The 281,414-nt window shown below is 44.1% G+C and overlaps 1 protein-coding gene across 6 annotated transcripts; it reads left to right on the forward strand.

The window, feature by feature from the left end:
- Positions 1–14,723: 14,723 nt before the first annotated feature.
- FAM126A (family with sequence similarity 126 member A) lies at positions 14,724–177,063 on the forward strand. Of its 6 annotated transcripts, none has more exons than XM_040433676.1 (13): positions 14,724–14,967; positions 80,897–81,085; positions 83,576–83,658; positions 86,617–86,718; positions 109,906–110,085; positions 132,319–132,399; positions 138,455–138,570; positions 141,675–141,770; positions 145,185–145,301; positions 154,643–154,730; positions 154,921–155,080; positions 174,029–174,237; positions 175,332–175,485. In XM_040433676.1, exons 3-13 carry the CDS (start codon positions 83,608–83,610, stop codon positions 175,344–175,346), a joined length of 1,215 nt encoding a protein of 404 aa, XP_040289610.1. In that variant the 5' UTR covers positions 14,724–14,967; positions 80,897–81,085; positions 83,576–83,607; the 3' UTR covers positions 175,347–175,485. The 6 variants fall into 6 exon arrangements, with proteins under 6 accessions (XP_040289610.1, XP_040289609.1, XP_040289604.1 ...); XM_040433675.1 differs by having other exon boundaries at positions 174,029–174,315; positions 175,332–175,467; XM_040433670.1 differs by lacking the exon at positions 174,029–174,237 and having other exon boundaries at positions 175,332–177,063.
- The last annotated feature ends 104,351 nt before the right edge of the window (positions 177,064–281,414 follow it).

Raw genomic sequence — 281,414 nt, forward strand, 5'->3', positions numbered from 1 at the left:
GGCAACTTCCTTTCCTTTGGCAAAATGGGTCAAAAGAAGGACTTGACAGGCTCAGAAAAGTCAAAAATAGTGAGATATCTTGCAGAGGGATGCAGCACTCTTAAAATTGCAAAGCTTCTGAAGCGTGATCATCGAACAATCAAGCGTTTCATTCAAAATAGTCAACAGGGTCGCAAGAAGCGCGTGGAAAAACCAAGGCGCAAAATAACTGCCCATGAACTGAGAAAAGTCAAGCGTGCAGCTGCCAAGATGCCACTTGCCACCAGTTTGGCCATATTTCAGAGCTGCAACATCACTGGAGTGCCCAAAAGCACAAGGTGTGCAATACTCAGAGACATGGCCAAGGTAAGAAAGGCTGAAAGATGACCACCACTGAACAAGACACACAAGCTGAAACGTCAAGACTGGGCCAAGAAATATCTCAAGACTGATTTTTCTAAGGTTTTATGGACTGATGAAAAGAGAGTGAGTCTTGATGGGCCCATGGCTGGATTGGTAAAGGGCAGAGAGCTCCAGTCCGACTCAGACGCCAGCAAGGTGGAGGTGGAGTACTGGTTTGGGCTGGTATCATCAAAAATGAGCTTGTGGGGCCTTTTCGGGTTGAGGATGGAGTCAAGCTCCACTCCCAGTCCTACTGCCAGTTTCTGGAAGACACCTTCTTCAAGCAGTGGTACAGGAAGAAGTCTGCATCCTTCAAGAAAAACATGATTTTCATGCAGGACAATGCTCCATCACACGCGTCCAAGTACTCCACAGCGTGGCTGGCAAGAAAGGGTATAAAAGAAGAAAATCTAATGACATGGCCTCCTTGTTCACCTGATCTGAACCCCATTGAGAACCTGTGGTCCATCATCAAATGTGAGATTTACAAGGAGGGAAAACAGTACACCTCTCTGAACAGTGTCTGGGAGGCTGTGGTTGCTGCTGCACGCAATGTTGATGGTGAACAGATCAAAACACTGACAGAATCCATGGATGGCAGGCTTTTGAGTGTCCTTGCAAAGAAAGGTGGCTATATTGGTCACTGATTTGTTTTTGAATGTCAGAAATGTATATTTGTGAATGTTGAGATGTTATATTGGTTTCACTGGTAAAAATAAATAATTGAAATGGGTATATATTTGTTTTTTGTTAAGTTGCGTAATAATTATGCACAGTAATAGTTACCTGCACACACAGATATCCCCCTAAAATAGCTAAAACTAAAAACAAACTAAAAACTACTTCCAAAAATATTCAGCTTTGATATTAATGAGTTTTTTGGGTTCATTGAGAACATGGTTGTTGTTCAATAATAAAATTAATCCTCAAAAATACAACTTGCCTAATAATTCTGCACTCCCTGTAAAATATCCCAGTATTTGTATATGATTCTTTTGAAGTTATTAACCCCTACACTGTATGTTGTGATGATGGGGATTTTGATATCATCAGGGTCCTCAGGGTCATTTCTGTTTCCTTTTGTCCTAGATTTTTTGTCCTCTAATAGGGTATTTCGGTCCAAGTCTTCAACAGTTCTGATAATAGGAATCAGTGTTTCTAGTTTGTAACCTTTTTCTGTGAATTTAGCATTTAGCATTTCGGCCTCTTCTTGATAGTTAATGTTAGTGGTGCAATTTCTACGTGCTCGTATGTATTGCTTATATGGGATGTTGTTTAGCCATATAGGTAAGTGACAGCTGTCCAGGGGAATGAATCCATTGGTATCTGTGGGTTTATGATATGTTTTGGTGTGTAATTTTCCATTCTCAATAAATATACTCAGGTCAAGAAAGTTAATCTGAACTTTATCATAAGATGGGGTGAATTGCAGATAAAAATTATTTTTATTTAAATTAGTTAAAAAGCTGTCAAGGGATATGGTGTCCCCTTGCCAGATAAAAACTATATCATCAATGAATCGCTTCCAGAGGACCAGACCCGCACCGAGCTCGCCATGGTCTCTTTCCTATTCTTGTAGTACGCCTGATGAAGGGACTGGTGATGTCTCGAAAGCTCGCTATGTAACATCATCACTTCTATTTTTGTTAGCCATTAAAAGGTATCAAACCTGCAATACTCTTATTTTGTTTCTCTTAATGAGAGCACTAAACTAGTTTTCTATTGGCTAACACGGTACCAGACTTTTTCCTTTTTTTTTGACAAATGCTATGCATTGCTGCACACGCAGGCAGTAGAGAAAAACAGACTGCAAAAGCAACCCATACACTTTACAAGCTTGAGAATGCACACAGTGATATCAGTGCACAAGAATTAATCTAACAGTTATGTGACAGCTCTACATTACACACGCTGATATAGACACAATGATGTGACAGTAAGGTATAATAAATACAAAGACAGTGATGTCACAGCAGATAGGTAAAAAAGTCAAGTGACAACACAGGCATAATTAACAAAGTGATGTCACAGTACAGGGAAAATACTGTGATGTCATACTACAAAGATAATAAGCATAAGCAGCGATATATCTGCATGGATATAATAAAGATGGTGATGTCACACAACATGGCAATGACCAAAGTGAAGAAATAATAGTCATATTTATGTCAATATACAGGAGAGAACAGGAATGTCAAAGATGTGAACACAGCGATGTCACAACACAGAGGTGATTAACACAGTGATATCACAATACAGAGGTGATGTCACCTCAAGGTGATGTTAACCGTTCATTTGCATACCCTCTTCCCAGAATTCTACAGGAGTGTTGCCTGAGCTATAAACATAGAATGTCTCGGCAGATAAGAACCATTTGGCCCATCTAGTCTGCCCAATATACTGAGTACTATGGATAGCCCCTGGCCCTATCTTATATGAAGGATGGCCTTATGCCTATCCCATGCATGCTTAAACTCCTTCACTGTATTTGCAGCTACCACTTCTGCAGGAAGGCTATTCCATGCATCCACTACTCTCAGTAAAGTAATACTTCCTGATATTACTTTTAAACCTTTCCCCTCTAATTTAAAACTATGTCCTCTTGTAGCAGTTTTTCTTCTTTTAAATATTCTCTCCTCTTTTACCTTGTTGATTCCCTTTATGAATTTAAAAGTTTCTATCATATCCCCTCTGTCTCGTCTTTCTTCCAAGCTATACATGTTAAGGTCCTTTAATCTTTCCTGGTAAGTTTTATCCTGCAATCATTGTACTAGTTTAGTAGCTCTTCTCTGAACTCTCTCCAAAGTATCAATATCCTTCTGGAGATATGGTCTCCAGTACTGAGCACAATACTCCAAATGAGGTCTCACTAGTGCTCTGTAGAGCGGCATGAGCACCTCCCTCTTCTACTGGTAATGCCTCTCCCTATACACCCAAGCATTCTGCTAGCATTTCCTGCTGCTCTATGACATTGTCTGCCTACCTTTAAGTCTTCTGAAATAATGACCCCTAAATCCCTTTCCTCAGATACTGAGGTTAGGACTGTATCACTGATTTTATATTCTGCTCTTGGGTTTTTACGCCCCAGGTGCATTATCTTGCACTTATCAACATTAAATTGCCAGATTTTTGACCATTCCTCTAGTTTTCCTAAATCCTTTTCCATTTGGTGTATCCCTCCAGGAACATCACCCTGTAACAAACATTTGTGTCATCAGCAAAAAGACACACCTTACCATCGAGGCCTTCTGCAATTTCGCTGATAAAGATATTAAACAATATGGGTCCCAGAACAGATCCTTGAGGTACTCCACTGGTAACAAGACCATGGTCTGAATATACTCCATTGACTACAACCCTCTGTTGTCTGTCCCTCAGCCACTGCCTAATCCATTCAACAATATGGGAGTCCACGCACAAAGACTGCAATTTATTGATAAGCCTTCTATGTGGGACAGTATGAAAAGCCTTACTTAAAGGGGTTATCAGAGTTATTTTTTTGTTCTTTCTATGTTCCTAACTGGGCAAATGTAACAGCTTTCCAATTCACTCACTTTATGTCCAGTGGCTGGTTTCTCAGATTTCACTGAGGGTCACATGACCTGTGATGTCAGCTTCTCTCCCTGCTCTGATAAAGGTCGTTTACAAGCCTGTAAACGAAACGTCACTGTGCTGGCCACGCCCCCTTCACTGCCGGCTGTCTGCTCTATCCTAGGAATCTTAACCCCTTCAACTGCACAGACTCAGGGCTGAAGTGTTTACTGTGTAGCTGCAGGCAGTGAGGAGACAAATGCTGGGCACAGGAGCTGAAAGAGAGCATTACAGGTAGGGGGAAGATCCTGTGTGTATTAGCAGTGTTATTATATAAGTGGAACTTGTAGTTCTACACTTACAAGTTGCTGTTTTCTCCCAGCACTCAGGGCAGCTCTTGTATCCACTCCCTTAGCAGTGTCATTATACAGCTGTGACTTGTAGTCCTACACATACACCAAGCAGAGTCTCCCAGCAGGCAGACATGTCACTCAGGGCAGCACTTGTATTCACTCCCTTTGCAGAGCAGGGGGAGGGGCAGAGATTGTTTTTATTGCATGTAAACAAAGGGCCAGAAAAGAACCAGGGAAATGAGGAAATAGATATATTTTTTTTGCATAAAACTTGCTTAGCTCAGTTATATATCAGATATTCAGTGCTATATTATTTTTTTTCATAACTCGGTTAACCCCTTTAAGTCTAGACAAGCTTTGTCTACTGCACCTCCGCCATCTATTATTTTAGTCACCCAATCAAAAAAATCAATAAGATTAGTTTGACATGATCTCCCTGATGTAAACCCATGCTGTTTTTCATCTTTCAATCCATGGAATTTTAGATGTTCCACAATCCTCTTCTTAAAGAGGACCTTTCATTACAATAAAAAATCTAAACTAAGCATACAGACATGGAGAGCGGCGCCTAGGGTTCTCCCTGCACTTACTATTATCCCTGGGCGCCGCTCCGTTCTCCCGGTATCTTCAGATTTTCGGCTCAACTGGGAGGAGCCTGCCGGCGTCTCCTTCTCCCAGGCTGTAGCGCTGGCCAATCGCAGCGCTCAGCTCATAGCCTGAGAGTTTTTTCTCCCAGGCTATGAGCTGAGCGCTGTGATTGGCCAGCACTCCATCCTGGGAGAAGGAGATGCCGGCAGGCTCCTCCCAGTTGAGCCAAAAATCTGAAGATACCGGAGCCTATACCGGAAGAACGGAGCTGCGCCCAGGGATAATTGTAAGTGCAGGGAGATCCCTGGGCGCCGCTCTCCATGTCTGTATGTTTAGTTTAGATTTTTTATTGTAATGAAAGGTCCTCTTTAAGTATGGTTTCCATTAATTTCCCCACTATTGATGTCAGGCTTACTGACCTATAGTTGCCCGATTCCTCCCTACTACCTTTCTTGTGAATGGGCACAACATTTGCCAATTTCCAATCTTCTCCTAATGTCGTTTCGGCGCTCTCCATAAGGAGAGATAGTATTTCCTGAATCAATGTGTTCACCAAATGGTGTTTCAACATCATATTTGTGAATTAAAGGGGTTGTCTGGTTTCGGTAATAAAGTGGACAATACTGAACAATACAATTGTATAAAAACTGGGCACTCACTGATAATTGGGCCAATAATAAAAGCAAATTTATAAAAATTTATAAATATTAAAAAACTACTGTATGGCACTGCAGACTATACAAATAGCTCAACAAACTAACAGCATAAATCTTAAACCATATAAAATGCAAAAAAATAAATGACAGTTGCGATCATATGGTACAAATGTAATCTTCCAATTGTGGATAGCGCACAGTCTCTCACTTCATATGCGGCCGTACATAAAAGAATAGCCCATGCCAAACTCACTCTAAGATTCCCATGCAGTCACTCAGTGCGATGATTGGGTATTGTAATTTTCGCTTGATATATTGTATGCAATAAGTTAGTGTCCCGTAGCAAGTGAGCGGCGTCCCGCTACACAAGCTATGTGAGCGGCATCTCACTTCACAAAGTTCCGCTGCACGGAGATATATGTTGCTGGTCTCACAGGTATAAGGCTGGGTTCACACCTGAGCGTATTGGGTATGCGCATTTTACAGGCGTTTTTGAGGCATATTTTGGGGCGTTTTTGTATTTAGGAAACGCTCGTAATACGCGCGTTTGTGTGGTGTATTTTGTTGTGTTATGGGGGACCTGTGGATGACGCTGTTATGGGGTGGATCTGTGGATGGCACTGTAGGGGATGTGTGCTATGACACATAGGGCCATGAGGGGGGCCAGCATAAGACACACATATAGCATCTTATGCTGGTCCCCCTCATGGCCCTATGTGTCCCCTCATGTGTCCTAAACTGCGCACATAACTGGCTTTGTGTGTAAAGTATTTTACTACTGTCTGAAACAAGCTCTCTCCTATTGATAAAGCCTCTGTACTCACTCTCACTATGAATGCACTGCAGCGAGCGGCAGCGAGCTGGTCGGCTGGCGCGTGACTGGTGTCACTTAGTAACGCTCCTCCCACTTAATTCAGGAAGCAGGAGCGTTACTAAGTGACGCGCCGGCCGGCCAGCTCGCTGCAGTACATTCATCATGAAAGTGAGTACAGAGGCTGGCCATTTTATCAATAGGAGAGAGCTTGTTTCAGACAGTAGTAAAATACTTTACACACAAAGCCAGTTATGTGCGCGGGGCCCCTTCATATATAATCGCAGCATTTTCGGTGTACGTACACGCGTTTTTAAATGAGCAAACGCCCATTGTCGCGCGTTCCCGCTGAAGTCTATGGGCAGGAACGCGCGACAATACGCCCCAAAGAAGCTCCTGTACTTTAGGGCGTAAGGCGTTTTACAGCGCGTTCGTATGCGCTGTAAAACGCTCAGGTGAGAACCATGCCCATAGGGAATCATTGGTTCTTGCCTGTTGAGCGTTTTACAGCGCGTAGGAACGCGCTGTAAAACGCTCAGGTGTGAACCCAGCCTAAGTTGTTCAATAAACTCAGAACTGTACAGCATAAGGCCTCTTTCACACGACCGTATGGATTTTTCAGTGTTTTGCGGGCCGTTTTTTCCAGATGCGTTTTTGTTTCAGTTTCTCCGTTCCGTTTTTCCGTATGGCATATACAGTATACATGAGAAATGTATTTAGAGAAGGCTCACCTATCAAACAAAAATGGAATGGGTGCGCCTACAAAAAAGATTTCACCCAATCTTCAAGAAAAAGGTATAACAGATAGAAAGTAGTAGGGCACACCTTCATTCAGTGGCACATGGGGAGTTTGTGTAAACAATATACGGTATTTTATTAAATCCAAATTGTATGTTATATCACATAAAATCCTTATTAAACATATATAATCGCATGCTATATGGTACTTATAAAATCAATAAATGGATATAAATGAATATAAATTAAAATGAGAATAAGATCATAGAGGAATTGGTCCTGGTGAATTCCTCAGTTTAAAGGGTTTCTGTCACCCTGCAAAACTCTTTTTTTTTTTTTTGGGATAGTTAGATTGCTCATAGTGCGATATAGCAGAATATAATGCTCTTACTTACTTTCATGCGGCCGATTCTTTATAAAACGAACTTTTATAATATGTAAATGAGGGCTCTACCAGCAAGTAGGGCGTCTACTTGCTGGTAGCTGCTGCAGAAATCCGCCCCCTCGCCGTGTTGATTGACAGGGCCAGCCGTGATCTCCTCCTCCGGCCGGCCCTGTCAGTAATTCAAAAATCGCGCGCCTCGCGTCATTCGGCACAGGCGCTTTGAGATGAGGAGGCTCGTATCCTCAGCACTCCCTCAGTGCGCCTGCACCGATGACGTCTTCTCTTTCGGTGATGTCATCGGCGCAGGCGCACTGAGGGAGTGCTGAGGATACGAGCCTCCTCATCTCAAAGCGCCTGCGCCGAATGACGCGAGGCGCGCGATTTTTGAATTACTGACAGGGCCGGCCGGAGGAGGAGATCACGGCTGGCCCTGTCAATCAACACGGCGAGGGGGCGGATTTCTGCAGCAGCTACCAGCAAGTAGACGCCCTACTTGCTGGTAGAGCCCTCATTTACATATTATAAAAGTTCGTTTTATAAAGAATCGGCCGCATGAAAGTAAGTAAGAGCATTATATTCTGCTATATCGCACTATGAGCAATCTAACTATCCCAACAAAAAAAAAAAGAGTTTTGCAGGGTGACAGAAACCCTTTAATTATTGTTTCCTACAGCTCTGTATAAACGTGTTGCATTGTTCATCCACAGAATTTAATCGCCCAACTAAACATCACAGTCGGCAGTGTTAGAGTTAAGGAAAATAATTATAAGCAAACTTCAGTATAGTCGGATAGAATCTTTTATAAAGTCACTTGTATTTCTTTGGTTAGATCATTAGTGTCTCAGATGCCTCTGTCTGCATGTGCACTAACTCGGAATTTAGTTTTACTCACGGTTTTGCTGAGTTCTGCGACTATCGTGGCGTCCCACGTGTAGTACGATTACTGCAGGCAGTGTTATGGCTTCCGGGAGGTTTCTCTGTAGGTTTGGGGATCTTCGGTAATCACTTGTAGGAGTGCCGTATTGGTGATTTTCCTGATGTAGTTCCTGCACAGATGCTTAATCAAGCGGCAGGTCAGGTTTTCACTGCGGCTTTCAATTTTAAATTTTTCCTTTAAAAGTTTTGATACCGATCCCTCTCCTTGTATTCAGCTTGAAGCGCTTCAATGTCCCAATCCTATGCTTGATTTCATGGGGTTATCATTCACCATACGCGTTTCGGAGTTAATTAAGACTCCTTTCTCAGTGGCTCAATATACAGTTATTACATAGAAAAAATTGGGCTGGGCATAACATTTTCAATAGATGGTTCAGCAAAAACGGAACTGATACGGAAGACATACGGATGCATTTCTGTTGTGTTCCGTTTTTATTGCGGACCCATTGACTTGAATGGAGCCACGGAACATGATTTGCGGACAATAATAGGACAAGACTCAAAATGTAGCGGAACGGAAATGCGGACATACAGAAACGGAATGCTCACGGAGTACATTCCGTTTTTTTTTGCGGACCCATTGAAATGAATGGTTCTGTATACGGACCGTATACGGAACACAATAAACGGCCCGTATATGGAACGCAAAAAACGTTCGTGTGAACGAGCCCTAAAGTAGAGGTCTTACCGGGGTTTTGTATGTATATGCCGTCTTTTCTAGGATGCTGCGTTCTCAGTGTAGCTTTTGACACTCACGACTTAGCGTTCCCACCGCCTGTCAGTACCACGCCAGCTCGCACCGTACGCTGACCTTTGCCTGTATTCTGGTGCCGGTTCACTTTGTAACCAATGCCGTCTTTCGCGCGGGCAGGTGGTTCTATGTTCAGCGGCTTGTAATGACCCCGGTATCTTTATTACAGATATTAATGCTGTACTGAAATCCAATGATGTCATCCTGGTATTAACACTTAGAAGTTTTTCTTTCATGGGAGAGCGGTACCATACGTGTTTCGGGACTGCTGACGGTCCCTTCCTGACTGAACACTGAACAGTAGCCTGCAATAAAAATAGAGTAGTCCTTACCTTGCCGATTCAGTGCAGCCACTTTGGTTCTATTGGCCATGCTGTTTACCAGTGATGGCCAGTTCGCTGGCGAACACATGCGGGCTGCCATCTTAAATTACAAGTCCGGCGAGGCACAGGTAAGTCCTTACCTGTACCTGCGCCGCGAGCCGGTCTGAAACAAATGCGGTCACCGGGAGCAGGCAGTTCCGAGAACAGGCAGATGAAGGCCCCAGGTGGCTGTTCTCGAAACTGCCTGCTCCCGGTGACCGCATTTGTTTCAGACCAGCTCTCGGGGCAGGCACAGGTAAGGACTTACCTGTGCCTCGCCGGACTTGTGATTTAAGATGGCAGCCCGCATGTGTTCGCGGGCGAACTGGCCATCACTGCTGTTTACCCTGCTGCAGCAGTGACATCAAGTCACCTGCAGAATCATGTCGACCATATGTCACTGCTGCAGCCAATTACTGGTCTGAGCAGTGCACCAAAGTGGCCAGTGTTTGGCTGCTGCAGTCAAAGGAGTTATCCAACCCTATAAAAAGCCCCCCAATATGCTGGGCCCCCCACACTGAATATACTTGCCGCTCCTAGACCCTGCACCGCCGCTGCTAATATAAGAACTGTGAAAGAGTCCCACCACACAAAAACAAAAGTTTTAGATTTTAGAAAAACAGACTTTTCAAAAATGAAATTAGTCATAAATGAGTCCTTATCAGACTGGAACGGATTACATGGAGTCCAGGAGAAATGGGACTACTTAAAAGGTGCATTATTGAAGGCAACAGAAAATTGCATTAGACTCGTCAGTAAAAGCAAAAAAAGGAGGAGACCAATGTGGTACTCAGCAGAAGTGGCCCAAATCATTAAAAATAAAAAGCTAGCATTTTGTAATTATAAAAAAACCCAGAGCAATGAAGATAAGGAAATCTACAAGATTAGGCAGAGAGAGGCCAAGCAAGTTATAAGAACTTCTAAAGCGCAGGCAGAAGAAAAACTAGCTCAGTCTATGAAAAAAGGGGATAAGACATTCTTCAGATATATAAATGAAAAAAGGAAATTAAAACAAGGAATAACTAAATTAAAAACAAAGGACGAAAGGTATGTAGAAGAGAATAAAGGGCTAGCCGACTGCCTTAATGAATACTTCTGTTCAGTTTTTACAAAAGAAAAAGGAGAAGGACCTCCACTAGAAAGAATGACTATTAAATCGTTTGATGCATGTATCTTTACAGAGGAAGATGTTCTAAGTTTGCTGTCTAAGGTGAAGACAGATAAGTCACAGGGGCCTGATGAGATACACCCAAAATTATTAAAAGAGCTTAGTGGTGAGCTGGCAAAACCGTTAACAGATTTATTTAACCAATCATTAGTAACAGGAGTCGTCCCGGAAGATTGGAAATTGGCAAATGTCGTGCCCATTCACAAGAAAGGTAGTAGGGAGGAATCGAGCAACTATAGACCAGTGAGTCTGACATCAATAGTAGGCAAATTAATGGAAACCCTATTAAAGGATAGGATTGTGGAACATCTAAAATCCCATGGATTGCAAGATGAAAAACAACATGGGTTTACTTCAGGGAGATCATGTCAAACAAATCTTATAGATTTTTTTGACTGGGTGAATAAAATAATAGACGGTGGAGGTGCAGTAGACATCGCATATCTAGATTTTAGTAAGGCTTTTGACACTGTCCCACATAGAAGACTTATCAATAAACTGCAGTCATTGAGCATGGACTCCCATATTGTTGAGTGGATTAGGCAGTGGCTGAGTGACAGACAACAGAGGGTGGTAGTCAATGGAGAACATTCAAAACAAGGTAATGTTACCAGTGGGGTTCCACAGGGATCTGTACTGGGACCGATTTTGTTTAATATCTTCATAAGTGATATTGCAAAAGGCCTCGCTGGTAAGGTTTGTCTTTTTGCTGATGACACAAAGATATGTAACAGGGTTGATGTTCCTGGAGGGAAACGCCAAATGGAAAAGGATTTAGGAAAACTAGAAGAATGGTCAGAACTCTGGAAACTGAAATTTAATGTGGATAAGTGCAAGATAATGCACCTGGGGCGTAAAAACCCAAGGGCAGAATATAGAATATTTGACACAGTCCTGACCTCAGTATCTGAGGAAAGGGATTTAGGAGTAATTATTTCAGAAGACTTAAAGGTGGGAAGACAATGTAATAGAGCAGCACGAAATGCCAGCAGAATGCTTGGATGTATAGGGAGAGGTATAAGCAGTAGAAAGAGTGAAGTGCTTATGCCGCTGTACAGAACACTGGTGAGACCTCACTTGGAGTATTGTGCGCAGTACTGGAGGCCATATCTCCAGAAGGATATAGATACTCTAGAGAGAGTTCAGAGAAGAGCTACTAAACTAGTACATGGATTGCAGGATAAAACTTACCAGGAAAGGTTAAAGGACCTTAATATGTATAGCTTGGAAGAAAGAAGAGACAGAGGGGATATGATAGAAACTTTTAAATACATAAAGGGAATCAACTCGGTAAAGGAAGAGAGCATATTTAAAAGAAGAAAAACTACCACAAGAGGACACAGTTTTAAATTAGAGAGGCAAAGGTTTAAAAGTAATATAAGGAAGTATTACTTTACTGAGAGAGTAGTGGATGCATGGAATAGCCTTCCTGCAGAAGTGGTAGCTGCAAATACAGTGAAGGAGTTTAAGCATGCATGTGATAGGCATAAGGCCATCCTTCATATAAGATAGGGCCGGGGGCTATCCATAGTATTCAGTATATTGGGCAGACTAGATGGGCCAAATGGTTCTTATCTGCCGACACATTCTATGTTTCTATGTTTCTATCCCCGTGGGCGGATGAAAACATCCAATGTAGGGGGGGAGCAGCCAATGGCAGGCGGGAACGGGGATGAGCCTCCCTAGTGTCACACAACCCTGGCCCCATAGAAGAGAATGAGGCTTCAGTGAAAAACGCACTGCATCCAGATGTAACCTGGATACAGTCCGGATGCAATGCGTTGTGTTTGCGTGAAAGAGGCCTAAAGGGACCAAATCCTGGAGAACCCCTTTAAGCCATGTTACGCCTTCTTTGGTTGTAGTGAATAATTTGGGACCTCTTTAGGCTACTTTCACACTAGCGTTAATGTTTTTTAAGTATTGAGATCCGTCATAGGGTCTCAATACCAGAAAAAAGGCTTCCATTTTGTCCCCATTCATTGTCAATGGGGACAAAACATAACTGAAGAGAACGAAATCCTCCAAAATGCATACCGTTACGTTCTCATATCGGAGAGAAAAAAGCAGCATGCTGCGGTTTGCTTTCCGTCCTGGCATACAGAGCAAGACGGATCCGTCATGAACCACAATGCAAGTCAATGGGGACGGATCCGTTTTCTCTGACACAATCTGGCACAATAGAAAACGTCCCCCATTGACTTTCAATGGAGTTCATGACGGATCCGTCTTGGATATGTTAAAGATAATACAACCGGATCCGTTCATAACGGATGCAGATGGTTGTATCATCAGTAACGGAAGCGTTTTTTGCTGAACCCTGCCGGACCCAGCAAAAACGCTAGTGTGAAAGTAGCCTTAGGGTCCATTCACATGTCCGCATCCGTTCCGCAATTCTGCGGAACAAGTGCGGACCTATTCATTTTCAATAGGTCCGCAAAAGATGCGGACAGCACACTGTGTGCTGTCCACATTCGCACTTTCGTTCCGCGGCCAGCAAAAAAATAGAACGTCCTATTATAGTGCCTGGCAATGTGCAGTCCGCAATATGCGGAACGCACATGGCCGGTGTCCATGTTTTGCGAACCACAAAACAGTTGCGGACATGTGAATGGACCCTAAGGGCTCATGCACACGACCGTATGGCTTTTTTTGTGTTTTGCGGGCTGTTTTTAACAGATCAGTTTTTTTTTCCAGTAGTGTTCCGTTTTTCTATATGGCATATACAGTAATTACATGGAAAAAATTGGGCTGGGCATAAAATTTCCAATAGATGGTTCTGCAAAAACGTAACGGATACAGAAGACATACGGAGTACATTCCGTATATATTCAGTTTTTTTTGCGGACCCATTGACTTGAATGGAGCCACGGAACGTGATTTTCGGGCAATAGGACATGTTCTATCGTTGAACGGAACGGAAAAACGGATACGGAATGCACACGGAGACACCATTTTTTTTTGCCGACCCATTGAAATTAATGGTTCAGTATAAGTAACGCAATGGCCAGGATACTGAACGCAAAAAACGTTTGTGTGCATGAACCCTTAGGGTGCATTCACATGACCGTATAAATGGAAAATTTGCGGAACGGGTGCGGACCCATTCATTTCAATGGGGCCGCAAAACATGCGGACACCACACCGTGTACTGTCCGCATCCGTTGTTCTGTTCCGTGGCCCCGCAAAAAAGATAGAGCATGTCCTATTCTTGTCCGTAACCGCAGACAAGCTTAGGCATTCTCTATATAGCGCTGGCCATGTGCGGTCCGCAAATTGCGGAAAGCACACGGCCGGTATCCGTGTTTTGCTGATTCTCAATTTGCAGACCGCATAACACTTACGGTCGTGTGAATGCACGCTAAGGGCTCATGCACACTACCGTGCAATTTGCAGAACAGAACAGGAGGCCCATTATAGAAATGCCTATCCTTGTCCGCAAAACGGACAAGAATAGGACGTGCCTCATAATTTTTGCGGGGCCACGGAACGGAGCAACGGATGTGGACAGCACACAGAGTGCTGTCGGCATCTTTTGCGGCCCCATTGAAATGAATGGTTCCGTATACAGAACACAAAAAAACGTTTGTGTGCATGAGCCCCAAATCAGATTTCCGGTCACTGTGCAGCCCCTGCCCAAACCTGCGGCATCCTGAGGACAAACCATTTCATTACAGGAGGACACAGGAACAACAGGTTAGACTCGTCGTGGTACTTGCTTCAACAGGAGGGTGCGCCATATTACAGTCTGAGGACAAGGTATAGCGCCACCCAAAGCTTTACCACAACCCCGTTCACACGTAGCGGAGATGTAATAAAGCGCTGCGGCATGCGCCACACATAAAGCGCCGGAGCGCAGACCGCAGGGAGCGCTTACTCCGCCCGCGGACAATGAAGTGACAGGGATGCGGTTCACTACGCGACAGCTCGCTCCTCCACAGCTTGGGGGCGTGTCCGCGTGACGTCACCGCCTTGCTCAACGTGCCCATCGGAACTCGTGGTTTGGTAAGCGCTCCGAGTCACGTGGCGCGCTTTGAGTGACAGCTCCGAGACAGGAGGGGAGAGACAGCGGCGGAGGCTAGGGTGCGGGAGGCAGATCCTCAGCCAGCAGCAGTGTGTAACGCTGTGAGCTTCATCCTCCCCGGCTGCGGACTCCCCTCCTCTCCAGCCGCTTATGGTTTCTTCTCCTCGGACTTCTTTAGGGTGAGAGCACTTAGTGGGGAGGGGACACTTCCCTTCAGATGTCTGCAAAGTTACTTGTGCGGACCCGGACCGGCCTGTCCAGAGCGGGAGCTGCGCGGCTGTAGTGAGTGAGTACTTTGTTCTGGGGGACAGTGTATTAATGAAGGGCAGCAGCAGCGCCCATAGGCTCCATCCTCCGTGCCACATTCCGGTGCTTTGTGTGCGTGCCCGGGGATGCCCGGGTGCTGAGGGTCTGTGCGGGCATCATGTGAGAAGTGTGCGGGTTATTGGGGAAGTTGACAGCTATTGTCACCTACCGATGTGGTCACCTACCGCCATTAGGTTTGGTGACTGGGTGACCACTGAGGGCTCATCCACACGACCGTATGTATTTTGCACTACGCAAAAAATACTGATGACATCCGTGTGCAATCCGTATTTTGCGGAACGGAACAGCTGCCTCCTAATAGAACGGTCCCATCCTTATCCATAATGCGGACAATAATAGGACATGTTCTATTTTTTGGCAGAATGGACATGTGGACATACGGAAATGGAATGCACACGAAGTAACTTCCGTTAGTTTTTTTCCGGACCCGTTAAAGTGAATGGTTCCGCATACCGTCCGCAAAAAAGAAAACGGAACAGACACGGGGAAAAAAAATATGTTGGTGTGCATGAGCCCTAATTGTAGTAATTTACTGGCGGCGTCTGGGTGTTCACAGGACGGAGACATGGTCAAAGTGATGAGATTACAATGGCGTCTTCATTTACAGGAGGTGCATTTTGTGACCCCTTATTTTTGAAGAATAAGGTTCTGCTTTACCGGCAAGGGTTTTATTTAAAGGGGTGTCGGACTGCACTCCAAAGCGATTCTTCTATGGAATAGTGTGTTTATTCACCCATATGGTGGCATGAACCGAAACGTCGCTTTGGGTAAACACCTGTTACCATACTTGGATATTGCACCCTTTACCCCTATACCTTTTTAGGGTGGTGCTGCCAGTGATTATATATATATATATATATATATATATATATATATATATATATATAGCGAGATCCCTGCCGTGCGTGAATATACACGTAGTACCAGACTGTGACCCCGCGTCCAGTGACGAGGCAGAAACCCGTTATTTATATGGATGGTCACGGGATGTTCCTTTCAGTCATGGATGTGATAAATATTAGATGGCGGCGGCTAGTGTGAGCAGAGTCTGAAAAGGGTTTTACATATCGGTCAGCCTTGATTAGAAAGGTCTCCTGGCCATAAGCTGGTGGGACCTGTTGTAAGCGCCTGGTCTGCTAGGAGTGACGCTCTTTTACCGCCGGCTCGCTAATTATACGGTGATCCCTATTTTATATTCATTCGTCTCCACCAGGGAGACCAATGTATTTTCATTTATGGGAAGTGTGATTCATTAAGGGTCCATTCACACGTCCGCAACTGTTTTGCGGTCCGCAAGTTGCGAATCCGAAAAACATCGGCCACCTGCATTCCGTATTTTGCGGACTGCACATGGCCGGCGCTATAATAGAGATGCCTTTTCTTGCCGGTGGCTGCGGACAAGAATAGGATATGTTCTATTTGTTTGTGGGACCGCGGAACGGAAGTGCGGATGCGAACAGCACACAGTGTACTGTCCGCATCTTTTGCGGCACCATTGAAAATGAATGGGTCCGCACCCGTTCCGCAAAATTGCAGAACGGATGCGGACCAGTTATGCGGACGTGTGAATGGACCCTAAAGGGAAGGAAATGGGTGGATCAGTAGAGACATTGGTGGCATATCGCTAGGATACGTCACCGATGTGGTTCACACCTCTGGACCCCCCACCTTTTTCCAGAAATAGATCCCACAAAGTGGGTTGGGAGTGGACTGCACCTTCCATTCATAGGTGAGTGTGCTGTTCTTTCCATTCTCCCCCTCTCATACACTTGCGGGGACCCATTTCAGCTATAGGTGTAGGCCCCACCTATGAGACCTGCACCTATCCTAGCGATGTGCCAGATGAACCAACCCCTTTAAAATGCCCGCAGATAAAGCCAGCGCATGTGGAAAGGTTCACATGGCAAAAAATCCATAGCTGAAAACGGGTATTTTTTTGGGTGGCCGATATCTAATTTGGTGGCGGTTTTGGAGGAATTTTTAGAAGCCTTTTTGCCAGTTTTTCTAATCCAGTCCTTAGGATAATTCAGCAGCGTTTTTGGCGGCGCAAACCCGCCTCTAAGGCTATATTCACACGACCGCATGTGTTTTGCGGGCTGCAAATTGAGGATCCGCAAAAAAAAACGGATGCGTCCGTATGGCATCCATTATTTATTTACGGATCCATTTATTTACGGAGCCCGCAAAATGGACAAGAATAGGGTATGTTCTATTTTTTTTTGCAGAGCTATGGATTGGACATACGGATGCGCATAGCACACGGTGTGCTGTCCGCATTTTTGCCGGACCCGTTGAAATGAATGGGTCGGCATCCTATCCGCAAAAAAAAAAATGAACGGAAACAAAATAGGTTCGTGTGAATGAAGCGGATCTTTTCTGTTTCCCTATTGACTTCAATGCAGAATGCACTCTCATGCTACTACAAAAGCGGATCTCAATTTAGTGGCGGAGAAAAATTATACTGTATGCGCCTGCTGGCATTTTTCAATTGAAGTCAGTGGGAGGCCGTTGGTGTTTTAGATGGTGAATTCTCCTGCGGAAAACAGCCTTTTTTTTAGCGATGGAATCCAGAGCGGATTTTACTTGTGTGAACGTAGCCTGTAAGTTAGACATATGGACGTTACAGGGAATGGCGCGTCCGGGACGCCTCTTCTTTTAGCTGGATTAAGATCTAATGTAAAAACTCCCTGTTGGGATGGGCACTGGGTATCGCTGCATTGTGTGGCCAGATCCCTTCACGTGGTAGCTGGTGTATTTGCATTTATAAATGGGACAGACCCCTGGCCCCCTTAAAAAAAAAAAAAAAATACCTCTTAAGCCTCATTCACATGTCCGTGCTCAAATCCATGAGCAGGTGGTCAGTGATGCATCTGTGAAGGATCCGTGTTGGGTCTGTGTGTCCGTTTTTTGCTGTCCGTGTTGTATCTGTGTTTCACTGACCCTGAACAGCTGAAAAATAATTTTCAAAGCATCTCTTCTTAATGATCCGTGCAACACGGATGGCATCCGTGGTTTTCACGGACCCATAGACTATAATGGGTGTGATGGATCCGTCAACACGGACAAAATAGAGCATGCATCCGTGCTAAACACACGGACTCGTAGACCGAGCTAAAACACTGATGTGTGAATACCTTAAAGGGATTCTGTCATGAGATTTGATCCCTATAAGCTAAACATATGGCCAGGTCCGTACTAATAACATGAATCCTCCCGTCCCACTGCTAGATCGGGCGCATGCGCACTCGGCTCAACGAAGCCGCTGCCAGGAGTCCGCGGCGCATCAGGCTGAGCCTAGTGCGCAGGCGCCGGATCTAGCAGTGGGACGGGAGGATTGCAGAGGCGGGGCTGAGGAAGGCAGCGCCGGGCACCAGACGGCGAGGGGTGCGGGCGGGCACCCTGGGTTAACGTAAAACCCCTTGGGCACCTTAGGTAGGTGAGTGACAGCTTATAAAAACCAGTTTTTGGGGCTAATAGAGCCACAAGCAGGTTTAATAAGGGCAGTTTAGGATTCATGTTATTAGTACGGACCTGGCCATATGTTTAGCTTATAGGGCTGAAATCTCATGACAGAATCCCTTTAAAATCAACTGTGCTGAGGATAGGTCATCAGTATAAAAGGGGTTATTCAATGTATAACACACCCACCCCCCCCCCCCCCAATGGCTTGAGAACGGTTCGCTTGCTGGGACCAAAACGTCGCACGGGTGAATAAAGGATAATGCTGCGTGTTTTTTTAATTCTATATGTGTGGTCGAGTTTGCACCTCTGGCACTCCTTTCTAGTATCAAGGTGTGCTGCCCTGGACTTGTTTTCCTTGGGATATATATACGCTTGACACTTTCCTCTACAACATGCGGGGATCAGGAGCAACATGGGTGTCGGGGAGCAGGTAAGTATAATCTATATGAGGGGCCTGGGCATTGAGGGGGAATGTTAGACATTGGACAACCCCTTTTAAAAATATATTAATATAATAATACAGAAGTAGATATAATAGTACTATTTATTATTATTATTATTATTATTATTAATGATAATAATAATAATAATATAAAATATATATAATTTTTTTTTTAAACATGTACATAATAAAATAGAGCTTTTGCTAGCAATGGTTTGGGGTCATGGACATAAAGAATGAGAAGTTCAGTATTTTTCGGTACAGGAGGAGTTAATAAAATGGCTTTGCAGTCAATAGCCGTGTATCCGATCTAGCTGTACCTAGCAGCAATTACAAAGTACAGTTCTGCACTCTAAATAGAGGCCAAGACTTGGCGGAAAAAGAGGCGGGGGCGCGTTCTGGCGTCCAGCTTTATAACCGAAATTAATTTCTTAACACGGGCCGCGCCGCACGCCTCCTACGCCCCGTTATTGATTCTTCTTTTGCATTCAGAGGTTTTTTTGGTTGTGAAGGAGCCTCCTGGGGACGTTCATTTCGCAGTCCCTCGTGGTCCAGAGGATTTGCTGACCAGACCTTTGCATTAGCATGTGGCACTTGTTGCCCATCGGCTTGTCCGGGAGCCGGATCCTGTTCAGAGATGATTATTCACAAATGAGCAATAGGACGGGAACTGGTTTAGCAGAGTCGTCCTGTTCCACCCACACAGATGTGCCGAGGATGCGAGCGGCTCCATTGTGCACCACCTGAATCTCTGGATTGGGAAAGAGCTCAGGTTACACATGGTAAACAGCGCCCGAAATACTTCCAGTGCTGTTCTGGCCGTGTGTGCAGTCATTTGACAGTATAGACAGCATTGGGGCAGCTTTTCTAATCCTGCCTAATACGTAGACAGTGTGACCCTAGATCAGGCGGTCTCAAGATGCCCTAGATTTATCACATTGTAAGGTAAAGTCGCTGCATCTTGCTAGAGTTTAGACACTTTTGTGTTAAAGGGAATGTGTCATCACAAAATGACCTATTGTTTTGATCATTTTTGAGTTTTAATTTTTTATTTTTCATGTCAATATCTATATTTAAATAAAATCCTGCAGTTTTCGCACTGGCCACTAAGTCTAATAATTGGCACCACTACTTGGTCTGTACAGATCTCTTTACTGCAGTTACCTGCTTATCTGTAATTCTAATCCTGCCTGTAATGATACCACCTCTGTGTACAGATAAGACAGGGTCCTCCATTTACAGTAGGTGATTGTCAGAATGTATCTGTTCTTTCCTTGTACAATGACTAGTGTTGAGTTCGGTTTCAAGTTTTAAAGTGGTTTTTAAAAATCAACTACAGAAGTTATTCAATGAAGTCACGCTCAACTTCGTGAATAACTTACTTCGGCTCATCGGAGCCCATACATTCTAATACTGTACGGAGACGGATCTCCGTACAGTTTTATTCCAAAGTTTTGAATGAAGCGACTTTGGATGAAGCATCCAAAGCTCACTTCGCTCAACACTGAGGGTCCAATCAAACGTCCAAGTGTTTTGCGGTCCGCAAAACACGGACACCGGCTATGTGCGTTCTGCATTTTGCGGATCGCACATGGCCGGCACGTGTCTGGGGACAAGAATAGGACATGTTCTATTTTTTGCACAACGGAAATGCGGACAGCACACTGTGTGCTGTCCGAATCTTTTGCGGCCGCGTTGAAAATGAATGGGTCCGAATCCGTTGCGAAACGGATCCGGCCCCATTTTGCGGACGTGTGACTGGACCCTAACAATGACCTCCGCACAGGTCACAGAGCAGCCTAGAAAACTCCTGACCAATGTGTCTATGGCCCAAGGGGCTGCTGTAAAGCAATTTTCTAAATGCTGTCAAGAACCGCTCAGGCAAGATGGCTGCCCCCATGATCATGTTTAGGAAAATAGAATACAAAAAACTGCAATCGGAAAAGAAAAACTGATTAGAAAAAAAGGATGTGTGGTTTTAAATGACAGACTTTTTTGGTCACCCATTTTCTTTAAATAGCATCAGTAGGCAGGATCAAGCCTATGAATCCAGGCATACTGTCTGGTAGGGTTGAGCCTGCTGATTTAAAGTGATGCCTGTCCTGTGAAAATCTGTTGCAGCGTTCCTGAGAGACTTATAACAGGGCTCCAGACAAAAAAAAATATGAAGGAGCCATTGGCTCCTAACCTGAAAAATTTAGGAGCCAAATGAAATTTTTAGTCGCCAAATTTAAAATATATATAATATAGCTGGGATGCTTAGGAGCATATAAGCCATCTAAGGCCTCATGCACACGAACGTGTATATTCTTTCCATGTCCATTCCGCTTGTTTTTTTTTTTTTTTTGCGGGCCGTATACGGAACCATTCATTTCAATGGGTCCGCAAAATAAACGTAAGTTACTCCGTGTGCATTCTGTTTCCGTATGTCCGTACTTCTGTTCCGCAAAAAAAAATAGAACATGTCCTATTATCGTCCGCATTACGGACAAGGATAGGACTGTTCTATTAGGGGCCAGCTGTTCCGTTCCGCAAAATACAGAATGCACACGGACGTCATCAGTATTTTATGCAGAACCATTTTTTGCAGACCGCAAAATGCATACGGTCGTGTGCAAGAGGCCTAAGTCTGAGAGGACACAATAACCCCTTTAAGCAGTGCATGTTGATGAAGTCAGCTGGTACATGCCCAATGAGGCAGGTCTGTGAACAGGACTGTACCATGAGCTGTTAATTTACTTTTTTACTAGGCCATCAGCACCTGCAATGACTGAAAATAATCTAACACAGCAATCTAACTCCTGTTATAGGTGCCAGGAAAAAAAAAAAAAAAGGTGTCACGGCTGTCAATCATTAGTGCATGGACAGCTTAAACCAGGAACACACTAGAAATCAGACAGCAACTGTACATATGTCATTTAGTGCTGATTTGGAAAAATATTAAAAGGAGTTGACAGGGGAGGCAAAATTTTTAGTACAGTGCTCAGGGTGGTTTAAAAAGAATCAATACTCACCACCACTGATCCCCTGCCACTCCAATTTCAATGCTTAATGGATCTCCACTGGTCTCGGCAGCTCAGTCAATCACTGGCCGAGAAAAGTATAGCGCCAAAGCTAGTGATTGGCTGAGCAGGCGTCTCCTGGCATTTCCTGCTTGTGGAGACTGGACCATTATGTAGAGACCAGTGACCTGTGGGAACCCAAGGTCTGCTGGGAGCTTGACGGGATTTGCGATGCAGGAGTGCTGAATTCACAAGTCTGTGAGATCCCGGCCCGGAGTCCTGCTGAGTGCAGGAGCGCACGGCGTCATTGGTTGCTATTACGCCATGCGCTTCCTGCTGCCGCCGCAGTACAGTAATACACTGGTATGATCTATACCAGTGTATCACTGTACTGCGGTGGCAGCAGGAAGCGCACGGCGTCAACGCAACCAATGACGCCGTGCGCTCCTGCACTCAGCAGGACTCCGGGCCGGGATCTCACAGACTTGTGAATTCAGAAGCAGACTGCTGGAAGCGGAAGCACAAGATGCGGGAACCCAAGCCACGCCCACCCTCTATGCCGAGTAGTGTGAGGGGCGGATCTTCAGACGGCTGCAGCGTGTCTCTGCTGGATGAAAGTCTTTTTTTCTTAGAGGCAGAGCAGCGGAGGGTTTAGGCGCAAATGGCGACAAGACTACAAAGTCTTGTCGCTATTTTGCAATTCCAAGTCGCATTGGTGACCATTTTGGTCGCCATCTGGAGCCCTGTTATAACCAATCAGATTCCACCTTTAATTTTGGACAGCTCCTTTGGAAAATGAGAAGTGGACTCTGGTTGCTATGGGCAACTAAGCCAGTTCTAAATTACACCAGTTTGATAAATAACCCGGCTTCAGTGCACGGAGAGACTGTCCGACACTGGAACACTGAGGAGCACTGAAGCTCTCGCTTGTTTGAAGAATAAACTTTTTCTTTTTCAGCCATGCTGTAACCAATTTTCACAAGACAGATACAATTTTAATTAACAGGATCAACTCTACCAGGCAGTTCGGCTTGTTTAATAAGGTTGATCCTGCTGACAGATTTCCTTTAACCCCTTAGAGATCGGGGTCATTTTCACGTTAAGGACCAGGCCATTTTTTGCAAATCTGACCAGTGTCACTTTATGTGGTGATAACTTTAAAACGCTTTGACTTAGGCTACTTTCACACTAGCGTTCGGGGCTCCGCTTGTGAGTTCCGTTTGAAGGCTCTCACAAGCGGCCCCGAACGGATCCGTACTGCCCCAATGCATTCTGAGTGGATGCGGATCCGCTCAGAATGCATCAGTTTGGCACCGTTTGGCCTCCGCTCCGCTCAGCAGGCGGACACCCGAACGCAGCTTGCAGCGTTTTCGTGTCCGCCTGGCCGTGCGGAGCCAAACGGATCCGTCCAGACTTACAATGCAAGTCAATGGGGACGGATCCGTTTGACATTGACACAATATGGTGCAATTTCAAACGGATCCGTCCCCCATTGACTTTCAATGTAAAGTCAGGATTATACCATCAGATCGGAGTTTTCTCCAATCCGATGGTATATTTTAACTTGAAGCGTCCCCATCACCATGGGAACGCCTCTATGTTAGAATATACCATCGGATTTGAGTTACATCGTGAAACTCAAATCCGACAGTATATTCTAACACAGAGGCGTTCCCATGGTGATGGGGACGCTTCAAGTTAGAATATACTGAGAACTGTGTACATGACTGCCCCCTGCTGCCTGGCAGGTTCTGCCAGGCAGCAGGGGGCAGACCCCCCCCCCCCTCCTGTATTTAACTTATTGGTGGCCAGTGCGGGCCCCCCCTCCCTCCCCAGTATTAATTGTAACCAGTGCGGCCCCCCTCCCTCTATATTCATCGGTGGCCAGTGCGGATATTAAATATGAGCAGTGCGGTCTCCCCCTCCCTCCCTCCCCAGTATTAAATATGAGCAGTGCGGTCTCCCCCTCCCTCCCTCCCCAGTATTAAATATGAGCAGTGCGGTCTCCCCCTCCCTCCCTCCCCAGTATTAAATATGAGCAGTGCGGCCTCCCCCTCCCTCTATTCATTGGTGGCCAGTGCGGATTCAAAGTATTGTGATCAGTGCGGCCTCTCCCCCCCCCCCATCATTGGTGGCAGCGGAGAGTACCGATCGGAGTCCCAGTTTAAATCGCTGGGGCTCCGATCGGTTACCATGGCAGCCAAGACGCTATTGCAGTCTTGGCTGCCATGGTTACTTAGCAACAAATAGCAGCATTATACTTACCTGAAGAGCTGCGATCTATGTGACCGGCCGGGAGCTCCTCCTACTGGTAAGTGACAGGTCTATAGGCAATGCGCTGCACAGACCTTTCACTTACCAGTAGGAGGAGCTCTCGGCCGGTCACAGACATCGCAGCTCTTCAGGTAAGTATAATGATTCTATTTGTTGCTAAGTAACCATGGCAGCCAAGACTGCAATAGCGTCTTGGCTGCCATGGTAACCGATCGGAGCCCCAGCGATTTAAACTGGGACTCCGATCGGTACTCTCCGCTGCCACCAATGATTGGGGGGGGGGGGGGGGGAGAGGCCGCACTGATCACAATACTTTGAATCCGCACTGGCCACCAATGAATAGAGGGAGGGGGAGGCCGCACTGCTCATATTTAATACTGGGGAGGGAGGGAGGGGGAGACCGCACTGCTCATATTTAATACTGGGGAGGGAGGGAGGGGGAGACCGCACTGCTCATATTTAATACTGGGGAGGGAGGGAGGGGGAGACCGCACTGCTCATATTTAATACTGGGGAGGGAGGGAGGGGGAGACCGCACTGCTCATATTTAATACTGGGGAGGGAGGGAGTGGAGACCACACTGCTCATATTTAATACTGGGGAGGGAGGGAGGGGGAGACCGCACTGGTCATATTTAATACTGGGGAGGGAGGGAGGGGGAGACCGCACTGGTCATATTTAATACTGGGGAGGGAGGGAGGGGGAGACCGCACTGCTCATATTTAATACTGGGGAGGGAGGGAGGGAGGGAGGGGGAGACCGCACTGCTCATATTTAATACTGGGGAGGGAGGGAGGGGGAGACCGCACTGCTCGTATTTAATACTGGGGAGGGAGGGGGAGACCGCACTGCTCATATTTAATACTGGGGAGGGAGGGAGTGGAGACCACACTGCTCATATTTAATACTGGGGAGGGAGGGGGAGACCGCACTGGTCATATTTAATACTGGGGAGGGAGGGAGGGGGAGACCGCACTGGTCATATTTAATACTGGGGAGGGAGGGAGGGGGAGACCGCACTGGTCATATTTAATACTGGGGAGGGAGGGAGGGGGAGACCGCACTGCTCGTATTTAATACTGGGGAGGGAGGGGGAGACCGCACTGCTCATATTTAATACTGGGGAGGGAGGGAGGGGGAGACCGCACTGGTCATATTTAATATCCGCACTGGCCACCGATGAATATAGAGGGAGGGGGGCCGCACTGGTTACAATTAATACTGGGGAGGGAGGGGGGGCCGCACTGGCCACCAATAAGTTAAATACAGGATGGGGGGTCTGCCCCCTGCTGCCAGGCAGCAGGGGGCAGTCAGAATATACTGAAAACTGTGTACATGACTGCCCCCCCCCCCCCCCCCCCCATCATTGGTGGCAGCGGAGAGTACCGATCGGAGTCCCAGTTTAAATCGCTGGGGCTCCGATCGGTTACCATGGCAGCCAAGATGCTATTGCAGTCTTGGCTGCCATGGTTACTTAGCAACAAATAGCAGCATTATACTTACCTGAAGAGCTGCGATCTATGTGACCGGCCGGGAGCTCCTCCTACTGGTAAGTGACAGGTCTATAGGCAATGCGCTGCACAGACCTTTCACTTACCAGTAGGAGGAGCTCTCGGCCGGTCACAGACATCGCAGCTCTTCAGGTAAGTATAATGATTCTATTTGTTGCTAAGTAACCATGGCAGCCAAGACTGCAATAGCGTCTTGGCTGCCATGGTAACCGATCGGAGCCCCAGCGATTTAAACTGGGACTCCGATCGGTACTCTCCGCTGCCACCAATGATTGGGGGGGGGTGGGGGGAGAGGCCGCACTGATCACAATACTTTGAATCCGCACTGGCCACCAATGAATAGAGGGAGGGGGAGGCCGCACTGCTCATATTTAATACTGGGGAGGGAGGGAGGGGGAGACCGCACTGGTCATATTTAATACTGGGGAGGGAGGGGGAGACCGCACTGCTCATATTTAATACTGGGGAGGGAGGGGGAGACCGCACTGCTCATATTTAATACTGGGGAGGGAGGGGGAGACCGCACTGGTCATATTTAATACTGGGGAGGGAGGGAGGGAGGGGGAGACCGCACTGGTCATATTTAATACTGGGGAGGGAGGGAGAGGGAGACCGCACTGCTCATATTTAATACTGGGGAGGGAGGGAGGGGGAGACCGCACTGCTCATATTTAATACTGGGGAGGGAGGGAGGGGGAGACCGCACTGCTCATATTTAATACTGGGGAGGGAGGGAGGGGGAGACCGCACTGCTCATATTTAATACTGGGGAGGGAGGGAGGGGGAGACCGCACTGGTCATATTTAATACTGGGGAGGGAGGGAGGGGGAGACCGCACTGCTCATATTTAATACTGGGGAGGGAGGGAGTGGAGACCACACTGCTCATATTTAATACTGGGGAGGGAGGGGGAGACCGCACTGGTCATATTTAATACTGGGGAGGGAGGGGGAGACCGCACTGCTCGTATTTAATACTGGGGAGGGAGGGGGAGACCGCACTGCTCGTATTTAATACTGGGGAGGGAGGGGGGGCCGCACTGGCCACCAATAAGTTAAATACAGGAGGGGGGGTCTGCCCCCTGCTGCCTGGCAGCATCTGCCAGGCAGCAGGGGGCAGTCATGTACACAGTTCTCAGTATATTCTAACTTGAAGCGTCCCCATCACCATGGGAACGCTTCTGTGTTTAGAATATACTGTCGGATCTGAGTTTTCCGAAGTGAAAAATCAGATCTGAAATAAACTGTTATGCAAACGGATCCGTTCTGAACGGATGCAAGCGTTTGCATTATAGGAGCGGATCCGTCTGATGAAACATCAGACGGACCCGCTCCGAGCGCTAGTGTGAAAGTAGCCTTATCCAGGCCATTCTGAGCTTATTTTTTTTTTTCATCACATATTGTACTTCATGACACAAATAAAATGGAGTAAAAAATTATTTTTTTCTATTTATAAAAAAATACCACATTTGCCAAAAATTTCCAAGTTTCAATTTCTCTACTTCTATAATACATTGTAAAGTAATAACTATTTTTGTAGGTATTACTTTCCCCATATGTCTACTTCATGTTAGGATCATTTTGGAAATGCCATATTATTTTTGGGGGACGTTACAAGGCTTAGAAGTTTAGAAGTAAATCTTGAAATTTTCAAAAACCAACTTTTTAAGGACCAGTTCAGGTCTGAAGTCACTTTGTGAGGCTAAGGCCTCTTTCACACTTGCGTTGTCCGGATCCGGCGTGTACTCCACTTGCCGGAATTACACGCCGGATCCGGAAAAACGCAAGTGTACTGAAAGCATTTGAAGACGGAACCGTCTTCCAAATGCGTTCAGTGTTACTATGGCACCCAGGACGCTATTAAAGTCCTGGTTGCCATAGTAGGAGCGGGGAGCGGGGGAGCGGTATACTTACAGTCCGTGCGGCTCCCGGGGCGCTCCAGAGTGACGTCAGAGCGCCCCATGCGCATGGATGACGTGATCCATGTGATCACATGATCTATGCGCTTGGGGCGCCCTGACGTCACTCTGAAGCGCCCCGGGAGCCGCACGGACGGTAAGTATACTGCTCCCCCGCTCCCCACTACACTTTACCATGGCTGCCAGGACTTTAGCGTCCCGGCAGCCATGGTAACCACTCTGAAAAAGCTAAATGTCGGCTCCGGCAATGCGCCGAAACGACGTTTAGCTTAAGGCCGGATCCGGATCAATGCCTTTCAATGGGCATTAATTCCGGATCCGGCCTTGCGGCAAGTGTTCCGGATTTTTGGCCGGAGCAAAAAGCGCAGCATGCTGCGGTATTTTCTCCGGCCAAAAAACGTTCCGTTCCGGAACTGAAGACATCCTGATGCATCCTGATGCATCCTGAACGGATTTCTCTCCATTCAGAATGCATTAGGATAATCCTGATCAGGATTCTTCCGGCATAGAGCCCCGACGACGGAACTCTATGCCGGAAGACAAGAACGCAAGTGTGAAAGAGCCCTTACATAATAGAAACCACCCAAAAATGACCCCATTCTAGAAACTACACCCCTCAAGGTATTCAAAACTGATATTTCAAACATTGTTAACCCTTTAGGTGTTCCACAAGAATTAATGGAAAATAGAGATACAATTTCAAAATTTCACATTTTTGGCAGATTTTCCATTTTAATTTTTTTCCAGTTACAAAGCAAGGGTTAACAGCCAAACAAAACTCAATATTTATGGCTCTGATTCTGTAGTTTACAGAAACACCCCATATGTGGTCGTAAACTACTGTACGGGCACACGGCAGGGCGCAGAAGGAAAGGAATGCCATACGGTTTTTGGAAGGCAGATTTTGCTGGACTGGTTTTTTGACACCATGTCCCATTTGAAGCCCCCCCTGATGCACCCCCAGAGTAGTAACTCCAAAAAAGTGACCCCATTTTAGAAACTAACGGATAGGGTGGCAGTTTTGTTGCTACTAGTTTAGGGTACATATGATTTTTGGTTGCTCTATATTACACTTTTTGTGAGGAAAGGTAACAAGAAATAGCTGTTTTGGCACTGTTTTTATTTTTTGTTTACAACATTCATCTGACAGGTTGGATCATGTGGTATTTTCATAGACCAGGGTGTCACGGACGCGGCGATACCTAATATGTATACTTTTTTTTATTTATGTAAGTTTTACACAATGATTTAATTTTTTAAACAAAAAAAAATCATGCTTTAGTGTCTCCATAGTCTGAGAGCCATAGTTTTTTTCAGTTTTTGGGCGATTATCTTAGGTAGTGTCTCATTTTTTGCGGGATGAGATGACGGTCTGACAATATTTTGGGGTGCATATGACTTTTTGATTGCTTGCTATTACACTTTTTGTGATGTAAGGTGACAAAAAATGGCTTTTTTTACACCTTTTTTTTTTTTTTTTACGGTGTTCATCTGAGTGGTTAGGTCATGTGATATTTTTATAGAGCAGGTTATTACGGACGTGGCGATGCCTAATATGTATACTTTTTTTTTATTTATGTAAGTTTTACACTAACAGCTTTTTTAAAACAAAATTATGTTTTAGTGTCTCCATATTCTGAGCCATATTTTTTTTTTTTTGGGCGATTCTTAGGTAGGGGCTCATTTTTTGCGGGATGAGGTGATTGGTGATTAGATTGGTACTATTTTGGTGGGCATACGCCTTTTTGATCGCTTGCTGTTGTACTTTGTGTGATGTAAGGTGACAAAAAAATTGTTTATTTAGCACAGTTTACGGTGTTCATCTGAGGGGTTAGGTCATGTGATATGTTTATAGAGCCAGTCGATACGCACGCGGCGATACCTAATATGTCAACTTTTTTTTTTTTTTTTAGATTTTTCTAATTTTTACAATTATTATTTTTATTTTTTTTTACTTTATTTGGGGAAAATGACGTTTTTGTTTATTTTTACTTGAAACTTTACATTTTTTTTGGGGGGGAAAACTTTATTTTTTCAACTTTTTTTTTTCACTTTATTTTTTGTCCCACTTTGGGACTTCAACTTTTGGGTATCTAATCCTTTACAATGCTGTGTGTATTACTCATACAGCTTCGGCCTGTGAGATCCAGGGGGCTGGATCTCACAGGCTCGTCAGGCATCGCGCTGCCTTCCATGCCATCTGGTCCCCCCTACAGCCCCACGGGGACCCGATGGCGCCGCCGCATGTAAAAGCCGCAAACCGCAGGTCTGAATTGACCTGCGGTTTTGCGGCGATCGCCGACACGGGGGCGCATTTAGCCAAGGTGCCTGCTCAATGCTGCACCTGAGGGGTTAATAGCGGAGGATCGCAGAGTGCAGTCATAGAGGCTGGTGCCGGGTATGGGATATGGCCGGCACCCCGCAGCACAGCCTGCGTTTGTATTAAGCATAAACTATATTCATTGGTGGTGCAGTGACCGCAGCCCCTCCCCTCCCCTCCTCCTCCCTGCTATCAGCCCATTGGTGGCAGCGGCACAGGGGGCAGGGACTGTCTCCTTCTCCCCTGTGCTGTTGAGAAGAACATGGCACGCGGAAGACGCCACTCAATACACGCCTAATGCCGGATGGGATCTCTGCTCTGACGCATGGTAAGTTTTATTTTAATTGAAATGCACAGTTGATATTGTTATATCGATGTATTAATTGAATATAATCACTGAAGTTCACGATTGGGTGAGTGTACAGGGGTTTGACCTTTTAGCAGTACAACCCCCCCCCCCCCCCAACCAATTTGGATTGAATTATATCCCTATATATGTTTTTTGGAGTTCACTTGTAAACCACATGTAGCTTGAGAAAGACCTGTGTGTCGAAACGTTGCTGTATCTTTCGGTGTGATTAAACACAAAATTTGGATTGAAGTTCGAGAGTGCCGTGACTTTTCTAAAACCTGCCTTCCCCAATTTAGCCACTGACAATTGGATAAAAAAACTATGGTTCTCCGACTTGAGACACTAAAACTAAAAAATATTTTTTTCAAAAATATTATTTAGTAAAACTAAAATAAATTTAAAAAGGTAGATATATTGGGTATCGCCGCGTCCGTAAGAATCTGCTCTATAAAAATACCCCATGACCTAACCCCTCAGATGAACATGGTCAAAAAAATAAAATAAAAACTGTGCCAAAACAGCAATTTTTTTTTTATTTTTATCATTTTTTTTTTTCCCAGTAACAAAGCAAGGGTTAACAGCCAAACAAAACTTAATATTTATTACCCTGATTCTGCAGTTTACAGAAACACCCCATATGTGGTCGTAAACTGCTGTATGTCCAAACGGCAGGGTGCAGAAGGAAAGGAACGCCGTATGGTTTCTGGAAGGCAGATTTTGATGGGCCTTTTTTTGGGCACCATGTCCCATTTGAAGCCCCCCTTATGCACCATAGAGAAGAAACTCCATAAAAGCGACCCCATCTAAGAAACTACACCCCTCAAGGTATTCAAAACTGATTTTACAAACTTTATTAACCCTTTAGGTGTTTCTCAACAGTTTATGGTTAAATTTCAGAATTTCTATTTTTGGTAACCTTGCCTCACAAAAATGTAATATAGATAAACAAAAAATCATATGTACCCTAAAAATAGTCCCAACAAAACTGCCACCTTATCCCATAGTTTCCAAAATGGGGTCACTTTTATGGAGTTTCTACTCTAGGGGTGCATCAGGGGGGCTTAAAATGGGACATGGTGTAAAGAAACCAGTCCAGCAAAATCTGCCTTCCAAAAACCACACGGCGCACCTTTCCCTCTACGCCAGGGATGCCCAACCAACGGCCCTCCAGCTGTTGTTAAACTACAACTCCCACAATGCCCTGCTGTAGACTGATAGCTGTAGGCTGTCCAGGCATGCTGGGAGTTGTATTTTTACAACATCTGGAGGGCCGCAGGTTGGGCATCCCTGCTCTACGCCCTACCGTGTGCCCTTACAGTAGTTTACGGCCACATATGGGGTGTTTCTGCACACTACAGAATCGGGGCAATAAATATAGCATTTTCTTTGGCTGTTAACCCTTGCTTTGTTACTGGAAAAAATGGATTAAAATGGAAAATTTGCCAAAAAATCAAAATTCTTAAATTTTATTTCCATTTGCCATTAACTCTTGTGGAACACCTAAAGGGTTAACGATGTTTGTAAAATCAGTTTTGAATACCTTGAGGGGTGTAGTTTCCTAGAATGGGGTCATTTTTGGGTGGTTTCTATTATGTAAGCCTCACAAAGTGACTTCAGACCTGAACTGGTCCCTAAAAATTGGGTTTTTGAAAATTTCTGAAAAATGTCAAGATTTGCTTCTAAACTTCTAAGCCTTGTAACATCCCCAAAAACTAAAATGGCATTCCCAAAATGATTCACACATGAAGTAGACATATGGGGAATGTAAAGTAATAACTATTTATTTCTGTAGGTATTTCTATGTATTATAGAAGTAGAGAAATTGAAACTTGAAAATTTGCTAATTTTTTAAAAGTTTTGGTAAATTTGGTATTTTTTTTTTTTATAAATAAAAATGATTTTTTTTTTAACTTAATTTTACTAGTGTCATGAAGTACAATATGTGACGAAAAAACATTCTCAGAATGGCCTGGATAAGTCAAAGCGTTTTTAAAGTTATCACCACATAAAGTGACACAGGTCAGATTTGCAAAAAATGGCCTGGTCCTTAAGGTGAGAGTTAGAGACTCTCCAGTCCCAACAGAAGCTGCTCATACGTTGCTAATGCATAGTCAGCATACCACCATAAATGGTTAGTTTGGAGGACCCTTAGGAATTCTACTTAACTATGGCAGGGATGGCCCACCTGCAGCTCTCCAGCTGTAGAATGACCGCTTTAGTCAGTCTGGTCACGCTGGGAGTTGTAGTTTTGCAACAGCTGGGGAACCCCAGGTTGGCCATCCCTGTACTATGGCGACTGAGGCACTGTATTGCCAATTCCACATGAACTTCTGAGAAAAGGAATACTGTTGGAGCTACAGTAAGGCCCCTTTCACACGGGCGAGATTTCCGCGCGGGTGCAATGTGTGAGGTGAACGCATTGCACCCGCACTGAATCCGGACCCGTTAATTTCTATGGGGCTGTGCAGATGAGCGGTGAATTTCACGCATCACTTGTGCGTTGCGTGAAAATCGCAGCATGCTCCTCTTTGTGCATTTTCCACGCAACGCAGTCCCCAATGGGGCTGTGTGAAAATTGCAAGCAAGTGCGGATGCGGTGCGAATTTCACGCACGGTTGCTAGGAGACGATCGGGATGGAGACCCAATCATTATTATTTTCCCTTATAACATGGTTATAAGGGAAAATAATAGCATTCTTAATACAGAATGCATTGTACAATAGGGCTGGAGGGGTTAAAAAAACTAAAAAAATTATTTAACTCCCCTTAATCCACTTGTTCGCGCAGCCGGCATCTCTTCTTTCTTCTTCTTTTGCTGTGCACAGGAAAAGGATCTGTGGTGACGTCACTACGCTCATCACATGGTCCGTCACATGATCCATCACCATGGTAAAAGATCATGTGATGAGTGCAGTGACGTAATCAAAGGTCCTATTCCTCAAAGAACAAGACAGAAGAGAAGCCGGGCTGCTCGAAAAAGTGGATTAAGGTGAGTTAAAAAAAAAAATATTATATTATTTATTTTTTTTAACCCCTCCAGCCCTATTATACTATGCATTCTGTATTAAGAATGCTATTATTTTCCCTTATAACCATGTTATAAGGGAAAATAATACAATCTACACAACACCTAACCCGAACTTCTGTGAAGAAGTTCGGGTTTGGGTACCAAACATGCCGATTTTTCTCACGCGAGTGCAAAACGCATTGCAATGTTTTGCACTCGCGTGGAAAAATTGCGCATTTTCCCGCGATGCACCCGCATCTTATCCGGGTCAAAAACATGACGCCCGTGTGAAAGAGGCCTTAAAACAGAGGTGCACAACCTGCGGCCCGGGGGCCACATGCGGCCCTTGATACCATTCTGTGTGGCCCCCAACCATCTGGTAACAGACATGTATGTCTTTTGGCTGCTCACATGTATTTTTCATGTATTTCTCCCATTAGATGGGAGTCCTGGAGGTGTAACTAGACATTAATGGTATGTAATGTGTGTTCAATATGCCATAAGTACAATATTTCAGTTGTTAATACACATTTAAATTTTAATTTCGGCCATCGTCATTGGTTCAGTCTGGCAATATGGCCCCCAACCAAGAAACGTTGTGCACCCCTGCCTTAAAATAAGCCTTGAGACATGACTTGCATATTAACCACCTCAGCCCCCAGTGCTTAAACACCCTGAAAGACCAGGCCACTTTTTACACTTCTGACCTACACTACTTTCACCGTTTATTGCTCGGTCATGCAACTTACCACCCAAATGAATTTTACCTCCTTTTCTTCTCACTAATAGAGCTTTCATTTGGTGGTATTTCATTGCTGCTGACATTTTTACTTTTTTTGTTATTAATCGAAATTTAACGATTTTTTTGCAAAAAAATGACATTTTTCACTTTCAGTTGTAAAATTTTGCAAAAAAAACGACATCCATATATAAATTTTGCTCTAAATTTATTGTTCTACATGTCTTTGATAAAAAAAAAAAAAATGTTTGGGTAAAAAAAAAATGGTTTGGGTAAAAGTTATAGCGTTTACAAACTATGGTACAAAAATGTGAATTTCCGCTTTTTGAAGCAGCTCTGACTTTCTGAGCACCTGTCATGTTTCCTGAGGTTCTACAATGGCCAGACAGTACAAACACCCCACAAATGACCCCATTTCGGAAAGTACACACCCTAAGGTATTCGCTGATGGGCATAGTGAGTTCATAGAACTTTTTATTTTTTGTCACAAGTTAGCGGAAAATGATGATTTTTTTTTTTTTTTTTTTTTTTTTTTCTTACAAAGTCTCATATTCCACTAACTTGTGACAAAAAATAAAAACTTCCATGAACTCACTATGCCCATCAGCGAATACCTTGGGGTCTCTTCTTTCCAAAATGGGGTCACTTGTGGGGTAGTTATACTGCCCTGGCATTCTAGGGGCCCAAATGTGTGGTAAGGAGTTTGAAATCAAATTCTGTAAAAAATGACGAGTGAAATCCGAAAGGTGCTCTTTGGAATGTGGGCCCCTTTGCCCACCTAGGCTGCAAAAAAGTGTCACACATCTGGTATCTCCGTATTCAGTAGAAGTTGGGGAATGTGTTTTGGGGTGTCTTTTTACATATACCCATGCTAGGTGAGATAAATATCTTGGTCAAATGCCAACTTTGTATAAAAAAATGGGAAAAGTTGTCTTTTGCCAAGATATTTCTCTCACCCAGCATGGGTATATGTAAAATGACACCCCAAAACACATTCCCCACCTTCTCCTGAGTACGGAGATACCAGATGTGTGACACTTTTTTGCAGCCTAGGTGGGCAAAGGGGCCCATATTCCAAAGAGCACCTTTCGGATTTCACTCGTCATTTTTTACAGAATTTGATTTCAAACTCCTTACCACACATTTGGGCCCCTAGAATGCCAGGGCAGTATAACTACCCCACAAGTGACCCCATTTTGGAAAGAAGAGACCCCAAGGTATTCGCTGATGGGCATAGTGAGTTCATGGAAGTTTTTATTTTTTGTCACAAGTTAGTGAAATATGAGACTTTGTATGAAAAAAAAAAATTAAAAAAAAAATCATCATTTTCCACTAACTTGTGACAAAAAATAAAAAATTCTAGGAACTCGCCATGCCCCTCACGGAATACCTTGGGGTGTCTTCTTTCCAAAATGGGGTCACTTGTGGGGTAGTTATACTGCCCTGGCATTTTCCAGGGGCCCTAATGTGTGGTAAGTAGGTAAATGACCAGTGAAATCCGAAAGGTGCTCTTTGGAATGTGGGCCCCTTTGCCCACCTAGGCTGCAAAAAAGTGTCACACATCTGGTATCGCCGTACTAAGGAGAAGTTGGGCAATGTGTTTTGGGGTGTCATTTTACATATACCCATGCTGGGTGAGAAATATCTTGGCAAAAGACAACTTTTTCCATTTTTTTATACAAAGTTGGCATTTGACCAAGATATTTATCTCACCCAGCATGGGTATATGTAAAATGACACCCCAAAACACATTGCCCAACTTCTCCTGAGTACGGCGATACCAGATGTGTGACACTTTTTTGCAGCCTAGATGCGCAAAGGGGCCCAAATTCCTTTTAGGAGGGCATTTTTAGACATTTGGATACCAGACTTCTTCTTACGCTTTGGGGCCCCTAGAATGCCAGGGCAGTATAAATACCCCACATGTGACCCCATTTTGGAAAGAAGACACCCCAAGGTATTCAATGAGGGGCATGGCGAGTTCATAGAAATTTTTTTTTTTTTGGCACAAGTTAGCGGAAATTGATATTTTTTATTTTTTTTCTCACAAAGTCTCCCGTTCCGCTAACTTGGGACAAAAATTTCAATCTTTCATGGACTCAATATGCCCCTCACGGAATACCTGGGGGTGTCTTCTTTCCGAAATGGGGTCACATGTGGGGTAGTTATACTGCCCTGGCATTCTAGGGGCCCTAAAGCGTGAGAAGAAGTCTGGAATATAAATGTCTAAAAACGCATTTGGAGTCCGTGAGGGGTATGGTGAGTTCATGTGAGATTTAATTTTTTGTCACAAGTTAGTGGAATATGAGACTTTGTAAGAAAAAAAAAAAAAATTCCGCTAACTTGGGCCAAAAAAATGACTGAATGCAGCCTTACAGGGGGGGGGGGGGGGGGATCAATGACAGGGGGGTGATCAATGACAGGGGGGTGATCAGGGAGTCTATATGGGGTGATCACCACAGTCATTGATCACTCCCCTGTAAGGCTGCATTCAGACGTCCGTATGATTTTTACGGATCCGATCAGTCTATCAGTGGATCCGTAAAAATCATGCGGACATCTGAATGGAGCTTTACAGGGGGGTGATCAATGACAGGGGGGTGATCAGGGAGTCTATATGGGGTGATCACCACAGTCATTGATCACTCCCCTGTAAGGCTGCATTCAGACGTCCGTATGATTTTTACGGATCCGATCAGTCTATCAGTGGATCCGTAAAAATCATGCGGACATCTGAATGGAGCTTTACAGGGGGGTGATCAATGACAGGGGGGTGATCAGGGAGTCTATATGGGGTGATCACCACAGTCATTGATCACTCCCCTGTAAGGCTGCATTCAGACGTCCGTATGATTTTTACGGATCCGATCAGTCTATCAGTGGATCCGTAAAAATCATGCGGACATCTGAATGGAGCTTTACAGGGGGGTGATCAATGACAGGGGGGTAATCAATGACAGGGGGGTGATCAGGGAGTCTATATGGGGTGATCAGGGGTGATCAAGGGTGAATAAGGGGTTAATAAGTGACAGGGGGGGGGGGTGTAGTGTAGTGGTGCTTGGTGCAACATATTACTGAGCTACCTGTGTCCTCTGGTGGTCGATCCAAACAAAGGGGACCACCAGAGGACCAGGTAGCAGGTATATTAGACGCTGTTATCAAAACAGCGTCTAATATACCTGTTAGGGGTTAAAAAAATCACATCTCCAGCCTGCCAGCGAACGATCGCCGCTGGCAGGCTGGAGATCCACTCGCTTACCTTCCGATCCTGTGAACGCGCGCGCCTGTGTGCGCGCGTTCACAGGAAATCTCGCGTCTCGCGAGAGGACGCACCGGCACGTCCACCCAGAACAACAGGACCGCCGCAAAGACGCAATCCTGCGTACGGCGGTCCTGAGGAGGTTAAATAAGCCAGCACCCCTCAGACAGCTGTTTTTGGGTGATTGCCCCTCATCAGTGCAGAGCAAAGAGTACTGGCTTAACTGGGTGAGAGGCCTATGTCCGGGTCAGGGGGTAACTAACTCTCTTTAGGCCTCATGCACACGGCCGTGTTCCGCGGCCGAGAGCGGTCCGTGCTAACACGGCCTGGATTCCTGTTGAGAGCAGGAGCGCATGGCGTCATTGGTTGCTATGACGCCGTGCGCTTCATGACGCCGCTGCACTACAGTAATACACTCGTATAGTGTATTACTGTAGTGCAGCGGCGGCATGAAGCGAACGGCGTCATAGCAACCAATGACGCCGTACGCTCCTGCTCTCAACAGGAATAACAGGCCATGTTACCACGGACCACTCTCGGCGGCAGAACACGGCCGTGTGCATGAGGCCTAAGGGAGAGAGCACCTTAATCAGTGTGAGGAGACTTATAGGCCATACATGCTCCTCTGGAATTCTAGGAGGGAAGGGAAGCAAATAAGCTGGAGTGGATGCGAATGTATGAAATTCACTTTCAATGACATTCGGCAGCCAAGTTGTTCATATCCTGTAAGCATGTTTTCTACTAATTCAGCATAGTTTGCAGCTCATCTGTTCCCAAGGAAGTTCTGCGCTACTAGCACAAATGCATCCCAAGGTGCAAGACGCACTCGCTTTGTCAGATTCTTGCGCTGATCATAAGTAGTGTATTTGCCACATATGTAGCAGAAATTGTCTGGATCGTTAACACCTTTGTGTTTATCCATCTTAAAGGGAACCTGTCACCGGGATTTTGGGTATAGACCGGAGGACATGGATTGCTAGATCTCTGCTAGCACATCCGCAATATCCAGTCCGCATAGCTCTGTGTGCTTTTATTGTGTAAAAAAAATATATATAAATTTTTATACATATGCAAATTAACCTGAGATGAGTCAGGAACAGGACTCATCTCGGGTTAATTTGCATATGTATAAAATGTTTTTTTTTTTTTTTTTACACAATAAAAGCACACAGAGCTATGGGGGCTCGGTATTGCGGACGTGCTAGCGGCCATCTAGCAACCCATGTCCTCAGCTCTATACACACAATCCCGGTGACAGGTTCCCTTTAAGTTTTAAAACTGATAGCACTATAACAGATCACTTTTATCAAAATCTGTCCAGCTTGACTTATATACTTACTGCTGACATCAGCCTGAGTGCGTCCGAACAGGTCTGGACATATCCATTGGAATATCTCCAATATAATGCATTAATATTATAACTGAATAGGCTTTGCATGTATAACTTAACCCTAGGGGTGGGCGATATGCGATATAAATTTGTGCCACGATATGGACTTTGTGCAGATCGCCTATATCGCCGGACCGCGATATGATCGCGCTCTCAGCGCGTACCATGGTTTCCTGAGCCGGCACAGTGGAGTAGGAGGGAGTCCCTCTCTCCCCACTGTGCGCGGCTGCCGCTGGCCACTAAGAGCAGAGTAGGAGGAGGGGAGGGACTGGGCACTGCGCCACTAATGAATGCCTGAATACCAATTTGCCGGCCATATCCCGGCCCCTATGACTGCACGCTGTGATCCGCACGATTAACCCCTCAGTTGAGGGGTTAATCGTGCGCATCACAGCGTCCTGTCAGAGGTCGGGTGCTGGGAATGTTCTTCAGTTTCTGAATTGGGCAGTTCCGATCGGAGTCCCAGCAGTGTAATGCTGGGGCTCCGATCGGTTACTATGGCAGCCAGGACGCTACTGAAGTCCTGGCTGCGATGGTATGTTAGTGAGCAGCATTATACTCACGTGCGCCGTGGCCGACGGTTGCTCCTTCTTCTGTCTGGCGCATTGCTAATGCTTATAGCATTAGCAATGTGCCGCACAGACCTATGAGAAGAAGCGCACGTGAGTATAATGCTGCTCACTAACATACCATCGCAGCCAGGACTTCAGTAGCGTCCTGGCTGCCATAGTAACCGATCGGAGCCCCAGCATTACACTGCTGGGACTACGATCGGAACTGCCCACTGCCACCAATGATGGGGGGGAGGAGGGGGACCCTGTGGCCACTGCTACCAATGATTAATACTGGGGAGGGAGGGGGGTGGGTTCGAGTGATAAGAGGGAGGGGCTGGGGGGGCACATGAGGGGCTGGCTGCCATGGTCAGCTCCCTGCTGTTGTGTGCACAGGGCAGCAGGGAGAGTGTAAAGTCCTATTCACCCTAATAGAGCTCTATCAGGGTGAATAGGACAAGGGTTCTAGCCCTTAAGGAGGCTAATAGTTATTAAATAAAAAGTAAAAAAAAAAAAAGTTTAAACACCCCCCCCCCCTCCAAATATAGAAAACTATATATCGCACATGCTTTAAAATTATATCGCAATATAGATTTTTAGGCCATATCGCCCACCCCTACTTAACCCTTTAAATTCCTCTGCCGTACATGTCCGGCAGAAGTCCGGTCCCCAAAAATGGTGCCCGCTCGCACGTGCGGGCACCATATCCGCGGCACATGTACATTTTCCCTTTCAGATGCCATGGTCAAATGTGACCACGGCATCTGTGCAGTTCTGAAGCGGAAGTCGCGCACTTCCGCTATGGTAACAGCGTTCCCCAGCTGAGATCGGGGAACCTGTTACATTGATCTAATAGGCTGAAGCCTCAAGCAGGCTTCCGTGCCTATTAGATGACTATACCAATACAGGCCACTAGGGGGCAGCATTGTATTGGTATAGTGCAAATGAAGTGTACAGTGGTGTCTATATAGACATCAATGAACACAATAGGCAATCTAATGATTGCCAGTTATTGTCACCCAAGGTGACTTAAAGTTCAAATCAACCCACTTTCCTTAAAATAAAAATACTTAAACAATAAAAAAAAAACATGGGCATCGCCGTGTGCGAAAATGCCCATACTATTAAAATATAACAATATTAATGGCATACAGGGGGAAAAATAAAAACAGCCAATTTTGCAATTTTTTTGGTCACTTCAGCTACCTAATAATTCTTTTTATAAAAAGTGATCAAAAAGTCGCACACGCTTCAAATTGGTATCACTGAAAAGAACAGATCGTCCTGTAAAAAATTTGCCCTCACAGCCTCATACACATAGCTACAAAAAAAGTTATAGGGGGCATAATATGGTTATAAAATGTATTCTATTATTTATTTATTTATTTTTTCAGTATTAAAACACAAGAGTAATATCGTAACCGTACTGACCTGGAGAATGAAGAGAACAGATCAATTTTACCGCAGGGTGTACAGTGTAAAAACAAATAAATAAAAACCTTTTATCAGAATTGCGGTTTTTTTCCCAATTCTACCCCATTTGGAATTTGTTTCCTGCATCATACTACATGGTATGCAACCGTAAATGGTTCCATTAGAAAGTACAACTTGTCCCACAAAACATAAGCCCTCATAGGGCTATGTGAATGGGAAAATTAAAAAGTTAGGGCTATGGGGAGGCATGGAGTGAAAAATGAAAACCCAGAAATGGAAAATCCCAGGGTCCTTAAGGGGTTAAAATCTAGACGTGTCAGGCAAATTCCGAGTGTATAAATAGTGATTACTGTTCTGAGGGAGAACATCTTTTGCTGTGAAGTCAGCTGACTATCGGGGGCGACACAAACCAGTGACCTCATTGCACCATGATGCTGGCAGCCTGTAGGCCACAGGTCTAAACCTGCCCATAGATCTATATATTTTAACTTGATGTGCATCCTGAGGACATGGATACAATTAAAAGTGATGCTCTTCTAGGGATCCACGACACAAGGGCAAATGTCTGTGTTTTCTATGGAGTCCAACATTTCTATTCATAGTCCTGATGAAACCTTGGCTGTTCCTCAGAATGAAGGAGTTACAGCTTATTCAAAAGTTTTCTGTACAGAGCAGCCCCTGACTACCCACTGTCCATGGAATTGCAGCACTTCTCTGGTCACTTGCAGAGAGTTGTTAGAAGACCACCACCATGCAGTGTAAATATCCAAGGCACAGTTTCTTCATTCTCTGGATTGGTGGGGTTCCCAAGATCAGCCCCAGTCAGGATTTTATGGCACAAACTCTTATCTCTGGAACATTAGAACATCGAAATGCCCTCCTAAAGGCATTTTCCAATGACTAGGGAGAAGTTGTCGCAGTTTCAGGTGATGCTCCATTATAAGCTGTAGAACATATCAAAACAGTCAGTTTGGCCATTGTCGGGTTCTCAGGATTGATGGGGGTCCCAGCAGTTGCCCCCCCCCAAGTTATCAGAATAGTTTAGAAAAGTCTACAAAACACAGAAAGAGAAGCAAGAAGAAATCTAATGTTCTGTCAATGAGTTTCTCTTTCTATGGAAATATTGTGTATGTGATGTGACCATTGATCTTGTGAACATGTAATCTGACCTTAGTTTCTCCACAACTGATTGATGTAATATATTTTTGATAAAGATTGGTTACTGGCTTTTTTCCGGGGAAAAAATAAAAAATTCTGCGCGTTGTGTGTAAGTAGGTCAAGTACATACATTAAAATGGGGATTGTGGTATTAGTGCATTTTGTGGATTTATGGTGTATGGATTATATCTCTGTATGTTACTGCTCATCCATGTAATATGTAATCTTTTACCTCTGACAGAGGTTTATATACACACACACACGTCCATAAATATTGGAACATCGACACAATTCTAACATGTTTGGCTCTATACACCACTACAATGGATTTGCAATGAAACAAACAAGATGTGCTTTAACTGCAGACTGTCAGCTTTAATTTGAGGATATTTATATCCAAATCAGGTGAATGGTGTAGGAATTACAACAGTTTGCATATGTGCCTCCCACTTGTTAAGGAACCAAAAGTAATGGGACATTTGGCTTCTCAGCTGTTCCATGGCCAGTTGTGTGTGATTCCCTCATTATCCCAATTACAATGAGCAGATAAAAGGTCCAGAGTACATTTCAAGTGTGCTATTTGCATTTGGAATCTGTTGCTGTCAACTCTCAAGATGAGATCCAAAGAGCTGTCACTATCAGTGAAGCAAGCCATCATTAGGCTGAAAAAACAAAACAAACCCATCAGAGAGATGGCAAAAACATTAGGCGTGGCCAAAACAACTGTTTGGAGCATTCTTAAAAAGAAAAAAACGCACCGGTGAGCTCAGCAACACAAAAAGACCCGGGAGACCACGGAAAATAACTGTGGTGGATGACCGAAGAATTCTTTCCCTAGTGAAGAAAACACCCTTCACAAAAGTTGGCCAGATCAAGAACACTCTCCAGGAGGTAGGTGTATGTTTGTCAAAGTCAACAATCAAGAGAAGACTTCACCAGAGTGAACACAGAGGGTTCACCACAAGATGTAAACCATTGGTGAGCCTCAAAAACAGGAAGGCCAGATTAGAGTTTGCCAAACGACATCTAAAAAAAAGTCTTCACAGTTCTGGAACAACATCCTATGGACAGATGAGACCAAGATCAACTTGTACCAGAGTGATGGGAAGAGAAGATTTATGGAGAAGGAAAGGAACTGCTCATGATCCTAAGCATACCACCTCATCAGTGAAGCATGGAGGTGGTAGTGTCATGGCGTGGGCATGTACGGCTGCCAATGGAACTGGTTCTCTTGTATTTATTGATAATGTGACTGCTGACAAAAGCAGCAGGATGAATTCTGAAGTGTTTCGGGCAATATTATCTGCTCATATTCAGCCAAATGCTTCAGAACTCATTGGACGGCGCTTCACAGTGTAGATGGGCAATGACCCAAAGCATACTGCAAAAGCAACCAAAGGGTTTTTTAAGGGAAAGAAGTGGAATGTTATGCAATGGCCAAGTCAATCACCTGACCTGAATCCGATTGAGCATGCATTTCACTTGCTGAAGACAAAACTGAAGGGAAAATGCCCCAAGAACAAGCAGGAACTGAAGACAGTTGCTGTAGAGGCCTGGCAGAGCATCACCAGGGATGAAACCCAGCGTCTGGTGATGTCTGTGCGTTCCAGACTTCAGGCTGTAATTGACTGCAAAGGATTTGCAACCAAGTATTAAAAATTGAAAGTTTGATTTATGATTATTATTCTGTCCCATTTACTTTTTGTTTCTTAAAGGGGTATTCCCATCTTCACTTTTCATACTTGCCTTCGTTGAGCACGACGTTCATTGCCTGGATTCGACTGGGCTTGATTGACGTCTTCTCCAGGCCGGGCCGCGCTTGCACAGAAGACTGAAGATTTTCTCCCGGCTGGGCTGCGCAATGTCCTGACCGCTCACGCCGCCGCACATGCGCCATGGTGACTTATTCCTGGCCTGTATAGTACAGAGCTGGCATGTGCGTTCGCGGCTCTGTACTATACTGGCCAGGAAGAAGTCATCATGGCGCATGCGCGGCGGCGTGTGTGCGTTCAGGACATTGCCCCGGCCGGGAGGAAATCTTCAGTCTTCTGCGCAAGCGCGGCCCGGCGGGATTCGACAGGAGAGGTGGCTGTAACCATTGGAGATGAAAGACAACGATCAGGTAAGAGGGGACTTATTTTCTCAAAAAGGGTGGAATTGGGTAATTAAATGTATTTACAAAAAATTATCACTGTCAAATCATTAACAGATTTAAAGGGTTTCTGTCACCCCATTAAACCGTTTTTTTTTTTTTTCCCTTTACTAATAATCCCTATAGTGCGATCTCATGATACATAAGCAAATTAATCATTTTGGTTCAGTAGAATTTGCTAAAAATCGATTTTTAAAATATGCTAATTACCTTGCTACCAGCAAGTAGGGCGGCTACTTGCTGGTAGCAGCCGCATCCTCCGATGGTAATGACGCCCCCTCGGCATGCTGATTGACAGGGCCAGGGAAGGGAATCGTTCTCTGCTGGCGCTGTTAGAATTTGAAATCTCGCGCCTGCGCCGTACCTGTCTTCAATCGGCGCAGGCGCACTGAGAGGCGGCCGCTCTCTCGACCGCTCCATCCTCAATGCGCCTGCGTCGATGACGTCATCAAGTACACCCGGAAGAGATTTATTATTAATAATCGTTGGTGGTATAGTGTTAATAACTCATTTTTATAAAATTATTTATTCCCATTTCGTTGGTGGTTTTTGTGGCAGCATGCTTATTATGTACATACTTACCTGATTCGAGCATCCAGCGACGTCACCAGACTCTCCGCCTCCTTCCAGCGATGCCGGCGTCTTCTCTTCCGGGTGTACGTGATGACATCATCGACGCAGGCGCATTGAGGATGGAGCGGTCGAGCGAGCGGCCGCCTCTCAGTGCGCCTGCGCCGATTGAAGACAGGTACGGCGCAGGCGCGAGATTTCAAATTCTAACAGCGCCAGCAGAGAACGATTCCCTTCCCTGGCCCTGTCAATCAGCATGCCGAGGGGGCGTCATTACCATCGGAGGATGCGGCGGCTACTTGCTGGTAGCAAGGTAATTAGCATATTTTAAAAATCGATTTTTAGCAAATTCTACTGAACCAAAATGATTAATTTGCTTATGTATCATGAGATCGCACTATAGGGATTATTAGTAAAGAAAAAAAAAAAAAAAAAACTGTTTAATGGGGTGACAGAAACCCTTTAACAGTGATCATTGTTATGGGAATACCCCTTTAACAAGTGGGAGGCACATATGCAAACTGTTGTAATTCCTACACCGTTCACCTGATTTGGATGTAAATACCCTCAAATTAAAGCTGACAGTCTGCAGTTAAAGCACATCTTGTTTGTTTCATTTCAAATCCATTGTGTTGGTGTATAGAGCCAAAAATGTTAGAATTATGTCGATGTCCCAATATTTATGGACCTGACTGTATATACAGGTGAAACTCGAAAAATTCTAATATCGTGCAAAAGTCAATTTATTTCAGTAATTCAAATTAAAAGGAATTGCATTAATGTTACACAATACACATTAAAAATTTCTTGAAAAGTTTAGTAATTTGTATTTTTTTTGGATACATACAGAAGAAAACAATATATCGCACATGCTTCAAATTATGTTGCAATATAGATTTTAGGCCATATCGCTCACCCCTATTATATATATAATATAATATTTTCACCTTTTTTAAGTTGCATTATTGAAATAAATTAACTTTGTACAATATTCAAATTTTTCGAGTTTCCCCTGTATATACACGCACAATTATCTGCAGGCAATCTCTCTGGGAACTACATGTCTCGTGTACCATGCATCTCACAGGGTTGTGCGGCTAAGTCACGTCTATCAGAAGCTATAGGATATACACTATATGGGGCACATACACATTATAACCACGGGAGATTTAGTGGCGTGCCATTTTAAATTTATAGACATTATTATGGAATTGCCCCCTCCACTTTTGCAGCTAAAGCGGATCATTTTTCTGGTAAGGTTTTATACAAGATTTCTGATGGTCTCTGTGGGAATTATCACCCATTCATCCAGAAGACATTTGTAAGGTCACACAGTGATGTTGGACGAGAGGGCCTGGCTTGCAATCTCCATTCTAGTTTATCCCAAAGGTGTTCGTTGAGGTTGAGATCAGAGCTGTCTGTGGATCGGTCAAGTTCTTCCACACCAACCTCACCCAACCATGCCTTTATGGACCTTGCTTTGTTTTCTGGGGCATAGTCATGCTAGAAAAGAAAAGGGCCTTCCCCAAATTGTTCCCACAAAATTGGAAACATAAAAATGTCTTGGTATGCCGAAGGATTAAGATTTGCCTTCAGTGGAACCATAGGGTCTAGGACATCCCCTGGTTTACATGTAGCTGCTTGACCATGGAAACCCATGCCAGGGAAGCACCCATCACAGTTTTAGTGTTGATGTTAATGACAGAGGAGGAATGGACTCTGCAGTTATGGAGTCAGCAGAGCGTTGGTGCCTCTTATTCACTATGTGCCTCAGCACTCGACGACCCCACCCTGTAACCTTATATAACTGTATGGAGTTGCTGTGGTTCCTTAAAGGGGTTTTACCATCACATACAATGGGGGCATATTGCTAGGATATGCCCCCATTGTCTGATAGGTGCGGGTCCTACCTCTGGGACCCGCACCTACAACGAGAACGGAGTGGGGAAAATGAGTGGAGGGCGCACTGCGCATGCGCAGCCACCCTCCAATCATTTCAATGGGGCCTCCAAAAATAGCCGAGCATTGGCTCGGCTATTTACATTTGCCCAATAGAAATGAATGGGAGCAGGGGCTTTTATACACCTGTGGTTATGGGACTGAATGAAACACCTAAATTCTGCAATTGAGGCCTCATTTACACTTCAGTGACTTGTGGGCGTGTGTTGTGTTCTCCATAGACATGGTTCCATGGTTCAGTGGAAAAATAATCGAGATATACACCAATTTAGTATATGATGTGGACCAGACGCGCCCATTGAAGTCTATGGGTTTTTATAAACCACTGACAGAACACGCATGCATCTGTGTTCTGTCAAGGGTTTTTAACTGACCATAAATAGGAGACCAATTGTCAGCCTAGCAGTGGACATGGAATACAGATGACACACGAACCCTTCACAGACATTAAATAAAAGACTGATTATGTCACAGCCAGTTCTGTGAGAAGGTTTGGCAGACGTTCTTCTCTACCTCTTGCATGACGTTCTTCGTCTCCTTTCCTTCTCTCAGGTGTTTTTTAGACTAATTGTCTCTCAGGTGCCCTTTTTAGACTAATTGTCTCCCTTTATATTCCGTCCCATACTACCTCACTTTGCGGTTTATACTACTTCCTGGATGAGGTGTTCACTGCTGGAGGCTGCTGCTGCTGTTTCCTCAGATAAGTCTTTTTCCTTTATTTGTGTTTACTTGCTGGCTTGATTCTAGGTGACCCTGACTCCGTCCGTATTAAGTGCAGGGAGCCGGTGGTCGTGTCCCCTCACTATTATAGGGTTTTCAGGTGTCACAGTATTAGGTACGTGGGCATGCAATCGTCTACCATAGAGACCCTTGCATGGGCATAGCAGTCAGGGAGAGCTATAGGGGTTTTATAGGGCTCACCCATATGCTCCTTAGTTTGGGATCAAGCCAGTCGGATGTTTATTGATAAGTTCCAGCTTTCTGCAACATCGTCCGTGACAGATTGTCTTGTCATGAATGTAGTCACAGAAATGTAAATGAGGCCTTAGGCTAGGTTCCTACGCGCTGTAAAACGCTCAACAGGCAAAAACCAATGTTTCCCTATGGGCATGGTTCTCACCTGAGCGTTTTACAGCGCGTACGAACGTGCTGTAAAACGCCCTACGCCCCAAGAAGTACAGGAGCTTCTTTGGGGCATATTGTCGCGCGTATTGTGGCAGTTTTTCATTGGATGCCTCTGTGGTTAATCACACAAACGCGTGTATGACGCGCGTTTCCAAAATACAAAAATGCCCCAAAAAACGCCCGTAAAAAGCGCTTATTGAATACGCTCAGGTGTGAACCCAGCCTAAGAGTCGTGTTCCAGTACCTTTTGTTCATATAGTGTCTTTGATGCTGGTCCATGGCCCAGGAGAGGCTGCAGACTGTACCATATGCAGCAGCAGCATTCATGTCACAGGCAGTTTACATAACTGCAGGAAAGGGTTGAGATGACTGGTCGGCAAGAGTCTTACAGTAAGCCTAGAGGTGATTCAGTGACAACAGGAGGATACACAAATTTTGGGATCGTATCATATGTGACTTGTTTAAATCAGAAACTGGAGCTTTACTTTAAATGGCATCTGTCAGCAGTTTTGTACCCATGAAACTGGCTGAACTGTTCGATGTGCGTTTGGCAGCTGGGGGCATCTGTGTTGGTCCCATGTTCATATGTGCCCACATTGCTGAGAAAAATGATGTTTTAATATATGCAAATGAGCCTTTCAGAGCAATGTACCCGTACCCTCTCCACTTTGAATGACAGGGCCAGGCAGTGTAAACCTCAGAACGCCTGGCAATCACAGACAGTGCAGAAGTTGCAGAGAGAGCAGAGCCTCTAGGTGTAAAGTGAGGCTCATTTACATATATTAACTCCTTAAGGACCCTGCCATATTTCACCTTAAGGACTGGCCATTTTCTGCATGTGCCACTTTATGTGGTGATAACTTTAAAACACGTTTACTTATCCAGGGCATTCTGAGATGTTTTCTCCTCACATATTGTACTCCATGATAGTGGTAAAATTGAGTCAAAAATTGTCATTTTTATTTATAAAAAAAAATAACAAATTTGCCAAAAAATCCAAATTTCAATTTCTCTACTTTTATAATAGTAATACCTCCAAAAATAGTTATTACTTTACATTCCCCATATGTCTACTTCATGTTTGGATCATTTTGTAAATTACCTTTTCTTTTTTGGGGACGTTAGAAGGCTTAGAAGTTTAGAAGCAAATCTTAAAACTTTTCCAAAAATTTCCAAAACCCACTTTTTTAGGACCACTTCAGGTCTGAAGTCACTTTGTGAGGCTTACATAATAGAAACTACCCAAAAAATGACCCCATTTAGAAACTACACCCCTCAAGGTACACAAAAAACAGATTTTACAAACTCCCCTTTTTTGTCGCGCGTTTTTATGCGCGTTTTTTGCAATAGTAAACGCGCGTTTGACGCGCGTTTGTGTGATTGACTGCAGTGTCCTATGGCCACAAACGCGCGTCAAAACGCCCCAAAGAAGCTCAAGAACTTGTTTGAGCGTAGGGCGTTTTTCAGCGCGTTCAAACGCGCTGTAAAACGCTCAAGTGAGAACCAGGGCCATAGGGAAGCATTGGTTTTCATGTGTTGAGTGTTTTACAGCGCGTTTGAACGCGCTGTAAAACGCTCAAGTGTGAACCCAGCCTTAGGTGTTCCACAAGAATTTAGGGAAAATGTAGATGAAATTTCAGAATTTCACATTTTTGCCAGGTTTTCCATTTTAATCATTATTTTCCCGCTAAAGCCTCATGCACACGTCCGTGAAACATGGACCGTGTGAGACCGGCCTGGATTTCTTCTGAGTGCAGGAGCGCACGGAGTCATTGGTTGCTATGACGCCGTGCGCTTCCTGCTGCCGCCGCCGCAGTACAATAATACACTGATATGATCTATATCAGTGTGTTACTGTACTGCGGCAGCAGGAAGCGCACAGCGTTATACCAACCAATGACGCCGTGCGCTCCTGCACTCAGAAGAAATCCAGGCCAGTATCACACGGTCCGTGTTTCACAGACGTGTGCATGAAGCTTAACAAAGGAAGGGTTAACAGCCATACAAAACTCAATATTTTTTTTTTTTACCCTGATTCTGTAGTTTACAGAAACGCCCCATATGTGGTTGTGAACTGCTGTATGGCCACACGGCAGGGCGCAGAAGGAAAGGAATGCCATATGGTTTTTGGAAGGCAGATTTTGCTGGACTGGCTTTTTGACATGTCCCATTTGAAGCCCCGCTGATACACCCCTAGAGTAGAAGTGCCAAAAAAGTTACCCCATTTAAGAAACTACAGGATAAGGTGGCAGTTTTGTTGGTACTTTTTTAGGGTACATATGATTTTTGGTTGCTCTGTATTACACTTTTTGTGAGGCAAGTTAACAAAAAATAGAAATTCAGAAATTTTATCTCCATTTGCCATTAACTCTTGTGGAACACCTAAAAGGTTAACAAAGTTTGTAAAATCAGTTTTGAATACCTTGAGGGATGTAGTTTCTTAAATGAGGTCACCTTTTTGGAGTTTCTACTCTAGGGGTGCATCAGGGGGGCTTCAAATGGGACATGGTGTCAAAAAAACAATCCAGCAAAATCTCCCTTCCAAAAACCATATGGCGTTCCTTTCCTTCTGCGCCCTGCCGTGTGGCCATACAGCAGTTTACAACCACATATGGGGTGTTTCTGTAAACTACAGAATCGGGGCAATAAATATTGAGTTTTGTTTGACTGTTAACCCTTCCTTTTTATTACTAAAAAAAAAATGTTTTAAAATGGAAAATTTACCACAAATAGAAGTGTGGCTGTAAGTGTAATACAGTGTGTATTACACATACAGCTTCCTGCCTGTGAGATCCAGGGGGCTGAATCTCACAGGCTCTCCCAAGGAAGGCAGCCCCGATGCCTAAGGAAGGCATTGTGCTGCCTTCCCTGCTATCTGGTCCCTGTCAAAGCAGCACGGGGACCGGATGGCAGCTCCGATCCCCGCCCGACATCACAGGTGCCGCAGTCAGCGCTGACCGTGGCACATCAAGGGTTAATGCGCATGCAGCAGGGGTACGGCTAGCAGTGATTGCCTGACCCCTGCCACTGATCGGGCTCCTGAGCCGCCCGATCACCATGAAGTACATGTACGTCATGGGTCCTTAAAGGGGTTAAAACTTTGTTTTTCTCAGTGCTGGTGTGAGTCACTGTGGCTGACAATACATAAGAAAAAACTCAGTGCAACAGACATTGAATATTTGGCTTATAAACTGAGAGGCAGAAGTTTAACCACAAGGTATATTTATCACGCTGTCTTGACTCCCTGCGAAATATCACACATTGCTTTTCTCCTCTCCCGAGCACATTAATGAAGTAGAATAGCTCTGCTGTCCTCGGTGCAGCGTCCAGAGATTCAGGGACTTGAAGTATTTTTTAAAACTAATACAATTAACCGAGTTACCTAGGCTTTTAAAAATTGTCGGCCTTTCCTTACGATAAACCACCCTTATTGGATCGGTGGGGTCTGACTCTTGGCACCCCGCATTTCACCTGTTTGATGGGGCTACGCAGTATGGAGCAGTGTAAATCATTTAGAGACGGCCAGCTCAACCTGCGGCACTCCAGCTGTTTCAAAACTACAACTCCCAGCATGCCCCAACTGCCTACAGCAGGGCTAATATTTTTGGCCTTTCCTAAGGATAGGCCATCTTTGTTAAAAACCTCGATAACCTCCTTTTAATGCCTTTTGCTTGTATATTGGGGAATTTCGTACACAGCAGTCCGTGTCTGTGTCTTCTAACTTCCCTGATAGGGTCATGTAGCATGCCTGGATTGGGTATTAGTGGGAAGGAAGCACTTATAGTGTTACAGCGGCCGTGCTGTGTTATTATAGCTCTTCATCCCTTCCACTTGAATGGAAGAGGAAGGTTTAACTCTTCACCGCAGCTACAAGCTAGACCGTGTGCAAGTAAACATGGAAGAGGATGCAACACTTGTGCAAGCGCCACAGCCTCTTCAAACAGCTGATCGATAGTCTGGCGGTCATTTATTAAGACCGGCGTTTTAGACGCTTGAACTGTTGAAGTTATGTAGAGGCAGTGGTCTCTACATAACTTCGGCGCATCCACCGCCGCTTCTAAATGTAAGACTGCGTCCTAAAACACTCATAGAAAATGATAAATGCCCCCTTCCCCGCCCACACCACACCCACTTTTATAGACCTGGCATCAGCGGTAAAAGGTCACAGATTGCGGCGCAAATAACCTTTGCAACATGATCTGTGACAGATATACACCAGAAAATTGGTGTATATCAGTTAGCAAATGACCTATGTTTCCAGAGTGCAACAGCACTCTAGAAACATAGGAAGTCATTTATTATACTGAAATACACCTATATTAGGCATACTTCAGGCACAGATGACTGCGCAACGGTTGGTTGCGCAGCCATCTGTGACTTTCCCCTGTTCACGCCAGGTTTAAAATTGGGGTGGGGAAGGGGATGGGCCAACAGTGCTGGATGCACCGGAGTTGGTCTAAAATGCTGGTCTTAAAGGGGTTGTCCGGCTTCAGAGCTGAACCCGGACATACCCAGAATTTCACCCAGGCAGCCCACCTGATGAGCATTGGAGCATTTCATGCTCAGATGCTCTCCTTTGCCCTGCGCGATTTAGCATTTTCAGGAGTTCCAGTGACGAACTGGGCTCTCCTTAGGGCTGCCAGGTGGAGACTTCCGCCCAGCAGTGAGCCCGGTGGCGTCACGGCACTGATGGGTGGGCTTTAGTGCTGCCCTAGCCTGTAAAACGGCTAGGGCAGCTTTAAAGCCGGCCCATCAGAGCCGGTGACGTCACTGAATACACTGCTGGGCGGAAGCTTCCGCCCAGCAGTGTATTATTGTAAATTTAAAAAGCCCTTACCCTGCGCGATCCAGCGCAGCGCATCAGAGCATGACATGCTCCGATGCTAACATCAGGGGGGCTGCCTGGGTTAAAATATGGGTATGTCCGGGTTCAGATCTGACCCTGGACAACCCCTTTAATAAATGTGGTCCATAGAATATATGAACTTTATTTATTTTATGCACTTATATAGCGCTAATATATTCCGCAGCGCTTTACAGACATTAGCATCCAACTGTCCCCAATGGGGCTCACAATCTAAGTTCCCTATCAGTCTGTCTTTGGAGTGTGGGAGGAAATCGGAGTACCCGGAGGAAACCCACACAAACACAGATGTTGTGCTTGGCCGGATTTGAACCTAGGACCCTAGCGCTGCAAGGCAACAGTGCTAACCACTGAGCCACCACGCTGCCCAACTAATGCTATATTGACTATATAAAATAAATAAGGTACTTAGCAAATATATTTTGAGCAAAATAATTTGTGCCCATCCACCATGGCAAGGTGACCTCATTATGGATGGAAACCTGCATTATATGATACCTCTCTGTGCCAGTCGACCTCTTAATTCAGGGAGTGCAGGCTCCGCATGTATACTGTGTCTGTTCTGTTTATCTCTGTGCCAGCAGGCCTCAAGTGAAATCGTGTACATTTTACATAATTTGCGGAACGGTCACGTGGGTCAGAAAAAAAAAAGGACATGAGCGTGGCCCCAGGAAATTCGATGTTTCAGCGTGTTATCCGCAAAAACTGTGGATAGCACACGGATGAAAAATACGGTCGTGTGCATGAGTTTATATGCAGTTTCCTCATGGACACTTATAATTAGGTCTGCATACAGATGACTTGGCTCCTACAATTCTACGTGAAAACCTGCTTCTGCCAATAATTCGTTTTCGCGTGCCACTATTGAGCCACCTCATTTTCTACCAAATCGTTAATCCAGACAGTATGTGTAAGTAACAATTAGTGCAGCCTCAGAGATGTTCTCATCTTAAATTAATAAATGCCCCGCATGCTTCCCTGCCTCCTTATTATCGTCAAAATTACGGTAGTAAGAGAATAATTAAGGCAACACTGCTTGCATTTTCTGCTTTTCTGGGCCAGCAAAGCTTGCAGTGCGATCTGCTGCCAGACGTCCTGATCGCTGTGACAGCTGTCTTCCCTGGAAATGTTTTCTACGTTTGTCTTTATAGCAGCTTTTTGTACCATTCGTTTACGCAAGGCTTTGTGCTGTAAAAACCGCTGGCGTTGTAGGATAGTAAAATACTGACAGGATCCATCACAACAGATGCATAGAATATATTTTTCTTATTTATTTGCTTGCATTGATTGGGTGTAAATGGTATATAACACTACGGCCATGATAGCTGCTTTCTGTGCAGGCTTTGATATATCCTTCTACGCAGCCAGAGGAGGCATTTCATTTGAGCGAGCGCACACCTTGTCATAAATTGAATGCATTCTCTGGCAGTCGGTGCGCCTGATTGAAATCTGTGCCAGCTTGCAGCTGACGTAGGTCTCGGTCATCCTTTATGGCAGAAAACTGGCATAAATGATGATAAATGTATTGGGGACGATGCGCCCCCCCCCACCATGCCGCATTCTCCCTTTTAGTGGTAAAACGCCATAAAAACGCCAATTGCAATGAAAATTTGCCGCAATGGCGTTTAAAAAGTTGCAAACTCAGGTTTATGACTGAAAACTGGAGTAGGGGGAAAGAGTAAGGCCCCTTGCAGACAAGCGTGTCCGGATGCGTTGCGAATGCGTTCAGTAAAAAAATGCACGATTTTGCAGGCAAAGTCATTCAGTTTTGCCTGCGTTCGCGTTCAGTTTTTTATCACACGTGTGCAAAATGCATTGCACCCGTGCGATAAAAACTGATCACAAACAACATCTTAGCCACCATCCGTGAAAATCGCATCGCATCCTCGCTTGCGGATGCGATGCGATTTTCACGCAGCCCCGTTCACTTCTATGGGGCCAGTGTTGCGTGAAAATCGCTGACTATAGAACAGGCTGCGATTTTTTTCACGCAACGCACAAGTGATGCGTGAAAACCAACGCATATGTACACAGCCCCATTGAAATGAATGGGTCCGGATTCTGTGCTGGCGCAATGCGTTCACATCACGCATTGCACCCGCGTGGAATACTCTCTCGTGTAAAAGGGGCCCAAATCTTCAGTGTCTTTGCTGAACGTGGACATTTAATGGTGTCAGTGCTGCATTATCGGATAGGCGTCGATTCAGTGCAGATCATTATCCAGCTTTGACACACATAAAGTGCTTAGTATTAGGATGGATCCCCATAAGTCAGCGGTGTAGGAATCACAGCGGCTTCTCCTCGAGCTTCTTCCTTTTGTAGGACCGACGGGAGCAGATACTTGACTCCATTTTTTGTAGAGTGGTGGGGGATGTTTAGTGCATCGCTGTGTTCTGTAAATCTATGAACCCTCCTTTGGAGAATAGTGTTTGTGGCTTTTTTTAGTTTTTTCTTCTTTGTAATATTTAATGCAGTAATTAAGCGGGAAAGTCTCCCGGGAAGCTGAGTCTGCGTTCTCCAGCGCACACAGTAATGTAATGTTCTCCAGAGGTGTCTGGAAAGATTTCAGTTCTCGGGCAGTGAAGGAAGTTCTGTTATTCTTCACTTTTCTATGTAGTGCTTGAAATGAATCTAGTACAGACGTCCTACAGCTTCTCTTTCCTTTCATGGTTCCAGGGTTGGGAGAAAAAAAAAGGGTCTGCTTTGTCTGCAAATAGCCCAGTTATATCTGGTGTTATCATCCCCTTTCACTTTATAGAGGGTGGGCTGCAATACCAGACACAGCCCACAGACAAGAGGGGCAGTGTTTCTGGAAACAAGTAGAACCATTTTTCAGATCTCGGGCATCTTTTTTTATTTTTTTATTTTTTTTCATGCTACGTGCACATTTGCAACTTATGGCTCAATTGTATTTAAAATTTTAAAAAAATGTTTTGGTGAAAGTCTTGCATTAAAATATCCTACACCCTTCTGTATACAGCTCTAATGCAGACCTATGTGTCTCCATGGTTACAGACTACAGTCAAATCCTGCGTGTAGTCTGATGGTGCAGTCCTGTGTAACTGTTCTTTTTGTTGCTAACCTGGACGCAGTAGATTAGCAAGAAAAGAGGGCAAATAGCAGATGGCAATAGGCGAATGCAGCATCAGACTACACACAGGCTTTGTGTGTAGTCTGTAACCATGGAGACCGCTATTCAAACATGTATCAGAAAAGTGTTCGGGGCTTCAGAGTCATAACAACGTGACTGATTTACTAAACCTTTCTGACCCTAGACTACGATGCACTAGGTCCAGCCTGCTGGTAAATTTCCAGCTTGCACTTTAATAATGAATCTGGCGCATGCTGTACTGAAGGAGAGGCTTGCAAATGGTTCTTATAGTGCGCCAGTAATAAAAAATCTCCCTCTGTGTGTTGGCTGGTATTTTTTGGCTTTTCATGGGTCCTGCTACACATTTTTTTGTGGACACAAGATGTAAATGCAGACATTTGATATATTTTTGTGAACGCTTCCTGTGTTCTCTTCAGTCAAGCCTATTAGTGTAGTGTTCTGTATAGGTGTGAATTTTTTTATTTTTTTATATGTAAGCTAATGCTGAAGTTTTAGGGTATGTTAACTTGTGGTCAATACACCATGGATTTTGATTCCGCAAATCTGAATTTTTATACAGTACCAGCTGAGTGGAAAAAAATCTGCAGCGTACATAGGCCTGTGGTGCGGAAATCTGCAGTGGGTCAATTTATGCTGCGGATCTTTACTGTGGATTTCAACCTTTGCAATGAAGGGTGAAATCCACAACCATTTCCATGCAGTTTTTGCAGCAGTCTGTGGCGGTATTTGCCGTGGATTCGTGGCAATCCCGCAGTTGACTGTTTCTCTGTGCATACAGTCATGTGTGGATATACTCTTAAACTTTTTTTAAAGTGACTGATCCAAGAAAACAAATTCACATTAAGGCCTCTTTCACACGACCGTATGGCTTTTTCAGTATTTTGCGGTCCGTTTTTCACGGATCCGTTGTTCCGTATGGCATGTACAGTATACAGTAACTACATAGAAAAAAATTGGGCTGGGCATAAAATTTTCAATAGATAGTTCAGCAAAAACAGAACGGATACGGAAGACATACGGATGCATTTCTGTATGTGTTCCTTTTTTTTTTTGCGGACCCATTGACTTTAATGGAGCCACGGAACGTGATTTGCGGGCAATAATAGGACACGTTCTATCTTTTAACGGAACAGAAAAACGGAAATACAGAAACGGAATGCATACGGAGTACATTCCTTTTTTTTTTTTTTTTTTGCAGAATCGGTGAAATGAATGAACGCAAACAAACCGCCCGTATGCGGAACGCAAAAAGGCCTAATTAGGCAGTAAACAGAACACTTTACCCTGCTTGTCATCTCTTCAGCTGCAGATCTGCCGATTTCCCGGGATCCATCCAAGATGGCGGCACCATTTCTCAGACTACCTGATGCACTCTGTGCATTTGATAGTCACATGAATAGTGCAGGCCAATCCAAGAGCAGGGCTGGACAAGCATCAAGTAGTCTGAGAAGTGGGCAGCACGGTGGCTCAGTGGTTAGCATTGCTGGGGTCCCAGGTTCGAATCTGCCTGGGTTTGTATGTTCTCCCTGTAGGGATGCCAATGTCTGTGAAATGCTGGGGGAATATGTCAGCGCTATATAAGTGCGTAAGTTGAGTGAGCCTGGGAATTGTTGGATCTGCAGCTGAAAAGGAGGGCACTAGGTAAGGTCTCATGCGCATGACTGTATGTATTTTGGGGTCTGCAAATTGCAGAGCCAAAAATACGGATACTGTACGTGATGCATCTGCATTTTTTGTGGACACCTTAACTTCAGTGTAGTACAAGTATAGTACATGTTCTACTTTTTTTATTTTTTTATTTTTTTTATGGGCATATGAATACGGAAAGCTAGATAGAGTATGTCCGCAAAATGTGGACCACGGACCTATTGAAGTCAGTGGGTCTGCAAAACAATGCAGACAGCAGTTGGACTGCATCTGTATTTTGCAGACCGCAAGATGTTTTTGGTCGTGTGCACTAGGTCTCGAAAGGGGTTCTTCAATTTTGCTATATTGATGACCTATCCTCAGGATAGGTCATCAGTATCAGACCGTCGGGGGGCCGACTCCTGGCACTGCCGCTGATCATCTGGTTGAAGAGAACACTGCGTTCTTGTTCTTACCACTGTTTACACTGCAGCGTTGCCGATCTGATATTGATGACCTCGAGGATAGGCGATTTGTTTTTTCTTGAACTGGAGGGTCCCTTCCATTCAATGGCCTATTGTACTTGGGCTAGCTTTATGTGCTCTGAACGTTTGGCCCAATGCAGCAATGGTAACTGAATATTGTGTTTTTTATTTTTTTTTAATTTTTTTTCCTACACCATGTAACACTATAAGGCAGGATTCCGAACTTCTGTAAAACTACAGCTCCCATTAGGCACACTTGCTAATTCCTGGTGCCCATGTGGGGTGTAATACATATTTCGCAGCAATATGGTGCAGCATTACAAATGGAAACTATTGAGTGCTGCATGTAAATGTTTTTGGTATACTTTTCATGGGTTTTTGAGGATCTCTTGAAGCCAGGCCAAATAGTTAGTGGTGCAGAATGTGCTTTTGGAAAGCTTTGGCTTTGCTGACAAGACTGGAAAGGGGTTATTTAAGGTGGATCTGTTCTGCGTTTAGTTGTGAGATCTATTCTTATTTATTGCAGTGTAGCCCTGAACCTCCACTATCCACGCCTGCTCTCTGGACTTGTGGTCGGTCTACGGGGTGTTCAGTCCAGAAGAAAGCGATGCCCCCGATGGGTTTGTGTTAATGTTCATGCCGGGATTTTACTAAAGGTGAAGTTTGTTTACTCAGCACATTTCATCAGCTCCCGGATGGTCTTCCAGACAGTTTTTTGCTATGAGGAAATTGATGCAGCTGTTGCATGATAAGAATGCTCTATTTCCTAATCACCGGATTCATGTGATTTCAGTGGAATCTGCTGATGGTAGATGCCTCTCAGTCTGTCTAAAATTAGTTATAGGGCTATACAAGTGTATAGGAACGAGCCGTCCCATTGAAATGAATAGGACGGCTTGGGTGTAATTACACCTGCTGCAGATGCGACAGCGAGCAGGTAAACAACGAAGAGGAGGCAGTGCTGGCACGGTGCGCGCGTTTTCTTCAAACAGCTGATCAGCAGGGGTGCCGGCTGTCAGACCCCCGCCTGTCTGATATTGATGACATATCCTGAGGATAGGTCATCAATAAATTTAACTTGTACAACCCCTTTAAAGGTGTTCAGCTCTGAACCCGGACATAACCCCTTCTTTCCCCATTCAGCCCCTCTGAGATGATCATCGGAGCATTTCATGCTCTGATGTTCCCCCTTGCCCTGTGTTGCATCGTGCAGGGCAAGGGCTGTTTGTTTACCTTTTTTATACTGTTAGGTGGAGTGATCCTGGTGATGTCACCGGCACTAATGGCTAGGGCAGCGCTAAAGACCTCCCATTAGTGTCGGTGATGTCACTGGGCTCACTGCTAGGTGGAAGCCTCTGCCTAGCCTAGCCCAGTACGTCACGGGATCTTAAGAAAAAGCCCTTGCCCTGCAATATACAGCATAGGGCAAGGGAGAGCATCAGAGCATGAAATGCTTCAATGCTCAACTCAGAGGTGCTAAATGGGGGAAGAAGGGGTTATGTCCAGGTTCAACTCTGGTCTCCACAACCTCTTTAATCAGATGAAGTGGGGGACCATTAAAGGGATTCTGTCACCAAGTTTTGGGCTATAGACCTGCGGACATGCACGGCTAGATCGCCGCTAGCATGTCCGCAATATACTTGTCCTATAGGGCTGTGTCCTTTTATTTTCTTTAAAAAAGGATTTTAGAGATATGTAAATTAGTCTTGTATGTGTACGAGGGGCTGTACGAACCTTCCTGGAGCCCAGCCACGCCCGCCTGTGAAGGAGCCCAGCACCGCCTATGTCCTCCGAATCTCCTCCTTTCATCAATGATAGATTGCCGTAATCTCGCGATGTGCAGTTCTTTCCCTGAGGCTGATGCCAGCACAGGGAAGGAACACTATACCGGCACTGCGCGAGCTCGCTCATCGCGAGATTACGGCAATCTATCGTTGATGAAAGGAGGAGATTCGGAGGACATAGGCGGTGCTGGGCTCCAGGAAGGTTCGTACAGCCCCTTGGACACATACAAGACTAATTTACATATCTCTAAAATCCTTTTTAAAGAAAATAAAAGCACACAGCCCTTTTAGGACAGGTATATTGCGGACAGGCTAGCGGCGATCTAGCCGTGCCTGTCCGCAGCTCTATAGCCCAAAACTTGGTGACAGGATCCCTTTAAGAGAAAAAATAACTAAAAACCTACAGATAAACCCTTTCAGTGTTTGACTTGTCCATCTAGGTTATAAACGCCTATGAACAGAATGTATCTTTTACTTCATTTTCTTAAATTGTGAAGTTAAATATATTGGCTTCTAAATTGTCTGTTTCATTTCTTCTGTGTTGTCTATGTTGCCATTGTAAGTGCTGTTATGCTGCTCAATTCTCAGAATAGGCTGTAAACCTATAATGAACAGTCAGTGCTTATCTTCCTGATGGCCCATTTTGATATGAGTAGCCATTTAAGGGATGTTCTGGTTTCAGAAAATTATCCCCTATCCACAATAAATCTTAGATTGGTGGGTCTCTTACAGCTGGGACCGTCACCGATCCCGATAATAAGGGAGTAACCTGTGGAGCCCTCCTGAAATGCACTCCGCCTCTCCATTAATTTCTACAGGAGTTCCGGAGATAGCCGAATACAGGGTAGGGGATAACTTTCTGTAGCCGGAATCCCCCTTAAACAAGATGGGCAAAATAATGGATTCTTCTCCGTCCATCTGGCCATAGGGAGTAATAGAAGCCGACCTATTGTTGACCTTTACCCACCTCTAACTCGGTAAGCGTCTTGACTTTAAGATACGTAGGACAAGGTCCATGTCTCTATGTTAATTAGTGAACATTGTGTGCTAGAGGTTATAACTGGAAGGATACAGAGTGAGCTAAAATTAAAATGGACCTGTTACATCTCAAAAAGTTCAGCTAGCACCACATCCTTAGTTCCTCCAGGCCCCATGTTTGCAGAGCGTTACGGTAATTGTTTTACGTGTTAATTGTTTTTTTGTTTCTGTTCCGTTGCAATCAGCGCCTTATGCTTGCATGGTAAATGAATTAATACATTGACAACTAGGCAGCATTATGCCAATGTTATCCAATACATTCCTGAACAGACCCTCATGCACACGACCGTTGTTTTGGTCCGCATCAGAGCCGCAGTTTTTGCGGCTCGGATGCTGACCCGTTCACTTCAATGAGGCTGCAAAAGATATGGACAGCACTCCGTGTGCTGTCCGCATCCGTTGCTCCGTTCCGTGGTCCCCCCCAAAAATATAACCTGTCCCATTCTTGTCCATTTTGCGGACAAGAATAGGCAGTTATATCAATGGCTGTCCGTGCCATTCTGCAAATTGAAATATCCGAAGTCGATTTGCATAAAACTTTGTTCCAGTACTGTGCAGGGTAGGAGCTCCGTACAGTATTAGAATGTATTGGCTCCGATGAGTCGAACCCGAGTTTGGGAAATGTTTTTTTCACGTTACAAATTAATTTATGAAGTTATTACGCAAAGTCTCGTGAGACTTTGCGAAGCAATAACTTTGGCTCATCGGAGCTAATACATTCTAAGGCCTCATGCACTCGACGTATGTATTTTGCGGTCCGCGAAAACTGATCCGCAAAAAATACGGATGACATCTGTGTGCATTCCGTATTTTGCGGAACGGAACAGCTGGCCCCTAACAGAACAGTACTATTATTGTCCGTAATGTGGACAATAATAGGACCTGTTCTATTCTTTTGCGGTTTTACGGACACGGAATGCACATGGAGTAACTTCAGGTTTTTTTGCGGATCTGTATATGGTCTGCAAAAAAACCGGAATGGACACTGAAAGAAAATACATTTGTGTGCATAAGGCCTAAGGTATCTTTCACACGAGCGTGTCCGGATGCGTTGCAGCAAACCCGCGCGAGTAGGTACCCAATTGCAGTCAGTTTTGACTGCGATTGAGATCCGTTTTTTCAGTTTTTATCGCGCTGGTGCAATGCGTCTTGCACGCGCGTGATAAAAAACTGAATGTGGTACCCAGACCCGAACTTCTTCACAGAAGTTCAGGTTTTGGTTCAAGGTTGTGTAGATTGTATTATTTCCCCTTATAACATGGTTATAAGGGAAAGTAATAGCATTCTGAATACAGAATGTATAGTACAATAGGGCTGGAGGGGTTAAAAAAAAATTATAATTTAATTCTCCTTAATCCACTTGTTCGCGCAGCCGGCATCTCTTCTGTCTTCTTTGAGGAATAGGACCTTTGATGAAGTCACTGCGCGCATCACATGGTCCATCACATGATCTTTTACCATGGTGACGGACCATGTGATGAGCGCAGTGACATCATCAAAGGTCCTATTCCTCAAAGAAGACAGAAGAGATGCCGGCTGCACGAACAAGTGGATTAAGGTGAGTTTAATTTTGTTTTTAATTTTTTTATTTTTATTAACCGCTCCATCCCTATTTTACTAAGCATTCTGTATTAAGAATGCTATTATTTTCCCTTATAACATGGTTATAAGGGAAAATTAATAGCAAAGATCGGGTCCCCATCCCGATCGTCTCCTAGCAACCATGCGTGAAAATCGCACCGCATCCGCACTGGCTTGCGGATGCTTGCGATTTTCACGCAGCCCCATTCACTTCTATGGGGCCTGCGTTGCGTGAAAAACGCACAATATAGAACATGCTGCGATTTTCACGGATAGCAAAAGTGATGCGTGAAAATCGCCGCTCATGTGCACAGCCCCATAGAAATGAATGGGTCCGGATTCAGTGCGGGTGCAATGCGTTCACCTCACGCATTGCACCCGAGCGGAAATCTCGCCTTCGTGAATAAGTCCTAATACTGTACGGAACTCCTGCTCCGTACAGTATTGGAACGAAGTTTTATGCGAATCGACTTTGAATGTTTCATCCAAAGTCGATTTCGTTCAATCCGACTAAAGTAAATGGTTCAGATATTAATTAATTTTATGCAATTTTTAGTACATGGCTTGTCCTCCTTTTTGATGTGATTGGTTGCTTCACTTTCTTATGCCTCACTTACATTTCAGTGTTTTGGTCAGTGATTTCCATCAGTAATTGAGCCGAAACCAGGTGCGGTGTAACGTGAGCTTTCCCTACCCTCGTCACTTCCGGTCTCACCGGACATGACGTGAGGAGGTGTGCCGCGCAGGCGCACAACGACTGGTTAGGGAAATATTCACAGCAAAGTGCGCATGCGCCGGGAGCTTCACCAGCGGTTAGGGAGGGGAAAAATTACGTACGGGCCAGTGCTTTTTTCCCTTCCCTAACAGCTGGCGAGGCCCCCGATGCATGCGCACTCTGCTGTGAAACTTCCCTAACCCGTCATTGTGCGCCTGTGCGGCGCGACACACCCTAATCTCACGAGGTAGGGAAATATAACGTTACAGCGGCTATAAACACAGAACAGGTGCAGATCTTTCCCTTATGTCTGTGGAGGCTCCACTCTTGGTTTCGGCTCACAATGACTGATGAAAATCACTGACCAAAACACTGACGTGTAAATGAGGCATTGGGCCTCATTCACACATACGTGTATTTTCTCGGTCCATGAAAACCTGTCCTGCCGTCCTGAGTGCACGGCGTCATTGGTTGCTATGATGCCGTGCGCTTCGTGCCGCCGCCGCTGTACAGTTGTACACTCGTATAGAATAGATCATATTAGTGTATTGCTGTACAGCGGCACAAAGCGCACAGCATCATAGCAACCAATGATGCCGTGCACTCAGCAGGACTGGTTTTCACAGACAGTGGTCCGTGAAAATCCACGTATGTGTGAATGAGACCAGTTTTCTGCACATCATCTTTCAGGAACCACACGTTAATCACACTTGTAAATATATTTTTTTGTGGCACAATCCATGTTACCTTTTTGGGACTTCATAATAGTCCCACAGGTTTTCTATCAGGTTCAGATCTGATTAGTTTTCAGGTTACTCCAATAATGCGAATTTGTATTGTGCCTGAAATACCTTGGTCCATGACTGTTCCTTGCCGGTACGTGCCATCGCCACTAGGAAACCACTTCTGCAGTGTTGGTAGCAGTTTCGTCTTCAGGACGGCCAATTATTCTCTGTTCATCATGCTTTCAATAAGGTAGAGAGTCTCTGGTCCAACAGCTAGAAAGCATCCCTAAAACCTCACCTTCAGTGGGTGTCTTGGGTGTGTTGTTGGATGTGGTCAGGTCGTAGAGGTTCTCCAGGTGAGCACTTATAACTTTTTTCCAGTTGTCCACAGTCAAGTCTAAATGATTCTTTCGCACGTGGCAATCACTTGTTCATTGTAGCAGTTAAAGGTTGCTTCTTGACAGGTCATCTAGCCGTAAGGCCACATTCCAGAAGTTGGTGGTGAATTGTTGAGACATGGATGTCAACCCCACGTGATACCATTTCTCTCTCGATATCCCCACTTGTCTTATGAGGGTTGATTATGCTTTTTCTCTGAATTAAAGTATCATCTCACGGAGTCGGTTTTCCTCCACAGCTTCTTTTTCCGGAAAGTTTCTATTGTACCTGATGTAATCTGATATCCTCCACAGAGGACAGCCCATACCATTATGGATATGTAATACTGATGCTGATACAATAATATGTCCGTATTGCAGATTAATATCGCACACACATGCTTAAGATTTCCTCCTGCAAAACTGGTCTTGTGTTAAAGGCTATGGACTTCTTTGGGGGCATTTTTTTTTTATTTTTTGCAATCTACTTATTTTAGGCTAAAAAATATATTTTTAAATTGGTCTTTGTTAAAAATAATTTCAGCAGTTTTCCCTGTACAACAGAAAAATAGAATTTCTTTACTCCTGTAACATTCCCTCTCTGCCAGTCACAGAGACACTGGGTCTTGCCACAAGACGGCATAAAAGTGCTTCCCCCGAGTGCCTATAGACAGACTTTAAGAGGCTACTTTTGAGTAGTGCACCTCTTGGTAAGAGATCATTGACTGCTAGACAGGCCTCTACAACTCACTTTAAGACATTTTGCTCTGTTGACAGACTTTGAGAAGGGGCACATCATTGCACTGAGCGAAGAAGGATGGTCATTTTTATGAATTACCCACCATCTGAGCCACTCTGACTTAGCTGTTAGTGTAGCTGGAGGTGTTTAGAGCAGTGGTTAGGTGAGGGCATGCACACATGGCAAACGCGGATGGCCCAGAATGACCACCAATGGAGAGGATCATTTGATCTGCTGACCAGCTCCCACAGTTTCTTTGTCCACCATCCAGACACAGATGGCACCTACATTACACACCTCTGTCTCTGCCCGGACATTTCCAGGCGCTTAGCAGAAGGAAGTTTGGGGTTATGGAACCCATTATGTGCCTGCCATTGACAGCCAGCCACTGTTGCCTTCATTTGCAGTGGTGCGTCGAATGAGAAACCTGAACTGCTGCAGACTGGAACCGCATCGTCTTTAGCGACAAATCCAGGTTCTATTTGGGATCCCACGATGGTCAGGTTCGAGTTTGGACTCTTTGTAGTGAGCGCTTTAATTCTGCCTTTGCTGTCGAGCATCACACTGACCAATCTGCTGGTGTGATGATCTGTGGAGCCAGTAGTGATGCGATATGTGTAGCACATTTTGCCGCCACATGTGTTTCCTCTCATGGCCGGGCTTCCAACTGACATTTTTCTGCAGGAGAACACAGCAAAGGTTTCCCAAAAAGGTCTCCTCCAGATTGCAGCACTTCCTTGGTCTGCCCGGTTTTAGATTTATTGCCAATCGAGCATTTATGAGATCAGCTGGAATGCAAGCTTCTGCAGCCTACAAGTGTGCAGGATCTACAGGCCAGTCTGTGGGCAACTCTGCCACCAGATGCCATACCGAACCTGTATGCCTCCATGCCCAACCATTTCACATCTTGGATTCAGGCTACAGGCGGATACAGAAGCAACCTAGCTTGTTATGCTATGCTCCTCGTGTAGCATTTATTCACTACAATTGGAGTTATTTAAGGAAACAGCAGGGCACCTGTCCGCTCAGCTGTTTGCGTAAGCCCGGCCACTTGGGGCCGGCGTTTAGTCTCATCTTGCCGTGGAAACGGTGAGATAGGACAACCCCTTTTAACATGCAGCGTCTCCTGGGGCATGTGGTGGGAAATACTGCAGATCTCCCGAGGTTCAGGATCTTCTGCTAATGGTTATAAACAGGAAACATCTGGAACATAGACATATGCTATGACTTCACATCCCATTGAAACTTCTCTATTGCTTTTTGGCTTTGTTCCTTGAACAGAGATTTTTTTTTATTGTATGCTGCAGTAGGTTTGACTTACATTAAGAAGTAGGATATCTGTAATTATGCCACCCCTAGGATACTGGTGAGATACTAGACAGTGTCCGAAATCCGTGACCTAACCAGAGGCATTACTTCTGGGTCCTCATGCATCAGGGCTGAGGTGCACTTGCTACTCTACCTCTGCACCCACTATACATCCCTGGGCATATCTCATTATTATTGTTTATTTAGCAGCGAAATTAACTCTATGGTGTTGTACATCTAAAAGGGGGTATACATGCATAATATAAAACAAGTACAATGAGCATCACAGGATCCACCATTCACAATAGGTGATATCACAGCTCATCTCCTCCCTCCTGACCTCTACAAAAACTCTGCCATACAAGTCAATGAGATCCTTTTCAGTTAATTTTGTCTATGGCCCATGGTGGCTGCTGTAAAGCAACTTTCTGAATGCTGAAAAGAACAGTCCAGGCAAGATGGCATCTCCATAATCATGTTCAGGAAATAAAATGTCATCAGAAAATAAAAATCTATTAGAAAAAAAGGATATGCGTCGCCATCTGGTTATAACTGTCAAAACATTTTCTGTGACACATTCTCTAAGTTCATCTAAAAAGGACAGGCGCTAACGCAGGGGTGCACAACGTTTCCTGGTTGGGGGCCACATTGCCAGAATGAACCAATGACGAGGGCCGAAATTAAAATTTAAAGGTGTATTAACAACTGAAATATTGTACTTATGGCATATTGAACACACATTATATACCATTAAAGGGATTCGGTCATCAGAAATTAGTCCTATAAGCTAAACATATGGCCATGTCCCTTGTAAATCACTGAATCCTAAAGTGAGTTTATCAAATGCCCCTGTGGCTCTATATTCATAAAAAAGAGGTTTATATCACCTGTCAATCACTTCAAAATGTGTCCAAGGGGACGTCTCATTGTGAAAGGTGCCCGGCTGCAGCCATGTCGTTTAGGTGCCCAGCGCCGCCTTCTGAGCTGAAATCGCCGCCCTCCCTTTCATTCGATCCGCCTACCTCAGGTGACTAACCTTCCTTGTGCCCAGCCACGCCCGCCTGTGAAGGAGCCCAGCACCGCCTATGTCTCCTCCTTTCATCAACGATAGATAGCCGTAATCTCGCGATGCGCAGTGCCGGTATAGTGTTCCTTCCCTGTGCTGGCATCAGCCTCAGGGAAAGAACTGCGCGAGCTCGCGCATCGCGAGATTACAGCTATCTATCCTTGATGAAAGGAGGAGACATAGGCGGTGCTGGGCTCCTTCACAGAATCCCTTTAATGTCTAGTTACACTTCCATGACTCCCATCTAATGGCAGAAATACATGTAAGCAGCCACAAGACATAGGCATACATGTCTGTTACCAGATGGTTGGGGGCCGCACAGAATGGTATCAAGGGCCGCATGTGGCCCCCGGGCCGCAGGTTGTGCACCCCTGCACTAACGGATGTAATCGGGAAGGTGGTTCTATATTACTATTGTGATAACGGGACAGGTTCTGAATGTAAAGCTATGTGACCGAATCTCCCAGCATCCTGAGATACCGCTACCGGTGCGGTACATCTAAATCCTTGCCAGCGTCATTTATATTCGGCGATTTCTCAGATGGAACAGAATAAGTTATATGTGTGGTTTGTGTAAATCTTTCCAGATTACAGACCCATGCTTTCAACCTCCGTCGGGTTGCCTCATATCCCACAGGGCGTGCATTTAAATAAATTCTGTAAAATGTGCCAAGATCATGGATGCCTTTGCATTTTCAAAGATAACACAGCATCAGAGTTTTGCATTTTATTTGAATAAAGGCTTTTTCTTTGTTTTACTTGTAAATTTGTGCTTTTAGTAAGTACAAGGACAGATGATTATTTTATCTTTTACTTTTTGGCCACTTTTTTCCTTTCAACACCCATTTATTATTTCTGGGCTCCTTTGTACTTAACCCCTCCCCCCTCCAAGCTGTCCATTTCTAATGGCATCTTTTTTGTAAGGTTTTCTTTGTCTATTATGTAGGAAAAAAACAAGCCTAGTGTCACGTGCCGGATGTCCCCAGCGGACCTCCGGGACACCATGCAGGCAAGATACAAGGAAAACAGGCCAAGGACCACACAACTTATTACAAAGGAACCAAGACACATGACAGTGACTAGAACAGAAGACCTTTAATGTACTGAAAGGATCAGTGGGTGTGGACCCACTGCGCCACTGACTAGCAATACTCTGGAGGGGCGTAACTAAGCAGCTACCTGGTCTTCACTAGAGCCTCAGATGGTGAAGATAGGCATGGGCCGTAGGTAGTTGCCAGGGGCTACTCCAGAGCATAAACAGAGTTGGTGGCAGTAGGATCAGGCGACACGGATATACCAGACAAGGTACCGACAGTACATGGAGTCCACAGGCAGAACGGAACAGAGGCAGAAGCAGTTACCTGTGCCCTAAGCACAATAGAAGCAAGGTGACCCCAGGAAGAGTTGCATAAAACAGGCAGAGCAAAGACAGAAGTAGTTACTTGCGCCGCAGGCAATAGAAGCAGAGCTGCACAGAAAAGAGAAAGGGCATATGGGCATTCCCCCTCCGGGGAACACAGGAACCCTCTTCCGAAGGCGGACATTGACAGACATGAATGGAACACCAGAAGCAGTAAAAACAGGAACATAGATCAGACGCAGATAAGCTCTGCTAGGCTATATAGAGAAAGGACAGATGCAAGGCGAGGTACAGGCCTGAAGACAAACAATACAGAACCAGGCGGAACATACTGCGGTGTAGATGGTAGGACCCATTTGGTCAGCAGCAAAGGGCAAGACAAACGTAGACAGACTACACAGAGCAGAAGGGTGAAACACCCACAAGATAAGACAGAACAGACTGCCCTCCACGCTCAAAGGCAAAAATGGCAGCCTAATGAGCGCACCTGAAAGGACACACCCAGGAACCCACCAGGGTAGGTTAACCCCATAAGAACCAAACAGGGAGGTACCAAATTAAGTCAGGGGTAACCAGAAACCACAGCATACCAAGCTGCGATACAGGACATTGCCCCTAGCAACCAGCATGCACGGAACACCGCAGCCAGTATGCAAGAGCGCAAGCGACCTGACATACCCACAGGGAGACAATACAGCCAGAGGGGGTACACAAACACACGGGCAGGTTCACACTAGATACCACAGCCAGCACGCAGCCAAAAGCAACCAGCCTACACGGAATCACCCGCAGCCAGTGCGCAAAAGGCGTGCAGCCAGCCTGCACGGCAAACCACATCACAGTGAACCACACCGTGACACCTAGCTGTTCATAAAAAGGTATTTTCATACAAAACAGACACTTTTTTTGGAAGAGCTACTAAGCATAATTTTGCAGGGTTCTGTTGCAAATGTCACCATAAATTGGGTATATGGCATATGACTATTTTATTGTGTTTTAATATGCTTTGGAGGATCTTTATAACATGCTGGTCTTACTGTATCTCCCGCTGTTGTCATATGTGCCACAATTATTAAAGGCAGACTGTCACGTAATTTTTCACCAATATAGCTAGTGGCACTGCCCCACAGAAGATTGCAAACGCCACAATTTTTACAAGGTGGGGGTATAACTAAATAGCATCTCCCCACAGAATATTTCAAACATGCCTGTGTCTTTATTCCATGTCCAGGAAAAGCATTTTTATTCTGTTGAAAAATGTCTCCCAAGTGACTGGCTGGGTGGCGTTTGCTGTTCCATGTGCCCAAAACAAACCCTGCCCAGCCGGGCACTTAGCCGTTTTCAATAGAATAAGGCTCCATTCACACGTCCGCAAATGGGTCCGCATCCGTTCCGCAATTTTGCGGAACGGGTGCGGACCCATTCATTTTCTCTGGGGACGGAATGGATGTGGACCGCACACAGTGTGCTGTCGGCATCTGCATTTGCGGAGCGCGGCCCCGATCTTCAGGTCCACAGCTCCGCAAAAGATAGAACATGTCCTATTCTTGTCCGCAGCTTGCGGACAAGAATAGGCATTTCTATAGGGGTGCCGGGCGGGTGTGTTGCGGGTCCGCAACACACCACGGACGTGTGAATGGCGCCTAAAAGTGTTTTTCCTGGAATAAAGACGCATGTATGTTTGAAATGCATTTGCAACCTTCGGTGGGGCAATGCTGTTTAGTTATACTGGTGAAAATTACATGACTGATGCCCTTTAAGAGACCCCCGCCTTGTAAAAATTGTGGCCCATATGTGCGGGTCCGTGCACCAGAACTGAAATCTAGGCCAGCAACATAGCTGCTGTAGATTTCAGGTATGATGTATGGCGGTTTCTTGGCATCATAATAAATGTGCTGGGTTGGCTATGCCCAACCCTGCACTGACCACTCCGCACCCCTGCTCTGACCCTTTTCTGAAAAAATAAATAAATAAAAGTGTTGAGCAGTGCGCAAGACCCCCAAAAAGTCCCCCCAAATTTTTTGTACGTGGTATGTGCCAAATTATGCAATATATGAGATCTGTACTCTGCCTCCTCAGACAGTGAGCAGAGCCGATGAAAGTAGAAGGTGGACCCTAATTTTTTATTTTTTTTTAACAAAGGTTTAGTCATCCTTTTTTTTTTTAATTTCAGCAGTGAGACTGAGTAAGGAACTCCAGTGACAAATGTAGTGGAAATGCTGCATCAAAGCACAAGATGGGGCTCGGCTTGCTTGTCCAAATACTGTCCTTGACATGAACTCCGAGCCTTAAAAAATACACTCTAAAAGTAGCCATGAAATCCACACTAAAATTTAGATTTATTCCGAAAGATTACCCAGAGTACCTTTCGACAACATGTCTGCACTTGGCCTGTTGTGATGCCTTAATAAATCTCATGTACAAGCTGGTTGTTCTCCTTAGCTTTTCCTTGAGTCTTTTCTTCGTCGGTGTTGATCTTTCAAACTTGAGCAAATACCTACACGTTGAAGTGCCAGATCTTTCTCCTACACAGGTGACAACTTGGGGCACTTTTAATGCCGTTCAATAGACCAGCAATGATCGATCTGTGCATCATCATTAATGGTGTAATGTTTACAGTTAATAGACATTGCATTGTTGTTTGGTAGGTATTGGTGGTTTGAAACCATAATAATAATATAATAATAAAATGAAAAAAGCAACAGAGATACTCACCAGCATATATCGCAGCAAAGTCTTCAGTAGAATTCAGTCTAGATTGCCTTTTTTCATGGTATGTAATCATACTGGCATGGCAACTTTTATGATCAGCCAAACTCAGAAAATTAAGTCTAAGGCTGATTTCACATGACCATTTAGCTTTCTATTCTTCTGATCCATCAGAAGCAGATTCATTATTTTGAGCAACAATTACTGTACCTATGGAGATTGACTGGAAGTGCTCCATAGTATGAAGACTTATTGGCAATGCTCCATGGGAAACAAATATGCAAAGAGGTATCTCCTAAGAAAGAGAACCATCTTGCCAGTGCCACCTATTGGAAGTGGCTCCCTATGAGTCAAGATCCACTTTCCAACAAGCCTTGGGTCATTTCTAGTTAGTGACACTGGTACATAGTTCCTCATGAAGCATTGCCATCAAGTCGCCATGAAGTGCTTCCAGTAAGGCTAGTTTCACAGTAGTTTTTAAGAGAGCTCTCTTGATCCGGCTTTGTGCTGGATGCTACTTAAAACAGCTGTATATGAATGGATAGCTGGCTTGGCTGTATTCCCTTGTCAAATCCCAAGGCTTGTTGGGAAGTCGGATATTGACTCGTAAGGGGCCACTTCCAATAGGTGGCGCAGGCGAGATGGTTCTTTCTTGGGAGATACCTCTTTGTATACCTGAGCATCAGTTATGAACAGTTTGTCACTTCTGACTTCTGTCAGAGATCAGTTATTTTTGATGGGAGAAAAAGTACTTTTTGCAGGAGTTTTTCTCCCGTCAAAAATAACTGATGCTGTGACCACAACTGATGCTCAAAATAAGAGATCAGTTTTGAGACGAACGGAAAGCTAAACCGTGATGTGAACTCATTTCTCCGGGCCCCGCTCCTGCAATGTCCAGGAAGTGGTCCCTCATGGAGAAGTGATCTCTACATCGATCTGCTTCCAGCCCCTCCTCTCTGCTGAGTGACCGCTATAGTGATCTTTGATTGGCGGTTACAGCTGTCACTCAGCAGAGGAAAGGGGAAATAAATAATAAAAAAATAAAAATATATATATATTTTTGAAGTAGAAATTCAAAAATGATTTTCTGTTGTGTTGGTAATAAAAGCTGCCGTAAAGGTGTGGGTGCTCACTTTCACAGGGTGAAAACTGCTGACAGACCGCCTTTAACATTTTATCATGTACAGAACCTGCTAGAGTATTTAGGAGTGATGTTGATTGCCAGAGCACTGATCCATGAGCTAACCTAAAAATGTCTTACTCCCCTTCTCTAAAGTAAGTGAGTAAAATTTGAAACAAGGGTCTGCTTTATTATTATTATTATTTATTATTAAAGCGCCAATTATTCCATAGCACTGTACATATGATGAGAAGAGGTATACATACATAATGCAGACAATTGCACTAATCATAAACAAGACGAGTTACAAACTGGTACAGAAAGAGAGAGGGCCCTGCCCGTGAGGGTTTATAATCTACATGGTATGGGAGAAGGACACAGTAGGTGCGGGTGAAGTTGATCATGGCGGTATAGAGGCAGCAGGGCCACTGGTTGTAGGCTTGTCTGAAGAGGCGGGTTTTCAGGTTTCTTTTGAAGGATTCCACTGTAGGTGAGAGAAATCTTGGAGGCGATTGTTGGAAGAGGTGATAAGAGGAGAGAAGGAGGTATTGTGAGGATCGGAGAGTGCGTGTGGGGATGTATTGGGAAAGTAGCGCGGAGATGTAGGGAGGGGACAGGTTGTGGACGGCCTTGTATGTATTTGTTAGTACTTTGAAGTGAATTCGCTGGGCAATGGGGAGCCAGTGAAGGGATTGGCAGAGGGGAGAGGCAGAGAAGTAATAGGGTGAGAGGTGAATTAGTCGGGCAGCAGAGTTGAGGATAGATTGGAGGGGTGCGAGAGTGCGAGATGGAAGGCCACAGAGGAGAGTGTTGCAGTAGTCTAGGTGGAAGATGATGAGGGCATGTACAAGCATTTTCGCAGATTCAAAGTTAAGGAAAGCGCGGCTGCGGGAGATGTTTTTGAGTTAAGGTACTTTCACACACACTATCGTTTTTCTTTTCCGGCATAGAGTTCCGTCACAGGGGCTCAATACCGGAAAATAACTGATCAGTTTCATCCCCATGCATTCTGAATGGAGAGAAATCCGTTCAGGGTGCATCAGGATGTCTTCAGTTCAGTCACTGAACGGCGTTTTTTGGACGGAGGAAATGCTGCAGTATTATCTCCGTCCAAAATTCCGGATCAGTTGCCGGAATGCCGGATCCGGCATTAATTTACATTGAAATGCATTAAAAATACCGCAATGCCGGATCCGTCCTTCACAATGTGAAAAAAAATATATAACGGATCCGTTTCTCCGGATGACATACGGAGAGACGGATCCATTCTTGCAATGCAAGATCCATTTGCATCCGGATCCGCCTACAAATGCTGTCCAGTTGCATGCAGATTTTCATTTTTATTTTTGTGGTATTGCAACTTGGCCCTATTCAAGTGGGGCATATTTGTTAGTATCAGAGTCAACAAGTGACCTCCGCGGCCTTGTTACAAACTATGCTTTTTATCTAGTGAGCAGGCATATAGTTGGTGTTGGCGAGCTGGATGTGTTCTTCATGAAGTTACCTTCATATATCAAAAGAAACGATCATTCGGTTGAAATGACAGCACATAGAGGAGGATGAGTGGGCGTGCGGTGGGCTACAGTCGTTAGTCATGACACTTCAGGCTTGGTGCACAATAAGTTCTACAGCTGCGACTGTCACTCCTCACAAGGTGCATGCGTGTCAATATCCTGAAGTGAACCTCGTGCGATGTCTCTTCCTCCAGATGTACAGTCGCCTGTTGATTCTTCTCAGAAATTGTTAAACAGATGTCACACTGCTGTAAACTCACAGCTTCCCTTTACCATGATGGCAAATGACTTAATAGCGTGGGCTTATTTGCTTGGATTGATGTCTGAGGTAAATTATGCAGGAGAGGAACAGTGTATAATTAGCGGCGCGTGTTATCATATCAGACGCTCCTTCTTCTTGTGTGAAGGGAGCTGCGGATGAACACATGGCTGTCTTCTGATTGATTCTTCTGATCTTTCTATGGTCTCGAAGGGTTAAAGGGGTTGGCTAGTTTCCTATACTGAGGACCTATCCTCGGTTACACTCCGTCTGCTCCTTCCCTCTGAAGTGAATAGGACGGCGGAGATGTCATTGCATTGCTCGCTGCCGCGTTGTCAACGGCAAGCAGGTAAACGGTGAAGAGAAGGCAGCCGGTTGGCAGGGGTCTTGGGAGTTGGACCATGGGCGATCTGATATTCATGACCTATCCTGGGGCATAGGTTATTAATATAGGAAAGTGGCCAACCCCTGTGAACGGTAACCTCCAGTTTCCCCCTTCACTTATATTCCAAAATGTTTTCTCTGAAAGGCATTTGATACCATTCCCGATGTCTCTGTGCTTACAGTATGTACACAGTGGGTAAATTGTACTTAAATGAAAATGACCTATTGTCTGTTTAAATCTCATTTTTTGGGGGGAATTATTATTTTTTTTTTATTCCATATCTTTTGTCTCTTTAAAAAAAAAAAAAAAATATATATATATATATATATATATATATATATATATATATATATATATATATAATCTCTATATACTGTATTTTTCGCCCTATAAGGCGCACCAGCCCATAAGACACATCTAGGTTTTAGAGGAGGATAATAAGAACAAAAACAATTTTCATTACACCTCAGGTCAGACTCCCAATGTTAATCGGACCTCAGCTGACAGCCCCAATCAGACCCCCAATGTTAATGAGATCTCAGATCAGACCCCCAATCAGATGTCAGCTCAGACCCCAATGTAAATGACCCCCAATCAGACCTCCGATAAGAGCCCTATGCCTTTTATCAGCCTCCATGCCTCTCATCAGGCCCATATCTGCCCCTATGCCTCTCATTAGCCCCCATATCAGTCTTTATGCCTCTTATCAGCCCTTATGCCTCTCACCACCCCCATTGCAGCCCTCCCCCATCAGATCAGCCCCAAGCAGCCTCATGTTTTATAAAATTAAAAAAAAACACTTACCTCTCCTGCTCCTGGACGCCGCTGCTCCTCACCGTCCGCAATCTTCTTCCTCCTGCTGTCGGCTGTGCTGTGAACTGTCTCGCACAGCGGGAGGTCACAGAGCGCCCTCACTGCACAGCCGACAGGTGAGTACAGAGCCTTTACCACTTCCTGGTCCTCCGATACTAATGAGCGCTTCCATCTCTGGTGGTTGTCTACATTTTGTCAGTCCGCAGTCCAGGCTGTTTCACTTATGTAAGGCTACTTTCACACTAGCGTTCGGGGCTCCGCTTGTGAGTTCCGTTTGAAGGGGCTCACAAGCAGCCCCGAACGGATCCGTCCAGCCCTAATGCATTCTGAGTGGACGCGGATCCGCTCAGAATGCATCAGTCTGGCTCCGTTTGTCCTCCGCTCCGCTCAGCAGGCGGACACCTGAACGCAGCTTGCAGCGTTCAGGTGTCCGCCTGGCCGTGCGGAGGCAAACGGATCCGTCCAGACTTACAATGTAAGTCAATGGGGACGGATCCGTTTGAAGTTGACACAGTATGGCTCAATTTTCAAACGGATCCGTCTCCCATTGACTTTCAATGTAAAGTCAAAAACTGATCCGTTTGCATTATCATGAACAAAAAAAAAAAAAATATTATTTTTTTTTTTTTTGGTTCATGGTAATGTAAACGGATCCGTTCTGAACGGATCTAAACGTTTGCATTATAGGTGCGGATCCGTCTGGGCAGATACCAGACGGATCCGACCTAAACGCAGGTGTGAAAGTAGCCTAAGATTGTCTAAACTGGATACAATTGTATCCATTTTTCATCAATATTTAGAAAATTGTGAGGCGTTAAAGGGGTATTCCGGTTATATCAAGTTAGGCTACTTTCACACTAGCGTTTTTACTGGATCCGGCAGGTTTCAGCAAAAACGCTTCCGTTACTGATAATACAGCCATCTGCTTCCGTTAAGATTGTATTCTCTTTAACATTGCCAAGACTGATCCGTCATGAACTCCATTGAAAGTCAATGGAGGACGGACAAGTTTTCTATTGTCTTGCTCTGCATCCCAGGACAGAAAGCAAACTACAACATGCTGCGGTTTGCTCTCCGGTATGGCAACGCAACTAAACGGAACAGAATGCATTTTGGAGCATTCCGTTCTGTTCAGTTCAGTTTTGTCCCCATTGACAATGAATGGGGACAAAACTGAAGCGTTTTTTCCGGTATTGAACCCCTCTGACGAATCTCAATACCGGAAAACTAAAACGCTAGTGTGAAAGTAGCCTTAAATAACTATTAGATCGCTGAAGGTCCTACCACTGGGACGCCCACCAATCAGAAGAATGGGGACCCCAAACATGTGGAACCGATCTATAATGAATGGAGTCGGAAATGTGCTCTGCTACTCCATTCATTTCTATAGGGGTTCCAGAAATGGCAGATTACAGCGCTCGCCTTTTGCCAGAACTCCTCTAGAAATTAAAGGGGTTGACCGGGTTCAGAGCTGAACCCGGACGTACCTCCATTTTCACCCAGGCAGCCCCCCTGACTTCAGCAACGGAGCAGTTCATGCTCCGATGCTCTCCTTTGCCCTGCAATAAATCGCGCAGGGCAAAGGCATTTTCAGGAGTTCCGGAGACTAATCGGGCTCTCCATGTGGCTGCCAGAAAGCCCGGTGACGTCACTGGCGCTGATGGGCGAGCTTTAGCTTCCCTAACCAGTAAAACGCTAGGGCAGCGCTCCTCCGCCCGGCAGTCTGTTATTGTAAACAAAAGAGCCCTTGCCCTGCACGATTTAACGCAGGGCAAGGGAGTGCATCGGGGCATAAGATGCTCCAATGCTAATATCAGGGGGGCTGCCTGGGTGAAAATATGGGTATGTCCGGGTTCAGCTCTGAACCCGGACAACCCCTTTAATGGCGTGGCCGCTCCCATTTCTGACCACCTGTTTGAGTGCCGAGTCCCCCACCAGCTAAGGCGTGGAGAAAGAAGCGCTCACACAGAACATTCTCACCTCACTGCTGAAGATAGACTGGAGACGGTCTCATAGACTTTCTATTGAGCCCATCTACAGCAGCGAGGCGGGACTTTTGTGAGTGCTCCTTTCTCCTCGTCATGTCTGTTGGGACTCAGATTCCAACCAATCACAACCTTAGTTTTGTCATTATGACAAAGCAAAAGTTTTCTTTAAGAGTACAGAACGCTTTAACCATGCTGATTTAAGAATGCTGATCTTTTCCTTAAGAAAATAAGTAACCTGAATTTACTTATAATTTATTTTTTGCCTTCGTTCCCATGTAGTACCTTTTTTTTATGTTTTTTTTGACTAATTATGGTCTGTTTTTCCGTTATATTGTTCCCTAAATCCAAAAATGCATGCCAAGGTCTTCAGCTGCCAGACACCAGGCTGCAGATGTTAGCTATTCATTTGAAGACATTCCTTCATTGTTTCTGAGGAGCCTGAAGTTTTTTTTTTCATTTGGGCTCTTGGAATTTTTGACTTGCATCGATACGAATAGACCAAAATAAAATCAATTTAATGTCAAAATTGTGATGAAGGCGGCATGCTATGGTTTCAGACAATCTGCAGCAAGACTCATTTACACTAATGTCACATCTAGCCTTACAGTTTTTCTACACCTCTAAAGAAAATGCAGAAATCTGCCAGATGTGGAAATGTCCCCTGGCATTGCTGGTCTTGCACTTTTTTCTTGGAGTTTTGGTCAGAAAAATTGTAGTGAAATAGCTTTACACTGAAATGTTTCCTCCCCCCCCCCCCCCCCCCCCAAAAAAAAAAATGACACATCAGTCTGCTCAGCTCCTTTTGCTCTATATCCTACTGCCTGCAGATTGCACTGCATTTTCACAGTTACAGGTTCTGCATTTTGTGTTTGTTTTTTTTTGTTTTTTTTAAAGTAGCACTCGCACAAAAATCTTTATTCTCTGGCCTATTAGAAAGGTACACAATATAAACTGTAGTGGAGGTAATCTTACCAGCGACTGTACTTGTGAGTTATAACCTCACTTCTGATTCTCAGCTTTGTCATGTGATCAACTCTCTGATCTCCAACGGACGGGACAGGAAGTCAGTTACTTCTCTATTCATTCCTATGAGACTGACATTGAGTCTCCCATAAGAAAACACAGAAAAACTGGCTGCCTGTCTACACATAAAGTGCTGTGTTAGGGCTCATGCCCACAAACGTTATGGCTTAGTGCCCATATTGCAGACTGTAAACGGTGCGGACCCATTGACTTGAGTAGGTCCGCAATCCGAAACATATGACCAACGATAGGACTTTACCTATCTTTTGTGGAATTGAGGCACGGATCGGAAGTTAATGGAAGCACTACGAAGCGTCTCCATGGGCTTCCCGTCCGTGCCTCCACGATACAAAAAGATAGAACGTGTTCTATCTTTGGTATGTTGCGGATCATGGACCCATGCAAGTCAGTGGGTCCACATCCAGAAACAGAGTTCACACGGCCAATGCCCGTGCATTCAGTACGGGGCCCTTATGCTCGTGGGCATGGATCCTTATTTGGAGAGGCAGAGTGTTAGTCGCATGGCACAGCTGAGGGTCAGAAGGGAGGTTCTAACTCAAAAATACAGTCACTGGTAAGATTATTTTCACTGCAGTTTACATCATGTACCTTACTAACGGGCCAGAGAATAAAAATTTTTGCGGGAGTGCTCACTATTTAAAAGAAAAAAACTGCAACTTGATTAGTTGGGCTCCTGGGCCTTTAAAGTCTACATCTTCAGGCCTCTTTCACACGGGAGTTCCGGAGCTTGCTCCAGATGCGTCGCGTGTGCATTCTGGGAAACCCGCGCGAGTAGGCACGCAATTGCAGTCAGTTTTGACTGCAATTGCGTTGCGATGTTAAGTTTTTTTCCATGCGAGTGCAATGCGTTTTGCACTCGCGTGAGAAAAAACTGAATGTGGTACCCGAACTCGTACTTCTTCACTGAAGTTCTGGTTTAGGTTAGGTGTTCTGTTAATTTTATTATTTTCCATTATAACATGGTTATAAATGAAAATAATAGCATTCTTAATATAGTATGCTTAGTAAAATGTGCCTTGAGGGGTTAAAAAATAAAAAAAATTGCTCGCCTCATCCACTTGATCGCTCAGCCGGCATAGTCTTTTTTTTCTCCTTTCAGGACCTGCAAAAGGACCTTTGACGTAATCGCGCTCACCATGTGGTGAGTGCGGTGACGTCAGCGCAGGTCCTTCTGAATGAAGATATCTGAAGATCCTTCTATCTTCATTCAGCATGACCTGCTCTGACGTCACCACGCTCACCACGTTGTGATCGCGATTACGTCATTAAAGGTCCTTTTGCAGGTCCTGAAAGAAGACTATGCCAGCTGAGCGATCAAGTTGATGAGGCGAGTTAATTTTTTGTTTTTGTTTTTAACCCCTCCATCCCTAATTTACTTAGCATTCTGTATTAAGAATGCTATTATTTTCCTTTATAACCATGTTATAAGGGACAATAATACAGTGATTAGACTTTAATGGGGTTGCTCATCCCTATCGTCTCCTAGCAACCATGTGTGAAAATCACACCGCATCCGCACTTCCTTGTGGATGCTTGCGATTTTCACGCAGCCCCATAAATTTCTATGGGGCCTGCGTTGCGTGATAAATGCAGAATATAGAACATGCTGCGATTTTTCACGCAACGCACAAGTGATGCGTGAAAAACATTGCTCATCTGCATAGCCCCATTGAAGTGAATGGGTCCGGATTCAGTGCGGGTGCAATGCGTTCACCTCATGCATTGCACCCGCGCGGAATTATCTCCCGTGTGAAAGGGGCCTAGCTGCATTGTAATGAATGTGGGAATACGTCACATTTCATCAAGGAAGTCTTAGAATGTGGGCATGGACAAACAGGTTTCAAGCTGAATACCTACTTCAAACCCTCCAGAATTTTCAAGTGTAACTCCAAAAAGTGAAATTGTTAGAGTGCCATATGTTAAAGGGTTCTGTCCCAGTGATTGGTTGCTGTTCTGAAACGTGTACAATGTCTAGTATGATGTTTAACCCCTTGATTACCAGCTAATTAACTTTTTAGTTTATCATGCTTTGTTTTATGCTGTAGTAATTAATTTGTATACTTTTTTTGTGTTGCAAGTAGATTTTTGAAATGTCGTGTTTTTTTTTTTTGTTTTTTTTTACTTTATTGTTTATACTGTACCTATTTCACATTAAATAACCTGTTAAGTGATACTAGGGCTAGGCGAGCGGTGGGAGGAGGCGGCTGCAGTTGGAGCGGTGGGAGGAGGCGGCCGCCGTTGGATCGGTGGGGGGGGAATCGGCCGCCGTTGGATCGGTGGGGGGGGAATCGGCCGCCGTTGGATCGGTGGGGGGGGAATCGGCCGCCGTTGGATCGGTGGGGGGAAGCGGCCGCCGTTGGATCGGTGGGGGGAAGTGGCCGCCGTTGGATCGGTGGGGGAGGGGCGGCTTCATTTGGAGCAGTGGAAGAGGTGGCTGCAGTTTGAGTGGTGCTTGAGGCGGCTGCAGTGGACATTAGTGGAGGAGCCTGACACAAACCTCTAAAGAGCAGGGAAGGGGAGTTGCACTGGCTGTAACCAGAATAATTAAAATAATTGACATGGGCAAGGTTATGTTGCTTGATCAGGCTGCATTTTGGTTATAATGTATTAGTATACTCCTGTTTTCTAATAGCTTATGTATGTTTCTCTAGGGCTCAGGCTGTGGTGTGCCCCAATGACAGGATTACTGAATTTACAGTCCTGGGGTCCTTTCTAGGTCCCCAGGGCCGACTGCAGAGGACTTACCCAGCTTCTGATCAGATCACTGGGACCTAATCAGAGGGAGAAATACCCTTTGATCGTGTTCTGGTTACAGACTGCAGCAAACAAGGGGTTAACAGGTGGGATTTGCACTGCCTCCAATCCTGGCTGTAAGGGTACTTTTCTTTTCCTAGGACGGAACTCAATACCGGAAAAAAACGAATCCGTTTTATCCTAATGCATTCTGAATGGAGAGAAATCCGTTAAGTATGCATCAGGATGTCTTCAGTTCATTCACTGTACAGTTACAGTTTATTCATAGAGCAGGAGTGCTCACAGAAGCGCTCGTCTCCCTCTAAGGCCTCATGCACACGACTGTGGTGTGTTTTGGGGTCCGCAAAACACGGATGGCGTCCGTGCGCGTTCCGCAATTTGCAGAACAGCACGGACAGCCTTCAATATAAATGCCTATTCTTGTCCGCAAAGCGCGGACAAGAATAGGACATGTTATATATATTTTTTTTGTGGGGCCACGGAACGGAGCAACGTATGCGGACCCAAACAACGGCCGTGTGCATGAGGCCTAAGGCTACTTTCACACTAGTGACGACAATAGACAGTAGGTGATCCTTAAGGGATTATACATTATGCTTGATATTGAAGTATGTAATCGGTCCTCAAGAGGAAACTCCTGTCTTATAGCTAGACTAGTCCAAGGAGCTACAGTCAGGTCCATAAATATTGGGACATCGACACTTGTTAAGGGACCAAAAGTAATTTTGCATTTGGAATCTGTTGCTGTCAACTCTCAAGATGAGATCCAAAGAGCTGTCACTATCAGTGAAGCAAGCCACCATTAGGCTAAAAAAACACAACAAACCCATCAGAGAGATAGCAAAAACATTTGGCGTGGCCAAAACAACTGTTTGGAACATTCTTAAAAAAAAGGAACGCATCGGTGAGCTCAGCAACACCGGAAGACCACAGAAAACAACTGTGGTGGATGACCGAAGAATTCTTTCTCTGGTGAAAAAAACGCCCTTCACAACAGTTGGCCAGATCAAGAACACTCTCCAGGAGGTAGGTGTATGTGTGTCAAAGTCAACAATCAAGAGAAGACTTCACCAGAGTGGATACAGAGGGTTCACCACAAGATGTAAACCATTGGTGAGCCTCAAAACCAGGAAGGCCAGATTAGAGTTTGCCAAACGACATCTAAAAAAGTCTTCGCAGTTATGGAACAACATCCTATGGACAGATGAGACCAAGATCAACTTGTACCAGAGTGATGGGAAGAGAAGAGTATGGAGAAGGAAAGGAACTGCTCATGATCCTAAGCATACCACCTCATCAGTGAAGCATGGTGGTGGTAGTGTCATGGCATGGGCATGTATGACTGCCAATGGAACTGGTTCTCTTGTATTTATTGAGGATGTGACTGCTGGCAAAAGCAGCAGGATGAATTCTGAAGTGTTTCGGGCAATATTATCTGCTCATATTCAGCCAAATGCTTCAGAACTCATTGGACGGCGCTTCACAGTGCAGATGGACAATGACTCAAAGATTACTGCAAAAGCAACCAAAGAGTTTTTTTTTTAAGGGAAAGAAGTGGAATGTTATGCAATGGTCAAGTCAATCACCTGACCTGAATCCGATTGAGCATTCAATTCACTTGCTGAAGACAAAACTGAAGGGAAAATGCCCCCAGAGCAAGCATAAACTGAAGACAGTTGCAGTAGAGGCCTGGCAGAGCATCACCAAGGATGAAACCCAGCGTCTGGTGAGGTCTACGCGTTCCAGACTTCAGGCTGTAATTGACTGCAAAGGATTTGCAAAAAAGTATTAAAAAGTGAAAGTTTGATTTTATGATTATTATTCTGTCCCATTACTTTTAGTCCCTTAACAAGTGGGATGCACATATGCAAACTGTTGTAATTCCTACACCGTTCACCTGATTTGGATGTAAATACCCTCAAATTAAAGCTGACCGTCTGCAGTTAAAGCACATCTTGTTTGTTTCATTTCAAATCCATTGTGGTGTGTATAGAGCCAAAAATGTTAGACTTGTGTCGATGTCCCAAAATTTATGGACCTGACTATATATTGTCAATGTGTCTAGAAACCTGCTATTGGTATGTCTAACTTTTTCAGGGTGTTGTGTTGTTTTTTAGTGGATGCCTCTGGAAGTTCTTGTTGCAAAACTAAAAGTCAAACTGTCTCCAGTATTTTGCGAATCCTTTAGGCCTTGTTCACACTTCAGTGATTTCCATCAGTGATTTGTGAGCCAAAACCAGAAGTGGAGCCTCCACAGACATGAGGTAGCAGGGAAAGATTTGCTCCTGTTCTGTGTTTAGAGCAGCACCTGGTTTTGGCTCACAAATCATTGATGGAAATCACTGACCAAACACTGAAGTGTGAACGAGGCCTTAGGCTTCAGTTAAGGGAGACTAATGACCCATTTGCCTGAACATGATGTGGATTTGGTTGAAGAAATCAATGTATTGTATTATTTCAAAGCTGATCCATAGTACTAAGTCAGCTTGATGGACTTTCTGATTTTACTTCTTTTTGTAACATCATGTGGTCATTGCTCACGTACAGATTTTAATTATTTTCTGTTCTTTCATTAGGTAACCAGCTATAAGCTGCTCGATGCAGGAAGATGCTGACTACAGAGAGAGGAGTTGTGGATGAATGGTTGTCAGAGTATAAGGTATTTATTCTGAACAATCTTGACCTGTCAATATAGGTGGAGGATGATTTACAATGCTATCTGACGTGTGTCATTTGTATTTATGGACTTTGTCTGTCTATAGGTACTGTACTTCCCACTGTCTTTACCTAGTCAATAGTGTAAGTGATTATAAGAAACGTTATAATATACCTTATTAGAGAATGCCTTCTCCACTTAAGAGCCACTTGCCCCCCCCCCCCCCCCCCCCCCAAAACTCCTGAATTGATAGTCGCTCTCAATGAGCCAATAGTTATTCTCATCTCTGAAGATCAATTGAGGCATCAGATTACATGTTACCTAGAGACGTCTGTGAAGGAGTAGTAGTAGTAGTGAGCTTTAGAAAGAAAACCGAGGCACAGATATCCTCCTGCATCTCACCCTAGTGCTGGATTGACCGCTACACTGCTCAGTACTGTTGTCCTCCTTGGTGTGTCTGTTTGCTGCAAAGAGTTAAGCTGCGTTCACACGGGCGAGATTTCCGCGCGGGTGCAATGCGGTAGGTGAACGCATTGCACCCGCACTGAATCTGGACCCATTCATTTCAATGGGGCTGTTCAGATGAGCGATGATTTTCACGCATCACTTATGCGTTGCGTGAAAATCGCAGCATGCTTTATATTCAGCGTTTTTCACGCAACGCAGGCCACATAGAAGTGAATGGGGTTGCGTGAAAATCGCAAGCAAGTGCGGATGCGGTGCGATTTTCACGCATGGTTGCTAGGTGACAGTCTATAAACTGTATTATTTTCCCTTATAACATGGTTATAAGGGAAAATAATAGCATTCTGAATACAGAATGCTTAGTAGGTGGTCAATTAAGGGTTAAAAAAAATAAAAAAATAAACTCACCTTCTCCTCTTGTTCGCGTAGCTCCCTGTCTCTTCTTTACTTCTCAAAAGATGAACTATGGGCTAAAGGACCTTTGGTGATGTCAGATCACATGCTCCAATCACATGGTACATCACTGATCTGACGTCACCAAAGGTCCTTTAGCCCATAGTTCATCTTTTAAAGAACTAAAGACCGGGAGAACTACGCGAACAAGAGGAGAAGGTAAGTTAATTTTTTTTATTTTTTTTAACCCTCAATTGATCACCTACTATGCATTCTGTTTTCAGAATGCTATTATTTTCCCTTATAACCATGTTATAAGGGAAAATAATAACATCTACACAACACCGAACCCAAACCTGAACTTCTGTGAAGAAGTTCGGGTCTGGGTACCACAGTCGGTTTTTTATCACGCGCGTGCAAAACACATTGCACCCGCGCGATAAAAACTGAACATCGGAACGCAATCGCAGTCAAAACTGACTGCAATTGCATTCCTACTCGCGCGGGTTTGCCGCAACACACTGGGACGCATCCGGAACTAATCCGGACACGCTCGTGTGAACCCAGCCTTAGGGGAGCAGGTTCTCTTCTTCTGTGTGTATGTTGTGTATAGGAGACATCAAAGTAGCTAGTCTTCACTCACCCAGCTCTGGGAAAACCGGTGATAAACACAGAATAGATGTAATATAATGGCCAGATATAATAATTTTCCTGACACAGGAACGCTTATTCAGTCAGACACCTAAAAAGACACTTGACCTCAGTGAGAGCAGCACTGCAGTGATGTCCACTACCGACTGAGCAGTCTGCTTCCAGTGCTTGAGCTATTGCTAAACAGCGGATCGGGCTGTGAGGTGTCAGGCCATCACTAACTAATCAGCAGGGGTCTATCCTGAGGATAGTCCACCTATAGCAGACACAAATCAAAATAGAATGCAGTGGTATTTTATCTTAAAACTCTGACAATACAGTTAGTTTCCAACAGTCCACACAGACTATTAAAGTGCAATGTTCATAGAATAAAAAGAATTGATACTCCTCGATCACGATGACTAGATACAGTTCATGCGGAGATGGAGAGTCAGCGTGCCCACACGCTCAGTTACGTTTTAGAGAATGTTTCCTGAGGATAGCCCATCACTTAATGAAAGATGGCGAACCCTGTCCTCAGGATAGGTCATCAATATCAGATCGACGGGGGTCCGACTCCCGGCACCCCTGCAGATCAGCTGTTTGAAGAGAAAGCAGCGCTCGTATGAGCATTGTGTACTCTTCACTGTTTGCCTGCTTGTCATTGCAACTGCAGCGGCGAGCAGATGTAATTACAGCTACACCATCCCCATTTACTTCTATAGGACAGCTGTGTCCTGGTCACATGAAGTCCCATTGAAGTGAATGGGACAGCTGAGATGTAATTACACTGCTCGGTGCTGCAGTTGCGTTGCGAGCAGGTAAACCGTGAAGAGACGGCAGCGCTCGTACGATCGCTGTGGTCTCTTCAAACAGCTGATCAGCAGGGGTAATGGGAGTCGCACCCCCTCCCGCCAATCTGATATTGATGTCCTATCCTGTTCTCAGATCAGATTGTATATTCAACGTCCCTAGTTCCGTGTAAGCAGTAGTCTCGTGAAGACAAACCCTTTTGTGAAAGGAGAAGCTGGTATTTCTTGTTTATCCTCCTGTGGTCACGTGTGTCCACACATTGTCAGTGGTCATTAATTGATGCAGTTCATAAACACGCCAGGTCCACCAGAACAGAAGCTGTTTGGCACCTACAAGGGTATCCTGAGTGAGGGTGTGTTTGTGGAGAGACAACCCCTTTAATATTCATTTGAGATGGTGCAGCTGTGTCACGCAAATATAAAAATCTGCTAGTGAAGTTTTAACGTTTGTATCTCTGCTTGGTATCATGAAATGATTATCCTAAGTCTTTCCGATGGTTGTAGGTACATGCTAGCCACATTCAAATTGTCTTGCAATTTGCTTAAAGAGAATAGAAAGCACTTTCGTTGTCGCCTGTGGTGATCTCAGGGATCTAAAAGCCTTTTTTGCATGAGCTGGTAGGAAAATAATTTGGACTTACAAAGAACGTTTTGTCTTTAGACTCAGCCTGAGGCATCTATTACAAGTTATGCTGCAAGTCTGAAGGAGAAGACAACTTTGGTTTCGGCACTTTATGAAGTCATTAAAGAACCTCAGAGTGAGGTAAGTAGCAAACGGGAACTTCGCAGACATACCCAAGTGGTCAGAATGTAAAATGGATACAAGTTAAATGGGACCTGTTACCAGTTTTATACTGCCCTATCCGATTGATATGCTGGGTCGCCCCCTTTTGTTTTCCTAAAATCATTATTCATCATCCCCAACAGTGCATGAGCCAGGCGTCCCGATGTTCATGGGCTCCTCCACTCCCGAATCCCCCACTGCTGATCTTGACAGTCGATAAAGGATAAGTGTTAGTGGGAAAACCCTTTCACTAGAGATGGCCTTGCAGTTCGCCCGGCGGTCGTTTTGCGGAGAACTTTGCTCGTTTGCGATTCGCCGAACATGCAAACATATGGCAATGTTCGCATGCGCCATATTCTTTTGCATTGCGCCGAACTTTGACCCATGGCACATCCATCACGTGGGACAGGACAGCCAATTGAGACGTTTCAGCACATGGACACACCCCCACCCTATAATAGAACCCGATCTGGCAGCCATTTTACATTGTGTGTTTTGCCAGTGTAGGGAGAGGTTGCTTTGTGGAGCAGGGACAGACTGTTGGGGACACCAAACTCGAGCTAATAGGGCCACAAAAGTCTTTTTAAGGACTGGTATAGGTGTGCTATCGATAGGTATGTCATACTGAGGGGTGTAATCTACATTCTATGTTAGAAAGTATATTATAAGTATATTATAGTGCATTTGTATTGTGCAGCAGTTGTGTGCGGTTCTGCTGCGATACTGTAGCTATATAGAGGGACATTGAAGAAATAAACAACAGCACTCAATAAAGAACTATGTTCTGGTTATTTATTGGCAACTTCACCAAATTGTGACGTTTCGGTCGTAGGACCTTTATCAAACACTGTGTGACAAATAAGAAAATATTCCATAAGTACAAAAATAAAATAAAGTAAAAGTGGCAACATCAATGATTTATATATGCATTACCCATAACACCATCAGATAATACTAAAGCCTTACATACATAGTTTTAATCAAATATAGTTACAGAAAATTTCAGAAAAAAAATTGTGGTACAAAAAGTTCATGTACAAAGCTCCTGCTCTATATATACTTAGTTGACTTGTTATCAAAAAGAAAGAAAAAATGAAGAAAAAATTACAGCAGTCAGGTAAAACTCCATATCTGTTAGATAGACATTCAGGATAACTATTTTGAATTCATGGAATAGATATTAGATGCTAACGTATATAGGAGTATATGAGAGTATATAATCTACAATCTGCGATCCCTTGATACACGCAACAGTTATTACAGCCTGGGGCGACATCAATCCCAGAGCATCATAGAAAAGTAGGACATTCAGATGCATGTATGGCTATAGGGTAGAACCGGGTGCCCCCATAAGGACAAAAAACACTTACCAAGTTGCCGTTGAGAAAATGTGTGAAGAGTAGATTGAGCTGATGGTGTATCCACACCCATATAGACGCTGAGGATAAGAGGTGCATGTGGCTAGATATATCAGGCCCGGAAGGAAATGACCGAAACCGGAAGTGCCTATGCGTCCCACTCTGGAACGCATCCACCTCTCATTTACCCACAAGTAACTACTAATATTCCGTACATTCAGGGGGTTGTATGTATGTCTCTATGTGTGCCGGGGTGACAAGGGTATAGGGGACATATCTATGTATAATTACAACTAAATCGCCATGAGGAACGCAACCGGAAATGCGTTCCAGCCGCGACCGGAAGTAGCCGATGCGTTCCAACTTGGAACGCATCGGATCCTATCCTCCTATTCTGATTGAGCACTGTGGATTATATGTAATGTATTAGCTGGCAATATCAATCTAGGGACAATATTGATTAGATTACTATAAAGGAGGTATAGATCTAAAAGTAAAAATCAGCCAATAATCAACAATAAAGAAAAATAAAGAGAAAGGAAAAAGAAAAAGTAAAGGAAAAAATATATATATATATCCTCTATAGTGAAACCCATTAGGTCTGTAGACAATAAGAATGAAAAGAAGAAAAGAGACCAACACCCAAAAGGATACAGAAAAAGGACGGCAAGCATGGTGGGGGTCCGGTTCTTAGTGCATCTGAAAGAAACAAATAAATATTAGTAGTTAGTGATGATTTATATTATTTGACATATATACCAATCACATCACGGTAATTCAAATGAAAGAGGACAATTCGTAGTCCCTATTGAGCCCCTTAGGTTCTAGGCTTTGTAGTCTATGTATCCAGTAAGCCTCTCGCTTTTTGAGTATTTGTTGTCTATTGCCACCTCTTCTTGGTAATTCTATTTTTTCTATTATTTGAAATTTCAGTTGGGATACACTATGCTTCATTTTATGAAAATGGTGAGGAACCGGAAGTAACAGGTTCTCACATCGGATGGTAGACTTATGTTGACAGATGCGATCCCTAACATTTTGGGTGGTCTCCCCCACATATATTAGGCCACATGGACATTTCAAGAGATATACTACATAATTAGATTGGCATGTATGGAACCCTTTGATTTGTATGGACTCCCCGGTCTGTGGGTGATAGATTTTGTCCCCTTTCATTACATTTGAGCACTGCGCACAATGTAGACAAGGAAACGTACCCTGTCTCGCTTTTCCTAATAAGCGCTGATGTAAAGTGGTACTACTCGGACCAATATCCGCTCTGACAAGCCAATCCCTCAAACTATTCTCTTAATGCGTTCAAATTGTGATCTAGGTAGTGATTTTTTAGTAGAGGGTCATGCACCCTCTACTAAAAAATCACTACCTAGATCACAATTTGAACGCATTAAGAGAATAGTGACATCAGAGGAGGACAAACAGAAAAGAGTTATAGAAATGACCCATAAATTCCAACAGAGAGGATATCCCATGGCAATAATTTCACCTAAGTCAGAATCTAGGTCGCGGCAAAAAAATGGGACCCATAAGAGAATCCCCTTTGTACACACTTATCACCCATATTCCTATAAAATTGTAAATATCCTCAATAAGCACTGGAACATACTTACACGTTCCTTTCCCAACATAGAGGAATTTCAGACACGGTGTCTACCATGTAGTAGGAGACCAAAAAATTTGAGGGATTGGCTTGTCAGAGCGGATATTGGTCCGAGTAGTACCACTTTACATCAGCGCTTATTAGGAAAAGCGAGACAGGGTACGTTTCCTTGTCTACATTGTGCGCAGTGCTCAAATGTAATGAAAGGGGACAAAATCTATCACCCACAGACCGGGGAGTCCATACAAATCAAAGGGTTCCATACATGCCAATCTAATTATGTAGTATATCTCTTGAAATGTCCATGTGGCCTAATATATGTGGGGGAGACCACCCAAAATGTTAGGGATCGCATCTGTCAACATAAGTCTACCATCCGATGTGAGAACCTGTTACTTCCGGTTCCTCACCATTTTCATAAAATGAAGCATAGTGTATCCCAACTGAAATTTCAAATAATAGAAAAAATAGAATTACCAAGAAGAGGTGGCAATAGACAACAAATACTCAAAAAGCGAGAGGCTTACTGGATACATAGACTACAAAGCCTAGAACCTAAGGGGCTCAATAGGGACTACGAATTGTCCTCTTTCATTTGAATTACCGTGATGTGATTGGTATATATGTCAAATAATATAAATCATCACTAACTACTAATATTTATTTGTTTCTTTCAGATGCACTAAGAACCGGACCCCCACCATGCTTGCCGTCCTTTTTCTGTATCCTTTTGGGTGTTGGTCTCTTTTCTTCTTTTCATTCTTATTGTCTACAGACCTAATGGGTTTCACTATAGAGGATATATATATATATTTTTTCCTTTACTTTTTCTTTTTCCTTTCTCTTTATTTTTCTTTATTGTTGATTATTGGCTGATTTTTACTTTTAGATCTATACCTCCTTTATAGTAATCTAATCAATATTGTCCCTAGATTGATATTGCCAGCTAATACATTACATATAATCCACAGTGCTCAATCAGAATAGGAGGATAGGATCCGATGCGTTCCAAGTTGGAACGCATCGGCTACTTCCGGTCGCGGCTGGAACGCATTTCCGGTTGCGTTCCTCATGGCGATTTAGTTGTAATTATACATAGATATGTCCCCTATACCCTTGTCACCCCGGCACACATAGAGACATACATACAACCCCCTGAATGTACGGAATATTAGTAGTTACTTGTGGGTAAATGAGAGGTGGATGCGTTCCAGAGTAGGACGCATAGGCACTTCCGGTTTCGGTCATTTCCTTCCGGGCCTGATATATCTAGCCACATGCACCTCTTAGGCCTCTTTCACACTTGCGTTGTTGGGATCCGGCATGCACTTCCGTTGCCGGAGGTGCCTGCCGGATCCGTAACAACGCAAGTGTACTGAAAGCATTTGAAGACGGAACCGTCTTCCAAATGCTTTCAGTGTTACTATGGCACCCAGGACGCTATTAAAGTCCTGGTTGCCATAGTAGGAGCGGGGGAGCGGTATACTTACAGTCCGTGCGGCTCCCCGGGCGCTCCAGAATGACGTCAGAGCGCCCCATGCGCATGGATGACGTGATCCATGTGATCACGTGATCCATGCGCTTGGGGCGCCCTGACGTCACTCTGGAGCGCCCGGGGAGCCGCACGGACGGTAAGTATGCTGCTCCCCTGCTCCCCGCTACACTTACCATGGCTGTCAGGACTTTAGCGTCCCGGCAGCCATGGTAACTATTCAGAAAAAGCTAAACGTCGGGTCCGGCAATGCGCCGAAACGACGTTTAGCTTAAGGCCGGATCCGGATCAATGCCTTTCAATGGGCATTGATCCCGGATCCGGCCTTGCGGCAAGTCTTCAGGATTTTTGGCCGGAGCAAAAAGCGCAGCATGCTGCGGTATTTTCTCCGGCCAAAAAACGTTCCGTACCGGAACTGAAGACATCCTGATGCATCCTGAACGGATTACTCTCCATTCAGAATGCATTAGGATAATCCTGATCAGTATTCTTCCGGCATAGAGTCCCGACGACGGAACTCTATGCCGGAAGACAATAACGCAAGTGTGAAAGAGCCCTTATCCTCAGCGTCTATATGGGTGTGGATACACCATCAGCTCAATCTACTCTTCACACATTTTCTCAACGGCAACTTGGTAAGTGTTTTTTGTCCTTATGGGGGCACCCGGTTCTACCCTATAGCCATACATGCATCTGAATGTCCTACTTTTCTATGTTGCTCTGGGATTGATGTCGCCCCAGGCTGTAATAACTGTTGCGTGTATCAAGGGATCGCAGATTGTAGATTATATACTCTCATATACTCCTATATACGTTAGCATCTAATATCTATTCCATGAATTCAAAATAGTTATCCTGAATGTCTCTCTAACAGATATGGAGTTTTACCTGACTGCTGTAATTTTTTCTTCATTTTTTCTTTCTTTTTGATAACAAGTCAACTAAGTATATATAGAGCAGGAGCTTTGTACATGAACTTTTTGTACCACAATTTTTTTTCTGAAATTTTCTGTAACTATATTTGATTAAAACTATGTATGTAAGGCTTTAGTATTATCTGATGGTGTTATGGGTAATGCATATATAAATCATTGATGTTGCCACTTTTACTTTATTTTATTTTTGTACTTATGGAATATTTTCTTATTTGTCACACAGTGTTTGATAAAGGTCCTACGACCGAAACGTCACAATTTGGTGAAGTTGCCAATAAATAACCAGAACATAGTTCTTTATTGAGTGCTGTTGTTTATTTCTTCAATGTATGATTCTGGCTGGGAAGCCAGCACAACAAGCACCACAGTCCACAATAGATAAGAGTGCCACGTCTTGTCTTTTTATATATAGAGGGACAAACGCTATTGTAATAACTAATTGCAATTGGTGTGATATACCTGTTGCCCCCCAAAAAACTGATTGAGGCAGGGGTGTGATATACCTATAATATACTTTCTATATAGTGCATTTGAACTATGCTGCAGTTCTGCTGCGATACCGCAGCTATATAGAGGGACAAACGCTATTGTAACAACTAATTGGAACAGGTGTGATATATAGGTTGCCCCAAAGAAAACTGATTGAGGGGTGCAATATACCTGCTTCCACAAAATACAGATTGAGGGGTGCGATATACCTGCTTCCACCAAATATTAAGGGGTTCTATATACCTGCTTCCACAAAATACTGATTAAGGGGATTGATATAACTACTTCCACAAAATACTGAATAAGGGGATTGATATACCTGCTTCCACCAAATACTGATTGAGGCCTGCGATATACCTGCTTCCACAAATGCTGCTCTTCTCTAGGGACTTTGGCACAGGGTCATTTTGAAAATGACAGGCAGAGCAAGAGGCAGGCCATTCCGCAGGGTGGTAGGGGTCGGGCAGGTGCACCAGGCCGGAGCCTTAGTGGGAAGATGGAGATGGGAGGTGCTGACTAACCCCCTTTTTTTTGAAGATGGAGAAGGTACGTGCGATTATGTCAAAGGACGCACCAGATTTGGTTGAGTGGCTCAGCCTTCTGCTTCTGCACCCTCCTCATCCTCTGTATCTGCACCCTTCTCACTCTCTGCTGTGTGCTCCCCAAAGACACCACCATCACCACCATAGCCCCTCCACTCGAGTCAGAGGAATTATTTTACCATCTATTCTCAGACCTTAACGATGCACAGCCATTCTTGGCATCGGATCAGGAAGAGGAGGTAGCAACGTCAGTCACCCAGCGGTCTGACGACAGTACCCAGATCAGCCCAAGGAGGGTGGTCCCCGCTGTTGCTGCCTACTCAGAGATCTCTAATGTCAGTGGTGGTGAAGGTGACGATGATGACATGTCGATGGATGTCACGTGGGTGGCCACAAGAGAGAAAGAGGAGGGGAGTTCAGAGGGAGAGACGGGGCAGCAGATAGGGAGGAGAAGGAGGAGCAGACAGAACTCGCAGTGCATCGGAGGCAAAAAGCAGACTGCAAAAGTATCTGAGCGAGCCATCCACCATGCACGGTTGCATCTTGCGCTCCCAGGACGCCGGAACACTGCAGTGCAGTGTGGGCTTTTTTTTAACGTGTCAGCTGCTGACAATAGTGTTGCCATCTGCAGCCTGTACTATCAACGCATAAGTGGCGGTAAGCCCAACACTCACCTAGGGACGACCGCCTTAAGAAGGCACCTGGCCTCCTATCACCAAGCCCAGTGGGAGCAACGCTGTCAGAACCCACAAAGCCACACTCTGGCGCTCCATGTTCTGCCTCTTCTCCTCTCTCCTCCCATTTGTCCTCCACTCCACCTTCCACCCTGCTGTCGTCGCGTTCATCTGGCAGAAGGCAGGCTTCCGTAGCCCAAATGTTCGAGCGTAAAAAATTGATGATGCCGGATAACCATCTTGCCCAATGTCTGACCGCTGGCTTGTCGGAACTGCTAGCCCGCCAACTACTGTCATATAAACTGGTGGGCTCGGAGGCCTTTAGAAAATTTGTGGCCATTGACACACCGCAGTGGAAAGTCCCTGGAAGGAAATAATTCTCCCAGAAGGGCATCCCAGAGCTATATGGCCACGTTCAGCAGCAAGTGAATAGATCTCTTGCTCACAGTGTCGGTGCCAAGATATATCTGACCACAGACACGTGGTCTAGCAAACACGGGCAGGGAAGGTACATACCTTTTACTGCCCACTGGGTGAAGCTTCTGACGGCAGTCAAGCATGTAACCTGTGGCGGCCGTGTGGATTTGGTGTTACCGCCACGGATTGCATGCAGGCCTGCCTCTTCTCCTCCTTCTACTCCATCCTCCGTCTCCTCCTCGGCTGACTTTTTTCACTTCTACCGCCTCTTTTGCTTCACCCCCCTAAGCTCCCCAGAACCTATTCGACGTGGCAGGTGAGACATTGCCATGCTGTGCTGCGGCTGTTGTGCCTGGAAGCCAAGAGCCACACACTGGTCCTGCACTGCTTTCAACTCTGCGGTCACAGGCCGATCAGTGGCTAACCCTGCTCAATTTGACTGTTGGTAAAGTGGTGTGCGACAACGGTGCCAATCTTCTGAGCGTGCTAAAACACGGCAAAATGACACAGGTGCCATGCATGGCACACGTCCTGAACTTAGTTGTGCACCGATTCGTTGCCAAATACCCCGGGGTTTAGGACGTCTTGCGGCATGCCAGAAAAATCTCTGGCCACTTTAGGAGATCTTACGCAGCCATGGCTCGCCTGGCTGACGTTCAGCGGCGACACCACCTGCCCGTCAGACGTCTGATTTGTGACAGCCCGATGAGCTGGCACTCCACCTTGTATATGCTTGATAGGCTGCTCCAGCAGCAACGTGCCATTAACAACTACCTGTACGAACTCTCCAGCAGGACAGGTCCTGGGGAGCTTGGTTTGTTTTTCACCTTGCCAGTGGCTGCTCATGCGCGACGCATGCAGACTTCTGCAGCCATTTGATGAGATCACCAAACTGGTCAGTCGCAGCCAGGGTGCCATCAGTGACATCGTACCTTACGCCTTCTTTCTGGAGCTTGCAGAGGAATCGGAGGAGGATGGTGGCTGGGGGGAGGAGGAGCAAGAAGAGCAGGTTTTGAGGGGGACTTTAAACTTTTCGGGGATCCTTGGTGTTGTCCATGGCTGGGGGGAGGAGACCGAGGACGACATTCTCCTGGGTGATGAGCAGGAGCCAGGGCGCTCACCGCTTCTAATTTAGTGCAAATGGGGGCCTTCATGCTCCAGAGTTTGAAGAGGGACCCCCGTATAAAAAGCATAAAGGGCAAGGACCAGTACTGGGTGGCAATGTACTTTGTCCCCCAATACAAACCTAAAATGGCGGACATGTTACCAGCATCACAGAGGGCTGTCAGAATGCACCATTTCCAGGCCTTGCTAAGAGAAATGCTACATTCTGCTGTTGCGGGCGCTGGAAGAGGAATTTCCACCCACAGCGAAACAGGTGCGGGTACCAATCCTACCGCACCTGCAAGAAGAGGGTGTTTAGAAGATGTGTTGGTCACTTCGGATATGAGATCATTCTTGCAACCAACCCATCGACAGCCGCCCTCCGGATCCAGCCTCGGGGAACACCTAGACCGACAGGTGTCCGACTATATCGGGTTAACGGCCAATGTGGACGCTCTGAGAAGCGAGGAACCCCTGGCCTACTGAGTGTGCAGACTTGACCTGTGGCCAGAGCTGACACAATTGAACTCTTGGCTTGCCCCTCGTCAAGTGTCCTGTCCGAAAGGACGTTCAGCGCAGCAGGGGAGATAGTGACCGATAAGCGCACTTGCCTAGCTCACGACCGTGTGGACTACCTCCCATTTCTAAAAATGAATGGGGCATGGATCTCGGAGGAATTAAACACCTGTGACGACCACCTGTAATTGAATTTCCTCATGCCAGCCCACACATATCCAGCCCACACATATCCGCCACCACCCATATCCGCCACAAAGAATGGTCCTTATGTTCTGTATATACAGCGGCATAAAAGGCCTTTTTATGTCAGGTGAATGCCTATATTGTAATGGAGAGGAAGCAGCGTTCACATGGAGTGCACCCTCCTTTTCAAACAACTGATCGCCATGGGTGCTGGGTGTCAGACCCCCGACGATTTGATATTGATGACCTATTCTGAGGATGGGTCATCAATATAAAACCACTTAACGATCCCTTTAAAGATAAATTTGGTACAATACACTCCAAAAAACGTGTTTAAAGGCCCTTGCTTCATAATTCTTTTGTTGCATCTTGGGTTGTCAGAAAAGGGAATGAAAGAGAATTTTACGGGTTGTTTTTTTTTTTTTTTTTTAATTCTGTTTTCTGAACAGGATTATGGAGGCTGCCATCTTGCCTGAGCTGCTGTAAAGCAATTCTCTAAATGCTGTTAACATCGGTCACATGGGCTATAGACACAATGGTGGACCTCATTTACTTCTATGGGAACATTTTCTAGGCATGCTGTGTGACCTGTGCAGAGGTCAGGATGTAGTAGATAAGATGTGATCTCTCCTATATTGAATGTTGAATTCTCTGTTATATGTATAGAGAGACGGTATCTATCATTCTAATCCTGCCTGTAATAATAAGCAGATAACTGCAGTAAAGTGATCTGTAGAGACAATGAAATGGCACTTGTTTTTAGGCTTAGAAATTGCAGGATTTTGTTTTTGTGTTTAATACAGATATTGGCATGGAAAGTAAAAAATAACATCAAACATCCTTTAAAAATATTTTTAACATAAATACATGATTTCAACAATTGATCATTTTCTGATGACACATTCCGTTTAAAATATGATACATAGCACTCCTCATCTGTTCTTATGCAGAAATATTTATTGGTTAAAAAAAAAATATATTTTTAAAGGGAATATATTGAAAAGAGGGTAACAGCGTATGCAGTTGCTTATTTAAGATTTCCACAGAAGCATAGAATGATGTGAACTTGATCGCATAAATATAATTGTGTACAAAAAAGTGCATGAGCGGTATAGAGATATCAATAATTTTATAAAAATAGAGAAAAAATATATAAATAAAAAATTGAATAAAAATAACAATTGTGGATAAGACTTCAGTCTTTTGGCGTCCCACGTGCGTAATCACGATCTTGTGCTGGCCGATCCACAGACAGGTTTTCTTATGATGTTTGGAAGCACTTCCAGAGGCAAGTGAAGTTATGCCAAGATATTCATATACAGTGCGGGCAAGGATCCTTCTTTACACCATATGCGTTTCAGAGTCTAAGGCTGACTCAGTGGTCAAACCACTGAGGAAGGAGTCGGCCTGAGACTCGCGGGCTCAACCTGCAGCTCAGGCGGCCTACCAGATCCAGGGTCACCTACTCCTGCCCTCTATCCAGATCACTGCCTCTCCTTGTGCCAGCTGACTGAAGAGGTGAACCCCACTGGTGTGGAGCAGAGGGGGAAGACTGCAGGACGCATCTGCTTTGCTTACCATCTGAGCAACGGTAGGAGACCCTGACCTTTCTGGGATTGTCGCCATCATGCCAAAACCCGGGGCCCCCCAAAAGTCCTCCAAGCCGGCTTCTCAGGCCCCACTGGGGCCCTGCAAGTTCTGCTGCTTGCCACTATCGGTCACAGGTTCCTGTAGTTCTTGCCTTGCCTCGGGACAGGATCATCCTCCTCCTCCGCCTCCTCTCCATCCACCCAGTCCTTCTTCCGCCCCTTTGGAGACATCTGAACCCTCCTGGGCCTCTGCCATATCTAGGGCGGCCGCATACTTAGCCCAAGTCTCGCGTGCCGCCATGGCCTTTATGGAATGCATGGCAGCCACGGATCCTGTGGCTAGCACCGCTCCACCTCACAGTGCTTCCCACAGAGGACGCTCGACTTAAGAGGCAGCGTGCGCAGCAGCATCCCTCCTCAGATGACTCTGCTTCCCCCCCCTCGCCTCGAGGCTCACTCAGACTCTCCCCCTCCTCGCAGGGACCATAGGTCTGAAGGGGATCGATCCAGCTCGGACGAAGACACTGAGCTAGAACCGTCGCCTAAGCTGTCCACCATGGTGGCGGACCTGGTCACAGCGGTCCGTGACACCTTTGATATCCAGGGGGACCCTCCTTCCACTAGTAGCTAGGAATTCCCCCTTTTCCATTCCAGGAAACCAGAGGCGGTCGCATTTCCCATCCATGGCAAATTTGCAAAGGTCCTTTCTAAGGCCTGGGACCACCCGAATCAGTTTTTCTGCCACAAGACGCATGGATACTCTTCATCCATTTCCGGCAGAAACCGTGCAGCAGTGGTCTTCCACCCCCCCCCCAAGGTCTACCCGCCGGTGGCCAGATTGGCTAAGAATACGGCCATACCGGTCTTGGACGGTTCCTCCCTACAGGTTTCCGTTGACAGGCGTTTGGATTCTCTTTCCAAAGCCATCATCACTTCGGCGGGCACAGGTCTGCGTCCCGCGTTCGCCTCGGCCTGGGTAGCCAGAGCGCTTTCGGTATGTTTGCAGCGCCACCATCAGGACCTCACGGAGCAGGATGCCTCTGCGGACACCTTGAACTTTGTCCTCCAGATGTCTCAGGCGACAAAATTCCTTTGTGAAGCTTCCTTGGATGTCAGCACTCTCTTTGCGCGGGTTTCGGCCCCCTCGGTCACGCAGCGCAGGAAGGTCTGGCTGAAGGTTTGGGACGCTGACGCTTCCTCCAAGCGTTCCCTCACTAACCTCCCCTTCGCGGGTTCCAGGCTTTTTTGTGCCAAGCTGGACGAGATTATCTCGGATGCTACGGGTGGCAATCTAGATCCAAGCGCACCTTCATGGTTCGGTCCTCTGGTCCTAGGAACCAGTCCTTTCGTCGCTTCTCCTCCTCCAGGTCTACGACGGCCCCCTCTTCCGGTGGCTCTTAGGACTCCCGCAGGAAGCCTTCCTTTAAGCCCCAACCTGCCTGGCGCCCGCGGTCACAATTCCAGGGGAGTTCTGCCCGCCCCACTGCTCCGAAGCAGTCCTCCGCCTGAAGGGGTGCCCCCACCTCTTGCGGTGGGGGGCCGACTGCTCTCCTTTCAGCAGGTTTGGAGAGCTCACATCCAGGATGCCTGGGCCCTGGAAATCGTAACCTCTGGTTACAAAATAGAATTTGTTTCCAGGCCTCCGGAACGTTTCTTCCCGTCTCTGGTTCCGGGGGACCCGGCCCGGGCCTCGGACCTCTTACAAGCGGTCTCTTCCCTTCTGGACCGGGGAGTGATTGCCCCAGTTCCCCTAGAGGAACAAGGCGCAGGGTTCTACTCCAACCTATTCGTAGTGCCAAAGAAGGAGGGATCGGTGCGTCCGGTCCTAGACCTGAAGCTGTTAAACAAGTCCCTGAGGGTGCGGAGGTTCCGGGGGGAGTTCCTCGCGTCGGTGGACATCCAAGACGCCTATCTGCATGTCCCTATCGCAGAATCTCACTTCAGATTCCTGCTCTTCGCCTTTGGTGGCCATCATTATCAGTTCGTCGCGCTTCCCTTTGGGCTGGTGACAGCCCCTCGGGTATTAACCAAGATCTTGGCGCCGCTCATGGCGCTTCTCCGTACCAGAGGCATATCTCTGTTGCCCTACCTGGGCGACATACTGATAAAGGCTCCCTCTCTTCCCCAGGCCGAGGACAGCGTCCGAATCACTATTCAGACTCTGGAACAGTTCGGCTGGCTGATCAACTTCCCAAAGTCCTCTCTTCAACCTTCCAAGAGGGTGACCTACCTAGGGATGATACCACGGCAGCCCGGGTATTCCTTCCGGATGCCAAGTCCTCTCGGATTCTGGAGTCTGCGCTCCCGGTGTCTCGCCTTCTGCGCTCCCGGTGTCTCGCCTTCTGCGCTCCCGGTGTCTCGCCTTCTGCGCTCCCGGTGTCTCGCCTTCTGCGCTCCCGGTGTCTCGCCTTCTGCGCTCCCGGTGTCTCGCCTTCTGCGCTCCCGGTGTCTCGCCTTCTGCGCTCCCGGTGTCTCGCCTTCTGCGCTCCCGGTGTCTCTCCTTCTGCGCTCCCGGTGTCTCTCCATCCGGGAGTGCATGCAGGTTCTGGGGCTGATGGTGGCCTCCTTCGAGGCCATCCCCTTTGCCAAGTTTCACACTCTGCCTCTGCAGCAGGCGATCCTGTCCTCCTGGGACAGGACATCGCGGGGTCTGGACTCTCGGATCCGCCTGCCTCCTCGAGTTCGCGCAGAACTCCCGTGGTGGCTGGCCTCTCAGAACCTGACTTCAGGGAGGTCCTTCCTTCCAATCTCCTGGACGATCGTCACCACCGACGCCAGTCTCCTGGGTTGGGGTGACGTTCTCCGGGCGCGGACGGTTCAGGGGGTTTGGTCAGCGGTGGATGCCCGCCTTCCGATCAACATTCTGGAGCTCAGAGCAATTTTTCTCTCCCTTTCTCATTGGACTCCTCTCCTGGCGGGTCACCCGGTAAGGGTCCAGTCGGACAATGCCACAGCCGTGGCTTACATCAATCATCAGGGCAGGACCCGAAGCCGGATGGTGATGCAGGAGGTAAAAAGGATCCTCCAGTGGGCGGAGGCTCACGTTCCAGTACTGTCGGCAGTGTACATCCCAGGGGTCGACAACTGGACGGCAGACTCTGTCACAACAAGGTGGATCCGGGAGAGTGGTCTCTGCATCCGGATGTATTCAAGGACGTCTGTCGCCGTTGGGGCCTCCCGGACGTGGACTTGATGGCGTCCAGGCTCAACAACAAGGTTCCCATGTTCCTAGCCCGAGCTCGGGATCCAGAGGCGTGCGGGGTGGACGCTCTAGTGGCTCCGTGGCAAAATTTCGCCCTCCTCTGTCTTTCCACCACTGCCTCTACTCCCAAAGGTTCTTCGCAGGATCGCGGCAGAAGGGATTCCGACCATCCTCATCGACCCCGATTGGCCTCGCCGCGCCTGGTTCTCGGAGGTCACTCGGATGCTGGCAGACGTCCCGTGGCCTCTTCCTCTCAGGGAGGACCTGCTGTCTCAAGGACTGCTCTTCCACCAGAATTTACGGTCGCTTCGTTTAACGGCGTGGCTGTTGAGACCGCCATCCTGAAGAAGAGGGGCTTCTCGGACTCCGTAGTAAAGACCATGATCAAAGCCAGGAAACCAGCTTCCTCCAGGATATACTATCGTACCTGGAAGGCCTTTCTTGCCTTTTGCGAGAAGCTAGGTGTTTTTCCCCTTCGTTTCTCCGTTCCGGTGGTCCTCTCCTTTCTCCAGGCGGGCCTTGAGATGGGAATGTCCCTGAGCCCCCTAAAAAAAGGTCAGGTTTCGGCTCTAGCCATTTTCTTTCAGTGGTCCCTGGCTATGCTCAGTCCTGTGAGGACCTTCTTGCAGGGGGTGGCGCATTCCGTTCCTTCTTTTTTGCCCAAGGTGGTTTCCGCCTTCCACCTTAATGAGGACATAGTCCTGCCCTCTTTTTGCCCCTCCCCGGCGAACCCCAAGGAGCGCGCTCTTCATTCCCTTGATGTTGTCCGTGCTTTGCGGGTGTACCTTTCGGTTACTGCCCCCTTCCGCCGTTCGGATTCTCTTTTCGTGGTTCCCGAGGGGCCTCGCAAGGGTCTGGCGGCCTCCAAGGTAACTGTGGCTCGGTGGATTCGGTCGGCTATTGCCATGGCCTATCGTTCCCGTGGCAGTGTTCCCCCAGTGGGGGTTACCGCACACTCCACCAGGGCGGTGGGGGCCTCCTGGGCTAGGCGTAATCGAGCCTCTGCATCACAACTTTGTAAGGCGGCAACCTGGTCGTCCTTGTATACCTTTGCAAAGTTTTACCAACCGCACTCTTTGGCAACGGCTGATGCTGCCCTTGGGCGCAAGGTATTGCAGGCTGTGGTTCCTGTTTGACCGTTGGACGTTTCCCTCTGGAGGTGCTGATCTTTTCCCACCCCATGGACTGCTCTGGGACGTCCCATGGTCTGTGCCCCCCAATGGAATGGGCGAGAAAAGGAGATTTTTTTTTTTTTTTTTGTGAAACTAATCTGTAAAATCTTTTTCTCGTCTTTTCCATTGGGGGACACAGCTCCCACCCATTCTTGTCTGTTGCAGGAGGGGTTGGTTCAATTTGGTTGGGACCTTTATGGTTACGGTCGGTGGTATTCCTTTTTTGTTCTGGTTTTTTCTTTAGAAAATGTTGTTTGGTCTCCTTCTCCTTGCCTGATCAGTCAAAAAGACTGAACTGAAGACATCCTGATGCATCCTCAACGGATTGCTCTCCATTCAGAATGCATGGGGATATGCCTGATCAGTTCTTTTCCGGTATAGAGCCCCTGTGACGGAACTCTATGCCGGAAAAGAAAAACGCTAGTGTTAAAGTACCCTAAAATATTAAGTTTAAATCCCCCCCCCCTTTCCCAATTCTACATATAAAATATATAAACAATAAATAAACATATTACATAGCGCTGGGTCCAAAAAGTCTAAACTATAAAATTATTTAAAAATATCGCCTCTGCGGTGAGCGCCGTAACAGAAATAAATAAATAAAAACCATGCGATTCGCCATTTTTTAGTTGCCTTGTCAACCCAAAAAATAGGATAGGACTGTTCTATTATGGGCCGAACATTTCATAAAATGCGAAATGCACGCAGCTTTTTTCGCGTGGTATTGAGTATCGCAATACTTTTTTATGGTGATGAAAGCAAATAAAAATTTTGGTATCGAAACAACCCTACGCTGATCTGATCAAAATTTTGATTCGGTTTCGATTTGGCGACTAAAATTTTTATTTGGCTCCTACATTTTCCAGTTCAGGAGCCAATGGCTACTAGGTATTTTTTCCCCTCCCCCACGACAGCACCATAGAGAGAGGGATCCACCCCCAGGGACAGGAAACCTACAGAAATAAAAGGGTGGAGCCTCTCTTCCCATTCAGTGGTTTCCTGTCCCTGGAGTGGGAGACCTACAGTGTTTTCCTTTTCAGGTCTTACCGTCGGTCTGGTTGCCTAGGAAGTTCCTAGAGGGCTGGCGGTTGCTGCCGGGGTCCATCGCGCTGCTGGGCAGGCTGAAAGGACCCTAGGATGCAGAGGTGCTCCAGGGGCCCTCCGTATCTTGCGGCAGGCATGTGGGTTACCTCTCAGGGAGAGCTCTGCCCCATGAAGCGCCAACGGGCAGAAGTAAGTGGTCATCCTTGGAGTCAGGGCTCTGCCACTTGGATTTCTGACGGAGAAGCCGGACAGCGTCACTTCCGGTGCACGCGGAGTGGGATGACGCACTTCCGGTTTTCGGCAGCTGCTCCATCAGAGGCGTGGAACGCAGATCGTAGCGGACTTCCGGTTTCCGGGTACCGGATGTGACGCGTTCCTAGCGTGGACGCTGGGTTTCCTTTTTTCATTATTATAAAAAGGTGCAGGCCAGACCGGTCCTCTGAGTCTGTACAGGACGGTCTGTGCTGAATTACATGTATGAGGCCTACCTTGTAAGCATTTCTTACATGTGCTCCAAGATAGTGGCGGAAAGTTAATTATTTCTCTTTTCTTGCATAAGCGTATAGACTCCCTAACTTCTCTATTCTATCTAATGGAGGAAGAAAGAAGACAGGAATCTGCGGAGGGTGATGTGAATCCCATCCCGGTAGTTTATTGATCTTCAGGGGGTAAGTGGCTCCTTTTCCGTTTTGCCCTTTATTTATTACGCTTTGTGCTCTCCTTTTTCCAGCCTAAGATGAAGAAAGTGCTGGTTAAAAGAAAAAACAAAGAGTGTGCGCTATGCGGAACAGCCCTATCTTCTTCTTACGGGAAGAAATTGTGTCAAAGATGCATTGACAAGACCATTTCGGATGAGTCGCCATCCTTATTAGATAACATTAGGTCACTCATCAAGACGGAAGTCAAAAATACCCTAAAGTCAGACAGAAAGGCAAGAACATCCGTTAAAGATAAAGGTGCAAAAGCGGGCTTATCCCAGGAACTTTCGTCAGAAAACAGTGACATCACCAGGTCGTCCTCGTCTGGTTCTTCATCGGAGGACGAGTCCATGTCTAACATCTTTTTCCCCTCTGAAGACACGGATAAGCTATTAAAAGTCATTAGGTCCACCATGAACATTGAGGACGTTAAAGAAGATAAATCTGTAGCAGACTCTTTATTTCAGGGGTTACAGGAAAGGAAGGGCCGTTGTTTTCCTGTACATTCCAGCATTATGTCTTTAATTCAAAGAGAATGGAGAAAACCAGGCAAAAAAGTATTTGCCTCTAGGGCGTTTAAACGAAAATATCCGTTCGAAGAAGTAGCCTCCTCCTCTTGGGGGAAAGCCCCAAAAATTGATGTTGCCATTTCCAAAGTATCAAAAAAGTCTTCTCTTCCTTTTGAAGATACTGGTATGCTTAAGGAGCCCTTAGACAAAAAAGCTGAAACCTTCCTTAGGGGTGCATGGGAGGCCTCTACCCTAGCCTTCTGTCCAGCCGTAGCGGCTACAGTCACGGCCAGGACCTTAGCTCTCTGGTTACAGCAGCTGGAGGTACAATTAAAAGATAGAGCCCCTAGGGATCAGATTCTATCCTCTTTGCCAACATTACAAAAAGCAGCAGATTTCTTGACGGATGCATCAGTTGATTCTATTAAACTCAGTGCACAGTCAGCCTCCCTCACTAATTCGGCACGCAGGGCCCTTTGGTTAAAGAGTTGGAGTGGGGGTGATATAGCATCCAAACAAAGATTATGTAATATCCCCTGCCAGGGAGAATTTTTGTTTGGTCCAGAGTTGGACAACCTTCTAGAAAAGGCGGCGGATAGGAAGAAAAGGTTTCCGGTCCCTAATCCTGCTGCGGTCTTTGGTTCTAGAAATAGGCAGTCCTTTCGTTCCTTTAGAGGTAATACGGGCAGAAGATCAGGCAGGGAAAAGGATCAGAGATTTAGATCCAGAAATTTTGGGGGGAAAGGTTTCCTATTCGGAAACTCTTCCTCTTCTAATAAAAAACAACCCCAGCAATGACGCCAGGTCAGAGGTGGGAGGAAGACTAAAGTTCTTCCAGACATCCTGGGAAAAGATTGCAGGACCTTGGGTCATGGATATCATTCATTCAGGTCTAAAACCGGAGTTCCATTCTTTGCCTCCGCAAAGATTTGTTATTACAAAAAGTATTTGTGTAAGAGGGTCTTTTCCTATAATAAAAGAAGTTTTGGGCCTTATCAAGAAAAATGTTCTGATTCCCGTTCCTCAACAAGAACAATCCAAAGGTTTTTTCTCCCACCTGTTTCTAGTTCCAAAACCAGATGGTACACTTAGAACTATCATCAATCTCAGGGATTTGAACAAATTTCTGGTTGTCAAAAAATTCAAGATGGAGACAATGAGGAATACGATTCAGCTTCTTTTTCCTCATTGTTTCATGGCAGTGTTGGATTTAAAGGACGCCTACTTCCATATTCCAATGCACCAGAGATTCCAGAAATTCCTGAGAGTGGCGATTCCGATAGAGGGTCAGATTCGGCAATATCAATTTCAGGCACTACCCTTTGGTCTGTCCATGTCCCCAAGGATATTTACAAAGGTAGTGGCAGAGATGGTGTCATTTATAAGAACCAAAAATATTTTGATAGTCCCATATCTAGACGATTTTCTAATTATTGCGAATTCTCGGCTGGACTGCAAGAAGAGTGTTCAGACTGTGGTTCAGACCTTTCAGGATTTAGGCTGGATAGTGAATTACAAAAAATCCAGACTGAAACCGGTAAAGGTACAGAGTTTCCTTGGCCTAGTTTTGAACTCAGAGACTCAAAGAACATATCTCCCAGAAGAAAAGATTACAAAAATTTGGAAACAAATCAAATCCCTCTCTTCCACCTCCCTGACTCTCCGAAAGGCCATGTCGGTCCTAGGTTCTCTGAATTCCTGTATCCCGGCGGTAGAATGGGCCCAACTTCACTCCCGTCAGTTACAATCAGAGATTTTGACAACCTTCAAAAAACAAAAGGGAACATTAGATGTCAGGATAAAGATCTCAGACACGACCAAGAGAAGTTTATCTTGGTGGCTGGTCAGGGACAATCTGGTCCGGGGAATTCCATGGTCCTACCCGGATCCTATTGTCCTGACCACGGACGCAAGTCCCTGGGGGTGGGGGGCTCACGTGCAGGGATACAATTTTCAGGGTCTATGGTCCCCAGCTCAAAAATCATTCTCTTCCAACCGGAAAGAGTTGGTGGCAGTCAAATTAGCAGTGAAAGCTTCTCTGGCCCTCCTAGGCACAGGCCACGTGAGGATTCTCTCAGACAATCAGGCGACAGTGGCTTATGTAAACCACCAAGGGGGGACAAGGTCGGTATCCCTACGGTGGGAAGCTGGAAGATTATTAACGATGTTGGAGAAACAGGTCAGCCATGTATCAGCTCTTCATATAAAGGGGAAGGAGAATGTTCACGCGGATTTTCTCAGCAGACACCCCTTAAAACAGGGAGAATGGTCCCTCAACTCCTCAATATTTTCCAGGATCATCAAGTCATGGGGCCTGCCGACCATAGATCTCTTCAGTACAAGCCTGAACAAGAAAGTGGAAATCTTTTGCTCTCTAAATCCAAGAGAATCCCCCTATGGGGTGGATGCATTTCTCCTGAAGTGGGACTTTCCCCTAGCATATGCCTTTCCCCCCTTCCAACTGATCCCAGCAGTCCTGAAAAAGATCAGGAAGGACAGGGCAAGGGTCATTCTCATCGCCCCCTTTTGGCCCAAAAGGGCATGGTTCACTCTGCTCCGGACCATGTCGGTTTCAGACCCCTGGATTCTGCCAGACCTGCCGAATCTGCTGTCCCAGGGTCCAGTCGTTTATCCAGCAGTCAGTGGTCTCCATCTGACTGCATGGAATTTGAGCGGAGATTATTAATTAAAAAAGGTTTCTCGCAGGAGCTCATCACGACCTTACTTAAGAGCAGAAAACCTGTAACTGTTTCCATTTACGCCAGGACTTGGAAAAAATTTATTGAATTCGGTAACCTTAACCCAAGGCATTTACCAGCGTGTGTTCCGATTTCCCAGGTTCTGGAGTTTCTACAGAAAGGCCTTTCCCTAGGTCTTGCTAAAAGTACTCTTAAAGTACAGGTCTCTGCCCTGTCAGTTCTGTTCGAACAGAGCTTTGCCTTAGATCCTTGGATTTCTAGATTCTTTAAGGCAGTTGATAGGATGACACCAGTCTTATCCCCTAGGGTGCCCCCGTGGGATCTTAACATAGTACTTAATTCTTTAACCAAAGCACCCTTTGAACCCATTGATTCGGTATGCATTAAATTTCTCACTTTCGAGCTGGTTTTGTTAGTGGCCCTCACTACTGCTAGAAGGATAAGTGAGTTACAGGCCATTTCCATCAATCCCCCTTTCACTACGATTCTCGATGATAGAGTTATTATCCTACCTGATCCGGCCTTTTTACCCAAAGTGTCATCTAAATTCCATAGGTCCCAAGAGATCATTCTTCCATCCTTTTGTGATCATCCAAAAAATGCTGGGGAAGTGGCTTTTCATGCACTAGATGTACGGAGATGCTTGTTACAGTATCTAAAAATTACGGAAGAATGGAGAAAGTCTTCTGCTTTATTCGTTCTCTTCTCAGGATCGAATAAAGGGAAGAAGGCTACCAAAAGTACCCTGTCTAGGTGGCTTAGACTGGGCATTTTACAGTCCTACTTGGAGGAGGGCCTGTCTCCTCCAGTCTCAGTGAAGGCTCACTCTACCCGTTCAGTTTCCACTTCTTGGGCAGAAAGGTCGGGGGCCTCTATTGAGCAGATTTGTAAGGCAGCCACGTGGTCTTCACCTTCTACTTTTTTCCGTCACTATCGTTTGGATTTACACTCCTCCTCTGATCTTTCCTTCGGGAGAAAGGTTTTGCAAGCGGTGGTCCCTCCCTAGGAAGGGTTCTTTTTCCTCTGTAATTCTCTCTATGGTGCTGTCGTGGGGGAGGGGAAAAATGATGATTACACTTACCGGTAATCGGATTTTCCAGACCCCACGACAGCACCCTTCCTAATTCCCTCCCTTGGTGATGGTTTCTGTATTCACATGGAGTAGCAAAAAAAAAAAAAAATGTATGCGATTGTATATGCTGTTTAGCTCGGAATAATTAATGGTGTAGGAGTCCCTCTCTTGCTCTGTAATCCACTGAATGGGAAGAGAGGCTCCACCCTTTTATTTCTGTAGGTTTCCTGTCCCTGGGGGGTGGATCCCTCTCTCTATGGTGCTGTCGTGGGGTCTGGAAAATCCGATTACCGGTAAGTGTAATCATCATTTTTTTTTTTAGTCTGGAGCACTGCCCCCTTTCCCAATTTTACATATAAAATATATAAACAATAAATAAATAAACATCGCCACGTCCGAAAAGTCCAAACTATTAAAATAAAAAAAATCTGCGCGATTCGCCATTTTTTTAAAATGCGGAATGCATGTGGGTTTTTTGTTTTATTTTTTTCGCATGGTATCGAGTATCGCAATACTTTTTTATGGTATCTAAACCAAATCAAAATTTTGGTATAACTCTACTGCGCACGTGTAAATAATCCAGGACTGGTGGGGACTACTTCCCTTTCTTACCCCTTTTCCATGGGTCCTTCTAAATACTGCCCATACATCAGAATTCTGCTCAGAAGGGTGGTTTACCTAATTGTACAATTTGTCATAGCCGTGATTGAGGAGGGAAATGGAGGCTAGCTCTGATGATTCATAAAATGTTTATTTTCTTGAAAGAAAGTGTAGGTGGATGAGGCTTTAAATCTCTGCGGCAGCTTAGCAACCCACCCGGCCAGCTCTTATTGAGACTTGTTGATGGTGAAATGTCCGCTTTTCCAGTGATATAGTTGATTTTAGCACATTTGCAAGCAGAATGGAAACAATACTGCTGTATGACATGCTAATGGTGCTCTGTGAAGAACACGTTGGATGAGGCTAATTCTGAGCGAAAGGAGCTTGATATAGTAGGATATTGCTCATAATGCAATTCCATAATATATTTGCTAACATGACTCCAAAACGAGTGGTTCCCTTTTGTCATTCAGATGAGGCAGAGTGTTTTCTGGAGTGAGGAGCCGGAGCAAAATACCAGGATACAAAAAATTGCTATATAAAGCCAGTTTCAAACATCCTTGTTACAGACTAGAGATGAGTAAAGCGACTTCGGATGCTACATCCGAAGTCCCTTTGCTAAAAAAAAAATCGTTAACACTGTACAGAGATCCGTCTCCGTACAGTATTAGAATGTATGGGCTCAGTTGAGCCGAAGTAAGTTGTTCACGAAGTCGCGCGTACATTATAATGCTCCACGGAGATGATCTCTGTACAGTATTATAACTAATTTTTTAGTGAAGCGGCTTTGGATATAGCACCCGAAGCTCGCTTCGCTCATCTCTATTACAGAAGCCTGTAACATTAGATTATTATGAAGTATTTGATATCCAAGTTCAGTTTGGTAGACTCTCCGGGTCTTAATGAAGCTGCCGAATAACTGTCCTATTGGTCATCCATTGTGTGCTTGATCTCAACCAGTATGCTAACGACCACACAGCCCTTGGATAGCAGTATTACGTTACGTGATCCTTCCCACACGCTGGAGACTGTGCAGAAGTCATCCCCTCCTATGCTTTATTAGAGTCCCTTTGATATTCTGTCTGGAATATGAATGAAGCATTACCTCTTATCTACCCAGTCACACCTGTAATATTCCTCTCGTCTGTATTTTTTTTATTAGTTATACGATTATATTTATGTTGTGATTTTGTACGTTTACATATTGTATGTGCCTCCGTCCTTATCAGATCGCTTTTTTCTATTTGCAGCTACTAGAACCTGTCTGCCACCAGCTCTTTGAGTTCTATCGAAGTAAGGAGAAAAACCTGAGGACATTTACGCTTCAGTTCCTTCCAGAACTAATATGGTGTTACCTGTCCTTGTCTACCAGCCGGGACCTGCAAAGCAGTGGGTGCATCGAGGCTCTGCTCCTGAGCGTCTACAATTTGGTTAGTGCAAAAGAAAGTTAGACCAGCACCCAAAAACTATGTATAAAGGACATTCAGGTGCACGCTACCATGGCTGCAGTGTAAAAGCAAACAAGGACTACAGATAGCAGCAAACTGCTTTATGCACAGACACATGCAAACATTGCAAAACATGATTAAGTGTAGACTGCTTTATTGCTATGCTTACTATATGAAAATTAGAAGCTGTTTGCGCATATTTTTGGTCAAGAACATGTCGGGCATTATATATTTGGGGGTGAGGGGGCTTCCCCTTTTTTGACTGTGCACTCCCACCCATCTGACTAGTGCTTTGCTTTTAATCAGAGTAGCCCATAGGTGGCTTCTACATTGCCCTAAATTTTGTAGGCCAAAAGCCGAAGAGAGGCAAGAATGTTAGTGTAGTTCCTGTGTGATAGAGGCCACCTTGTCGCTGGTAGATGGGCCCGACATATTCTTGATCAAAAATGTGCGCAAAGAGCTTTTAATTTTCATATAGTAGGTATAGCAGTAAAGCAGTCTACATTTATTCATGCAGTGTTTGCATGTGTCTGTTCATAAAGCAGTGTGCTGCTACCTGTAGTCCTTGTTTGTTTTTTAGGATCTGTCAATGTATGGCTTTCTAGTCTTAAAAGGGGTCTTGAGCATAAAACTCCACTACTGCACTCGCCAGCTGTCGCATCCAAAGTTTTAAAAATAATTTAAATAAAAAATCATCCGCTCTGAGAACCTGTCACTCGCAGAGCGCAGGAACTAAAGTCATCAACCCTATAAATCTACACACGCTGGCTTAGAGCCTTTGAAGTCACCTTTGCTAGGTGGCCGCTAAAACCTCAGGGCAGGGCAGCATAACGAGGTCTATAACTAACATTTTAAAAGGCTCCTTATGTTTAAATACAGTGGAAAGCTGAAGATGTGAGGGGCCCTTTTAATTAAAATGTTGAGAGTGTCATTAAAGGGAATCTGTCACCACCCTTAGAGAAGGCAGCATAAGATAGCTATCCCTCGCTCCATACAGTATTGAAACAAAGTTTTATGCGAATCGACTTTGGAAGTTTCATCCGAAGTCTATTCACTTATTCCTAATTGTCATCATTGGACACTTTTTTTTTTTTTTTTTTTTTTTTTTGTTAGGGTGCCCCCAAAAAGTATTTAGCTGCAGGTTTTCCTGCTCATGGAAGCAAATTATGCATCCCTTTCAGTCTCACTACAAGAAAACTTACTTTCGTTTGGTTACTTTGGTCTCCACTTGATTAACTCCAGAATGCTTTAAAAGGGTTTTGAGGACCTGTCACCTCTTCTGACATAAAGTCCAATATAGAGAATGGAGGCAGCCTTGATTCTCCCTATTGGACTATGTGTACGGGGTGAATTGGAACAATTCCCTGAGAGGCGTGCACCTTACTATATCTGGGAGTGCTGTTAATTCTGTATTTTACCTCTCCTGACACATCTGTTTAGTACTTGTACTGTTCTTGTGATGTTTAACTACTTGCATCCTCCAGTTACTGAGCATCTATTCTTATGACTTTGTTGTGCCATCCTATACTAATTGTACTAGAAGTTAAAGGGTAACTGTCATGTTTTCATCAAAAGAACAATTTTAGCATATGTTACTGCTGCAGCGGCATTATCCATAAAGCAATCTTTAGTTTCTTCCAGCGTGGATTTGATTTAAATCAAACTGATTTAAATCATGATTTAAATCACGATTTAAATCACTAGTCAGCAAGGCTTGATTTAAATCATAGTTTTCTACATAAAGACTAATTCTTGCTGGTATAACATATAATATGCAAGTAGATGAAGATTTTTTGAATAACAACTTTTCATATTAGTTTGATTAGGTTGATTCTGTATTCATAGGTTTGTAGAAGTTAGGATTAAGCTCTTTTTCTCAACTCTGTTCATGTTATAACATTTTTGCTGTGAAGAAGAGGCATGTGATCTCTGCGGAGTCAAATTTAGTTTTGAGAACTGCAAAAGTAAACCAAGCATCTGTGATAATATCTTGTAGGCAGAGAAACTGCCCAATAATCTTACAAAAACCTCTGGAAGAGCATGACATTGTGAATGCATTAATGGAATTTATTTACCAAAAAAATTAAACCTATACAGCCTTATTCTACCTAATAAAAAAAAAAATCTTTATTTCATGATGGAATAACCTTTGGATGGTAGTATATTTTCCTCAAAAAGCATTGTGTATATATAAAAAAAAATCTGATATATATATATATATATATATATATATTTTTTTTATCATTGATTTTTATCCACCCTGGTTTCTTCACATACCACTGTTTTCCTTTGAGTTTTTCCCTTAGTTACGGCTTTTTAAACATTTACAATATAAGGACCTTCTCAAGATGGCTCCTCTGCCAGTTCTCTGAGACCAAAACTGCCTTCCCTCACTTCACATACACACTTGCTGTAGCCAGCAGCTCCCTGCCAGCCAATCAGATTGGATTACTGAGAGACACGCCTCCTCACTATAAAGCCTAATGCAGGCATGCAGTGTGGAGGACCGCCCCTCTGTCTTCTGTTTATACTAAAAGGAAGACCGACAAGCCCTAGCAACAGTCTTTTAAGGGAGCAGTGGAAAGGGACAGAGGACATTAATGAAAGATGTTATTATAAGGTAATTACAGATCTTTTGACAATCATTGACAGACTAACTCAGGTATACATGCCTAGCTCTAATAAACTAGCAAATAAAAAATAATATATGAGTGTTACCCTTTAAAGCTGGTGCCTTGCAGCGTTAGGATTCTAGGTTCAAGTCTGACCAAAGACAACATGTGCATGGTCTGTATGTTCTCCCTGTGTTTGTTTGGGTTTTCTTCCTGGTTCTCCGCTTTCCTCCCACAGTTCAAAGACATACTGATAGGGAATTTAGATTGTTAGCTCCACTGGGGATAGCAAGTGATTTTAATGTCTGTGCAGCAAGGTCTCTCAGTGGTTGTTAGCACTGGTGCCTTGCAGCTCTGGAGTCCTAGGTTTGAATCTGAGAACGGACAACATCTGCACAGAATTTGTATGTTCTCACCGTATTTGTGAGGGTACTCCGGTTTCCTCCATCATTCCAAAGACATACTGATAGGGAACTTAGATTATGAACCTCATTGGGAGGGGACACAGTCACTGATGATGATGTCTGTAAGATCACTACAGAATATGTCGGCTATTAAGCTATAAAACTAAGTAAGATAAATAAATAAATAAAAAATAAATAAAAAAATAAATATAAGTAAAAAGTCCAACTGGGTGTTACCAACTGGGAGTGTGTCTCTGCAAAGATATTATGCAATCAGTACTGTCAGTGTCAGACTGTGTAGGGACACACACCCAACTGGTAACACTGAGTTGAACCTTTATGGCAGACTGCTAGCAATTCATTCATAAGCTTCTAATAGGAATAATACAGTAATGGTTTGACATAGTCATAAGCAAGGATTCTCCAGAATTATTGTTACACAAGAAATGGAAGTAATTCCCAAAACTGACATGTCAGGGGAGGTGACCGGTCCTCTTTAAATACAGAAAGTGGAGCTGAAGCATGTAGTTGCTGCTTTTGTAGTACATGCAGGCACAATAAATGAGTGTGAACGCTCCTTTGGTTATTCAGAGGAGTTCTGCTAACATTTTTAATGGGGAGTAGATTACAACCATCAGTGCAAGGAACACGGAGATCAGCCATGAATATATTTTATTATTTTTGAATTTTAAAGTATGGTACGATAAGGAAGAACTCCTCCTAGTCAGAGGTTCTCGTCACAGAACTAGAATGATGACGTATTTCAGTCAGTGAAGAGTTAAAAAATGAGAGCAGCAGAAGGGCTGGCAGTAAACTGCTTTACTTGATATGTCTTTTCTGTAAGTAAATGTGACAATACTCATGTCCTTTCCTTGGAGGACATTTATTCCATTTCTGCTGCCTAGGGGTGATGTTCCCATGTTTCACTGGAGATGTGATGTCTTCCACGGAGAGTAGTTTAGAGATGCAGAGCATGCTGGACATACAATGGGGACTCATTCAGAGAAGGTGCCTACGGACTTAATTTACTCTGCTCAGGCAGCTCTTGTGCAGGAGTCATTTAAAGCAGAGCTGTGTGTGGAAAAACCCTGCAAGACCGCGATTAACGTTCACGCCTGCAAACTGGAATTTATTCCATTAATTTTATTTTCCTGTTGGCCTCAAACAGATCTGTCAGGGACCACTTACCGTAAAAAACCTTATCTGTGAGGCACACAGTAACACATGGCTAGCGATGATGAGCTGATTTAACCCTATAAACTACCACCTTCACCGTGTAAGCCCAAAAAATATATATATAGAGTGCACACAAGGATTTTGTGGTTGGTCCTATGCTGCCCAGAGGGATTCTGCAGCCAGAATCCTACTCCATACTGATGAGAGGCAAACCTCCCGAACGAGCTATCTATGGATGGATATTTGGCTTGGCTGTTTTCCCTTGTCATGTTCCAAGGCTTGTTAAAAAGTCAGATTTTGACTCCGTTAACCACTTCTAGAAGGGGGTGCTGGCGAGATGGTCCTCTTTTCTTGGGGGATACCTCTTTGCATATATTTTTCCCCATGGAGCATGGTCAACAATACACAGTGGACCTCTTTTAGATCTCTTAGTTGCATTTATAAATTGAAAGTTAATAGAGGGGGGTCCTCTCTTCATGATCTTCATCTATAATCCTAAATGGAAAGTGGTCTTTTTCTCTGGAGGTCCTGTCCTGTATTACACAGATGACCTACTGATTTGAACCAACACTGCAGGAGACTCTGTAGGGAAAATGATGCCTTACTTCCATGTTTTGTCCTAGTTTACAGCTGATCGCTGGGGGTCACTTTGTCCTTGAAGGGACAACAAGGAGTTGTCCAGCTTTGAAACATGTTAGTTCAGATCCCCTACCAGATCTGTTGATGGAAGCATACTTATCTGTTCCTTGCCGCCCGCTTCCGGCTCTTTAGGTGCACCACATTTGGTCCTCCCTTCCAGATGGATGAGCGTCACGTGTGCCCTTTATTGCACTTGCTGAGGTTATGTGGTTTTACATTAACAAGCATCTAGTGCAGAGATGGAAAATGGATTGTAGGTTCAGAAAAGCACAAGCAATGTCTGAAGTGTATTGGTGTGCGAAATTATTAGTGTCATGTGAAGTAATAATGGTCATAGGTTCTGGGAGCCAAACCTTTTACAGATGCTCAACCATGGTGAATGATGGAGAGAGCAAGTGCCTGCTGATGGTGCCTGCTTCTAAGGCATTGTAATTTCTAGACAAATCTAGTCTATAATCTGTGGTTGTGGGGGTTATCTACACTGCTTCCTCCGGAACATGACCTGGAGGATAGCACTAGGATGGTCCCATCAGATGGTAAAACAGGAATATTTCTTTATTCAGATGATGGAAAGGATCAGTGAAAGGTTCTTTCTTTAAGGCTTCGGGCACATGACCATATTTTTTTCCACGTCCGATCCGCATTTGTTGCAGATTGAATGTGGACCCATTCATTTCCCCATTTGCTGACTACATCGTACGTCTGCATGTCCATCCCACAAAAAAAAAAAGAACGTGTCCTATTTTTGTCTGTTTTGTGGACCACAATAGGCAATTTTTCAATGTGGAAGATGCAGGGTCCTCGGTTTGCGGACCACAAAATACATACGGTTGTATGCATGAGGCCTAAGCAGAAGTACACCCTAGGTGCAGAAGATTTGAGAAAATATGAAATTAACCGTACTTTGGCTACCTGTTAAAGGGGTTTCTGGGTTCAGAGCAGAACTCTGACATATCCCCTTCATCACCCAGGCAGCCCCTCTGAGATGAGCATCAGAGCATTTCAAGTTTTTTTTTCAGCAGCACGTAAATTTATATATATATTTTTTTAAACTGTGACATACCGGGTCTTTGCTAGGCGGAGGCTAGGGCAGCGCTAAAGCCCGCCCCCATTAGTGCCAGTGATGTCGCTGGGAACACTGCTAGGCGGAAGCCTCCGCCTAGCAGTGTAAGGCTCCATTCACACGTCCGCAAATGGGTCCGCATTCGTTCTGCAATTTTGCGGAACGGGTGCGGACCCATTCATTTTCTATGGGGACGGAATGGATGCGGACATCACACAGTGTGCGGTCAGCATCCGAATTTGCGGAGCGCGGCCCCGATCTTCAGGTCCGCAGCTCCGCAAAAGATAGAACATGTCCTATTCTTGTCCGCAGCTTGCGGACAAGAATAGGCATTTCTATAGGCGGGCGGGTGTGTTGCGGATCTGCAATTTTGCGGGTCCGCAACACACCACGGATGTGTGAATGGAGCCTAAGTTTGTAAACAAAAAGCCCTTCGTGACTCAGAGGGAGCTGCTTTGGTAAAGAAGGGGATATGTCCAGGTTCAGCTTTGAACCCGGACAACCCCTTTAAAAGCCACAGGTTGGAGAGAACTACTGAAGACAATGAGAGTGCCTATACTGTTGCTTTTCCAGATTGACGTGAGGGCAGAAAAATGATGGCAAGTCTGTGGCAGCCAAAACTGTAAATATGAAGAGCAGTCACCACAAATAAGGCTACTTTCACACTAGCGTTCTTTGCGGATCCGTCTTGGATCTGCAAAAACGCTTCCGTTATAATAATACAACAGCATGCATCAGTCATGAACGGATCCGGTTGTATTATGTCTTCTATAGCCTTGATGGATCCGTCTTGAACACAATTAAAAGTCCATGGAGGATGGATCCGTTTTCTATTGTGTCAGAGAAAACTGATCCGTCCCCATTGACTTGCATTGTGTGACAGGGCGGATCCGTTTGGCTCCGCTTGGTCAGGCGGACAGCAAAACCCTGCAGACAGCGTTTTGGTGTCCGCCTCTAGAGCGGAATAGTGACTGAACAGAGGCAATCGGGGCAAAACTGATCAGTTTTGGACCACTTTTGAGAGCCCTGAACAGATCTCACAAACTGAAAGCCAAAACGCTAGTGTGAAAGTAGCCTAATAATCACAATGTGTACAAATCTATATATACCCATGGTAATGTATATGAATTGTAGGCCAGCTTTTGTATAGAAGATTTCTATGTCTCCTACTCCAGAAATACGTGAAAACACCAATAATGTATCCACAACCACACATTGAAGTACCAACATTACATCTTTATTGTTAGAATACATTAATAAACATAAATACATACAATTGTGCAAGAGATGTAAAATACGGAACAAGAAGGTCCCCACACTCAGGAAGGACCCAGGGTTCAGATAAAAATACCGTATATATGCCAACCTGCTAAGTAGGTACCATAGAGGCCTGTGGATACTTTTATACGCTACAGGATCCCACCACAAAGCATCCTAATAGTGCAATAGCATGCCATAGAAGATAGCAGCAATAACACATTAATTGTAATCAAACAGGAGGGTGCACTTAAGCACAAGTGCACCCACTGATCTATAGGTAAAAAAAACGGTGCAAAGCTGCTACCTAATATAAAGGATACAAATCGCCATATTAGATGCTGTTGAATCCTATTGACCAGGTGGGAGATCACCACCAATATGACCCACATACCCAGAAAAAAGGGTTATGGCAGTGGTAAATGACAAACAGTCTATAAAACCCTAGGCAACCCATAATACAAAGATGTCAGTATTAGTAAGTATAACAAGCCCTGATGATAACCAAAGTAATGATAGTAATATAGTAGAAATGGGTAACAAATCTCAAGAGGGGAGGACCAAAAACCTGACGTACGTTTCGCGCAGATGCGCTTCTTCCAAGGGGCTTGTCTTGTAGCCCACTGATACTACCCTTTTATACCCCCATATCACTCTAAAGTGGGTGTCCCCACCACTGGTGCACCAATGCCTCCGTATCATGCACCTGGAGCAACATGCACCGTAACTGGAGCCCACAGCCTCTGATATGGATGTTCACTTGAGGCTGTAACAAGGAGGCCATTACAGCGCTGATTTGTTTGCACACCAGCATGCTGCCCCTCAATCTAGAGGTGGACGGCTTAGGCAGGACCGTAAGTTCCAGTGATTAAGCCGAGCCTCACACTAGAGGAATTCGGTTATAGGCAGGTCACCCTACCTCTGCCTCCTTGTTACAGCCTCAAGTGAACATCCATATCAGAGGCTGTGGGCTCCAGTTACGGTGCATGTTGCTCCTGATGAAGTGCACTTTTGTGCATGGAAACGCGTTGAGCATAGATTACATAGGACTGTCCGGGGAATCGGTGCTCTTGACACACTAGTCAGAGTCAGCAGCTCTCACTCTGTCTCAGTCCTGCACCTGTATTGTTTCAGTGCAGTGGATGTCTGCGCGCTGACATCCACTGTTAGTTGTGGTGATATCTGGTGCTACACATGGTACCAGGTATCCAGTTGTACAGTACTTCACCCAGGTCTCACACCCAGGACCCTGTGGTGATATGCCCCCTAGCGTTCGGGTGTCCGCTTGTGAGCTCTGTTTGAAGGGGCTCACAAGCGGCCCCGAACGCATCCGTACTGCCCTAATGCATTCTGAGTGGACGCGGATCCGCTCAGAATGCATCAGTCTGGCAGCGTTCAGCCTCCGCTCCGCTCAGCAAGCGGACACCTGAACGCTGCTTGCAGCGTTCGGGTGTCCACCTGGCCGTGCGGAGGCAAACGGATCCGTCCAGACTTACAATGTAAGTCAATGGGGACGGACCCGTTTGAAGATGACACAATATGGCTCAATTTTCAAACTGATCCGTCCCCCATTGACTTTCAATGTAAAGTCTGGACGGATCCGTCTAAAGCTACTTTCACACTTAGAATTTTTTCTACAATATAATGCAGACGGATCCGTTCTGAACGGATCCCAAGTCTGGATTATATGAGCGGATCCGTCTGGGCAGACATCAGACGGACCCGCTCTGAACGGTAGTGTGAAAGTAGCCTAATGTGGTAAGATTTTGTATTGCTTACAGTTTGCAGAGTCCCAAAAGACATCAGTTTTGTCCATATTGGCACACGCCACACACTTGCCACACTCCTTATTGCCCCATTTTGGGCCTTTTGTACCAAAAATCCCAGGTTGCTTAATCTGATAATGACTCCTCACTAAATGATCCCACAAATTTTTAGCTCTCCTGTAAGTAATTTGGGGACAACTTGTGATATGTGTTTTTAACTGGGTATCCATTCTCAAAATTTCCCAATATTTCTCCAAGGCCGCGCAAACCTCCTTCCATCTAGAGTTAAAAGTAGTAATAAAACGTATCTCATCCTTCATGTGCCTTTCTGTTTTTTTATGCAGTAGTTCCGAGCGGTTAGATAGTCGGGCCCTCCGATACCCCCCTTCACTTGAACGTGCCGAAAAACCTCTCTCCCGAAAACTTTGACGTAAAGTTTCCGCTTGTCGTTCAAAGATCTGCTCTGTGGAACCCTAAGGAACTGGCCAATAGGGATACTATTGACCAGCTTCCTCGGGTGTGCTGATTCGGCCAACAAAAAAAGAGTTAACTGATGTCTCTTTGCGGTATAAATCTGTAGTGATTCTTCACCCCTGCATTCACGCACAGCTCCACATCTAAGAAATCAAGCTTTGTACGGCTCACCTTAAAGGTGAGTTTAATATTCTTGTCGTTCTTATTGAACAATAAGGACCTGTGGAGATAATCAGGTGATCGATCATGTGACCCTATGACTGATCTCAATACCGGAAAATATTAACGCTAGTGTGAAAGTAGCCTCATTCTTTCAGTATCAGAAATTGAGCAGCTTAAGGGTCCTTTCACATATGCGTATGTGTTTTGCGGATCCACAAAACATGGACAACCGCAATGTGCGTTCCGCATTTTGCCGACTGCACATCGCCGGCACTATAAGAGAAAATGCCTAATCTTGTCCGCAATTGCGGACAAGAATAGGACAGGTACTATTTTTTTTTCGGGAACGGAAGTGCGGATCCTTCATTTCCGGATCCGGGCAGCACATAGTGTGGCCCCATAGAAATTAATAGGTCCGCAATTACATTCCGCAAAATGCGGAATAGAATTGTGGACGTGTGAATGGAGCCTAAATATTCATCAGTCTTGTGCCTCTGTACTTCCAGAAATCTGTCGGCACGTCTGACTACTGTGTCCCCCGAGAGCGCTCGCCTGACACCAGAACTGCTAGTAATCATGCTTGCAAGTTGGGGGTCGTGATATTTGCCTTAACATACAAGACATTCAGTGTTAGCAGCTGTGGACATATAGCCCCCTGGCTAAGCATGTGCGTCGAGTTTAATCTTCCTCCGCATTGAATTCACTGGTTTACAGCTAGCAGGTGCAGCACTGCTGCCATAAAGGCGAACCGTTATCTGGTATGATGAGTATAATGCGAGCAGTTTATCCATCATCTGTAATGACTCTGAGCTGCTTAAATTGCCTCTGGAAGAAAATGTAAAGTGTGTTTATTTGTTATGCGCACATAGAAATGAAATGACCCACACCTATAAGACTATGGGGGCATATCCTAGCGATATGCCCCCATTGTCCATGAGACAACCCCTTTAATCTCACATTTCATGTCATGCTCCACCGCCGCTTCCTACAAACTGCTTCTCTGAGCTTCTACAATACATACACCTCCTACTGTGAGAGGACAGGTGACATGGACCCCCATACCAGTGAAGGGTTGGGGTTTCAACAATCAAAAATGTATGATCTGTCCTGTGGTAAAATCACTTTGATGGGCTCCATCTAAGGTTGAGCGATATCAAAATGATTCCCACATAACTGTATTAAGAAATTTATTGCGATAACAATGTTATAATAATAATAGTATAATGGTACCATGTATAATGCTCTCCCCCCTATTATAATGCATCCATATATAATCCTGTCCTCCCCTGTAGTATAATGCCCCATTATAATGCTCTCCCCCTCTAGTATAATGGTACCATGTATAATGCTCCCCCCCCCTACTATAATGCCCCATATATAATGCTCTCCCCCTCTAGTATAATGGTACCATGTATAATGCTGTCCCCCTATTATAATGCACCCCAATATAATCCTGTCCTCCCCTGTAGTATAATGCCCCCATATATAATACTCTCCTCCCCTGTAGTATAATGCCCCCATATATAATACTCTCCCCCTCTAGTATAATGCACCCATATATAATGCTCTCCCCCTCTAGTATAATGCACCCATATATAATGCTCTCCCCCTCTAGTATAATGCACCCATATATAATGCTCTCCCCCTCTAGTATAATGCACCCATATATAATGCTCTCCCCCTCCAGTATAATACCCCCTTATTTAGTGCTCCACTCCCCAGTATTTCCCCCCAGCAGTGTCCTAGATATATTTAAACGAACAAACATTATACTCACCTGTGCAATGACATCACCACAACTCCTGCACTGGGTCTCGGGCGGCCCAATGATGCGGTCACATGTCTACATTAGCGCATCACCTGTGACCCGGCGCAAGAGGTTGTGAGGATGTAATTTCTACTGAATCGTAGTCTTCGGGCCTCCTGAGGCCTATGGGGCTGAACGGCTGGGACGGAAAACAAGGGCTCCTGTGACAAACTGCTGCCCCCTTGACTTATTGCAGAAGCGGGTGTGATACAACATAAATATTGTGGTAATTAAGGAAAGGCAATATCTCTGTTTCTTAATACTGCGGAATATTGCCCAACACTAGCTCAATCGCAGTTTCGAGGGGCCCTGTTCTAGAGATAGAGATGGGACCTGCACATACCGGTATATGACATATTCTAACGATATGCCATAAATGTTCCAGATGGAAATCCTCCTATAACCGGAAATATCACAGGATACCTTGGTTGTTTTGTGTGTATACAGGTCATTTTCAAAAAATTAGCATATTGTGATAAAGTTCATTATTTTCTGTAATGTACTGATAAACATTAGACTTTCATATATTTTAGATTCATTACACACAACTGAAGTAGTTCAAGCCTTTTCTTGTTTTAATATTGATGATTTTGGCATACAGCTCATGAAAACCCAAAATTCCTATCTCAAAAAATTAGCATATTTCATCCGACCAATAAAAGAAAAGTGTTTTTAATACAAAAAAAGTCAACCTTCAAATAATTAAGTTCAGTTATGCACTCAATACTTGGTCGGGAATCCTTTTGCAGAAATGACTGCTTCAATGCGGCGTGGCATGGAGGCAATCAGCCTGTGGCACTGCTGAGGTGTTATGGAGGCCCAGGATGATTCGATAGCGGCCTTAAGCTCATCCAGAGTGTTGGGTCTCTCAACTTTCTCTTCCCAATATCTTACAGATTCTCTATGGGGTTCAAGTCAGGAGAGTTGGCAGGCCAATTGAGCACAGTAATACCATGGTCAGTAAACCATTTACCAGTGGTTTTGGCACTGTGAGCAGGTGCCAGGTCGTGCTGAAAAATGAAATCTTCATCTCCATAAAGCTTTTCAGCAGATGGAAGCATGAAGTGCTCCAAAATCTCCTGATAGCTAGCTGCATTGACCCTGCCCATAATAAAAAACAGTGGACCAACACCAGCAGCTGACATGGCACCCCAGACCATCACTGACTGTGGGTACTTGACACTGGACTTCAGGCATTTTGGCATTTCCCTCTCCCCAATCTTCCTCCAGACTCTGGCACCTTGATTTCCGAATGACGAGCAACAGTCCAGTGCTGCTTCTCTGTAGCCCAGGTCAGGCGCTTCTGCCGCTGTTTCTGGTTCAAAAGTGGCTTAACCTGGGGAATGCGGCACCTGTAGCCCATTTCCTGCACACGCCTGTACACGGTGGCTCTGGATGTTTCTACTCCAGACTCAGTCCACTGCTTCTGCAGGTCCCCCAAGGTCTGGAATCGGTCCTTCTCCACAATCTTCCTTAGGGAGCGGTCACCTCTTCTCGTTGTGCAGCGTTTTCTGCCACACTTTTTCCTTCCCACAGACTTCCCACTGAGGTGCCTTGATACAGCACTCTGGGAACAGCCTATTCGTTCAGAAATTTCTTTGTGTCTTACCCTCTTTCTTGAGGGTGTCAATGATGGCCTTCTGGACAGCAGTCAGGTCGGCAGTCTTACCCATGATTGCGGTTTTGAGTAATGAACCAGGCTGGGAGTTTTTAAAAGCCTCCGGAATCTTTTGCAGGTGTTTAGAGTTAATTAGTTGATTCAGATGATTAGGTTAATAGCTCGTTTAGAGAACCTTTTCATGATATGCTAATTTTTTGAGATAGGAATTTTGGGTTTTCATGAGCTGTATGCCAAAATCATTAATATTAAAACAAGAAAAGGCTTGAACTACTTCAGTTGTGTGTAATGAATCTAAAATATATGAAAGTCTAATGTTTATCAGTACATTACAGAAAATAATGAACTTTATCACAATATGCTAATTTTTTTAAATGGACCTGTATATGTGTGTGTGTATATATGTATGTATGTATGTATGTATGTATGTGTATATATATATATATATATATATCAGTACAGACCAAAATTTTGGACACACCGTCTCATTCAAAGAGTTTTCTTTATTTTCACGACTATGAAGGCATCAAAACTATGAATTAACACATGTGGAATTATACACATAACAAACAAGTGTGAAACAACTGAAAATGTCATATTCTAGGTTCTTCAAAGTAGCCACCTTTTGCTTTGATTACTGCTTTGCACACTCTTGGCATTCTCTTGATGAGCTTCAAGAGGTAGTCCCCTGAAATGGTCTTCCAACAGTCTTGAAGGAGTTCCCAGAGATGCTTAGCACTTGTTGGCCCTTTTGCCTTCACTCAGCGGTCCAGCTCACCCCAAACCATCTCGATTGGGTTCAGATCCGGTGACTGTGGAGGCCAGGTCATCTGGCGCAGCACCCCATCACTCTCCTTCATGGTCAAATAGCCCTTACTTTCAAAGTTTTCCCAATTTTTCGGCTGACTGACTGACCTTCATTTCTTAAAGTGATGATGGCCACTCGTTTTTCTTTACTTGGCTGCTTTTTTCTTGCCATAATACAAATTCTAACAGTCTATTCAGTAGGACTATCAGCTGTGTATCCACCTGACTTCTCCTCAGGGCAACTGCTGGTCCCAACCCCATTTATAAGGCAAGATATCCCACTTATTAAACCTGACAGGGCACACCTGTGAAGTGAAAACCATTTCAGGGGACTACCTCTTGAAGCTCATCAAGAGAATGCCAAGAGTGTGCAAAGCAGTAATCAAAGCAAAAGGTGGCTACTTTGAAGAACCTAGAATATGACATATTTTCAGTCGTTTCACACTTGTTTGTTATGTATATAATGCCACATGTGTTAATTCATAGTTTTGATGCCTTCAGTGTGAATCTACAATTTTCATAGTCATGAAAATAAAGAAAACTCTTTGAATGAGAAGGTGTGTCCAAACTTTTGGTATGTATGTGTATGTGTGTGTGTATGTGTGTGTATATATATATATATATATATATATATATATATATATATATATAAATTATGCACACACTGAGAAAAAATATAAACACAACACTTTCGGTTTTGCTACCATTTTGCATGAGCTGAACTCAAAGATCTGAAACATTTTCTACATACACAAAAGACCCATTACTCTCAAATATTGTTCACAAATCTGTGTTAGTGAGCACTTCTCCTTTGCCGAGATAATCCATCCCACCTCACAGGTGTGGCATATCAAGGTGCTGATTAGACAGCATGAATATTGCACAGTATCTGGTGTGGCCACCATTTGCCTCACGCAGTGCAACACATCTCCGTCACATAGAGTTCATCAGGTTGTTGATTGTGGCCTGTGAAATGTTGGTCCACTCCTCTTCAATAGCTGTGCGAAGTTGCAGAATATTGGCAAGAACTGGAACACGCTGGAACTGGAACACCCTGTCGTATACGCCTGTCTAGAGCATCCCAAACATGCTCAATAAGTGACATGTCCGGTGAGTATGCTGGCCATGCAAGAACTGGGATGTCTGTGAAGGTTCTCATTTATCCAGGTCATGGTATATCTGTAAAGAATAAATCAAGGCAACTGGACTTACTGTAGATTTCTTGAAAACTTTTTACTCGTTCTTCCAACGAGCCAAAACCTCTGGTCAAGATTCAGCCGTGTACTTACATCTAAAAGAAACAGGTCACACCTTTTGAAGACAGTCAAGTACATGTTTTGGATAAGGAGGCCGATTGGTACAAACGAGGTGTGAAGGAGGCCATCTACGGAAAAAATTGGAGAAGCCAAGCTTGAATAGAGGCGGGGGGGGGGGGTTAGACATCTATTGTCTGCCACATACAATGCTGTCTTGACACCTTTTTCTGGGAGGTCATTATCACCTACTGACTCCAATTAGGATAATGGAATCAACACCTTTGACCCCATGCTGGGTATAATTGACTTCTGACCCCATGCTGGGTATAATTACCAGATGTTGATTCAGTTACATATTTATTCCCAGAGAATTCTTGTACAGTCACTCAGAATTGAGAAAGCTCGTTGGAAGAACGAGTGAAACGTTTTTCAAGAAATCTTCAGTTGCATTGATTTGTTCTTTACAGATATAAGAACTGGGATGTTTTCAGCGTCCAAGAATTGTGTACAGATCCTTGCAATATGGGCCGTGCATTATCATGCTGCAACATGAGGTGATGGTCGTGGATGAATGGCACAACAATGGGCCTCAGGATCTCATCATGGTATCTCTGCATTAAAAATGCCATCCATAACCTGTTTGTTGTCCATAACATACGCCTGCCCATACCATAACCCCACCGTCACCATTGGCCACTCGATCCACAACGTTGACTTTGTCAAACCGCTCACCCACATGACGCCACACACTGTCTGCAATCTGCCCTGATCAGTGAAAACCGGGACTCATCCGTGAACAGAACGCCTCTTCAACGTGCCAGACGCCATCGAATGTGAGCATTTGCCCACTGAAGTCGGTTACGACGACGAACGGCAATCAGGTCCAGACCCCGATGAGAACGACGAGCATGAGCTTCCCTGAGACTGTTTCTGACAGTTTATGCAGAAATTCTTTGGTTATGCAAACCGATGGTTGCTGCAGCTGTCCAGGTGGCTGGTCTCAGACGATCATGGAGGTGAACATGCTGGATGTGGAGGTCCTGGGCTGGTGTGGTTACACGTGGTCTGCGGTTGGATGTACTGCCAAATTCTCTGAAACTCCTTTGGAGACTGCTTATGGTAGAGAAATGAACATTCATTGCACGGGCAACAGCTCTGGTAGAAAGCAGAGCGCTTTCTTCACTCACTGCGCCGAATACTAAACGGGATGGCGCCTGCGCAGAGTGAAGCAGGCGCAGTGAGTGAGGCAGGCAGCAGGAGCGCGTCCTTCACTCACGCCGAATACTAAACGGGACAACGCAGGCGCGAGATTTACTGGACGAAGAGGAGAACTCGCCAGTCAATCAACTGGACCTGGGCGTGCCAAAGGGTGAGTAGACCGAGCCTCTAGGTGCTGAAGCAACGCCCTCATAGCACCTAGAGGCTCATTAGCATATTATAAAAGGCTTTATTTTGAGGGAACAGCGGCAGGCAGGGAGTTAGAAATCATACTGTTATGTACTGCTGACATTAGCCCATCGCTAATATCAGTCAGCTACATAACGTAATTTCTGATGACAGAAACCCTTTAAGTCGATTAATGGAATGAAAAACTCTCAGATTTAATTGACCTGATAAATGAAACCTTCTTGTTCAGATGCATCCGAAGCCGCAATGATGGTAATTAATGGATCTCATTGTTGGATCACGTACTGGGAGTTTCTTGTGTGGGAGGTGTAGAATTAGTGGGTTAATAAGTATATTTTGCAGGGAATCATTGGGGGTTTCCTGCAGAGTTGCATTTGATGTCTTGCGTATTTTTCAGTTATTGTCAGTGTTTTCTGAATCTGTAGCCTGTACTGGAGGGGAAGGCTTTATGAAGGCTCGGTTCACATGAGAGTCACGTCTTCAGTTTATAATAGAGACATTAACACTGTGCCAGGAAATTCTGATGGACCTCACTGGCTTTATAGGTTCCATTATTTTGGACAGCAAAAAAAACTGGAAAGTATAACACAAGTCCATACTCTGGATGTTTTTTTTTTTTTCTGTATACTATTGCCACAACACATGTAATGAATGCACACTTTTCAGTGGATCTCTGCCTTGAAAATCTGCAAATAACAAGCAATGTGTGAAGGCATTCTTATGTGTCATTAGCCAACATTTAGTGAAAACAATGTTCAAGGGTAAAATTGAAATAATGAATACATCCTTAAATAGCCTTGAAATGCACGTGTACAAGAGATGACCTGTTATGTTGTTGTTGTTGTTGTTGTTTGTTTTGTTTTTTTGTTTTGTTTTTTATGTAGCAGACATTCTTTAGATGTGTTTTGTGCCATATCATTTTAGAGGGTTAGGGTTAAGGGTTGTCCAGGTTTTTATATTGATCAGTGTTCGATCATCTGGGTCAGATGACAATCAGTTGTTTGGGAGGATCTCTGGCACTAGAAATACACAGTTCAATCCATTGTTGTGGACAGAGTTGGTTACAGCAGCACTGCTCCCACTCAAGGGAATGGGAGCAGTGCTGCAGTAACTAGCTCCACTACAAAGTGAACAGAGCTGTAGATTTTCAGCTACGCTCGTTCAGCTGATGTGCAGGGTATTGGAATCTGATATCGATCTATCCAAACTCGGTATACATGTGCTGTCTATGGAGAACATGAACAGCACATATCTGTGATTCACTGACGTGTGAATAAGTCGTTATTTACAGGGTATTATACCATGTATTTATACAGGGAGTTGCTGCTAACTGTAGCTATTAATTAAAGCAAACATGAGTTGCTTGACCTGTGTCCAAACTAAGGTCATCTGGGGTGCACTTGTATGTGTACACACCTGGTAAATCTCCTGACATTTAAACTGATGTGCTGATGGAACTTTTCCATGGGTTGGTAACAGATAGTCCTGGTTCACGTAAGTCCTGAACAGTATGACTTTAGCTTTAATGTCCCAACATTTAAAGTATGCCCACTAAATTAGCAAAAAGCAACATAAAAAGCATTAACAGGCCCAAGAGCAAAAAAGGCCATTTTTGTATAGGCACATTTTAGTGCCGTTACCTGTTGCAGCATACATACTCATTCTGCTTAGAACACTATCATACAGTCCTGATCAAAAGTTTAAAACCACTTGAAAAATGGCAAAAAATCATATTTTACATTGTTGGATCTTAACAAGGTTCCAAGTAGAGCTTCAACATGCAACAAGAAGAAATTAAAGTGAGACAAAACATTTTTTGAGCATTCAATTAATTGAAAATAACGATTAAACTGAAACAGGCTGTTTTTCAGCTGATCCAAATTTTAGGACCACATGCCTTTTAAAAGGCCAAATCTGTGCAAAGATGTGGATTCATTGTCATTTTCTATCAGGTAGTCACACATTGTGATGGCAAAGGCAAAAAAACTCTTTTTGAACGTGGTCGGGTTGTTGAACTGCATAAGTAGGGTCTCTCACAGCGCGCTATCGCTGCTGAGGTGGGACGCAGTAAGACAGTCATTTGGAATTTCTTAAATGATCCTGAGGGTTATGGAACAAAAAAGTCAAGTGGAAGACCCCAAAAAAATTCATCAGCACTGAGCCGGAGGATCCAATTGGCTGTCCGTCAAGACACTGGACGATCCTTGACCTAAATTAAGGCCCTTACTGGTGCTGACTGCAGCCCCATTACCATCAGACAGCATCTGAGACTTCAAAAACATAAAACGTCTTCAAAGACCTTGTCTCCTTGAACGCCACAGAACTGCTCGTTTGGACTTTGCAAGAGAGCACCAAACATGGGACATTCAAAGGTGGAAGAAAGTTTTATTCTCTGATGCGAAAAAATTTAACCTTGATGGTCCTGATGGTTTCCAACGTTACTGGCATGACAAGCAGATCCCGCCTGTTTTCTACGCGCCACAGTGGAGGGGGCGCGATAATGGTCTGGGGTGCTTTTTCCTTCAGTGTAACAATGGAGCTTCAGGAAGTGCAGGGGCGTCAAACGGCCGCTGGCTATGTCCAGATGTTGCAGAGAGCATTCCTCATCACTAAGGGGCCCTCGTCTGTGTGGTAACGACTGGGTTTTTCAAGAGGACAACGCTACAGTACACAATGCCCGCAGGACAAGGGACTTCTTCCAGGAGAATAACATCACTCTTTTGGCCCATCCTGCATGTTCCCCTGATCTAAATCCAATTGAGAACCTTTGGGGATGGATGGCAAGGGAAGTTTACAAAAATGGACAACCGTTCCAGACAGTAGATGGCCTTCGTGCGGCCGTCTTCACCACTTGGAGAAATGTTCCCACTCACCTCATGGAAACGCTTGCATCAAGCATGCCGAAACAAATTTTGGAAGTGATAAACCATAACAGCGGAGCTACTCATTACTGAGTTCATGTTTGGAAGTTGGATTTCTGTTTTGGGGGGGTTTAGGGTCTTTTCGGAGGTGTGGTCCTAAACTTTTGATCAGCTGAAAAACAGCCTGTTTCAGTTTATTCGTTGATTTCATTAAATTGAATGCTCAAAAAATGTTTTGTCTCACTCCCATTTCTTCTTGTTGCATGTTGAAGCTCTACTTGGAACCTTGTTAAGATCCAGCCATGCTAAATATGATTTTTTTGCCATTTTTCAAGTGGTCTTAAACTTTTGATCAGGACTGTACTCGGATGGTATTCTCCTACCATTACAATGGTGTTTGGCCGACATAAATGGAAACCAGACAACTCAGGGGATCAACCAGTGATGAAGAATAAGTGATTTCTTGCTTGAAGATCCCTATGCCACCTCTTTCTTTCTCCTGGCACAGATTTGCTGGTGATGATGTGTGGACACTTCGTGACCACTGCAGCCAATGACTGGGCTCAACGATGCACAGAAGAGGCCAGTAAGTGGTGCAGCAGTCATGTGTTGTTGACATGACATCACCTGTGCAGCCAAGAAAACAGATTCCAGTCAGGAAAATTGGAATGGTGGTGCAGGATCTATCAGGTTAGTAATCATCTTGTTTATTGGAGGTCATTTCCCTGAGTTGGCTGTTTTTCTTTTTGAAACTGGTCCATCCCATAAAATACACTCCACAACATTGAAATTTCAACACCAAGAAGGACAAGCTGTAAGGTTATGGAAATTGAGGAAGTAGCAGGTGTCGCTAGGATAGGCATATGATCACATTTTCAAGCACCTAGCTCCGATCTGTGGCATGTGGGAGGGGAATAAAAGCCGGATTGAGATCTTAAAAATTGGATCAAGTCATTTCAGATGATTGTGTAATGTCTCTGGTTCATTGATATACCAGTTATCGCCACTTTTTGCAAACTTGTTGTTGGATTGCTTAAAATAGGAGACCTTGGTTTATCACTCTGGCAGATTGCTATGCACCTAAACTGAGATGTCAACACTGTTCAGCATTGTGCGTCCCGGCACATCTCAAACCTGGGGTGGCAATTGGTTTCTACACCGACCATCAAAAGGCATTTGCATGACATTGGGCTACGAGCCAGTCATCCAGCTACAGGTATTCCAGTGACTTCACGCCACCGCTCTCAAAGTCTATCATGGTGCATAGCAAGACTGCAGTGGAGGCTGGAGTAGAGGTCCTCTTCGGCAATGAGTCCCACTTTAGTCATAGGTGCCATCATAGCCGGAGATTGGTCTGTAGACCATGTAGGCAACACCATGAAGAGGCCTCCACAAGGAAACGTCACACCAGGCCTACTCACGGGATTATGGTGTGAGGTGGCTATATATATATATATATATATATATATATATATATATATAATTATAATATAATATATATTTCAGGTACACTAGCAGCTCGGCTTCAAATTGATTTGGTCGTGGAACCAATAGTACATCCATTTCTCCAAAGTGTCCCAGGAGCAGTTTTTCAACAAGGCAACACCAGGCTTCATGTTACTTGTGCTACTGTGAGCAGCCTGTGCAGCCTAATCATGCTACCATGGCCTGCAGCATCTCTTGACTTGTTTCCCGGCGAGCGCATCTGGGATGTCATTGGTTGGAAATTGCAAAAGGAACTGCCAGCCACAGATCTTGATGATTTGTGTACCCAAGTGCATTCAGTGTGGCAGAACATTCCTAAGACAACTATTAATAATCTCATTAATAACATGCAAAGACATGCAAGTTGTCTATTTTGATGCATGGCGCTCATACTCTATACTGAATTAGTCGATGTTTTGAATAAACTGGGTGGTTTTATCATGAGGAAAATATTTGAAGTCAGTTTTTCTTGAATCTCTGTTGGAGTACTTTATGCCACATTTATCAAATGTCACAGGTGGTTTGATAAATTTGGCTTGTTTTTAAACCTAACACTTCTGTCTAGAAAAGCTCCTCCAGTTTTTCTACTTAATCCTCCTCCTGGAGTAAAACTGTTTAACATATCTAACCACACCCACTTTCCCACCCATATTACAAAACTGGAGTGAGTAGTGTAAAAAGGCAAAAAGTCACAAAATGTTGCACATGTGAGTCTAAAAAGTCGCACATTTTTGCGCAAGCGAGGAAAAAAAAGGTGCAAAAGCCCTATTTTGCGACTTTTTGATGCCAGATTTCTGGAGTGAAGGTATGCTAAATCAGGGCCACTGTTTCCATTTTTTTATCATTTGCATATAATTAACATGTCTAGCAATCAGGTTTATTTTCATAATACCACAACTTTTCTTTTTGGTGTTTCTATGCCAGTGTTTCAATGTTTAGGAGTTTAGTTTGATTCCAGTAATCAATGTATGCCAGTTTGCATTTTTTTCCCGCCAATCCTCGCTTAGGCTCACATATTGGAGCAGCATTAGGTTTTGGTTTGAAGGGCCCTCACTGTGAATAATATGCACAAATTCTTATCACTTTTACATGCATAATTCTGATTACCACATTTTTTAACTATAGATCACATGACCATTTCCTGAAAGATCAGGCATAGCAATTCCATGACCGTAGACCACTAGCGAAGCAAACATTAACGTCCCTTTTTACCAAGGATGGTGGTACTAATCCCTCCACAACCTTAGACCACCAGAGTAGTCAAACATTTTCCATTCTTCTTTTCCTGTTCTGTTATATAAAGTCAACCTGCGTTTTGTATTCTGTTTTTAAAGACCACCTAACTGATATTTAAGGTGAGATGTAATTGATTTCAGATGCGGGGTGTTTTAATTTAAAAAATATTCTTTTTTTTTTCTTAGGAAATTATGGATGAACAAGGGCATAGCAGGGTCTTATCTTTCACAATCCCATCTTTGTCGAAGCCCTCCGTATTCCATGAGGTAGGAAATAAGTGTTTTATCTGATTTGCGTACAGACTGCAGCTTCACATTATGCTCATGATCAATTTCAGTTTGTGTTGGAGGATCAGGGCTTACAGGAAAAAAACTACTTCTTAAGGCGGCCATACACATTAGATTGAAGTTGCCCATACATGTTCAATGAAACCAGACTATAGACGAAAGATCTTTCTGGGAACGTTCTTTCAAAGAAAGAGCTTTCGTCTGACTGTTGAATGTTAATGAACATGGCAGGATTATTTTCAGACAATAGTGGCCTATCTTTTGTCAGCTAAAACAATTTGTTAATGTTCAATTTCAGCCGATGAATGTTTTGGTTTGATTGAAATAGTCCATTTTGATCATCTTGAGACCAATGTGTACGGCCACCTTTTAAAGGGGTTGTCTCACTTCAGCAAATGGCATTTATCATGTAGACAAAGGTAATACAAGGCACTTACTAATGTAGTATGATTGTCCATATTGCCTCCTCTGCTGGCTGGATTCATTTTTTCCCATCACATTATACACTGCTCATATCCAGGGGTTACGACCATCTTGGAATCCAGCCTCAGTTGTTGTGCTTGGACACTATAGAAAAGAATGCTGGCCTATGTGCACTCCTGTGGTCCCAGCCACCAGAGAGCCCGGTGCCTTCTCCTATAGTGTGCAAGCACGATCACCGCTTCTGGATTGCAGGTTGGTCGTAATCCCTAAAAATGCTTTTTATTTTGTGAAAGTGATAAATACACATGCACACATATTATATCAGAATGCATATAATAAAGATAGCATTATTTAAAAGACCCCATGAAAACCGTAAAAAATATGGATTATAAAAATATTTTCGGAGGGCCAATAGGAATGCCTGGTGGTGGGAGGACCTAGCACTGCTGACCACGACTTTGCTGGTTTCATTTTCGGCTGCGTTTACGAGATAGGTGCAGGTCCTACCTCTGGGACCTGCACCTATCAGACAATGGGGGCATATCCTAGCGGTATGCCCTCATTGTCTGAGATGGGACACCCCTTTAAGGCTTGTTCACAATCATCGATAGGAAAGGCCAGGTGATGCAAATTTCGAATATCAAACTCCTCTAACCTTGTCCCAAAAAACAGCAGCTTTTTCTAAGCAGCTGCCCAACACTTTGAAAATGAAAATAGTTGAGGCCCACAAAGCAAGAGAAGTCTATAAGAGGATAGCAAAGTGTTTTCAGGCTGCCATTTCCTCAGTTCGAAATGTAATGAAGAAATGGCAGTTAACAGGAACAGTGAAGGTCAGGAGAAGGTCTGGAAGACCAAGAAAAATTTCTGAGACAGCCGCTTGTAGGATTGCTAGAAAGGTAAATCGGTGACACCTGCACAAATAAGGCCTTAACCCCTTCAGGACCCTGCCATTTTTCACCTTAAGGACCAGGCCATTTTTTGCAAATCTAACATGTCACTTTATTTGGTGATAACTTTAAAACGCTTTTTCTTATCCAAGCCATTCTGAGATTGTTTTCTCGTCACGTATTGTACTTCCTGACGGTGGTAAATTTGAGCAAAAATATTTAATTTTTATTTATAGAAATTACCAAATTTACAAAAAATTTGGAAAAACTTGCAATTGTCAAAATGTCTATTTCTCTGCTTTTAAAACAGATAATGATACCTCCTAAAATATTTATTACTTTACATTTCCCATATGTCTACTTCATATTTTGGATCATTTTGTAAATGACATTTTCTTTTTTTGGGACGTTAGAAGCAAATCTTGAAATTTTTAAGAAAACTTCCAAAACCCAATTTTTATGGACCAGTTCAGGTCTGAAGTCACTTTGTGAGGCTTGCATAATAGAAACCACCAATACATGGCTGCATTTTAGAAACTACACCCCTCAAGGTATTCAAAACAAATTTCCAAACTTTGTTAACCCTAGGTGTTCCACAAGAATTTTACTTTTTTGGCAGATTTTCAATTTTAATAAATTTTTTCCAGTAACCAAGCAAGGGTTAACAGCCAAACAAAACTCAATATTTATTACCCTGATTCTGTAGTTAACAGAAACACCCCATATGTGGTCGTAAACTGCTGTACGGGCACACGGCAGGGCGCAGAAGGAAAGGAATGCCATATGTTTTTTGGAAGGCAGATTTCACTGGGATAATTTTAAGTTGCCATGTCACATTTGAAGACCCCCTGATGCACCCGTAGAGTAGAAACTCCCAAAAAATTACCCTATTTTGAAAACTACAGGATAGGGTGGCAGTTTTGTTGGTACTATTTTAGGGTACGTATGGTTTTTGGTTGCTCTATATTACATTTTTTTGTGAGGCAAGGTAACAAAAAATAGCTTTTTTGACACAGTTTTTATTTTTTGTTATTTACAGTGTTTATCTGACAGGTTAGATCATGTGGTATTTTTATAGAGCAGGTTGTTACGGACGCAACAATACCAAATATGACTACATTTGTTTTGTTTTTTTGTGTCTCCATATTCTGAAAGTCATATATTTTTTTATTTTTTTTTTGGGCGACTGTCTTATGTAGGGGCTTATTTTTTTCCGATATGAGATGATGGTTTGATTGGTACTATTTTAGGGTGCATATGACATTTTGATCGCTTTGTATTACACTTTTTATGATGTAAGGTGACAAAAAATGTGCTTTTGACTTTTTTTTTTTTTTTTTTACGGTGTTCATCTGAGGGGTTTGGTCATGTTGTATTTTTATAAAGCAGGTTGTTACGGACTCGGCGATACCTAATATGTCTACCTTTTTGTTTATTTTAAAAGTTTTACATAATAAAAAAAATCATGTTTTAGTGTCTCCATATTGAGAGCCATAGTTTTTTTTTTTTGTTTTTTTTTGGGCGATTGTCTTATTTTTTTTTTTTCGGTATGAGATTTTAGGGTGCATATGAATTTTTGATCGCTTGGTATTTGTTTTTGTCACCTTACATCACAAAAAGTCTGTTTTTTACAGTGTTGACCAGACTGGGTGGATCATGTGATATTTTTATAGAGCCGGTTGTTTATGCACGCGGTGATAGTAATACCTAATATGTCTGTTTTTTTTATTTTTCTATTTTTTTTACAATTTTATATGTCTCTTTTTATGGGAAAGAGGCATTTTTTTTATTAAAACTTTAAAAAATTATCGTTAAAAACACTTTTTTTTTTCCACTTATTATTTTTTAATTTTTTTGTCCCAGTATGCGACTTCAACATTACAGGGTCTGATCCCTGTTTTAATGCAGCACAATACATCTGTAATACACTGATAGTTTGCCTATGAGACCCAGCCTGGGCCTCATTGGCCTCCGTACATGCCGGGCCCAAGGCCTTGGAATGGTTTGGGGCTTCCATGGCAACCATTAGGTCCCCGTCACCGCAGCGCGGGGACTCGATGGCTAAGGAGAGGGAGCGCAAACCTCCCAAATGCCGCGGTCAGCGCTGACCGCGGCATATGAGGGGTTATCACCAATGCTGGTGGATGCCTGCTGATCGCGGCACCGCACGTGGGGGAACAGAAGGACCGCAGGACGAGAATGCTAGTCCTGTGGCGCAAAGTATTGGCCCTTAAGGACGCGCATTCTCGTCCTGGGTCGTTAAGGCATTAATGGAACAGTAAGAAGAAAACCTCTCCTGTGTCCACACCACAAAATTCAGCTTTAGAAGTTTGCAAAAGAACATCTAAGGCGTAAAATGAAAGTTTTACCATGGCCCTCACAGTCCCCTAATCTGAACATCATTGAAAATCTGTGAATAAACCTGAAAAGAGCAATGCATTCAAGAAGGTCCAGGAATCTCAGAGAACTGGAAAACTTTAAGGGTATGTCCGGGTTTAGCTTTGAACCCGGACAACCCCTTTAACTATTGAAACCTGAGTGTGACAGAACCTTCCATTCTTGGCCTAAATGTAAATCCATAAAATCCATTACAAATTCACAGCGTTAGTATTCAGATCTCTGCCTTTGCATCGGGTTGGTATGTAACCAAATTGTTGGTCGTACAATGTTGACAAGCAGGTGTTGTATTAGACATGTTAAAGGGGTTGTGCAGCCAGTAGATATTGATGCCCGATCCTCAGGATAGGTCATCCGTATCTGATCGGCGTGGGTCTGACACCTGGGACCCCCGCCGATCAGCTGTTTGAAGAGAAGGTGACACTGCTCCCTGTTGGTTACATTATGCGTCGTCTCCCTTTCAGCGGTGGCGTAGTGTTATTACAAGTACTCGTTGCATTCAAGTGACTGGAGCGAGTACTTACAATTACACGGCACTTCTGAGAAGACAGGCGGTGTAAGAGGAAGTAACACAGGCATGAAGCGCCTCCTCCTCTTCAAACAGCTGATCGGTGGTGTTGCCGCCTGCCAGACCCCCACCCATCAGGTATTGATGACCTATCCTGAGGATAGGTCATTGATATAAACTGCCTCCACAACCCCTTCAAGGGAGAGCTTTCTTACAGTTGCTCATACTTGCACTATGCATCTATTCATTCAGGAGGATAGTTTTATGTTGTGATCTATGATTTTGTATGTGTATTCTGTGCTGTTTGGGGATTTATTCTCCTTGGAGTTATTAAAGGATTTTTTCTATTCAAAATGCAGTAGCTGTAATGTTAAGCAGCTTATCTGGTCATATCAGGCAAACTATATATTCCATTAGTCCAGATTGCTGGAGATATCAGGGAGTCACTAGACTTCATTTTAGGTTATTAACTTATAACACAAAGACTGAATTAAGCACAGGTGCAGCGATAACGTACAGTGCAGATTATATCTGAGAGTATTCTGAAAGAAACAGGTTTTTTCCCTCATATATAAAACACTTTGCATTAAAAAATATGAAGTACAGCATAAACGGAAAATGCAAATGTGATCGCACACTACATCCAGCACTCTGCCCTCCATGCTGGATGAGACATTGGTTTATATTTTGGCCAAAGCATAGTAAGCCACTCACCGCGTCAAGGCTGTCTCATGAGTGGTCCCTAACTCTTGTTCCTACCTGTTCATGGGCCATGACAGCCACATAAAATCCAGGGACAGCATGAAGTACAGCATGGTGTGAAAGCTGCGAGGCTTTGTATGTGGAGTTGTCAGGCTGATCATCCATAGTCTATCTGCACTAATTCAGATCTTTAGCTCCAGACCCAATTGATGCTGACATAAGGGCAGAGATGGGGCAACAAGCCCTGGCATTACTCAAACAGTGAATGGGACAAAGCTGCAGTACTTTAAAGGTACAGCATTGTGCAGACCGATGGAGGTCCTCCCAAAGAGGTGATTGGCAGCGCTGCTGAGAGTTAGAACCACACAAATTTAATATTGATTTCCTAAGCCATCAGTCTTTGATAACCCGTTTGATTTATGGATATATCCTTTTTATAGCGGCATTTTTCTTATAAAAATAAAGTGCTTGATGTCTGCAACCACCACTAGAGGGAGCTAAGCCTGCTGCATATGTTCATACTTTAAATACAATGATTCTTTGATATGCACTGAGCTCCCTTGCTCCCTCTAGAGGAAGCTGCCAGGATGTGAGATTTTACAGAGGATGTGTCACTACTTGTGGACAATTCTGAAGAAGTTATTCTGATGACTGTATGTTGTGCCATTCCTCAGTTATCCCTGCTAGAAGTTTAGTAATAAGGTTACAACTGGGTGCTACCATTTGGGGTTCATCCCTGCACAGCCTGACATTGTCCAATCTGTGCTGCCAGTGTCAGATTGTGTGGGGACTCACCCCACCCAACATCCAGAAGGACCTTTATTCATAAACTTCTAGCAGGAAGAACATGGAATCATAAGATTAGATGCGACAGAATTATTACATTGAGAATGCAATTATTTACTAAATTGGACATTTCAGGAGAGGGGACTGGTCCTCTTTATACTTACAGCTATACCGTTGATCAGAAAACCAAGCTTTGACTTCTGTAACGCTTTATTGAGAAATGGCACATCATTCTAGAGCCTACATTGACATGGTGATAAACGGCAGCCATTCACTTCACTTTATGAATTTGTTTGGTAGTAAACAACCTAAATCTGTGTTTTGTCCTTAGCCCTCCACTATAGGGTCCATGGCACTCACTGAAGGAGCATTATCCCAGCACGGGCTCGCCAGAGTGGTGTACAGTGGGCCTCATCCACAAAGGGAGATGTTAACTGCTCAGAACAGGTAAAGGTAGTGAATGCATTGTGCACTGGTTGTGATCATGTCCTAGTGGCACCATACTAAGGCATGCCAAGTTTACTCTTGATTGCCTCTATGAGAGCTTTTCATATGACATGCTTGGAAATGAGGATCTATTCAGACCTAGCGATGCAGGTGACGGCCTTGAATTAGGAGCGCTCTCAAGAGACCTCAGGCTGGGTAAGGAAAGGTCATTTAATACCTACTGTAGTGCTAAAGGCTATAATATGGCACCTCATGGAGCCGAATATGGACCTGAGCAAAAAGAGGTGTCTTCATATCTGACTTGCTAAGGTCAACCGGAAACCTAGTCATCACGATTTGTCTTAGTTATAGGCATGAAGGTTACGTTGGTGACGTCTGTGATCTGGAGTCCAGATTCTGGACCATCATTGATTTTTAGAACAAAGTGAGCCATAGAAGTCTAAGACCTCGCTCCATTACTACTGATCATCTTACACAATGTTCTAAGAAAAGGGCTATTGATTTCTATGGACTCTTGCTTAATATGCTTTTGCAAGTAATCTAAATCTCTGAGCAGTGCCAAAGGGGGCCCTTTCACACATGAGATTAATCCAATGCAACCTTCTCCCATGCATCAAGATCATTCTGATCAAATTTCTCTTGTGTCATAGAATGGTAAAAAAAAAGAATTGTTATTCTCCATCTGGGGCCACTTACTAACCCCCCTCCTATCTGCCATATATGACGCGCCTTCATCATACTGTTAAATGTTCCTTTTTTCTACCTCAGTTATACGATCAATACAACATATTCTCTTTGAAATTAAATGAACTCGACTGGAACGCGGCTCTAAAGACTTTCCTGTCTTTTGTTGCATCTACACAGTTAATAATTAAAATGTGCTTTTATAATTACACTAAATGGTTCTGAGCAGTAGGAAATCCTGGTTTCCTTTGGGGTGGAAATGCGAAATGTCTTTCGCTGGGTTTTCTTTCTCATCTCAGCAGAGCAGCACTTCTTCATGTCTGTGTCAGCACATTGCAGCAGGGCAGTTATCAAAGGCAATTTTAATCTGCATTTATACGCCATCATTATGGAAACAGAACACTTCAGACAACAAAAGCAATTCATCTCTTGTCTAGCATTGTATGCTGAAACCCCATTATTTGTGTACTGTTTATAGGGAAGGATAATCTTACAGTTCTTTCATCAGAGGCATAAATCAGAGCTACTTTGTCATTATGGTTTTATACAGCACAACGAAAGGTGCAACAGGAAAAATGGGATTGACATGCTGAAGGTTAACCTAACCAACATTCAACCAAATCTGCATGGAGTCTGCATGTTATGCCTCAGATGTGTGTTTCTTCTAGTTTAAAGGCTATGTACACCTTTGGGGGCAATTTTATTTTATTATTGTATTGTACTCCTCCTTTTGAGATAAAATTGGTCTTTATTCAAAATTTAGAACCCTTTGCTCTGTACTGCCTTGAGATTCTCTTGTAGCATGCTGTCTGTTTCACTCTGTTCAGTCAGGCGGCTCTGCTGACTGCTTTATATCCCCTTTGCATATTCCTTTTCCATGGATCATTGCAAATAAGTCTCCATACAGGACTAGTCTCTTTGAAGAGTCACTGTACTTTTACACAATTTCATGTAATAGAGAATGGTGTAAATAGCAAATTTCTTAATCGCTTAATTAAAAAAATCTGCCTGAAAAAAAGCTATAAAGTCACATCCGCTACGGGTCTCACTTCCACCTAATTTGCAGACCACTGCCTGTTGTCTAAGATCCTTCCTTAGTAATAGACAGCAGAGAGGAAGTGGGGGGGGGGTGGGGGGCATGTCAGAGCTAGCTGAGATCCTTAGACTGATTAAAGAACTGCTTCTGAATTCACAGGAGCCTCCTGCCATTCTGTAATTGTGATTTATCCCTCCCTATCTGGTTTGTAAACTCCGGAGCTGAAAACTCACATAGTTGGAAAGTAAGGGAAAGGATGTCACAGCAGTACAGTTCTAGAAGATTTCACAGAAGGGATTTTGCCCCTGCTTCTGAGTGAAATGCATCTAGCTCTGCGACTGAAACAGGCAGTAATATGGCTGAAAAAGACATTGGGGAGGCCCAAAAAAGACACATTACTTAAGTTATTATTGTACAAAGAAGCACAGCCATTATGCAGACTTTTCTTTTTTAAACTCTAGTATGATTTAAGCAGATTGAGCACCCTGCCTAACCTGTTCTCTCAGAAGTTAAGCCGCAGCCAGAGGTGTTTGACTGCAGCTTTCTCCTCCCTCCCCATTCAAAACACATATACGCTTTGAACTGCTTTTTGAAGGTGTACACACATAGAATGCATGGGTACAATCTAAATACCATGTAAATTAGGCTAAATCTGGATTTCCTCTGGTTATGCCAGTGTCCTGCCACAGTTTGGTTGATTAGTTGGCTATGACTTTGAGGGTGCATGTATGGTGTATCAGATTTGTAAAACCTGTGGTATATCACCCGTGGGTGATGTGGGACAGAAAGCGCTGGAGTACACAGTCAAGACAACTAATCCTTTAAATTGGCAATATCAGTCAGTGCCAGCCTGAGTAACTGGGCGGCTGGCTCTGAAAGTGAGTGCTGTGAGGGTCAGTTTATATAGTTATTGGCATTTAGACATATAAGAAGCAAGACTAGTTTTAATAGTAATGTTGCTGTAACTACCTTATTATTCATCCAGAATGGTCCTTTAGTTGATGGTCCGATGTGGCATTCACTGTGGGTGGGTTGCCGTAGTATTCTTCTAGTGATGCTGTTCTTTTAAATCGCGGCGTCCTCCTGGCTCACCTACCAGCAGCAGCGCGGCCCCGGCCGGAAGCACGCGCAGCGCGAGGGAGCTTGTTGGTCTGTTGCCCGGGAAACCGCTTGCGGTGACGTCACCGTTCAGAGTACAGGGGCCTCCGTAGGACAAAAAGCTACCTTTGTAAAACCTGTCTGAGATAGAAACCAATGTGCGCCATTGGAATACGTTCATACTAAATATACATGGATATAAATAACTGGCTTGAAATATGTATTTCAGTGACTGTTTTTCATGAAATGTCTGTAGTGACGCGGTATTGTATCTGTGTTCCTCTAGATTTGAAGTGCTGTCGTTCCTCTTGTTATGCTATAATTCTGCCTTAAACTTCATGCCAGCACCTTCCCTCCGATCCCTGTGTCATATGTCCTCAAGGTAAGATTGAACATCTATTTATTGTGTGCCTTCATATACGATAATGATTCCTAAATGTCTTTTATTCAGTTACTACCTTTATAAATTGGACTTCACGGTAATTTTTCACTCTATGCCACCGTCATCCTCATGCCGTATATTTATTGCACAGTGCAAGAACTGCTCCCCCCCTGTGCAGTAAGTGTACAGTACGTAGCGGTGTTGGAAGGGGTTAAGAAAAAATTGAAGACTAACACATAAGGAAAATAAATTATTTCCAGTAATAAATACAATATCTTCATCTTGCACGAACTTCACATCTTTCAGAATAGCCTCCAAGCTATGCCTGTAAAACATGTAGGCAACCAACTGTGAGCATTGAGCCTTGACTCATGTTCTTGCAAACCCTATGCAAAACAGTGTATTGTGTGATAGGCTGCTGTTGAGATCAATTTGGTCTCTGAGAAATTTAATTTTTGATAGGTCCTTTTTGCTCCTATATACTATTGTAAAAGGGCCCAATCTGTGATCATGTTACCTTATGTACACACAAACCCTGTTGCGATCGTATTTACAGTATATAGGGATTGGTTCAAACCTCATCCGCTCCTGTGCTGCTGCTTTTATCTTCTCGGCATTCCTTGGCTTGAGTGACTGCAGATGGCGACATGCCCATATAAACATACATGACTGCTGCAGTCAACCACTGGCCTCAGTTGTCTCGTTCTGTATATTGCTGATGCCAATGATTGGCTGCAGCCATGAATTGCCCATATACCGCACATGACTGCTGCCATCACGGCTGCAGCGATGGGGAGGAGCTGCAATACTGGAGCAGTTTTGAACCAGTGTTTAAAATGTATTTTATTGTTTTAACACCTTCCCATTTTTGAACTTTTCTTTTTTTATTTTTAACTCTGACAACGTCTTTACTCCAATTTATATACAGATTTCTACAAATCAATAGTACAAGCAAAGATAAAAAACTGTAATATATCTTATTACAGAAAGTGCCTCTTTCTCCACTTATCAGATTCATTGAATCAAGCCAGCAAAGGAGGCCATATGGACAATCACAATACATTGCTAATTGCTTTGTACTAACTACAATTCTCTACATGATAAATGCCATTTGCTAAGGTGAGACAACCCCTTTAAGACATCACACAAAAATTACAGAAGCGATTTGCACAATACATATTTATGTGCTGAGTTTTAGAAATATTTATTGACTGACCCACAAAAAGTATCTGTCAGTATACCCTTTGCAGTGGACTCTGCATTTCCACATCGATATATACAAATATGCAAAATAAATGGTTTCAGTGTCTTGTACTGTATGCCGCTGAAGCCAGTGATTGGCTGCAGCAGGCACATGCCGTATACAGCTGTGTCACCGCAGCAGCCTGTAAACAGTAACCAGAGAAGGATCGGAGCTACGGAGCTGGAGAAGATGGGCAACTAAGGGGAAGATTTATCATCTCCCTTGCGCCAGTAAAGTGGCTATAAAAAGTTGCAAGCTGTGTGTTTGTGACTTTTTTAAACTCTTTGGGAGAAAAAGGGGATGGGGAAAGGGGCATGACCAACTGGAGATACATTTACACCAGTTTTTTGGTGCAAATGAAGCCAGAAATGTACGGCAGATTCCTGTTTAGGCGCACGGGCTGCCGGAGGATGCACCTAATTTATGAGGCCTGCGCTTCATTTGAAATTTAGGTGCATTCTCTAGCATTGCAAGGGATATCAAAACCAGCGCAAAAAGCATCGGTCTTGATAAATCTCCTCCCAAGGCCTCATGCACACGACCGTTGCGTGTTACCGGACGGAACGGTCGGCCCCTAATAGGACTGTCCTATCCTTGTCTGTTATGCGGACAATAATAGGACGTGTTCTATTGCGGAATAGCTATCCGGACATACAGACACAGAATGCACACTGAGTCATTTCTGTTCCTTTTGAGGCCCCATTGAAGTGAATGGTTCCACATACGGACTGCAAAAAACCCCGGAATGGATAAAGCAAAAAAATAGGTTTGTGTGCATGAGCCCTAAGTCTTTTGTTTTATCCTGTTCGGGAGCACTGGGGGAGTCTTTTTATAATTCCACAACAGAAAACCAATCGTATCAATTCTTTTTAATGTAAGTATCATTTCGGAATGAGTAAGAATCCAGGCAGTATCCGCAATATTTTCTAGCGCTTCCAAAATGAACAAAATACATTTTATTCTTAAAGCTTTCTGCCCTCAAGCACTGGTTTACATTGTAAATGCCATAGTGGAAATGAGCAGCGCTGCTGAACGATTGCCGACTGGAGTGTATTGATCACTTAACTAATTAAGTGTGGAGTCAGTCAATAGTACTGGCCGGACTCCATCCCAATCATCTCTGCACGACATGTATTAATATAGTAGCTAATGGACAGAACGGTGCTTGAAAAAGTGCCAGCTCAGTTTAATTTTCTGTGTGACTGAGCAAAATAACAGCCTTGTTCAGGAAATGGCGCGATGTGCGCACAGATATGGCCAGCGGCCTCTAACTGCCTTATCTTTTTGGACAGTGTTTCAGGTATTTGACTGGTTTTACCGTTTTCTGCTCATAGCTTTAGTAAGCTGTAACTTTGTGGACTGTGCCACCTGCATGCCGTGGCAGTATATGAATAATGTAAATGTGTGATTGCCGATTAAAGGGAATGTGCAGTGCTACAGTATTGATGAACTGTCCTCGGGATAGGTTATCAATATCAGATCGGCAGGGGAGAGACTCTTTGGACACCCGCAGAGCAGCTGTTTGAAGGGAGCCGCCATGGGTGAGCGCAGCCAAGCACAGCGCCGTACATTGTATAATGGCTTTGCTTGGTATTGCAGCTCAGCCCCATTTACTTCAGTGGGGCTGAGCCGTAACTAGGCCATGTGACCAATGTACGGTGACGTCACGTGGCCTAGGAAGAGGCTGCGGTGCTCATGGAGCATCGGTTTCTTCTCACAACTGATCGGCAGTGGTCCCAGGTGTCAGACCTCCGACAAACTGTTCTTGAAGACCTATCCAGAGGATAGGTCCTCCATATAAATTACCGGATAACCCCTTTAAAGAGTTAAGAGGATGCGGCACAAGCACCGCCACCCCTTTAAACCGGAAAGGAGTCCTGAGAATCTGACCCCCACTGATCTGATATTGGCGACCTAACCTGAGGATAGAAAGTCAATAATGTAGCGGTGCACAACTCCTTTAAGAAAAATGTACAATGGCACAATGCCTTGTAGGACAAGCTCATCTGAATGCAATGATATCTGTCACTTAGCGATCCATTGCTTTATCCTAGAGAAAAGGTACGTTTAATCCATATGCTAATGAACTGAGGCCAGACCTAAGCCACTCTGTGCACCCTTGCTCCTCCTGCTTCCCTCTACCCTCATTTCTTATTGATCTTGTTTTTCAGGCTCTGTATATGTGGATATCCTCGGCAACATGCAAGAAAATACCTAGGTGTCAAGAACCGAATCCCAGTGTCCTCGGAGTTTATGGTGCAGCTCCTGACTGGCATTTACTACTCATTGTAAGATTTGATCCGTTTTCTTGGATGCTGTGTGCAACCGTTCTGTTTCCTACCAAGTGCCAGCTCAGAATTTGTATACAGTGTGGGGGTCATTTACTAAAGACTGGTGTTTCACACACCAGTCTTAGTAAAAACCCCGCAGGCGGGAGGTCCAACCAACTTATTAAGAATCGTAGGCGTCCACGTAAATTTGGTGCTTCTTCCACTGTCCATGCACCAGTACTGAAATCTGCTCCAACCAGTTGCTGGAGTAGATTTCCGCTGTAATGTGCTCCAGTTTTCGGACGCACATACTGTTCAATTAATTGGGCCACGGAGTGCCCACCTTCTCTCGTCAATAGCACGCTCACTTTTTGGGAAAGTGGGGAAGGTAGTCGGGAAAAAGCTAAAAAGTAGAACATTTTGTCGAAAATCAACACTTGTGACAAAATCTGCGACTTTTCAACACCAGAAAAGTAATGCAAGTAAATGACCCCCCTATGTGCCTATAGCTTAACTGGCATCTGAATATTATATAAGATAATACTTGTTTTCATGTGGCTCCTACAGATCGTTTGCTGTTTGGATATTATTAGATAGATGTAGCTGTGGGCGTAGTGTGCTAGTATTTTATTTTTTTTTGCCTTCTTTATGTTTTTCCAAATTAGCTACTGAAGTTGGGAAGATATATTGAGAATGACATTTAACAGGATTATGTCAGCATAGCATTTATTTTCATAGTAGTGCTCACTTTCTGTGTCATCGATAAGCCTGCATTGCTGAGCGTTCGCAGTCAATTATCAGTCATCATGCAAATGTAAATCAATTGTTTGGACATACATGAAACGTCTCAATAAGCTTCTGTGTCTTCAAGTTTCAGACACTCGCTGCACACGCTCGACTTACTGCTGGTCTTGCTTAGAGCCAGTTTAGGTGGAGCACATGCACAGTGAGCGCCGCTGTGGTTCCACCGCAGGGAATGCAGCCATGTGATCTGAATCTTATTCATGGACCAACAAAGAGGGCCACCATAATTAGGATAGAAATAGAATTGCCTTGTAAGAAACAAGCATTTTTAATGAGTGTAAATTAATAAAATTGTAAAATACAGTGTTCTACTGCTTAAACCTAAAAGCAGTAGTAGCCCAACCCATTTTAAAGGCAGCCTGTCTGCAATTTTGACCATACTATACGGCTGACACCACTAGGTAGAAGCTGGAAATAGCTCGGCGAACATTATCATCAGGAGTAGTTTAAATAGGACGTTTTATTCTGCCCCTGTAAGAAAAGAAAAAAAAGCCTCAAAACTGTCTTCAGAAAGCAAGTGGCTTAAATGAGATGTCTGAGATGTTAATACTGATGACTTATCCTCTGGATAGGTCTTCATAATCTGATTGGTGGAGGTCTGACACCCGCTGATCAGCTGTTCGAGAAGGCAGAGGCGCTCGCAGTAGTGCCGCGGCCTTCTAGCGGTTTACTCTAGGCCAGTGACGACACGTTCATCGATCACGTGGCCTAGGAGCAGCTCAGCTCCATAGAAGTTAGTGTGGCTGAGTGTGGTACCAAGCACAGCTCCTATGTACGAAGTAATACGACCCTTTTCTTTTTTTAGGGGGTTTAATATATATGGATTGGCAGTACTGTGTCTTATGTGTGTCTGCAATTAGATTTAAGCAAGTCTTTGAAAATTCACTTTCCCTATTGGTAATAGGTAATTTTTTTTAGTTTTTATTTTGAAGACTTATTTCTCAATGTACAGTGCGACAATGGAGGCTGAAATCTTTAATATTAAAGATTTTCCACCTCCTTAGTTTTAGGCCTCCTGCACACGACCGTTGTGTGCACCCGTGGCCGTTGTGCCGTTTTCCGTTTTTTTTCGCAGACCCATTGACTTTTAATGGGTCCGTGGAAAAATCGGAAAATGCACCGTTTTGCAGCCGCATCCGTGATCCGTGTTTCCTGTCCGTCAAAAAAATATGACCTGTCCTATTTTTTTTGACGGACAACGGTTCACGGACCCATTCAAGTCAATGGGTCCATGAAAGAACACGTATGTGCATATCATAGCCCCCTATAAGAGATCAAGGGCTGCCAGGCAGCAGGGGGCAGACCCCCTCCCTCCCCAGTTTTAATTTCATTGGTGGCCAGTGCGGCCCCCCCTCCCTCTATTGTATTATTTTCATTGGTGGCACAGTAGAGCTTCAATATGCAACAAGAAGAAATGGGAGTGAGACCAAAAAAAATTTGAGCATTCAATTAATTGAAAATAACGATTAAACTGAAACAGGCTGTTTTTCAGCTGATCCAAATTTTAGGACCACATGGCTAAATCTGTGCAAAGATGTGGATTCATTGTCGTTTTCTGTCTGACACGTTGTGATGGCAAAGGCAAAAAAACTCTCCCTTTTTGAACGTGGTCGGGTTGGTTGTTGAACTGTATAAGCAGGGTCTCTCACAGTGCGCCATCGCTGCTGAGGTGGGACGCAGTAAGACAGTCATTTGGAATTTCTTAAATGATCCTGAGGGTTATGGAACAAAAAAGTCAAGTGGAAGACCCAAAAAAAATTCATCAGCACTGAGCCAGAGGATCCTATTGGCTGTCCGTCAAGACACTGGACGATCCTTGACCCAAATTAATGCCCTTACTGGTGCTGACTGCAGCCCCATAACCATCAGACGGCATCTGAGACTGAAGGGCTTCAAAAACAAAAAACGTCTTCAAAGACCTCGTCTCCTTGAATACCACAGAACTTCTCGTTTGGACTTTGCAAGAGAGCACCAAACATGGGACATTCAAAGGTGGAAGAAAGTTTTATTCTCTAATGAGAAAAAATTTAACCTTGATGGTCCTGATGGTTTCCAACGTAACTGGCATGACAAGCAGATCCCACCTTAGATGTTTTCTACGTGCCACAGTGGAGGGGGCGCCATAATGGTCTGGGGTGCTTTTTCCTTCAGTGGAACAATGGAGCTTCAGGAACTGCAGGGGCGTCAAATGGCCGCTGGCTATGTTCAGATGTTGCAGAGAGCATTCCTCATGACTGAGGGCCCTCGTCTGTGTGGTAACGACTGGGTTTTTCAAGAGGACAACGCTACAGTACACAATGCCCGCAGGACAAGGGACTTCTTCCAGGAGAATAACATCACTCTTTTGGCCCATCCTGCGTGTTCCCCTGATCTAAATCCAATTGAGAACCTTTGGGGATGGATGGCAAGGGAAGTTTACAAAAATGGACAACAGTTCCAGACAGTAGATGGCCTTCGTGCGGCTGTCTTCACCACTTGGAGAAATGTTCCCACTCACCTCATGGAAACGCTTGCTTCAAGCATGCCGAAACGAATTTTGGAAGTGATAAATAATAACGGCGGAGCTACTCATTACTGAGTTCATGTTTGGAAGTTGGATTTCTGTTTTGGGGGGGGGGGGGGGGGGGGTTTAGTTTTTTTTTTTTTTTTTTTTGGACGTGTGGTCCTTTAACGTTTGATCAGCTGAAAAACAGCCTGTTTCAGTTTATTCATTGTTTTCATTAAATTGAATGCTCAAAAAAGGTTTTGTCTCACTCCCATTTCTTGTTGCATGTTGAAGCTCTACTTGGAACCTTGTTAAGATCCAGCCATGCTAAATATGATTTTTTGCCATTTTTCAAGTGGTCTTAACCCCTTAAGGACTCAGCCCTATTTCACCTTAAGGACTTGGCCATTTTTTGCAAATCTGACCAGTGTCACTTTAAGTGCTGATAACTTTAAAACGCTTTGACTTATCCAGGCCGTTCTGAGATTGTTTTTTCGTCACATATTGTACTTCATGACACTGCTAAAATTGGGTCAAAAAAGTTTATTTTTTTGCATAAAAAAATACCATATTTACCAAAAAATTTGCAAATTTCAAAGTTTCAGTTTCTCTACTTCTGTAATACATAGTAATACCCCCAAAAATTGTGATGACTTTACATTCCCCATATGTCTACTTCATGTTTGTAGCATTTTGGGAATGATATTTTATTTTTTGGGGATGTTACAAGGCTTAGAAGTTTAGAAGCAAATCTTAAAATTTTTCAGAAATTTACAAAAACCCAATTTTTAGGGACCACTACAGGTCTGAAGTCACTTTGCGAGGCTTACATAATAGAAACCGCCCAAAAATGACCCCATTCTATAAACTACACCCCTCAAGGTATTCAAAACTGATTTTACAAACTTCGTTAACCCTTTAGGTGTTGCACAAGAGTTATTGGCAAATGGGGATGAAATTTGAGAATTTCATTTTTTTGCCTAATTTTCCATTTTAACCCATTTTTTCCACTAACAAAGCAAGGGTTAACAGCCAAACAAGACTGTATCTTTATTGCCCTGACTCTGCCGTTTACAGAAACACCCCATATGTGGCCGTATACTACTGTACGGGCACACAGTAGGGCGTAGAGGGAAAGGTGCGCCGTATGGTTTTTGGAAGCCAGATTTTGCTGGACTGGTTTTTTGACACCATGTCCCATTTGAAGCCCCCCTGATGCATCCCTAGAGTAGAAACTCCATAAAAGTGACCCCATCTAAGAAACTACACCCCTTAAGGTATTCAAAACTGATTTTACAAACTGTTAACCCTTTAGGTGTTGCACAAGATTTAATGGAAAATAGAGATACAATTTCAAAATTTCACTCTTTTGGCAGATTTTCCATTTTTTTCTAATTTTTTTTCCAGTTACAAAGCAAGGGTTAACAGCCAAACAAAACTCAATATTTATGGCCCTGATTCTGTAGTTTACAGAAACACCCCATATGTGGTCATAAACCGCTGTACGGGCACACGGCAGGGCGCAGAAGGAAAGGAATGCCATACGGTTTTTGGAAGGCAGTTTTTTCAGTTTTTGGGCGATTATCTTGGGTAGGGTATGATTTTTGCGGGATGAGATGACGGTTTGATTGGTACTATTTTGGCGTACATGCGACTTTTTTGATCACTTTTATTACCTTTTTTGGGAAGTAAGGTGGGCAAAATTTAAATTTTCTCATGGTTTTTATTTTTTATTTTTATGGCGTTCACCGTGCGGGGAAAGTAACATGACCGTTTTATAGATCAGGTCGTTACGGACGCGGCGATACCTAATATGTGTAGTGTAATTTTTTTATTTATTTTTTATTCAGTGATAAATGTGTTTTTTTTTTTTTAAATCTTTTTTCACTTTTTTTTTACTTTTTTTGACCCAGACCCACTTGGTTCTTGAAGATCCAGTGGGTCTGATGTCTGTATAATACAGTACAGTACAATATATATTGTACTGTACTGTATTTTACTTACACTTTGTCTGAACAGATCTCTGCCTTTAGCACAGATCTGTTCAGCACCATGGACAGCAGGATGCCTGAGACTGTGTCCTGTTGCCATGGGAACCTTCCCCGTCTGCTCAGTACTGGTCAGAACTTCGCAGACGGGGAAGGGTAAGGACGGGGCTGTCTGGGGGCTCTCTGCCTCTCCCATCGGGGGGGCTGCAAAGGCACAGCAGCCCCCTGATGGGAGAGGGAGGGAGCTCCCTGAGCTGTTAACCTTTTCCATACAGTGGTCCGTACGGACCGCTGTATGGAAAGGGTTAAACGGCTGACATCGCATCACCGATGTCAGCCGTTTATACCAGGGTGTCAGCAATGTGCTGGCACCCTGGTATACCCACTAGACGCCAACGATTATTCAAGGGGAGGCGGGCGGGCGATCGCGATCCCGCCTCCAGCACCGCCTGCGACAGCCCCCCTGCACCACCCGCCCACATAATATCATTCAGGGGTGCAGGGGGGGTTAATAAAACTTTATTTCGGGCATTTTAAGACCGCGGGGATCAGAATCTGCTAAAAGCGCAGCAAACCGCAGGTCTAAATTGACCTGCGGTTTTCTGCGATCGTCAAATGACCCCCCCGTGTTGTTACGGGGTGTCGGCTGAATGATTTCAGCCGGCATCCTGTTCCAATTAACCCCCGCGGCGCCGGAATCGCGAATTAAAGCCATGACGTACCGGTACGTCATGGGTCCTTAAGGATTCGGGACCCATGCTAAGTCCTTAAGGGGTTAAACTTTTGATCAGGACTATGTATGTATATATATATATATATATATATATATATATATATATATATATATATATATATATGAGTTTCTGTCTGTTCCGACGTATGTCTGTTCTTTATGCGCGACCAAACGACTGAACCGATATTCACCAAATTTGGCACACAGGTTCTCCAGGTTTCCATAACAACCCAGACGTTTTTCTTTACTGCTGTAGGTCCGCTTTAGGCTAGGGCTACAGGACGACAATAAGTCACACGACACATAGAGCACAACTACACTGCTACATGCATCCATCTTGGATGGATTTTTTGCGACTGTTGTGTCGCAGTCGCAGCATGTCACATCCCGCAGTGCGACACTATAGCCCATTATTATAAAAATTTTGAAACAAAATGTCGCGCAACACATGTCGTGTAGCCCTAGCATTAAGGGGGAAGGGCGCTGTGGAGGTTAATGTTAAATGGTCGGTCACTGTGGAGGTCACTGTTAAGAGGGCAGGGGCCTCTATTAAAGGGGCAACTGCTGTGGAGGTCACTGTTAGGGCAGCGGGGTACTGTGGAGGTCACTGTCAAGTGAGTAGGGTACTGTGAAACGCACTGTTAAAGGGGCGAGCTGCTGTGAAGGTCAAAGTTAAGGGGATAGGCTGCTGTGGAGGTCCCTTTTTAAAGTGGCGGGGCACTGTGGGGGGGGTCAGTGTTAAGGGGTGGGGAACTGTGGAGTTCACTGTTAAAGGGGCAGGGTGCTGTAGATGTCACTGTTATGGAGGATACTGTTGATAATTGTCAATATTTTTTAACTACGCACAAACATTAAATAAAATAGATGAAATATACCCGTGCGAAGCCGGGTCCTTCTGCTAGTGTTTTATAAAAGTGGTCGCTTTTTAATCGGGCGGACTGATTTCTGTATATTGATGGCAATCTGTTCCAGAATAACTGTTAATACCTCAGATTTTAGCTCATTGCTGTAACAACATGAAAAGTACAGTGCTCATAAAGAAAGTGCTGACTCCATGGCAACCAATGTGAACAGGTACCCACAGCCAGAGATGGCAGAGCCATTAGGAGATGAGCGGTTTTCAGTCCTACACCCACCTGTCTACTTATTTTTCATGGTAGCTAATCTAACCAAGGCCATGTGCAAGGGGGCGAAGAATTTATCGCGTTCGGTGTAAATTGTATCTCAGATCTGGTATAATGCAGAGAAACTTGAGTTAACCGTTTGATGCCATTGAGGGTTTTTTTTGTCTCCACATTAGGAAAATAAGGAATACAAGGAGTATATTTTGCATATTGTGATATTTTGCATATTAAAATGGTTTTCTGAGGTACTTTAACTGATGGCCTATCCTTTGGATAGGTCATCAGTGTCTGATCGGTGGGGATCTGACACCTGGGACCCCCGACGATCAACTGCTTGAGAAGGCACCGGTGCTCGCAGTAGCGTCCTTCTTGCAGCTTTGCCTAGGCCACGTGATGTCACGTTCTTCAGTCACATGGCCTAGGGGCAGCTCAGTCCCATAGAAGTGAATGAGGCTGAGCTGCAATACCAAGTACAGCCACTATACAGTGTACGGCACTGTGCTTGGTGAGCTGAAAGAAGGCTGCTGCGCCACTTGTGCCTGTGCCTTCTCAAACAGCTGATCTGTGGCGATCCAAGGTGTGAGACCCCCACCAATCAAATACTGATGACCTATCCAGAAGATAGGTCATCACTTTAAAAAATCTAAGAAAACACTTTTAACCACCTAACTGTTTTGCCTGAGCTTAGCTCGGGCTGTGGGAAAAGGACTTAACTGTTCTGCTGGAGCTGGGCTCGGGCAGAATTAGAAGGCTGGGCTGCTTTAGCTGCTGATATCTCCTGATTGGTAGCAGCTAGAAGCTGGCATTCTAGTCTTGCATACAAGAACAAAATGACAGCATTAGCCCAAAATAAGCAGGAGATATCACTGTTAGAAATCTAGTTGGGAATAAATGTGGTAAAACCTGCCAATGCTTTCACTTTGTTATATTGACTGCATTCTTATTTCTAACAGTGATATCTTCCCATGTAGTGAAGATAATGCTGTTCAGGTATTGTTTGAAAGCTTGGAATGCCGGCTTTCAAACATTACAAAGCCCATATATCTAGCTCCTACCAATCCAGAGATATGAGCAGATAAAACAGCTGCCCCCCTCTCTTTCAGTCTGTAAGAGGAGGGGGAGCACTTGCAGCGCTGACAGCCTGCAGAAGGAAAGGAAAAATACAGAATGTGTAGAAATGTGGTATTATCATCATTGCACTGACCCACATAATAAAGTTATGTTATTTATACCACACAGTGAATACCATAAATTCTACAAAATAATGTTAAAATAGATTTTATTTTATTTTATTTTCAGGGAGAAAGATAAACCGCAATCTACTACACTATATATACACCCCAAAATGGTTCCTTAATAAAAGCCTACAGCTAATCCCGCAAAATAAAGAGAGCATTTATAAGAAAAAATTTAAAAGTTATGACTGCTGGGACACAAAGGGGGGAAATATTATTGGTCCTTAAGGCTAAAATTAATTGTCACTAAAAATGCAATAGTGTCTCCCGAGTTGTGCGCCAACAAGATTTACTTCAGACACCGATTAAAAACTTCCAGTAAAAAAGTTTCATTTTTGGGAGTTTTTTTTCCAATTTTAATGTGACTAAGGGTACTTTCACACTTGCGTTATTCTTTTCCGGCATTGAGTTTATCTCCATCCAAAATTCTGGAACACTTGCCGTATCCGGCATTTTTCCTATTGAAATGCATTAATGCCGAGTGTTCCGGCAAAACTGATCAGTTTTTGCGGTCTGCGCATTCTCAGACCGCAAACAAATGTGAAAAAAATAAATGCCGGATCCGTTTTTCCGGATGACACCGGAGAGACGGATCCGGCAATTCAACGTATTTGTCATACGGATCAGGATCCTGCCATCAGTTTGCATATGTTTTGACGGATCTGGCGACGAACTGCCTGCCGGAATCCTCTGCCGCAGGTGTGAAAGTACCCTTAGGAGGTTAACCTCATCAATGAAAGCATATTTCCAGAGATATGGATTAAAATCTTTTTGGTGTATTTGCCCATTGGGAGCTATGAAATAAAGATGCCAGATATAGTGAATTCCAGGGCAATCTACTGTAAGAAAGAAAAGATGATGGATGAATTAGGATAACTGTGTGCCAGACCTGTATTTCTGTCAGTTCTCTTGGCACAAGTTATTTTATAATTGCAAATGACAGATTGCTTCTAGAATTCCTTGGCATTAACATGTTCATGTCCCTTTTAGCTACAATGGAGAGTGGGACGCAGCACGTAGAGCACTGGATGATGTTCTATACAGGGCACAGCTGGAACTATTCCCAGAGCCAATACTGGTAAGTGTATGGATTAAGGGATTACTCTTCTCATTGGAACACACGTTTAATCCCTAGTACCATTAGTTCTTCATGCCACCGACATCTCCATTAGCACCACCAGGTGCCCGATATTCTTGTTTTATAATTTGCGTATCGTATTCAATAACAATTCTGCTAATTTTCAGCATTGCTTTACCTCCCATCTCAGGTTGCCAATGCAATAAAGGCGTCATTACCACAAGGAGCTATTAAGGGAGCTAAGGAAGGCATTAAGTGTATCCAAGTTGAAATTGCCCCTACGTCATCAAGGATATCTAGGAATGCCGTGACCAGTTTGTCGATACGAGGTCATCGGTGGAAGAGGAATGGTGAGACTCTACGTTTCTATATAATTTTAGTTACGCATTTTTACGAGGGGTTGCTCAGGGTTCACACAAATGTTGAGAGATGAATACGAACATTTTCTTCATGGTATCAGTCAGACCTCTTTACTTTACTATAGAGAATTAAAATATCTGACATACTGCATAAAACCTTTTCGAGCTACCCTTTTTGATGACCGTATAGGATTATTTTCAGTTTAAAGAGTCACTGTACTTTCACACAATTTAATTCCATTTAATAGAGAATGCAGATTTCTAAATCACTTCACTTAAGGAATCTGCCTGCATCCACCTGAAAAAAAGTTGTAAAGTAATGGCCACTAGGTGTCTCGCTTCCACCTAAATTGCAGTCCACTGCCTGTTGTCAAGTTTGATCCGTCCATGGTAATAGACACAGAAGACTGCTCACAGGAAACAGGGGCATGTCAGAGCTAGCTGAGCTCCTGGGCCTGATAAAAGAACTACTTCTACACTGCTTCTGAACATAAAAGGAGCCTCCTGTGTGTCCGTAAGTTTGATTTTATCCCTCCTTATCTATTCTGTGAGCTATACAGCTGAAAACAAACATACTGGAAATTAAGAGAAATTATATCACAGCAGTACTGTACTGGAAGAAGGGAGATGCCTCCTGCTTCTGAGTGAAATTTATCTAGCTCTGCAGCTGAAACGAGGAATAATGTGGCTGAAAAAACATTAGGGAAGCTCAAGTTCCTTCACAGTTAGGACTGTACAAAGACGCGCAGCAATTATGCAAAATAATTTTTGAAAACTCAGGTACGCTTTAAACCATCACAGGAACATTAGCTTGGCGAGGACTTGGAGTTTTTTTGACCACCTCTGTTAGATGAAAGTCTGTCTCACTCATGGAGGACGAGGAAACTGGACTATTCATATATTGCATATAGCGTTGATAGATGCTTCATGTGAAGGAACTGATCTTTTAGTTGGAATTGATTGGCAGTATATATATATATATATATATATATATATATATATATATATATATATATATATATATATATAGAATATATTATTATTTGGATCAGTGTGGCTTGGGAAGACTTGAGGATAGTATAGTCTTCAACCAATAACCCTCTGGAGCCTTTGTCCATAGCATCCATATTTATATACTTCTTAACATGTTGGATTATCCCTGGTTGCTGCTAACAGCAACTATTCCACGTTTTTTCTACTCTGCGTTTTACACATTAGACCTATTATCTATAACACTATACATATCACTTGGAAAACACTTTTCACCACCAGCTGGTCGGTCAGTTGTATAAGCAGTGAAACCTATTTGGAAAAAACCCATTGATCATTGCAATTCAATATCTTCATAATGAAACTTCCCTTAGAGATGGCAGATGTTTCTTAGTAATCCTGCTCTGCAAAGAGGTGATGCTGCCACTCCTCTAATAGCCCTAATTTCCAAATATAGCCAACAAATTTATGCTTGAAGCAAAGGTCCAATATAGAGCATTTTGACTTTTACAAACATTTGACCTTTATTATTGCTACAATCATTGCTGAAAGGGCACCTAAAGCGATTCATTGTGGAAATTCATGTTCCTAAGTTGAAATTTAAGCAATGCTTACTGGCTGCAGTCTCCTTTAACCCCTTAAGGACCCTGCCATTTTTCACCTTAAGGACCTGGCCATTTTTTGCAAATCTGACATGTCACTTTATATGGTAATAACTTTGGAACGCTTTTACTTATCCAAGCCATTCTGAGATTGTTTTCTCGTCACACATTGTACTTCATGACAGTGGTAAATTTGATTCAAAAAATTTCATTTTTATTTATAAAAAAAATACCAAATTTACCAAAAATTTTGAAAAATTCATAATTTTCTAAATTTCTATTTCTCTGCTTTTTAAAACAGATAGTAATACCTCCTAAAATAGTTTACTTTACATCTCCCATATGTCTACTTCTTGGTCACCTCTCTTACCAAGGCCCTTCTTCTCCGATTAGTTAGATTGGTGGGGTGGCCAGTTCTAGGAAGAGTCCTGGTTGTTTCCAACTTATTCCATTTAAGAATTATGGACACCACTGTGCTCTTGGGAACTTTGTGCAGCTGAATTTGTAGTACCCTTTCCCACATCTGTGCCTCTACACAATCCTGTCTGAGCTCTACAGGCAGGTCTTTCCTCCTCATGGCTTGGTTTCTTGCTCTGACATGTATTGTCAGCTGTGAGACCTTATATAGATGGGGTGTGTCTTTCCAAATCATGTCTAATCAACTGAATTTAGCATCGGTGGACTCCAGTCAAGGTGTAGAAGCATGATCAAGAGAAATTGGAGGCCTCCAGAGCTAAATTTGAAGCGTCATAGCAAAGGGTCTGAATACTTATGTCCATGTGAAATTTTAGTTTACCCTTTTATATTAAATTTGCTAATTTAATTCTGTTTTCACTTTCTCATTTTGATATTTTTATTTTAACACAAGGCCGGAACATAACAAAATGTGAAAGAGTCTGAACACTTTCCAAAAGTATTGCATAGCTTTGTGGTGAAAAGATTCAGCGAAACTTGTAATTTATACATTTAATTAAACCTCTGCTTTCTGAACTTAAAACCACCCCAATGCACAACTGTCAGTAACTGACAGCTATCTCTGTATACTCACAGAGAATGCCATCAATCACTGACAAAACAGCCCCATGTACAACTGAAGTCAGAAAGAACAGAGATTAACCACTTCAGCCCCCAGTGCTTAAACACCCTGAAAGACCAGGCCACTTTTTACACTTCTGACCTACACTACTTTCACCGTTTATTGCTCGGTCATGCAACTTACCACCCAAATGAATTTTACCTCCTTTTCTTCTCACTAATAGAGCTTTCATTTGGTGGTATTTCATTGCTGCTGACATTTTTACTTTTTTTGTTATTAATCGAAATTTAACGATTTTTTTGCAAAAAAATGACATTTTTCACTTTCAGTTGTAAAATTTTGCAAAAAAAAACGAAATCCATATAGAAATTTTGCTCTAAATTTATAGTTCTACATGTCTTTGATAAAAAAAAAATGTTTGGGTAAAAAAAAAATGGTTTGGGTAAAAGTTATAGCGTTTACAAACTATGGTACAAAAATGTGAATTTCCGCTTTTTGAAGCAGCTCTGACTTTCTGAGCACCTGTCATGTTTCCTGAGGTTCTACAATGCCCAGACAGTACAAACACCCCACAAATGACCCCATTTCTGAAAGTACACACCCTAAGGTATTCGCTGATGGGCATAGTAAGTTCATAGAATTTTTTATTTTTTGTCACAAGTTAGCGGAAAATTATGATTTTTTATTTTTATTTTTTTCTTACAAAGTCTCATATTCCACTAACTTGTGACAAAAAATAAAAAGTTCTATGAACTCACTATGCCCATCAGCGAATACCTTGGGGTCTCTTCTTTCCAAAATGGGGTCACTTGTGGGGTAGTTATACTGCCCTGGCATTCTAGGGGCCCAAATGTGTGGTAAGGAGTTTGAAATCAAATTCTGTAAAAAATGACCTGTGAAATCCGAAAGGTGCTCTTTGGAATATGGGCCCCTTTGCCCACCTAGGCTGCAAAAAAGTGTCACACATCTGGTATCTCCGTACTCAGGAGAAGGTGGGGAATGTGTATAAAAAAATGGGAAAAGTTGTCATTTGACCAAGATATTTATCTCACCCAGCATGGGTATATGTAAAAAGACACCCCAAAACACATTCCTCAACTTCTCCTGAGTACGGGGATACCAGATGTGTGACACTTTTTTGCAGCCTAGGTGGGCAAAGGGGCCCATATTCCAAAGAGCACCTTTCGGATTTCACTCCTCATTTTTTCCTGAATTTGATTTCAAACTCCTTACCACACATTTGGGCCCCTAGAATACCAGGGCAGTATAACTACCCCACAAGTGACCCCATTTTGGAAAGAAGACACCCCAAGGTATTCCGTGAGGGGCATGGCGAGTTCCTAGAATTTTTTATTTTTTGTCACAAGTTAGTGGAAAATGATGATTTTTTATTTTATTTTTTTTTTCATACAAAGTCTCATATTCCACAAACTTGTGACAAAAAATAAAAACTTCCATGAACTCACTATGCCCATCAGCGAATACCTTGGGGTCTCTTCTTTCCAAAATGGGGTCACTTGTGGGGTAGTTATACTGCCCTGGCATTCTAGGGGCCCAAATGTGTGGTAAGTAGGTAAATGACCTGTGAAATCCGAAAGGTGCTCTTTGGAATGTGGGCCCCTTTGCCCACCTAGGCTGCAAAAAAGTGTCACACATCTGGTATCTCTGTATTCAGGAGAAGTTGAGGAATGTGTTTTGGGGTGTCTTTTTACATATACCGATGCTGGGTGAGATAAATATCTTGGTCAAATGCCAACTTTGTATAAAAAAATGGGAAAAGTTGTCTTTTGCCAAGATATTTCTCTCACCCAGCATGGGTATATGTAAAATGACACCCCAAAACACATTCCCCAACTTCTCCCGATTACGGAGATACCAGATGTGTGACACTTTTTTGCAGCCTAGGTGGGCAAAGGGGCCCATATTCAAAAGAGCACCTTTCGGATTTCACAGGTCATTTTTTACAGAATTTGATTTCAAACTCCTTACCACACATTTGGGCCCCTAGAATGCCAGGGCAGTATAACTACCCCACAAGTGACCCCATTTTGGAAAGAAGAGACCCCAAGGTATTCGCTGATGGGCATAGTGAGTTCATGGAACTTTTTATTTTTTGTCACAAGTTAGTGGAATATGAGACTTTGTATGAAAAAAAAAAATAAAAAAAAAATAAGCCTTTTCCACTAACTTGTGACAAAAAATAAAAAATTCTAGGAACTCGCCATGCCCCTCACGGAATACCTTGGGGTGTCTTCTTTCCAAAATGGGGTCACTTGTGGGGTAGTTATACTGCCCTGGCATTTTCCAGGGGCCCTAATGTGTGGTAAGTAGGTAAATGACCTGTGAAATCCTAAAGGTGCTCTTTGGAATATGGGCCCCTTTGCCCACCTAGGCTGCAAAAAAGTGTCACACATGTGGTATCGCCGTATTCAGGAGAAATTGGGGAATGTGTTTTGGGGTGTCATTTTACATATACCCATGCTGGGTGAGAGCAATATCTTGGCAAAAGACAACTTTTCCCATTTTTTTATACAAAGTTGGCATTTGACCAAGATATTTCTCTCACCCAGCATGGGTATATGTAAAATGACACCCCAAAACACATTCCCCAACTTCTCCTGAGTACGGCGATACCAGATGTGTGACACTTTTTTGCAGCCTAGATGCGCAAAGGTGCCCAAATTCCTTTTAGGAGGGCATTTTTAGACATTTGGATACCAGACACCTGGGGGTGTCTTCTTTCCGAAATGGGGTCACATGTGGGGTATTTATACTGCCCTGGCATTCTAGGGGCCCTAAAGCGTGAGAAGAAGTCTGGAATATAAATGTCTAAAAAATTTTACGCATTTGGATTCCGTGAGGGGTATGGTGAGTTCATGTGAGATTTTATTTTTTGACACAAGTTAGTGGAATATGAGACTTTGTAAGAAAAAAAAAAAAAAATTCTGCTAACTTGGGCCAAAAAAATATCTGAATGGAGCCTTACAGAGGGGTGATCAATGACAGGGGGGTGATCAATGACAGGGGGGTTGATCAATGACAGGGGGGTTGATCAATGACAGGGGGGTTGATCAATGACAGGGGGGTTGATCAATGACAGGGGGGTTGATCAGGGAGTCTATATGGGGTGATCACCACAGTCATTGATCACGCCCCTGTAAGGCTTCATTCAGACGTCCGGATGCGTTTTGCGGATCCGATCCATCTATCAGTGGATCCGTAAAAATCATGCGGACGTCTGAATGGAGCTTTACAGGGGGGTAATCAATGACAGGGGGGTGATCAGGGAGTCTATATGGGGTGATCACCACAGTCATTGATCACGCCCCTGTAAGGCTTCATTCAGACGTCCGGATGCGTTTTGCGGATCCGATCCATCTATCAGTGCATCCGTAAAAATCATGCGGACATCTGAATGGAGCTTTACAGGGGGGTGATCAATGACAGGGGGGTGATCAGGGAGTCTATATGGGGTGATCACCACAGTCATTGATCATGCCCCTGTAAGGCTTCATTCAGACGTCCGGATGCGTTTTGCGGATCGGATCCATCTATCAGTGCATCCGTAAAAATCATGCGGACATCTGAATGGAGCTTTACAGGGGGGTGATCAGGGAGTCTATATGGGGTGATCACCACAGTCATTGATCATGCCCCTGTAAGGCTTCATTCAGACGTCCGGATGCGTTTTGCGGATCGGATCCATCTATCAGTGCATCCGTAAAAATCATGCGGACATCTGAATGGAGCTTTACAGGGGGGTGATCAGGGAGTCTATATGGGGTGATCACCACAGTCATTGATCACGCCCCTGTAAGGCTTCATTCAGACGTCCGGATGCGTTTTGCGGATCCGATCTATCTATCAGTGGATCCGTAAAAATCATGCGGACGTCTGAATGGAGCTTTACAGGGGGGTAATCAATGACAGGGGTGTAATCAATGACAGGGGGGTGATCAGGGAGTCTATATGGGGTGATAACCACAGTCATTGATCACGCCCCTGTAAGGCTTCATTCAGACGTCCGGATGCGTTTTGCGGATCCGATCCATCTATCAGTGGATCCGTAAAAATCATGCGGACATCTGAATGGAGCTTTACAGGGGGGTAATCAATGACAGGGGGGTGATCAGGGAGTCTATATGGGGTGATCAGGGGTGATCAGGGGCTAATAAGGGGTTAATAAGTGACGGGGGGGGGGGGTGTAGTGTAGTGTAGTGGTGCTTGGTGGGACTTTACTGAGCTACCTGTGTCCTCTGGTGGTCGATCCAAACAAATGGGACCACCAGAGGACCAGGTAGCAGGTATATTAGACGCTGTTATCAAAACAGCGTCTAATATACCTGTTAGGGGTTAAATAAAACACATCTCCAGCCTGCCAGCGAACGATCGCCGCTGGCAGGCTGGAGATCAACTCTCTTACCTTCCGTTCCTGTGAGCGCGCGCGCCTGTGTGCGCGCGTTCACAGGAAATCTCGGCCATCGCGAGATGACGCATATATGCGTGACTCTGCGCAGGGCTGCCACCTCCGGAACGCGATCCTGCGTTAGGCGGTCCGGAGGTGGTTAAAATGTGTAAATTACAACTTTTACTGAATCGTTACCCTCAAAACTATATATCAATCTGCTTGGCTCCTTCTGCTCTGTAACATGCTACCTGCAGGATGCACTGCATTATGTGGTGGCAGGGCCTCTTTAAGGCTGGGTTCAGACCTGAGCGTATTTGATATGCGCGTTTAACGCGCGTTTTTATGCAAGTTTTTTGCAATAGTAAACGCACGTTTGACGCGAGTTTGTGTGATTGACTGCAGTGTCCTATGGCCACAAACGCGCGTCAAAACGCCCCAAAGAAGCTCAAGAACTTGTTTGAGCGTAGGGCGTTTTTCAGCGCGTTCAAACGCGCTGTAAAACGCTCAAGTGAGAACCAGGGCCATAGGAAAGCATTGGTTTTCATGTGTTGAGCGTTTTACAGCGCGTTTGAACGCGCTGTAAAACGCTCAATTGTGAACCCAGCCTAAAGGGGTTCTCTGGGAATAAATACTTTTTATTTAATGTCCGCAGCCAGTTTCCATAAACAGAAGATTCATACTTACCTGCTCCCCACCGTTCCGGTCCTCCATAAGTGGAACATCACCACTGAAGCCAGTTATTGGCTGCAGCGGAGCATGTGACCTTGTCCATGCAGCCCGTTATGTAAACAGTCCGGGGACCAGAACACAGGCGTGGGGGACAGGAGCGTCGGGGAGCAGGTAAGTATAAATCCTCTATTTATGGAGGCAGGCTGAGGGCATTAGATAAAGTCTTTTATTCCTGGAGAACCCCTTCAAGGGAGAGGGAGGAGTGGCTAGTGTAATTTGAGCTAGCAGGTTAGTGAAGATAGTGACCATGCTGCAATTCTGTATTTGTAACATTGCAAACAATTAGGTCAGTTTTCTGTTAATTATGGAAACTAAGAGGTTCCTAGCACAAACGGCTGAGCTCTTGAAGAAAGCTTAACATGTACTGCTTATGAGGATGTAAGAGCATGGTGGTGATTGTCACTGGAGGCACCCTTCAACCCCTTCCTATCTCCCCCTCCCCAACACACACACGCACACGCATATTTGCAATTTCCATACATATTTCAGCACTGAAATGTCCCTTTTTTCCCTTTAGAAAAGTACACTAAATAAGCCTCCATTTCCCTAGCATTAGTGCGCTCAAGAACGTACAATTGTTTTGAGACTGAAAAGAGCTTCACGTAACTTCCCTATAACAACCTAATGAGCGTTGTTAAAATTGATCGGTTTCCATTCCCTTTGTGAGCTGCTGTGGAAGATACGCTAATTGAGTGATAATTCAGCATGTGCGATTTCATTCAGGGAAATTGTTATTGATGTCTGCAGTTTGAAAAACCAAATCCCTCCATGAAATGGCTTATTGTCTACATGATGTGCTGGAGGAAGTGGAAATTGTATCTTCCTTTTTGATCAGTGATGTTCCAGGCCACAATGTCCTCTTTCCTAATGCTCCAAAATGGCTAGGAATTTGTAACAAAGCGAACATTATGAGCCTACAAGTTCTGCAGGTGGAAATATTTTTATTCCAGCTTAATGTCTCTATAGAATGTAATGAAGACATATGTTTCTTAATTCTCTAGGTGTAATGGCAACCATAGCCCCCCCCCCATTGCTCTTAGAGGCTCATTTGCATATATGAAACCATCCTTTTTCTCAGCAATGCGGGCACATAAAAAGATCTTAAATCTGCGTTAAAAAGTTGCTAACATAACGCATCAGCTAAAAGGGGAATAAGCATGTCAGTTCTTGCGGATAAGCCAAGACTAAATCCACAACAGAGCAAGCTGCAAAACTGTTGCAAAAATCCGTCATGTGAATATACCCTAAGGCCCCATTTACAAGTCCGTATTTTTGGTCCGCATCCGCTCCACATTTTTTGCCGATTGGATGAGGGCCCATTGATTTCAATGGGGCCACAAAAAATTCAGAGAGCACATCAGTCCTGCTAAAAAAGAACATGTCCAGTTCTTGTCAGTTTTGCGTACAAGAATAGGCATTGTTACAATGGGTCTGCAAAAAACAAAACAAAAGCAACATGGATGCCATCCGTATTTTTTGCTGATCTGCGTTTTTGCAGACCGCAATACATAAGGTTGTGTGAATTGAGCCTTATTCTGTAGGCTCCATCCATTTGGGGGTTGTCCAAAAGAGCTAATCCCCTTAAATGAATCTTACATTATAATTGAGGTCCATGAAGCTCCTTATGGATTGTAAAATGGATATACGAGCGGTCCCCTTCTCCTTCAGATACAGATATAGGCTGCCTTGCCCCATGTTGCCCGATGGTGCTGTTAAAGAGGACCTTTCACCTATTATGACACTGTGAACTAACTATACAGACATGGAGAGCGGCACCCGGGGATCTCACTGCACTTACTATTCTCCCCGGGCGCCGCTCCGTTCTCCCGCTATGCCCTCCGGTATCTCCGCTCACTAAGTTATGGTAGGCGGAGTCTGCCCTTGTTCTGCTCTAGCGCTGTCCAATCGCAGCGCTCACAGCCTGGGAGGTTATTTTCTCCCAGGCTGTGAGCTCTGCAATGCGATTGGCCAGCGCTACAGCAGAACAAGGGCAGACTCCGCCTACCATAACTTTGTGAGCGGAGATACCAGAGGACATAGCAGGAGAACGGAGCGGCGCCCGGGGATAATAGTAAGTGCAGTGAGATCCCCGGGCGCCGCTCTCCATGTCTGTATAGTTAGTTCACAGTGTCATAATAGGTGAAAGGTCCTCTTTAATATTCAAGTGCATCTCTTGTGCTATTGTTGTCTTATTAAGGGTGCATTCGCACAACCGTATGTATTTTGCGGCCCGCAAAAAATATGGATGACGTTCGTGCATCCTTTTTTTTGCGGATCCATTGTGACCATGACTATCCTTGTCCGCTAAATATTTTTCATACGGAACGGACACGGAGATACGGATGCATCCTATCCGCAAAAAGTGCAGATCGGATGTGGACCAAAAATATGGTCATGTGAATGGGGCCTAAAGGGGTTATCCCACAAAGAATATTGTTAGTTAGAATAACTGTTCTTTGAAAAAAACTTTTGATATGTCACAGTGACACATCAAAGGTTTTAATTGGTGGGAGTCCCAGGGCTGAGACCCCCCACAATCGCTAAAATGAGGAGACAAAAGAAATCGGCTTGGTGCGGTCACTCCTCGGTGCTGAAGACAGACAAGAGATGGCTTCATATCATTTCTACTGAGCCCTCTTTTCAGGAACGAGGAGAGAGAGCACTCATCACTCAGACCCCACTAACTGATATTTCACTACTACAAAGTGCAGTTATTGTTCAAATCCAGACCATTATTATTAGCATTTTTTTAGTTTTTACTCTTGCTAAAAAAAAATTATAGTGATCCCTCGAGATACAATGACCTCAGAATACAATATTTTCAGCTTACAATGGTCTTTCCTGGGCCATCATAAGTTGAAACTAGACTCAACATACAATGCCTCAGACTCGTATCCAACCAATCAACATGAACATTTCTCTGGTAAAACCCCTGTATTGGTCCTTTATTAGCGCCTCCTTACAGTACAGTGCGGTACTACATGTCTTGTTACCGCCCTCTGTCTGCATCAGGATGAGCTCCTCTTTTGGATGTCGGGGGAGCACAATGTGCTATACAGGACCCTGAAGAAGCTCCTGTCCTCACGCACGTAATAAAAAACGGAATGTTTACAAACAACATCTCTTAGCAACCATCCGTGAAAATCGCATCCGCACTTGCTTGCGGATGCAATGCGATTTTCACGCAGGCCCCATTCACTTCTATGGGGCCAGCGTGGGGGGAAAATGGCAGAATATAGAACATGCTCCGATTTTCCCGCAACGCACAAGTGATGCTTGAAAAACATCGCTCATGTACACAGCCCCATTGAAATGAATGGGTCTGGATTCCGTGCGGCTGCAATGCGTTCGCAGCACGCAACGCATTGCACCCACGCGGAATACTTGCTCGTCTTCAAGGGGCCTAAATGTGTCAAGGTGGACAGCCATGCTCAGTCTTACTTCTCTTTTTAGTGTGCAAGGGATTTCTGGTGCAGTGATTCGGCTGCTTCTTGAGCTGCAGCGTCTTCTCTGCTTCTAAAAGCAGAAGCGCAGTAAACGAGAAGACTGTTCAGGTGCTGCAGTCATGCCATGTACTTTGCTGCAAATTTTTTACCATGCCTTGTTTTTTGGGAAATCACAACAAATCCCACAATGCTACTGCAACGTGTGGACATTTTCCTAGAGAATGAGACAGTTACCGCAAGTATCTCTTCTGAGAATACTCTGCAGCCTCAGAAGCTACTCAATCCAAGGATCTATCCGCATATCTGAATGGCAGATACAGAGAGGCAAATTGAGAATTTGTGTCCACTTTGGAAGAATTACAGAAGTGGACACGGCTTAGGCCTCCTGCACACGAACGTATTTTTTTGCGGTCCGCAAAAACGGGTCCCGTTTTTCCGTGATCCGTGACCGTTTTTTCGTCCGTGGGTCTTCCTTGATTTTTGGAGGATCCACAGACATGAAAAAAAAAGTCGTTTTGGTGTCCGCCTGGCCGTGCGGAGCCAAACGGATGCGTCCTGAATTACAATTCAAGTCAATGGGGACGAATCCGTTTGACGTTGACACAATATGGTGCCATTTCAAAGGATCCGTCCCCCATTGACTTTCAATGTAAAGTCAGGAGTCCCTTTTATACCATCGGATCGGAGTTTTCTCCAATCCGATGGTATATTTTAACTTGAAGCGTCCCCATCACCATGGGAACGCCCCTATGTTAGAATATACTGTCGGATATGAGTTAGATCGTGAAACCTCATTTCCGACAGTATATTCTAACACAGAGGCGTTCCCATGGTGATGGGGACGCTTCTAGTTAGAATATACTACAAACTGTGTACATGACTGCCCCCTGCTGCCTAGCAGCATCCGATCTCCTACAGGGGGCCGTGATCAGCACAATTAACCCCTCAAGTGCCGCACCTGAAGGGGTTAATTGTACTATCATATCCCCCTGTAAGAGATCAGGGCTGCCAGGCAGCAGGGGGCAGACCCCCCCCCCCCCTCCCCAGTTTGAATATCTATTGTAATAAATCGTTGGTGGCACAGTGTGCGCCCCCCCCCCTTCCTCCCTCTATTGTAATAAATCGTTGGTGGCACAGTGTGCGCCCCCCCGCCCCCCCCCCTTCCTCCCTCTATTGTAATAAATCGTTGGTGGCACAGTGTGCGCCCCCCATCGGCCCCCCCCCCTCCCTCTATAGCATTAACAACATTGGTGGCCAGTGTGCGCCCCCCCGCCCCCCCCCCCTTCCTCCCTCTATTGTAATAAATCGTTGGTGGCACAGTGTGCGCCCCCCATCGCCCCCCCCCCTCCCTCTATAGCATTAACAACATTGGTGGCCAGTGTGCGGCCTCCCATCTCCCCCCCCCCGATCATTGGTGGCAGCGGGTCACTAGCAAAGATTCATACTTACCTGGGATCTGCGATGTTCGTGTCCGGCCGGGAGCTCCTCCTTCTGGTAAGTGACAGTTCATTTAGCAATGCGCCGCACAGACCTGAGGCTGTCACTTACCAGTAGGTGGAGCTCCCGGCCGGACACGAACATCGCAGCAGCAGCCAGCAGCAGGTAAGTATGAATCTTCTACTATTGTACTATTGCTAAGTAACCATGGCAATCAGGACTGTAGTAGCGTCCCGGTTGCCATGGTTACCGATCGGAGCCCCAGCGATTAAACTGGGACTCCGATCGGAACTCCGCTGCCACCAATGATGATGGGGGGGGGGGGAGATGGGAGGCCGCACACTGGCCACCAATGTTGTTAATGCTATAGAGGGAGGGGGGGCCGATGGGGGGCGCACACTGTGCCACCAACGAATTATTACAATAGAGGGAGGGAGGGGGGGGCGCACACTGTGCCACCAACGAATAATTACAATAGAGGGGGGGGGGGGGGCCGCACTGGCCATCAATGATATTCAAACTGGGGAGGGGGGGGGTCTGCCCCCTGCTGCCTGGCAGCCCTGATCTCTTACAGGGGCATATGATAGTACAATTAACCCTTTCAGGTGCCGCACCTGAAGGGGTTAATTGTGCTGATCACGGCCCCCTGTAAGAGATCGGGTGCTGCCAGGCAGCAGGGGGCAGTCTTGTACACAGTTTGTAGTGTATTCTAACTAGAAGCGTCCCCATCACCATGGGAACGCTTCTGTGTTAGAATATACTGTCGGTTCTGAGTTTTCACGAAGTGAAAACTCAGCTTTGAAAAAGCTTTATGCAGACGGATCTTCGGATCCGTCTGTATAAAAAGTAACCTACGGCCACGGATCACGGACACGGATGCCAATCTTGTGTGCATCCGTGTTCTTTCACGGACCCATTGACTTGAATGGGTCCGTGAACCGTTGGCCGTGAAAAAAATAGGACAGGTCATATTTTTTTCACGGCCATGAAACACGGATCACGGATGCGGCTGCAAAACGGTGCATTTTCCGTTTTTTCCACGGACCCATTGAAAGTCAATGGGTCCGCGAAAAAAAACGGAAAACGGCACAACGGCCACGGGTGCACACAACGGTCGTGTGCAGGAGGCCTTAGGTAGGGTACTGGCTCTCCTTAAGGAGACCAGTCTTGTATGGAGAATTACTGGAAGTGCTCAACGGTATGGAGACTTATTGGCAGTGCTCCAAGGGAACATGAATTTTAAAAAGGACCATCCTGCAACAATATGCAAAGAGGTGACCGCAAGATGGTTTTCGTTCCTTGGGAGAAACCTATATGCATATTGTTTTCCCATGAAGCATTGACATACCATGGAGCACTGCCAGTAATTCTCCAAAGTTGGTCTCTTAAAGGAGAGCCAGTACCCTACATAAGCTACATCCAAGGCATCACACACAGCCAGCCAGAATCCTACCCCCTACTGATGAGGGGCAGACACCCTGAAACAGCTGTCTATGGATGGATATCCGGCTTGGTTATTTCCCCTGGTCATGTCCCAAGGCTTGTCTCCCTTCAACATATAGAATTTATTATGTAGCGGAAGTTAATACAAGGCACTTCTTAATGTATTGTTATCTTCCATATTGCTTCCACTTCTGGCTGGATTCATTTTTCCAGCACATTATACACTGCTCCTTTCCATGGTTACGACCACTATGCAATCCTGCAGTGGTGGTCGTGCTTGCACACTATAGGAAAAAGCACCAGCACTAACTTTCTCTACATGATAAATGAGACAACCCCCTTTAAGCCATTTTTTGTCTTCAGGTGGGAAAGGCCATAAGTTTGTTATTATAATTATGTTTTTCACGAAAAAGTAAATGTTAAAAACCATGATGGCTTGTCCTGTTGAGCAGCACCTCAAGGTCAAGTAATGTAACGTGGAGTGGGTTTGGATTATCTTGTTTGGGGGCATAAGAAGGTTGCTAATGTGACCAAATCTAAAACACTGCAGCTGAACAAAATCCCTAGATAAGTTCACAGTGGAAAGTTTCCGAGATGAGCTTAATAAAAGATAAGCGTTTCAAAGCTGAGATTTGGTTTGCGTTGAGAAGATTACCAAGTGATTTGCAAGCTAGATAAACCTTACAAGTCAAAGGCTGTAATGCTGGGAATAGAGGGACTCTTGTCATATCTCTATTAAAAAGAGGCATAGGATTGGTAAAACAGTGCCACCCCTGTCTACAGGTTGTGTGTGGTATTGCAGCTCAGCCTGTTCACATCAATGAAGCTGAGCTGCAATACCGCCCACACTGGGGTGAAGCTGTTCCTGGAATAAAGCAGCCATTTTTGTTTTCTTTTTAATCCAGTGCAGCCCTTTTAACCACATTTACAACGCACAATTAGGGATATTTAGGTCAAGCCTAGATTCCATCTTTACAGAAACCAAAATTCTATTTTCCAGTTGTGATATGTGCAGTCTTTTGTCGTCCCTAGTATATAGAACATTAGTATGTGTGTGTGTAGTTCTCATGTCACGTAAATTGGCAGTTATGCTGCAGTCTGTAGTCCTTTTATGTTCTCATCCGTAGGGTGGTCATATTTACATCTATAAAATGTGACAAGCATTCTGGGAATAGATTTGTAGCTCTGGCTTCTTTTGTCCCTGCCTCTGTGCAGGATTATATTAGCACGGAGTGATGGCAGTATTAGAGACGGGTGTATGACTCTTGGTCTCCTTTCATTATGACTGATGCTCTATCATTACACTGTAATGTGCTGGGAAGAATGTCTGCTCAGGTCCTGGTTCTAAAGTAGAAACAGAACCTCATTCAAAAAGAACACCGTCTTGTCTCTGAAGGTTCTTCTTCATCCAGGTCATGGTATATCAGTAGCGACATATAAGGGCTCATGCACTCCGTGTGCATTCCGTTTATGTATGTTTGTATTTCCGTTCTGCAAAAAATAAGAACTTGTCCTATTATTGTACGCATTACTGTTCCGTTCTGCAAAATACGGAATGCACACAGATATCATCTGTATTTTTTGCAGATCCGTTTTTTTGCGGACCACAAAATACATACGGTCGTGTGCATATGAGCCCCTAAGGTTAAGTTCAAGTAAGTGTTCAGCTTTTCCGTTCTCCTGCTCCATTATAGGTCTATTAGGTTTCGCTCTGAGAAAGAGGTTTGAAGCGGAAGGACTTTTGTCTCTGCTTCAAAAATGTTCCTCCAAGCGGAAACCTAACGGACACCATTATAGTATATATTATAGTATATATATTTAGTATATTGGGCAGACTGGATGGGCCAAATGGTTCTTATCTGCCGACACATTCTATGTTTCTATAGTCTGTGGGCTCAGTTATGTGCCGAATCCATCCTTTCCGTTCTCCTGCAGAAGAACGGAAGAGCTGAACGCTAATAGGAACTCAGCCTGGACTGGTGTGTTTTTTTTTTTTTTTTTTTTTTTTTTTTTTTTTTTTCTTGAAGACATTCTGCTAGTTGTCTGACTCAGTTTCTCAGCTTCTCAAGTCCAGGTGCTCTGATGGCCTCATGCACATGACTATATGTATTTTGCGATCCGCACTGCTGTCCATGTTGCATCCGCATTATTTGCAGACGCATTGCCTTCAGTGGGTCTGTGTTACGTGGGGCAGCCAAGTATAGGATATTTTCTGCTCTTTACGGAACGGACGTACGGATGCAGAAAGGACACAGATCATCTGTGTGCTTTCCGCATCCATATGTCCGTTCCACAAAAAGATATATTATGTCTGCAAAATGCAGTCCACTGACCCATTGATGTCAGTGGGTTTGCAAGTAAAAGTGCAGAATGGATCCGCGATTTGCGGGCCACAAAATGTGATAGCTATGAGGCCTTATTACAACTGATACAACACTGTCTTCACTTTCAGTAGATCATCAGAAGTTCTCTGGTAAAATTCTGAATTTTTGTCTATAAAATGCAATGTATCTTTATTGAAAATGCATGTCTAGGTGAAACTGATGCACACAAATTTAATACCTCTCAATCATGCAGTTTTTTGGAGGGATCTGAAAGGGCGGAGTACATGCAAATATACCTGAAAGCAAGGATTTCTGTTTTTGTGGGTTATTGACAGCTTAAAATTTTTGGAGATATGAAATTGTGTAGAAATGGTCTGATTTAGGCCTCATGCACACGACCGTTGTTTGGGTCCGCATCCGAGCCGCAAATGGGGCCGCAAAAGATGCTGTCCACGGCTCCGTTCCACGGCCCCGCTAAAAAAATATAACATGTCCTATTCTTGTCCGTGCTTTGCGGACAAGAATAGGCATTTATATTGCCGGCGCCCGTTCCCTTCCGCAAATTGCGGAAGGCAACACGGGCGCCTTCCGTTTTTTGTGGATCCGCGGTTTGCGGACCGTAAAAAACTGCACGGTCGTGTGCATGAGGCCTTACACCTTATGGATTTTTGTCCTAAAGTATAATTTAGTGCAGGACTGTACTAGTGTATCTAGAAATAATTAGGCTCTGTTCACACTGACCTCATAATACCTGCCCCCATAACTTATAATGAGTTTGTCAGGTTTATTTGTTTGTTCTTTGCTTCAGTGGCTCTAATTAAAGGGTTACACCCATCTCGTACATTGGTGACATTTCGCTAGGATATGCCACCAACATGGGGTGCAGGTCCCACCTCTGGGACCCACTCCTACCTCCAGAATGGGCCCCCAAAAGTGAAAGGGAGCACACATGCTCTCCATTCACTTATATGGGAGTTCCGAAAATAGCCGAGCGGGCACAGCTATTTTTCTAGCAATATGCCACCGGTGTCTGCGATGGGCATACAACTTTTGCAACAATGGACTCAAAAGTTTAAGAGTAAGCTCTCACGGTGCATAACGAGGCTGAAACCCCACCAGTCTCCAGTGGCGGCACAATTTTGTGGTCCTCTTTCATCCAATTTTGATGATTTTATGCAGCTGTTTTTTGTGCCTGATGTTTTTTACATGTGTGGTTTTAGGCTTTGTGTAACATTTCTTATAGGGTTTAAAGAGGACCTCAGCTCTTCCTGCTCTGTAACTTGTTGTCTGCAGATTGCATTGCATTTTGTGGTGTCAGATCCTCTTTAAAAATCATCAGTAAGCTCGATTGACACGGAGAGGCTTCCAAATGCGGCAAAATCTGCCCACCCACAGTGACCAATGACCACATGATTTTGCGGGTCTTGCCTTCAAAATTGTGCCCTGTGTGAACCAGACGTTCAGGCAGCATATAATACGTTTTTAAATTAAGAGGGTTCAGCTATTTTCAGTCAGGTTTAAATTAGATTTATTTTTTTTCATCTGAAGGCATTCATTCATGTATCTCTAACCACAACTAATGTTAATGTGTGTTAAGGCTATGTTCACACTGGCGCTTGTGTCCCCCCTCCAGATGTTTTGCTTATGCTAGTTTTCATTGATCCATTGTGAAACAATAACCATTGACATCATTTGCTGCCCATTGTCTTCCAATTTATGACTGATTCCAACTGCATTGTGAGATTTTATTTAAGGCTGCGCTTTTTACTGTATGCCTCAAAGAAATCTTCTGTTACACATACGCGGCAGATAAAATCTCATTGAACTAAGCAGGATCTGTCTGGTCTTTTAGAGTACAACCCAACGCTAACCATTGCCGCACAATTTCGTGGTAAACTCTTTTTACCATTGGCTTCCATAGGTGGAGCGTAGCTTGACTTCATGCGGCCAGGCGTACCCATAGATCACATGGCAATGGATCAAAAAACTGACAGGTTTGGACAGAGTCTGGAGTGGACCAGGATTTTCTCATTTCTCATGTAACTTTTGTATTAAAAGGTTATACCCATCTTATACATTGGTGGCATGTCGCTAGGATATGCCATCAATGTCATATAGGTATGGATCATATAGGAATGTCTCCAGAGCAGACCACCTAAAGTGAAGCGTGCTCGGGTATTTTCAGAAGTCCCATAGAAGTGAATTGCGATGCACGGCCACCTCTCCATTCACATCTATGGGAGTGCCAGAAATAGCTGAGCTCCCATAGTGGTTAATGGAGGGTGGCTGTTCTTGCGTGATGCCCTTTCCTTCACATTTGGAGGCCCATTCTGGAGATGGGTTCAGGTCCCACCTCTGGCATCTGCTCCTATTTGGCATTAGTAGCATATACTAACAATGTATGAGATGGGAATACCCCTTTAAGTGTTACATTTGTATGTCTTTCCCCAGCAGTGCCATCATCCTCTTCATCCTCATCATCATTTCAGCCACCACTTTCTTTTTGTTTGTTTTTCTCATTTAGAACAAAATGACACAAATAATGACTCCTCAGATCCAGGAAACCTTGTCATTCCCGAAATTAATATCACAAATGTGTCCGGAGACAGAATCGGGAATGGCGAGAGAGTGAAATCTCTAACAGAGAATGATGCTCAGCATATTCAGGCAATGCAGGATATCTGTTCAGAAGCTAGAGCTGAGGGCAAGGCCGAGATCAGAAGGCAAAAATCTGTAAGGAGATTGATGGAGGACGGAATGACTTCACCTGGCAGAGTGCAGTGTTAAATCATTTGGTAGATGGGCGTCAAGGTACCTGCAAGTGAAAGGGTCACAATGCATGGGTGCACAAACAAGAGTGTTTAGACGTGAGCAAGCATGCTATACACTCTACACAATGCTCAGTCTTGCTTGATTTCCATCCACCTGCTTCAGGTGGTGACATGGAAGACTAACCTAGAATGCACGAGGGCATATATCTCTTCGGCATACTATTATATAGAGGAATATATGCTATTAAGGGTCTCTGCTATATTCTTGAAGTAGTGTTATATGAATTGGTGGGGGTGTTCAGGGATTTTCGTATTGATGGCCTATCCTCAAGAGTTCATCAGTATGAGATTGGTGAGGGTTCGGCTCCTGGCATATCTGCTGATCAGCTTGAGGCCACGGCTCTTGTTGAGCACCTAGGCGTCTTCCTAGACCATGTGATATCACTTTCACTGGTCAAATGGCCTAAGCGCAGTTCAGTCCCATTCAAGTGAATGGGACTGAGCTGCGATGACAAGCACAGCCACTATCAAATGGAGAGCGCTGTGCTTGGTAAGCTGCCAGGAGGCCGCGGTGTGCACTGGAGCTCTGAGCGCCGCCACTTCGTCAAACAGTTGATCGGCAGAGTGCAGGGAGTCTGAACTCCCCCCGCCCATCTCATATTGATTAACTACCCTGAGGATAGGCCATCATTATGAAAACCGCTTTAAATTAGTGAGTTGCATCATGCATCCTACGACCTTTCCATTTGTTACCTTCTAAATCTCGAAATTAGTAGAATTTGCTATGACTTGGGGGATCGTGCAATCTACTTTCTTGCATGCTTCACAACTGAACTTTCCTCACAATCAACTCCTTGCATGTCTCTTCAAACCCAAATACTTTTATTAGTATATCTGCACAACCAAATTCTTAATCTATGCTTTGATTGACCGTTGGGTAAGTATTAAATGAAGCCGCGCTCAATGATTTGGCTTTGGTTGGCACTGTAGCATTCGTGTGTGGTGTTCTCTCGCGCGTAGAGCTATTATATTAACTTTCATTTTGTTTTCTCCCAGACTCTGCAGATTTAACAGTACAAGATGAGCTGAGCGAAATAGCCGAGGTGGATGAAGGTTTTTGTTCAAGGGCTGCCTCCAGCTCCAGCCAGTCTGCCCTGTCTCACAGCAGTAGTGGCAGTTTCAGCAGACCAGCATTGGTGAAGGCCCAGAGAAGATCTCTTGGATCCCGGGCTGGGGTTAAAGAAAGGGATTCTGGGGGAGACTCTTGCCGCGAACATCTTAGCAGGAAGCAGAACCAGCGAGCCATGAGTGAAAACCTGGAGCTAGTGTCTCTGAAGAGACTGACCCTAACAACTAGTCAGTCCCTCCCCAAACCTGGGAGCCACAGTCTGGCACGAACTGCAACATCTGTGTTCAGTAAATCCTTTGAGCAAATGAGCGGGGCGGCTTCTTTACATAATGCCATGGGTGTGAACAATGTTGGCACAGGCTCTTGTGTGGAAACAAATCGGTTTAGCGCATGTAGCCTACAGGAGGAGAACCTGGTCTACATTTCTGAGAGGACTGAGCTTGCAGTGCCTGGTAAACCCCAACCAAATCTCCATCAGAGGTCCCCAAGTATCTGCATTACCCTGTCTACCGACTAGACCTGAAAGCCATGTCGGGTGGTATATGAATGGGGATTCCTGATTTTGTTGTCCCTACGTTTTCTAAACTGAATGGTGAAACTTTGATATTTCATTGACTTGTATACTATAACTTGCCAAAGTTTTTACATGCTACCTAGCAAGAGCGTTCAGCAGTTTCTATACAATGGATGAGTATCTAGCCATAGATTTTTAATATTGTACTATTTACTTGAAAGTGTACCTTTCAACAGCCTGCCACTTTGGTGGCCATTTTGGGGATGACCCAGAAAATGCAGTTTAGCTTGCTAGGGGCTGTCGACACAGCACTTGAGGAATTAGTGACTATGGAAGTGAAGAAATGGCGTCCTCTACAGTATACAGTTGATATAGCACTTTACTGTGGATTTTATTGCCCTTAAGTGGCCTACACTGAAGTACATACCACAAAAACTACCTGAGTATGCCCGCAGGTGGCAGTATAATGTACCATGTGCTAGTATTTTCAGGGCCATTGCCCATAAAACTTTGTAACTTTTACGTTTTTTGAGACTATAGTTGTGTTCCAAAAATTCACTTTACAGTTCCATTAGGCTTTTTTTTTTTTTTTTTTTTTTAACTATTTTAATGTTTTGGAAAGTCCTGAATATTTTATTATCAAACTTTTTTTTTTTATTATTATGTGTTGAAAAAAAAATATATAAAAAGACTCCTCCAAGGCACCATGTTAATTTAATTTACAGATGCAGCTTGGTGCTTGGAGATAAACGTAAGGAAATAAGGGAAGATTACCCCATAGTCTGTATTCCTCAGACTTATTTGGCAGATCACAAAGCACATCCTAAATATGAAATGGCACAAATATTTCAGTCACTCGCTGCCAACCTGACACAAAGGTGTTTTAGTGGAAGCTGGCATATATTTACTTTGTTTTAGGAGAAGGTATGATGAAGATAGTTTTCATGTACGTGTTCAGAATTGATGTGAATATTGCAATATTATATATATAGGTGGATATAAAGCAAGTGACCAGAACATATAGCGGATATATAATGATTTGGCTTTTCCATCATTTCAAATGTTGTGTGTGTTTTGTTTGTCCACAGTTGCTGTAATAAACGACACAACACATTTAAAAAAAAAAAATTGGCGGGGAGCTCTCTATATGAGAGCACACTGTGTGCTGTCCGCATCCATTCCGTCACCATAGAAAATGAATGGGTCCGCACCCCTTCTGCAAAATTGCGGAACGAATGCGGACCCATTTGCGGACGTGTGAATGGAGCCTTAATATATCATTTATTTCATCTAGTGACTATGATGATGGAAAAGTCGCCAATATCGGTAGCCTAGAGAACCCGTTTCATATGAAACATAACACAATGCAAGCAAAAACCGTGAAGTTGTAACATTAGAAGCCTACCAAAAACATTTCCTTGCCATTGGATATTCCTTAAATGTCTTTGGGTCTCACTGTGCTCTTTTCATATCTCCCTCAGACTTTAATGGACGGTGGTCAAAAAAATTTTCTGCCAGGAACAGGAGAGGGCATTCCCATTCTTGGGTACAGTGGGGGTCCCAGTGGTCAGACCTCTAGTGACTTTACCCCTTATGTACAGTTGGGTTTCAGTGGTATGACGTTCTAGAATGGTTAGATGTAGGGAACTAATCATTCAAATATTTTTTTTTTCTAATTTAGGGCACAGTGTTCCTACTGTATCCCTTCTCCAGGAAACGAGAGATGCTGCATTGACTTTAGATAAATGGAAGTGAAATTAAGGCAATCTGAAATTAGGAGGAGACTGTATATCGGACGGAATTTATGTAGCTAAACGTTTTGATGAGGACATTAAAAAAATTCTAAATGTACCTAGAGCATCAGCTCGAATCATTGAGTGCATGAAATGTCCATATGCTAACACCTCATACCTCTACAATCCATTGACTACTTGCTGGTATTGGACTATTAATCATCTTCATAATATTCTTGCATCACAAAAGCACAATCTTCTCCAGGTGTTCATTTATTTGATAGGAAACCTTAAAATATGGTTGATCTTGTTGAATTACAAATCTGGTGTTTCGGTAAAGGTTATGGACACCATGTTAGTCATTTTTTTTAGTTGAATTAATTAATTTTATCATTGATTTGCATGTATTTTGGGCCAAAAAAACTTTATACGGCTTTGCTTTGGGGATAAATCGGCTTAGAAGATCAACCAGGAGTGGTCAGAAAGGGGCTGGAGAGCGAGCCTTCAGACAACTTTCTGTAGCTGCTTTAGTAGTATAAAACCTGGAAGCTGCAGAAGTCAATGGAGGCAAAAATTTCAATAAAAATCTGTTTAAGAAAAATAACATTTAGCCCAAAATGCATATAGATCAATACTAAAAATGGCTGTAAAGGTGCTCATATCCTTTATGAAGAGTAATTCTTATCTAATGTCTAGTTAAAAACATGAAAGAACAGGTACAGATTTGCTTTTAGGCCTCATGCACACAACCGTATCCGTTTTGTGGTCTGCAAAACACAGATTCCTGCCATGTTCATGCCACCAAATTAGTTTTTTTTACTTCTGTAGAAATATCTTTTTTTTCTTTTTACTACTGTAAAAATGTCCTATCCTTGTCCACAAAACGGACAAGACTAGAACACGTTCTATCTTTTTGAAAGAGCCTTGGAACAGACCTATGGATGCGGACAGCACACGGTGCTGTCCACATTCTTTGCGGCCTCATTGAAATGAATGGGTCCTATGCGGAAAAACACCGATTTCATGCGGACTGAACTACAGACGTTTGCATGAGACCTTAAAGGGGTTGTCCAAGATCAGAGACACATGTTTGCTTTCTTCCAGACACAACCTGTGAACAAAGAACTCCTACTTTTCTATCCATTATACTTTGCTGGTCAACTCATAGGCTTATACTCCGGACATCTTGCACTGGTCATTCATATAAGCACAAGTTGCTTGATACTGGGATTTACAGTCGCAGGTCATGCCATGGTCTACATGCACCGCACTATTATATATTCATAGGATATTTATAACACAGCTACAATTATAGAAAAGCAGATAAGACTGGACCTGATTATCAATGGCCTTGTTTTTAATTCAGTTTATATGTTGTGTTGTCATTTAATGTTTTATTATTTTGGTGTTCATGTAGTTTTGTAATAAACTTTGGATGTGCCATACAGTGTAGTTGCGGATAAAGTTTGTAATGTCATCACTTTTTGACTTATAGCCATGTTGTTTCCTTGTCTTTAATGTAAATTGAGCTTTGACTTCTATCAGGGTTGTTTTTGCTTTGTTATAATATGATAGGATTAGCGGTGTTTACTTTTCCTCATTTTTTTCACAGCCTTGTAACGTATTTAGTATTGCACATTTGTTTGTATGTTAAAATAAATACTTGTAAAATTTGTTCATTGTGCACTTTTAGTTTTCCGAAAATATTTAGACCAGTCATTAATGATGTTAAAATGATGGGAATGTGAAGTTCTGTATACCTTTTAAATGGAATGACTCATCAAAGAACGATCTATTGCATGAAGAGTACTTACAATTTCAGGTTATTTTTCAGAATATGTATATACAGTTGTGTTCAAAATTATTCAACCCCCACTAAAAATTGAGTGTTTTGGCCAGTTTGACATTGATTTTGATCATTTCAGTCATCTAGTTTACAATTAAATCAAAGAGGCACTTGTAAGTCAGACAAATATAACATAACATTTATAATGAAATAACCACAAATGTCTTTTCTGTGCTCACATCATTATCAGTTTTATTCAACCCCCAAGTGACATTCAATATTAGTACTTAGTACAACATCCTTTTCCAGTTATAACAGCTTTTAAACGTGAAGCATAGCTTGACACAAGTGTCTTGCAGCGATCTACGGGTATCTTCGCCCATTCTTCATGGGCAAAAGCCTCCAGTTCAGTCACATTCTTAGGCTTGCGCGCTGCAACTGCTTTCTTTATGTCCCACCAGAGGTTCTCAATCGGATTTAAGTCTGGTGATTTAAGTCTGCAGCCTTTAATCTGCAACCATGCTCTAGGGGACTTGGAGGTATGCTTGGGATCATTGTCCTGTTGAAAGGTCCAACGTCTCCCAAGCCTCAGGTTTGTGACGGACTGCATCACATTTTCATCCAATATCTATCTCCTGGTACTGAAGAGAATTCATGGTACCTTGCACACGCTGAAGCTTCCCTGTACCTGTAGAAGCAAAACAGCCCCAAAGCATGATTGACCCCCCACCATGCTTCACAGTAGGCAAGGTGTTCTTTTCTTCATAGGCCTTGTTCTTCCTCCTCCAAACATAGCATTTATCCATGGGCCCAAACAGTTCTAATTTTGTTTCATCAGTCCACAGAACACTATCCCAAAACTTTTGTGGTTTGTCCACATGACTTTTGGCATACTGCAGTCGACGACTCTTATTCTTTGGAGACAGCAAGGGGGTGCACCTGGGAGTTCTGGCATGGAGGCCTTCATTACGCAGTGTGCGCCTTATTGTCTGAGCTGAAACTTCAGTACCCACATCTGACAAATCTTTTTTCAGTTACTCAGCAGTCACACAGGGACTTTTCTCCACTTTGCGCTTCAGGTAGCGCACAGCAGTCGAAGTCAGCATCTTCTTTCTGCCACGACCAGGTAGCGTTTCAACAGTGCCCTTTGCCTTGAATTTGCGAATGATGCTTCCTATGGTGTCTCTTGGTATGTTTAACATCTTTGCAATCTTCTTATAGACATTGCCCTTCCTGTGAAGAGAAATCACCTCTTCTCTTGTCTTCCTAGACCATTCTCTTGACTTCACCATGTTTGTAAACACACCAGTAAATGTCTAGAAGGAGCTGAGTATCACAGTCCTTTTAAATCTGCCTAATTGGTGCTTATTATGCTTGATTGCTGCTCCTTGACATCCACAGGTGTTTTCAATACCTGATCGAAAACACTTGAATGAACCTCTGTTCTTAAGAGTGGTAGTCTTTAAGGGGTTGAATCACAAAAAAAAAACATTTAATACTGTATTACAAAAACAATTGATGTCATTTTAGTTGCATTTGGTTCTTTAAAAAGTCCTTGTAAGATTTCATTCTGAACACAATTACAAATGTACACTAAATTCCCTAAAACCCTTTACAGCATTGGGGGTTGAATAATTTTGAACACAACTGTATAAGTGATAGCACTATATCTGACTATTATATTACTTGTATCTGGTATTTTTTAGCAGTTTTCCCCTCTGTAATTTTAGCTTTTCCTGAGCTAGTGGTTGGAGACGAGGCTAGCGTTAGGGGGGGACAAACTGATCAATTGCCCAGGGCCCCCTGCTGTTTGATACTTAAGTGGTCCAATGGTAGGAGACTTTTTTTTTTTTTTCATTCAATTGCTTTATATTCCTCCTTTACATACTCCCTGACATGCTGTAAACACAATCACCGCTACTGTCCACCCCACACATAATGCCTCCCTGTTTCACCAGACCTCAGTGACCGCACAACATTATCTACATAGACCTGCATCAGGATGTTCTGTGCAGGTGGAGCTAACATGGCTCTGCCCCCATCCTTTGCCTGCACTTTGTTTCAGGCTTCAAGGCCCAAACTTCAGATTGGGATGACTGGGCTTTCTACTGCATCCGACCCCCAGGCTCTAACCTCAGCTGCTAGACTGTAGGGTGCTACCATGACCATCCCTTATCAAAGCACCTGGGATGTTCCTTCTCCAGCTGGTAAGTCCATGCAGTAAAAAACATGCAGCAGTGTCTGTGAAGGAGGGGATGCAGAACTGCTGAGGTTCACACTCTCATCAACAGTCCTGCACTGCCCCTCAAGTACTGATGGTCACTGATCTGTGAGTTCCCACTGTGAGCTCCGTATTTCTCTGTGGCCCTCCCTGTGTCCTCTATCTGAGCTCCTTGTGTCCCGTGGGCTCTGTGTGACTCCAGTATGAGCTAGGTCTGCAGCACTTTTAGGGCACAACCAAACGGCATGCTCGTGTGGTGCTTGTGACATGGCCGTGCTTCGTTCAATTACCTCATGGCTGTCTGTGCCATAGAGGGCTCTAGTTAAACTAATAAAGGTGGCATTGTTTATAGATTAAGATCCACATCTGGGTCCAAATTAGTCCCAGATTTACCCCCCCCCCCCCCCCATAACAGTGTCAGCTATTTTCAGAGCACTCCTAACATAATGGAGGTTAACCATGCATGCACATTGTACTATCCCTTCACTTCTGGGGCCCGGATAGGACAGTCCCTTTTTTTTTTTTTTTTAAGCAGCTTATGGTTTTATAAACTGCACCATGGATTATAAACTGCACTTCATGGTGGCCTGGCGGGTTACATGTCCAGAATTCCCATTGAAAATGGCTAGGAATGAAAATCCACACCAAAACTGTGTTATAAAATGATACAGATTCTGCATTAGGTTTTTTAAGCACAGAAAATACTCCATAGGTTGCAGGATCAGCAGCTTATAGTGGAAAGGCTAAAGAGATACAGATATGTGGCATTCTACAATCGACTGCTGTGGTTTCAACCGCTGTCCGTGCCTACAAAGTCCTGTCAGACTTCTGGTCCAATATTTCAGGATTTGGGGCCCCACTTTCAATTTTGCCCAGGGCCACACTTTGTCTAAAACCGGTCCTGGGTGGAGAATAGCTGCTGTTATGTCTCCCGTACACTGAACACAGGAGAGGAGATCATGTAGAGATGTACTGAGCAGAAGATGGAATGAACAGTATTGTATGAAGCACTTGGAGTGAAATAGAAAATGCACTATTAACTACAGCAGTGTATATATGTGTGTATCTCTCTGCATCTTTCTCACTCGGTAGTGTATAGCTGTGCCCCTCCTCTTCATAGACTTTTATGGGCATCATGCAATCTGATCACTCAGTTATTGGACAGTATGTATTAGGAAACAAAGACTGACTTAGGTCTCATTCATACATCCATGATGACATCAGTGACAAGCTTGTGAGTGGTTCATCAGTGAAGGACCCATTTTCAGTCGTGTGCCTGTTTGTCGCTCTCTGTCTATCATCTGTATGCCACAGATACTGCTCTAATTTCAAGAGCACTTTCTAGCAACGATCCATGAAACACAGATACCATCCTTGTTTTTTTGTTTTTTTTCATGGACCCATAGACTATAATGGTCGTACAGTAAAGGGTCCTTGAACACGGACGAAAATAGGGTGTGTTTCCGTGAAGTAACGGCGGTCCCATAGACCATGCCAATTCTCAGATGTGTGAATACACACATTAAAATCAATGGGTATGTGTGCTCTCTGGTGAGAACATGGACAGCACACGTCTGTGAGTCAGTGACTTGTGAGTAAGACCTTTAGCAGAGAATTCAAACACTTTAATAAGGAAGGTGGGGCCTGATAACAGCATTTTTCTCTGACATTACAAAATTTCTTATATTTTCCTGTACACTTGATTGATGCAGATTTTGCTGAAAGTGTAGTGACTATTTAAATTATATTTTTATGTAAAACATTTTTTAATGCAATTTTTTTTCCAAATTTTTATTTCATGATTTATATAAAAAATCCCGAAATCTGGCACCCTGGCCACTAAGCCTTACAATAGCCTGACGCTTCCTGTTCTTTAGATTACAATGAAGGGTAACATGATCTCTGGTATGAGATAAATAGGCCCAATACGGTAGTATGAGACACATCCCCATATCATGCTTGCGCCACCATGCTTCACTGTCTTCACAGTGTACTGTGGCTTGAATTCAGTGTTTGGGGGTCGTCTGACAAACTGTCTCCGGCCACTAGACCCAAAAAGAACAATCTTACTTTCATCAGTCCACAAAATGTCTTTTTAGGCCAGTCAATGTGTTCTTTGGCAATTTGTAACCTCTTCAGCGCGTCTTTTTTCAACAGTGGGACTTTGCGGGGGCTTCTTGCAGATAGCTTGGCTTCACATAGGCGTCTTCTAATTGTAACAGTGCTCACAGGTAACTGTAGACTTTCTTTGATATTCCTGGAGCTGATTGTTGGCAGAGTCCTTGCCATTTTGGCTATTCTTCTGTCCATTTGAATGGTAGTTTTTCGCTTTCTTCCACGTCTTTCAGGTTTTGGTTGCCATTTTAAAGTCTTTGCGATCATTTTAGCTGAGCAGCCTATCATTTTCTACACTTCTTTATATGTTTTTCCCTCTCCAATCAACTTTTTAATCAAGGTACGCTGTTCTTCTGAACAATGTCTGGAACGACCCATTTTCCTCAGAATTTCAGAGAGAAATGCACTGTAACTAGCATGTACAACATTACCTTCCTTTCCTTAAATAAGGGCAATAATTGCCACCTGTTTTTCAAAGAATGAATGACTTCACTAATTGAACTCCACACTGCTATTATTTTGAACATGCCCCTTTCAATTAGTGATTCAATTACACAGAATCAGCAGCATGCATGTCTGTTGGATTTATTTTACTCTACTACACCTCCTAGTAAATTATTTGCCATGTAGAAATATCATTTCTACCAAAAATAGTGATTGATCATGTTAGTGATGTCTGACTGCTATTATTTTGAACACAACTGTATGTCTGACACATCCCCTATGCTGCAAAAGAGAGACCAGCACTTCCAAACTATGTATAAGGGGAGTTCAGCTACCATGGCTGCAATGCAAAAATAAGCAAGGACTACAAGTAGCAGCACACTGCTTTATGCACAGACACATGCAAACATAAATAAACGTAAACTGCATTACTGCTATATTTAATATATGAAAATTAGAAGCTCTCCGCATAGAGGCTAAGCTTTTTCTACAACTGCCACACCCTCTGCAATTTTATTGACTGGGACAGGCGGTGTAAATGTGATCATGGCTGCCTGGCCTTGTCAAAATTCAGAGGGCACAGCAGTTGCAGAGAGCAGACAATGTAAATGCCCCCATTGCTTCTAGAGGCTAATTTGCATATATAAAAACATAATTTTTCCCAGCGATGCGGGCACATATAAACATGGGAACAACGCAGATGCCCGCAGCTGCCAAGAGCACATGTAACAGGTCATCCTGTGTCATAGATACAAATCTGCTGAGAGATGCCCTTTAAAGCAAAAGACATTGTTGAAGCCTTTTTCGTTGAGTACTGGAAAGTTTTAAGACCTACATTAGGCTACTTTCACACTCGCGTTTGGTGCGGATCCGTCTTGTATCTGCACAAACGGATCCGCACCAATAATGCAAATGCTTGTATGCGTTCATAACGGATCAAGTCAAGTCTAAGTCAAAATGGGGACGGATCAGTTTTCAATTGCACCATATTGTGTCAGTGAAAAACGGCCTTTCCCACTCACAAAGTTGTCAGTCATTCTGTGTAGACCAGAAAATCAGGACTTTGTCACTTTCTCTAAGAGTCTTTTTAAAGACTGATTCAAATAATGGAAAACTATAGTCTCTGAGCTCAGTATCTCCAATCTACGTATGTTGCCATTAGAGCAGCATAGAAGACCTTACTGGTCTGCTTTAAATGAGCTTCTGTATCAAAAGTGAAAATGGAAAAGGTGGCATGACTGCTCTCAGGAATGAACACTTCTTTCTAAGCTGCACTGGAAAATATCACTGTCTAACGTATTGCCATCCATGCTAGCTTTGATTCAGTAGGTATGACTTCACGGGACCACGATGCAAAACTCTGACGCTGTCGGTCATGCTCTGTTAAAAATCTAAGTAAATTTCTGGCATAATTGTAATAGTATATAGAAGGGTTGTGCACACCTCATTTGGAAAAATTTATCTGGCGTGTTAGTATGAGTCAGATTGATATGAATTAGACTGCTATGGTGTATTAGTAATATTATAGTTTAGTTTTATTTCATATATATATATATAAAATTCAGACAATACCTAGATAAAATTCAAACAATATCTCATATATACTAGGTTATTTTGGGAAAATGGCAGAGATACTCAGCAAAGGGGACCGTGGTCAATGTGGACCAAGGGGTGGTAAGGGTCTCCGCGATGGGTATCCTGGACAGTCTCCAAATAGTCCCAATAGTTGATGGTTTATATGCACTGCTCAACAAATCAGCATAGGCTCATCAAATGGATTATACTGTAAACACCAATCGACTTGGGATGTGGTTGATCCGACAAGTAGTAGACGAACCAGTCATGTGCAAAAAAAGGTTGTGCCTATAAAAGGGTATTTGTAAGAAGGATAATTATAACCATAAACTGGGTGATTCCACCTATAAAAGAGAGCATATAATTCCACCTGTAGAAAAAATCTACTCCAGCAAATAGTTCATCCACAGTATTACCACAATGGGTTAAAATGCAGAAGAGATAATAGAGAATATAATTCCACCTGTAGAAACTCTCTACTCCAGCAAGTAGTTCATCCACAGTATGACCGCAATGGGTTTAAAATTTGTTTGATTTAATAATTCATCCAGCAGGTTATTCACCTATTGAAAGACCGTGTTATTTGTTGAAGTATATAGATCTGAGTCCTTCATCTATTGTAAGACCGTGTTGTTTGTTAGAGTACTCCCGTTTGTGCAACAATGTAACATTTCATTGCTCCAAATGGGGTAACATAAACATTGTGAATGAGTCTATAGGAATATATGTTGCTCGATATAGATTCCTTGTATATTTCTGCAGTTTTCCTAAACTCCAGCAATTTTCATATACCGGCTTGATAGATTTTGATTACGTAAGCGATAAGGCTGGATAGTATAACCTTACTCACGGTTAGTTGTCCCAACAAGGAATCGGCCCTGTTGAATCGTAGCAGAGGGGGGATTGAAGAATTTCCCTCAATGTAATGTGTATGCCACAGATTGTTAGCATCACGATATTTGGAGTGACACGGTAGTGATGTTAATGTCTGTAGCCGCGGCGTCCCACGTGCCTGCAGAACTCACGGTGTCTAAGTCTAGTCAATGACCATCTTTGTCGTTCCCCGTCTTAATTGTAATCGTTACACTATTTACATTGAGCTATTTGGGCTGCAGAAGGCACAAGTTACTGTGTGACCAAGAGAATACTTTGGCGTAAATGTATTAAAACCAGCCTTTTACACCAGTATTTGATATCCCCTGCCCAGTTGGAGGACACGCATAATTTATGACGAGGTGCGCACTCTTTTGGCTGTCCGTGTGCCTAAACCAAAATCTACGCCTGCCCATAGCTGGAATAGACTTCAGGCATTATTTATGCCAGAAAACTGGTGTAAATGTTGATAAATGTTCCCAGGGCACTGTAGAAACTCTACTTGCACCTAGATTTAGGTGCAAAGGCATATAAAAAGTTACAAATAAGAGGTTTGCGACTTGTATGCCAAAAAACTGGTGTAGGTGGATAAAGCTAGGAGAGGTTTCAACAATATACATTAATATATAATTAGGCTGAAGTAAAAAGATTGCTTTGGTTTTAGGCGCCGTTTGCTTTGCAACCCGAGGCACATTATATAGGGGAAATACTGAGCATGCATCTGGGAAACCATTTGATAGGACAAACCTAGCGCATGGCCTATAGGCAAAAGCAGCGGAGGCTGCAACCCAGTAACCTATGAGGCTGGCAGCCTGCTGTGCTTTTACTGTACTTGTTCTGCTGCCCTTTTTGTGTGTTTTTACTATTACCTGAGGAAGGGTCTTGTCCCCGAAACACATCATATTAGCCATTTGAAATTCTAATAAAGTTGCCATTATACTGGATGACCGCTAGTAGAAAGAAAAGGAACATGCAGAACGCAACATAAGGTGAAACCTGCCTAATGAAGGGACCAATAAAGGCGGAATTGGGGGCTCACCTAATAGTGGTGTGTTTAGCCATGACAGTTGAACAAGCGTAGAACAGATGTGAATTAACACACTGTGGACTTGTACTGGGGACCAAATTAGGCCTGGGCATTTGAAGTACAGTAAAGATGGATTCTGGTGCCAGTGCTTTCTAACAAAAAAAAATGCTTTTTATGATGCCTTATTTACATATCGGTGTTTTAGTCAGTAATTTCCATAAGTGACTGTGAGCCAAAACCAGGATTGGAGCCTAAACAGAGATGAGGTCCAAGGGAAAGATCTGTACCTGTTCTGTGTTTAGAGCTGCACCTGGTTTTGGCTCACAATCACTGATGGAAATCACTGACTGTGTGAATGAGGCCTTAGATGCATGCATCTCAGAAGCATTATCAGCGAGGGGCCTCAGAATACTTACCTACTTCCCATCAAGTGTTCTAACCGCAGCTGCAAATGCTGTCTCAACATCACCAACAAAAGGGTCATTTAAGGAACCACACCACCTTGAAGTTTTCTATCACTTTTCATTTGGATTGCTCATCACCATCCTACATAATCTATCTTTTACAATGCCCCTGTGGTCTCCAAAATGTCGGCCGAGCCACCATGATTTGTCATAAGCAACTGAATTAACACAGATGTAATGTGAACCGTGGTTATCTAAGGCTTGTTTAAATAGGTTGTCTCAATTCAGTAAGTGGTATTTATCATTTAGAGGGAGTTAATACAAAGCACTTACTAATGTATTGTGATTGTCCATATTGCTTCTTTTGCTGGCTGGATTCATTTTTCCATCACATTATACACTGCTCGTTTCCATGGTTACAGACCACCCTGAAATTCATCAGTGGTGGTCGTGCTTGCACACTATAGAAAAAAGCATCATCCTGTCTGGTGGCCAGGACCATGGGAGCGCACATAGGCTAGTGCTCTTTCCTTTATTGTGCAAGCATGACCACCACTGATGGATTGCAGGTGTTATCGGAATTCATGCAATCCTCATCTATGTGTGGTGCCAAATCAATTAGAAGTGTAGGTATGCACGTGCTATACTGCTTTCATAATCAGACCAGACACACAAGTTGGTTCCATGGAAAAGCACTTCCTCATCCCCCTGAGCCAGAACAAGAGACCTTTATTCAATTTACATTCACTTAAATAGCAGACATGACATCACAAAAGGGGTGTTCCTTAAGAAAAGACTATTGGCTCCTTAACTTGATTGGAGTAGTTTCAACAACTTCAACTCTTGAGTTTCATTGGCACTTTCAAAAATGGCAACCTAACTCCCCATCCCTCAGTGACCTTAAGACAAAGGAATGCACACGTGGCTCATACATCTGGTTTGCTGCCATCTAGTGGACGAAAATGTGTACTACAGAATGTTCACTATATATACACTCACCTAAATAATTATTAGGAACACCTGTTCTATTTCTCATTAATGCAATTATCTAGTCAACCAATCACATGGCAGTTGCTTCAATGCATTTAGGGGGGTGGTCCTGGTCAAGGCAATCTCCTGAACTCCAAACTGAATATCAGAATGGAAAGAAAGGTGATTTAAGCAATTTGGAGCGTGGCATGGTTGTTGGTGCCAGACGGGCCGGTCTGAGTATTTCACAATCTGCTCAGTTACTGGGATTTTCACGCACAACCATTTCTAGGGTTTACAAAGAATGGTGTGAAAAGGGAAAAACATCCAGTATGCGGCAGTCCTGTGGGCAAAAATGCCTTGTGGATGCTAGAGGTCAGAGGAGAATGGGCCGACTGATTCATGCTGATAGAAGAGCAACGTTGACTGAAATAACCACTCGTTACAACCGAGGTATGCAGCAAAGCATTTGTGAAGCCACAACACGCACAACCTTGAGGTGGATGGGCTACAACAGCAGAAGACCCCACCGGGTACCACTCATCTCCACTACAAATAGGAAAAAGAGGCTCCAATTTGCACAAGCTCACCAAAATTGGACTGTTGAAGACTGGAAAAATGTTGCCTGGTCTGATGACTAAAATGTACTGTACTAAAAATGGCCCCCACAGTCACCAGATCTCAACCCATTAGAGCATCTTTGGGATGTGGTGGAACGGGAGCTTCGTGCCCTGGATGTGCATCCCTCAAATCTCCATCAACTGCAAGATGCTATCCTATCAATATGGGCCAACATTTCTAAAGAATGCTATCAGCACCTTGTTGAATCAATGCCACGTAGAATTAAGGCAGTTCTGAAGGCAAAAGGGGGTCCAACACCGTATTAGTATGTGTTCCTAATAATTCTTTAGGTGAGTGTATATATATATAGAGAGAGAGAGAGAGAAATAAAACCTCTCTCTCACAAATCCCTGCTTTTGCAGGAAATAGACAGGCAAAGTGGCAAAAGGTGAACAGGCAAAGTGAGGTACTCTCCCAACGCTTCATCAGGTCCCCTCAACTTCCTTTCGGTTTTGCCTTCACCTTGTCCTATTTACCCCGCAACAAAGTTTTATTTACTTCAGGGTAGAATAATCTTTGTCTTTGACAGGGGCACAGCACATATACATAGTGTGGACATGGATGTATTAAACATTTTTTTTAAAACAATTTTCCTAAAACGGAGAACTATATAACAGCCTGTTAAAGCCAAATGCTGAAAACACTGTAGTCACTGAACCAGTTCCCAAAACATTATTCTGGCCATGATATGATTAATTTCAAAAATTTTCCCGTCAGTTCATTTGATAAAGTCCAGCAGTTTCTTCAGATCCTTGGTGATCCTTCCATCAGGGACAGTGTTGTCTGGAATGTAGATGCAGCAGGAACTTCTAACGATCTTGTAGACCCCTCCTTTTTCTGCTGTCAAGGACCAGTCTGTTCTGTAGAGTCATTACCGGAAAAGAGCTCAGTTGTTCCACCAATCCCTTCGCAGCATCACAAGTGTAATTCACAAATCTCTGTTGAGGACAATCGAGATGTTAATCCAATTTACATTTTTTTTACTACTACTAATCGTGGGAATTAATGACTTAAATCCTGCAGCTATCTGATTTAGCTTTAAATTCGTCAGAAACTCTTCTGCAGACTCCTATGGCATCAATGTATACATATGAGTCAAAGGATGTAGGGAGTGACCTCCTTAGTCATGACCGGACATTGTTTTGCTTACTGATTTGATCCCACTCAGGAGGTGAGAATAGAAAAAATAGCATCAGTACTTGATCAGGGTACATTGGCCACTTCATTCTACCTGCATCCTGGGTCGGAGTTTCAAATCTCCACACGATCACCAGATATCTGCGTTTTGATAATTTTGGTTGGTAAACCAACTGTCAGGAACTATCAGAGTCACTACTTGTCTTATTCAGCTGAATTATGTAAGAACAATATCCTGGAGGGAAAACACCAAATGGCTTTTCTGTATGAAATCCTGTCTCTAAAGCCAGTTTGTCTTTATATTTTTAAATTGGCCAAATATTTAATGCCAATTATAGGTAAGGATGTAGGAGCCACAGATGCAACTGAACTTTGAGGTTTTTCCCTTACCAACATTCTAAATTCACCTAGGGGATCTTTGTCACTTACACATGCTCCTAAAACATATATCCCCGAATCCTGTTGAATAGGATTTCTAATCAGGAACAGAGGATTACACTCATTATGTTTACAACTGTTTGGTGGTGTTCCCTTCAGGACAGTCGTACTTTGCTACAGACCTTCACCTTTACTGACTCTAGAGGTAGTTTCCACTGGTTTATATTCCAAACACTTCAGACTAGTGTTCCATTCTGTTAATCTCCAATATCCACAGTTGGTATGGTCATATTTAAACACAATTACCATAGACTGGGTCAGTTCCAGTCACACAGATGTACTTATCAGACCAAAACCAAGTGTCCTACCTGTCATTTGTCTTACAGTCCACTATATTGCAAAAGTCAACTTAGTTGTTCCTGACTCATCTTGATAATATAACACCGTTGGAATTTGATGTGATTTCCCCTTGTACAATATGAAACAAACAATACGACATGCAAAAACATTATGGCTCTTATAACCCTTGGGGGAGGGAGGGGAATGTTGGGCGATTCAGGTTCTTGCAGAATAAATACTTATATGGGATGTTTCAGGTGTTGGCATTAATTTGTAGGGTGGTAACTATGTGATATCCTCGTCTGGGATCTTGATAGGACTTCCCCAACAAGACTATCTATCTATGTGGGGCATTCTCCCCTATCCAACCCCATGGAAATCTAGCACCATCAGGAAAAAAAAAGGGGGGGGGGTGGAGGTCAGGGATAGCGATCTTCCGGGAGATATATCATGGGAACCCTGTCCCTTATTTTCTATTTTTCTATGGCTCTACTTCAGGGACAAAATCCTCTATATGTTTTCCAGGGCCCCATGTTTTCAAAAAGCTAGGCCTGGAATGAGTTTCCCAATGAGCAAGCTCCTCGAATCGGAGCAACTGGTCCACTTTCTCTATCCAAAATGCCAGAGAAGGGGCTACGTTGTTTTTCCACATAAAAGGGATAAGCAGCTTCGCTGCTGTCAATAGCATAGTAGGTAGATTGTGCCGGTGAGGTGTGAAGTCTGCTGACGGGCACCAGAGGAGGACCAGCTTAGGGGCTAAAGACAGGGTCAAGGTACATATTTGGTTTATTACCTTCTCTATCTCGGACCAGAATGGTTGAATAACGGGGCAGTCCCACCAAATGTGAGATAGGGTCCCAACTCCTTGACTGCATCTCCAACATGCCTCCGAAATATCCGGGTTTAACCTGTGTAGGAACACTGGGGTCTTGTACCACCTCGTGAGTAGTTTATACGAATTTTCCTGTATATTAATACATCTACTGAAACCGTGAGAGTGGGCAAGTATAAAGGCTTTTTCGGGTTTTGATAGGCTAATTCCCAGTTCCTTTTCCCATGCGTCGAGGAAGTAAAAAAGGTTGGGGGGCACCGTGGACCAGAGAGATTTGTATGTAAGGGACAGTAGTTGTTTGGGTATTTTGTCTATCACAGTTAATTTCTCGAGCCAGGTGGGATTGCCCAGGGTTGGATCAGTTAGTACCAAGCACCTTACGTCCCTACGGAAATTCAACAGGTGTAGAAAGGGTGCTTCTAGAACCTTTAAAAGATTCAAGATCCTATCCCAGTCTAGGCTCCCGTCTGGCTTAAGAATTTCCTTCATCGGGACCTTGGCCAGCCTAGACCATACTCCAGAGGGCTCAAGGACCTGAGGGTGAAGATATGCCTGGAGGCAAGCTAGGGGGGTATTGGGAAGTTAACTTCTTTGGCTTTGTAATAGGATTAACTTTTCTCCCACTGTCAGATGTTTTTCTAAATCGGTGCAAAGATTAAGGTGGTGGGGTGTGATTAGGGCAATGCCTCTGGAGACTTGTGTTATCTTGTAGTATGTAAGCATATTGGGGAGTCCAAATCTCTTTTCTCTCGTGAGGATGGAAGAGGCGATTCTAGGGGATTTTCCTTCCCAAAGGAGTGAGGTAAAGAGTTTACAGACGTCCGAGAAGTATGAAAGGGGAAGCCATATTAGGCTACTTTCACACTAGCGTTCGGAGCGGATCCGTCTGATGTTTCATCAGACGGATCCGCTCCGATAATGCAGACGTTCGCATCCGTTCAGAACGGATGCGTCTGCATTAAAACTTAGAAAATTTTCTAAGTGTGAAAGTTGTCTGAGAGGATCCGTTCAGACTTTACATTGTAAGTCAATGGGGAACGGATCCGCTTGAAGATTGAGCCATATGGTGTCATCTTCAAGCGGATCCGCCCCCATTGACTTACATTGTAAGTCTGGACGGATCCGCTCGCCTCCGCACGGCCAGGCGGACACCCGAACGCTGCAAGCAGCGTTCAGGTGTCCGCTCACTGAGCGGAGCGGAGGCTGAGCGCTGGCAGGCGGATGCATTCTCAGTGGATCCGCCTCCACTGAGAATGCATTGGGGCCAGACGGATGCGTTCGGGGCCGCTCGTGAGCCCCTTCAAACGGTGCGCACGAGCGGACACCCGAACGCTAGTGTGAAAGTAGCCTAAGTAGGGTTTGTAGGAGGTAGAGGAATTTGGGGACTATATATGTCTTAAGAAAGTTCTTCTTTCCAATCCATGAAATAAATGGGATTTTTATGGTTCTAAGCTGTGCCCTAACTGCTTGTAAAAGGTGTATGTAGTTCAGAGCCATCAGCTCGTTCAGGTTCACCGAGATATGTAATCCCAAGTATTGGATCCTTTTTGTCGCCCAGGTAAAGGGGGTTGTGCGCTTAAGTGTTTGGATAGTGGAAGGATGACAGGAAATATTTAGTGCTTCTGACTTGTAATTTATTTTGAAATTAGATATAAAGCCGAAATCCTTAAAGTTGTCCACAATTATTGGGAAGGATGTTAAGGGATTGGAGATCAGAATAGGCAGATCATCTGCAAATGCTGCTGTCAGGTGGGTATGCGTGTCTACAGTGATCCCCTTGATGCGTGGGTCTTGTCTGATCTTTTGCAAAAGCGTCTCCATGACTATGATAAATGGGGCCAGGGATAGGGGACAACCTTGTCGGGTGCCATTCCGTATCTGGAACGGAGGGGACAAAGTACCGTTGATTTTGACTCTCTGGCAGAGGGGTTGGTATATAGGGAGAAGATGGCAGTAACGAAAATCTGTGGTATGCCAAATCTTAGCAAGGCAGACTTCATAAAATGCCAGTTTATCGAACGCTTTCTCAGCGTTAGTGCTAGGGCCGTATTAGTGTGTTTGGCCCAAGAGATTAGACGTGCTAAGCGTACAGTGTTTTCTTTACCCTGTCTGCCAGAGACAAAACCCACTTGTTCACTGCCAATGACATAGGGAAGTATCTTTTGGAGGCATTGAGCTAAGATCTTCGCCCACCACTTGACATCAGCATTGAGCAGTGAAATCGGGCGGTAGTTCCCTCAGTCTAGGGGGTCTTTTTTCTCTTTATGCATGATAGTTGTAACGGATCTCCTGGCACCCCGACCGGGTACCTCCATCGATGGATGCTCCTAGTGCTTCCCGAGGACTCCAAGCACTCCACTTGACACCGTAAGCACTGCAGACCCCACGAACCGCCGAAGCTTGGTTGAGGTCTCACTGTCTCCTACCCACCCTGGACCTACGACAAGGCTCCAGTGGGTGAACCTCTCCTAAATCCAGAGAGCAAGAACAGCTCTTACAAGAGCTAGTAGTTATAGCCAGGGGAGTATACAGCGTATAGCAATCCCCATACACATGAGACAAGGCTCTATGTTGAATGTAAAACAGGAACTCTTTATTGAAGACACAGCATTGACTTATACACACATGACATACTGAGGAAATGACATAGCAGCCAATCCTGTACAGTTTAAACACAAAACTAACCCTATTCAACAAACACAATGGCATTGTCTGTGACGCAATTAACAAACACACTGGCATTGTCTTTGACGCAATCAACAATGAACATGCAAACAGATATCATCACCCCCTCCATAATGAATGAATGGGAAGAGGAGACACATGTGATGGGATTATCTCCAGAGTGTATCATAGGAGTCGGTTGCTATTATAATCAACCATCTTAATCCCATCACTAACACAATCAGTGGGAGTCTCAGTGCAGAGTTAACCCTTTTTGTGTTGCTGAATCCACACCATGCCTTTTTAATGGGCAATAGGAAATATGTGGCATATAAATTACACACATAAATCAGGGTTCATAGTTCCTTGCAACCCCAAAAGGTCTGAGGGGGTCTCCATAGTTCTCGGTCCATAGTCTGTAGGAAGGAGGCTGGCCCTCAGGCTCCTCCAGCAGCCCCAGTGACGGTTCAGTCCGTCACATTTCTCCCCTCCCAACAGTAGACTAACCAGATACCTGACCTCCTGTCAGTCGGTGCCTGAGTTAGTCGAGTAGCCCACCCATAAACAAACACTGGTCCTGTTGAACTCTGGGGCCTGGCTCTGTTCTGTATGTCCGCAGCTGTTGAGTGGGCATCTGCTACTCCTTGCTTCATTGTTGTTCTCTAGCTTGGAGCCATAGGTACTTGGTGGGCAGAGGCCGACTGCGCTCTGCCCAGATGCCAGCTCTTCCGCTGGGGTAGCCAGTGGGGAGTCAGGCTTTGGACAAGAGGATAGGGGAGGGCAGAGGCCGACTGCGCTCTACCCAGATGCCAGCTCTTCCGCTGGGGTAGCCTGTGGGGAGTCAGGCTCTGGAGAAGAGGATAGGGGAGGGCAGAGGCCAACTGCGCTCTGCCCAGATGCCAGCTCTTCCGCTGGGGTGGGGTCAGGGAATCCTGCCCCCAGGACCTTGTTGCAGATCAGCTGTGGAGAGGAGGGATCATTTACCTCCTCCTCCTGGCATTCCTGCGGGGTTGGTGGGGGATCCGTACTGGCCGTCCAGCATCCCGGTAGGCCTGGTGCAGAGACTGCGGTCCCATCTGCACCATCGGAGTTAGGGGTGCTGTCCCCCTGTGGTTGGGGAGAGAGACCGATTGTCTCCTCTCCCTTCAAGGTGCACTGCCGCTGTGGAATGGAGACGATGCTCTCCTCTCCCTGCAAAACATACTGCCGCTGGGGAGCAGGACCGACTGTCCCTACTCCCTGAAACTCCAGCTGCCGTTGGGGATCTGGGCCGACTGCCCAGCATCCCTGTAGGGCAGGTGGAGAGATCTCGGTCCCATCTCCACCTGCCATAGGGGTTTCCCCCCAGGACCAGTCTATGAGGTCCCCTACCTCTGTAGCTGGTACTGAAACAGGGGATACTTCAGTTGGGTCTTCCCAGCTGTAGCGTTGTAGGTCTGGGACTGCCACCCAGCTCTTTGGCAGTGTATATTGGGACCGAATTGAGCTCAAGAAGTATTGGTAATCCTGCTCCAGCTCCCACTCCTTTGTCACTAGAGATGCCAGGTCTTGTCTCACCTCTCTCGCTGTAGCCCAATCATGCATAGCCTCCCTGTAGTCATAGATATCCCAGAACCGGGACTCTCCAGCATCTCCGAACTCTGGTTCTGTAAAGGTCTCAAACAACAGGCCAGGGCCATCATAATCCTCACCCTCGGGTCTGTAGTGCTCAGCCATCCAGGGGGAGTGCCGAATCACATACCACCAGAGTGCCTGGTAGGCGTCGTCTAGCCAAAGTTCCTTCCATACCAGGCTCTCGAGTTCTGTCACCCACTCATCCAGGGGCTGCTTTCCCAGAAGGGACATTCGCAGGGCCACTTGCATCCGCAACTGCTGCTCCTCACTGGGGAGACTCTCGCCCCGCCAACGCTGTACATCTTCCAGGGCCTCATACCAGACGCCTTTCCGGACTGCATCCCTCCAGTCCGGGTCATCCTCCTCCTCGTAGTGGGACGCTGTCCGAAGACTAGCCGATTCCATCCTGCTGTAGACAGGGGCGCTGTACGGATACTAGCGTTGCCCTCAATATACTCCACCAACCCACCAACGGTGTCTCCGAGCTGCTCCTCCTCGCACTAGGACGCCATCCCACTGCTTGCCACCAATCTAACGGATCTCCTGGCACCCCAACTGGGTACCTCCGTCGATGGATGCTCCTAGTGCTTCCCGAGGACTCCAAGCACTCCACTTGACACCATAAGCTGAGGTCTCACCGTCTCCTACCCACCCTGGACCTATGACAAGGCTCCAGGCTCCAGTGGGTGAACCTCTCCTAAATCCAGAGAGCAGGAACAGCTCTTACAAGAGCTAGTAGTTATAGCCAGGGGAGTATACAGCGTATAACAATTCCCATACACATGAGACGAGGCTCTATGTTGAATGTAAAACAGGAACTCTTTATTGAACACACAGCATTGACTTATATACACATGACATACTGAGGACATGACATAGCAGCCAATCCTGTACAGTTTAAACACAAAACTAACCCTATTCAACAAACACAATGGCATTGTCTGTGACGCAATTAACAAACACACTGGCATTTTCTTTGACGCAATCAACAATGAACATGCAAACAGATATCATCTCCCCCTCCATAATGAATGAATGGGAAGAGGAGACACATGTGATGGGATTATCTCCAGAGTGTATCATAGGAGTCGGCTGCTATTATAATCAACCATCTTAATCCCATCACTAACACAATCAGTGGGAGTCTCAGTGCAGAGTTAACCCTTTTTGTGTTGCTGAATCCACACCATGCCTTTTTAATGGGCAATAGGAAATATGTGGCATATAAATTACACACATAAATCAGGGTTTATAGTTCCTTGTAACCCCAAAAGGTCTGAGGGGGTCTCCATAGTTCTCGGTTCATAGTCTGTAGGAAGGAGGCTGGCCCTCAGGCTCCTCCAGCAGCCCTAGTGACGGTTCAGTCTGTCACAATAGTAATGTGAGCTTCTAGGGCTTGAGGTGGGAGTCTGTTACCTTGGAGTAGGGAGTTGCACATGTTATGGAAATGTGGGGTTAGGATGTCACTAAAGGTTTTGTAGTACTGGATGGGAAGGCCATCTGGTCCAGGGCTCTTACCTGTTGGTATTGAAGCCAGGACACTCCGTAGTTCGTCCTCGGAGATAGGTGCGATCAGTTGCGCTACCGCTTCTTGTGAGAGTGTAGGTAGTTGCAGGAATGAAAGGAAATTATCCGTGGCTGAGGTTACAGAGTTAGGTGACAATGTTTCTGGAGGAGGAATATTATAGAGGGCTGCATAAAATTGTTGGCAGGCTTTTGCTATATCTGAGGTGGATTTAGAGATACCGCCGTTGGAGTCTCTTATGGCAGAGATGAAGCAGTCAGAATGCTGCTTCTTCACCCATGCAGTTATTAGCTTATTACCCCAGTCGCCATGGGCATATGCCTTAAATTTGGCTCGAATTAGCGTTTTTGCTGAAGAAATATTAAGTATATTTTTCAGTTCAGTGCGTAGTTTTGCAAGTTCCAAGGCCGTAACCTTGTTGTGGGATTTTTTATATGTTGTTTCCAGCTTGGCGATGTTGGCTAATAGAGAATCCAACGATGTTGAACGTTTCTTTTTAATTCTGGAGCCGAGGGCTATGAATTCTCCCCGAATTACAGTTTTGTGGGCTTCCCACAGACTGGTGGGGGAAATTTGGGGTGTGGAATTTAGTTTAAAGTACTCTTGTAGAGAGGCTCTGATCTGGTTGGTGTGGGAAGGATCTGCAATCAGTGTCTCGTTGAGACGCTAGTTCCATTCTCTCCGGGGGAGATCACTCAGGGATATGGTAAGGAAGATTGGTGCGTGGTCAGATAGCGTGATGTTCCCTATTTTTGCAGATTCTACAGCCTTTAGATTGGGAGATGATCGGAAGAGGTAATCTAGTCTGTGGTAGCTGGAGCTAGTGTGTGAGAAAAAAGTGTAGTCTAGTGTGGAGGGGTTTAAGGTCCTCCAAACATCAGTCACTTGTAGGTCCTTTAAAGCCCGCTGGAGCCTGCCCAGTAATTTATAAGTGATTCGAGAGCGTTTGGTGGATGAGTCCAGTGAGGGCTCCAAGGGGAGGTTGAAGTCTCCACCCAGTATAACAATTTCCTCCTTAACAGAAGAGAGCAATTTGAGAGTCTGGACGAGCCACTGCGCCTGGCATTTATTAGGGGCATACAAATTTGCAAGCGTGACTTGGGTACCTGCAATTGTACCCTTGACAAAAAGGTATCGACCTTCAGGGTCTGTTATGCTAGATTAATGCTTAAAGGAAATTTGTTTGTGGATAGCAATGCTAACGCCTCTACTAGCAGATGTGTGGGTGCTGTGATACCAATGGGAGTAGTGTTTGGAGGGAAGGTGTGGTACCTTGGCAGTCTTAAAATGAGATTCTTGGATGAACACGACTGCAGCTTTGTCCTTGCACAGGAGTGAGATAACTTGTGAGCGCTTGCGTGGCTCGTTCAGACCTCTAGCGTTCAATGATGCCACTACTACAGTTGCCATAATGGAATATAGAAATAATGATAGTTAGTACATGAGCCCAACACATGAGGGAGGGGGGGAAAAGGAAGAAAAAGGCATTTCAAACATAAGAATAAGGCGGGTAGGAAATAAAATCAAGATGCATGAATAACAGCTACGGGTCGGGTAGCTAGGGGACGGGGACACTCTAGCAAGCACCTGTGGGGTGTAACAGCATCCATAGTATCAACCCAGCAAGATGTCTTCTCAGGTGGGGGGACTTGCAGAGCACCCGAGGGACAAATAAGAGGCATCAGGAGGGGGAATCAAAACGGGTTTTTCAGACTGGCCATAACCCTATTATAAAGTATACTGGTATAACACTATTAGAGCATTCAGAAAACAAAGAACAAAAAAGTACAATAAACCATAGTGATGGCGATGGTCCCTCCGGCAGGGACCTGGAATAGAGATGAGCTGAGAGGGTAACAGGGCCAGGTTTTAACGGTAGTCTGGTCCTAAACCAGTGTAGGGGTGTGACTCGGCCTGGGCCAAGAAGGCACTTACGGTGTGCGCAGTCTTGGTAACTGTCTCGTTCTGAAGGTTAAGTCTTACCGTATATCGCCTTTAGGTGAAAACTAGTAAAAACGGGCCCTAAATAGGCGTCACCACAACTTCAAGGAGGACAACGTCCCACATGTGAATATGGGGTAGCTTGACTCTCTCAGGTTTGGCTTCGTGCAGACCTCTGCGGCTAACTCTCTCCGCTTTTTCTCGGGAGACCAGGCGCCATGTTTCACGCTGTGGAGGTGATGGGAGGGGGCATCCTTGATCCGCAGGCATCCAGGACGGGAGGTCTATGGGGCAGATACCTACAGGTTCCCAGGCTGCGCGCAGGTCGGAAGGGGTCTGATGGTGATCTTTTTGCCATTCTTTGAGATGGCTAGGCCGAATGGATACAGCCAGCGGAAAGGGGTGGCAGAGGCCCTCAGTGCCTCTAAGAGGGGCCGCAACAGTCTGTGCTTCGTCAATGTAGAAGCCGCTAGGTCTTGTAATATCCGTATATTGGACTCTTTATACCTGAGCTGGGGAGCCTCTCTGCTACTTTTCAACAGGGCCGCAGTGTCCACAAAGCTGAGTAGGCAGCAGATGACATCTCTTGGCGGCTCGTTCAGCTTGGGTTTCGGGCGGAGGGCTCTGTGGATTCTCTCGACCATGATTGAGGCGGTTTTGTCTGGCCCTAGCAGAGAGCTGAAGATTTCTCTTGCGGCGGCTGGTAGTGCCTCTGGCGCCACTGATTCAGGGAAGCCCTGCAGCTGTAGGTTCCCGCCTGCGGCTGCGATTTTCTTGATCTTCTAGCCATAGGAGGGCTTCATTAAGAAGGTCCTTGTGAGTCTGTAGCGCCGTTTTGGTCTCTTCCCCGAAATAGAGGATTTCTTCCTGGGTGCTTTCAAGCACCACAACTCTATGTCCCAGGTGTCTTAGGTCTTCTTTGATCTCGGACAGGTCCCGTTTCAGGGGCGAGAGCGCAGACTCTAGGACATCCCTAAGGATTGCTTTGGACACCGTAGGGTCTTTTTGAGTTTGTCTCCCCTCCGAGACATCGGACACACTACCCGTCTCTGAGAGATCGTCAGCGTCGGTGTGGTGGTTCTCTTTCCGGTGCCATCTTGGCCCAGTCTTCCTGCGATAGAGCAGTCCCTCTTTTAAAAAATTTCTCCAAGTCAGGTTGTTTAGTCCGGGCTGGGGTGTTATCTCTGTTAGTTTTCCCCATATTGAGCCGGAGGGAGAGCGATAATTAGGGTTAGATGGCCAGATCTTTCAGGAGCTCAGACACATGCGGCCATTCAGCGGCTCGGTCAAGCTCCGCCCCCCAGTCAGTATCTTTTAGCTGTAGCCTTTGCTACAGGCCAAATCTCTGAATATCCTGGAAAGAGATTAATACAGACACAGACATATTCACACTGTTCCACCTTTGTTCTGAATGTAGTTAATCCGCAGTCTCTGAAATGGGTAAGATGACCTTGGCATATGCCTTCCTGAAACTCCCATAGTTCTCCCCTCATTATTACAACATTCACCTTTAACTAACCTAGTGGCAGCATTGTTGAACCCAGGAGCCATCCACCACAGAACCCAATCACACCTTCTCTCTCTTGATTTGCCCATGTTCTAAATCCATCCTCTTTAGGTAGAGTGCCCTCTGAAGGAAAAGTTTCTTACCATCACTTTACTCAAATACCTTTATTCTTTGATGTTTCCTTTCAGCCTATGTAGCCTGTATCTGAAAAAGACAAACTTTTTGGAAGTCCACTGGCCCTAAGCCATCCCATATCACACAGACTTCAACTTAACATAGACTTCAGGTAATAGTTTAGCCTCTACCTTCTCAGGCAGCATCAGGGCATCAAACATCTTTCATACACTCAGCATTCATTATTGATGGGCTTACCCATGGATCAAACAAAATCTTTAGTAATAATAATAAGTGATACCGAAGGCATACCTGGATTTATATTGATGTTATCAGTCTTACCCTCAGCCATCTTAAAGACCTCAGCAAGTGTCTTCAGCTCTGTCTCCTGCACTAACATTGCTGGAGGGAGTGGTTCTTTCTTGACAACATCAGATTAAATAGGAACAGCATCTCCTGTCCGAGATGATTCATCTTCCAAGAACCTGAAATTATCTACCAGAAACTCAAAAATGTGGTTATTAATTGGAGACAGTCATGTGAAGTAGAATTTTTATTTTTATTTATAGAGGTGGGAAGGCACTACTACTCAATTTTTATAGGTGGGAAGGCACTACTACTCCCTCCCCCCTTCAGAGGCAGCAGAGTAGTCAGATCTAAATTTGTACACCCTTAAGGCGGTGATTAGTTGCTGAGAGCAGTAGGAATTGCATTACTATCTACTCCTACACATGTGATACTACCCTTAGCCATGAGAGATCATGGAACATGTTTGCTGTGAGGCAATGGCAGCAGATCCTAAGGATTGTATAGATAATAGGGATCCATCATTTGATTCTGGGTTGTTAATGCTCTATGGGCGTTGCACTTAAAGGGCTGAACATTTGTAGCTCCTCCCACGGGCAAGAAGGAAGTGGGCAAGTACATACAAAGTCTTCCTTCCCCCTTTTTGTGGGGAGGACTGATAGGCAGCCACGCCTGCCTTAGGCCTTTGTTCAATTCAATTTCAACAAAATGGAGGTACAAAATGAAGGGCTATAGTGAACTTCACTCAGGCCTAGCTAATATTAGACCTTTTAAGATGAGCCTCAAGACCATCCACAAAGGCAGCACTTGAGATTTTCTCATGCATATCTAAGGTAAGCTCAAAAACCCAAATCTTTCCTGGAGTCTAGTGAAAACTTTTTCCACACTCTCTGCCCTGTCCTGATGCATATTCAGACAATGTGACTGACTGATGGACTAAATGCTTCCTCCCAGACTCAATGATCTTCACTATGCATTACTCACCCGACAACAATGTAGTATCATCCCCTTCACAATATCCCACAGCTGAAGCTACAATCTTGATAGAAAGAATCTCCAGCTCTACATTGGACAACATTTTCCAAATCTCACCAATAACAGGAGAAAACGCTCCATAATTTAACTAATTATCTACAAAACAGCATAAGTAAGTCCTCTGGATTAGGAATTCGACTCATCATGGCATCTCAGTAGGGGACCAAGGACGATACATGTATATTGGTTCACTAGGGCCATTATTTGGACCTCTGGGAGAAGCAACTTCAGGGGCTAAGTGCCTAGGTGTACAATGGGGCAGAATTGGTTGAGGTAGGGCAGATGTGGATGTTACTACTAGTGTTGTGCTCGAATATTCGAATAGCGAATATTAATCACGAATATCGGCACTTTGAGAATTCGCAAATATTTTGAATATAGTGATAGAGATTCGTAATTTCGAATATTCTAGATTTTTTTTTAACAGTAACCTCCCTTCTTGCTTGTGGGCCAATTAGAAGGCTGCAATGTCTTTGTCTGAGCTTAGCAACATCCCTAGCAACCAATAGGAAAGTTGCCTACTCCTTACTATATAAGAACCTCCCCAGCAGCCCTTGTATGCAGTATTTTTCAGATCTGAGAGAGACAGCAGTGTTATTGCTGTGCTCTCTGCTTTCCTGTGTCATTACATTAGATAGTTAGTTAGCTTATATATATAAAATACAGATAGTGGGAGATAGTCAGTGTAGGTTAGATAGTGATATAGTGTAGCTGACCATACATACATAGTGCTGTATGTATGTATGTATGTATGCTACATACATACATACATAGTGCTGTGATGTCACAAGTTCACGACAATACTTAGTGCACCACTCACTAATAAGTAGTCAGACCTGTTAAAATGTGAAGTTGCACGTATTGTGCCAAAATAGTCGCATCATTGGTGCCGATTTCGCAATCGTGAATATATTGGAGCACTCTATCTGCATATAAAGCTATTGTAATGTTCTGCCGTGCCAACCATTTTCTCCAGTCTCAGGAAACTTCTAGCAGCTTGAAAAATGTAGCTATACTGTACCATGCCTGTATTTCGAACGCATTACACGAATATTACATTGCCGATTTTTTGCTATCAAGAAAATAATCTCGAATTTGCGAATTCTCGAATATATAACGAATATTCTACCAAATATTCGCGAAACATCACGAATATTGCCCCTGCCGTTCATCACTAGTTACAACTGGGGGTGGTAGATGTCATACATCATACAATGATGCAGATATCCCTACACTTTTCTCTGACTGCAACCCAAATAAGTCTGAATAAGGACTAAGAGTCCCTAGATTGATAGGATTGGACACAATTGGCATCATGGGGCAATCACTGTGAGCAATTTCTTAACTAGTGAAACATACAATTGGGAAAGGTTATTTGCAGACATCATTGGATCTAATCCAATGCTGGAACCCTCTATGGAAGATCTATAAATAACACACAGTATCTTCACAGTCTGCAGATGCATTACCAATTACCAGCCCCCACCATAAGGGGGGGGGGGGTTTGGAAAGGAAAGAGCAGAATACACGATGGGAGGTGTTCCTGTTGGAAAGGAGCACATTCTACAGGGAAAACGGGAGAAGTTACTGTGGACAGCAGATTTAGAAAAAAGGGGGATGGGATGCCACATAGATTCTTCTTTGTTCTCTATAGGATTCAAAATACTCCATCTTGTAATAGAAATGCTGACCATTTTTCTCAACGTCCTTCAACTTTCTATCAGTCACTTCCATAGACTATTTCCACCATAACTCAGCTTGCACCAGCCTATTATTTTCCTTCAACCAACTTCTCTTTTCTTTCAATACACTTTCCACAATCTTTTATATAGTCTACTGGTTTCTGGCATACCAATTGCACATATGAACAATTTTAACCTAATAACTAAAACTTTCCCTTCTTATGCAGTTTCGATATGCAACCTTTAGGGGGAACTCTTACACAATACTATGTATTTCCAGATAATACCAGATATCTCTACTACACAGTATCACAAAATGCTTTCTAATTTTTTTTAACTAGAACTTTTCCTCACTTTCTTGCTGTCACGCTGGACAGGATACAAGATACACAGAAGACCACCAAACAAGTGTCTAGGCAAGAAGCTGGGGATAAAGGTCACCTCCTGACAAATCCCTACCAGCTCTCCCTAGACTTCTATGCCCACGTTCAGACCCTAAAGGTAGGAATAAACATGTCCCTGTGCCTAGGCTGAAGATTCCCTAAAATCCCTAAGATGGTGAAAGGGGGAAAGAGACAGCCTGCTTCCTCAGGACCTGGAGGGGGCAGGCGTCTCTCTAACAGCCTAGACAGAAAGCCACAAGAAAAACAAAACCAACTTATCTTGTTACTGAGCAGGAACAGCAAATCCTTCCTTCCTCTGAGCAAGACAGAAGCTATAACCCGCACAGGACACTGGGAATGGGCGTAATTTTAACTCATACCAATGACCCCACCCAGTGCACCTGAAGGGAGGCGGATACAGCTCAACTCCAAAACAAAAACAAAAGGCTACACATGTGCTGCTAACCTGGCAGACCTCTGCACATAACCTGAGCAGGGCATGACAGTACCCCCCCTTCTACGGGTGACCTCTGGACACCCCGGCCCAACTTTATCCGGGTGGGATCTGTGAAAAGCCCTCAACAGTCGGCTGGCACTAACATCCACAGCCGGAACCCACATCCTCTCCTCAGGGCCGTATCCCCTCCAGTGTACCAGGTACTGAAGGGAACCCCGAAGAACTCTTGAGTCGAGAACCCTAGAGATCTCGACTCTAAATTTCCATCAACCAGAACAGGGGGAGGAGGCAATGGTGATGGTTCCACCGGTTTCACATATTTCTTCAGTAAAGACCTCTGGAACACATCATGGATCCTCCAAGTCTGCAGAAGATCTAGACGAAACGCTACTGGATTGACCACCGCAGATATTTTGTAAGGTCCAATAAATCTTGGACCCAGTTTCCAAGATGGTACTCTGAGTTTAATATTTTTAGTAGATAACCACACCAGATCACCCACACACAGGTCCGGACCAGTCATACGTCTCTTGTTAGCCATTCGCTTATACCTCTCACCCATCCTCTCCAAATTCACTTGAATCTTCAGCCAGATAGAAGACAAGGCAGAAGAAAATCTCTCCTCCTCTGGCATCCCAGAGGAACTAGTCCCAGAAAAGGTACCAAACTGAAGATGAAAACCGTATGCGCCAAAAAATGGCGACTTACCCGTGGACTCCTGCCTACGGCTATTCAAAGCAAATTCTGCTAGTGATAAAGTAGGTCTCCAGGTTTTGATTAGTACGCTCTGTCTGTCCATTCGACTGCGGATGAAAAGCCGAAGAGAACGAAAGTTGAATACCAAGACGAGAGTAGAACGCCCTCCAAAACCTGGAAACAAACTGCGTGCCCCTATCAGAAACCACATCCGAAGGAATGCCATGTAATTTCACGATGTTATCCACAAAAACCTGAGCAAGAGTCTTGGCATTGGGCAGACTAGCTAGCGATACAAAGTGAGCCATTTTACTGAAACGGTCAACAACCACCAAAATCACTGTTTTCCCAGAGGAACTCGGCAGATCAGCAATAAAGTTCATAGACAAGTGTGTCCAAAGACGAGATGGAATAGACAAAGGAAGAAGTGAACCAGAAGGTCAAGTGTGAGCAACCTTTGACCGTGCACAGGTCTCACAGGCCGCTACGTAATCCTCAACACTCTTATGTAACCCGGGCCACCAGAACCTCCGGGAAATCAAATCAAAGGTGGACTTGCCCCCAGGATGTCCCGCAAGGACAGTATCGTGATGTTCCTTGAATACCTTGTATCGCAATCCAGCAGGACCAAACAACCTACCCGGGGGACAATAATCCGGAGCCTCCTCCTGGGCTCCCAACACCTCCATCTCCAACTCGGGGTACAGAGCGGAGACAACCACCCCATCAGCCAAAATCGGAGCAGGATCCTCTGAATCACTTCCCCCAGGAAAACTACAAGACAATGCATCTGCCTTGATGTTTTTAACCCCCGGGCGAAAAGTAACCACAAAGTTGAACCTAGTAAAGAACAGTGACCATCTAGCCTGTCTAGGATTCAGACGCTTGGCAGATTGCAGGTAAGCCAAGTTCTTATGATCAGTATATATCGTAACGGGATAAGACGCCCCCTCCAACCAGTGATGCCATTCCTCAAAGGCCAATTTGATGGCCAGCAATCTCCTACATCATAATTCCTCTCGGCGACCGAGAGCTTCTTGGGAAAAAAAGCACACGGACGCCACTTGCCAGGAGAAGAACCCTGCGACAACACTGCTCCAACCCCCACCTCTGATGCATCCACCTCCACCACGAATGGTTGAGACACATCGGGCTGCATCAGAATGGGAGCAGACGCAAAACAATCATTAATAGCCGAAAAGGCCTGCAATGCCTCATCTGACCAGACAGAGAAGTCAACCCCTTTCTTAGTCATATCGGTCAGGGGTTTTACAATGGTAGAGTAGTTCAAGATACATTTTCTATAATAATTGGTAAACCCCAAAAACCGCATCAAAGCTTTCTGATTCTCCGGTCGGTCCCATTCTAGAACCGCCCGGACCTTTTCGGGGTCCATATGAAAACCAGAGTCAGAAAGCAGATAACCCAGAAACGGAAGCTCCTGAACAGAAAACACACATTTCTCCAATTTAGCATATAATTTATTCTCCCAAATGATCGACAAAACCTGTCTCACGTGATTGTGATGAGTCTTCAGATCAGGAGAGTAAATTAGAATGTCATCCAAATAAATTACAACGAACCTCCCCACAAAATGATGGAAAAGGTCATTGACAAATCGCTGAAACACCGCTGGCGCGTTAGTTAACCCAAAAGGCATAACCAGATTCTCGAAATGACCCTCGTGTGTGTTGAAGGCTGTTTTCCACTCATCCCCCTCCTTGATTCTGATCAGATTGTAGGCCCCTCTTAAATCTAACTTGGAGAACACCTTGGCTCCAACAATTTGATCAAGAAGGTCAGAGATCAAAGGAAGGGGATACGGATCACGGACCGTAATGCGGTTCAATTCCCGGAAATCCAAACAGGGTCTAAGGGATCTATCCTTTTTCTTAACAAAGAAAAAACCAACTGCGACCGGAGATTTAGATGGCCTAATATGACTCTTTGCCAAACTCTCGGCAATATACTTCCGCATGACCTCTCTTTCGGGTTGAGAAAGATTGTATAGCCGAGACTTTGGCAACTTAGCCCCTGGGAAGAGATTAACTGGACAATCATATTCACGATGAGGAGGCAATTCCTGAGCCCCACCCTCCGAAAATACATCCGCAAAATCTGAGAGATACTGAGGTAAAACCGTAGTAGACACCCCAGAAATAGATGCACCAAGACAATTGTCCGAACAAAATTCACTCCAACCAATGATCTGCCTTGCCTGCCAATCTATTGTTGGGTTATGTTTTGTCAACCACGGTAAACCTAAGACCATAGGAGCGGGCAAGTCCTTCATGGCAAAACAAGAAATTATCTCAACATGTGAATCACCCACTCTTAACTGAATACCATGAGCAATATGAGTGAGACTCCTTTGAGAAAGAGGGGAAGAATCAATTGCTAACACCGGAATCTCTTTTTCTAAGGTGCAAGTACTTAGGCCCAGATTTTGAAGAAAAAGATAATCAATGAGGTTTACCCCAGCACCACAATCAATGAATACTTCAAAATTAAATTTTCTTGCGTCTAGCGCCACCACAGCTGGAAGGAGAAAACGAGTATTGCAGGGAGATTGCATACTTGCTTGCTCTGGCACCCCATTCACATTACCAAGAGTCAGGGATATTTTTTTTTCTCTTTAAGTAAACCTCTTTGTGGTTATTTATCATCAATCTGCGATTTAACAAAAGATAAAGACGGCCGCAGCTGAAAATACAGCTTGCATGACTCCCTAAAGCGGATAAAGTCGTCCACACCCCCTGAAAACCGATCAGGAAGAGCAACCTTAGGTTCAAGATTGGACTGACTCCCACAAGCGGAGCCATGAAGCAGAAAATTCTGACAAAGTGCAACAGCATTGCGGAGGTCAGCTACCTCCCAAGTTAATTCCTGCATGCGATAAACCAACGAATCAATTGACTCCATCTCAAGGCTGCTGAGAAATGGCAGTCTAGGTTTTGGCCGGTTATAATGTCACGCTGGACAGGATACAAGATACACAGAAGACCACCAAACAAGTGTCTAGGCAAGAAGCTGGGGATAAAGGTCACCTCCTGACAAATCCCGACCAGCTCTCCCTAGACTTCTATGCCCACGTTCAGACCCTAAAGGTATAAAGGGAATAAACGTGTCCCCGTGCCTAGGCTGAAGATTCCCTAGAATCCCTAAGATGGTGAAAGGGGGAAAAAGACAGCCTGCTTCCTCAGGACCTGGAGGGGGCAGGCGTCTCTCTAACAGCCTAGACAGAAAACCACAAGAAAAACAAAACCAACTTATCTTGTTACTGAGCAGGAACAGCAAATCCTCCTTCCTTCCTTCCTCTGAGCAAGACAGAAGCTATAACCCGCACAGGGCACTGGGAATGGGCGTAATTTAAACTCATACCAACGACTCCACCCAGTGCACCTGAAGGGAGGCGGATACAGCTCAACTCCAAAACAAAAACAAAAGGCTGCACATGTGCTGCTAACCTGGCAGACCTCCGCACATAACCTGAGCAGGGTATGACACTTGCATTTGCTGAGCTGCTGTTAACATCTCCTCATTATATCCTGTAACATTAGAATTGCCCGGTTTTTGTGGTTGCACAAAGATCAAACTGTATTTGATTACTATCGAACCTGCTAGAGCAGTTAAACAAAGATCAAACGATTATCTAAACACTACAGAACCCACAATTCTTATGGTGAAGACCCCTGGTCCTATTCACCTCTGTACGGATACAAAATCTTAATAACTGTCAATTGCTTATCATTCTTCCTAATAGTGACACACAGTCTTAAAGATATGCAGACGTTATCAACCCTTCGGGACTCATATAGTCTTAAAGATATCTAAGCAATATCTTATCCTACGGAACACACAGTTTTAAAGATATTTGGCTGCTATCTAACCTAATTAGGGTACACACAGTACTATGCAATTGATGTTAATCCTACTCATGCCCGTAATCAGCATTAATACTTAATTCCCATCATGAGGACCCCTGGTCACTACTCGTGAATCTCCAAAAACTCGTCAGAGCTTGGCTTAGGTCCAATTCTATGTCACGGATATCCGACTCAGCTGTCTATCAATTCCCGCTTAGTTTCAGCACGTCCTACCACATGAAAAGCCACACAAAGAAGGAATATTCAAATGGGTTCTCTCGTTCTAAAGGACAGATCAGCTATAATTTGAACCCTTCTATCGTGGTAACACCAATTCAACTCTTGAGAATCTACTTGAGCAAAAGGCTCAGAGAAAGTATTGTAAGAATAAAAATTCTCGTCTGATGGTTTTGCACAAGTCCTTTCATGGCGCTTGAATCAGAAGATATGCAAGCTGTCTGCCCACCCAGGGACGCCAAAATGTTATCGCAATTCATGCGATTCTCATCTTCTTTGTGTGGTGCTAAATCAATTTGAAGTATAAGTATGCACGTGCTATACTGCTTTCATAATGAGACCAGCCACAAGTTGGTTCCATGGAAAAGCACTTCCTCATCCCCCTGAGCCAGAACAAGAGAGCTTTATTCAAGTTACATTCACTTAAAAAGCAGACATGACATCATAAAATGGGTGTTCCTTAAGAAAAGACTATTGGCTCCTTAACTTGATAGGAGTGGTTTCAACAGCTTCAACTCTTGGGTTTCATTGGCACATTCAAAAATAGCAACCTAACTCACCATCCCCCAGTGACCTTAAGACAAAGGAATGCACACGTGGCTCATACATCTGGTTTGCAGCCATCTAGTGGATGAAAATGTGTACTACAGAATGTTCAAATTATATATAGAGAGAAATAAAACCTATATCTCACACATAGTCTGTAACTATGGAAACGAGCAGTATATAATGTGATGGAAAAAGGAGTCCAGCCAGCGAAGAAAGCAATGTGGACAATCACAATAACTTTCTCTACATGATAAATACCACTTACTGAAGTGAGACAACCCCTTTAACACTTGCGTTGACAGGTCCTGCAGGCTGTTCCAGCTGAGAAAAGACTGCCAGATCCGCATTGCCAGACGCTGCTGGAATGCTGTCCGGCCTCATTAACTGTAATTTGGCCCTGCGGAGATCTGGCCAAAACCCAGCAAAGCAGTAGTGTTAAACAAGCCTCAGCCATAGTATGTCTAGGCATGCAACTACAGTACCCATCACACAAAGGACTTCACAGGTTTCAAAGTCATTCCAAAAGATCTGGATTTTTAAACTGAACATGTTGTTCCCATTAGGTATACAATTTTTTTTTTTTCAAGTTATTGGCTCCAATTCTTAACATCGCTTTATCAGCATGTTCCGCTTCTCATTGCCTTCATTTTATTTAATTTTCTGGCCATACAGGGACGCCATTCACATCCCCCCCCCCCCCTAAGTTTGTATCCTCATTGGCCCTTTGTCCTTGTCCTTCTCTTGTTTTCACTCCCACTCATTCCCCCCCCCCCCCCCCATGCAGCCAGGTATCTCTCAGGGAAAGAGAACCATCTTGCTATCACCACCTTCTGGAAATAGCTCCCTATGAGTCACAGTCTGACTTTTTAACAAGCCTTAGAACATGACAATGGAAAATAGTCAAGCCAAATATCCATCCATAGAAACTGTTACTGGGGTTCTTGCCCCTCATCAGTACATAGTATGATTCTGGCTTGCTTAGACTGGGTGCTGGCTCTTCTTAAAGATACCATCTGTGTAGGGAGACTTTTTGGCAGTGCTCCATGGTATGGAAATTGGAAACTTATTGGCACCAAACAGCAGTTTGTTCAATAGGGCGCTTGCCCGTGATCCATGTCCTTGGGTGCAGGCAAGCTCCCCTGGAGACAACCCATCTTTCTGTTCAGACACTCTTCTATTAAGCGTTCCCCTTTTCAATGGTAACTCAGCCCAAGGCCCCTCCCCTGTGATCCCAAGTGGAGGCACATCCTCATCCTCTGCTGAGTCTCAAAGCACTTGACCCTGCCTAGCGCCATGAGCACACAGTTCTGGTAACCCACAGTTCTGAAAGATTTGGCACGCTGGCCTACAGCATTGGAGAGTTGCATATGGCTTCCCCATTGTTATGGCAATACCATTAGTTCCATGTGTTGTCTGTCTTAGCCAAACCATTGCTTTATACTAAGCATTCACTACTCTTTTCTTGTATTAATATAACTTTGGCCATGTATTATTAATATTGTTTATATAATAGGATTTTAACCCTAAATGGCCCAGTGCCAGCCCACCCCTTGTGGGCAGAGTTTGTGCCAGATTGCTGCATTCTTGTATATTTACAGATATATCTCTGCATCACATGTAATGATCTGTCCTGCTCTGAAGAGGAGGCTAGTCCCCGAAACCTGTTATCAGACTTTTTTACGTGTTTTACTTGGAAAGCGCTGGCACCAGGATCTTTTTATCTTTTTTTATTATGCTGGATGTGACAGTGCTAGTGCCATGGAATTATTCCTATTTTACTCTGCATCTAGTTTATCCAATGGACATAGCCCCATTTTCACCCTCCCCATTTCATGCTCTGATGCTCTCCCTTGTCCTGCTCTGGATCGCGCAGAGCAAAGGCTTTTTTGTTTGTTTTTAAAACTACTAGGTGGAGGCTTCCGCCTAGCAGTGATACCGGTGATGTCACCGGCTATGATGGACGGGCTTTAGCACTGCCCTAGCCGTTCTCCGGAAAAAGACTTGGTCGTGCACAATTCAGCGCAGGGCAAAGGAGAGCATTGGAGCATGAAATGCTCCGATGCTCATATTATGGGGGCTGCCTGGGTGAAAATGGGGGTAACCCCTTTAACCTTGGTGTCCTGGTTACCTGAAACACCTGTCAGAGAGGGTACAACAGCACCTAGTGCTTCGGTACCAGAAAAACTTAGAAGGGAACACATTGCTACATTAGCGCCATGGCCTGTTCATTTCAGTACCCTCACTTATCATAGTGATGCCATGTACTAGTAATATGCCTTCACTTTATACGATTAAAATAACCCTTTAACTAAAATAGACATGTCAGGAGAGCTTATTGGTCCTCGTTAAAGAAAATCTGTCACCTCCTGCAAGTCCTTTGAAGTGCAGTACTATTTGAATGAATCATCTACCGCTGACCTCAGATCAGCAATTTGTATGTCAATACTAACCCCTTTCTCCAGCTGTGTGCCCAAAAACTGGCCCTGGAATGCATTGTTAGGACCTGTAAGCTCACATAATGTAGAGGTCTACAGAAAAAGTCCTCTCAATTAGTTCTACATACATTGACATACAAATTGCTGATCCAAGGTCAGCTGTAGGTGGTCCATACATGTATTGCTGCTGAACTTGGTAAGGCTTGCAGGAGCTGACATAATACCTTTAAATAGAATTTTCACATATATGTACTTTTATGCCCATTTATGTACTGGGTTCTCATGCCTTTACATCTAGTTGTATTGCCTGGATCTCATCTAATATTGATGCTAATCTTTATATAACGCCAAAATATTCAGCAGCACTTTACAATCAGGGCTTCATGTACAAAAAGTCATAAATTACATAGCACCAAATGAGTCACTGATTAAAACAAGAGGAGTTAGGGCCCTGCTTGCAAGGGCTTACACCAGCTGAAATTTGTAGCACATCTGAGTGCATGAGGTGTGGATGTTTGATGATCGATCAGGTTCAGAAGAATGATGATGAAGGGGCAGTGAATGGAGAAGAGTTAGATTGGGGGATATGATAGACGCCTATGTTCTGTCTTCATACACGTTCACACAGTGTGCAGTCTGACATTAAGTATAAACCATTCCTGTCTTCCAGGGGCGTACATAGAAATCATGGGGCCTCATAGCAAAACTCAGAATTGGCCCCCCCCCCCCCCCCCCAATAAAAAGTTTAATAATTAAAGCTGATTAGTGAAGGTGCGGGGTACATTAGGAGCTAAATAAAAGGTTAGGCTGTGGTCACATCACGTTTTTGCCATCCGTTTTTACTTATATGTTGGGGGGGGATAAAAAAGTGCTGCACGCTATGCTTTTCTATCCTGAAGAGTCCAGTAGAAAAAACGTATAGGTTAACATATACATTTTTCTTTCAAACTCTATGATGAAGGATGCCACTGTATGTATACATGAAACGGATGGAAAAAACGGGACATGAACTCGGCCTTACCCTTTAAGTTTTATTTATTTTATGATAGGTGTAAATCAGAGGAGAGCCTATAGGGTTAATTACTGCAGCAGGACTGTCCACACTGGTCAATGTGACCCCTGGGACAGATCTTCTGCAGGTCCACAGCATTAGATCTCTGTCTCACAGCTCAACTTCTCCCTTTGTTATTAACAGGGAGCAGAGCTGAGCAATTTTAGTCATGTCCCATCCTTTTACCTCAGAGGTAGTCTATCTGGAGCATCCAGCACATGCCAGGTCCCATATGAAATAATACATATGCACTACAGTGAGCAGAGCTGAGGCTCCTGTCTGACCCTGACATCTGTAAGTACAGTCCCACTGCTGCAGCAAACAGCCCGTCTTCCTGTCAGCTCCTCTCACCTCAGCTCTATCATGCAGAGCGCTTCTGCTTCCTTCTGCCCTCTCACACAGCCTAGGAATAGTGAAGGCAGTGCTGGGGGTTAACAAGCATAGAGAAGGCAGGAGGACCCAGAGGAGGGTCAGCATGTGGGACATCACTGCTGAGAAAAGTAAATGCAGGGCTGGTACTTTACCGCGCTGCTAGCTGTGGGAGCAAACTTCCACCAAAGACCTCACAGAGGGGCGGGCACATCAGGCAGTGAGCTGCTTCCTGATTGGAGGAATCGGCTGCTCACTCTCCCTGCTCCTTCCCTCCTTCCAGCCCAGACTGCTGTTGTCAGCGCAGCACTAGCGCTGTGTATAATGCCAAATGAAAATGTAAGGGCTCTTTCACACCTGCGTTATTGTCTTCCGGCATAGAGTTCCGTCGTCGGGGCTCTATGCCGGAAGAATCCTGATCAGGATTATCCTAATGCATTCTGAATGGAGAGTAATCCGTTCAGGATGCATCAGGATGTCTTCAGTTCCGGTACGGAACGTTTGTTGGCCGGAGAAAATACCGCAGCATGCTGCGCTTTTTGCTCCGGCCAAAAATCCGGAACACTTGCCGCAAGGCCGGATCCGGAATTAATGCCCATTGGAAGGCATTGATCCGGATCCGGCCTTAAGCTAAACGTCGTTTCGGCGCATTGCCGGAGCCGACATTTAGCTTTTTCTGAATGGTTACCATGGCTGCCGGGACGCTAAAGTCCTGACAGCCATGGTAAGTGTAGCGGGGAGCGGGGGAGCAGTGTACTTACCGTCCGTGCGGCTCCCCGGGCGCTCCAGAGTGACGTCAGGGCGCCCCAAGCGCATGGATCACGTGATCGCATGGATCACGTCATCCATGCGCATGGGGCGCTCTGACGTCATTCTGGAGCGCCCCGGGAGCCGCACGGACTGTAAGTATACCGCTCCCCCGCTCCTCGCTCCTACTATGGCAACCAGGACTTTAATAGCGTCCTGGGTGCCATAGTAACACTGAAAGCATTTGGAAGACGGTTCCGTCTTCAAATGCTTTCAGTACACTTGCGTTTTTCCGGATCCGGAGTGTAATTCCGGCAAGTGGAGTACACGCCGGATCCGGACAACGCAAGTGTGAAAGAGGCCTAAATATGTAATGGCACTGGGGCGTTTGGGCCCAGGGCTGCCGACCCAAACGCCCCATTGCCAGTATTTATCTTAACTAATGCAGCGTGTATTCAGGTCAGAAAGGGGGCGGAGCCATGCAGACTGGCCGGGCCCCCTAACCTCACGGGCCCCATAGCCAGTGCGTGGTCTGCCTATATTGACGGTACGCCACTGCTGTCTTCCAAATAAGAGGGCAGTTTTCTGTAGTCTTACTTGTTTATTGGTCAACAGGATTGTGAATTGGTAAAACTACAAGAATACAAATGGCTTGTATAAGTAGACTGTTGGTAATAACCAAGGATAAAAGGGGGGGGGGGGTGACCCCTACCACACTGGCCCACACTTCACAACCATCCCAAATAAGGACACTGACCACGTTCTTTCTTTTAACCTTTCTTTATTGCTGGGTGGTAGTCGGCCACAGCTATATTTTTATTCATCAAAACGGCAACAGTATAAAAACCGTGCGATCCGCCAGCCGCTGGACTCCCAACGGGCAGATTTCGCCAAACCCATCATTAATAACTTTTTTATTTGCAGTAACTTGCCGCCAGCTGTGACTTATAAAATTCTTCAATCCTGCATACAGCCTCCTTGAGGACATAACGCACAGACAAACAGAAATATAAATTAACATTAAAACTTTCAAATACAGGAAACAAAAGGGAGAGAGGGAGGGGGCACCGCGCTTCCGATAAAGAGGAAGAGGATAGGCGGGGACAGAACATAAGTACCCTCCCGCTACCCGCCTCCTCTTCCTGCTGTGCAATAAGTTAACCCTACATACTCCCACCAACTAACAACTCTAAATCTAGGGCCATACAAGTACCCTAAGGATGGGAAAAGGAAGGGGGGGGGGACCCACAGTCCCTGTCTACCCTCCCTAAACAGTCGGGCAGCCACCAAAACATACAGTGAGGAACACCCTGCAATTTTGCAAGTTCTCCCACTTAGAAATCACGGAGGGGTCTGAAATTCACATTGTAGGTGCATTCCCACTCTGAGAGACAGAATAAAAAAAAAAAAAATCAGGAAATCACATTGTATGATTTTTATATAATTTATTTGTCTTGCAATGCTGAACATAAGTATTTGAACACCTGAGAAACAGCAAGAATTATGCCTCTCAAAGATCTGTTTCTGTGCCTTTAAAAATTCCACCTCTACTCCACTCAATAATCTAACTTAGTAGCACCTGTCTGAGCTCTTTAAAGATACCTGTCCACCCCACAGTCAGTCAGACGCCAACTACTACCATGGGCAAGACCAAAGAGCTGTCAAAAGACACCAGAGACATAATTGTGGACCTCCACAAGGCTGGAAAGGGCTACGGGGCAATTGCCAAGCAACTTGGTGAAAATAGATCAACTGTTAGAAAATGGAAGAGGCTAAAGACGACTGTCAGTCTGCCTCGGACTGGGGCTCCATGCACGATCTCACCTCGTGGGGTATCACTGATGATAAGAAAGGTGAGGAATCAGCCCAGAACTACAAGGGAGGAGCTGGTCAATGGCATAAAGAGAGCTGGGACCACAGTTTCAAAGGTCACTGTCGGTAAAACACTACGCCGTCATGGTTTCAAATCATGCATTGCACGGAAGGTTCCCCTACTCAAGCCATCACACATCACATATCCAGGCCCGTCTGAAGTTTGCCAATGACCATCTGGATGATCCAGAGGAGGCATGGGAGAAAGTCATGTGGTCAGATGAGACCACAGTAGAACTTTTTAGTATAAACTTCACTCGTCGTGTTTGGAGGAAAAAGAAGGATGAGTTGCATCCCAAGAACACCATCCTTACTGTGAAGCATGGGAGTGGTGACATAATGCTTTGGGGGTGCTTTTCTGCGAAGGGGACAGGATGACTGCACTGTATTAAGGAGAGGATGAATGGGGACATTTATTGTGAGATTTTGAGCAACAGCCTCCTTCCCTCAGTCAGAGCTTTGAAGATGGGTCATGGCTGGGTCTTCCAACATGACAATAACCCGAAGCACACAGCCAGGATAACCAAAGAGTGGCTCCGTAAGAAGCATATCAAGGTTCTGGAGTGTCCTAGCCAGTCTCCAGACCTAAATCCAATAGAACATCTTTGGAGGGAGCTGAAATTCTGTGTTGCTCAGCGACAGCCCCGAAACCTGACAGATCTAGAGGAGATCTGTGGGGAGGAGTGGGCCAAAATCCCTGTTGCCGTGTGTGCAAACTTGGTCAAGAACTACCAGAAACATTGGACCTCTGTAATTGAAAACAAGGGCTTCTGTACCAAATATTAGCACTGATTTTCTGAGGTGTTCAAATACTTATGTTCAGCAGTGCAAGACAAATAAATTCTTTAAAAATAATACACTGTGATTTCCTGAACTCTTTTTTTAATTCTGTCTCTACAATGTGAATTTCAGACCCCTCCATATTTCTAAGTGGGAGAACTTGCAAAATCGTAGGGTGTTCAAATACTTCTGTTCCTCTCTGTATAGAATAGCATGTACAGTAATACATTGACAGAGAAAGTATATGTCCAAAATGGCTGCCTATACATAGATTGTATGGCTAGCTAACAGAAATAACTCCCTGAGTGACACTTATACCTAGCTAAACAGCTCTGCATAACATAATGTCCCTGAAACAAAGTAGATCTCACTTACCAGATATACTTACACAAAGATGGTGGAGTTTAAGAAGGATAACTGCAAAGGAACAGCTCTGTCAGAGCGAGCGGTGGACGCTCGCTCACCTCAGCTCTGTCAGAGCTCACCTCAGCGGTGGACGCTCGCTCACCTCAGCTCTGTCGCTCGCTCTGCTCTGTCAGAGCGAGCGGTGGACGCTCGCTCTGACTGAGGTGGGCGTGTTTTTAGCCAAGCCTCATTCTGAAGCTGGCTTTCACTTTAAAAGGTAGCGTCTCTCAAGTGCTACCTAGGCTACATCAGCCCATGCGTCTCAGTGAGCTGTTAGGAGAGGGCTCTATATCTTGACCCCCCCTTTCCTCTTATAGCTAATTCGCCCACTTAGATCTACATCTGGATCGTGGGGTATTTTGTGTCTGTGCAGAGCGCACCACTGACATTATTGTCAGTGCACCCTGCACAGGTTCAGCCCAAGCTCCCGTGTTTCCCCTGATGAGCTTGTTACTCATCTCTCCCAGCGAAACATGCATGTAGGGACCAGGTAAGCAAGGGCTTTCTAGGGCGCACAATTCCAGGGTGAGGTTCCTGTAGGTGACTGGTGGCGGGTTTCCGTCATCCAGTCACATAGGCCAGTGTAGGGTTCTAGGGCATTTCTAGGGCCAGCCAGTTCTGCAAACCACCCTGTGTTACGCAATTGCCGTCAGCAACGGTGTGCACATCAATCAACACCGGCCGGACAATTGCTGATCCTGGAGCACCCGATCTGAGTGGTAGGACCAACCGGTTATTATCTTGGTGCCGACGAGCATCTTACATTGGTGTATATTTGGTATTGGCACTATTCACATCCGTTTGGTATACCGCCGTGTTGCTCCGACTGTATATATATTTATATAATTTGTTGATATCTCATATCTTGGGACCTAATTTTCTAAATATTCTAATTAAACGTTAAGTTTTATTCTGACCACATACTACATAATTCTTCTGTTTGATTCAGGTGGTCACCCTCATTATTTAAATTGCTATTTTGTACCCCTAATATTCAATCTCTCGCTCACTCATGCCGACTGCACCTTAAAATAATGTCTAGAATCTGCCCCTTTCTTACCATGGAAACAACTAAAACTTTCATTGTTGCCCTGATCCATTCCCGTCTTGATTACTGTAACTCATTATTAATTGCCCCCCTCACTAAACTGTCCCCTCTCCAATCTATCCTGAATGTGGCAGCCAGGCTCATCTATCTGTCTAACTTCTACTCCGATGCCTCCGCCCTGTGCCAGTCATTGCACTGGTTGCCAATACACTAAAGGATTCAATTTAAACTGATCATTCTCACCCACAAAGCTATCTACAGTGCTGCAACCCCCTATATCTCCTCCCTCATCTCTGACTACTATCCTACCTGTGCTATACACTCTGAAAATGATTTATGACTAACAATCACCATAATCCAAACCTCTAACTCCTGTCTCCAAGATTTCTCCTGAGCTGCACCAGTTCTCTGGAATGCCCTACTGGAAGCAATTAGATTAATTCACAAAATCCACAGTTTTAGGCTGTTCTGCCTCCAGCAGAGGGAGATTCATTTCAGTTTATGTCCATTTCATTGCTAATTCATTCTGCTCCAATTTCTGTATTCCTGTAGTTATTAGTTAGGTAACAGCACCATCTAGCGGTGGTAAAAATGTATTACACCTTGTTTTGAAGATTATTGCTTTGTGGGAGGTGCTAGGCATTCTGGGAAGGAGAAGCCGAGTCTTCAGTCCACATACAGACTACAGGCTATCAGCAGAGCTGTTCCTTTGCAGTTATCCTTCTTAAACTCCACCATCTTTGTGTAAGTATATCTGGTAAGTGAGATCTACTTTGTTTCAGGGACATTATGTTATGCAGAGCTGTTTAGCTAGGTATAAGTGTCACTCAGGGAGTTATTTCTGTTAGCTAGCCATACAATCTATGTATAGGCAGCCATTTTGGACATATACTTTCTCTGTCAATGTATTACTGTACATGCTATTCTATACAGAGAGGAACAGAAGTATTTGAACACCCTACGATTTTGCAAGTTCTCCCACTTAGAAATATGGAGGGGTCTGAAATTCACATTGTAGAGACAGAATTAAAAAAAGAGTTCAGGAAATCACAGTGTATTATTTTTAAATAATTTATTTGTCTTGCACTGCTGAACATAAGTATTTGAACACCTCAGTAAATCAGTGCTAATATTTGGTACAGAAGCCTTCGTTTTCAATTACAGAGGTCCAATGTTTCTGGTAGTTCTTGACCAAGTTTGCACACACGGCAACAGGGATTTTGGCCCACTCCTCCCCACAGATCTCCTCTAGATCTGTCAGGTTTCGGGGCTGTCGCTGAGCAACACAGAATTTCAGCTCCCTCCAAAGATGTTCTATTGGATTTAGGTCTGGAGACTGGCTAGGACACTCCAGAACCTTGATATGCTTCTTACGGAGCCACTCTTTGGTTATCCTGGCTGTGTGCTTCGGGTCATTGTCATGTTGGAAGACCCAGCCATGACCCATCTTCAAAGCTCTGACTGAGGGAAGGAGGCTGTTGCTCAAAATCTCACAATAAATGTCCCCATTCATCCTCTCCTTAATACAGTGCAGTCATCCTGTCCCCTTCGCAGAAAAGCACCCCCAAAGCATTATGTCACCACTCCCATGCTTCACAGTAAGGATGGTGTTCTTGGGATGCAACTCATCCTTCTTTTTCCTCCAAACACGACGAGTGAAGTTTATACTAAAAAGTTCTACTGTGGTCTCATCTGACCACATGACTTTCTCCCATGCCTCCTCTGGATCATCCAGATGGTCATTGGCAAACTTCAGACGGGCCTGGATATGTGATGTGTGATGGCTTGAGTAGGGGAACCTTTCGTGCAATGCATGATTTGAAACCATGACGGCGTAGTGTTTTACCGACAGTGACCTTTGAAACTGTGGTCCCAGCTCTCTTTATGCCATTGACCAGCTCCTCCCTTGTAGTTCTGGGCTGATTCCTCACCTTTCTTATCATCAGTGATACCCCACGAGGTGAGATCGTGCATGGAGCCCCAGTCCGAGGCAGACTGACAGTCGTCTTTAGCCTCTTCCATTTTCTAACAGTTGATCTATTTTCACCAAGTTGCTTGGCAATTGCCCCGTAGCCCTTTCCAGCCTTGTGGAGGTCCACAATTTTGTCTCTGGTGTCTTTTGACAGCTCTTTGGTCTTGCCCATGGTAGTAGTTGGCGTCTGACTGACTGTGGGGTGGACAGGTATCTTTAAAGAGCTCAGACAGGTGCTACTAAGTTAGATTATTTAGTGGAGTAGAGGTGGAATTTTTAAAGGCACAGAAACAGATCTTTGAGAGGCATAATTCTTGCTGTTTCTCAGGTGTTCAAATACTTATGTTCAGCAGTGCAAGACAAATAAATTATCTAAAAATCATACAATGTGATTTCCTGATTTTTTTTTTTTTATTCTGTCTCTCAGAGTGGGAATGCACCTACAATGTGAATTTCAGACCCCTCCATGATTTCTAAGTGGGAGAACTTGCAAAATTGCAGGGTGTTCCTCACTGTATGTTTTACTTATACAAGCCATTTGTATTCTTGTAGTTTTACCAATTCACAATCCTGTTGACCAATAAACAAGTAAGACTACAGAAAACTGCCCTCTTATTTGGAAGACAGCAGTAGCGTACCATCAATATAGGCAGACCACGCACTGGCTATGGGGCCCGTGAGGTTAGGGGGCCCGGCCAGTCTGCATGGCTCCGCCCCCTTTCTGACCTGAATACACGCTGCATTAGTGAGCATTTTCAGTGAGCAGGGGTGATGTCACAGGATGACGTGTATCATTGGGTGTCGTCAGCATACAGGTGGTACTGAAAACCAAATATACTTATAGTCTGTCTGATAGGGGCTGTGTAGAGAGAAAAGAGGAGAAGATCTAGGACAACCCTGAGGAACCCCAACAGAAAGAGGGAGAAAGGGGAAGTAGAACCAGCAAATCACATGCTGAAAGACTGGCCAGAGAGCTAAGAAGAAAACCAAAACAGAGCAGTGTCCTTAAGGCCAATAGATTGGAGCATGCTGAATAGGAAATGGTGATCTACAGTGTCAAATGCTGCAGAGAGATCCAGAAGAATTAGAAGCGTCAATTTTGACGTAAATTTGTTTTCCCTTAGTCCTAACAGCAGCACAAGTGGGGTATTTGCCCCTGTGAAGCTGGTCAGGACAGGCGGAATTTTTAATGAACACAAAAATTTCTGCCTAAGTATCCTAATTAATCAATTAAGCCTCTACCCCATATAACCCGGCCCCTAACTGGACGGGGTTGCTTTATAACAAGTAAATGATAATAATCACACAAGGGGAGGGAAATTTGTGTGCTGCTGTTAGGACTAAGGGAAAACAAATTTACGTCAAAATTGACGCTTCCCTTTCGTCCTAACCAGCAGCACAAGTGGGGAAGTAGCAAGAAACCTCACCCAAATTGGGAGGGCTCCCTACTCCCCTCTCAGGAGAGGGCGGCACTTAAAACGGATTGTCCAAAGGCCATTCCCTCCGCCTGTCTAGCCTCTAGACGATAATGCGAGAGGAAGGTGTTCAGAGAACTCCAAGAAGCGGCTGCACAAATCTGATCCAGGGGGATCAGTTTCTTCTCTGCATAAGAGGTGGATACAGCCCTGGTAGAATGGGCGGAGACAAAAGAAGGAGGTGTCAAATCTTGGGACAGAAAGGCCAGACGGATTGCTTCTTTAATCCACCTGCTCAGAGTGGGTTTGGAGGCTTTCAGACCCCTGTTCTTCCCTGAATAGGTCAGAAGGAGGTTTTCCGACCTTCTGAATTCACTTGTTCTGTCCAAATATATCCTAAGACCTCTTGAGATGTCCAATGTACAGAGCTTTTCCTCCTCGGGAGAAGTCGCAGCCGGTGAAAAAGTGGGCAGACATATCGTCTGATTGATATTAGAGAAAGTAGGAACCTTTGGTAAAAAGGTTGGCAAAAACCTTAACAGGACCTTGTCCTGAAGGAATTTTAAATAGGGCTCAGAAGCCCCCAGAGCCTGAAGTTCCCCAACTCTCTTAGCTGATGTGATAGCTAGTAAGAAGGTGATCTTTAGGGATAGGAACCTCAAGTCTACCTCATTCAAAGGCTCAAAGGGGGAAACACATAACCCTTTTAGAACCACTGTTAAGTCCCACTGTGGGACTGGTCTCAGGATTCTGGGTTTAAGCCTCTCGGCTCCCTTCAGGAACCTTTTGATTAGGGGGTCCTGAGAAATCGGTCTGCTAAGGCATGCCGATAAGGCAGAGACGTGAGCTCTGAGTGTAGATAGGCTTAGACCCTTGTCTAGACCATCCTGGAGGAATTGTAGAATAGCGGAGAGAGGAGGGTCTGAGGCAACTACCTCTCTGACATTACACCATTGCAGGAATATTCTGTAGATTCTAGAATACTTCTTGCTTGTAGATTCCGCTCTGGAGTGAGAAATTGTTCTCAGGACCTCCACAGATAACCCTCTAGCTTCTAGAAGGGACCTGTCAATCTCCAGGCTGTCAGATTGAGCCTCCTCAGATCTAGACAGGGACCTGTGTCCTGATACACAAGGTCCTGTATTAGGGGAAGTCTCCAATAATTGCCCTGACTCATCTGCATGAGCTGGGTGAACCAAGACCTCTTTGGCCAGAATGGCATGATGGCGATCACCGAGGTCTGGTCTTGCTTGATCTTCATCAATACCCTTGGTATCATGGAAATTGGAGGGAAGATGTATGCCAGCCTGAACCTCCAAGTTATGGACAGAGCGTCTATTGCTACTGGGTTGTCCTCCCTGTAAAGGGAACAGAACTTGCTCACCTTGGCATTCAATCGGGTAGCCATCAGGTCGATTTCCGGGGTGCCCCACCGCTGGACAATCGTGGAGAAGATACTCTTGTTCAGGGACCACTCCCCTGGAACTGGTAGACCCCGACTCAGGCGATCTGCGACCACATTGAGATCCCCTTTGATATGGACTGCCATTAGGTGGGACAGGTTGACCTCTGCCCAAGAGAGAATAGAACCCACCTCCCTCAGGAGGGTCTGGGATTTCGTCCCTCCCTGTCTGTTCAGGTAAGCGACCACAGTTGTGTTGTCTGTCCGGACTCTCACCGCCTGACTGCGAATGAGAGGAGCAAAATGAAGGAGGGCTAGTTTGACCGCTCTCAGCTCTCTCCAATTGGATGAGAGGATTTTCTCCTGGGGATTCCAAGTACCTCGTACTGGGTTGTCCTCCAGATGGGCCCCCCAGCCCAGCAGTGAAGCGTCCGTGGTAAACGTGACCCAACGAGGTTGGATCAGAGACCTCCCATCTTTTAGGTTCTTCCACCACTTGAGCGAAGAACGGACTTCTACCGACAGGGAGTGCATTCTGTCTAGGTCTTTGGGCTTGCGACTCCAAGCTGCTAAGACCTCCTCCTGAAGAGGGCGTAAGTGCCATAAGGCCCAAGGAACTGCCTCTGCAGATGCTGACATGTGGCCTAACATCCTCATAAGAACCCTTATGGAGACTCGTTTGGGCGGTATAAGAGACTGTGCGGCTTTTATTACTCTGTCCCTCCTCTGTGGGGACAGGTACAGGGTCATCAGTTGTGAATCGATCACAAACCCCAAGAACGTTCTCGTGGTTGAGGGGACTAAGTGCGACTTGTCCCAATTTATCAACCAACCCAGACCGTGGAGAATCTGGAGAGCTTGTTGAAGCTGACTCTGCAGGACGTCTGCGTTTGCGGCTTTTAAAAGCCAATCGTCCAAGTACGGTACGACCTCTAGCCCAAGAAGTCTTAAATGGGCGACCACAGGAGCCACTACCTTTGTGAAGGTGTGCGGAGCTGAGGATATGCCGAAGGGCAATACAGCAAACTGGTAGTGCTTCACTACCCCTTGCAAGGCCACAGCAACTCTGAGATATTTCCTGTGTGCTGGGCAGATGGGAACATGAAGGTAGGCATCCTTCAGGTCTATAGTTACCATCACATCTCCTGGGTTCAGGATGTTTATTACAGAGCGGATGGTTTCCATCCGGAAACGCTTCTTCCTGATGAAACGATTTAGGTAGCGTAAATCGATGATCATCCGCCAGTCTCCTGATGGTTTTGGTACCAGAAAAATGGGGGAATAAACCCCCTGCCGCCACTCGCGAGGAGGAACCTCCTCTAATGCTCCTTTCTGTATATACTGGAGAACCGAGTCTTCCAGGATTAATTGTTTGTCGGGTGCTAAAGTCCTTGTTAGGACGAACTTGTCCCGAGGAAGGGAAATTAAATCTATTGTGTACCCTGATGCTATCACTTGTAGCACCCAAGGGTCTGGAATTTTTTGCATCCAAAAATTTTTGAATAGCCTCAAACGTCCACCGACTGGGGGACTGAAAACTGGTCCTTCTTCTGGGACCCCGGGGGGTGGGGAAGGGGAATTGACGGGCTGTAGAGAGTCATAGGTCAGCCCTGCGGTTCCCACGACCGCGACCCCTACCTCTCTTACTACCTTCAGAACGCCTCTGGGTTCTATCTCCCCCTTGAAATCTTCCTCCTCCTCTACCTCTTCCTAGACCCCGAAAGGACTGCTGGGGGAGGGATTTACCTTTTTTGTCTGCTAGGTTCTCCATGAGAGAATCTAACTCAGAACCGAACAATCTACCCGGTTCATAAGGAAGGGAGCAAAGGTTAAATTTGGACGTGTTGTCCGCCGCCCATGGTTTTAACCAGAGTGGGCGCCTGCTGGCTGAGGAGAGCGCCATAGACTTGGCCGCTAATTATAATTGCTGTTGGGAGGAATCTGATAGGAAATCAATGCCCAGTAGGAGAGTTTTAAATTGGTCCAGGATGTCGTCCCGGCCAACCCCAGAATCCAAGTCTGATTGGATTCTGAGAGTGCGTGCACGGATGAACTCTGATACCTCAGAGCACGCTATAGCAACCGAGGCAGAGGCGGAGGCAGCCGAGTAGTTGCGTCTAAGCGTGCACTCTGCTCGTCTGTCTAGGGGATCCTTTAGGTTGCTGCCATCGTCAGAGGGGACTAGAGTCCTTCTAGAGAGCTTTGATATGGCCATATCCACCTTTGGAGGTGGAACCCAAACTAAGGAATCCGCATCCTGTAGAGGGAACATTAGTTTAAATCTTTTTGTTAATACTGGCCCCTTCTCTGGGTGTTTCCACTCGGTCGCCATTAACTTCTTTAAAGACTCGTCCACTTTAAAGGCCCTTGGCCCCCTAGAGGTGGACTGTGGAGCTTCCCCTTGCTCAACAGCATGGTCCCTCGACCTGATGGAGCGTAACAGTCTTTGAGTTTTTTCGGCCGGAAAAAGGAAGGCCGAACTCTCTTCCTCAGAGGAAGAATTATCCTCAATGGAGACGATGTCTTCAGACATAGGTACAGGAGCCGGAGAAGCCTGTCTGGGCCTCTTGCTAGAGACTGCTCCCTTGATCTCGGCAATGGACGTATCCATGAACTGTTTCATCCATGAAAACATATCCACCACCGTTGGTTCTGGGTCTGCTGGTCTGGGACGGCAGCCTGGGCATCGGTGGAATTCGTACGAATCCGGCAATGGGGTGCTGCAGCTGGAGCAGGCGAGATGTTTCTGCTTCTGGGCAGATTTGCCTAAAACACAGACAACAGAATAAGAATTTGGACCCAAAATGGTACAAAAAGGGAGAGCAGTACCTTACCGTGAGGTGGCGATGACATCTTAGAAGAAAGCAAGGTGACTTCAAGGAAAACTTCCAGAGCGCAGGAGTAATCAACAGCAGAAGTCAGTTGAGCTCAGAAAACTGAGAGCAACATTGACCTGCCTCACACAGGTGCCTTAAATAGAGCAAGGGGGAGGAGATTGTAATCCCTCCCCCACCCAGGGGGTGGATTCCCGGTCAAAAGGTACAATTTTAATAAATATAACATAACCTTCCTAATTCCCCCGTTAGGTGCCCCAGCAAAACTGAGGCACGAACTTAAGATGTATTTTTAACAGGGGAAGCGCTGAGCACAGCGCTGGAGGTCGGAGCCGCGGACCGGAAGTGACGACAATGACGCACTTCCGGTACTCGCGAGACGCCGGAGGAGCGAAGCGACCGCTTCAGCGGCACATGAGGTGAGAGGCAGGAGCCAAACCGCCGCCATCACCCCCCTGCATCTGATACACACAGATGGGCTCCGAAGTGATCCACCGGAGGCACGCTCCCACAGAGGTAGGAGAGGGCAGGTCCAGGATACCTAGAAAAAACAAAAAAGGCAGAATTAAAGATTATAATAACCATATAATAACACTATGGATAACAATGGGAGACTCCAGAAAGGAGTCAAGCCTGTCCTGGAGTCCACAGGACAATAAAAAAGCAACCCCGTCCAGTTAGGGGCCGGGTTATATGGGGTAGAGGCTTAATTGATTAATTAGGATACTTAGGCAGAAATTTTTGTGTTCATTAAAAATTCCGCCTGTCCTGACCAGCTTCACAGGGGCAAATACCCCACTTGTGCTGCTGGTTAGGACGAAAGGGAACAGAGTAGTCACCATTGCATTTAGCTGTCAGGTCATTTGTCACTTTGGTGAGGGCAGTTTCTTTAGAAAATAGAGAGTGGAAAAAAGATTGTAAGGGGTCACGGAGAGAGCTAACAGAGCGACGATGTATGAGATGAGAGTAGACCCTGTGTTCCAGGAGTTTAGAGATAATGGGGAGATTGGAGACATAGCTGTAGTTATTTGTACAGAATAGGTCAAGAGAAGGTTTTTTTTAATAATAGGGGTTATGATTAAATGTTTTGAAGAGGAGGGTAAGATACCAGAAGAGAGGGAGGGGTTTAATTTATTAGGTAGGTAGGTAGTGACCACTGGGGAGAGAGACTAAAGGAGGTGTGAGGGAATAGGGTCAATAGTACAGGCTGTAGGGCGAGAAGAGAGGATCCTGGAGATTTCTTCTGTGACTGGGTCAAATGTGGAACATAAACCAAGTGAAGGAAATAAGAGTTAGTAAAGTCAGAGGTGGACGAAAACAATATATTACACACAGGTAGCAACCATGAGATAATCCATTCCTTCCCTCCTCAATCCTATTTTTGAAACTTATGTCTGACAAGAAAATAAAGTCCTCTTTGCTGTAAGGCTTACTTCATGCCTACTAACAAAGGACAACCTATTTATCCAGACTACATGCAAGAACTGTATAACCCAAATTTACAATAACAGATGTTAAAGCTATACACACCTTGCACAGATTTTTTTTTTCTATTGTTGATTTGCTTCCTAAATGCTAAACTAGGCAACTTTCTAATTAGTGTGTAATAAAATGTCCTACCATTTTGCTTCTGCGGTGTGTAAGTCCTTCACCATGCTGGTGGTGCTGCATTTGACATAAATCCATCAGAGCACTTATTCTCTTTCAGATTGTTCTCTCTCTCTGCTCTCCCTCTCTCTTTTCTCAGTGTTAGAGATAGCACTAGGGGGAGGGGGAGGTTGTACACGACAGATCAGAGGGGAGCATCCAAGGAGGACAGCTCACAAAGGCTGTAGATAGGAGGAAAGCACCCACACAAGGATGTTTTGGGGGGGAAGAATCACATAGGCTATGTACAAGGGTACAGATAAAATGGAGCACCTGTGGCAAACTCTTCAAAGGGAGGGAAATCACATATTCCTCACCATCATTGAGTGTCAACACAAGGGAGAGGGGACCTCTTGTGAGCTATAGAAGCAGGAATCAGTCCAAGAATGAAGTTGTGCTGATACTTTAGAGTTAGTGAAAGTAGAAGCAACCTGGACACACAGACCTCATATCCAGCATGTATTACTGGGAGATCCTCACATATATGAAAAATTTTTTGAACTAGGAGCACGCTGTATTTGGCAAATAATATTTTAATTCATTCTCCATAAGATTTCAACACAGTGCAACAATTTTTACTGAATATGTTTTAAAGAGAGGAAATGTATATACAGTATACACATACAAACATATACACACAGAGGCCTCATTCATAAGTATTACAGTCTTTGCATGTTGCTGTTGGTCCCCTTCAAGACACCCCCCAGACCCCAGTGTGAGTGTAACCTCTGCACCCACTATTGGCATACATTTTTTTTTTTTCTTATTTTGATGATTGGAAGATTTTTACATCAGCTCAAGTGTGGATCAGGAGATACTGAAGATGTATGTTTAATAGAGCAGATTTCAGTTTGTGCAACGTTTCTATGTTTCCCCTGAATTGATATAAATATCTGCGGAGGTTCTTCTCACAGGCCAAAACTTACAAGTAGATTATCTTCTAACTATACTGCTGCAAATATGATAAAGTCATATCATAACGTCGACGGAGCCAGACTGAACATTCCTGTATGATATGATGATACTGTTGAATATACCTGAGATTATTACTACAATTTACCCCTTTAGGATTATGGATGGTAAAATGTCACACAGCCATAAGTGCTGCAGGGAGAGGAGAGGCTTGTGTCCATATAATTGACTGATTGCGTGCATTGGCTTAGCATTTTTCCCCATTGTGTTGTAAAAATGAAATCCCAGGCTGTCTAATGCATAGCCTGTCTCCAGCCGCTGCTTTCCCATTGCTCAGAATGACCCCGGATACAGCACATTGTACTAGCCTGTCACGTGTGACAGAAAGTGCTGGCTGTCCTTTTCACAACAAACATGAAACATTTGCATCTCCAGCATTTTTACACAATGGGGTACATGTTAGCAAGTGTACATGTAAGTTTCATAAAGTGATCTCATCCCTTTTCTTTTCCTTCACCTTTTTTTTTTCCTTTTGGAAATTTTATCTTTCCATGCCTGGGAGGTCCTCTCTCCGTTTGTCAAACAGTGTCCAGCAACGGTTTGGAAAAACACATTAGGACACATGAGAGTTTTGATGCTGTGTGTGGATGGTAAGTACCACAGAGATGTTCTTAAATTTTATAATATACCTCTTATTATAATTAGTAGGTAAGTGCTAGACATTACGTAGTTAGTCGAGTTCCTAAATGATAACTATTTTAAAGACTGGACTTGCAAAGTTCAAAACGCGACTATAAGATTAATAGTACAATATTTGAGCACTGGTAATTTGGTACTAATTGCTTGTTTATGCCTATCTATAATTTACATTTTCATAACCCTTAATATTACTGTTTATGATTGTTTTATCTTTGAATTTAGATTAAAGATTACACATGAGGCATAAGTGATGATTTTTTTTGTATTTTTTATAAGAATATACTATTTGTCATGTTGCCTTAATGATGACTACTGTGCACAGCCCATCATTCAGTAACAGAAATCTAGATGCAAGCAATTGAGTTGGTAGTTTTTATGTTTCACGATTTAAAGTTTGCATGGTTGCCAGTGCATGTAAATTGAAATGGCTGCTTCCTTTGTATGTAGTAATCTGCAATGCTGGAAGAATTAGAAGAATTTGAGGGTCCTGGAAATGAAAGGGCAGAAGCACAGCCTCCTAGTACACAAGAGAAGGGCAAGAAGAAATTACTTGGTAAAAATTTTGCTCATATCTGTTTTTCTATTTCGTGGAAAAGCTGGGGAAAAATGGTAGCTTTAAAATACATGTATGCTGTTGTCTTTGAAGTACCACTACTGGCTATATATTTAGAGATGAGTGAATTTCTTGAAATTTGTTTTGTGTCCGATTAGTCTAATTTTTGAAAAAGTTTAATTCAGGTACCAGTCGATTCTACGCAAATCCCATATGCTCCAATTGCTCTAAAAGTAAGTATAGGACATTCTCTGGTCTCCTAGGATTTATATTTTTTTCTGGGACGAAAGGGAGAGCCTACGGTTTCTGGGCAAGATATTCAAATTAGCTTTTCTAATCTTATCTAATGCCAGCAGACGTAAGATAGTTTTCATATATACTAGAAACCCAGAGTAGCATTGACTGGCTCACAATGCTACTCATGCATGCTCAGCTTTATTTCTCCATAAGGAGAAATAAAACTCCAACCAAGGCCTATTAGGCAGCCAAGCAAATTTTCTTTGCTCAGCTGTGCTAAAAGGTAGTTACCCAGAAAGAGCTGGGTTTCTGGTATGAGACACTCAATTTTCTTTTCCTTTTGGAAAGGAGACTAGCTTACATGTCTTTTTTCCAGAGAAGCATTATGTGCGGACAGAAACACAGTAATATATAAAAATTATCATTATAAAAATGCACTAACTGAACAGTTTGAGGATATCACTAGGGGAAATCATAAAATGATAAAGCAGTGATTGAACAGTTTGAGGCTACCACCAGGGGAAAATCCTATAAAGCACAAGTAGATATGTATAAATCTACATACTAGATAAGAGCAAATCAACTCTATCAATTTGAATTCATCCTGAATTTTCAAAAAAAAATGTGGATTCTAAAAAAAACTAAATATTTTGCAATTCATTCCACACAATTCAGCTTTCTTTCCAAAAGGATTACATAAGCTGAGTTTTTAACAATTACAGCATTGCCATCATTGCTCTGCCTTTTAGGGTCCATTCACACGTCCGTGTGTGTGGATCCGCAAAACACGGACATCGGCACTGAATAGAAAATGCCTATTCTTGACTGCAATTGCGGACAAGAATAGGACATGTTCTATATTTTTCGGGATCGGAATTGCGGATCTGCAATTCCGGATCCGGGCAGTACATCGTGCTGCCCCATAGAAATGAATGGGTCCGCAATTTCCGTTCGGCAAAATGCGGAACAAAATTGCAGACGTGTGAATGGACCCGTAAACAGACTTATAAAGCATAACTAGGAGAATAGCTAAGCCCACCTCATATCTGCAACTAGTTCTTTCGTGACAAAAGCCCCTTATCAGAGGACAGCAGATAGAAGTTCTAGTTGAGAGACCTGGGAGGACCTCTGGGTGGATATTATTCCTATTATGGAGACCAGTTAATATACGTGTTGACTATTGTAGGCCAAGCAACACTCCTCTTGGTTTCTAGGAAAATATATGCAAATTAGCATGTCTGACATCAACTGGCAGTAGAAATAATTACCTTTCTTACCATTTCGCCCCCAAAGCCCAAAAATATGCAAATTAGCTTTGCTGATGAAAAAAATAAAGTAATTATTTCTAATGCCAGCTTATGTTAGACATACTACTTTGCATATATTTCCTATAAACCATGAGGAGCATCACACAGCCTACAATAGTCATCACATACTAAGTGGTCTCCATAATAGAAATGGTACCCATGCAGAGGTCCCCCAAGGCCTCTCAGCTAGTAAAGCCAATTCTGTTTGCTTTGCTCTGATAAAAGTCTTTTGTCCTGGAGTGGCTATTATCCTAGTTGTGCTAGGAAGTCTGTTTAATGGGTGAGCAATGATTGGAAGGTTATGCTGTAGTTATGAAAAGCTTTTTCAATCCTTTCAGAAAAACAGCTGAATTGCATGTTTTTCCCATGCTGTCTTGGTTTGCCTGAAATTAGTTGCAAAATATTCGGATTTTTTAGATTTCTATTTTATTTTTATTTTTTATTTCAGGATTATTTCTAAATTGATAAGATTGATTTGCTCATCTCTAATATGTATTTTTATATATACCGCCTTGTGCTTCATAGATCAATTTCCCCTTTTGCGTTCCAATAGGTTTTTGGTGATAGCCTTAAACTGTTCAATCAGTGCTTTTTCATAATACGATTTTCCCTAGTAGTAGCCTCGAACATTTCAATCAGTGCTTTTTCATAACAAGATTTTTTATCTATTCCCCTGCTTGTGCTTCATAGATCAATGTTCACTTATTTTTTATCCAATAAGTCTTTGGCGGTAGCTTTTCCTCTTTTCAAAAGTAAAGGAAAACTGAGTGTTTCGAACCCAGCCTTTTCTAGGTAACTGCCATTTAATGGAGATGAGCAAAGAAAATTTGGTTGGCTGTCTGAGAGGCCTTGGTTGGGGTACTATTCTCCTTATGGAGAGCTGAGTATGCATGTGGAGTATCAAATGCCAGTCAACGCTCCTTTGGTTTCTGGGGAAAATATATGAAAATTAGCACATCTTACATCTGCTGGCATCAGATATTTCTTAGGAAAGCTAATTGGATATCTTTCTCAGAAACCCAGAGGGGCGTTACCTGGCCTACAATACTTCGCACATGTTCTATGAACACTAGGCATTCTCTGTAATGAGGACTACTCTCTAGACAATATATATATTGCATAGAAACCCAGGGTAGCATACTAGACTCTCCCTCTCGCACTCTTATTTCATTCTCTCTACTTTAGTGCTTTTTAGGTTTTTCTTTGATATTTCAAACCCACCCTGCTGACAATGTCCCCAAGTGGCCAGTGACTGGCCTCAGCTGTCAAGTGTCCCCAGGGGACATGTCAATGCTGAGGACAGTTCCATTCAGAACTCTACAGTGTGGGGACCGGAAGCAGCCAATGACTGGCTTCAGCTGTGAGGTGTCCCCAAGCGGCATGTCATTATTTAGTCACATGCCATCTGGGGACACTTGACCACTGAGGCCAGTCATTGGCAGTTTGGGAACATGTCACCATTGAGGCCACTCATTGGCTGTAGTGACACACATGACCCTGTCTGTCTGGAAGTTTATAGGACGGGGAATTAAAGATCAATGAAGGGAACCAGGTAGTAGGAATGCAGCAGTGGAGATCAGGTGAACAGGTACAGCAGGCTGAATTAGAAATTTGAATAAGTAAAAAAAAAAAGGTGGACTACCCACTTAACTGAGGATTAGTGGAGGTTCTAGCAGTTATGTAGCAACTGATCAGCAACTGATGACATATCCCTATGGTTGGAGTTCTCCTTTTATTTTCAGCTCTGATTCATATGTAAAAATATATTTAAAAAAATCGAAAAATCAAAATAGTAAATCTTCTCCTATCGAAATCCTATATTAAATAGTAAATATACTCATTGACAAACAATGCACAAGAAGGAGTTTTTGGAATCAAATGTGAATGCAGTGATGATATATGTAAGTGATTACAATATCAGAGAGAAAGGATACGTTTATTGGGTAAAGCTGTACAATTAAAAGGATGCTATAGACTATAGTACCGTGTCGGACCACCTTTAGCCTGGATCCAAGATGAGATACAGTTGGGCATGGAGGCATACAGGTTCTGTATGGTATTCTGCGGCACATTTGCACAAAGATGTCGTAGCTGGGCCTGTAGATCCTGAAAACTTGTAGGTTGCTGAAGATGGCGTCCCAACTGGTCCCATAAATGCTTGATCGGGAATAAATCTGACAGGGCAAGGAAGTATTGCAATCTGGTGAAGACATTCCTCGGTAACCCTTGCTGTTGAGAAGGATAACATTATCCTGCTGAAAAATGCCAGTTGGAAGCCCTACCATGAGAGGCAACACATGTGGCTGCAGAATGTCCTGCACATACACTGACGAGCAAAAGGATAACAATTTTGACTTTCAGTCTCCATATCTCACCATTCACTACAGCTTTGAACGTGAGACTACCATAATTTTATAGACCATCATCATGGCGATCTCAAACATAAATTGGATTTGCAACTATTTAGCATATGATTAGTTATGCAGATCCTTGTCATGTAACTTTTGGGCATACTCTCGATCAGATTAAAGCATGTCTCAACCGAAATCTGTTCCCAGGTCTCTTCTACACGTTCCCAATGTTGGTGCATACTGGTCGACTCACTTGGGTATGAATACAGCTTTTTCTTCAACTCTACTCACAAGTGTTCAATCGAATTGAGGTCTGGGGAGTGTGGGGGCCAATCCAGCAGCTCTACTTCCTTGTCATTGAACCATTTCCTTGCCAATCTCGACATATGCTTTGGGTCGTTGTCCTACTGGAACACTATGTTGTCCTTTTTATACCCATAGTACTCAAGTGTATGAACTAACTCGTCTTGTAGGATACTCACATATAACTCAGCATTGAGACCACCATCGATCCTGGTCAAGTGTCTAATGCCTTTGACTGTGAAACAATTCCATATCATCAGACTTTCTCCACCAAACTTGACAGTTTCTTTCAATTTCTTGATCCATTAGTCCTCTTTCCCTTTGTTTCTTCCAGACCCCTTTGCACCCATCAGAACCCAGTCTATTAACATAGTAACATAGTACATAAGGCCGAAAAAAGACATTTGTCCATCCAGTTCGGCCTGTCATCCTGCAAGTTGATCCAGAGGAAGGCAAAAAAAAAAAAAAAAACCTGTGAGGTAGAAGCCAATTTTCCCCACTTTAGGGGAATAAAAAATTCCTTCCGACTCCAATCAGGCAATCAGAATAACTCCCTGGATCAACGACCCCTCTCTAGGAGCTATAGCCTGTAATATTATTACACTCCAGAAATACATCCAGGCCCCTCTTGAACTCTTTTAGCGAACTCACCATCACCACCTCCTCAGGCAGAGAGTTCCATAGTCTCACTGCTCTTACCGTAAAGAATCCTCTTCTATGTTTGTGTACAAACCTTCTTTCCTCCAGATGCAGAGGATGTCCCCTCATCACAGTCACAGTCCTGGGGATAAATAGATGATGGGATAGATCTCTGTACTGACCCCTGATATATTTATACATAGTAATTAGATCTCCCCTCAGTCGTCTTTTTTCTAAAGTGAATAACCCTAATTTTGATAATCTTTCAGGGTACTGTAGTTGCCCCATTCAAGTTATTACTTTAGTTGCCCTCCTCTGGACCCTCTCTAGCTCTGCTATGTCTGCCTTGTTCACAGGAGCCCAGAACTGTACACAGTACTCCATGTGTGGTCTGACTAATGATTTGTAAAGTGGTAGGACTATGTTCTCATCACGGGCATCTATGCCCCTTTTGATGCAACCCATTATCTTATTGGCCTTGGCAGAAGCTGTCTGACACTGGTTTTTGCAGCTTAGGGCTCTTTCACACTTGCGTTCTTGTCTTCCGGCATAGAGTTCCGTCGTCGGGGCTCTATGCCGGAAGAATCCTGATCAGGATTAACCTAATGCATTCTGAATGGAGAGAAATCCGTTCACTATGCATCAGGATGTCTTCAGTTCCGGAACGGAACGTTTTTTGGCCGGAGAAAATACCGCAGCATGCTGCGCTTTTTGCTCCGGCCAAAAATCCGGAACACTTGCCGCAAGGCCGGATCCGGAATTAATGCCCATTGAAAGGCATTGATCCGGATCCGGCCTTAAGCTAAACGTCGTTTCGGCGCATTGCCGGACCCGACATTTAGCTTTTTCTGAATGGTTACCATGGCTGCCGGGACGCTAAAGTCCTGGCCGCCATGGTAAAGTGTAGCGGGGAGCGGGGGAGCAGTGTACTTACCTTCCGTGCGGCTCCCTGGGCGCTCCAGAGTGACGTCAGGGCGCCCCAAGCGCATGGATCATGTGATCGCATGGATCACGTCATCCATGCGCATGGGGCGCTCTGACGTCATTCTGGAGTGCCCCGGGAGCCGCACGGACTGTAAGTATACCGCTCCCCGCTCCTACTATGGCAACCAGGACTTTAATAGCGTCCTGGGTGCCATAGTAACACTGAACGCATTTTGAAGACGGTTCCGTCTTCAAATGCTTTCAGTACACTTGCGTTTTTCCGGATCCGGCGTGTAATTCCGGCAAGTGGAGTACACGCCGGATCCGGACAATGCAAGTGTGAAAGAGGCCTTAGTTTGCTGTTTATTAAAATTCCTTTTCCATGTCAGTGTTACCGAATGTTTTACCATTTAGTATGTACGGGTGACTTGCATTATTCCTTCCCATGTGCATAACTTTACATTTGTCAGTATTAAACCTCATTTGCCACTTATCTGCCCAAGACTCCAGTTTATTCTGATCGCTCTGTAGTAGTATACTGTCCTCTTCAGTGTTAATTACTTTACACAGTTTAGTGTCATCTGCGAAAATTTATATTTTACTATGCAAGCCTTCTACAAGATTATTAATAAATATATTGAAGAGAATAGGGCCCAATACTGACCCCTGAGGTACTCCACTAGTGACAGTGACCCAATCTGAGTGTGTACCACTAGTAACCACCCTCTGTTTTCTATCCCTCAGCCAGTTACTTACCCACATACAGATGTTTTCTCCCAGTCTGAGCATTCTCATTTTATATACTAACCTTTTATGTGGTACAGTGTCAAATGCTTTGGAGAAGTCCAGATATACGACATCCATTGATTCACCGCTGTCAAGTCTAGAACTTACCTCCTCATAGAAACTGATTAAATTAGTTTGGCATGACCGATCCCTCATGAAGCCATGCTGATATGGCGTTATTTGCTTATTTCTGTTGAGATGCTCTAACATAGCATCTCTCAGAAAACCTTCAAACAGTTTACCCACAACAGATGTTAAACTTACCAGCCTATAGTTTCCAGGCTGTTTTTGGACCCTTTTTGAATATTGGCACCACATTTGCTATGCGCCAATCCTGTGGGACATTCCCTGTCAGTATAGAGTCCGCAAATTTTAGAAATAAGGGTCTGGCTATGACATTACTTAATTCCCTTAGGATACGGGGGTGTATGCCATCCGGTCCTGGCGATTTGTCTATTTTAATCTTTTTAAGTCGCTGATATACTTCTTCCTGGGTCAGACAGGACACTTTTAATGGGGAATTTATTTTTACATTCAGCATTTCATCTGACAGTTTATTTTCCTTAGTGAATACATTGGAGAAAAAAATATTTAAAAGCTTTGCTTTCTCCTCGTTGCTCTCTGCGACTCCCCCCTCATTACTGTTTAAAGGGCCGACACCTTCAGATTTATACTTTTAACATTTATATAATTGAAGAACATTTTAGGGTTAGTTTTACTCTCTTTGGCAATTAATCTCTCGGTCTCTAGTTTGGCCGTTTTTATTTGTTTTTTACATGTTCTATTTTTTTCCTTATAGTTTTTCAGTGCTTCCGTGCTACCCTCCTGTTTTAGTGTTTTATATGCTTTCTTTTTGTCATTTATTGCTTTCTTTACAGTTCTGTTTATCTAGGAATTTTAATAAACAGCAAACTAAGCTGCAAAAAACAGTGTCAGGCAGCTGCTGCCAAGGCCAATAAGATAATGGGTTGCATCAAAAGGGGCATAGATGCCCGTGATGAGAACATATTCCTACTACTTTACAAATCATTAGTCAGACCACACATAGAGTACTGTGTACAGTTCTGGGCTCCAGTGAACAAGGCAGACATAGCAGAGCTGGAGAGGGTCCAGAGGAGGGCAACGAAAGTAGTAACTGGAATGGGGCAACTACAGTACCCTGAAAGATTATCAAAATTAGGGTTATTCACTTTAGAAAAAAGACGACTGAGGGGAGATCTAATTACTATGTATAAATATATCAGGGGTCAGTACAGAGATCTATCCCATCATCTATTTATCCCCAGGACTGTGACTGTGACGAGGGGACATCCTCTGCGTTTGGAGGAAAGAAGGTTTGTACACAAACATAGAAGAGGATTCTTTACGGTAAGAGCAGTGAGACTATGGAACTCTATGCCTGAGGAGGTGGTGATGGTGAGTACAATAAAGGAATTCAAGAGGGGCCTGGATGTATTTCTGGAGTGTAATAATATTACAGGCTATGGCTACTAGAGAGGGGTCGTTGATCCAGGGAGATATTCTGATTGCCTGATTGGAGTCGGGAAGGAATTTTTTATTCCCCTAAAGTGAGGAAAATTGGCTTCTACCTCACAGGTTTTTTTTTGCCTTCCTCTGGATCAACTTGCAGGATAACAGGCCGAACTGGATGGACAAATGTCTTTTTTCGGCCTTATGTACTATGTTACTATGTTACATTGGTTTATTTTTGTTCCTTAACCTTTTATTCCCATACGGCATGTACCTCTCACAATGAGATTTTAGGATGCTTTTAAAGATATCCCATTTTGTGGCTGTATTTTTATTTTTGAGGACTTTGTCCCAGTCAGTTAGGCCTATGGCCTCACTTAGTTGGCTAAATTTAGCTTTTTTGAAGTTTGGTATTTTTGTTCCTCCCTGTAGAAACGCTCTTTTGAATGATAATTGGATGGTTATTACTTTATGGTCACTATTTCCCAGGTGTCCCCCAACCTGCACATCTGTTGTTCTGTCAGGCCTATTGGTTAATACTAAGTCCAGTATGGCCATGCCTCTAGTCGGGTCCTGAACCAGTTGGGAGAGGTAATTGTCTTTGGTTATTGCCAAGAACCTGTTTCCTTTATGAGATATACAAGTTTCAGTTTCCCAGTCTATATCTGGGTAGTTGAAGTCCCCCATAATAACCACCTCATTAGGATTTGCCGCCTTGTCTATCTCATTTAGTAGTAGATTTTCTGTCGACTCTGGTATATTAGGTGGTTTATAGTAAACTCCTATTAGTAATTTATTATTGTTTTTAGCTCCATGTATCTCTACCCACAGTGACTCCACATGTTCATGTCCCTCACTTATATCTTCACGGAGTGTGGGCTTTAGACAGGACTTTACATAAAGGTAGACCCCTCCCCCTCTCTGGTTTTGACGATCCTTTCTAAACAGACTGTAACCTTGTACATTAACTGCCCAGTCATAGCTATCATCCTGACATGTCTCAGTTATTTCCACTATGTCATAGTCCTCCTCACACATCACTAATTCCAATTCCCCAGTTTTATTTGTCAGGCTTCTGGCATTAGTATACATACATTTGAGAGGTTTATGTATATTTTTTACCCTATACCTTTCCTTCTGAACTGTTTTAGTCCCTCCTTCCATTCCTCTCCCAGTCCCACTACCTTGCCCCCGGTCTCTATCTGCACTATCCTCCCCTCCTATAATGTAATTTCCCTCCCCCCCAGTCCCTAGTTTAAACACTCCTCCAACCTTCTAGCCATCTTCTTCCCCAACACAGCTGCCCCTTCCCCATTGAGGTGCAGCCCGTCCCTACGATAGAGCCTGTAGCTGATAGAGAAGTCGGCCCAGTTCTCCAGGAACCCAAACCCCTCCTTCCTACACCAGTTCTTGAGCCACTTGTTAATCTCCCTAATCTCCCGCTGCCTTTCTTGTGTGGCCCGTGGTACAGGTAGTATTTCGGAAAATACTACCTTTGAGGTCCTTGCCCTAAGCTTTTGACCTAAATCCCAGAAATCATTTTTAAGGACTCTCCATCTACCCCTAACTTTGTCATTGGTTCCGATATGGACCATGATCGCTGGATCTTCTCCAGCCCCTCCCAGTAATCTGTCAACCCGATCCGCGATGTGTCCAACTCTAGCGCCAGGAAGACAGCACACTGTTCGGCGATCATGGTCTTTGTGACAAATTTCCCTATCTGTTCCCCTAATAATGGAGTCTCCCACTACCAGCACCTGTCTGGCCTGCCCTGCTCTCCTGGTCCCCTGCTTACTGGAGCTGACATTCCCCTGACTGGCAGAGGAAGTGTCCGGCTGCAGCAGTGCCGTCCCTGGACTGACATCCCCCCTCATCTGCCAAACGTGCAAACTTGTTGGGGTGTGTCAGATCAGGGCTGGCCTCCCTGGCACTCTTCCCTCTACCCCGCTTTTTAACTGTTAGCTACCTCACTTTCCTCAGCCTCCTCTCTGTCACCCTCCCCCTGATCTACCCCAAAGAGTGCTTTCTCGGTGAGAAGCAAACTCTTTTGCAAATTGTCAATGCCTCTCAGTGTTGCAACTTGCCCATTTCGAGACTCGATTTGCGATTCCAAACGGGTAATTTGCTCACATCTTGAACAAAGATATACACCCTCGAACGGCTGTTTCAGGACTGCATACATCATGCAAGATGTGCACTGGACTGCGTTGTCAATTGTGCAACACATACTAAATGGGGATTACACCACAAAAGCGAAAAATACAATATAATGTAGTACTAAGAAACTGGCTAATTGCAGTCCCCCACTGAAGTCCCTGAATCTAAAGTCACTTAATCTTCACCTGTTTCCAATATTCTACTGTCCACTGTTTGTACTTTTTTGCAAACTCGAGCCGACACTTCTTTTGACAATACTGAAGTCAAAGCTTCTTCATCTTTTTTTGGGCCACCATTCCAGGCTTGTGTAATGCGCTTTCCACGGCACTTGCATGAACGTCTGTGATCTCACTATTATGAAGCATACTAGCCACCTCCATTGCCGTGTTTGTCACGCCAGAACTGATAGACCTTGTGATGAGCTGACTTGTTGACTCTGATACTTTACCTGGAATGGATGGATGGACTTAATTTCGTATTCTTCCAACTGTCATGGCACTCACATGATGCTGTTTCTCTTTTATTGGGAAATCTTCTTCATGGCTGCTCCTGAATTCAAACCAGTGACCTTTCGCTTGGGAATCAACCTAATAACACACTGAGCTATTAGGGAATGTGAGAACAAGTTGTAAATTTTAGTATACCACTAGGAGCAAAACAGTAGCAATGCAGTTACATGACAAGAATCTGCATAACTAATTATATGCTAAATAGTTGCAAGTCCAATTTATGTATGAGATAGCCAAGATGAATGTCTATGAAATGATGGTAGTCTCACGAACAAAGCTGTAGTGGATGGTGTAGTGGAAGAGATATATATAGCCTGAAATTCAAAAGTTGAAAACATTGTAACCCTTTTGCTCATCAGTGTATCTCTGAGCAGTTAGTGTCCCTCCTATCAAAACTAGGGGTGACCAAATGTCGTATGCAATGGCTCCCTAGATCATCATACCAGCAAATGGGGTAGTGTGTTGCCCCAAAGCAAAGGCAGAATTGAAGAGCTCACCACAAGGCCTCTATACTGGAACCCAACCATCATCAGATCACAAACACAATCTTGACTTATCAGTAAGGCCCCTTTCACAAAGGCGAGTTTTCTGCGCGGGTGCAATGCGTGAGGTGAACGCATTGCACTCACACTGAATTCGGACCCATTCACTTCAATGGGGCTGTGCAGATCAGCGGTGATTTTCACGCATCAATTGTGCGTTGCATGAAAATTGCAGCATGTTCTATATTCTGCGTTTTTCACGCAAAGCAGGCCCCATAGAAATGAATGGGGCTGTGTGAAAATCGCAAGCATCCGCAAGCAAGTGCGGATGTGGTGCTATTTTCACACATGGTTGCTAGGAGATGATAGGGATGGCAACCCCGGACCCCATTAAAGCAAATTCACTGTATTATTTTCCCTTATAACATGGTTGCAAGGGAAAATAATAGCATGCTTAATACAGAATGCTTACTAAAATGTCGATTGAGGGGTTAAAAATTAAAAAAAATTTAACTCACCTTATCCACTTGATCTCGCAGCCAGCATAGTCTTCTTTCTTCTTCTTTCAGGACCTGCAAAAGGACCTTTGATTACGTAATCGCACTCACCACCTTGTGAGCGTGGTGACGTCAGCGCATGTCCTGCTGAATGAAGATAGAAAATCCTTCTATCTTCATTCAGCAGGACCTGTGCTGACGTCACCACGCTCACCACGTGGTGAGCACAATTACGTAATCAAAGGTCCTTTTGCAGGTCCTGAAAGAAGAAGAAAGAAGACGATGCTGGCTGCGAGATCATGTGGATAAGGTGAGTTCATTTTTTTTATTTTTAACCCCTCAATCGACATTTTAGTAAGCATTCTGTATTAAAAATGCTATTATTTTCCCTTGCAACGATGTTATAAGGGAAAATAATACAGTGAATTTACTTTAATGGGGTCCGGGGTTGCTCATCCCTATCATCTCCTAGCAACCATGTTTGAAAATCACACCGCATCTCCACTTGCTTGCGGATGCTTGCGATTTTCATACAGCCCCATTCAATCTACAGAACACCTAACCCAAACCCGAACATCAGTGAAGAAGTCTGGGTTCGGGTCTGGGTACCACATTCAGTTTTTTATCACACGCGTGCAAAACGCATTGCACCCACGCGATAAAAACTAAACAACGCAACGCAATTGCAGTCAAAACTTTTTATAGGGCAGCAGGGGACTAATTTTACCTCTAGTGGTAAGACTCAGTGTCTAATCAGACCACACCTGTAATGATTTATATAGCTGCCTGATACATAACTCCATGCTGAGGTTTGCAGCAATCCAACATTTCTATCTGGGTTTGTAATATCAATATATGCTTTTCCTTTATTGTAGGTTATTTCAATGTAATGGCTGTCTCTTCTATTATTTATGGGAATGGCTATTAGTGGCATTTATGCTATAAATATTTCATACATTCAATAAGTCATGTTCTGTATTTTTCACAGGTCATCATATTTCTATTATACATAGAACAGAAATAGGTCAGTTTATTGTTTATGGTGTTTCTTGGAACTCATGAACACTTTTCCCATTTATATATATCTCTGGCTGTGGGGTTCACATTCGGGGCAGTTTTCTATATCAAGGCAATAAATGGACTGCTGCAAGGCCCAGTTGGCCTACTTACATAGAATATATTGTTTATTTTTTATTTGAAGGCCTTCATATATTATATAAGGAATATAAAAAGGGTATGGATATGGCATTAATAACTTGAATACATTAATTTGTTATTATTAGTGTCTCCAACCTATTGGCTCTCCCGCTGTTGCAGAATCACAATTTCTGCAGCCTTCAGGGTATGCTACAAGCTGTAGTTCTGTAGTTCTGCATATAGATCCAGATTCTGGACTTGCAGTTACGTGTACTGGGTGAGCTGCTGGGTATTTTCAAGTTCCCAGTCATTAGGCATATTTGTATTAGTATGTTTATGGTCATTAACTAACAATCTTTTTCTGACCAAGCAGACTTTCAGTGGAAAGGATGCGGGCAAAATCCATTCCAGAGGGTGTCGATTACACTTATTAGGAAATTACAGTGGTAGAGTTGTCCATTGATTTAGTAAATTATGGAACTGCAAAATCCATTCAGCAGCTTTTAGATATCACCATCACAGGAATGCTAAACAAAAGCCATAGAAATCACTGGAGCGCAGCTTAAAAGTGTTGTGTCAGAGATGTCCATACACCTGACAAGAAAGAGTAGGTATGGCAATGCCTACGATAGGTAAGAATAGATATGGCAATGCCTACAATAGGTAAGAGTAGGTATGGCAATGCCTACGTGTCACAACCGAGAGTGAGGAAAACTCTCAGCCGTGTGATGTTAGCGGATGGATGGTTGCTGCTAGGCCAGGACCACAGGATCAGGGAGCAGGTCACCTCCTATCACGTCCCTATTGCTGACCCTGACTCCTATACGTTTGAGCCAACCCAGAAGGTAGGAGGGCTCATACTCCGGAACCTTGGATCCCTATTAGCCCTAAGGAAATCCCTGGACTTAGGAGCAGGGTAAGACGACCTGTTCCTCCAGGACACGGACGAACAGGAGTCTCACTGGTCAAGCTGCAAGGAAGGGGAAACAAATACAGACATATGGATATGGCAGGTGAACAACACTAGTTCCAAACCTACCTGCCACAGCAAGGCTGGAACCCATACACCAGTACTGCTGTCCACACAAACACTAAGGATACAGCACACCACAAAACACACAGGTAACCAGGACATCCATAGCTGTAATAAACATAGAAAGGATAACACATCTGTAAAGGATGTCCTTCTATGGTGGTTCACATGTTTTCCGCTCCCTGTTTAAAAGACTTTCACTAACTTTTGAACCCTGGTCTAATTCGTGCCAGGTTGGGATATGTTACATGTCTATGTGTATTGTAAAGGGTGGGACATTGTATAAGTTGAGTAGTGAGGTCTGTTCCATTGTCTCTCTGTGTGTATTGGCGATTGCCCTCTGTCCTGAGAGATAATTGAATTACAACTCGGTTGTCTCCAGGACAGAGGACATTGTGTATTGTCCTGCCTGTGATGATTATGTTAACCATGGTGTACCATGATTATATCACAGGCAGACGGGAGGATGTTATGTGGGTTGTAACCTTTGTGTTATGGTTTAATGTATGTTTGTTGTGGGTGTCTCCCTTGCATGGGAGCAGGGGATAAAAGAAATTGTATTTTTGAATGTGGGGGCTTCCAGTAAAGTCTTGTTCCAGTATCCAGCTTTGGCTTATATGTGGAATTATTCAGCTCTACCAGCGATTTCTTATTTGGCGAATGGGGGATTCTTCAACTAATTGGAACTAAGGAATTACAAGGCGGTGAGATACAGAGATACCGTCACAACATCCACTTAACTTCATACATTGGTTTTATGACCACAAGGGTGGCCCTCACTGGAAGATGGTATAATACCAGGAGGATGACTCCAGCAAACAGCATGGCTGGAGTACCCCTCAGCTACTGGCATCCAGCAGGAGCTAAATAGCCCCAAGTAGCCAAACCCACACACAGACACACACTGGAAAGGGAATTAACCCTTTCAACACAAGACAGGGTAGTGAAGCCACTTAAAGGGGAATACACACACAATAAACCCCGTGCACACCAGACAGGGAAAGTGCACAGATATAAACACACGTTGCCAGGTGCAACCGCATGCACTTGACAGCAAGCTGCCTAGCCACAGCTCAGGCCGCTATACTGCCAATACTATAATGTTGCCAGCGGCAACCACACGTGAGGCAACATAGTAACAGCACTCACCAGTGGTTGAACAACAAGAGCAGACCGCGGGCAACTGCATGCGGGTCAATGAGTCACGACCATAACCATGGTCATGACACTATGATAGGTAAGAGTAGGTATGACAATGCCTACCATAGATAAGAGTAGATATGACAATGTCTATGATAGGTAAGGGTAGGTATGACAATGCCTACGATAGGTAAGAGTAGATAAGACAATGCCTACGATAGGTAAGAGTAGATAAGACAATGCCTATGATAGGTAACAGTAGGTATGACAATGCCTACGATAGGTAAGAGTAGATACGACAATGCCTATGATAGGTAAGAGTAGGTATGACAATGCCTATGATAGGTAAAAGTAGATATGACAATGTCTACTCTAGGTAAGAGTAGGTAAGACAATGCCTACAATAGGTAAGAGTAGGTATGAGAATATCTATGATAGGTAAGCCTATGATAGGCTGTGGAGATGAGTGAATTTTTCAAAAATTCAATTTGCCGATTGACCAAATTTTTTTCAAAAAATCAGGTTCAATACGAATATTTTTGCGCCGAATTTCGTTAAGAAACGGCTATTTCCTGGCTGCAGAGAGCCTTTATAGTGGTGTAGAATACTGTGCCTTGCAGTAACACGCATAGGTAGTCAGCTTTGGTAGTGAAATAATAATGTGAGTCCGTATGACTTGCAGATGACAGGCATTGCTCTTAGAATCACTGCACAATTCACTTATTTGGGCAGTCACGGGCCAAAATTGACCAAATAACTCAAGTATGAACTCAGCCTTACAGGTCGATGTTAGCGCCAAGAAGAAGCGCACTCCTTTTACACTGTCGTCAGCTGATTCCACATAGATGTCTACAGAACCTGTTCTATTAAAAGCTTATTCAAGTAGAGCCCCCCGACAGAGTGGAGAGGGTGTCAGCAGTAAGTTTCTGTTGACGTCACTGATTATTTTGCCCTTCCTCTGATCCGTCAGAACAATAACCCACAAAAAACAGATCATGTCTGTGGAGCATCCGCCTTCACTCGGACAGCATTTGGTCAGTAATCCATCAGTATTGCTAATGCCAAAAAAAACAGGAGTGGATCCAAAACAGAGATGACACGTAAACTAAATATTTGCATGTCTTCTGTGTTTTGTATCCACTCATGCTTTTGGTTACCAAATCATAGGCCAATTCTGATAGGACCATACAGGCCTTACGGTTGCGTCTCATTTTTCCTTCCTTCTGACAGATCAGAAGAAGGGTCAAATAAATGATGATGTCAGCCAAGCCAAAAAGGTTGAATAGTGGCCCAGTCATAAAGTGGGGAAGGTGGGAACAGCATGAGAAGTCCACAGAGTGGCCCTATGACATAGTTGTGAGGTGGAAGCAGCATGAGGAGGCCACAGAGTAACACAATGACATGGTGTGGAGGTGGCGGCAGCATCAGGAGAACACAGAGTGGCAAGGTGACATATTGTGGAGGTAACAGCAGCATCTCCTCTCCGCTTGGATCATCAAGAAATTGTTGATGGCCTTTCTCTGTTCGTATAGTCCAGGGGTCTGCAACCTTTAAGACATAAAGAGCCACTTGGACCCGTTTCCGAAGGAAAAAAAAAACTGGGAGCCGCAAAACCATTGCGACATTTAAAACAAATATAACACTGCATATATTGTTTCTTACCTTAATGCTATATACAGGATGTCATCTATCTGTGGATGACGGACACTGCGACGGGGGGATCTGTGGATGACGGACATTATTACGGGGGGATCTGTGGATGACGGACACTGTTACAGGGGGGATCTGTGGATGACGGACACTGTTACAGGGGGGATCTGTGGATGACGGACACTGTTACAGGGGGGATCTGTGGATGACGGACACTGTTACAGGGGGGATCTGTGGATGACGGACACTGTTACAGGGGGGATCTGTGGATGACGGACACTGTTACAGGGGGGATCTGTGGATGACGGACACTGTTACAGGGGGGATCTGTGGATGACGGACACTGTTACGGGGGGATCTGTGGATGACTGACACTGTTATGGGGGGATCTGTGGATGACAGACACTGTTACGGGAGGATCTGTGGCTGGCACTGTTACAGGGGGGGGATCTGTGGCTGGCACTGTTACAGGGGGGGATCTGTGGCTGGCACTGTTACAGGGGGGGATCTGTGGCTGGCACTGTTACAGGGGGGATCTGTGGCTGGCACTGTTACAGGGGGGATCTGTGGCTGGCACTGTTACAGGGGGGATCTGTGGCTGGCACTGTTACAGGGGGGATCTGTGGCTGGCACTGTTACAGGGGGGATCTGTGGCTGGCACTGTTACAGGGGGGATCTGTGGCTGGCACTGTTACAGGGGGGATCTGTGGCTGGCACTGTTACAGGGGGGATCTGTGGCTGGCACTGTTACAGGGGGGATCTGTGGCTGGCACTGTTATATATGTGCCATCCACAGATCCCCCACCCCATAACAGTGCCATCCACAGACCCCCACCCCTTAACTGTGCCACAGATTCCCCCCCCCCCCGCCGCCGCCCCCCCCAGTATACAAATATAAAATGTCTTATTCAATTAAAAGTTATTACACATGCCCCCTCACTCCTAATAGTACCGTACATCCTAATTATTAGGATGTAATTAATAGCTTCTGTACAATGCCGGCAGGCAGGCCGGGCGGCCGGCGTGTCACTCACTGTGTGTTCTTCACTCCCGCGCAGTGCTGGCTCAGGCTGGCTCCGGCTCCGTCACTCCTCTCCCTCGCACGCAGGCGGCCTGACGTCACCAGGCACTGTATTAGCGGCGAGGCGGAGCTGAGGAGCGGAGCTGATGGAGGCAGCCATGTAGCGTTACCTAGCAACTGCAGCGCTATTGCCTGTCACCGGGTGGGCAGTGTGGAGCGGAGCGGCGACCTGTCAGCAGCGGCAACGCCAGAGCAGGTAAGTGTCACAGTGCGCCTCCTCCCCTCGCTAGCATCCGCCCCGGAGCCGTGGCAAAGGTTCAAAAGAGCCGCATGCGGCTCCGGAGCCGCGGGTTGCCGACACCTGGTATAGTCGGTCCAACATATAGAGGGTGGAATTCCAACAGGTGGAAACGTCACATATCAGCCTATGTTGTGGGATGCCATTCTGCCGCTGCAGCTCAAGGAGGGTGTGCCTTGCGGTGTACGAGTGGCTGCAGTGCATGCAAAGTTTCCTGACCATTTTTAGGATGTCTTGCAGATGAGTGGAAGACTTCAGGAACCGCTTGACAACCAGATTGAACACGTGTGCCATGCAGGGCGCATGGCTCAGCACTTGACGCAGCGCCGACACCATGTTCTTCCCGTTGTCGATCACTATGGTTCCGATTTTGAGTTGCTGCGAGAAAGCCAGGATTCGATTTCTTGCCGAAGGACACAGAGCAGTTCCTCCCCTGGTTGACTCCATTCGCCCAGGCAAACCAGGTGCAGAACAGTGTGAGAGTGATGAGAGGGGTCGCACATGGCTTGCATACACTACATGCCTCCAACATAATTCCTGGATCTCTACATGAAAATAATGTATTTGCTGTAAATCGCGAGAGGGGTATAGTTAGAGACTTCACAAGAGATACAGAGCAGCGGAGTTCCGCCACCTCTATTTGTTTCCCGCTGTTTACTGCTCCTGAATTAAAATTGTGGCAACCAGCTTCAGTTTCCTCTGATGTGTATGCCTACGGAGTAATTTTCTTATGGCTTTGCACAGGGAGCTAGAATGTTACGCACAATTCTGAGGCTCTCCTGTCATGTTTTGTGTGCTGTGGAGATCGAATGCAGACGGAGCAGATAAAAACACATCAATATTTTCAACTTACTGAAGCTGCTTGATTTAATTGTGAATAGATGGTAAAGACAAAGTCTGCTGGTGTGTTGTCATCAGGGGCGTAGCGTGGGGGAAGGGGGCCGTTGCCCCGGGCGCCAAATTGTAAGGGGCGCCAGGCAGAAGGAAGTAAAATTAGGGTGATGGAAGCCTATGGTGATGTGTTCCTGACCGCCTGCGCTGGGACGCCCAAGCAAAGACTACAAGAGGTGATGGAGAAAGGTGAGTATTTTTTATTTTTTTTATGTAAGTACTGGGGGCACTATGGAGGTGGGCAGAAGAGATACAAAGGAGGCCAGTATATTTAAAGAATGGGCACTGTTTTATATTATACAGAGGGGCCATGATACATTATACAGGGGGGCATTATATATTATAGTTATACAGTGGGGCCATAATATATAATAATTATACAAGGGGGCCATTATATATTATAGTTATACAGAGGGGCCATTCAATATAATAATTATACAAGAGGGCCATCATATATTATGCATAGGGGCCATTATATATTATAATTATACAGAGGGGTCATTATATATTATAATTATAAAGAGAGGCTATTAATAATGGGCCCTCTGTATAATTATTATATATTATGGCCCCACTGTATAACTATAATATATAGTTATACAGTGGGGCCATAATATATAATAATTATACAGGGGGGCCATTATACTGTATATTAGAATTATACAGAGGGCCCATTATTAATAGCCTCTCTTTATAATTATAATATATAATGGCCCCTATGTATAATTATTATTTATTAGGCCCCTCTGTATAACTATAATATATAATGGCCCCCTGTATATTATATATAGTGACCCCTCTGTAATATTAGGATATATAATGGCCCCCTCTGTATTATTATTATTATTATATATATAATGCCCCTCTGTATAATTATTATATATAATGACCCCTCTGTAATATTAGGATATATAATGGACCATCTGTATAATTACTTTATATAATGACCCCCCTGTATTATTATAATATATAATGGCCCCCTCTGTATTATTAGGATATATAATGGCCCATTATATATCCTAATATTACAGAGGGGCCATTATACAGAGTGGGCCATTAAATATAATAATAACTAATATTAATAAAACTCTGCAGAGATGAGACGCGGCTGAAAGAAGGTGTCATGGCGGTCTTATCTCCAAATGAAGACGCTGAGGAAAGTCTACATCACAGGAGATGTCACTGGATGGATGAGATATGTGGTGCTGTATTATACTGTATATTTTGTAGTGATGTATGTAATATCCAAACACATATTTGTTTCATGGTAGGGTTGGGGGGTGGATTGAGAATTTGGGCCACCCTGCTGCATCCTGGCCCCAGACTTCAGGTCACACTGTGCGTGTTCTGAATTCTGGGGCCTTATACCCATCTACTACATTATCTGTACTTAGAGAGTTGTCACCATATTATCTGTGGTGTTATATAGGACTACTACATTTTCTGTAAAAGGGGCGTGTCCACAGGTTGGGAGCGCGCAATACATGGTTCGCCCCGGGTGCTGGCAACCCACGCTACGCCACTGGTTGTCATTAGCATCTTCTTTATGTTTACTGCAGGACCCATGACGTCGTAATTTGGTCCATACAGCAAAAGGAGGTCTACAATCACCCATCAATTTTCCCCAAAAAAGCCTGTTTCACATAAAAAAAAGTCACCACTATGTAATTCGGTCCATACAGCAAAAGGAGGTCTACAATCACCCATCAATTTTCCCCAAAAAAGCCTGTTTCACATAAAAAATAGCACCACCTCTATTTGCTTCCCGCTGTTTATTGCTCCTGAATTAAAATTGGGGCAATCAGCTTCAGCTTCCTCTGATGTGTATGCCTACAGAATCCTTTTGTTATGGCTTTTGCACAGGAAGCTAGAATGTTACACAGAATTCTGATGAAACTCCTGATCTTAAAAAACTGGACTTGGACTCCATAGCAGAGGCTCTCCTGTCATGTCTTGTGTGCTGTGGAGATCAAATGCAGACGGAGCAGATAAAAACACATTTAATATTTTCAACTTACTGAGGCTGCTTGATTTAATTGTGAATAGATAGTAAAGGAAAGTCTGCTGGTGTGTTGTCATCAGCTTCTTCATTATGTTTACTGCAGGACCTACGACGACATAATTCGGTCCATACAGCAAAAGGAGGTCTACAATCACCCATCAATTTTCCCAAAAAAAGCCTGTTTCACATAAAAAATTTCACCACTACGTAATTCGGTCCATACCGCGAAAAGGGCTTTACCACATATAACTGCACCGCTGAACAGCAAATAGGCCCTTATTTTTTTCTACTTTTACACTACACAAGGCTTTTCAACATATAAGTGCAACGCTGAACTGTGAATATAATTTTCTTTTGCTACTAATACATGGCAAACAGGGCTTTAGTATGTATAACTGCACCCCTAAACGGTAATTAGAGAGTTGTCACCATATTATCTGTGGTGTTATATAGGACTACTACATTTTCTGTAAAAGGGGCGTGTCCACAGGTTGGGAGCGCGCAATACATGGTTCGCCCCGGGTGCTGGCAACCCACGCTACGCCACTGGTTGTCATTAGCATCTTCTTTATGTTTACTGCAGGACCCATGACGTCGTAATTTGGTCCATACAGCAAAAGGAGGTCTACAATCACCCATCAATTTTCCCCAAAAAAGCCTGTTTCACATAAAAAAAAGTCACCACTATGTAATTCGGTCCATACAGCAAAAGGAGGTCTACAATCACCCATCAATTTTCCCCAAAAAAGCCTGTTTCACATAAAAAATAGCACCACCTCTATTTGCTTCCCGCTGTTTATTGCTCCTGAATTAAAATTGGGGCAATCAGCTTCAGCTTCCTCTGATGTGTATGCCTACAGAATCCTTTTGTTATGGCTTTTGCACAGGAAGCTAGAATGTTACACAGAATTCTGATGAAACTCCTGATCTTAAAAAACTGGACTTGGACTCCATAGCAGAGGCTCTCCTGTCATGTCTTGTGTGCTGTGGAGATCAAATGCAGACGGAGCAGATAAAAACACATTTAATATTTTCAACTTACTGAGGCTGCTTGATTTAATTGTGAATAGATAGTAAAGGAAAGTCTGCTGGTGTGTTGTCATCAGCTTCTTCATTATGTTTACTGCAGGACCTACGACGACATAATTCGGTCCATACAGCAAAAGGAGGTCTACAATCACCCATCAATTTTCCCAAAAAAAGCCTGTTTCACATAAAAAATTTCACCACTACGTAATTCGGTCCATACCGCGAAAAGGGCTTTACCACATATAACTGCACCGCTGAACAGCAAATAGGCCCTTATTTTTTTCTACTTTTACACTACACAAGGCTTTTCAACATATAAGTGCAACGCTGAACTGTGAATATAATTTTCTTTTGCTACTAATACATGGCAAACAGGGCTTTAGTATGTATAACTGCACCCCTAAACGGTAATTAGAGAGTTGTCACCATATTATCTGTGGTGTTATATAGGACTACTACATTTTCTGTAAAAGGGGCGTGTCCACAGGTTGGGAGCGCGCAATACATGGTTCGCCCCGGGTGCTGGCAACCCACGCTACGCCACTGGTTGTCATTAGCATCTTCTTTATGTTTACTGCAGGACCCATGACGTCGTAATTTGGTCCATACAGCAAAAGGAGGTCTACAATCACCCATCAATTTTCCCCAAAAAAGCCTGTTTCACATAAAAAAAAGTCACCACTATGTAATTCGGTCCATACAGCAAAAGGAGGTCTACAATCACCCATCAATTTTCCCCAAAAAAGCCTGTTTCACATAAAAAATAGCACCACCTCTATTTGCTTCCCGCTGTTTATTGCTCCTGAATTAAAATTGGGGCAATCAGCTTCAGCTTCCTCTGATGTGTATGCCTACAGAATCCTTTTGTTATGGCTTTTGCACAGGAAGCTAGAATGTTACACAGAATTCTGATGAAACTCCTGATCTTAAAAAACTGGACTTGGACTCCATAGCAGAGGCTCTCCTGTCATGTCTTGTGTGCTGTGGAGATCAAATGCAGACGGAGCAGATAAAAACACATTTAATATTTTCAACTTACTGAGGCTGCTTGATTTAATTGTGAATAGATAGTAAAGGAAAGTCTGCTGGTGTGTTGTCATCAGCTTCTTCATTATGTTTACTGCAGGACCTACGACGACATAATTCGGTCCATACAGCAAAAGGAGGTCTACAATCACCCATCAATTTTCCCAAAAAAAGCCTGTTTCACATAAAAAATTTCACCACTACGTAATTCGGTCCATACCGCGAAAAGGGCTTTACCACATATAACTGCACCGCTGAACAGCAAATAGGCCCTTATTTTTTTCCACTTTTACACTACACAAGGCTTTTCAACATATAAGTGCAACGCTGAACTGTGAATATAATTTTCTTTTGCTACTAATACATGGCAAACAGGGCTTTAGTATGTATAACTGCACCCCTAAACGGTAATTAGGCCCTAATTTTTTTCCACTTTTACACTACACAAAAGGTTTTTTAACATATAACGCTGAACGGCGAATATATTTTTCTTTTGCCACTTATACAGGGCAAAAAGGGCTTTACAACAGATAACTGCACCGCTGAGCGGCAAATATATATATATATTTTTTCCCTAATACATGCCACAAAAGGCTTTAGAACAGATAACTGAACCGCTGAGCGGCAAATATATATTTTCTTTTTCCACTAGTACATGCCACAAAAGGCTTTACAACAGATAACTGCACCGCTGAGCGGCAAATATATTTTACTTTTGCCACTAATACACGACAAAAAGGGCTGTAATTTTAGCACTTCACCACACAACGGCTAATAAGCCCTTTTTTTCCACTAATACAAGCCAAAAAATGCTTTAGAACATATAACTGCACCGCACAAGGGCAAATAAGATGTAGAAATATTTTCTTGTAATAAACTCTGTTAATGCCTGTATCAATCAGCACTTGCACCCTAATAAGAACGGTTTGCTGGAATTACAGAGCTGTATAATGGCAATTTGGATCCGCAGTCAGTGCAGGCTGTAACCTCCCCTACTGAACCCTTTTCAACATAAAAGCTGTAGAATGATTCCTCCCTATCCTTTCCCTACACCTTGAATAATCTTTCCCTGCATTTGTAAATAGTTTTTTTTAGCACAATAAAGTTTTTTCTAACACTGTCACTAGCACTGGCTGACGTCTCTCCCTACACTAAGTACACTGGTAAATGGCAGAATCTAAGATGGCTGACGCTATTTATAGGGCTGTGACATAACACGGCTGGCTGGCTGTTGATTGGCTGCATGCATGGCATTATGGGTGATCCCGCCTTCCCAGAGTTCCTTTCTCCATGTCCTCACATGTGCAGCAGCCATTTTAGGAAAAAATGTGATTCGTTACCATGAAGCGTGAGTAAATTTGGCTTCAGTGCGAATCGAATTTTTCCTGAAATTCGGATCGAATTCCACTTTGTCAGCTTCGATTCGCTCATCTCTAATAGGCTGTTAGATTAAACAGAAGCTTCTGTAACTATGGCGTGGAAATACCAAGGTATACTGAGGCTCTGTTCACATAATTGTAATAGAAGCAGGTACCGTATATCAAACAACCAGTCCTATTGACTTACAGAATAATGGGTTTCATTGTGGTTTTTGTTGCTTTGACCGCAATGATAGCACTACTTGCAATGCTATTCAAAACTAACAGAACTGTCAGTGGAGGTTCTGAACAGAGCCCTTGGCTGATGCAGATGTGAACATAGCCTGAAGGGGTTGTGCAAGAATGAGGGAGTTTTTGGCAACATTTTGTGGATGGGTTGTGTCTAATATAGCCTTTCAGTCCCATTCAACTAGATGAGGCTGAACTATGCATTAATAGAGTCACCCATTTAACATCGTTAATAAGTTCATGTAGTGAATACTCTCTATAACCACTGCATAATGTTTTCTTTTGTATTTTATTTTTCTCGTTTAGTTTAATGCACGGTTATGTTCCACTAGAAGGTACATCTGATGCAGATATTTTTTTGCTTTTTTCTAAGATGGCACATGGACAGTTGTGGAAGCCAGTTAGATTGTTTAGATTTTAACACTCACCATCTAGGCCTGTGATGGCTAACCTCCAGCACTCCAGCTGTGGTAAAACTACAACTCCCAAGATGCACACAGGCTTGGCTGTTCTCAGAACACCATAGAAATGAATAGGGCATGCTGGGAGTCGTAGTTTCACCACAGCTAGAGTGCCAGAGGTTAGCCATCATTGATTTCTAGCCTTTCACCTCTGATGTAACACAAGTAATTTTATTCCATGCATGTCCCAGGTAGCTGTTGAGTAAAGGCTCATGCATCATTGTCCGAGGCCCCATTCAAGTCAATGGGTCCGCAAAAAATACGGAACGCACACGGAACACATCCGTATGTCATCCGTATTTCATCTGTATTTTGCGGATCCATACTGTAGAAATGCTATGCCCAGCCCATATTGCTCATGTGTTTGGTGATTAATAAGTTACTGTTTCCGTTTCCGATCCGCAAAAAGCGGATCGCATACGGAAACCATACGGATATGTTTTGTGGAGTAACGGAATGGAAGAGGACTTAAATCAGAGAAAAAAAAACTCAGATACGGAACAACGGATCCTTGAAAAACGGACCGCAAAACAACAACGGTCGTGTGCATGAGCCCTTAGTCTGCAATTAATATTACAAACTGGAGCTGACTGGCACACTAGGCAAAGTTCACCAGCCAAGCTTTTATTGTGGGAACAGATCCCAGAGTGCAAAGACAGATAAAGGAAAGCTTTGTCCTTCACACTCACGAGGAAATGTTCCCATTGAAAAAAAAAAAAGAAACGGAAGATGGAATTTTGTAAAAAAATAAATAAAATGATTGAACTAATTGTGCCAAATTTCTGTCAACAGTCATTTAAAGACGTCTGTCTGTCACGGAGAGAGAGTTTTAACCCCCTTCCTGTTTTGTTGCATTATAATCTGGAATTAAAATCGATTTTAATGTAGGCATTATGTAATGGATGTGACAGAATTAAAAGTTGTGAGTGAATATTTATACACTCCCCTTTGTTATGAAACAACTAAATAAGGCCCGGACTAACTAATTAACTTCAAAAGACACAAACTTAGTGGAATAAGGTCCTTCTGTGTGCAAAATTTCACATGACCTGTCACATGATGTGAGTGTAAGTGCACCTGTTCCAGAAGGTCCCTGAGTCTGCAACACTACTCTGCAAGCAACATGAAGACCAAGGAGTAGTGTTGAGCGAACCCGAACTGTAAAGTTCGGGTTCGTACCAAACTTTAGGTTTTTCGGCACCCGGACCCGAACCCGAACATTTACGTAAAAGTTTGGGTTCGGGTTCGGTGTTCGGCGCTTTCTTGGCGCAGCAGCCAATCAACAAGCATCATACTACTTGCCCCAAAAGGCTATCACAGCTATGCCTACTATTGGCAAGGCTGTGATTGGCCAACTGCAGCATGTGACCCAGCCTCTATTTAATATGCTGCACATGTGGGATTAGACGTGCATAAGTGACTGTCACATTTAGGCCAGAAATACGGCTTTTTGGAAACTGGGGTGAAAAAACCCTTTGATGTACTGCACATCTTGGATAAGACGTGCATAATAACTCTCACATTTAGGCCAGAAATACATCTTTTTGCTTACTGGGGTGAAAAAACCCTCTTATATATACTGCACATCTGAGATTAGAGGTGCATAAGTGACTGTCACATTTAGGCCAGAAATACATCTTTTTGCTTACAGGGGTGAAAAAAAACCTCTAATATATACTGCACATCTGGGATTAGACGTGCATAAATGACTGTCACATTTAGGCCAGAAATACATCTTTTTGGTTACTGGGGTGAAAAAACCCTCTAATATACTGCACATGTGGGATTAGACGTGCATAAGTGACTGTCACATTTAGGCCAGAAATACGGCTTTTTGGTTACTGGGGTGAAAAAAACCACTAATATACTGCACATCTGGGATAAGACGTGCATAAGTGAGTGTCACATTTAGGCCAGAAATACATCTTTTTGCTTACAGGGGTGAAAAAAACCTCTAATATATACTGCACATCTGGGATTAGACGTGCATAAGTGACTGTCACATTTAGGCCAGAAATACGGCTTTTTGGTTACTGGGGTGAAAAAACCCTCTAATATACTGCACATCTGGGATTAGACATGCATAAGTGACTGTCACATTTAGGCCAGAAATACGGCTTTTTGGTTACTGGGGTGAAAAAACCCTCTAATATACTGCACATCTGGAATAAGACGTGCATAAGTGAGTGTCACATTTAGGCCAGAAATACATCTTTTTGGCTACTAGGGTGAAAAAACACTCTAATATATACTGCACATCTGGGATTAGACGTGCATAAGTGACTGTCACATTTAGGCCAGAAATACGGCTTTTTGGTTACTGGGGTGAAAAAAACCACTAATATACTGCACATCTGGGATAAGACGTGCATAAGTGAGTGTCACATTTAGGCCAGAAATACATCTTTTTGCTTACAGGGGTGAAAAAAAACTCTAATATATACTGCACATCTGGGATTAGACGTGCATAAGTGACTGTCACATTTAGACCAGAAATACGGCTTTTTGGTTACTGGGGTGAAAAACCCCTCTAATATACTGCACATCTGGGATAAAACGTGCATAAGTGAGTGTTACATTTAGGCCAGAAATACATCTTTTTGGTTACTGGGGTGAAAAAACCCTCTACTATACTGCACATCTGGGATTAGACGTGCATAAGTGACTGTCACATTTAGGCCAGAAATATGGCTTTTTGGTTACTGGGGTGACAAAATCCCTCTGATATACTGCACATCTGGGATAAGACGTGCATAAGTGACTATCACATTTAGGCCAGAAATACGGATTTTTGGTTACTGGGGTGAAAAACCCCTCTAATATACTGCACATCTGGGATAAGACGTAATTAAGTGACTGTCACATTTAGGCCAGAAATACATCTTTTTGGTTAATGGGGTGAAAAAACCCTCTGATATACTGCACATCTGGGATAAGATGTGCATATGTGACTGTCACATTTAGGCCAGAAATACGGCATTTTGGTTACTGGGGTGAAAAAACCCTCTAATATACTGCACATCTAGGATTAGACGTGCATAAGTGAGTGTCACATTTAGGGCAGAAATACATCTTTTTGGCTAATAGGGTGAAAAAACCCTCTAATATACTGCACATCTGGGATAAGAAGTGCATAAGTGACTGTCACATTTAGGCCAGAAATACATCTTTTTGGTAACTGGGGTGAAAACACCCTCTAATATACTGCACATCTGGGATTACACGTGCATAAGTGACTGTCACATTTAGGCCAGAAATACGGCTTTTTGGTTACTGGGGTGAAAAAACCCTCTAATATACTGCACATCTGGGATTAGACATGCATAAGTGACTGTCACATTTAGGCCAGAAATACGGCTTTTTGGTTACTGGGGTGAAAAAACCCTCTAATATACTGCACATCTGGAATAAGACGTGCATAAGTGAGTGTCACATTTAGGCCAGAAATACATCTTTTTGGCTACTAGGGTGAAAAAACACTCTAATATATACTGCACATCTGGGATTAGACGTGCATAAGTGACTGTCACATTTAGGCCAGAAATACGGCTTTTTGGTTACTGGGGTGAAAAAAACCACTAATATACTGCACATCTGGGATAAGACGTGCATAAGTGAGTGTCACATTTAGGCCAGAAATACATCTTTTTGCTTACAGGGGTGAAAAAAAACTCTAATATATACTGCACATCTGGGATTAGACGTGCATAAGTGACTGTCACATTTAGACCAGAAATACGGCTTTTTGGTTACTGGGGTGAAAAACCCCTCTAATATACTGCACATCTGGGATAAAACGTGCATAAGTGAGTGTTACATTTAGGCCAGAAATACATCTTTTTGGTTACTGGGGTGAAAAAACCCTCTACTATACTGCACATCTGGGATTAGACGTGCATAAGTGACTGTCACATTTAGGCCAGAAATATGGCTTTTTGGTTACTGGGGTGACAAAATCCCTCTGATATACTGCACATCTGGGATAAGACGTGCATAAGTGACTATCACATTTAGGCCAGAAATACGGATTTTTGGTTACTGGGGTGAAAAACCCCTCTAATATACTGCACATCTGGGATAAGACGTAATTAAGTGAGTGTCACATTTAGGCCAGAAATACATCTTTTTGCTTACTGGGGTGAAAAAACCCTCTAATATATACTGCACATCTGGGATTAGACGTGCATAAGTGACTGTCACATTTAGGCCAGAAATACGGCTTTTTGGTTACTGGGGTGAAAAAAAACACTAATATACTGCACATCTGGGATAAGACGTGCATAAGTGAGTGTCACCTCCTCATCCGGTTAGCGACAGACCTTCACCACCAACTTCAGCACAGCCAGGGGTAAACGTCAGCAGGCCGTTCTGAAACTGATGTGTTTGGGGGACAGGCCCCACACCGCGCAGGAGTTGTGGCGGGGTATAGAACAACAGACCGACGACAACAGCCTCAAACCCGGCCTGGTGGTGTGCGATAATGGGACTAGCCGGTTTGACGCACATCCCTTGCCTGGCGCATGTGCTGAATTTGGTGGTGCAGAAATTCATTCACAACTACCCCAACATGTCAGAGCTGCTGCGTAAAGTGCAGGCCGTCTGTGCGCGCTTCCGGCGTTCTCATCCTGCCGCCGCTCGGCTGTCTGCTCTACAGCGTAACTTCGGGCTTCCCACTCACCGCCTCATATGCGACGTGCCCACCAGGTGGAACTCCACCTTGCATATGCTGGAGAGACTGTGCGAGCAGCAGCAGGCCATAGTGGAGTTTCAGCTGCAGCACGCACGGGTGAGTCGCACTGCGGAACAGCACCACTTCACCACCAATGACTGGGCCTCCATGCGAGACCTGTGTGCCCTGTTGCGCTGTTTCGAGTACTCCACCAACATGGCCAGTGGCGATGACGCCGTTATCAGCGTTACAATACCACTTCTATGTCTCCTTGAGAAAACACTTAGGGCGATGATGGAAAAGGATGTGGCCCAGGACGAGGAGGAGGAAGAGGGGTCATCTCTAACACCTTCAGGCCAGTCTTTTAGAAGTGGCTCAGAAAGAGGATTTTTGCAACAGCAGAGGCCAGTTACAAATTTGGCCAGCCAGGGCCCACTACTGGAGGACGAGGAGGATGAGGAGAAGGAGGAGGATGGGGATGAAGCATGTTCACAGTGGGGTGGCATTCAACGCAGCTCGGGCCCATCACTGGTGCGTGTCTGGGGGGATACGGAGGACGCAGACGATATGCCTCCCACAGAGGACAGCTTATCCTTACCTCTGGGCAGCCTGGCAAACATGAGCGACTACATGCTGCAGTGCCTGCGCAACGACAGCAGAGTTGCCCACATTTTAACGTGTGCTGACTACTGGGTGGCCACCCTGCTGGATCCCCGTTACAAAGACAATGTGCCGTCCTTAATTCCCTCACTGGAGCGTGAACGGAAGATTCACGACTACAGGCGCACGCTGGTAGACGCGCTCATGAGAGCATTCCCGACTGACACCGGGGGACAAGTGGAAGCACAAGGCTAAAGCAGGGGAGGAGGAAGAGGTCACCAGCGCAGCTGTGTTAGCGCCAGCACCTCAGAAGGCAGGGTTAGCATGGCCGACATGTGGAAAAGCTTTGTCACCTCGCCGCAACAACTGGCCCCAACTGCTGATATGGAGCGTGTTAGCAGGAGGCAGCATTTGAACAACATGGTGGAACAGTACCTGTGCACACGACTACACGTACTGACTGATGATTCTGCCCCATTCAACTTCTGGGTCTCCAAATTGTCCACATGGCCAGAGCTTGCCCTGTATGCATTGGAGGTGCTGGCCTGCCCTGCAGCCAGTGTACTCTCTGAACGTGTGTTTAGCACGGCAGGAGGCGTCATTACAGACAGACGCAGCCGCCTGTCCACAGCGGCCTGTCCCTGCTTCACCATTCAACTCAACTGCTAGCGCCCCACAGCAGGTACAATTTAGTTACACATTACGCTGCTGGGCTGTGTAGAAGGAAGGATGAGTGTGCAGGCCCAGGAATCAGCCTGCGTTCCTCTTACACAGTGCAACGTGTCTGTGACCACATCATGCCTGCTGGGGAGCACAGGATGTGCTCAGATCGGGGGAACGCCTAGGTTAATTTTATTAATAGAAGTGGCACTACTAAAATGGCAGCATAACTACTGTGGGGCACAGTGTGGGCATATCTACAGTGAAAGAGGCACAATGTGGGCATAACTACTGTGAGGGGGCACAATGTGAGCATAACTACTGTGAGGGGGCACAATGTGGGCATAACTACTGTACAGGGGGCACAATGTAAGTATAACTTCTGTGTGGAGGGACTAAGGTGACTGGGCACGTTTGGGTGTGTATAAATATGCATTGGGCAGAGTTAGACCAAAGCCCTGACTACCAGTATGAACAGACCCCAAAGGTAGGTGAGTTCATACACAGGAATACCTAAAATCAACACTACTCCTAAAGTCAAAGAATTCGTCAACACTAAAAACAACAAGGAAATGCAACACTCAAAAAAGTCAAAATAAAATACAAAAGGTAAAGGTAACACTTAACTTCCAAGAAGCTATGGCACCACCAGGAGCTCAGCCGAGATCCAAACACTAGCTATCCACAGGTCCAACTGAAGCTACAAACCGCACAGCATTATGGGAGAAACAACTATAAATAGGGAAAGGTAAATGACCACAATAGCAACACCTGGACGTTAAGGGTGTGGCCAGTACCAAAAACAACACAGACGCCTATTGATCCACAAGGTAAACATGTCAAATCAAACCACATGTTGCCAGTCTCACAGATCTCGTGCCACTCACTGTCGCGGGGACATTCGTATGTCTCAGTAAGTCATTGACAGTACCCCCCCCTTCTACGGGTGACCTCCGGGCACCCAGGACCGACCTTATCTAGGTGAGACCTGTGAAAAGCGTTCCCCAAACAACTAGCATTCACGTCAGATGCCGGTACCCACATCCTCTCCTCAGGTCCATAACCCTTCCAGGGAACAACATACTGAAGAGATCTACGGAGAGCTCGAGAGTCAATTATCTTGGCAATCTGGAATTCTAAACTACTATCCACCATGACAGGAAAGGGTGGCAAGGAAGACGGCTCCAAAGGTTCAACATATCTCTTCAACAAAGATTTATGAAACACATTATGTATTTTCAGAACCTACGGAAGTTCAAGACGAAAAGCTACAGGATCAGACATCCCAACCTGCAAAAACTCATTTCAGGGAGGTGCACTTCTCATTTCAGGGAGGTGCACTTCTCATTTCAGGGAGGTTTTCATTTTTTTTCTTTCACGAACTTTTTATTACATTTTCCAAACATATGCAGTATCTGCACACTTTGCTCTGTGGTGTGGAGGACTGGGCTCATCACCCTGCCCTAAATTATCATATTTATGTACAAACCGGATTCCAAAAAAGTTGGGACACTAAACAAATTGTGAATAAAAACTGAATGCAATGATGTGGAGATGGCAAATGTCAATATTTTATTTGTAATAGAACGTAGAGGACAGATCAAACGTTTAATCCGAGTAAATGTATCATTTTAAAGGAAAAATACGTTGATTCAAAATTTCACGGTGTCAACAAATCCCAAAAAAGTTGGGACAAGTAGCAATAAGAGGCTGGAAAAAGTAAATTTGAGCATAACGAAGAGCTGGAAGACCAAATAACACTAATTAGGTCAATTGGCAACATGATTGGGTATAAAAAGAACTTCTCAGAGTGGCAGTGTCTCTCAGAAGCCAAGATGGGTAGAGGATCACCAATTCCCACAATGTTGCGCAGAAAGATAGTGGAGCAATATCAGAAAGGTGTTACCCAGCGAAAAATTGCAAAGACTTTGCATCTATCATCATCAACTGTGCATAACATCATCCGAAGATTCAGAGAATCTGGAACAATCTCTGTGCGTAAGGGTCAAGGCCGTAAAACCATACTGGATGCCCATGATCTCCGGGCCCTTAAACGACACTGCACCACAAACAGGAATGCTACTGTAAAGGAAATCACAGAATGGGCTCAGGAATACTTCCAGAAACCATTGTCAGTGAACACAATCCACCGTGCCATCCGCCGTTGCCAGCTGAAACTCTACAGTGCAAAGAAGAATCCATTTCTAAGCAAGATCCACAAGCTCAGGCGTTTTTACTGGGCCAGGGATCATTTAAAATGGAGTGTGGCAAAATGGAAGACTGTTCTGTGGTCAGACGAGTCACGATTCAAAGTTCTTTTTGGAAATCTGGGACGCCATGTCATCCGGACCAAAGAGGACAAGGACAACCCAAGTTGTTATCAACGCTCAGTTCAGAAGCCTGCATCTCTGATGGTATGGGGTTGCATGAGTGCATGTGGCATGGGCAGCTTGCATGTCTGGAAAGGCACCATCAATGCAGAAAAATATTCAGGTTCTAGAACAACATATGCTCCCATCCAGATGTCATCTCTTTCAGGGAAGACCCTGCATTTTTCAACAAGATAATGCCAGACCACATTCTGCATCAATCACAACATCATGGCTGCGTAGGAGAAGGATCCGGGTACTGAAATGGCCAGTCTTCAGTCCAGATCTTTCACCTATAGAAAACATTTGGCGCATCATAAAGAGGAAGGTGCAACAAAGAAGGCCCAAGGCGATTGAACAGTTAGAGGCCTGTATTAGACAAGAATGGGAGAGCATTCCTATTTCTAAACTTGAGAAACTGGTCTCCTCGGTCCCCAGACGTCTGTTGAGTGTTGTAAGAAGAAGGGGAGATGCCACACAGTGGTGAAAATGGCCTTGTCCCAACTTTTTGGGGATTTATTGACACCATGAAATTCTGATTCAACATATTTTTACCTTAACCACCTCCGGATCGCGTTCCGGAGGTGGCAGCGCTGCGCAGAGTCACGCATATACGCGTCATCTCGCGAGACGCGAGATTTCGCTCCAAGCCGGCCCGCGCATGCGCATCGCGGGCCGGCAAAAGTTAAAGTACAAGTTCGTCACCAGCCTGCCAGCAACGATCATTGGCTGGTAGGCTGGCGATTTTCAAAAAATCCAATCACAAGCCATATAACAGATCATATTAGTAAATATGATCTGTTATATGGCTTCTCTGCTGGTCCTTTTCGTCGGTTGGATCCAGCAGAGAAGCAGACTGAACTGTGAGTACACCAAACACTTGACTGTAGCCCCAGATCACCCCCCTGCACCCCAATTAACCCTTTGATCACCCCTTTGATCGCCCCTGTCAATAACTAGTGAAAGACAAAAAGTGATCAGTGTAAACTGTGGCACCGCGCGAACTAGTCGCGTGGGCTTCCCCCAACGGCTTGTAACCACCCGTCTTGCAAGGGGGGAGAGGGCTGCCTTGTGTAACGAAGAACTGCTCGCGGTGAAATGGAGAGACAAGCGTGACGTTTACATGCTCTCCTCCATTCACGCAGACACGACAATCCAAATTGAGCGGGCAACCCGTGTCATTGAAAAGCCCCTCTGTGTCCACGACTATAATGCGCTCATGGGAGGGGTGGACTTCAATGACCAGATGTTGTCTCCGTATTTAGTTTCCCGCAGAACCAGACGCTGGTATAAGAAGGTGTCTGTATATTTAATTCAATTGGCGCTGTACAATAGTTTTGTTCTCTACAGTAAGGCTGGGAGAACGGGATCCTTCCTCAAATTCCAGGAAGAGATCATCGAGAACCTCCTTTACCCAGGAGGTTCCATGGCCCCATCCACCAGTGTAGTTAGCCGTCTACACGAGCGACATTTCCCCAGTGTCGTTCCTGGTACCTCAACCCAACCGTCACCCCGAAAAAGATGTCGTGTCTGTAGCAGGAGTGGAATAAGGCGTGACACCCGCTATTTCTGTCCTGACTGTGCTGACCACCCTGCCCTATGCTATGGAGAGTGTTTCCGGAAGTACCACACACAGGTACACCTAGCATAGGGATCGCATCTCACCAGGACAGGCACACAGGGCTATTAGGGCCCTTTTACTCACAGCTGCTGCAAACCTCTCCTTTCACCTGGGATAAAGTGCATAACGTACTTTGCCACATCTTTGGGCGATTTGCGCTTTGCACATTGTCCCATGGAGAAGGAGAGGTTTGTTCTATAAAGGTAAAAAAAACTGAACAAAAAAAAAATTACCGGTAAGTAAAAAAGTTAAAAAAGTTAAAAAAAAGTTAATATGTTCTGTTCTAAAGTTAATAAAGTTATTGCTTTGCGGCCTGGTTTTTTCTTTTTTGTTTTGTTTTTTTTACCTTCCAGGTGGACCAACCGATCGACTAGCTGCAGCACTGATGTGCATTCGGACAGAAGCATTGCGCTGCTGTCAGATTACACGCAAGTCGGTGTATGCGGCGCTGCAAGACGAGATTTCTCCTCTGCAGTAAAAGATACGTTTGCCGAGGCATATGAGCTGAGGAGGTGGCGGTGTTCATATACTTTGGCAAACACTTTGTATATATATAAAAAAAAAAATCCTGGCAATGATTTATTCATCCACATCGATTGATGTGAATGGAGAAATCTGGTTTGCCAGGGCATACGAGCTGAAGTGGGTATGGATGTTGGGTGGAGCTCCTATGTCCTGGCAGACGCCTTTCCCCTCCTTTTTCTTTTTTTGGCAGAGATTTTTTCATCCACATTGATCGATGCGAATGAAGAAATCTGTGCCGTTCATTTTTATCTTTCAGCCCAGAGGCTGAACGGAAAAAAAAAATCTCATTACCCATATGCTCAATATAAGGAGAATAGCAGAAACTCCTAATGATGGGCATACATGTAATGATTGCGGAGACCCTCAAATGCCAGGGCAGTACAAACACCCCACAAATAACACCATTTTGGAAAGAAGACACCCCAAGGTATTCGCTGAGGGGCATATTGAGTCCATGAAAGATTGAAATTTTTGTCCCAAGTTAGCGGAAAGGGAGACTTTGTGAGAACAAAATCAAAAAAATCAATTTCCGCTAACTTGTGCCAAAATTTTTTTTTTTTCTATGAACTCGCCATGCCCCTCATTGAATACCTTGGGGTGTCTTCTTTCCAAAATGGGGTCACATGTGGGGTATTTATACTGCCCTGGCATTTTAGGGGCCCCAAAGCGTGAGAAGAAGTCTGGTATCCAAATGTCTAAAAATGCCCTCCTAAAAGGAATTTGGGCACCTTTGCCCACCTAGGCTTCAAAAAAGTGTCACACATGTGGTATCTCCGTATTCAGGAGAAGTTGGGGAATGTGTTTTGGGGTGTCATTTTACATATACCCATGCTGGGTGAGATAAATATCTTGTTCAAATGCCAACTTTGTATAAAAAAATGGGAAAAGTTGTCTTTTGCCAAGATATTTCTCTCACCCAGCATGGGTATATGTAAAATGACACCAAAAAACACATTCCCCAACTTCTCCTGAATCCGGCGATACCACATGTGTGACACTTTTTTGCAGCCTAGGTGGGCAAAGGGGCCCACATTCCAAAGAGCACCTTTCGGATTTCACAGGTCATTTACCTACTTACCACACATTAGGGCCCCTGGAAAATGCCAGGGCAGTATAACTACCCCACAAGTGACCCCATTTTGGAAAGAAGACACCCCAAGGTGTTCCGTGAGGGGCATGGCAAGTTCCTAGAATTTTTTATTTTTTGTCACAAGTTAGTGGAAAATGATGATTTTTTATTTTTTTTTTTCATACAAAGTCTCATATTCCACTAACTTGTGACAGAAAATAAAAACTTCCATGAACTCACTATGCCCATCAGCGAATACCTTGGGGTCTCTTCTTTCCAAAATGGGGTCACTTGTGGGGTAGTTATACTGCCCTGGCATTCTAGGGGCCCAAATGTGTGGTAAGGAGTTTGAAATCAAATTCTGTAAAAAATGGCCTGTGAAATCCGAAAGGTGCTCTTTGGAATATGGGCCCCTTTGCCCACCTAGGCTGCAAAAAAGTGTCACACATCTGGTATCTCTGTATTCAGGAGAAGTTGAGGAATGTGTTTTGGGGTGTCTTTTTACATATACCCATGATGGGTGAGATAAATATCTTGGTCAAATGCCAACTTTGTATAAAAAAATGGGAAAAGTTGTCTTTTGCCAAGATATTTCTCTCACCCAGCATGGGTATATGTAAAATGACACCCCAAAACACATTCCCCAACTTCTCCTGAGTACGGAGATACCAGATGTGTGACACTTTTTTGCAGCCTAGGTGGGCAAAGGGGCCCACATTCCAAAGAGCACCTTTCGGATTTCACTGGTCAGTTTTTACAGAATTTGATTTCAAACTCCTTACCACACATTTGGGCCCCTAGAATGCCAGGGCAGTATAACTACCCCACAAGTGACCCCATTTTGGAAAGAAGACACCCCAAGGTATTCCGTGAGGGGCATGGCGAGTTCCTAGAATTTTTTATTTTTTGTCACAAGTTAGTGGAAAATTATGATTTTTTTAAAAAAAAATTTTCATACAAAGTCTCATATTCCACTAACTTGTGACAAAAAATAAAAACTTCCATGAACTCACTATGCCCATCAGCGAATACCTTGGGGTCTCTTCTTTCCAAAATGGGGTCACTTGTGGGGTAGTTATACTGCCCTGGCATTCTAGGGGCCCAAATGTGTGGTAAGGAGTTTGAAATCAAATTCTGTAAAAACTGACCAGTGAAATCCGAAAGGTGCTCTTTGGAATATGGGCCCCTTTGCCCACCTAGGCTGCAAAAAAGTGTCACACATCTGGTATCTCCGTACTCAGGAGAAGTTGGGGAATGTGTTTTGGGGTGTCATTTTACATATACCCATGTTGGGTGAGAGAAATATCTTGGCAAAAGACAACTTTTCCAATTTTTTTTATACAAAGTTGGCATTTGACCAAGATATTTATCTCACCCAGCATGGGTATATGTAAAAAGACATCCCAAAACACATTCCTCAACTTCTCCTGAATACAGAGATACCAGATGTGTGACACTTTTTTGCAGCCTAGGTGGGCAAAGGGGCCCATATTCCAAAGAGCACCTTTCGGATTTCACTGGTCATTTTTTACAGAATTTGATTTCAAACTCCTTACCACACATTTGGGCCCCTAGAATGCCAGGGCAGTATAACTACCCCACAAGTGACCCCATTTTGGAAAGAAGACACCCCAAGGTATTCCGTGAGGGGCATGGCGAGTTCCTAGAATTTTTTATTTTTTGTCACAAGTTAGTGGAAAATGATGATTTTTTTTTTTTTTTTCATACAAAGTCTCATATTCCACTAACTTGTGACAAAAAATAAAAACTTCCATGAACTCACTATGCCCATCAGCGAATACCTTGGGGTCTTTTCTTTCCAAAATGGGGTCACTTGTGGGGTAGTTATACTGCCCTGGCATTCTAGGGGCCCAAATGTGTGGTAAGGAGTTTGAAATCAAATTTTGTAAAAAATGACCTGTGAAATCCGAAAGGTGCTCTTTGGAATATGGGCCCCTTTGCCCACCTAGGCTGCAAAAAATTGTCACACATCTGGTATCTCTGTATTCAGGAGAAGTTGAGGAATGTGTTTTGGGGTGTCTTTTTACATATACCCATGCTGGGTGAGATAAATATCTTGGTCAAATGCCAACTTTGTATAAAAAAATGGGAAAAGTTGTCTTTTGCCAAGATATTTCTCTCACCCAGCATGGGTATATGTAAAATGACACCCCAAAACACATTCCCCAACTTCTCCTGAGTACGGAGATACCAGATGTGTGACACTTTTTTGCAGCCTAGGTGGGCAAAGGGGCCCATATTACAAAGAGCACCTTTCGGATTTCACTGGTCAGTTTTTACAGAATTTGATTTCAAACTCCTTACCACACATTTGGGCCCCTAGAATGCCAGGGCAGTATAACTACCCCACAAGTGACCCCATTTTGGAAAGAAGAGACCCCAAGGTATTTCGTGATGGGCATAGTGAGTTCATAGAACTTTTTATTTTTTGTCACAAGTTAGTGGAATATGAGACTTTGTAAGGAAAAAAAAAAAATCATCATTTTCCGCTAACTTGTGACAAAAAATAAAAAGTTCTATGAACTCACTATGCCCATCAGCGAATACCTTAGGGTGTGTACTTTCCGAAATGGGGTCATTTGTGGGGTGTTTGTACTGTCTGGGCATTGTAGAACCTCAGGAAACATGACAGGTGCTCAGAAAGTCAGAGCTGCTTCAAAAAGCGGAAATTCACATTTTTGTACCATAGTTTGTAAACGCTATAACTTTTACCCAAACCATTTTTTTTTTACCCAAACATTTTTTTTTTATCAAAGACATGTAGAACAATAAATTTAGAGCAAAATTTATATATGGATGTCGTTTTTTTTGCAAAATTTTACAACTGAAAGTGAAAAATGTCATTTTTTTGCAAAAAAATCGTTAAATTTCGATTAATAACAAAAAAAAGTAAAAATGTCAGCAGCAATGAAATACCACCAAATGAAAGCTCTATTAGTGAGAAGAAAAGGAGGTAAAATTCATTTGGGTGGTAAGTTGCATGACCGAGCAATAAGCGGTGAAAGTAGTGTAGGTCAGAAGTGTAAAAAGTGGCCTGGTCTTTCAGGGTGTTTAAGCACTGGGGGCTGAGGTGGTTAAAATGGTACATTTTCTCAGTTTAAACTTTTGTTCCGTGATTTATGTTCTATTCTGAATAAAATATTAGAAGTTGGCACCTCCACATCATTGCATTCAGTTTTTATTCACGATTTGTATAGTGTCCCAACTTTTTTGGAATCCGGTTTGTATATGATTAAAGGGATTCTGTCACCACCTATAAGCCCTGTGAGCTAAACATATGCTCATGTCCATGGTAGCATTCAGATTTCTAAGGTGGCCTTATAAAAGCTATTTGTGGCTTTATTCTGCGGAAAAACAGGTTTTACTAACCTGTCAATCATTGAATTAAGGTGCCCAAGCAGGGGAGGTTTGTGGATGCATGGTGCCCGGCCGCACGCATCGCCGTTCTTGCCCAGCGCCGCCTTCTACTCCTCAGTGCCGCCTCTTCCTCCCTCCCCCTCCTCCTGCTTTGAGATCCCGCGCGTGCGCACAGGCTCAGCCTGATGCGCCGTTGTGGACTGCTGGCATCGGCTTCTTCTTGCATTGTGCGCACGCGCCGAGAAGGTGACACTGCTACAGGTTGCCGGAAAGGTTTACTGCGAGTAAACTAGAGATGGGAAGTTCGGATCTTTCACATGAATCGGTTCATTTGAATCAGTTCATTCAAATGAACCGATTCATGAATCAAATCTTCGGTTCATTCGCTGAGCTGACAAGAAGCAAGTGAACCAAAGCTTAGGTTGCGCAATGCGCATGCGCGGATGCTTCGATTCACTTGCTGACTCGCTGAGTCGGCTCTTGGTCTGAGTCAGGAAGTTTATTCTTTAAAACCCTGTGTGTAATTATCTACCCCACTGTAGGAAAAAAACAAGCATCCAGGGGGTGTGAATTTAACACTGGGGTAAATAATATAATTAAAATGGAGGGTTAAATGTGTAAATGTATTTAAAAAAAATACATCTCTCTCAATAGTTCTATAGCTACTGAATGAGACAGAAGAAGGGATGCCTTTAACATATATATCTCCTTGCGAAGCCAATTTGACCCTAAAGGGTTTATTCAACCTGTAATCTAAACTCTGTCCTGTCACTTCTCTTATCTCTCTGCTCTGCTATCAGTAAACCTTTCCGGGATATACTGTTTCACATGCGGGCGTCAGGGAGCCGCTATCTAATAGCGGGAGACTCCCTGAACGTCTGGGAGACTTGAGATCCCTGCAGGATATATAAGGGCAGTGATCTTATATGGACCAATAAACCTTGAACCCAACTTCCAATGAGGTCTCCCTGGGCCTCTAACACCTTCGCCTCTAGGTCAGGGTATAGAGCTGATATCACCACCCCTTCCGACAGAATAGGACTCGGATTTTCAAAATCACCACCTCCAGGAAAATTAAGTGACAAGGCATCTGCCTTGACATTCTTAACCCCAGGACTATAAGTGACAGTGAAATTGAATCTGGTCAAAAACAAAGACCATCTGGCCTGCCTCGGGTTCAGTAGTTTAGCCGACTCCAGGAAAGGCAGGTTTTTGTGATCTGTGAACACCATGATCGGATAAATCACCCCTTCCAACCAATGACGCCATTCCTCGAAAGCCAACTTAATAGCCAGTAACTCTCTATTACCCACATTGTAATTTCTCTCTGAGGAAGAGAGTTGTTTTTTTTGGAGAAAAAGGCACATGGACGCCATTTACCAGGTGATGGGTCCTGCGATAAAACTGCTCCTACTCCCACCTCGGAAGCGTCCACTTCCACAATGAAAGGTTGTGATACATCCGGCTGCACCAATAAAGGGGCAGAAGAGAAGCACTCCTTAACTGCAGAAAAGGCTCGCAACGCCGAATCAGACCACACTGAGAAATCCGTCCCTTTCTTAGTCATTACAGTTAAGGGTTTCACCACTGTCGAATAGTTCTTAATACATTTTTGGTAGTAATTGGTGAACCCCAAAAACCGCATAAGAGCCTTCAGATTTTCGGAACAATTTCAGTCCAATACAGCACAGACTTTCTCCGGATCCATTCGAAAACTTGAAGGCGACAACAGGTATCCCAAAAATTGCACCTCGTGTACAGCAAAAACACACTTCTCTAATTTTGCGTACAATTTATTATCCCTTAGGATCTGCAACACCTGTCTAATATGATCCTGATGTATCTCCATGTCTGGAGAATAAATTAGTATATCATCCAAATACAAAACTACAAACCTCTCCACAAGGTGATGAAAAATGTTATTCACAAAATGCTGGAAAACTGCAGGAGCATTAGTCAACCCAAAAGGCATGACCAGATTCTCGAAGTGACCCTCAGGAATATTGAAAGCTGTCTTCCATTTATCCCCTTCCTTGATCCTGACCAGATTATATGCCCACCTTAAGTTCAACTTAGAGAACATCTTGGCACCAACAATCTGGTTAAACAAATCAGGAATGAAGGAAGGGGGTAAGGATTATGCACAGTAATCCAATTGAGTTCATGGAAATCCAGACATGGCCAAAGACCTGTGTCTTGTTTTTTTAACAAAAGAAAAACCCTGCTGCCACTGGAGATTTGGAAGGTCTTATGTGTCCTTTAGCCAAACTCTCGACAATATATTCTCTCATGGTCAGTCTTTCAGGTCCAGAAAGGTAATACAACCTAGATTTGGGCAACTTAGCTCCGGGAATAAGGTTGATAGGACAATCATATTCCCGATGTGGAGGTAAATCCTGGCATCCACTCTCAGAAGAAACCTCAGCAAAACAAGAAGGCAGTGGTTAGAGCACAAAAAGATCTATTCAGACAATTGTCAATGCAATAATCACCCCAATCCAGAATCTGTCTAGCTTGCCAATCGATGGTTGGATTGTGCTGGGTTAACCACAGTAAACATACACAGGAATACCTAAAGTCCTATCTAACCCTAAAGGACCCTGGTACTAATGACAGGAATGAGACAACCTGTTCCTCCAAAAGGAAGGATGAATGTGAGTCTCCCATAGGCCTAATACAAAACAACAAGGAAATGCAACACTCAGAAAAGTCAAAATAAAATACAAAAGGGAAAGGTAACACTTAGTTTCGAAGAAGCTATGGCAGCACTAGAAACTCAGCCGAGATCCAAACGCTAGCTATCCACAGGTCCAACTCAAGCTATAAACCGCACAGCATAAATAGTTTAACGATCACGTCCACACACACACAGGGGGAAGGATAGTGACCACTGCGCTCCACCCTCACCCCTGGCCCTGCCTACTTGCCTCACGAGTCCTGATGACAGGGGACAACTGGACGACAGTCCCTTACTTAGGATATGTGTAGGGAAGACAGACAAGACAAAATACGGAACGTGAACGGACCGGGTCAGAACCAAGAGAGCTACGCAGTACAAAGGGTTAAGCAAAGAATAATCAGGAGAAGCCGGGGTCAAATACCAGGAGAGTAGAGAAGTACCAGAGGAGTCCGCAAAGAGTAGTCAGGTGGGAGCCGAGGTCACAATACCAGGAGGGATGCGCAGTACAGGAGGAGCAGGCAAAAGATCGTCAGGGAACAGGATCAGGTGAGTATTCAGTAGTCCAACAAATAGCCAGGAACCTAGAATTAACAGGCAACCTGTGTCCAGCAGGCTGCCTGTATTTATAGTGGGGTCTGAGGGTCATGTGACGTGGCCAGCGTCACATGACCGACAGACAGAAAAGTCGAGCACCGAGTGATCAGCTCGGCGCTCAAGGCAGACCTAGGAGCAGAGAGCCTCCCAGCTAGCAAAGCCGTCCTGGGAATGAGGCCAAACACAGATCCTCGCTCCCGAAGCTAAGCAGCAGGTCTGCGGCTGATGGGAGACCGAGTGCGCCTTTGGCGCCCCGTGACAAATAGGGGAAGTAAAATGACCATAATAGCAACACCGGGAAGTTAAGTACCAAAAACAACACAGACGCCTATTGATCAACAAGGTAAACATGTCATATCAAACCGTGTGTTGCCAGTCTCACAGATCTCCTGCCACTCACTGTCGTGGGGACGCCCGTATGTCTCGGTACGTCCATGACACTTGCTCAGTATTAAAAAAATTGTCCCAGTGTGCATACTCTTGGTAATTTAAAAAAAACATCATTGTGTTTTGTAATATATTTTGTTATACGTCATAGATTTTTTCCCTGTACTTATTCTACCGTTTTCATGTATCTATTTAAGCCATCACCAAGGTGCAAGACAGACCGAAACACTAGTGTCGGCCTGCATGTGAGATTGCTGGAAATACCAATAATATAAGCTGAAATAAGGCCTGAGAACTTGAGTGCAGCGGTTCATTGATTTGATATTGATGTCATCCCGAGGATCTGCCATCAATATCAAAATCCTGAACAAGCCTTTTAAGATCAAGCACATGAAGGCACGGTATTCTATATTCTCCCCCCAGCAAGCAGTGTTCTGCTATGCTAACTTTCTATATACCTGTAATGAGCAGATACAGTATCACAATACTTTCTAAGTAATACCCTGTAGCCTAAAAGCCAATGTTCAATCCAATCAAAATCTGAATCCAATCCAAATAAATATTTCTAAACATACTCCTGTTAAATTAATTATGAGTTGTTTTCTTCAATATTTAATTTTTTGCTGTTTTTGGTATTTTGCTGCTCTTTGTAATTCCATGAATAAAATTCATAAGTTTTGCTGATTAGCCTGAGAATTTAGAATATTTTGGAAATCCATTAAATAAAATTTATTTTCCATTAGTCATTCACTCTTTTACATTCATATTTTATTATAGCAAAACATGCACCGTGTCTTATATACCAAATAACTATATTGTTTTTTTTATCAGGCCCAGCTGTCAACTACCTCATGGGACCAAGATTTCTTGTCTATGTAAGCTGTGCACTTTCAATATGGGTACGTTCAGAGTGCATTTTGGTATAATCCACTGTGTAACCTAGGCAGAAAGCGAATGTCATAATCAGTTTTCATACCTCACAAGTAAAAGGTCAGAATATCCAGATTTCTAGACCGCCTCAAACCCTCCCCACCCCACCGCTCTGGACCGAGTTCCAGGTGTGTTTCTGTCGTGGTTAGTTCCTGCATATATGAAAACCATTGTCATAATGCTTTTATGAAGAACGAAACAGCTGGAACCAGTCATATACAGTTGATATAAAAAGTCTACACACCCCTGTTAAAGGGGTTGTCCGACATTGTTCTAAGTGTACAACAGTGACATAAATATTACACACATGCCTGTCCTACCTTTGCAACACATGTCTGATGCCCCGTTTTCATATCGCAAATTCTCAGCCGGAAGTGCCTATTTTCTCAGGTGACTAGGCTGGAAGACATCGCGCTAAGCCACCCCCCCCCCCTGAAGTCACTGGGCATGGCACTTGATAATGAATGAAGGAGGTGGAATATTAATGAGGGGGCGGAGTTATGGCGGGGATGATAGGCAGCGGTAACCACGTGATGCCGCACTGCACTGGGACTCACAGGGCAGTGCGGCAGGAAGTTAGGCAAAGATAAAATAGATGTAAACAATGCGTGGGGGACCGTCGGAGCCCTGTAGAAGTGGGGAAAATACCTAAAAACATATGAGAGGAACTTTAATCAGCTGTTAACAGTGAGTACACTTAAAAAAATATATATATTTGATCCCGGACAACCCCTTTCAAATGTCAGGTTTCTGTGATGTAAAAAAATGAGACAAAGATAAATCATTTCAGAACTTTTTCCACCTTTAATGTGACCTATAAACTGTACAATTCAATTGAAAAACAAACTGAAATCTTTTAGGTAGAGGGAAGAAAAAATATAAAAATAAAATAATATGGTTGCATAAGTGTGCACACCCATACTTTGTTGAAGCACCTTTTGATTTTATTACAGCACTCAGTCTTTTTGGGTATGAGTCTATCCGCATGGCACATTTTGACTTGTCAAGATTTGCCCACTCTTCTTTGCAAAAACACTCCAAATCTGTCAGATTGCGAGGGCATCTCCTGTGCACAGCCCTCTTCAGATCACCCCACAGATTTTCAATCGGATTCAGGTCTGGGCTCTGGCTGGGCCATTTCAAAACTTTAATCTTCTTCTGGTGAAGCCATTTCTTTGTTGATTTGGATGTATGCTTTGGGTCGTTGTCATGCTGAAAGATGAAGTTCCTCTTCATGTTCAGCTTTTCTAACAGAAGCCTGAAGGTTTTGTGCCAATATTGACTGGCATTTGGAACTCTTCAAAATTCCCTCTAGCTTAACTAAGGCCCCAGGTCCAGCTGAAGAAAAACAGCCCCTTGGCTGCCACCACCATGCTTCACTGTGGGTATGTTGTTCTTTTGGTGATGTGCAGTGTTGTTTTTGCATCAAACATATCCTTTGGAATTATGGCCAAAAAGTTCAACCTTGGTTTCATCAGACCATAACACCTTTTCCCACTTGCTTTTGGGAGACTTCAGATGTGTTTTCGAAAAATGTAGCCGGGCTTGGATGTTTTTCTTCGTAAGAAAAGGCTTTCGTCTCGCCACTCTACCCCATAGCCTAGACATATGAAGAATACGGGAGTTTGTTGTCACATGTACCACACAGCCAGTACTTGCCAGATATTCCTGCAGCTCCTTTAACGTTGCTGTAGGCCTCTTGGTAGTGTTCCAGACCAGTTTTCTTCTCGTCTTTTCATCAATTTTGGAGGGACGTCCAGTTCTTGGTAATGAAAAAAATATATTGAAGGAACAGCACCACCAATCCCAATCTGGGAGTAAATGTGCCAATTGTTGAAAGGTGCACGCGGGTAGAGATTCAGGCTAGGGGTCCCATTAAATATGCAATGTAAAAAAATCTGCAGCATTTGCCAATAGGGTGAAGAAAAATTCGGTTGATTTATTCAAGCAGCATAATCACAGTGAAGTTTCGACCGGGGTTGGTCTTTCTCAAGCTTGAGAAAGATCAACCCGGGTTGAAAAGTCGCTGTGATTATGCTGCTTGAATAAATCAACTGAATTTTTCTTCACCCTATTGGCGAGTGCTGTGGATTTTTTTTACATCAGTTCTTGGTAATGTCCCTGTTGTGCCATATTTTCTCCACTTGATGATGACTGTCTTCACTGTGTTCCATGGTATACCGTATCTAATGCCTTGGAAATTCTTTTGTACCCTTCTCCTGACTGATACCTTTTAACAATGAGATCCCTCTGATGATTTGGAAGCTCTCTGTGGACCATGGCTTTTGCTGTGGGATGCGACTAAGAAAATTTCAGGTGAAATTTCAGGAAAGGCACTTTAAATGATGGCAGGTGTATGCTTAATTCTTAACACAACTACATTCCCAGTTATAAGAGGGTGTGCACACTTATGCAACCACATTATTATTATTATTTTTTTTGTTTTCTTCCCTCCACCTAAAAGATTTCAGTTTGTTTTTCAATTGAGTTGTACAGTTTATAGGTCACATTAAAGGTGGAAACAGTTCTGAAATGATTTATCTTTGTCTCATTTTTTTACATCACAGAAACCTGACATTTTAACAGGGGTGTGTAGACTTTTTATATCCACTGTATATTCATGGATAGCTTGACAGTTGCTTTAACTATTAAAGGGGTTCTGTCATCAGACATATCACAATACAACCATCCCACCTGAGACATGTGAGCTTGACAGTTGAACATCATGGTCTTGGTCCCATCTTTCTAGGTGCCTGTATTCTTGAGAAAATGTTTTATAATATGCAAATTTGCCGTTGCTCTGAGAGGCTCCGCTCACTGCCCATAATGCAGCACCCCCACCACTGACTGATAGGGCAGGCAGTGAAGACATACTCATGCCTGACCCTAAAGTCTTGCGGGAGCTCATTCAGCACGAGATCTGTACAAGGAGAGAGGAGCTCTGGGAGCAACAATATGCACTGGCACCACCCTTGTTGCTCCTAGGTGCTCATTTTCACGTGTCAAGCACGAGGCTTGTCCCATACATATAGAGGTACCCTATCATACAACTTAAAAAGTGGTTTCTCTAGGTGTCTGACCAGCAACCATAAAGTCCTGACCGGTGCTACCTCTGATTTATGTCAGCATGCTGCAATTACTGCACAATAACCCACTTCAAAGAAACCTACTATAGGGACAGGAAAACTAATTCAGAATTCTTGCCCCCTGTTATAATTTTGTGCTATGATGACTGTTCTGCCAGGCATCTTTACAGTCTACAAGACTGAAATTTCTTAGGATCCTGGAAAATATGTATATACAGATACAACATCGCTAGCTCTCCCTTCAGAATCGCGGGAGCGCAAAGCGATTTCCAATTCAATCACGAATCGCGTAAATAGCCATTGAGAAAAATCAGGGTGCAATGTTGTTTTGTGAACACCAGATGGCGCATGGAACTACAGTCAGTTACTTAGTTCCTGTGCGCTATACAGAAAATATCAAAGTATCGCTGTGGAGATACTGTAGAAGTAGGTGTCAAGACTTAAGATGTCTGGCTGCCAGGATTATATGTATCTTCTAAATGAGGATGGCAGCTGCCATGTGGAGATGAATTTTAAGGGCATGTGTTCAATGAATGCCGGTGCACAGAGTGAACCTGCAGCGGTGGTGGGGTGCCGCACATACCGGACTTCATCCTCCTCCTCTTACTATATACATGTGCTCTGTATATATGTGTATATATATATATATATATACAGTGGGGGAAATAATTATTTGACCCCTCACTGATTTTGTAAGTTTGTCCAATGACAAAGAAATGAAAAGTCTCAGAACAGTATCATTTCAATGGTAGGTTTATTGTAACAGTGGCAGATAGCACATCAAAAGGAAAATCGAAAAAATAACTTTAAATAAAAGATAGCAACTGATTTGCATTTCATTGAGTGAAATAAGTATTTGAACCCTCTAACAAAAAAAGACTTAATACTTGGTGGAAAAACCCTTGTTTGCAAGCACAGAGGTCAAACGTTTCTTGTAATTGATGACCAAGTTTGCGCACATTTTAGGAGGAATGTTGGTCCACTCCTCTTTGCAGATCATCTCTAAATCCCTAAGGTTTCGAGGCTGTCTCTGTGCAACTCTGAGCTTGAGCTCCCTCCATAGGTTTTCGATTGGATTAAGGTCCGGAGACTGACTAGGCCACTCCATGACCTTAATGTGCTTCTTCTTGAGCCACTCCTTTGTTGCCTTTGCTGTATGTTTTGGGTCATTGTCGTGCTGGAACACCCATCCACGACCCATTTTCAGTTTCCTGGCAGAGGGAAGGAGGTTGTCGCTCAGGATTTCACGATACATGGCTCCGTCCATTTTCCCGTTTATGCGAATAAGTTGTCCTGTGCCCTTAGCAGAAAAACACCCCCAAAGCAAAATGTTTCCACCCCCATGCTTGACGGTGGGGACGGTGTTTTGGGGGTCATAGGCAGCATTTTTCTTCCTCCAAACACAGCGAGTTGAGTTAATGCCAAAGAGCTCTATTTTGGTCTCATCAGACCACAGCACCTTCTCCCAGTCACTCCCTGAATCATTCAGGTGTTCATTGGCAAACTTCAGACGGGCCTGCACATGTGCCTTCCTGAGCAGGGGGACCTTGCGAGCCCTGCAGGATTTTAATCCATTGCGGTGTAATGTGTTTCCAATGGTTTTCTTGGTGACTGTGGTCCCTGCTAATTTGAGGTCATTAACTAACTCCTCCCGTGTAGTTCTAGGATGCTTTTTCACCTTTCTCAGAACCATTGACACCCCACGAGGTGAGATCTTGCGTGGAGCCCCAGAGCGAGGTCGATTGATGGTCATTTTGTGCTCCTTCCATTTTCGAACAATCGCACCAACAGTTGTCACCTTCTCTCCCAGCTTCTTGCTAATGGTTTTGTAGCCCATTCCAGCCTTGTGCAGGTCTACAATTTTGTCTCTGACATCCTTGGACAGCTCTTTGGTCTTTCCCATGTTGGAGAGTTTGGAGTCTGCTTGATTGATTGATTCTGTGGACAGGTGTCTTTTATACAGGTGACTAGTTAAGACAGGTGTCCTTAATGAGGGTGACTAATTGAGTAGAAGTGTCTAACCACTCTGTGGGAGCCAGAACTCTTAATGGTTGGTAGGGGTTCAAATACTTATTTCACTCAATGAAATGCAAATCAGTTGCTATCTTTTATTTAAAGTTTTTTTTTCGATTTTCCTTTTGATGTGCTATCTGCCACTGTTACAATAAACCTACCATTGAAATGATACTGTTCTGAGACTTTTCATTTCTTTGTCATTGGACAAACTTACAAAATCAGTAAGGGGTCAAATAATTATTTCCCCCACTGTATATATATACTGTGTATATGTATATATATGGATAAGCAGGTTTAAATCGGCACTCAATATCTGGGGTCATGCAGGAAACAGTCGATTGCAATGATAAAACTAGTTTATTAATATAAAAACTTGATACATTTACAGAATGATAAAAAAAAAAAAAAAAAGGGGAAAAAAAATCTAATACACTGCGTGCAGAATTATTAGGCAAATGAGTATTTTGACCACATCATCCTCTTTCTGCATGTTGTCTTGCTCCAAGCTGTATAGGCTCGAAAGCCTACTACCAATTAAGCATATTAGGTGATGTGCATCTCTGTAATGAGAAGGGGTGTGGTCTAATGACATCAACACCCTATATCAGGTGTGCATAATTATTAGGCAACTTCCTTTCCTTTGGCAAAATGGGTCAAAAGAAGGACTTGACAGGCTCAGAAAAGTCAAAAATAGTGAGATATCTTGCAGAGGGATGCAGCACTCTTAAAATTGCAAAGCTTCTGAAGCGTGATCATCGAACAATCAAGCGTTTCATTCAAAATA

This window comes from Bufo bufo, chromosome 5, assembly GCF_905171765.1.
Source record: "Bufo bufo chromosome 5, aBufBuf1.1, whole genome shotgun sequence".
In the NCBI taxonomy this organism is placed as follows: domain Eukaryota; kingdom Metazoa; phylum Chordata; class Amphibia; order Anura; family Bufonidae; genus Bufo; species Bufo bufo.

Excerpts from the sequence above, each read along its gene's own strand:
- FAM126A (XM_040433670.1), top strand. The coding sequence starts at position 83,608 with ATGCTGACTACAGAGAGAGGAGTTGTGGATGAATGGTTGTCAGAGTAT. Across the intron at positions 141,771-145,184 it reads CTGTGTCATATGTCCTCAAG|GCTCTGTATATGTGGATATC; the intron begins GTAAGATTGAAC and ends CTTGTTTTTCAG. Across the intron at positions 145,302-154,642 it reads ACTGGCATTTACTACTCATT|CTACAATGGAGAGTGGGACG; the intron begins GTAAGATTTGAT and ends TGTCCCTTTTAG.